Here is a 281,757-nt window from a genome sequence, read left to right as displayed (position 1 = left end):
CCAACACACGGGTGAATGGCGCCTCAAAAGGAGGAATGGGAACTAGAGGTGCAACCTTTTCGGTCTGATTACACTTCCCCACAATTTGACAGGTGTGACAAGACTTACAATACCAGGAAACATCCCTGAAGATACCTGGCCAGTAGAAGTGTTTCAAAATGCGTGCCACAGTCTTCCTCACTCCAAGGTGTCCTGCCAAACTGGAATCATGAGCCACTCTATTGATATCCTGCCTACAAACACGAGGGATGACAACTTGATGTACAACCTCCCATTCACAGTCGGCTGATGCTGTTGGGGGTCTCCACTTTCTCATAAGTACTCCTGACTTTATATAATAACAAGTAGAAGCACCAGCTGACTCTTCCTCACTGCAAGCAGAGTTAGCTAGACCTTTCAACTCAGGGTCAGCAACCTGCAACTCAACCAACTCTTGACGAGAAAAATTATCAACACCACGGGGTACTGCCTCATCTGGTGAGTGGTCCAAATTAGCAAGAAAAGTGTCAGCTAGGATAACATCATCATCATCATTATCCTCTAAGTCACCAGTAACTTTAGACTTAGCCCTAGTGACAGCACATGCAGAGAACACATCAGGGACATCACAATCCTGGGTCGCAGTCACTGGTTCACTAGATAACTGAGGAGCTGGACACACTTGACTTCCACCAATATCATTTCCAAGTAAGAAAGTTACACCTGACATTGGGAGTGTCTCAACCAACCCAACCATAACGGAACCATTAACAAAACCAGACTCTAAATTCACTCTGCACAGAGGGACAGAGAAGTAATTATTCCCTACACCTTGTAAGATTACAGTTTCATCAGAGGAATTAACATTAGAGCCTAGAACACTGGTCAGCATAAGGGATTGGCAAGCACCTGTATCACGATATATTTTAACTGATTTCCTGTCATTACTGTCCAGAGGACTGACAAAACCATCAGACAGGAAATTAGCACATGAACTCTTGAGAGTGTCACCCACGTTACTACTCAAAAGAGGAGCTCCGTCATGAGAATTTAATTTACCCCTCAAAGTAGGTTCAGTTAACTCAGTTAAAGAATTCTGGGAACTCTCAAGGGTGGACACTAGACCAATTGACTGAATATTTAAAGACTCCTTTTTGTTCACATCACGCTGTCTCCTGAAACATATTTCCGTAGTATGACCAAGCTTACTACAATAAGTACATTTACTTTTCTGAAATCTAGAGGTGAAGCTGGTATTTACTTCCTGAAAAACATCATTTTTATTCTCTTTCCTGTTACCTGTACTCTGAGTAGAGGCAACGTACTTACTCTCAGCTTTCCTTTTTTCTTTAGAATATCTCTTGTGAGTGAGAACATATTCATCAGCTAAAACTGCAGCATCAGACAAATTATCTATTCTTTTCTCATCAAGATATAGGCTTACATCTTTATTAATACACCTTTTTAAGTCCTCCAGCAAAATCATCTGCTTAAATTTATCAAAATCAGAATTTACATTCTTAGAATTTAACCACTGCTCTAACAGATCTTCTTTGATTTTTGCATACTCAACATGGGATTGCTTATCTTGCTTATAAGTTGTCCTAAATTTTACTCTATAGGCTTCAGGAACAAGCTCATAGGCCTTAAGAATCAAGCTCTTAACTACATCATAATTATCAGATTGATCCTGAGGCAAAGATGCATAAGTTACTTGAGCTTTACCGGTGAGAACAGTTTGAAGGAGTACTGGCCAATACTTTTTGGGCCAATTAAAACCTGTAGCTACCCTCTCAAACAGCTGAAAATACTTTGTTAAATCAGATTCATTAAAAGGAGGGACAAGTTTAACATTTTTAGCCACATCAAACTCATCAGAGCTAGATGATCCAGTTCCACCTTGTTTCATGCGATACTCATGGTCTGCCTGAATCCTAGCTAGTTCAATTTGTGCCTGAGCCTGTGCCTGTGCCTCCTGAATACGAGCCTGAGACTCAGCCTCCTTAGCACGAGCCCGAAACTCAGCCTCCTTAGCACGGGCCTGAAACTCAGCCTCCTTAGCACGAGCCTCCTGCAGGGCTAGCTGTAACTTAGCTATTTCAATCTGCGTTTGCTCATCTGGAGGAGTTACATTAAACAAGCTTTCATTAATCATGTCAACAATTTGATCTTTAGAATGATCAGAGCGAACAGCAATTCCCAATTGTTGAGCAACAAGCTTAAGTTCATTCTTTGTTCTGTTTTCTACATCACACACTGTTTGCACATTTGACAAAAAATCTTTGGCTTCATCAAGCGTAGTAATAGTAGACATCATGAATAAATCACAGTCACAAAATATCAAGCAATATCCTTATGATAATATCCTGAATATCCTGATAAGAGGTCGCCAAATTTATGTTACGGAACAGAGAGAGATAATGAACACTTCAAGTGAGAACACTAAAAATCACTACTGTCCCGCAAAGTTCCAGGTTCAAAACAAAAGAGTTAGGTAAAATTACAAGTTAAAGTTTAATGCTCAAACTAACAACTAAACATTCAGGACTCATAAGCATAATGTAATGGCAAAAAACAGGTTAAATATATGGTTAACTGAAATAGCCTCTATTAACACGAAATTAGCAAGAGTAAATTTATCTAAGTCAGCCCTGATAAAATGAGAAAACCGGATAATGCTCAGTTAATGCAAGATATATTATTACAGATACAAAATATTATTAACAATGGCTGACATCAAAAACTCCACACAAACCACAAAAACCTTACCAGGCCCACGAACCAACACCTCATGCCATACAGTACAAGAACAAAATGTAATCATTCATACTCAAATTACACAGCAGCTAGATGGTTGGAGACTTCCTGAGCACTCACAAAAATAATAACAACTGTACAGGGGAGGACAGAGATGTGAACAAAATGAGGAGTAGATCTAAGTGGCAATTAATGCAGAGACTGAGCTCATTATATAGGGGCCGGCAGAGCTTGATACAACTTGTAAGAAGGACGCGCAAATGAAGCCATAGGGGACAAAGAGTTGACAATCCTGCTCTGAACAACAGAAAAAACGACTTACTCTACTATACGGGAGGAGAAGGGGGGAGTGAGGTAGAACACAGAAGCTTGGTCACTATGGAAGCCACGAGGCGAATCGTGATCAAACACGCAGCATACTGTACGTTAGAATCATACAAAGGATGATGAAATCATAGGCTATGTAACAATATATATATATATATATATATATATATATATATATATATATATATATATATATAGTAATGCGAGTATAAGTGGCTGGGGAATGGCTGGGAGAAGGAGGGAGGTGAGAAGACTGGGAGAAGGAGGGAGGTGAGAAGACTGGGAGAAGGAGGGAGGTGAGAAGACAGGAAGAAATCAGTAGGATAGAAGTTGTGGAAGCAATGAAGAGAGTTAAATCGGGGAAAGCCCCAGGAATTGATGGAGTGTGTGGTGAAATGCTGAAGCATGGGGGAGAGATAGTAGTAGAATGGATGTGGAAGATGTGCAGATTGGCCTGGGAGGAAGGTAGAGTCCCGGAGGATTGGAAGTCAGGTATAATTATTCCCTTGTACAAAGGAAAAGGGGAAAAAGAAGTGTGTGGTAATCATAGGGGCATTTGTCTTCTTAGTATAATAGGAAAAGTGTATGGTAGGATACTTATAGGCAGAGTTAGAGAAAGAACAGAGAAATTAGTTGGAGAAGAACAAGAAGGCTTTAGGAAGGGAAGAGGTTGTGTAGATCAGATATTCATTCTTAGATCTTTAGTGGAAAAGTTTCTAGAGAAGGGAAAGAAGTTGTATGCGACTTTTATGGATTTGGAGAAAGCATATGACAGGGTGGATAGACAAGGATTGTGGAAAGTGTTAAGAATATATGGAGTAGATGGGAAGTTGTTGAATGCTGTGAAGAGTATGTACGATGGTGGGAAGGCTGCGGTGCGTGTGGATGGTGAACTAAGTGAATTTTTCTCTTTGAAAGTTGGTTTGAAACAGGGATGTGTCATGTCTCCATGGTTGTTCAATCTGTACATGGATGGGGTAATAAAAGAGGTACAAGGTAGGGTAGTGGATGTTGGAGTGGCCCTGGTGAGAGAGGATAGTGTTTGGAAACTCCCTGTACTGTTGTTTGCAGATGATACTGTGTTGTTGAGTGAAGACGAAGGGGAGCTGCAAGGCTTGGTGGATGAGTTTGAGAGAGTGTGTAAGAAACGGAATCTAAAGGTGAATGTAGGGAAGAGTAAAGTGATGGTCTTTGAGAGAGGTGAAGTTAGTGAATGTACAGCGAGGTTGGATGGTGAGGAATTGGAAAATGTGAGTACGTTTAAGTACTTGGGTAGTGTGATGAGTAAGGATGGAGGTTTGGAGCGTGAAGTGCATGAAAGGGTACAGCAGGGAAGAAAGGTTGCTGGTTCTTTGAAAGCAGTGATAAGAAACAGGGAAGTGAGCATGGAAGTGAAAAAGTTACTACATGACAGTATTGTGATACCAACTCTAACGTACGGAAGTGAAGCTTGGACATTGTTGGAAGGACACAAGTCAAGAGTGAGAGCAGTGGAAATGAGTTATTTAAGAGGAGCCTGTGGAGTCATGTGGAGAGACAGGCTGACGAATGAGGATATAAAGGAGCGTTGTGGTGTGGATGTGGATGTGATAGGAAGCGTTACGAGGAACACACTGAGGTGGTTTCGCTATGTGGAGAGGATGGAGGGTGAAAGACTGACGAAGAGAGTGTATGTGAGTGAGGTGGAGGGGGGAAGAGGGAGGGGGAGGCCGAGGATGAGATGGAGGGATGGGGTGGAGAGGTATATGAGAGAGTGGGGTGTGAGATGGGAGCAGGGCAGTGAAATGGCGGGGGACAGGGCGACTTGGAGGCGATTTGTTTGTGGCCACCCCAAACGGGATTGAGGCGTCTGGCAATATATATATATATATATATATATATATGTATATATATATATATATATATATATATATATATATATATATATATATATATATATATATATATAATCCAGACCTCCTTTCTTGTCTCTAAGGTGGGGTGATATATATATATATATATATATATATATATATATATATATATATATATATATATATATATATATATATATATATATATATAATGCTTTCCTAATTAATAGCTATCACCTTAATCCCTTCATTACGATAACACATTTTTCTTTATATTCTCGTTACTCCAAACGATGTTATTTTCTCTACCCTTTCACTTCGGCGATGCATATTTCAGAGTATTCTTGCTACCTTCAAATGACTGTATTTATTTGAATTATTCTTTTCAAACTGGTTGGGCTAGGTGTAGCTTTCATCAGCCTCTTCACAAGAATAAAACAGTACCAGGCGTCACCAGACACAAAGGGTTAAGGGTAAGGCTCGTTATTCTACGTAGCTCAGCTCCGTTGCACCTCTTCCGTTGCAGTTTATTTTGCATATTAAACCTTAACATTCCCCTGTACGTTACATTTCTCGTTTTAATAGCCTCAGTGTCTGCATCAACATACGCAGTACAATACGATAAATTAATGAGGCCGGTGATTTGAATGGTCAGTGAATAGGGGTGTCGCTCATTCAGCTGGGCAAACATTATTATTTTCTTTATTTTTTTATTTTTTTATTTTTTTTTGTTTCTGGCTCTCTTGACCCTACCTCATCCCACCTTCGAGACGAAGAAGTTCTGGATGATGATGATGATGATGATGATGATGAGGATTGACGATTGATGATGATGATGATGATATACAGTATTATGATGTGATATGTAGGATGAACTGCCAAGGAAGAGGTGCTGTGAAGCCATCCATGGAACTCATAATACAAATCTAAGCCTCTCGTGGTAAATAAACTGATGGTGTTTGCTTCTCACCCCTTCACTCTCAAACCTGCTCCCTAGGCTGAATAACTCATCTGGTGGAAGCAACAAGTCAAACAAATAATACGCCCTCGAGGTGAAAAAATTAAACAGAGACGATTTCCTATAGATTAATATGACGCTTTCAATTAAACAGTGACGGTTTCACACAGATTAAACAGTGACGCTTTCATATACGTTAAATAGTGACGATTTCAAATGGATCCAACAGTGACGGTTTTACATTGATTAAAGTGGCCGTTTCATATAGATCAAACAGTGATGATTTCATGTAGATCAAAATAATAAAGATTTCATATAGATCAAACAGTGACTATTTCATATATATCAAACACTGGCGATTCCACACAGATTAAACAGTGACAGTGTCATACTATTGGTCCTGTTTTACTTAGAGTCTCTGTGTTCAGCCCTCACAGCCCTAACATACTTCACTCCGACGATAAATTATGTCAGGACTCCATATTATAATAATACAACTCATAGACAGACAGATAGACGGATAGAAGCACCAAGCCAGGGTGTGAGATAGGTAGTGTATGAGCGAGAATCAAGTAAAAGGAAATTAGCTTGCAACTCTTAAAGTGAAGGAATGCTGGTCCTGCACCGGTAGCTGTACATACACACAGACATGCAGTGTTCTAGATGTTTCCACACGTGACACGACCCCTGCTAAACGAGAATGTAGCAATCAGAAGTCAGAAAGGGGCAAGCCATAGAACCGGCAGGTAGTGAAGAGATCAAATAAGAAGAGGGGTCCGACTACTGTAGACTTCGTTAATAAATTAAGTCCCTGTGTAGTACACACGCTGCTCAACTTGGACTTTCTTTGAAGATAATAAATCAAGATCAACTCCCTGTATTCATCTTTAACTCCTCCTGCTCTTTGATTACCAAAATAACTTTAACCAAAACTCAAGACTTAAATATTACATAACTCTAGTCTTGGTGGCTACGAAGTTCCAACAATTATACATTTTTACACTATACTCTCTTCACCTTAACTTGGCTCAGATTTTCGTCCTTTTGCAGCTTATTTCACATAACTCAACGGTAGAAAAAGACAGTACTAAGGCTCTATATCCTTGGTACAGCACTTATTCGTGACTATAGTAGCCGCAGCGAGAAATGAACGCTGTGGTGGGGCAGCCGGTCATCCGGGGATTCCCCCACTGTAGCCATATCTACATGTCACCGACCATCGGCCACCGCTGCAGCCCCGCTCCATGATCCTTACCCTGTGTCTCTGGCTTTCTCTTTCTCTCTCGGTTTCTATATAAACTGGTGTATTTCCGAAACTAATTATGAAATTATTATGACTTTTGTTCCACACCACCTTTGAGGTAAAAATCAAGGAGAGTTTTCTGCATAAAGGTTTCCCCCCCCTCCTAAATGTGGCATATGAGCGGGGGAGTGCGGCCTTGCCGATACCTCCGCCTGACCTATAATTATACACTCGCCAGAACTGACCTGCCCTCAGACAAGGGGGGGGAAACCTTTATACAGAAAACTCTCCTTGATTTTTACCTCAGTGGTGGTGTGGAACAAAAGTCATAATAATTTCATAATTAGTTTCGGAAATACAGCAGTTTATATAGAAACTGAGAGAGAAAGAGAAAGCCAGAGACACAGGGTAAGGATCATGGAGCGGGGCTGCAGCGGTGGCCGATGGTCGGTGACATCCTACCTCTATGGTCGGTGACATGTAGATATGGCTACAGTGGGGGAATCCCCGGATGACCGGCTGCCCCACCACAGCGTTCATTTCTCGCTGCGGCTACTATAGCATCATATTCTAGTGCTGATCTATTGTTGCAGTTCAATGTTTAAAGAGTAAAAATATATATATATATATATATATATATATATATATATATATATATATATATATATATATATATATATATAATTCCCAATGACTTTATTATTCAGCTTTCAGGAAATTTTTCGAAATGGAGTTTGATATCAATCCCCTTGGCTACTAGCCAAGAGGTCTGTCCTGAGAGAGAGAGAGAGAGAGAGAGAGAGAGAGAGAGAGAGAGAGAGAGAGAGAGAGAGAGAGAGAGCATTCCAAGAAGAGTTAGAAGGTAAGGGAAGGGAAGCAAAGAGGTGATATAAGAAGAATGGGGAAAAGGAAAGGGGAGGGAGGGGAGAAGTGAGGGAAAACGGGAGAAGAGTGGAAAAGGGAGGAGGGAGGAGACGGGGGAAGGAGGAAGGGGGAGAAGGGGTGGAGTGGTAAGGATGGAAAAGAAGAGGGGAGGGAGGGAGGAGAATGGGAAGGATAGGAAGGAGGGAGGCAGGGAGAAGAGGGGGAGGTGGAGGGGGAGGCTGAGAGGGAGAGAAGAGAAGAGGGAGAGAGGGGAAGGTGGAGGGGGAGAGAGGAACTGATGGAAGAGGGAAGTGAAAAAAGAGAGGGAAGGAGAGGACGAGAGGGAAAGAAGTCAAGGGAAGGGCGGAGTTGGCGAAGATGGGAAGCCAAAGGAAAGGAAGAGAGAGAGAGAGAGAAAAAAAAAGAGGAAAGGTGGGAGGGGGAGAGAAGTTCGGGGGAAGAAAGGGAAGGAGGAAAGAGAGAAGAAGGGAGAGAAAGGTTAGGGGGGATGAGATAAGAGAGAGTGAAAGAGGAAAGGAAGCCAAGAGAAAGTTCTAACAAGACTGGCGAAAGTGGCCAAGGATTCCGCTCAACCCCTCCCACGGTCGGTCGGTCGGTTCAGTTGGGTTGGTCAGTCTCTCTCTCTCTCTCTCTCTCTCTCTCTCAGGGGAGGATGTTTGTATAACCGAGCAGTTCCACTGCCATGTTGCACCACTTGAAGGCGCCCCTCTCTATACCTGTCAGAGGGTTAAGGGATTATTGGAGGAATGCTAAACGTTCACAACAACTAAAATCAACCGCAAGTCACAGCAGAAGGAAGAATAATATGCTAAGGAAAACTATCCCGCACTCCATACCTCCCCTCCCCTCCTCCTCCCCAGGTCCAACTTTGCCTCTGTCAATTTCTAAAAACTGCCCGGGACTACTGTCGCACACTTGGATGAGCCCCGGCATTTTGTGGTACAGTTGGGCAGTCGAGTGCGAAAAATATATATATATATATTGGGGTATATAGCGACATCTGGCAGTTCCCTGTAGTAAGCCCAAGTATCTTGATGAATGAAACACTAACAGCCTAGAACCTGTGTCAGGTGGAACGTGATTGGCTGAACTTTTGAGTGGTGGTGAAGTTAATATTCTCATCATATTACGCGTAAATGAAGGTTAATAACTAATAAGTGGTAGGAAACAATTTACAGAGAATACTACTAAAATGCCCGCCGTGCCCGCCGCCGGACCTCCCACCACACCACCCCCCACACCACCACCGGGCCGCCACCGCACCACCACCACAGGAGGACACAACGGTGGGATTAGTGACCCCAGTCAAGAGGGTCACCAGTGCATCACGGCCCTGGGTCCCTATTCCCCGCAAGTGCCCCAACCCCAGGTGATCAGGGGAAGTGAACTACTGTGCGGGTGGAGCAGTGATCGACAGAATAGGGGTGGGACTGAAATTAAATCAGTCCCAGGTAACACCGTATTGACGGCTTTGTTACACCCTCTAGGGCAGGAGGCCCAAGGGCAGGAGGCCCAAGGCTACAGCCTAAACAAAAGTAAAAAGAGACAGACAAACCTAGGCTACGGCCTAACAGAGTGTGCAAAGGGGAAGGCGACCCCAGGCTCCAGCCTTAACACACCAGGGAGAGAGAGTTGCCCTAGTGCATCCCTCTCCTGTTGTTCTTCGGCTACGGCCAGCATACGGACCAGGGTAAGGAGCCCCTGCTGCTGTACGTGTAGCACTACCCTATTACGGAAGCGACGTCCCGGGGTCGGTACCCAGCCGCAACGGACGGGCGAACCAGTTCGCCCGTTAGTTGTCTTCCGTATGGGCAGACACTCGGCTCTGGCCGGGGCATGTACCAGGGTAGAGAATTCCCTGCAGGTAGGATCAGTCCGTATTGGAGAGAGTGCGGCCTCTGTGCCCCTCCCTCCGGCTTGTCTCCTACTACGGGAGGAACACCACGCTAGCGGTACCTTGCTACGGCGAAAAGGTGACACCGATCACCCTATAGGTGTACCCCGTACGCTGGGGAAGTTCACGGCTACAGCCAAGGTGTGCAATAGGGGAAGGAGATCCCTGGCTCAGGCCTCCAGACACACTCGAGAGACCACGGGCAGCGTGAGTCCTCCTCTAGCCTCTTTCCCTTCGGGGAGCCCTTCATCGCCATCCGGGAATATAGCCCCAGATGAGACATTAGAGTGGTGGCAAAGCCCGATATCGAACCTACCGCCCACACCCGGGAGTTCCTTGTTCTTGCCGGAGCCCCGTAGGAGATGCTGCCGCAGTCCAGTCCTGACGGCGCCTCTCCCTCTTGGTACCCTCAGTCCCAGGACGCCCAGGCCCGACTCCACAACCCACGACGAAGGCGATCCAGGCTCCCTCACTCCCCGGAGTCGGAGGAAACAGGCCCGACTGCTCCGGTTGTTCGGCCCCAGTCCTGAGGGCCACCTATCAGGTCGAGGCCCCCAGACCACAGGGCCTCCCTGCACCCCACCGGCGCAGCCCTAACACGAGGGCCGCCTCTCAGGTCGAGGCCCCCAGACGGAAGAGCCTCCCTGTATCCTAAGTGCAACAGTGATAGTGACTATACCCAGGAAACAAGGGGAAACAGTGACAGTGACAGTAACCAGGAGAACAGTGACAGTGCCTACGCAGGAGAATATAGTAAACAGTGGCCCACTAGAATCTAGTGCTATCAGGGCAAAAAGTGCATTTTGTGAATTGTTTTAGTCCCTCCCCACATTAAGGAACCAGGGAGTTTTCTGTGAGTCTAGAGGTAGGAGCGCGGGCGAGTCGAAAGATAAGTGTACGTGTCTCCGTGACCAGGTGACAGTGTCGAGTGTCGCTATCCGCACCCTACCTCTTTTATAGTAATATCCCTGAACCGGACTCTCAATCTCGGTATTCTTACAGTGAACAACCCCATTTATATATTAACTCCAAGTGATATAAGAATCCCATTAAAGAACCTAAAGTGAACAACCCCATTTATATATTACCTCCAAGTAACATAAGAACCCTATTAAAGAATACTCGCAATCTCCCTGTGTAATAATGATAGTGCATATGATCATTCTGTGAATCTATCTATCTATCTATCTATAGCCCGACGCCTTAATCCCGCAAAGGGTGGCCGCAGACAAAACGCCTCCAAGTCACTCTGTCACCCACCATTCGACTCCCCTCCCCCAACTCACCCCCCCCTCCCTCATATACCTCTCAACTCCATCCCTCCACCTCATCCTTGGTCTACCCCTCCCTCTGTGAAGCCAAGTGTTAATTCTGTATCTCTGTGTCTCTGTATCCTAAATATCATTCTATGTGTACTGTTATGAGTAGGACCTAGGTAATAGATGTGATACGGTATACTGTCTGGTTTTTATGTCCTATTCCTTTGTTAGTGCTTTACTTCCGCTCTAGAAAGAGGACCCCGCTTCAGTAGCTAGTGTTTTTACGACGAGAAGTCGCCTTAAAAACACAGCATTACACTGGTGGCAAGCGGTGGTTCTGGATCCGAGTAAAAGCACGGAGGAACGAAGAAAGGAAACTTGCACAATGGCAGCCAAACCACACATCCAATTGCCAAGGTTCAACCCGGACCAGTGCGACATAGAGGTATATTTAGACATGGTCAAACCCCTCCTAGACATAGGTTTCGACTCAGACAGAGAAAAGACTGCAGTCACACTACCTAACCTGGGGAAAATAATCGCCACTGTCACTCCCAAAATCGTCCCGAGACTAAAATGGGATCAATTCAAACAAATTGTGAAACAGGCAGCGACACCATCTCTGGGCACAGTTGTAGCCTTGTCGGAACTAGACGCCCTCACTTACGACGGAATCCTCGATGACACCTTCATCCAGGCTAGGCGGCTCGTCACCGCTGCGTACCCGGGCACAGACGCAAAAACCCGGGAACAACTCATATTCCACAAACTCCTCAGGATCCTTCCCGATTTCATTAAAAACCACTTCATAATACATGAACCGACGGGAGACCTGGATAAACAAATCAACTTAATAAGGCGCCTTCTAACCGTCCACTCCTCCCCCAAATGCATCGGCATCATCAACCAATTCCCCACGGATCTCATCCCTGTAAATCCTTGGGAATTTACTCCTTGCTGCCCTGAGTGCCCAATCCACAACATTCGTGAGCAGCTAAAAGCTGCCCGGGGCAGCAAAACAAACCAAGAGCGCCCACAAGCCTTCCCACCATACGCCGATTGCCCCAAGCCTCAAAGAAGAAAAGTGAAACGAGGAAGTCACAGAAGGCGCCCTCCCCACTGCCCCCGCATCTCATCGTAATGACGGGGGCCACCTCACATCTCCCCCAGTCGATGACAGGGGAAAACGTCATCTTTCCATTTCCTCTCCTCCCACTATCTCTTCTATTTTGCCCTCCCCTATTCCTACCACTATTCCTAACCCTCCCACCTCACACACCACTTTCTCCACTACTACCACCTCCCCCCTTTCCTCGCTCACCTCCCCCACCCCACCCTCAACCTCACCATACCCACAAACCCCTTTCCCCACGTCACCCTTGCCTGACCAACCACCACCTTTCTCCGATTCTGATCCTTCACCAACCACCCCACCTCCTCCAACCCACCACTCTCAATCACCACCCGCTATGCCCACCACAAAACAACCAGAAACAAAAATTGAGAGGGTGCTATGGCGCCACCATGACTGCCCACCCATCAGAATCCGAGGGACCCACCACCTTCTCCGACTCCTACGCTGGACCGACCATCCATCCTCCCTCCGGCTCACTCTCAACCCCCATCAGGAGCCTAACACCTTCACCACCCACTGGGTCAGCCTCACCCAACACCTCACCCCGTCCCACCAGACATCAACCTCCACCACCTACCACCTCCAGTCACGGGGTCGTGACTTCTACAACGCAGAGGGTGGTAAAATGCCAGCCGTGCCCGCCGCCGGACCTCCCATCTCACCACCCCCCACACCACCACCGGGCCGCCACCACACCACCACCCCAGGAGGACACAACGGTGGGATTAGTGACCCCAGTCAAGAGGGTCACCAGTGCATCACGGCCCTGGGTCCCTATTCCCCGCAAGTGCCCCAACCCCAGGTGATCAGGGGAAGTGAACTACTGTGCGGGTGGAGCAGTGATCGACAGAATAGGGGTGGGACTGAAATTAAATCAGTCCCAGGTAACACCGTATTGACGGCTTTGTTACACCCTCTAGGGCAGGAGGCCCAAGGGCAGGAGGCCCAAGGCTACGGCCTAAACAAAAGTAAAAAGAGACAGACAAACCTAGGCTACGGCCTAACAGAGTGTGCAAAGGGGAAGGCGACCCCAGGCTCCGGCCTTAACACACCAGGGAGAGAGAGTTGCCCTAGTGCATCCCTCTCCTGTTGTTCTTCGGCTACGACCAGAATATGGACCAGGGTAAGGAGCCCCTGCTGCCGTACTTGTAGCACTACCCTATTACGGAAACGACGTCCCGGGGTCGGTACCCAGCCGCAACGGACGGGCGAACCAGTTTGCCCGTTAGTTGTCTTCCGTACGGGCAGACACTCGGCTCCGGCCGGGGCACGTACCAGGGTAGAGAATTCCCTGCAGGTAGGATCAGTCCGTATTGGAGAGAGTGCGGCCTCTGTGCCCCTCCCTCCGGCTTGTCTCCTTCTACGGGAGGAACACCACGCCGGCGGTACCTTGCCATGGCGAAAGGGCGACACCGATCACCCTATAGGTGTACCCCGTATGCCGGGCAAGTTCACGGCTACAGCCAAGGTGTGCAATAGGGGAAGGAGATCCCCGGCTCAGGCCTCCAGACACACTCGAGAGACCACAGGCAACGTGAGTCCTCCTCTAGCCTCTTTCCCTTCGGGGAGCCCTTCGTCGCCATCCGGGAATATAGCCCCGGATGAGACATTAGAGTGGTGGCAAGGCCCGATATCGAACCTACCGCCCACACCCGGGAGTTCCTTGTTCTTGCCGGAGCCCCGTAGGAGACGCTGCCGCAGTCTAGTCCTGACGGCGCCTCTCCCTCTTGGTACCCGCAGTCCCAGGACGCCCAGGCCCGACTCCACAACCCACGACGAAGGCGATCCAGGCTCCCTCACTCCCCGGAGTCGGAGGAAACAGGCCCGACTGCTCCGGTTGTTCGGCCCCAGTCCTGAGGGCCACCTATCAGGTCGAGGCCCCCAGACCACAGGGCCTCCCTGCACCCCACTGGCGCGGCCCTAACACGAGGGCCGCCTCTCAGGTCGAGGCCCCCAGACGGAAGAGCCTCCCTGTATCCTAAGTGCAACAGTGATAGTGACTATACCCAGGAAACAAGGGGAAACAGTGACAGTGACAGTAACCAGGAGAACAGTGACAGTGCCTATGCAGGAGAATATAGTAAACAGTGGCCCACTAGAATCTAGTGCTATCAGGGCAAAAAGTGCATTTTGTGAATTGTTTTAGTCCCTCCCCACATTAAGGAACCAGGGAGTTTTCTGTGAGTCTAGAGGTAGGAGCGCGGGCGAGTCGAAATTTAAGTGTACGTGTCTCCGTGACCAGGTGACAGTGTCGAGTGTCGCTATCCGCACCCTACCTCTTTTATAGTAATATCCCTGAACCAGACTCTCTATCTCGGTATTCTTACAGTGAACAACCCCATTTATATATTACCTCCAAGTGATATAAGAATCCCATTAAAGAACCTAAAGTGAACAACCCCATTTATATATTACCTCCAAGTAACATAAGAACCCTATTAAAGAATACTCGCAATCTCCCTGTGTAATAATGATAGTGCATATGATCATTCTGTGAAGCCAAGTGTTAATTCTGTATCTCTGTGTCTCTGTATCCTAAATATCATTCTATGTGTACTGTTATGAGTAGGACCTAGGTAATAGATGTGATACGGTATACTGCCTGGTTTTTATGTCCTGTTCCTTTGTTAGTGCTTTACTTCCGGTCTAGAAAGAGGACCCCGCTTCAGTAGCTAGTGTTTTTACGACGAGAAGTCGCCTTAAAAACACAGCATTACAACTACAGTATTTAATGAACGAACTTGGAGTATAATAATGAGCTGCTGGAACGAAGCCTAGTGATTCAGACTAATAGGTGTTGGCCTCTAACGAAGAGAGCAGGCAATGCTTTCTTTAACGAATCTAATACTGATATTATATTTCATCAATTTCTAGGGTTAATACGCTCTATGACATATGACGTCTGTTAAAATGCGTAGGCACTAAATTAATACCAAATTTATTGTTTCCTTATTACCTTTTATATTTCTTCTCCGTATAATATATTGAAATAAGAAAAAGAAGACTGCACTAGGCCACAAAGACCTTGTAGCGCATGGGAGAAGGAGACAGAGATGAGGGACAGCAAGCACGAGGGAAAAAGAAGGAACAGTTGAAGAGGTAACATGGACTGATTATGGACCGAAGGGGCGCCCAAACCCTTTAACTATCGCCCACATTTCAGAAGGCAATATCCTTCTACGAGGCTCATCTTAGTATAAGTGCACTGCATTGGAAACGCAAAAATATAGTCAAATAATCAGTAACATTCATATGTTATGAACTGGTTGCCTTAAAATTCATCCCAGCAGCTTCACTTAATTACTTCCACATCCATGAGGTGCAGACAACATCGTTTTGTAACATCAAATAAGGACTAGATGACCAAATACCCAGTTTTAATTTGCAACGTTTAATTTTTGGTAGGTGGGTGCGCCCATCATCCACCCACTTAGTGTAGTGGTATTCTGTTTTTAGGGTAGCTGTACACTGAGTGGCAAGCAAAATGATTTCCTGTAAACCAGGAAATCATTTACAACGCTGGGAGGTAACCTTATAACCAACCGACACGCGTTCCCTACGTGACAGCAAGTGGGTTGGCGGAGGCTTAGTGCCGCTCCCCGGAAAACAACTAACTAAAAATACGAACAAGAAGCCTCGGACCAGGACTGACCAAAAGATGACGACTAAGGACCGAACAAAGGACTTGATACGGATGGCGACGTGGAATGTAAGGGGTGCAAATGATAAGGAGAAAGAGAGAGATTGTCCAGGTGTTTGAGGGTGCAAAAGTGGAGGTATGTGGATTAACTGAAACTAAATGGTGAGGAGAGAGTGTGAGAGAATGGGAGTATGGATGGGGTATATGTGCGGGAGTAGGTGAGAATGAGAGGGCAAAAGAAGGAGTGTGTATTGTTGTGAGTAACACATGGAAGAAGAACATAAGAGAGTATGGATTAGTTGGCTCAAGAATTGTGTGTGTAAGAGTGAAAGTTGGACTACAAATGTGGACGATTGTGTGCGTGTATGTGCCAATGCAAGATCGTGCAAGCAGAGTGAGAGAAGAGTTCTGGACAAATGTAGAAGTGTGCATGGAAAACTTTGAAAGTAGAGAGAGTGTTTTTGATCGGTGTTATGAATGGTAAAGTAGGAAATGTGAAGGTGGATGGAGTGGTTGGTGAGTGGGGTGAGCCTGCTGAGATAGATGAGAATGGCAATGTGTTAATGGACATTTATGCCGGGAGGGGGTTGGTGACAGCCAATACACTCTTCAGGCACAAAATGATCCACAGGTATAGATGGCGAGTGATGAGTAGGGTGGATGGTGAAATGAATGGACGGAAGACGGTGACTGATTATGAGTGTGTGGATGAAAGGATGCGTGGGTGTGTAATAGATGCAAGAGCATGTAGAGGTTGGGGGAGTGGACTTTCTCACCACCGCTTGGTGGTGGCCAGAATCATGGTCCTAGTAAAATGGAGACATAGCAGAAGGGAAGGACGGAAGGAAGGAGTAGATACAAGGAAAGTGGAAAGGTTACAAGAGGATGAGAAAAAGGCAGAATATAAGAGAGAAGTGGAGGAACGACTGGGTAAATATGGACTGGAACAGATGGGGGACATCGAAGGTGTTTCAAGATATTCACAGAAGGAATATGTGCAGCATGTGAGGTGGTGTGGGGTGAATAGAAGACGAAAGCATGTGCAAGGAACAGCATGGTGGAATGAAGAGGTGAGACAGGCTGTGGTACAAAAGGAGAAAGCATATAATGAATGGATGAGAAATAGGGACGTGGAAGAAGTTGAGAGACGGACGAGAGAGTTATATGTAGAAAGGAAGAGATGAAAAGATTAATAAGAGAGTAAGAAGAGTGTGGATAGGGAATTTGGAAGGAATTTGTGTATAAAGTGGAAAGACTGTAAGAAAATGTTCTGGAAAGAGGTAAAGAGAGTTAGACAGGGTGGCAGTGAAGTTAGTTGGGGAGTGAAAGATAAAAATGGTAGATTACTAGTGGAGAAGGGTGAAAAAGTGAGCACATGGAGAGAACACTTTAAGGAACTATTGAACATAGAGAATGGAAGTAATGCGGGTATAAGTGGCTGGGAGAAGGAGGGATGTGAGAAAAGAGGAAGAAATTAGTAGGATAGAAGTTGTGGAAGCAATGAAGAAAGTCAAAATGGGGAAAGCCCCAGGAACTGCTGGAGTGTGTAGTGAAATGCTGAAGCATGGGGGAAAGATAGTAATGGAATGGATGTGGAAGATGTGCGGATTGGCCTGGGAGGAAGGCAGAGTCCCAGAGGATTGGAAGTCAGGTATAATTATTCCCTTGTACAAAGGGTAAGAGGAAAAAGAAGTGTGTGGTAATCATAGGGGCATTTGTTTTCTTAGTGTAATAGGAAAAGCATATGGTAGGATACTTACTGACCGACTTAGGGAAATAACAGAGGAATTAGTTGCAGAAGAACAGGGAGGTTTTAGGAAGGGAAGAGGTTGTGTAGTTCAGATATTCATTCTTAGATCTTTAGTGGAAAAGTTTCTAGGGAAGGGAAAGAAGTTGTATGCGGCCTTCATAGATTTGGAGAAAGCATATGACAGGGCGGATAGACAAGGACTGTGGAAAGTATAAAGAATATGTGGAGTAGATGGGAAGTTGCTGAATGCTGTGAAGAGTATGTATGAGAGTGCTAAGGCTGCAATGCGTGTGGATAGTGAACTGAGTGAATTTTCTATTTGAAGGTGGACTGAAACAGGGATGTGTCATGTCCCCATAGTTGTTCAATCTGTACATGGATGGGGTTATAAAACGGATCCAAGGTAGGGCAGTGGATACTGGGGCGGCCCTAATGAGAGAGGGCAGTGTTTGGAAACTCCCTGTATTGTTGTTTGCAAATGATATTGTGTTGTTAAGTGAAGACGAAGGGGAGCTGCAAGGCTTGGTGGATGAGTCGGGGAGAGTATGTAAGAAATGGAATCTAAAGGTGAATGTAGGGAAGAGTAAAGGTATTGTCTTCGAGTCTTCGAGAGAGGTGAAGTAAGTGAATGTACTGTGAGGTTGGATGGGGAGGAAATGGAAAATGTGAGTGCATTTAAGTACTTGGGTAGTGTGATGAGTAAGAATGGAAGTTTAAAAGGTGAAGTGCGTGAAAGGGTGCAACAGGGAAGAAAGGTTGCTAGTTCCTTGAAAGAACGGATAAGAAACAGGGAAGTAAGCATGGAAGTGAAAAAAACTACTACATGACAGTATTGTGATACCAACTTTAACGTATGGAAGTGAAGCTTGGACCTGGTTTTAGGGACACAAGTCAAGAGTAAGAGCTGTGGAAATGTGTTATTTGAGAGGAGCATGTGGAGTCACATGGAGAGACAGACAAATGAGGAAGTGAAGGATCGTTGTGGTGTAGATGCGGATGCGATAGGAAGCGTTATGAAAAACGCATTGAGGTTGTTTGACCATGTGGAGAGGATGGAGAGTGAGAGACTAACAAGGAGAGTGTATGTGAGTGAGGTGGAGGGGGGGAGAGGGACGGGGAAGCCAAGGATGATATGAAGGGATGGAGTGGAGAGGTATATGAGAAATGGGGGTGTGAGCTGGGAGCAGGGCAGTGAAATGGCGGGGGACAGGGTGACATGGAGGTGACTTGTTTGTGGCCACCCCTTACGGGATTAAGGCATCTTGCAATAGATAGATAGAATTTGCAACACCTGACAAACGCCGATCCCTCCTCCACATTGTTTGGTGGAGAGGGTAGGAATGAGACAGCAATGAAGACAGTGAAATGAAGAGGTTGCGAAACGAGTAACTAGCGTCAATTAACACTGGCAGCTGTGGGATTGTCTTCTCATTTGAATACGTAATTATAATGCTTAATGCTAGTCATTCCCCGAACTGAGGTTGTTAATCCCCGTCCACACTATCGGGCAGTGACTAGTTGACTGTGCCCTCATCAGGCACAGTTTGTCGGGCATGACTGTGATGTCCACACTGCTGAGTAGGCTAGCTGGTCAAGCAGTAAAGTCGGCCAGTTGTCAGTATAGGTTGTCTGTAGCGCGTGAGTGCGTATCACCATGCACAACACAGTTCAGAATAAAAAGCAATAGCTAGGTCTATCTATCTATCTATCTATTGCCAGACGCATCAATCCCGTTTGGGGTGGCCACAAACAAATCGCCTGCAAGTCGCCCTGTCCCCCGCCATTTCACTGCCCTGCTCCCAACTCACACCCCCCTCTCTCATATACCTCTCCACCCCATCCCTCCATCTCATCCTCGGCCTCCCCCTCCCTCTTCCCCCCTCCACCTCACTCACATACACTCTCTTCGTTAGTCTTTCACCCTCCACATTAATTGCTGCAATTGTAAAATATTAAATAAAGGAGGGTATGCACAAAAACATTCTGATTAAAGAGCCAACTTTTTGAAAATGGCAGGGTCGTCGGCCTATGCCCGGCGCCAAACCACCAGGAAGTGTCTGGTGATTTCGCTCAAGGGCACTGGCAGTTCGCATGTTTGCTCGTCAAAGTTGTAACAGAGTTTTTGATGACGGGCTTATCACCCGTGCCCACCGGGCACTGCCCGATAGTGTGGACGGGGATATAATATCATATGCTTGCTCTCATTTGTTGCGTAGTTTATTTGTGTATAACTTACAGGCATTCACCATCAATTGTCAGGATGTTTACCATGTGCGATATACAGTAGCTACGATATGAGCACAGCGCTGATTCCAACACATATCTCAACAGTTTTACCTCTTTTTATCTTTTCCATGAAGATTCGTAACAATAATTTAATAGGACATGTTTCTTAATGTGGTGAGAATGAATACAGGGACGGCATGGTAATTATGAGGGTTTGTTCTTGCCTAACATATATTTGCCACTGATGATAATTTTTCAACTCTGATATATCTCATCATAGGCACACCACAAAACCACAATAATTTACAGTAAGTTTATTTCCTCTGACAAAATATTCATTCCTCGTAGCATTATAAAATAATGTTCTCTCCAAAATAACATGTGTGATCTCCGTACACAAAAAAATAAATAATACTCCTGTTTATTTAGCTCTTCATATGTCCCTCCTTTTCTTCTTTTTCCCTCGTGCTTGCTGTCCCTCATCTCTGTCTCCTTCTCCCATGCGCTACAAGGTCTTTGTGGCCTAGCGCAGTCTTCTTTTTCTTATTTCAATATATTATACGGGGAAGAAATATAAAAGTTAATAAGGAAACAATAAATTTGGTATTAATTTAGTGCCTACGCATTTTAACAGACGTCATGTGTCACAGAGCGTATTAACCCTAGAAATTGATGAAATTTAATATCAGTATTAGATTCGTTAAAGAAAGCATTGCCTGCTCTCTTCGTTAGAGGCCAACACCTATTAGTCTGAATCACTAGGCTTCGTTCCAGCAGCTCATTATTATACTCCAAGTTCGTTCATTAAATACTGTAGTTGTAATGCTGTGTTTTTAAGGCGACTTCTCGTCGTAAAAACACTAGCTACTGAAGCGGGGTCCTCTTTCTAGACCGGAAGTAAAGCACTAACAAAGGAACAGGACATAAAAACCAGGCAGTATACCGTATCACATCTATTACCTAGGTCCTACTCATAACAGTACACATAGAATGATATTTAGGATACAGAGACACAGAGATACAGAATTAACACTTGGCTTCACAGAATGATCATATGCACTATCATTATTACACAGGGAGATTGCGAGTATTCTTTAATAGGGTTCTTATGTTACTTGGAGGTAATATATAAATGGGGTTGTTCACTTTAGGTTCTTTAATGGGATTCTTATATCACTTGGAGGTAATATATAAATGGGATTGTTCACTGTAAGAATACCGAGATAGAGAGTCTGGTTCAGGGATATTACTATAAAAGAGGTAGGGTGCGGATAGCGACACTCGACACTGTCACCTGGTCACGGAGACACGTACACTTATCTTTCGACTCGCCCGCGCTCCTACCTCTAGACTCACAGAAAACTCCCTGGTTCCTTAATGTGGGGAGGGACTAAAACAATTCACAAAATGCACTTTTTTTGCCCTGATAGCACTAGATTCTAGTGGGCCACTGTTTACTATATTCTCCTGCGTAGGCACTGTCACTGTTCTCCTGGTTACTGTCACTGTCACTGCATTGCCTGCTCTCTTCTTTAGAGGCCAACACCTATTAGTCTGAATCACTAGGCTTCGTTCCAGCAGCTTCAGAGATCATGAATAAACGAAACTACCAACTGACGTGCTGCTCTTCTGTACTGTGATGCCAGCTACGTTTTCCAGATTGCTAACGCTCATTATTATACTCCAAGTTCGTTCATTAAATACTGTAGTATTCTCTGTAAATTGTTTCCTACCACTTATTAGTTATTAACCTTCATTTACGCGTAATATGATGAGAATATTAACTTCACCACCACTCAAAAGTTCAGCCAATCACGTTCCACCTGACACAGGTTCTAGGCTGTTCATCAAGATACTTGGGCTTACTACAGGGAACTGCCAGATGTCGCTATATACCCCAATATATATTTTTTTTCGCACGACTGCGCAACTGTATAGCTTGGCTGATAATGTGCTTTGCTAATTCTTTCACTATGATTACTTTTTTTTTAAATATATGTATTTCGTTCAGATCTGGTTTAACCTATCGCCCCTTTGATACTAGGCCTATACCGTCTTTTTATAATCTAACTTAACCTGATCTTGCCACTTACCTGATATCGAGGGCGTTATTACCCGCATCCTTCACTACAACGAGCTTTGTATTTGCGTCTCTGCACGTATATTTCTACAGTAACCATTTTCACTTTTAATGTCCCTCCCCATCCTCCACCACAATTCCAGTTCATCCCACCAATTTCTTTTTCCCCCTCGCTTAATTCTTTGCTCTTGATTTCGTTCTTCATTAAACATAAGCCACTTATCCTACAACACCCTTCTTGCAGGGCATACATCCCTGCACTAGCCCTACCGGCTACCAAATTTCCATCCTCCTAGAAATTTCTTGCTCATCACATCCATATCGTTTCTTCCCCCTTCCTCTGCTGGTTTCATAGAGCGACGCAGGTCACGCGGTAGGTAAACGATCGTACTTTTATTTTTGCTATCTCCAGGCGACTTTACAAGACATAGAAGAAAATTTTAAAACTTACAGCCTTCATTACCTTCTTTTCCAGACTATTTATTCTTACTTTTCCCCGGGTGACGTATCCAGTTTACGAGAAATTTCTGTAGCGGAGGACTTGGACACAATCTTTATTAATCCCTTCAGTACCAGGGGACTTTCCTAAGCTGCATAAAATTGTCTGGTAGCATCAATTTTATGCTTGCTATCTCCAGACGGTTTTATTCACCTTAGAGATTTTTTTAAAATGAAGTCTTCATTAATGCTTTCACTACTATGGCAAATTCGTAATCCGAGTCATATGTCTGATGGTTGCAAGAATGAAATACAAAATTAATAGAAGACTCTAAACTGGAGGGATTAGATACAGCACTCAGTAACACTACACCAGTACGATCAAGTCAAAACTGAGTAAAATCCCTGGTAGTAACAAGAACAGATTAAAAAAAAAAAAGTTTTGGTCCTGGAGAAGTTCGTACCGCCTTCATTAACCCCGTCACCATTCAAATACTCTGCTGTGAGGAATAAATTATTCGACAGTGACAAAAATACAGTATTAAAGAATGTCATCGTAGTAAATGTACTAAGGGTTACTCCTTCAGCACTTCAACGTAGCTATACTGTGCACGAAAGCAGCTGTTACATCGTAGCGTTAGCAATATCACTGGCATTCAAATACATCACCAAAGGATATGACGTTTTTAGCATATTCTCGTTTAAACATTTATATGTTGTGTACCGGCAGTGGCGAACCTGAGGGTGGCGGGGGGGCCAGAAAGCCTTAAAAATTTATAAGCTTTTTTATTAGTATTTAAAAATATATATATATTTATCATCCCGACAATCCCGGCTGAGATATTAGATAAATTTTGAGAATGAGGGGGCTTTGCGGGACCCCCCTCCAGGAGGGAAGCCCCGCAAAGAACCTAGCCCCCCGGGCCCCCAGATCTCTAGGTAAGCCCCTGTTTAAATGGAATACTTCAGGGGTCCTGTTCATATTTTCGTCGCCTACATAGACTCGCTACCACTTTTTCCCTGCTGTTTTATGTCTGCATATGGCCCGTTAAATATTTACCTGTGTTATTTATACCAAGTCTGTCGGTGGTATAATGATATAAACGGCATAGAAGAGAATACTGAGGTGAAATAGTTTAAATATATTGTTACAGAAGAGGTGCTGGAATCCTAATCTGATGAGAATTCCAGCCCTGGTGTCGTTGAGGTCAAGGTTGCTGATGCTTCACAGTTATGCATGTCTGCTGTCAGTCTACTGATGAAAGGAGCATTTTGGTTTTATATTCATTGCCCTATTAGCCTACTGTGATAAACACATATTAGTTAGATGACTCAACCTTGTACTACTGGAATATCCTGGTACCTTTCCATTTTAATATTGAGTGGAATTTGCTTATTAATATTTGTGGTATCCCTGATGCACATAATGCTTTTCTCTATACTGGATAGTTTTCTGATGCATGCAGGGAGATGGAGTGAACCATGTACTGTGAACTATGTAGTGCATTAGCCTTGGTGCCCATACGCAGTTTTTAGATGCCCTGTGGTTGAGTGAATTACAGCACTCCAGCAGAATGTAACTCATATGTGGTGGGTGGGTGGAATTTATTGTTCACATAATGCTGCTAAGCTGCGAGCAGCTGGTCACTTTAGCCTTGAATGTCGGGACTGAGTGGCCTAGTCCCGGAATCCTATGTTCTTGCTGGGATAAGTGATTGTATGATACAATATAATGTAGATAACACTATAAAAATTCAGATAAAAGCAAGATGGTAGTGTTATAGAAGTAGAGAGTTCTACACAGTTACGCAAGAAACAGGTCGTGGCAAACATCATCCACTCACTTGAGATAGTGCTGCCTACTTCTTCCCTTACCATGTCTGATATCTCCTTGTTTCTCCCATCTTTCCTAATACAATTTCTTCAGTTGGCTGTGCACTGCGTGACAAGACAAATGACTTCCTGTAACCCATGAAATTATTTACAATGCTGGGTGATAACCATATAACCAATAACAGATTGCTGTGTAGCCTATGAAACCCCTGTTAACTGGGTGGAGAGACGCAAGTACAGTCCACCTGGAAGCCAAACCCTCTCACTCTTTGCTACAACGCGCTGTGGAAAAACTGGTTCTGTGCATGGTATGGCCCTGCAGAGCGGTTGTTTACTTGTGACTGATGGATCTGTTCAGCCAGACAGACTGGGGTTACTCAGTAACAACAATGAATTATACAAATTATCTTTGGCTTTCACATGCTACTGAGCATGAAAAAAATCTACTAGTAGGAGGATGAGAGCAAGTTGAAGTCTGGAAAAAATACCGTATGTATGAAGGCGGCGGAATACAGTATGTGTTTAGTCTGAAGTGTTTTTCCTGGCCATCCCCACCTGGATTAAGGCATCTGGTTAAAGGATAAAGTAAAGATAAAGGTGAGTGCAGATGCTGAGGTGCTTAGCCGGGGCGGCTTAGCTCTCTCTCTCTCTCTCTCTCTCTCTCTCTCTCTCTCTCTCACACACACACACACACACACACACACACACACACACACGACTTAGTATTCAAATACAAGTATATACTGCTCAAAATATGGGAATGACCCATTTCTGTCTGGCGAAAACAGACTTTGGAATACTGAAGGAAGGAAAGAATAATGAAGAACTAGCATCAAGCCATAATATGACTGTATGGCAATAAGGCAGAAGAGAACGGGGAAAATTATTAGATTGAATGTATGATGTGAAGATCAGGAAGAAAACTGATAACAGTGAAAACAGAAACAGCGAGAGAGTCGTCTAGGAAATCAATAAGCTGTGGAAGCCGATGTAGCGAGAGGAAAGCAATGGTAAAGTTGAGAGACGGTGCTGGAGTGCACACGAGCTCATCATGGACAAGGTGACGGACAGTCATTGAGCAGTAACAATATGAAGAGAGAAGCTGAGGGTCATGGCTCATTAAATGACCATGAGTAAGGCGGGTATGGCCCAAGTGAAGAAGGGCAAGGATAGGCTCCCATCGGCGACTGGAGTGGGTTGATGTGTGCCAGGGAAGAATTGTGGGTTTTACATTATGAAGTTTGTTGTGAACCTGCAGGTTCCACGACTGCCAACGTTCACGAAACTGGATGAGTGAAATGAAAAGATAGCACCAGGTAACAAAGACCATATGGCACTAAGTCGCATCACAGAGTGAAAATATTTAAAAGGAGGAAAATAAGGGAAAACGGAGGATAAAATTAAATATCATACAAAATCCCTAAATGAGTTAAAAAGGACATTAAACGGGTAATAGAAAAATACCGATTCACTTAAAATATCGCTTAAATCTGGAGGTCGGCAAAGTGAGGATAAAAACGGGAATAGTCGAAGGCGAATTCCTGTATGTCGAGGACAGGCAATGTCGAAGACGAATTTCTGTATGTCGAGGACAGGCAATGAGAATGTGGTGTACTGACTGGGCAACACTGCACAGAAAGGCAGCGAATCTCCAGACATCAAATACCCATGAGTAAGACGAGAATGACGAATCCGTAAGCGAGCCAAGGCAGTCTCTCAACGGCGGTTACGATGACAAGGATGGGACCATGGAGAAACAGAAGATTTAACAGTCCAGAATTTATTACTAGTCAACAAGGACCAGCAAAACAGCCACCGCTGTCGGAAGAATGCTCGGAGGATAAGAAAAAACTCAGAAACTGGAACAGATCGAGAGGGCACACAAGGAGACTGGAGGGCTTCTCGAGCCAAGGCATCCACAGTTTCATTATCAGGAACGCAGACATGACCTGGCATCCAGCAGAAAGACACTGATTTTTTCTTGACAGACAGGTGAAATAGCCACTCTTGCATCTCTAAGATGAGAGGATGGAAGCGCGAAGTTGACTGCAACAAAAGGATTGCACTAAGGGAGTCAGAGAATAGAACGAAGGACGATGAAGGATAGCTGTAATTTACAGGATGCAAGAAGTAAGGCATGAAGTTCAGTCATCATAACTGAAGCTACTGAAGGAAGGCTATACTGATATGAATGATCGGGAAACTGAACTGCAAACCCAGTACAGTGTGCCATTTTTGATCCATCTGTATAGACATGGACTGCAGAAGCATGTTCGACAAGATGTGCGTGAAAGGAAGATCTAAGAACTAGTGATTAGGTAGACGACTTTGAGGAAGACAATATGGAAGGACAAACAGAGGAACGTGGCAGCAGCCTAGGTGGAAACCGTCCAGGGCGAAATAAGAGAACATTTTCTATGGAAACTGGGAAGGACAAGAGGAAGGACTGAACACGGAGTGTGAAAGGGGGTCGACGACGTGGATGGGTTAAATAATAATCTGAAACAGGGGAATCTATTCTAAGTACCAAAGAGGATGGAAAATGATGTTGTCTCAAGAAATAGCGAAGAGAAAGTAACGCACGACGTCTATAAAGTGAAGGAAAACCAGACTCCGCATAAAGACTCTCTACTGGGAAGGAGCGGAAAGCACCAAGTGCTAAACAAAGACCAAAATGGTGTACCGAGTCAAGTTTTTGTAAAGTACAAAAGGAAGTGGAAGAGTAAACTTGGCACCCATAGTCTAATTTTGATAAAATAAGGGCTCGATGAAGGTTAAGTAGGTATGTACGGTCAGCACCCCAAGACACATGGGGTAAAATTTGTAGGAGACGAAGACATTGTAAAGTCGACACCTTCAAAGACGAAATATGAGCATCCCATGTCAATTTAGAATCAAAGATCAGACCCAAGAATTTAGTATATGCCCGATAGTGGAGAGGATGATGATAAAGATAGAGAGGTGGGTGAAGCTATTGACGACCTCGAGTAAAGGTCATCGCACACGACTTAGAAGTGGAGAACCAAAAACCATGAGCAGTAACCCAAGAGCAAGCATTCGTAACAGTAGACTGAAGAAGACTCTGTAACACTATGGAATTAGAGCCTGCAGCAAAGATAACGAAGTCGTAAACATATAAAAAAGAATGTACACCTACTGGGAGAGAAACGACAATATCATTAATTGCCATAAGGAAAAGCATTGTGCTAAGAACCCCGCCCTGAGGAACTCCTTCGTACTGTGGGAAGGAATCAGACAAACTATTGTAGACGCGAACAGAAAATGACCTATTTGTCAAAAAATCTGAATAAAAACTCCCATACTGCCAACAATACCAAGTAATTGGACTGTACGGAGAATATGATACTTCCACACCGTATCATATGCAATGTGCCAACTTGGGGGAAATTCACCTTTGGTCCAAACACGATTGTAAAGTGCTAATAAAAACTGAAGCCCCGCCGATGAGAGGTGTTTAAGCATACTGTAATGAACACCATCTAAACCCTCACATGTATCTCTGCAAGAACGAATGGCATCACGTAATTCCGCCGACGTAAAAGGAGCATTATAATGTTCCTCGTTGGAGAGATGGAAGTGGAGCAGAGATGCTCTGCTGTCGAACGAAGTTTGTGAAAGTCACTTGTCAGATGAGAGCCTTTACTAACCTCACTAGAATGTTCGCCTAACGCAATGGCGACTAAGTAGGGATCTGCTATGGAAGTACCATGCAGATGGAGGACCGAAGCTGGAGATGGTAGCTGTTTACCTGCTATCTTATGGATACAGGCCCAAACCGGCGAGACGGGCGTGTTAGAAGTAACTCGAGAGACATACGACTTCCATTTGGATTTCTTAGCCTCTTGATCGTTTGGCGAAAGGCAGCGCTGGCAAGTTAGAAAAGTATAAGGTGATAAACTTGATCAGCAGTATGGGATTTGCGGCGATAGCTCTTCCAAGTAGTCCAGTTGATGCGGAGGGCTCCTGAGCATTCCGGCATCCACCAAGGAACACACGTAGAGAAAAGGGACGAGTGATCTTTGGAATTGCCCGATGAGCAGCATTTAGGACCACGTCTAGGATTTTAGTGAGCATATCGTGTAAACAAGTAGAAGGAACAGAAAGAGGAGTCGTGTAGGAAGTAAAAGCTGTCCAATTCGCTCGAGCAGAACACCAACGAAGAGGGCGTGGAGTAGGAGAATATGACTTGAGTCGTAGATATATTGGAAAATGATCGCTAAACAGACAAGCTTGAAGGACAGACCAGGTGATGTCAAGAGCAAGAGACGGAGAACACAAAGGTCAATGCAGGAAAAGGTATACGTACGTGCATTGAAGTGGGAGGGGGCACCGGTATTGAGGACTAAAAGCTCATGATGGTAAGTAAGAGATTCCATCAGTCAACCACGAGGACTGATAACAGAATCACTCCCCACGGGATTTCGACTATTAAAATGGCCGAGTAAAAGATATGGAGGAGGGAGACGGGAGAGCAGGATATCCAATGCCGAAAAATCAAGTGCCACTGAGGGGGAGAAATAGAGGGAGACAATTCTTAACCAGCGCCCAAGAAATATGCAGGCAATGACACAGGGGAGCTTGTAGGAATTTGTAACGGTTCAAATGGAACCGTATGATGGAGCAAAATGCAAACATCAGAAATGGAATGAGGAGAGCAAAAAAAGGTCTAACTGGGGTAGGAGGTGGGGACTCCTGAAGGCGAGTTTCCTGTAAGTAAAGCACCGCAGGTTGGTAAACAGAAAGCAAATAACGTAAGTCGTTACGTTTTGAGGTAAAACTGCTTAAATTCCGCTTTAAAATAGACATTGTATCATAAAACCAATGATCAAAACAATGATAAAACTGGAGATGCCAAAAAACTATGTTTGTTGAAGAAGAGGTTACCTTTGAGTAAGGATATTAGGTATCAAAGAACCATTGGAGAACTGAGTGGTGAAAGGGCATGACCCGGGCAATGACGAACGGCGGTGAGACGAGGAGGGGGAGTGAACATCGGCAGAATCGGTAATTATAGAAGTTGAAATGGGGGCGGGTAGCAACAGTGGTTGGAGCAAACGATGGTGGAGAAGTGTTCTGAAGAAACCATGAACTTTCTGGATAGTTTCAGAACTGTCATCCAAAGATGCACGACGAGGTGGGTGGAAGTCAGAAGATCTGGAGGAGAGAGGAGGTGCACAGTGCTTTTGAGGAACAGGACGTGACCCATGATGGGCTTTGCATTTTTTGACCGATCGAAGGGGAAAGGCGGGGTGGGAGGGACGTGGTCAAGAACGGAAAGGATGTGACACAGGCACGGAAGCAGATGACATAGGTAGGGTAGAGGAAAGTGAGGTAGGAGTAGAGGGACCAAGAAGTGAAAAGGAATTTGATAACAGAGTAGAGGTGGATGAAGAAGGGTAAGAGGTGGTTGGGAGGCAAACAGACAAAGGTTGAGCTGTAGAAAGAGAACAAGAAGGCGTAAAGAAAATGAGGGAGAGGACGAAGAAGTGACAAAGACATCTGAGGTTGCAACAGAAGAATAGAGATGATAGGCGGTGGCAGTAGCATCTGTATAGCCCTGACAACGTGCTTCCCGGCGAGCTTCAGCCCCACGGAATCCAGTGGACAGTTAGATTCGGAGAACCTCACATTCAAATTTGTACGATGGGCAATGACCATCAGTAGAAGTATGCTCACCTCTACAGTTAGTACAGCAGTGATGATCTGGGGGACATTCACTATCCATATGGTCTGGAGATGAGCAAAGGCAGCACGTAGGAGTGGATCTGCAAAATTTCATAGGGTGCCCAAATTTCCAGCAAGCATGACATTGACGAGGTATTGGGGTAGATTGTTTAACGTTTAGCTGGAGACCACCAAGGATAACAGAGGTAGGTAAAATATGACTATTGAAACGGATTTCTGCAACATTTATAGAACAGCAGAGGCGATGTGTAGGAGGAAGGGAGTAACATTGTACCATAACGACTTTACGACCCTAGATTTCTAAAATCTCCTGGATAAGAGAACACTCTGGCTACTGACAGTCACCAAGACCGACGTAAGTGGGAACCAAGATTGTCCCTACACAGGAATTGAGGGGAACATTTTTTTTATACAGTAATCAGGGTACAAGCAGGACTAAGTAAACTGGTCATCGCAGTCGCCTGTTCTTCGGATTGAACTGTTACAATATGAGAGCCATCTGGACGAGACATAAATTGGACATCTTTGCTTACCTGCTTCAGCAGGCAACAATGAAAAAGCAGGTCATCATCTGCTAGAGAGGCAGTTGAGTGAATGTCAAAAAACTTGGTCCAGGTCTGGGGGCCGAACAAAGCTTGGAATCTATCGTGTTCTGTTTGCCTAGGAAACGGAAGCAGCGATGGACGAGGACGAGGACGAGAGATATGAGCAGGTCCCCTGCACAGCGAAGGGTCATCGGCCAATGATAGAGAGTTTCTAGTGTAATGATAAAGGAGGAGCTAGTGGAGGAGGACTGGACAGAGATTGGAGAAGAGGATGAAGGTGAGGAGGAGGAGAAAAGAGGCGGAAAAGTGGAGGAAGTTGGTGGGACGTCCCAAAGAGAAGCTGGGGTCGTTACCTGGGTCAGGTCGGCAGCAGAACCAGGGGAGGAGGAACTAAAACCTTAATCGATATTGGCATATGAAACAGGAAAACCTCATCTTGACGGTTGAAAGAGAAGGACATTATGGGAGAAACCGCAAGTCTAGAGGCCCAGCCAACGACCCCAGTGGGGGCCAAACTCCTAACCCTACCCTGGAAGGGATGGCGACGCCGCGCCAGAGAACAAAGGTCCCCTGCACAGCGAAGGGTCATCGGCCAATGATAGAGAGTCCCGACGCCGAGCCACGGCACCCCTGGAACCAACAGCCACAGTCCAGTGGCGTTCCCGCCTCCACAGAGGGTCCCCCTGCAGAGGTCTGAACACTGGGGTGGCGCCGAACCACCAAGACCCTCACCACTGGCCGAGACAATAGCTCAAGGGCACACCCAGTCCTTCCTGTTACAACTTATATGTGGTCAATGATGAGAATTTTGACGAATGTGGAAAAGTCCACGCCATTTAAAGCCAAATGATAGCACAGAGAGAGATACAGGAGAAAAGGAAAGACGAAGCGATAGGAAAAGAAAAGAGCCTTGCAAAATTAGTTGAGGCAACTACTGGGACCCAAGGAGGGGGGAGAGGGGAGAGCAGAATGGACTGGAAGGCCATCCTGCAACCAGGCCTCCACGCCTGTGGAGGGGATGAAGGTACCCTGCTAGAACTCCCCCACATATCAAGCCCCAGTCATACCCCCGAAGCTCCTCCACGACGACAACGAGCAAAGGAACGGGGTAGAACGTTCACAGAAGAGACGGTCAGAAGTGGAATACTGAGAATATATCATGAACACCGTACATCATACGGGAAGTTTTTGGAAAACCGTCGGCACAATAGGCAACATCACTACTGGAAAACCATCGACAAAATACACCACCAAGATCATTATCATCATCATAACCCAGTTGCCCATTTTTATAGTTATGTCGCAAGGCAAGAGGTGTTACAAATCTCTATCAAGAAGAATACAACCCAAATTAGAATTCGAAAAACGTACGCCGGTGCTATGGTCGTGACGTCAAACAAAACAGTTATAGTAAAGCAGTCGCACCGAAATACTGAAAGACGCACTTACTAGCTAAAATACATCAGTACTAATTTCTGGAAACAAAATCTGCCGATAAAAGTCTATTAATCTGTGTGAACCTTTACAGTGAACAATTTAAAGGGTTTTAAGCAATGATTTCCATCACCTCCTTCCCTTCACACCTCTTCTTCCTCCTCCCCTCCTTTTCTCCAACTCTCTCCCTCTCTCTCTCTCTCTCTCTCTCTCCTTTCTTCCTTTTCCTCCTTGTTTTTCCACCTCTTGTTATCCTTCTTCCCCTCACCTCTTCCTTCTCCCCGAAAAGCACGCTTCCTCCATCCCCTCCTCCCTCCTTCCCCCCCCTTACCTTCTCCCTTTCTTCCATCCCTCCTTTCTCCTCCCTCCCCTCCAGCCCCTCTCTCCTCCCTCCCCTCCACCCCCTCAAGACTCAATGCCTTGAGGTCACTTGCCCATACAACATTTGGACACAACAAAGAAACCACCACCACAGTATACAAACAATATATACGTTCAGTGATGAATTATGCAAGCCCTGCTTGTGCTTCTAACTTCACTAAAACACACTTCAACACCCTACAGACCACACAGAACAAGGCCCTAAAAATAAGCACAGGCTGCACAGCTACTACACCCACAGACCACCTACACCAAAAAACCAAAATCCTCAAAGTCAAGTGTCATCTTGACATGAGAGGCACCCAGATTCTCGCCGCAGCCTCCACAAACCCACGCCATCCACTACACCACATGGCAGCACATCCACACACACACACACACACACACACACCAAGGAACATCAAAACAACCCCCAGCACACGACATCATACACAAATACTCTCATCTCTTCCCCCTCGCCCACCTCAGACCAACATCCAGAAGGATATCCATACTCCAATCACTCGCTGCTCCATTCAGTCACTCAAAGACAACACACAGCTGCATGCACGGCCTCCTGATATCCACCCTTCTGAATCCTGTCTCCCTCGTGAGGACAGGGTCCACCTGGCCAGGCTAAGATGTGGGCATCATCCAGCCCTCTTGAGTTATCAGAAGAGGCTGGATGACTCCGTCGCTGATGCTGTCCAGGATGTAACACAGCACTCCATACTATTAAGCACATTATGGAAGACTCCATTGCACACAATCACCTGCACCAGCAACACGACTTACACTCCTTCAGAGCTCTGTGGGAAAGCCCGGTCTCGGTTGTTCGGCCAGACTGCCTAGGGAACAACTACTACTAGTATTACCGGGTACCTCTTCAGTGTTGTAACTCCCTTATTGTTTTATTGCTTGCATTCTCCAAGTTATTTTATCCAGCTTTGGCAGAATCTCTGTTAGGAAAGGAGTTAATTAAGGCTGGATCTAACCCTTTCTTATTTTATTCTTGCTGCCTCCAAATTAGTTTACTTAGAAGAATCGTTAGTTCTTAAATGGTTTAAGAAGACCATATTTAACCTTTGTGAGTTGGAAGGTAAAGTGAGTGTGTATGATAGCATCACTATAATAACCTATAATTGTCATCATCATCATCATCATCATCCGGACCTCCTTTCCTACCCTAGGGCAGGGTGAGGAGCAGCAATGTCCAGACAGCCCAAATTTGCCCAGTCCAATGGGCCACGCTTCCATTCACTCATCATTCAAGACCCCAGAATCCTGGCTCCATCGGATACTCCAAAAACATTCACCACGTTCTGTAGCTTCACATAAACGTATCTGATAGAGTCAATCTGGAAATCCCTGATCATGCACTGCTCCTCACAATATTCATCCAACCAGCTCGATCTCTTGTCAGTTTCCTAGCCTCACCTACTTCCAAACCTCTCTTCCTCACACACTCATCCACCGCATCTCTGCACCTTCTCCTTGGCCTACCTCGCCCCCTCCCTCCTTCATATTTGCTCAGATATACCTTTTTCACCGCTCTATTGTTATCCATTCTCACCACATGACCATACCATCTCAGTACACTCTCTTCGATTCTGGTGTCCACAGACTTCCTCAGATGTCTCACGAATCACAATATTTTGTACCCTATCCACTCTGTGTACTCCATATACATTCGTTAACAGTCCCATCTCCACTGCTCTCACTCTTGACTTTTCATTTCCGTGCCACACCATAGTCATTCATATGTTAAAGTTGGCACTAACACTCCTTCATGTAAGCCTCGTGCAGCTGCAACACTCAAGCCTCTATCTCTTAGCAAGGAAGGCCTTCTTTGCAACAGCTACTTTCCTTCCTTGTGTCACTCTATTTTCCGCTTCCTTTGCACATTTTCCTCTCTTTTCGATCACTGTACCCAGGTATTTGAACTCTTTCACCAATTCCAGTCTCTGTAAGTGTCATCACCTCATTCAGAATGCCTGGCCTCTCGTTGTCAGTCTGTAAGAGCCATATATCACTGTCACTGTTGGGGAATGTCACTGATCGGGCAAGGGGGAAGGGGGGCGACCTGGGGGACTCACAGTCGTTTGCCTGCGGTAGGCGGAGTCCCTTCAGGAGTCCCTTTGTCTCGCGGCCATGGGGCTACTCTCAGGGGCGTCGTCTCTCGTCGAGGGTTTGGGCTGGACGTGGTAAACGGCCCCTCACTCTCGGGGCTGGGGACTGGGGTCTGGGCCTTGGGGCTTGGGCCAAACAGATCCTGGAAGCACTCCCTCAGGCGCCTGATGGAGGAAGGGCGCCACCTTCGTCGGGGAAGGGTGAGGTCTCGCCCCGGGGTCCTGGGGGTGCCCTCAGAGGCCCGTTGACTGCAGTCTCCTTCTCGTGGCGTCTCCGTCAGGTTGGGGCTGCGGCATCACTCCTGGCCAGTGTCAATCAGGTGGAGGTCCTTGTCGGGGGCCAACTGGATGGAGAAGAGCCCCGGAGATAATGCTGGGCCTCTCCACCAGTCCTTGGGGCGGAAGTCCTCCTCCTGGAGGTTGCCTCAGTCTGGGAGAACAGAGGGAAGGCCTGCGCTCCTGCCAGTAGGCAGGGCTGACTGCAGGTCACCCTCGCGTCGCAGAGTCACAGGGGGCAAGGGACTTTGGTGTCCCTCCCCGGCACGGCTATGGGCTGTCACTGGGTTCCCTTAGGCAACAGACGGAGGGGAGCTATGGGCTGTCCGTTCACTATTGGTGCGGCTTTGGGCTGTCACCGGGGCCCGACTCCCTGATGGGAATGCAGATGAAGCGCAGCTATGGGCAATCGCTTGCCTGTTGGCGCAGCAGTGGGCCATTGCCGAAGTCCCGTGTGAAGGGTGACGTGCAGACAAGGAGCAGCTATGGGCCGTCTCCTGCCTACAGGCGCAGCTATGGGCCATCACCTGTGTCATGCCCTCCAAGGCAACCGCAGAATGAGAGGGGGCGTACCTGTCTCTCCCCGGCACGGCTATCGGCCATTGCTGGTTCTGCAGGAGGCATAGGCAGCACCTGACAGAACGGCTATGGGCTGTCTCCTTATTGGTGGCCTAGCTATAGGCCGTGGCCTTTTTTTGTGAGGCTTTTGGCCATCACTGGGGCCCAGCTATAGGCCATGGCCCTATGATCTGAGCGGCTATGGGCCGTCTCTTGGTTTGCGTGGCTTTGGGCCATCGCTGGGGTGCTGTATGGAGCTGTAGGGTCAGCTCCACCCCGATCCTGCCGAGGGCTAGCTCACCCAAGAGGTAGTGCACTAGGACTGGGGTAATCTCGTCGAGCGCATTCTGGGGAATAGGGGCGCGCAGCCAGGTTGAACTTATGTCCATATTGACTGGACATGCTGCACACTCTGTCTACCCCTCTGTAGTCTCCTCCTGGGGGTGTGGTGGCTACCTGGGTTGCCACAGTCGGTATTTCACTACCGTCGTCGGGGGAAAAGTCACATCCCCGAGGCTGGAGGTAGTAGGTCTTGGTGGTGCTGATGACATGGGCTGGCGTCAGGTGTTGCAGGAGGGTGTTCCATTTCTTTGTGGGCGGATTCTCGTCGAGGTGAGGGCTGTAGGTGAAGAAATGGATGGAGGGCTCGGGGTCTGTGTGGAGGAGCTGGAGGAGGTGATGAGGTCCATGGTCGCGGTGCTTGCTGCTAAGGGTTGGTGCCCAGGTGGCGCATCGTATTCTCATGGTGGGAGGTGTGTGTTCCTACAAGGGATCGAGTTGAATGCTGGACACTGAGGAGGCAGCAGTGGTTTTATCCCGGGGTAAAGCGCCGTTGTATTCCCTCAGGATAGGGGTGGGTGAGATTTGGGCTTGATGTAGTATGAGTGTGATAGTGGTTGTGTTGGAAGTGTGAATGGAGGGGGAGGTTTGCTCTGTGGGTGGAGGTGAGGTGGGTGGGGTGGGGGAGGGGGTGGTGGTGGTGTATCTTGCGGGAGGGCGTGAAGGGCGGCCAGAGAGAGTGATTGTGGTTTTCAGGGTGGGCGTGGGCGGTGAGGTGGGCGTGCAACCTTGTGGCGCTCTGGGCACGGGTGGTGTGGGGTCGGAGTGGGAGGGCTGTCATGGAGGTGTTCATGGTGGGTGCCTGAGGGTGGGGTACATGGGCATGGATGGGGTGGTGGCCAGAGCAAGAGAGGGCAGCGTACGGGTGTGTGAGGGCGTCTTGGTTCCGGGAGGTGGCGGCTGGGTGGCGGGTGATGCGGCGTTGGGTGTGGGAGGTGAGGGTGTGGTGGTGGCTGGGGGGTGAGTGATGGGTTGGTAATTTGCAGCGTCAGTGAGGTGGTAGGTGAAGTGATATGCAGCATGTCAGGTGGGGGAGTTGAGGGGGAGGGAGAGGGGGAGGAAGGGAGGGAGGATGAGGGCGAGATGTAGCAATTGTAGGAATAAGGAGGAGGGTCGGGGCAACGGCTGGGGGTGGGGCGGGGCCGGGGGAATGTGGAGCAGGGGCAGGGGAGGTGGTGGGCTGGAAGGGGAGCACGTGGCGGTTCCTGTACGTGCGGGGGATGTTGTTGTAATCCACGGTGACTTGGTAGAGGTTAGGGACGTGGGTGATGGTGTATGGGCCCATGAAACGGGGGGAGAGTTTATGTGGAATGGGGAGTTTTGCTACCATCACAGAATCGCCCGGCTTGTAGGGGTTGTTGGTGGCATAGGGTTGGAGGTTGAGGCCATTTTGCAGGTGGTGGAGTCACCTCTTGAGGTGGTGGAGAGGATCAGACGTAGGGGGCGTGGAGGGCGGCCGTAGGTGTTGACGTAGGAGTAGGAGGAGGGGCGCCTCCCCGAACACATGTTCGTGGGGTGATATACCGTCCTCTCAAGGGCAGAAGTTCATTCCCCAAAGAACAATTTTAAAGTGTGCTGGCCAATCCTCGTTTTTGGTTTCCTCAATCCGGTTGTGGACTTGGTTCATGAGGGTTCGGTGGCTGCTTTTGCAGACAGCGTTTCCCTGTGGCCAGTAGGGGGAGGAGTGGGAGATATTATACCCGAATAACCTTGCTAGTTCTTGCCATATACGGCCGGTGAATTCAGGGGCGTTTTCAGAGTGCAGGGCTTGGGGAATTCCAAAGTAGGGGAAGACATGACAGACCAGGTCTTCGGCTACAGCGACAGCATGGTGTTCTTTGGCAGAACAAGCGATGGTAAATTTGGAATATGTATCTATGAAGGTAATGATGTACCAGTACCCTGACTTGGGTGGTAAGAGCCCTACAACGTCTACAAAGGGCAACTGCCAGGGTTTGTGGGCGGTGATGTGGTCCGAAGGGCCGGCAGTGCGGGTGGTATCCTTGCCTAGTGCATGGGCTCTGCAGGACTGGGTGATCTTCTTGGCAAGGCTGGAGGGGCTGGGGGTCCAGTATGTGTCATTGAACACCTGGGGGAGTTTTTTCATACCCAGGTGGATCCCATTATCAGAGTGGAGGTGTCTCATGGTGTCCAGGGCAGTGTCGGCGGCGAGAATGATGTGTCCCAATGGGGTGAACAGATGGTCGCCCTGATGGTGGAGTTTGTTGAATAGGTGGGGAGGGATCCAGGAGGGTCAGTCTTTGTTGTGCCACCATTGGAGGAGGTCCATTTCTTGTTGTATTGCGTAGATGGAGAACCGGCAGAGGCCGTCGGTGTTGGTGTGGCGTTTGCTGGGGTGATAAGATATTTCGTAATTAAATTCTTCCAGGGTCTCTTGCCATGTGATCAGCTGGGCATTGTGGGTGTCTTATTGCCGGAGCCATTACAGTGACTGGTGGTCCGTGATGATCGTCACGTGCGTCCCCGATAGGTAAGCCCAGAAGTGTTCAAGGGCCCAGATGATGCCAAGGCACTTCCGCATGGTTGGGGCATAGTTCCGCTTGGCCAGGTTAAGGGTGTGGCTGGCACAGGCGATGATGTGTTCTCGTCCCTACTGGACTTGGGCGAGGACGGCACCAGTCGCTACAAGGGAAATGTCTGTATACAATCAGAAGGGTAGGGAGTAGTTAGGGAAGGCAATGATTGGGGCAGTGATGAGTTTGCTTTTAGCTCTTGAAATGTGGCCCATCTCTTTTTGGTCCAGGTAAAGAGTTCTCCCTTCCGGGTCAGGTCGTGGAGGGGCTTGGTGATGTTAGTGAACCCCTTTACAAATCGTCGGTAGTAGGAGGTAAGGCTCAGAAACGCCCAGACCTCATGGACGTCTCATGGTAGGGTAATATCTGCGATGGCATGCAGCTTTCTGGGTCGGGGGCTATTCCATCTCCGGAGATGACGTGCCCCAGGAAAGAGACAGTTCTAGCGGCCAGGACGCACTTGGAGGGCCGGAGCTTGAGGCCGGCTTGGCAAATCCACTGGAAGAGTTTCCATAGGTGCTGGGGGTGATCGGACCATGTTTTACCGACAACATTGACGTCACCCAGGTATGCCAGACAGATTTCCCAGGTGAGGCTGCTAAGGACAGACTCCATCAGCCGAAAGAAGGTGGCGAGGGCATTGCAATGGCCGAATGGCAAGATGCTGAACTCATAATGTTTCCCATTACTGGCAGAGAAGGCAGTCTTTCCTCTGTCCTCTGGGTGCACTGGGACCTGCCAATACCCCGACTGGAATTCTGGGGTAGAGAACCAAGAGGTATCACATAGGGAGTCAAGGGAGTCATCGATCCTGGGGAGACGGTTGGCATCCTTAATAGTTACGTCATTGAGGTAGCAGTAATCCACGCAGAAACGCATGGTGCCATCCTTTTTCTTGACGAGGATGACGGGGGAGGACCAAGGGCTGATGGAAGGCAAAACAACGCCGCCATCGAGCATTTCCTGGACCTGCTGGTCTTCCTCTGCTCGTTGTTTTGGGTTCTTCCGCCGGGATGGTTGGCGGATCGGTGGTCCTTTAGTGAGAATTTCATGCGCCAGGTAGTGGTGTGACCGATATCTGAGGGGCCTGAACAAAGAGGTCCTGAAAGTCCAAGAGGAGATGGCGAAGGGTGTCCGATTAGTGAGGGGAGAGGTGGTCGGGGATTGAAGGCAAGGGGGCAGGGGAGGAAGGGGAGATGGATCGGGCATGGCTCTGCTTCTTGCATTTCTCCCACCATGAGCCCCTATGGTAGCGAGAGGGGGGACATGGTGATGTTTGCAATTCGGACTGCCGTGACGTGTGGGTGGGGAAGGTGGGGGGCAGGAGACAGGCCGAGAGTGTTCTGGGCATCAGGTCTGGGGAGAATAGGACAGATGTTCCTGTAGGCCTGCTCAGCAGCAGCCATGCTTTATGTTGGGGGAGAATCGTTATGGTGGAGGTGGTGGTGGCAGGGAAGGTCGGGGAAGGTGGGGGGCTGGGTGAGATGGGAGGCGGGGAAAGGGGCAGGGGTGGGGGGAAGGAGAAGGCCAGGGGAGGGGGGTGGGGGATGGGGTGTGCAAGTGCACACTGCCTTAGGGGGGTCGGGGAGGGGAGGGGGGGTTGGGGGTTTTCGGAACTGGAACTGCCACTTGTGGCAGTTGATGGTAGCTTGTAGGTTCTGCAGCAGGTCCAGTCCCAGATAACCATCATAATTACGACAGGTGGAATCAAACACTATGAACTTGTGTTGTGTGGATGCTTGCTGGTGGGTGTCGGTGCATAGGGCCTGGGTTTCCCCACGGATGGGGGGCCATCCCCTGCATCTATGAGATGAGTTGACACAGGGAAAAGCGGGCCAAAAGCCGACTTATGAAGGGAGTAGAAGTGGCTGTGCAGGCAAGACCTGCCACTCCCGTATTGACCAGAAGCCCCGCTTTTGCCCTGTTCAGCCTCATCTTGTCATAGATTCGGGGGTGGTATCTGAGATAGGTGGACCCCACCACCGTGGAGACGTGCGGGGGCAGTCCTAAAAATCCAGCTGTTGTTGGATTTCCTCTTCCTCTGGCTCCATTTCCGCGGGATTGGCGTCTCCAGTGGGTGAAAGTTCGTCCTCCGGGCCCTCACTTTCAAGGGAAGACACTTTGCATCGGCCTGGTTAGCTTGCACCTGGCAGCTTTGAGCTGTTCACGGATGTCATGGAGTGGACATCGGTGGCTGCATGCGGAGAACTCCCGGGGGTTGATTGAAATGAGGTTCTGGTTCTCCTTGTGGCTGGGGCACTTTTCGTGGGGCAAGTCCTGGGTAGGCTGGGTGTCGGCATAGGGCTTATGTGGGGTAGAGGAGGTCGTGGCTTGTTGTGTGGTGTAGGCTTATTCATGGGGAATTTGCTAACAACATTGATTTGCTGGGGGGCGGAGCGGGAGGTTAATAGTCGCCAAATCAGCTGGATGTCCCTGTCGAGGTCCCCCGTTGGGTTGTATATGGTGAAGTGCTCCTTGACCATACTGGGAAGGACTCTGAGGAGGGTATTAAATGTATGTTGTTCCTGGGTTTCATCATCTGTCTACGTGTAAGTGGCAGTGATGGGTCGCCTGGCCTGGATCAGAGTATCGTCCAGGTTGCCGTCGTATGTTAAACTGTCCAGTTGGGATAGTGCCACTCACTTCCTAGCGAGAGTGTGATGGCTTGTATGACCAGTTTGGTGAAGTTCGCCCATGTTAACTCGGGGATAACTTTTGGTGCAATGTTGGCCGTGGCTTTGCCCAGTAGTGGTAGTGTGACAGCTATTTTCTGCCTGTCATCTTCGAACCCAATATCCAGCAATGGCTTAACTATTGATAGATATGTGTGGATGTCATACTGTTCTGGGTCGAATTTAGGCAATTGTACGTGTGGTTTCGTTGCCATTTTGCCGATTTCCCTGTTTGCTCCTCTCTGTGTATGCCCGGGTCAAGAACCACCGCTGTCCACCAGTGTTATGCTAGGTGTTTAAGGGTCGGCTTCCCATGCCCAGAACGCCTAGAGTGTAGCTGGGTTCCCTTTCTATACCGGAGCTGAGACACAGTATGAGAAGAACAGGGCATAAAAACACAGGGCAACAAGCTTACACGTGTATTGTCAAATTCTTTACTGGGGAACAGGAAGACGGGTACACAATATGGTGATCAAAATTAATACATAGGCTGGTAGGTGGGTTCGGAGTATCGCACAGGATACTGGTTAGACAGGAGTCTTAATTCAGGTATGGGGGCAATATACAACTTTTACAGTCTCTGCACAAGAGGCTCGTTTCCACTAGGATGGCGAAACACAGGTTTTACTAGTTCAGGAGAATTTGCTCTGGCACTGACTCTGGTTTTAGTTTCACGACAGTCACTGTTTTCTTTTCTTGATTTACACAGGCTGGCAGAACAGACACAGAGTTATAAGTGATAGTGAGTGTTTGCCTCTCGCCTTATACAGAGTAGATATGCACTGTTTCAGGTGTTTTTCCTTACTTAACTGAATCACACTTCTCACTTTTACTGCACAGTCCTGGCCTCTCATTGTCAGTCTGTAAGAGCCATATATCACTGTCACTGTTAGGGAACGTCACTGATCGGGCAAGGGGGAAGGGGGGCGGCCTGGGGGACTCACAGTCGTCTGCCTGGGGTAGGCAGAGTCTCTTCGTCTTGCAGCTACGGGACCACTCTCAGGGGCATCGTCTCTCGTTGAGGGTTCGGGCTGGGCGTGGTAAAGGGCCCTTCACTCTCGGGGCTGGGGACTGGGGTCTGGCCCTTGGGGCTTGGGCCAAACAGATCCTGGAAGTGCTCCCTCAGGGGCCTGGTGGAGGAAGGGCGCCGCCTACGTCAGGGAGGGGTGAGGTCTTGCCCCGGGGTCCTGGGGGCGCCCTCAGAGGCCCGTTGACTGTCTCCTTCTTGTGGCGTCGCTGTCAGGTTGGGGCTGCGACATCGCTCGCAGCCGGAGTCCGTCAGGTGGAGGTCCTCCTTGGGGGCCTACTGGGTGGAGAAGAGCCCCGGCGATAACACTGGGCCTCTCCACCAGTCCTCGGGGCAGAAGTCCTTCTTCTGGAGGTTGCCTAAGTCTGGGAGAACAGAGGGGAGGCCTGCGCTCCTGCTGGTAGGCAGGGCTGACTGCAGGTCACCCTTACGTCGCAGAGTCACAGGGGGCAAGGGGCTTTGGTGTCCCTCCCCGGTGCGGCTATGGGCCGTCGCTGGGTTCCCTTGGGCAACAGACAGAGGGCGGCTATGGGCCATCCCTTCGCTGTCAGTGCAGCTTTGGGCCGTCACCAGGGCCCGACTCCCTGACGGGAATGGAAATGAAGCGCGGCTAAGGGGCATTGCTTGCCTGTTGGCGCAGCAGTGGGCTGTTGCCGAAGTCCCGTATGGAGGGCGACATGCAGACGAGGAGCAGCTATGGGCCGTCTCCTGCCTACGGGTGTGGCTATGGGCCATCACCTGTGTCGTGCCCTCCGAGGCAACTGCAGGAGAGGGGGCGTACTTGTCTCTCCCTGGCGCGGCTATGGGCGTCGCTGGTTCTGCAGGGGGCATTGGCAGCACCTGACAGAGAGGCTATGGGCCATCTCCTTATTGGTGGCCCAGCTATAGGCCATGGTCCTTTGGTTGGAGTGGCTATGGGCCATCTCCTTATTAGCAGAGTGGCTATGGGCCGTCTCTTGGTTTGCACGGCTTTGGGCTGTTGCTGGGGTGCTTCCTGGAGCTGTAGTGTTATGCTGGGTGTTTTTAGTCCGACCTCTCATCCTAAAAACGCCCGCGACTGAGTGGGGTCCTCTTTCCGGACTGGAAGTAAAGCACCCACAAAGGAACAGGACATAAAAACCAGGCAGTACTCCTTAACACATCTATTGTCTTTATTCATACACCTTTACAATATGGAACAGAGAGACACTGGATATGCTTTGGATAGGGACACAGAGTTAGCCTTCAATATAAATGTACACAGCTACACTCAGGATGTAGTATTCTTCACTTACATATGAATAATAAATAATGAATACACAATACCCGTATTCTGTTTATAGGCAGAATTGATATTTTATTTATTAAGTCTGATACACTAGGGGTGGAAAGGGCCAAGGGTCAGGGGAGTGAATATTACTATAAGTGTTCAGGGTGCGAGCCGTGACACTCGGGAAAGTCACTTAGTCGCAGCAACACTTGTTCTAGATCTTTGGTTTTCTCGCTCACCACAGGTCTTGACCCGCTATTTCTATATGATACTCTGTCTGGATTCATTAGTATTTTCTGCTCTGCCGGGGTATCATTGCTCAGTATGTCACTTATAACTTAGTCACTTATATTATTCTGGCCCTCACTCTGTTACTATCACTATACACTCCCGTCTCAGTGGTTCACGGCACAAGAGGCGTTGAGTTCACTACATACCCTTGTTTCCTGGGTCTAAGTTGATGTGGCGCCCGGGCGTGGGAGGAGGCCTTATTGCGGAGCCCTCCTGTAGGGGGCAACACACTGCCCGTAGGGGCGTCACCTCCCTGGCCTTCATTGTCGGGGATGTACAGGGAGGCCCTCCCGTCTGGGGGCCTCGACCTGGGAGGAGGCCCTCGTACTGGAGCCTCATCGGTGGGGTGCAGGGAGGCCCTCCGGTCTGGGGGCCTCGACCTGGGAAGTGGCCCTCGGGACTAGGGCCGAACAGCTGCAGGAGGCGGGCCTGTCGCCTCTGACTCCGGGGAGAGGGGGAGCCCGAGTTGCCTGGGTCTGGAGCCTGCTGGTCAGGCCTGGGGGTCCGGGGGCTGCGGCCGTCTGCAGGTTGGGGTGCCGTCAGGGGTGGACTGCGGTGCTTTCTCCGTCAGACATCCATCAGGGGCAGGGACCTCCCAGGGATAGGTGGTAGAGCCGGGATCAGGCCACGCCACCACTCCAGCAGCACCTCCGGGGAACCACTCCTGGAGGGAGACAACAAAGGGCGTCCCATGCAACCGAGAGGTAAAGGGTCGGTCATGCAAGGGACCTCCTGCTTCGGGAGGACCGTCGGAGTCACAAATGAAGGGCGTACAGTGGCCGCGCCTTCCCCCACATGTACAGTGGCCGTGTTGCCGATTCCGTGACTCCTAGGGCCCACAGCTGAAGGGTGTACAGTGGCCGCCTCTTCCCCCGAACGTACAGTGGCCGTGCTGGCAGTGCTGCTCCTGAAGGAGGAAAAAGCAGATGAGGGGTGCACAGTGGCCGTGCCCTCCCTGGTACGTACAACGGCCGTAGCCGTGGGCCTGCCTGCCCTACGTACAACAGCTGTTGCCGTGGGCCTGCCTGCACTTTGGGAAGTAACTGAAGGGTGCACAGTGGCCGCTCCTTACCCGTCATGTACAGTGGCCGTGAGTCCGGTGTTACTCCAGTAGAAGGAGGAGTTAGTGGATGTGGGGCGCACAATAGCCGCTCCCTCCCCGTCACGTACAGTGGCCATGAGCGCGGCTTCACTACTCCTGGCTTTGCCAGTCAGAGCGCATTCAATAACTAATGCTCCGAGGCCATCCCCAGAGGTGGCTGTGACCGAATTGCGTACAGTGGTCGCCTCTTCCCCCTCAAGTACAGTGGCCATGATGGCGGGGTCACAGGGGGGAGACAACTGAAGGGCGTACAGTGGCTGCCTCTTCCCCAGCACATACAGTGGCCGTACCGTGGTGTTGCTTGGGACTGACTCTGGATCAGTCCCACCCCGAACCTGGTGAAGGCTGACCCGCTCGCAGGGTTGTTGGTTCTTCCTGCGTACCTTGTGAATGGTAAGTTGCGGGGAAGAGGGACTCATGACAGGGGTGCCCCAGTGACCTTCTTGTTCTGGGTCAATAGCCCCACCGTGGTGTCCTCCTGGGGTATTGGTGTGGTGGTGGCTTGATGGTGGGGTGGGGGGTGGCAGTGTGGTCGGTTCGGCGGCGGCTGGTATTTTACCACCCTCTGTGGTCAAGAAGTCACGGCCCCGTGACTGGAGGTGGTATGTTGTGGTGGTGGATGTCTGGTGGGCCGGGTTGAGGTGTTGTAGGAGGTTGGTCCAGTGGTGGGTGGTGGGATTTGGCTCTTGATGGTTGTTGTGGGTGAGCCGTAAGATCAAAGGGTGGTTGGTCCGGCGTAGGAGCCGGAGAAGCTGGTGTGTTGCCCTGATCCTGACATTGGGGCGGTCGTGAGGTTGCCACTGGACTCTCTCGATCTTCATCTCCGGTGGTGTTGCTTGCTGTAGGGGCAGGGACTGGATGCTGGCGAGTGAGGAAAGCTTGGGGCTTTTATGGGGGATGGGTTGGTGGGAGGAGCGTTGTCCTTTGGGGAATTGGGAATTGGGGAGTTTCAACCTTGCCTGGTGGAGAGGGAGGGTGATGGGGGAGGTGTTTGGGGTGTGGGTGGTATGTGGTGGGGAATGGTGAGCTGTGTGGGTGGTGGGTGGTGGTGTTGGGGTGTATCTAGCTGGTGGGCATGAGAGGCGTCCTGATCTGGTGGTGGTGGTGGTGAGGGTGGGCGTCGGTGGTGAGGATGGATGAGCATGTGGTCGTGAGGGAGTGCTGCTGTTGTTGGGGGCGATCATGGGTGGGGGTGTGGTGCGTTGTGTGTAGTTAGAATGGTCGTGGGGTAAGGGGGGGGGGAGGAGTGGTTGGATGGGTGGTGCATGCTTGCGATGGAGTGGATGCACGTGGTGGGTTGGAGGGTGATGTGGTGGGTGGGGTGGTGTGTGGGGGGTGAGGGGTGGGTTGTGATTGTGTGGTGGTGTTGAGTGGGGGGTGGGTTAGCTGGTGGGCCGGGGGCTGGGTAGTGGGGGGCGAGGACGGTGATGAAGCATGGGGTGGAGGAAATGGTGGTGCGGAGGTAGGGTGGTCATGGGGAGGTGTGGGGGGTTGGGGGTCAGGGTCGGAGAGAAGGGGCGGTGTGCTGAGGGTCGGTGTGGGGGGGGCCGACGTGATCGTGGGTGAGTTGGAGGGGGGAGGTGAGAAGGAGTAAGAATAGGAGTCTGGGGGTTAATTCTCGGAAGACGCCGAGGTCGTAGGTGCGCGGCGGGAGGTGCGGGGCGCGCGGGTGTGTGTGTGGTCACTGTTAAAGGGGTGTAATGGGCACACGCATCTGTTGCGGTATGTGTGTGGGTGTCCCTGGTGATCAATGGTGACTTGGTAAGGGTTAGGGACTTTGATGATTGTGAAGGGACCATCAAATCGGGGGGAGGTCTTGGGGGGGGGTAGGTAGACGCGCCACGACGACGGAATCTCCTGGTTTGTAGGGATTGGAGTGGTTAATGTCTGGTTGCAGGTCTTGTTGTGCTTGGAGGTTGTGGAGACGCCGTTTGAGGTGGTGTAGGGGGTCGGTGGTGGAGGGAAGGGTGGGAGGTTGGAGGTGGTGGCGGAGGGGTAGAAGGAGTGGTGCTTCCCCGAAAACTCGCTCGTGGGGGGTTATGCCGTCGTCTCTTGGGCATGTGTTGAGGCCCCACTGTACAATTTTGATGTGAGTGGGCCAATCGTCATTTCCCATCTGCATGATTCTAGTTCTGACTTGGTTTAGGAGGGATCGATGGCTTCTCTCGCATATGCTGTTTCCTTGTGACCAGTATGGGGATGAATGGGAGATGTGGTAGCCGAATATTTTTGCGAGTTCTTCCCATATTTTGCCAGTAAATTCCGGGGCATTATCCGAGTGCAGGGCTTGGGGAATTACAAAGTAGAGAAATACGTGGCGGGTCAGGGCGTCAGCGACTGATACGGTGTTGTTGTATTTGGCCGGGCAAGCGATGATGAATTTAGAGTAAACATCCATGAATGTGATGATGTATTTGTATCCTGATTTAGGTGTGAGGGGGCCGACGACGTCGAGAGAGAGCAACTGCAACGATTTTTGTGCAGTCAGTTTGCCTGATGGGCCGGGTGTGCGGGTGATGTCTTTACCTAAGGCACAGGCACGGCATGATTGGATAATATTTTTAGCAATGGTGGATGGGTTTGCTGTCCAATAAATGTCATTGAAAACTTGCAGAAGTTTTTTCGTCCTAAGGTGGATGCCATTGTTGGCGAGAAGGTGTAACATGGCATCATGTGCTGTGGTAGGGTCGAGGACAATGTGGCCGTCTAAATTGAACAGGTGATCGCCGTGTTGGTGGAGTTTGGCGAACGTGCGCCGCGGGATCCAGGTGGGGCGTTGTTTATCCCTCCACATTTGAATGAGGTCTGGTTTTGGGCAGATGGCGTTTATGGGCAGGCGGGAAAGGGCGTCGGCGTTGGTTTGTAACTTCCCTGGTCGATATGATATTTCAAAGTCAAATTCTTCTAGTGCTTCCCGCCACTGGATGAGTTGGGCGTTGGTGGTGTTGGACTGGCGTAGCCACTGGAGTGATTGGTGGTCCGTGATGATGACTACGTGGGTGCCTGAGATATATGAACGGAAATATTCTAGAGCCCAGATGATTCCGAGGCACTCGCGTTTGGTGGCCACATAATTCTGTTCAGCTTGATTTAGGGTGCAGCTGGCACAGGCGATGATATGTTCGTGGCCGTGTTGCACTTGAGCGAGAACAGCCCCTACGGCTATGAGGGAGACGTCGGTGTACAGACGAAATGGAAGGTTGTAGTCTGGGAAAGCTACGATGGGGGCTGAGATAAGCTTTGATTTGAGGTTGTTAAATGCGGCTTTCCTTGGTTCTGTCCACACGAATGGTTCGCCCTTTTTTGTGAGGTCATGGAGTGGTTTGGCGATGTCAGTGAAGCCTTTAACTAAACGTCTGTAGTAGGAGGTTAAGCCTAGGAAGGCCCTGGTTTCGTGGACGTCTTTAGGTAGAGGGTTGTTGGCTATTGCACGTAGTTTATCGGGGTCAGGTGAGATGCCCTCGGTTCCGATCACGTGTCCTAGGAAGGAGACCTACCATTCAGCTAGGACGCATTTAAACGGTCTGAGTATAAGCCCAGCCTGGCGTATGCGTAGGAAAACTTGTTTGAGGCGGTGGAGGTGGTCAGCCCAGGTGCAACTGAAGACTATGACGTCGTCTAGGTAGGCCAGGCAAATTTCTCAGGTCAGACCACTCAGGACGGATTCCATGAGGCGGGAGAATGTAGCTGGTGCGTTGCGGAGTCCAAAGGGGAGGACGTTAAACTCATAGTGTTTTCTGTTTGAGGTTGAGAAGGCCGTCTTTTGTTTGTCGTCTGGGTGAATGGGGACCTGCCAGTATCCTGATTGCAGGTCTAGGGTAGAGAACCATGTTGAGCTGTGCAGGGAGTCGAGGGAGTTGTCGATTCTGGGCAGAGGTGTGGCGTCCTTGATGGTGACATCATTGACTCTGCGGTAGTCAATGCAGAACCGCATGGTTCCGTCTTTTTTTCTCACGAGCACAACGGGGGAGGACCACAGGCTGGTGGAGTTGGAAATGACACCAACATCGATCATGTCCTGGACCTGCCGGTCTTCTTCTGTGCGTTGCTTAGGGTTTTTGCGACGTGATGGTTGGCAAATGGATGGTCCGGTTGTGTGTATCTCGTGGCTGAGATAGGTGGTGTGGCCGAGGTCTGCTGGGCCGGATGAAAAAAGGTCTTGAAAGTCCAGGAGTAATTGTTGGAGGCTGAGTTTGGGAGGGGGATAGGTGTGGAGGTAGGATAGGTAGAATGGGGTGGTTAGAGGGTGGTGCTTGACAAGGCTTGTCTTCTTCCTTGTCGCCTACGATAAGTCTTCATGGTAGGGTCAGTGGTGTTGCAGCGAGGTTCGCAATACGGATTGCTCGGGCCTGGAGGGGAAGGAAGGTGGGGGATACTAAACATGATGAGAGGAGTCCGGCTGGTAAGGAGGGGGAGAAGAGGACGGAGGTACCAGAGGGTCTGTTTAGTTCTATCCAAGCTTTCTGGTGGGATGGGATGGTGACAATGGAGGCGATAGTGGCGGGGAAAGATGGAGAGGGGGCTGGTATAGGTGGGGAGGAATATGATGGTGGAGAGTAAGGAAGTGAGGTGTTGGGTGAAGTTGGAGTGGGGTGGCATGTGCAGATGGGTTGGGGAGGATGAGTGTCGGGGGGGGTGTATGGGTGTTGTTGGTGTTGTTTTTGTTTTGTCTTGTCGGTTGGTGGGGGCTGGACTGAAGTGGAGGCGGCGTTGGTGACAGTCGATAGTGGTGTGAAGTTTTTGTATGAGGTCCAGCCTTAGGTATCCGTCATACTGACGTCATGTGGAGTCGAATATGATGAAGGGGTGATTGGTGGATGCTTGTTGGTGAGTGTCGGTCCGCAGGGCCCGGGTTTCCCCACGAATGGGCAGGGGGCCATCCCCCGCGTCTATGAGGTTGGCTGAGGTGGGGAGAAGGGGGCTGAAAGCGGAACTGTGGCGGGAGTAGAAGTGTGAGTACAGGCATGACCTGGCAGCTCCCATATCCACCAGTAGTCTAGCCTTGACCCCATTCAGGCGTATTTTGTCATAGACTGGGAGTCTGAACTTATGCGAAGTGGTCCCTGCCACTGTGGGGAGGTGCAGGGGCGGACCTAAAAATCCATCTGCTGAGAATTGTCTCCTTTGTCATGTTCCTCGTCGGCTGGTCCTGGGTAGACTAGGGATGGAGCGTTGTCTTGTGGAGTGTCATCCTCCAGGGAGGATACCTTTCTGCACCCATGTGTGATGGTCCTGCGTCTGCTTGCCTTGAGCTGCTCCCTGATGTCAGGCAGGGGGCAGGTGCGACTACAGGCCATAAATTCCCATGGGTTAATTGAGATGAGGTTGCCCTGGTCCCTGGGGTTGGGGCGTTTTTTCTGTGGGTGGGCCCTGGGAACGGTAGTTGACGGCTCCATGGTGGGCTGGTGGGGCAGCGGCCTTGTTTTTGGTGGCGGGGTCTTGGTGGTAGGGAATTTGCTCACCGCGTGGATAGGTTGTGGCATGGGATGGGCGACGAGGAGGCGTTGAACGAGTTGTAGGTCACGATCCATGTTCCCAGAGGGGTCATAGATAGTGAAGTGCTCCCTGACTGTGCTCGGGAGAACTCTCAGCAGGGCGTTAAAAGTGTGTTGATCCCCAGTGTTTGTGGTTGCCTCGGGATAAACGGCGCTGACGAGGCGACGTGCCTGGACGAAAGTGTCGTCTAGGTTACCGTCATAGGTGAGGGCGTCGAGTTGTGAGAGGGCGACAACTCTGCCCAGAGAAGGCATGACAGCCTGTTTCACGATGTGTGAAAATTGGTCCCATGTTAATTCTGGGACAATTTTTGTTGCGACAGTGGCGATTATTTTGCCCAGGTTGGGTAGTGTGACATTTATTTTTTCTCTATCGGTGTCGAGCCCGATGTCTAGGAGGGGTTTAACTATATCCAAGTATACATCAATGTCATATTGCTCCGGGTTGAACCTTGGCAATTGGATGTGAGGTTTGGCTGCCATTGTGCAAGTTTCCCTTATTGTTCCTCAATGCTTTAATCGGATCCAGAACCACCGCTGGCCACCAGTGTTATGCTGGGTGTTTTTAGTCTGACCTCTCGTCCTAAAAACGCCCGCGACTGAGCGGGGTCCTCTTTCTGGACCAGAAGTAAAGCACCCACAAAGGAACAGGACATAAAAACCAGGAAGTACACCTTAACACATCTATTGTCTTTATTCATACACCTTTACAATATGGAACAGAGAGACACTGGATATGCTTTGGATAGGGACACAGAGTTAGCCTTCAATATAAATGTACACAGCTACACTCACGATGTAGTATTCTTCACATACATATGAATAATAAATAATGAATACACGATACCCGTATTCTGTTTATAGGCAGAATTGATATTTTATATATTAAGTCTGATGCACTAGGGGTGGAAAGGGGCAAGGGTCAGGGGAGTGAATATTACTATAAGTGTTCTGGTGCGAGCTGCGACACTCGGGAAAGTCACTTAGTCGCGGCAACACTTGTTCTAGGTCTTTGGTTTTCTCGCTCACCACAGGTCTTGACCCACTATTTCTATATGTTACTCTGTCTGTATTCATTAGTATTTTCTGCTCTGCTGGGATACCATTGCTCAGTATGTCACTTATAACTTAGTCACTTATATTATTCTGGCCCTCACTCTGTTACTGTCACTATACACTCCCGTCTCAGAGGTTCATGGCACAAGAGGCGTTGAGATCACTACATACCCTTGTTTCCTGGGTCTAAGTTGATGTGGCGCCCGGGCGTGGGAGGAGGCCTTATTGGGGAGCCCTCCTGTAGGGGACAATGCACTGCCCGTAGGGGCGTCACCACCCGGGCCTTCGTCGTCGGGGATGTACAGGGAGGCCCTCCCATCTGGGGGCCTCGACCTGGAAGAAGGCCCTCGTACTGGAGCCTCGTCGGTGGGGTGCAGGGAGGCCCTCTGGTCTGGGGGCCTCGACCTGGGAGGTGGCCCTCAGCACTAGGACCGAACAGCTGCAAGAGACGGGCCTGTTGCCTCTGACTCCGGGGAAAGGGGAAGCCCGAGTTGCCTGGGTCTGGAGCCTGCTGGTCAGGCCTGGGGGTCCGGGGGCTGCGGCCGTCTCCAGGGTGGGGTGCCGTCTGGGGTGGACTGCGGCGCCTTCTCCATCGGACATCCGTCAGGGGCAGGGACCTCCCAAGGGTAGGTGGTAGAGCCAGGATCGGGCCACGCCACCACTCCAGCAGCACCTCCAGGGAACCACTCCTGGAGGGAGACAACAATGCGCGTCCCACACAACCGAGAGGTAAAGGGTTAGTTGTGCAAGGGACCTCCTGCTTCGGGAGGACTGTCAGAGTCACAAATGAAGGATGTACAGTGGCCGCGCCTTCCCCCATATGTACAGTGGCCATGGTGGCGATCCCGTGACTCCTAGGACCCGCAGCTGAAGGGCGTACAGTGGCCGCCTCTTCCCTCACATGTACAGTTGCCATGCTGGTGGTGCTGCTCCCGAAGGAGGAAAAAGCAGGTGAGGGGTGCACAGTGGCCGCCCCCTCCCTGGTACGTACAACGGTCATAGCCATGGGCCTGCCTGCCCTACGTACAACGGCCGTAGCCGTGGGCCTGCCTGCCCTTTGGGAAGTAACTGAAGGGCGCATAGTGGCCGCTCCTTCCCCGTCACATACAGTGGCTGTGAGCGCGGTGTTACTCCCGTAGGAGGAGTTAGTGGATGAGGGGCGCACAATAGCCGCTCACTCCCCGTCATGTACAGTAGCCATAAACACGGCTCCACTACTCCTGGCTTTGCCAGTCGGAGTGTGTTCAATAACTAACGCTCCGAGGCCGTCCCCAGAGGTGGCTGTGACCGAAGGGCGTACAGTGGCCGCCTCTTCCCCCTCATGTATAGTACAGTGGCCGTGATGGTGGAGTCACAGGGGGGAGACAACTGAAGGGCGTACAGTGGCTGCCTCTTCCCCAGCACGTACAGTGGTCGTACCACGGTGTTGCTTGGGACTGACTCTGGATCAGTCCCACCCCGAACCTGGTGAAGGCTGACCCGCTCGGAGGGTCGTTGGTTCTTCCTGCGTACCTTGTGAATGGTAAGTTGCGGGGAAGAGGGACTTATGACAGGGGTGCCCCGGTGACCTTGGGTCAATAGCCCCACCGTGGTGTCCTCCTGGGGTGGTGGTGTGGTGGTGGCTTGATGGTGGGATGGGGGGTGGCAGTGTGGTCGGTCCGGCGGCGGCGGGTATTTTATGTGGGGTCAGCTCCATCCCGATCCTGGCGAGGGCTAGCTCGCCCTAGAGGTAGTGCACTCGGTCTGGGGTGGTCTCGTTGAGCGCATTCCGGGGAATAGAGGCGCGTGACCTGGGTGAACTTATGTCCGTACTGACTGGGCATGCCGCGCACTCTGTCTACCCCTCCGTGGTCTCCTGGAGGTGTGGTGGTGACCTGGGTTGCCACGGTCGGTTTTTCAGTATTCTGTCTTAGTCATATTCGCACTGTGTCCGTTTGTTCCTGAATTTGAGATAATACACGTGTAAGGTTGTTGCCCAAGAGTTTTTATGCCCTGCTCCTCTCGTATTGCATTCTAGTTCCGGTCTCGAAAGAGAACTCCGGCTCAACGGCTAGTGTTTCTAGGACGAGAAGTCGACCTAAAAACACCTAGCAATACAGTCAGCATGTTATTCCTTCTCTATCTTGACCACTGAAGATAGTGGCAGTGTCCATCGAAAATGGTAAGTACAGCATATTCTCCAAGTGTAGGTTTTATTCACCATCTTTGATTATCACGCCAGAATGATTTATACAGCCAAGAAGACACTGTAGAAGCCCCTTCCCTGATGTTTGTGTTGAACCACCGAGGTGGTTGTCATGGTAACGACGTCATACTTCGGCTCTCCGTTAAATTTGCTGGACCGAAAGTTTCAGTTCTGTGGCCTCTGACGTAATGTTACGAAAGGCTTGATTTTCAAACTTTGTTCTCTAAGGGTAATATTTAGGTTCGCTAGGAATACATTATTACTTTTAGCAACAACCTACCAAACTAATGTGATGTATAGGATTTGATGGCGGGGGGGGGAGGGGAGAAAATAATTTACATCTTTGAAGTCTGTTTCTAGCTTGTATTGAATTATTGACATATGAAATTTTAGCATGTCATTGTTCAAGGAATAAAAAGTATGTTAAGACCAATATGTGATCCTGTAAATTCCGTCGTGTTACTGTTCGGCCATTGTGTTGTCAGCTGTCACTGCATCGACGAATCTGGTGGTCTGTAGAAGAGTTCGGATCTAGTAGTTTATATATTCTATAAAACCAGTCAGCATGTCAACCACACCACAGCAGCAGGAATTGCCATGGTGGCAGAAGTATCTGGCAAGAGGACTCGGATGCGGAGGAGGCATCAGTAAGTATAGTATTGGAAAGGGAGTTATGTTACTTTTCGTTGTACGCTGGTATCACAACCTTATGGATCTTTTAAGGAATAGAATGTAGAGATAATTAAGAAGATTGGTTGATTGATATATTTATTGTTGTAAAGGTTTACAGAGTACTTATACAGCAAAGAAGGTGTTTTATGGCAACTGTCCATCGAACAAGTACCGTACGGTATTGTAGTTGTAAGGCATGATGTTAAAGTGAGATACCCACCAAACCATCTACCTGTAGTTTTATGCTCGACCAGTTTTGGCTTATAGGCAGTCCTTACTTATTATTAGTGATAAATGTATTATTGATTGATGACTGTATGTTTTACTTATAGCAACAGATGGACCTTACCAATTCAACTATTATTACTCCACTTTGGTTTCTGTATTTTTTTTTTTGTTCGCTTTCATGGTGGTAAACACTTGTTTTCTGGTGAATTTTTTGCCCCTTGTTCTTATCATCATGTTCCTGATGCCTTACAGATGTTTATAATGGTGGGTGCACTTGTTAAAACTTAGGTTACGTTAGGTTTGGGTAAATTGTTAGGTTAAAACCTACAGTTAGGAAGAGGTACTAAAAGGCGACTTGGATGTATGTTGGAAGTGTCTGCTATTACACTCAAGAAGCATTACAGCAGAAGGAACCTTCCTAAAAAACAACAGGAAAAGAAATTTAATGTGAAACATTAATTTACCACCCCAAAAATAACCAGAAAAATATGAAAGACCATCAGGAGGAACTGGTTTAGTAAGGTGTTTTTGCTGTGCAAAGTAAAGCATATCTTTAACATATTATTATTCATTTTTATTATCTATTATTATTGTTACTTTGAAAGTGCACTCTCACACTTCGCTGAATTCTTTGGTCAGTTTATTGTTCCAAAAGTGTGCATTTTGGCTGTCCCTAACAGTAATTGGAACTTTCTTAGGGAGGGTTTGGGGCTCCCCAACAGATGGACCTGAATTGACTATCATAAGAGGATTGTTGTCTAATGCATATTTTTTATTGACGATTCAAAGTCAGGTACCTGGTGTAATGTTGCCGAGATAGGGACCAGTATACATCCCGTAAAGAAAATAGCTCATTTATACATTTTGAAGAGACTATGATTTACTGTACATGGATACAAGGCAGCTTATTGGAATTTAGGTGTTGGTGTTGGCTTAAGGGCTGTCGCTGGCTGAAGGCCAGGAGGAGCCCTCCCGGAAGCTCGCAAAGAGAACTCTTTGGCTAGAGACAGTGTGGTAGTCCATCTCCTGAGGAAGACACTCATTGATGAAGGACTTGATATTGTAGCATATGGCTCAGGCCTGCCCTATCTAGGATGAAGAAGTCTGTGACTCCTACGGCAACTAGATGATCTCTGAAGATGGTGCAGATGTAATAGAAACAAGGGTACTGGTAGTGCAGTATGAAAAGGTTATGGACTCTTAGTTTCTACACCACTGGCAGTAAGGGTCCGGGACAAGTCTGAGGCAGTGGAGATGAGAAGCCAGGCCAATGTGTCCGATGCACAATCTGGTGAGTGCTACATCCATGATACAGGAAAGTGCTTGGGTCCAAGGATGATTAGAAGAATCTTTGCAGTATGATCTAGTGCTGTTACTGATACAATTCACCAAACTGATATATCACCGATATTTGCATTTTTTTCTGATTCCGAACCAATACTGATATTTACTGTCAGTATCAGGATATCGGATATGGACAGAAGAAACACTTAAATAACTTCTACTGAAGATTTAGTTCATTGTTTTGCCAGGTTTTGTGTGAATGTTGTTACCTTGACACAGTTTTGAAGCTTAATAAAGTCGTACTGAAAACATTGAAGGTTCAGAGTAATAAATGGGTGAGTAGGAAAGGAGGAAAAAAAGAATGAAAGAAAAGAACTGCAGGTTGAAAGCAGCATGTTGAGAGTGTGGTATACAGTGCACTGTTGGTGTGTAAGTGTGGTAACCATGTGGGTTTATGTACATAAGTAGTGTACTGCCCAGGTTTCACTACCATACAGCATTACACTTCTAACACATGCTGCAACAGCTTCCTGAACTTCCAACCACTTCTTACCCTAGCCACAGAGCTAGCTCCAGCCCCACCTCCAGCACATAACATGTCTCCCAGATAACAAAACTGTTCCACACAGTCAAGAGACTCACCAGCAAGTTCAATCCTTTCACATTAGACAATCTCCACCTACTCCCCCCGACACAGTGCACACATAAAATCAGCATTATCTCAGTCTACCTTTAATACCACTACATCTCTTATGCACACATCACAAACACTGCACAAGATGGAATTACTTCCCGTGCCCTTGTGACAAATCGCACATGATCACTCTCCCTCTTCTTTGACAGTACTGCCACCAACACTAGATATCATCATTTATGTTTTATCAGCATTCGCTCCTAAGCCTTTGTTCCCCATACCATCTCTCCACTTCCTAAATCTTTCCTCTGCCTCCCCTCATTCTCTGCAATCAACACCAAATCATCAGCATACAACATCTCCCATGGGAGTCCATTTCTGACGTCGCGTGAGAGGGCTTCAGATACCATGATAAACAAGTGGCTCAAGACTGACCCCTGATGTACACCAGGATTCACAGAAAGCTCATCACTCAAATCTCCATTCACTCTTACCTGGGTGTGAGTACCCACATACATGGCCATAACCACCCTAACCAGCTACTTCTCGAGCCCTGGTTTTCTCATTGCCAACTTCACCACCTCTCTAGGGACTCTGTCAAATTCTTTCTCCAAATCAACAAAAACAAAAAACATTTCACTTTCCTTTCCTACATATTTTTCCTGAAGCTGTCAAACAATGAATGTGGTGTCATTGATCCCCCTGCCTGGCATAAACTCAAACTGCATCTCATCAATATTCACTGTTTCTCTAATCATACCTTCTAGAACTCTCTCCATTAACTTCATTATCTGATCTTAAAGCTTTATACCCATATAATTTCCTCTTTCCAAGGCATCATCCTTCTGCTTGTACACATTTACAGTTACACTATTCAGCCAGTTATCAGGGACAACACACTCATATGTAATCATATTTATCAGTTCAGTGACTAACCTCATACTATATCTCCTGAGGCAAACATTTCAGCAGTCAACCCAGACACACCTGCTGCCTTCCCCTCCTGCATCCTACCTATTGCCTTACTCACAGTAGCAGCATCAATCAAAGGACAAGGGCCAAACACTGGATCTGCTGGCTCCAGGCCTTCCCTGTCCCAGTCAGACTCCTCATTCAACAACCGGCTATAATGCTCTCTCCGTGCGTCTTTAATATGCCCACTGTTCACCACTACCTTTCCTTCATCATTCTTCACACACTGCGGGCCTATAATATCCTGATTCTTCCTCTTCACCCGATTTGCCTTTCCACACGATTTAGGTTATCAAGTAAAAGTCTCTGTGACTCGGACTTCCCTGTATACCTCTCTTTTAGCCCTACGCTTGGCAGCCAAGTATTCCTCCTTGTTACCACCCTTCATACATTCTTGGAAAAGCCTTCTTTTCTTCTTAACTGCAGCTTCTGCACCCTCATCCCACCGCCAAGTTACTTTATGTCTTGGTGGGCCTTTTGTCCAGCCACATGCTGCATCATTAACTCTCAGAAGATTGTTTTGAGGGCTCTGTACCGTTCATTAATGCCTCTGTCAGCGGTTCCTCATCTTGCGGAAGTATATGCCGGATGCCATTGGTTAAAGTTTTAGGGAATGAGGAGCGTGTATAGCAACGCAGATTATTGGTATGTGACGTGGTGCAAGGAGTGGGTGATGAAAAAGAAGACTTATGCACCTAGGAGGAAAATATGGAAGTTGAAAAACCAAGCAGTAAGGGATGCCTTCCATAGCGAGATGAATAGAGTGCTGGCTGAACAGGGAGATGTGGACAGAATGAACAGTACAGAGCCCTCAGGACCAACTTCTTTAGAGTTATTGATTCGGTATGTGGATGGACAAAAGGCCCACCAAGACATAAAGTGACTTGGTTGTGGGATTAGGGTGCAGAAGCTGCAGTTTAGGAGAAAATAAAGCTTTTCCGGGAATGGAAGAAGGGTGGCAACAGAAAGGAATACTTGGCTGCCAAGCATTGGGCTATAAAAGAGGTTTATTGGGTGAAGTCTGAGTCATGGAGACTTTTTACCTGATAACCTAAATCATGTGGAAGGAAAGAATATGATTTTTAAGGTGGCCTATCAAATGAAGAGGGAGAATAGGGATAGCATAGGTGACCAGTGTGTGAAGAAGGAAGGAAGGGTTGTGGTGAACAGCGGGGATATTAAAGACACATGAAGGGAACATTACAGTTTATTGTTGAATGAAGAGTTTGACTGGGACAGGGAAGGTTTGGAGCCTGCAGATCCAGTGCTTGGCCCATGGCCTTTGATAGAAGCTTCTACTGTGAGCGGAGCAGTAGGCAGGATGTAGGTGGGAATGACATGAGGTTTGTCTGGGTTGACTGCTGAGATGTTGAAAACCTCAGGAGATATAGGAGTGAGGTTAGACATTGACCTGATACATACAATTATATATGAGTGTGTTGTCCCAGATGATTGGCTGAAGAGTGTAGTTGTAAATGTGTACAAGGGGAAGGGTGATGCCCTGGAAAGAGGCAATTATAGAGGCATAAAGCTTTAGACCAGATAATGAAGGTAATGGAGAGAGTTCTAGCAGGTATGAGTAGAGAAAGAGTGAATATTGATGAGATGCAGTTTGAGTTTATGCCAGGCAAAGGGACCACTGATGCCATATTCTTTGTTCGACAGCTTCAAGAAAAATATATAGGAAGAAAAGAGAACTGTAATTTGTTTTTGTTGATTTGGAGAATGCCTTTGACCTAGTCTCTAGAGAGTTAGTGAAGTAGGCAATGAAAAAGCTTGGAATCGAGGAGTGGCTGGTTAGAGTTGTTATGGCCATGCATGTGAGTGCTCACAGTCAGGTATGGGTGAATGGAGATTTGAGTGATGAGGTTTCCGTGAATGTTGGTGTGCATCAGGGGTCAGTCTTGAGTCACTTGTTGTTTATCATGGTATAGTACTTGAAGCCGTATCACGTAATTTCAGATATGGACTCCTGTAGAGATGTTGTATGCTGATGATTTGGTGTTGATTGCAGAGAATGAAAGGGAAGACGAGGAAAGATTTAGGAAATGAAGAGATGGTGTGGGGCACAAAGGCTCAGGAGTAAATGCAGACAAAACAAGAGTGATATCTAGGGCTGGGAATGGTACTGTGGAAGAAGATGGAGAGTGGCCATGTGCGATTTGTCACAAGGGCGTTGGAAGTAAATCCATCTTGTGCAGTGTTTGTGATAAGTGTGTGCATAAGAGATGTAGTGATATTAGAGGTAGACTGCGAGATAATGCTGATTTCATGTGTGTGGTGTATTGGGGAGAGCATGTGGATACATTATTGCCAGGTGTGAAAGGATTGAACTTGCTTGTGAGTGTCTTCAGTGTTTGGAAGAGTTTTGTTATTTGGGAGACATGTTATGTGCTGGAGGTGGGGCAGGAGCTAGCTCTGTGACTACAGTGATTAGTGGTTGGAAGAAGTTCAGGATACTGCTGCCTCTCCTGACACTGGGAAGGCTCTCCCTCCGTGCTAAGGGATCTCTGTATGCGGCATGTGTTAGGAGTGTAATGCTGTATAGTAGTGAGACCTGGGCAGTAAAGGAAGAGGTTATTTGCAGGCTCAGACGTACAGAAATGGCAATGATTAGGTGGATGTGCAGTGCATCCTTGAGTGCAAGGCTTGGAGGGGCTAGGTTTATGACGGAAGAGTTGTGAGGTAGGATGGGAGTGGAGTGTATTGGTGTGGTGATGAAGAGAGGTAGATTGAGATGGTTAGGGCATGTGTAAAGGATGGAGGATGATAATTGGGTGCAGAAAGTGAGAAGTGTTAATGTTGGGAGTAGGGGAGTGAGAGGTAGACCAAAAAAGACCTGGGATGAGGTCATTGAATGTGACCTCAGGGTTAAGGAACTAAATAAAGAAGCTGCCAGAGATTGAGCAGCATGGAGTGCTGCCATTAGGTGACCAAGGCCAACGCATGCAAGCATGTTGGAGCCTTCAAAAATGAAAGTGAAACACACACACACACACACACACACACACACACACACACACACACACAACAGAAGGATGGATGGACAGTATCTATTTAGATTTCAAGAAAGCATTTGACACAGTACCACACTAAAGACTTTTATGGAAACTGTACCATCAAGGAGGAATTTGAGGCAATCTGTATTGTTGGATGCAAGATTTTCTCATGAAAAGAGAAATAAGAACAGTACTAAGGGGAAATTACTCATCATGGAAAGAAGTGACTAGTGGAGTACCACAGGGCTCAGTGCTGGGACCAATCATGTTTTTAGTGTATATAAATTATATAGACAGTAACACTGGAAATGAAAGCTATCTAAATATGCTTGCAAATGATGCAAAAATACAAAGGAGAATTACTAACACAGACTTTTGTAAAGAGCTACAAGAAGAATTAAATAAACTTTGTGAATGGAGTAATACATCGCAAATGGAATTCAATGTGGACTAGTGTCATGTAATCAAGTTTGGTAAAAGTGGAAAAAGACCTGGTTGCGATTATACATTAGGAAATAGAACCATACACACATCATAAAGAGAGAAGGACCTAGGTGTGGATATCAATAACACACTATCTCCGGCTGACCACATCAGTGAGAAGGTACGGAACATGTATACACTGCTTGCCAATATGAGAATAGCGTTCACATACATAAATGAAGACATGCTAAGAAGGATAATAACATCATTCATCAGACCAACCCTGGAGTATGCATCAGTAGTCTGGAGTCCTCATCTCAAAAAACACATAGACAAGATTGAAAAAGTTCAAAGGGCCACTACAAGATGGGTACCAAGCTTAAGGGATCTAAGCTACGAAGAAAGACTAAATAAACTGAATCTACCAACACTACAGGAGAGAAGGAAAAGAGGTGACATGAATATGCCATATAAATGCATATCAGGGAAGGAGAAAATAGACATAAATGATTACTTAACGTATGGGGAAGCATCAGCATGAGGACACTGCAAAAAACTGCATAAAAAGAGAGGTGATAAAGATGTAAGGAAATTTAGTTTCCCAATAGAGCAATTGATCAGTGGAATGCACTACTGAATGAAATAATGTGTGCCAAAACAATTCACAAATTTAAGGATGTGTACGATAAATATAGTTTAAGATACGGGACAGTACGAGCTTGACTCATTCCTGTAAAGATATAATTAGGTAAGAACACACACACACAAAGGAAGAATATAAAAGAACAAGAAATGAATACACAAGAATACTTAGAGAAGAAGAAAGGAATTTTGAAAAAGGTATAATAGACAAATGCAAGGATGAACCCAAACTGTTTTATAGATTTGTTAATGGCAAACTGAAACAAAAGGAAGGAATCACCAAACTGAAAGTAGAAGGAGAGGTCTATAAGGATGCGGCAATGCAAGCAGAAATAATGAACAAACGTTTCCAGTCAGTTTTCACTAAAGAAAAGGAGCTTGTGGAAGGGGAGGGAGTGATTATAAATGTTCCGGTGATAAAAGATATAAAAGTGGAGGTACAAGAAGTGTGTAAATTACTGGAAACTCAAGATGTAAGGAAAGCCCCAGGACCTGATGGAATTTCTAATTGGGTACTGAAGGAATGCAGAGAACAAGTGGCGGATAAAATTCACAATTTAATCGTGTGCTCTCTGGAAGAGGGGAAAGTCCCTCAAGAATGGAAGAGGGCAAATGTGGTACCAATTTATAAGGGAGGAAACAGGGAAGAACCCCTGAATTATAGACCAGTGTCTCTAACCAGCATGGTCGCAAAATTGTGTGAGAGAATCCTGAAAGACAGATGGATAAAATATCTGGAAGAGATGAATATTTTGGCTGAATGTCAGTTTGGATTCAGAAGTGGAAGGTCATGTGTTTCTAACTTGTTGAGCTTTTACTCAAGAGCGATTGACGTGGTACAGGAGGGAGATGGTTGGGTGGATTGTGTGTACTTAGACTTAGAGAAGGCCTTTGACATGGTACCTCATAAGAGACTAATGTGGAAACTAGAATATATAGGAGGACTGAAGGGGAAACTTCTGGAATGGATGAGAGACTTTTTGAGAGACAGACAAATGAGGACAGTAATAAAGGATAGGATGTCTGGATGGAGGGAAGTAACAAGTGGAGTCCCACAGGGTTCGGTGTTGGCGCCAGTAATGTTCCTGATTTATGTAAATGATATGGTAGATGGAGTGAACAGTTATGCAAGTCTGTTTGTTGATGATGTAAAGATCTTGAGGAAGGTAGAGGTTGAGGAGGATTGTAAAATGCTGCTTGAGGATCTGGATAGATTACACGATTGGAGCTGGATGTGGGAAATGAAATTTAATGCAAAGAAATGTAAAATATTGGAAATAGGTAAAAGTACCAAGAGGCCATCATTTGATGGGTAACGAACCAGTCACAAAAGCGAGAGAAGAGAAAGATTTGGGAGTGCTGGTCCAGGACAGTTTGTCACCTGAAAAACACATTAACAAGGCAGTTAGAGAGACGTATAAACTGACTAATATAAGAGTAGCTTTTCATTATACGGATGAGGAGATGATGAAAAAATTGATAGTGGCCATGATTCGCCCCAGGTTAGAATATGCAGCAGTCGTGTGGTCCCCACACAAAAAGAAAGATATAAACAAGATTGAGAGAATACAAAGAACAGCAGCCAAAATGGTCCCCAGTCTGGCAGACCTGTCGTACAGAGAGAGGCTGGAAAAGCTGGATTTGCCTTCCTTAGAGGAAAGGGGAAAGAGGGGAGACATGATTGCTGTGTTCAGGACCATGGTGGGAGTAGATAAAATTGACAAAGAAGATCTGTTTGTATGGGATAAGAGAGTAACAAGAGGACACGGAATGAAATGGAAAAAGTCAAGCTGCTTGAAGGATATCAAGAAATATAGCTTTCCTTACAGAAGTATAGACTTATGGAATAGCCTGGACAAAGAGATCGTCCAGTCTAAAAACTTAAACGAGTTTAAAGCTAAATTTGACTTATTGAGAAACAGCGACGGAAACCCACGAGCATAGTACATTCCGTGTATATCACAATTAGGTATATTAGGTAAATACTTAAATGTTTGGAATGACTTAGACAAAGAGGTGGTGCATGAGAAAAACATTCATGTGTGTAAAGATAGACTTGATAAATGTGGATATGGAGACAGGACAACATGAGCATTGCTCAATTCCTGTATACTACAAATAGGTAAATACACACACACACACACACACACACACACACACACACACACACACACACACACACACACACACACACACACACGTGATACTTGCCCGGGCAACGGAAGCCACTCCCAGGTTCACCTCACACCCCCCTAGCCCCATCACAATGTGGTTTTAGGCTACTACACTCCACAAACACTCTTTTTACCTACCTTACACAGAGAGTTTTTGATGACTTGAATTCAGCTAGGTCACCACACAGAACACTCCTAGTCACAGTAGACACTAGCAAAGCTTTTGATGCCATCCCCTGCCACAACCTCATAAACAAAATATTCAACACAAACATGCACAATAACACAAAAAGATGGGTGGCAAACTATTTAGCAGTCAGATGTGCACATGTAACATTTGGCGGTCAGTCTTTGAACATCAGAAACTTCACAAATAGCGTCCCCCAAGGATCTGTTTTTCAATGCCAGGGCAATGGCCTGGCATGTCAACAACCCTGACACAGACAAAGGGCTGGTACTACAATGCCAAATAGATCATCTTTTCATACTGAATAATCTCCATCAACATACCTATATCCCACACCAAGTCCTCTTCCTCCCATCATCCCCAGATGTTACCTTTTGCTCCCCAAACCTCGCCCCCACAACATCCTGGAGAGTGGTCAAAACCCTTCGATCAGATCACCTCCCAATCGTCATCACTACCAAAACCAGAATCACACCAGCTGGCCACAGACACACACACACTAATTATAAGAGAGCCAACTGGGAGGCCCTCACAGCTGAAACAAAACAACACTTTGAAACATTAAACAGTACATCCATCACAAACATCAACACCGTTGTGCACACTTTCAATACAATTATACGAAATGCAGACAAAAGACACATCCCTAGATGTAACAGAAAGAGACACAACCCCAACTTCGCACCAGAAATTCAAGGCCTCGTCAGTCAACGGGACACATTACGACACTCCCCAACACCCCATACACAAGACACCGTACAAAAAATACAAGAACTTAACACTCAAGTAAACAATAAAATATCAGAACAGCAAACACTAAACAGGAATAATTATCTCCAAACACTTGACCACAATTCAAACACCAGCAAACTCTACAAAACACTAAACAGCATCCTACTCTCCAACAGCAACACTACACAATCACATGCCGCCATCACAGCAACAGACACCATACCTTCAAACAGACAACAAGCAAACACTCCCATAAATCACTTTTCACATGTCTGCCATGTAAACCCCCATCACAACGACTGAATTATCATCTGACGTAAGAGGCAGTTCGCCACAGATCCAGACTTCGCACATTTCACATACAACCAAACGAAGCAGATCATTAGCAACCTTAAGCACTCATCTGCCTGTGGACCAGACAACATAAGCAACATTCACCTTAAACACCTTGGACCACAAGGCATACAAGCACTCACCAACATATCAAACTACAGCTACTCACACAACATAATCCCCAACATCTGGAAGCATGGCATTATCATCACTATCCTCAAACCCAACAAAGACCCCATGTTGCCCTCCTCACACCACCCCATCACTCTCCCCTACACCCCCTCCAAAGTCACTGAACGACTGGTACTACAACTATGGTCCTTTCACCGCAAGAAGTCCGTTCAGGGTGGGGCCCACCTGTGAATCACCTATAGCGATACTGCCAAATCAGCTGTAGTACATGCCTCTCTCTCTCTCTTATTTCCCATCTATGTGCTATTTGAAATTGTTTTTTATATTCTGTATATAATAAAGGAAGCTGTATAGTACACTGAGTATCACTTTTTAGAATTATAACAACGATTTGAATGAATTCTACGACACGTGGCAGCGCTATTTTCCCATGTTGCCATGCCGAGGTCGGCGAGTGACCCAGGGTCAGAGAGAGGATTATAGGCCTACAGGGGAAACCTCTTAAAAATAAAATGCGCCTAGACTTTTACCTCATAGGTGGTGTGGAAAAAAGTTGAAAATAGATAATAGATATATACAATATATATATATATATATATATATATATAGAGAGAGAGAGAGAGAGAGAGAGAGAGAGAGGGGGGGGGGAAGAGAAACAGGTGAGATGGGGGTAGGTAGGGAGACAGAGTGATAATCCGATAATTGGTGGTCAAATTGGCAACGTCGCACTCGGGGGAATTCCAACTTCTGCCACACCCTGAACGGACTTCTTGCTATGAAAGGACCATAGTTACACCTCACATCCCCCTATCCCCATCACAACATGGTTTTAGGCCACCACACTCCACAAACACTCTTCTTACAGACTTTTAGGCCACTACACTCCACAAACACTCCTCTTACAGACCTTACACAGAGTTTTTGATGACATGAATTCACCTAGGTCACCACACAGAACACTCCTAGTCACACTAGACATGAGCAAAGCATTTGATGCCATCCTCCACCACAACCTCACAAACAAAATATTCAACACAAATATGCACAGTAACACAAAAAGGTGGCTGGCAAACTACGTAGCAAACAGATGTGCACATATAACATTTGGCAGTCAGTCTTTTAACATCAGAAACTTTACAAATGGCATCCCCTAAGGATCTGTTTTGTCCCCTACACTCTTTAACCCATACGTGCACGATATACCCACACCGCACACACAACAGATACACATAGCTTCCTATGCAGACAACATAACACTCACATGTACACACCAAAATGCAAACACAGTTGCATACATCCTCCAGCCTTACCTCAACACACTACATGAATGGTTTACCACAAACAGGCTCAAAATAGCCCCAGCCAAATCTACAGTGACCCTTCTCACAAACTGGACAGCAGAACACTGTCACATTCCACACCTCACCATAAACAACACTCCCCAATCACACCCACCCACCCACCCAAAATCCGTGGTGTTACATACTATACATCAGTGTCATGTAAACAACACATCACAAACATTAAAAATAAATTAGCACCAAGACTCAGTGCCTTGAGGTCATTGCTCATACAACATTTGGACACAACAAAGAAACCACCACCACAGTATACAAGCAATATATACGTTCAGTGATGAATTATGCAAGCCCTACTTGGGCTTCTAACCTCACTAAATCACTACAACACCCTACAGACCATACAGAACAAGGCCCAAAAAATAATCACAGGCTGCACAGCTACTACACACACAGACCACCTACATCAAGAAACCAAAGTCCTCAAAGTCAAGGATCATCTAGACATGAGAGGCACCCAAATTCTTTCTGCAGCCTCCACAAACCCACAACATCCACTACACTACAGTACATGGCAGCACATCCACACACACCAGGGAACATCAAAACAACACACGATATCATACACAAATAGTGTCATCTCTCCCCTTGCCTGCCTTAGACCACCTTCCAGAAGCATATCCATACTCAAATCACTCGCCACTCTATTCAGTCACTTAAAAACAACATACAGCTGCATGCACGGCCTCCTGATATCCACCCTTCTGAATCTTATCTCCCTTGTGAGGACAGGTCCACCTGGCCAGGCTGAGGTGTGTGCATCATCCAGCCCTCTTAAGTTACCAGAAGAGGCTGGATGACTCCGTTACTGATGCCTGTCCAAGATGTAACACAGCACCCCTTACTGTTAAGCACATTATGGAAGACTGCATTGCACACAATCACCTGTGCCAACAGCACAACATACACTCCTTGAGAGCTCTGTGGAAAAGCCCGGTCTCAGCCGTGGCCTTCCTTAGCCCCTTAAACGCAGATCGTCGCGTTTGTGACGCTCGGCGAAAAGGACATAATGGCGGGTCGTCGCGTTTGCGATTCTAGTAAATTTTGAATAACCGCGGGCAAGCAGGCTCCAGCTGGTATTGTCTATCAGTACCACCACCCTCTAGCTACAACTAGCATACTTTACCTTTGTACTACTGACCTCAGTTGTTGCCAAGTATCGCGTTTTCCCCCCATCCCCCCCCCACCACGGCCCGGCCAGCCTGACTGTGATACATGGCAGCGCTCTGAGCGCTCAGAACTGTAAATCTGTGCTCTCGTCTCACAAGCAGTTTATTCTACTAGGAAATGCTTGTTTCCCCAGTTGTAACACTAGCTTTTTTTCTCACGGTTTGCCCCTGTTTAGCGTCAGTTTACTGCAGGCTTTCAAAGTGACATTATGGCGAGTTCTAGCTCTTCCCAGTCAGTGCAAGCGGCCGACAGGAACAAGAATAAAGTGGCGGGCGTAAGGCAGAATAAAAAGCGCGCCGTGGTGATCTTTTGGGAAGTAATATGATTGAAAATAATGTAGTATACATGTTTTTAGCTGTGAAAATGGAAATGTTTGTTGAGTGACGGGAAGACCGCCGCCACAGTTCATGTCGGCCGTACGCTCCGTTGATTTTAGCCTTATTTTCAGTGCTTATTGTACAAATACGGAATCCTAACTACCTTTACGTTGTAGTATAAAGTTTACTGTGACAGAATGAGGCTGTGGTAGAGGGGAAACCGGGTTGCTGGAGGTGTGAAAGTGAAGATTTGGTTACCCAACTTTGCAAGTCTCCACAAGTCCTTGGGTAGTCCACGAAGGCTCAACACCTGTCTCTGGAGAAAGCTGAATGTAAGTACTATCTGCCATACCAAATATAATGTTCTAGGGTTAATCTCTGATTTTTGGCGAATATTTTCCTACAGGTACTCAGACCGCGATACAACCCCGCCACTCGGGGGTGAACGACTGTACACGGCCGCGTTTAAGGGGTTAGGGACTCGGGGCTGTTTAGCCAGACTGCCTAGGGAACAACTACTATAGTCTGTTTGACTGACCTGTGCAATTGAAATGCATGGGCCAAGTAGGGTGTGTTTGAATTGCGGCTGCTGATTGGCCACCGATGATTTAAGTCTACACTTGTCCTTATTGTAACACATATATATTTAAATTTTTAAACTGCCTTCAGTACAAGCTGCAAAATTAAATATGGAATAATTTCTGAAGCTGAAGAGGTCCAAATTAGCTTTAAAAGTATACTGTTATCAAAGAAAATTAAAGTTGATTATAAAGTTTCACAAAACGATGAGTGACATTTGAAATAATTTATCCACCCACGGTGTACATCCACGTCCGCTTGTTGCACTACATCCACGCATGGTGTACACTCACGTCCGCATGTTGCGCTATATTATTTATCCATGGTGCACATCTTCGTCCGCATGTTGCACAACAGTACATGCCTGCATTTACATCAATGACATCATCGGCAGCCAATCAGCAGCTGCGTATCAAACACACCCTACTTCCCGCATACATCTCAGCTGCACAGATCAATAAAATAGACTATACTACAACTACACACACACACACACACACACACACACAAAATGACGTGGATGTACACCGTGGGTGGATAACTTATTTCAAACACCACAGGTCGCCGACGGAGACAGAGCTCTTTGTGGATCATGGGGAATTAATTGCCGAACCAGCAGCAAAAAGGAACCCTGCCTATTGTGATTATGTAAATGAATACGTGAATGGTGGTGCCATATGATAGCGGTGAAAAAAGCGCAGATTGTGATCCAACAAGAGTACAAAATACAGTGAAAGTGTATAGTTTTCATAGGGTGCATTATGGCGGAGGGAGGCAAAGTGGAAAGTTTCCATAGGTTGCATCATGGCCGAAGGAGGCAGCCCTTTGTTTACACCTAATAGCGGCGAGTTTCAGGGCTTTACCGATGAGGATAAGGGCGAAGGAATTGTTAAACTGAATCAAACAAGAGTTACAGGAGTGGAGAAAATGGCAGAGAAGAATGTCCAGGAATTAAAGAAGGTAAGGTCAATAATTAGAGAGTTACAGGATCGGACCTTAGTACAGGTAAGCCCTTAATTCACGCGAGGGTTACGTTCCCAGACCCTTCGCGTATGTGGTAAATTTGCGTATGTGTTCTGCCCATGTGTGCACGTAATTACGCATGTGTATTAAGTGTATTACATCTGAATAATACTGTTTATGCACTACATACACCTAATGAACTAGCATAAAGTAAGAAAAACAACAATAATGTAAGAAATTTACCACTGAAAGCTGAGAAGCACAGGTACAGGTGGAGACAGTATCAGTCTGGTGCCTCCCGTATGCTACAATTTCTACCTTCTTTATTGTACAAACAGTTGACTCATTCACTCCAAACATACGGTTCCAAGACAATTTATAGGCGTAGGTGGAGACACTTTAGCACAGTCTGAATCACTGGCTCTCACTGCCTCCCGTATGCTATGTTCTGCCTTCTTTATTGTACGAAGAGTTGTCTCATTCACCCCAAACATACGATTCCAAGACAATTCACCGTCAAAACATGGACGATTCCCCATCAGGACAATTTGCATCCTGGACGATTCCCCGCCATTCTATAAACATACGTATTATTGATTAATTAATACTTTAATAACTAATTTTCAGGGGGATTTTATAACTCATGTAAGTAAAAAACTAGTGTACTCTACTTGCTAAATAAACTGGTATGTAAATAAATGACGGGGAATCGTCCTGACGGCGAATTGTCACCGACATTCCTTCACTAAGTTTGCCTAACACTTTAACTTTCTATGTCAGTGACATCACCTAACGAGTCCATTTTGGTGTGTTACCACATGCATCACTAGCAATACGCTTAGGCCCCATGTTGGCAAACAAGGCAAGCAATCACTGGAAGGCAGAAAAATAAGCCATAAATGACGACTTGCGAGTCAAGCACGGTTCGACCGTCGGATTCAAACTGACTGTGTGCGTGGTAGGCCGACCTTCCACACACACACACACACACACACACACACACACACACACACACACACACACATTTATGCACACGGGTAGCAGGTAGGCATGGTGGGAGGAGTTAATAACTAATTTTCAGGGGAATTTTAAAACTCATATAAGTAAAAAACTTACTGAAAGCTGACAAACACAGGCGTTGGTGGGTGGTAGAGTGGGTGGTGGAGCAGGGATTTACTGAGTGGTGGGAGGAGGAGTCAACGGGTCATCAACCTTATTTTCCTCAACATCATCTTCGTCACTTTGGATGACTGGGGTTGTAGACTGATTGGGGGATGTACGTGATGAACGCTGGCTGAAGAACATTGTTATTTTAGGTTGAGATACAGCTCGCTTCATGTCACCGAAGATTTGCCGGTAACAAGCAAAAGCATTTTCAGCCTGTTCTTTACACTTAAGGGATCTTATCATGTTGGGGTCTATGTTGTAAAAATGTTCTGTTACTGCCTTCAGCATCCTTAAACCCTCAGCCAAGTTATCTAGCGTCAACTGAGATGCAGGCGAGCCATCATCAACCTTCTCATCCTCCTCATCCTTCTCAGTAGACTGAGTCAGCTCCACCAGATCCTCGTTTGTTAACTCTACTCTGTGACTCTCCAGCAGTTCCTCCACTTCCTTTTCATCCATATCGTCAAATCCTTCCCCACCAATCTGTCGTGCCAGTGATACGATGTGGGAGGCAGTGGATTTTTTTGAGACAGACTCAAACCCCTTAAATTCGTGAACACATTCTGGCCACAATTTTTTCCAACATGCATTCACTGTGTGTGGTTTTATTTCGTCCAAGGCCCCCTTGATTGTCTGAAGGCAGTCGGCGATGCTGTAGTCCTTCCACATCTGCATGATGGACTTATTCTCATCCTCCATCCCAGCCGCAATGCGCTGCATGCACTTTTTGGTGTAATGTGCCTTAAAGCGCGATTAACACCTTGATCCAAGGGGTTGAATTAATGAAGATGTGTTAGGGGGGAGGTAGAGGATCTTAACACCCTCAGTTTCAAGTTCGTGGGCTGGTGGATGTCCAGGGGCATTATCCAAGATGAGGAAGACCTTGAAGTCAAGCTTTTTATTACACAGATAATTACGCACTTCAGGTAAGAAGTTGGAGTGGTACCAGTCCTTCAGGAGAGGCTGGGTAGCCCATGCCTTAGCGTTTGCCATCCAGAAGGCAGGTAGCTGCTTCTTGTCTTTTCCTTTAAGGGCACGAGGATTCTGAGCCCTGTAAATTAAGCCCGGCTTAATCATAAAACCAGCTGCATTGCAACAGAACATCAGCGTAAACCGATCTTTGGCTACCTTGAATCCTGGGGCATGGTCTCCTGACGGCTGAGGAAGGTCCTGGCAGGCATCTTTTTCCAGAAGAGAGCAGTTTCATCCATGTTGAAGACCTGCTCTGGCAGGTAGCCTCCCTCATTAATTATATCACTTAGTTCAGCCGGGAAGTCACATGCTGCCTCATGATCAGCTGATCTACTCTCTCCACAGATGCGGAGGTTAAGAAGGGAAAATCTCTTCTTAAAATTTTCAAACCACCCTTTGCTTGCACTGAAAACTGGGGTGTCAGGAGCTGATGAAGCGCCTTCACCTCCGTCAGCTTCACACACAGTCTGGTACAGAGAAAGTGCTTTCTCTTTAATTATGTTGGAGTCAAGGGGTATACCACGCTTGTGAGAGTTGTCCATCCACAAAAATGGGCATTTTCCATCTTTATAATGTGCTTCTCTCTCTTATAATGAGACACTTTAGCACAGGCTGGTGCACTAGCCCTCACTGCCTCACATATGCTACTTTCTGCCTTCTTTATTGTACGAACAGTTGACTCATTCACCCCAAACATACGACCAACAGCACTCGCTGATATTCCTTCTCTAAGTTTGTCCAACACTTTAACTTTCTCTGTCAGTGACATCACTTTACGAGCCCGCTTTGGTGTGTTACCACGTGCATCACTAGCACCACGCTTAGCCCCCATGTTGGCAAACAAGGCAAGCAATCACTGGGAGGCAGAAAAATAAGCCACAAAAAACGATTCACGAGTCATGCACGGTTGGAGGGTCAGATTCAAACTGTGTGGCGCGTGGGAGACCAACCTCCCACACGCACACACACACACACACACACACACACACACACACACACACACACACACACACACACACACACACACACACACACACGTACACGCACGGGCGGCGGGTTGGCATTTTTATATTTTATTTATTTCTCTCATATATTAAAATTATTTATTTGAATACTATAATTTAATATTTTAATTATTGTACCAAAAAATTCGTGGATAATCGAAATCGCGTGAAAAAATTCCGCATGAATTAAGGGATAACCTGTACAGGATAAAGAGATTAAGATACTTCAGAACAAGTTGGATAACATCTGTACATGCATTGCTGGACAAGAAAGGCAAGTTATGGAATTAAAACCGAGTAAGAATCTGCCTTAAATGAAATAAAACAGCTCAAGAGGGAAAATAAGAGGTTGGAAGAAGAAAGGAACAGGATGAAAATAACTAGAAGAGCATGAATCAAAGTCAAGGATGCATGATGAACATATTAAGGAAATCAAGGAGCAGCACAAGGGGTGGAAGAAAATCCAGGAGGAAGGAAATATAAATCTGAAGGAGATCATAGAACATCAAAGCAGTGAAAAGGTGGAAAAGGAAGTTGTTAGGGTACTAAGTAGAGAATCTTTAGTCAGGGATGTAGCAGACAAGAAAAAATGAGTGATAATTTCGGAACTAAAAGAAAAACGGATGACAATAAGGTCAGAAAGGGAAAGAGAAGAACTGAATAAGGCAGAGATTGTATCAGTAGTTATGGAAAGTAACAATGAAGCTCAAGAAGAGATTGAAGAGGTGTCTAGGCTAGAAAAGTACGAGGAAAGAGGGGCGAGGCCACTTAAAGTAAAGTTTAAGTCTCAGGCAGTGGTAAATGAAATTATCAGAAAAGGAGGAGCTCAAGAATGTTTGGATAAGGAGAGACGCAAATGAGGAAGAAAGAGCTGAGATAAAGGGGCTATTAAAGGAAGCAAAGGCAAAAAACGAACAGAGAACGGAGGAAGAGAAGACAGTGTTCTATTGGAGAGTTATGGATCAGAAATTGTGGAAGTGGTACCGATGGAGAGAGGGAGAGAAGAGGGAACAAAGAACAGTGAAAAAAGTTGGAAAGTGGCGTATACTAATGTTGATGGTTTAATATCGGCAAGGTTAGAAATCAACGATTACTTGAGAGTACATGAACCGGATATTATGTGCTTTATAGAGACCTAGTTAAGAGAGGATATTGACATCCATATGGAAGATGGCAAATACAAACTGTGAAGAAGAGACAGAAAAGAAAAAATGGGAGGAGTGATGATAGCAGTGAAGAATAACATCAGTGTGAAAAATGTGGAACTGGGAGAGGGTAAGGCTGAAGCAATAAATATGAAACTAGAAACCGGAGAGAATGGCAAGAGAGACATCGCAGTGGTATACATTCCCCCTAAGACAAGGGCGTGGAATGACAATGAATATCAGGAGATGTTATTAGACATGGGTAGCTATCTCAAGAAAGTGATTGAGAAAAGCAATAACATAATCATGATGGGGGATTTTAACTGTAAAGAAGTGAACTGGGAGAAATGGGATTCGGGAAGCAGTGGAGATTCCTGGGGCACTACAGGGTTAAACATTGCAATGAATAATGTTATGACCCAATGGGTCAAAGAAGAGACTAGATTCAGAGGAGATTACACTCTAGCAAGATTAGATTTACTAGTAACTAAAGAATCTGATGAACTTGAAAATTTATGATATCAGTGTCCTATAGGAAAAAGTGATCATGTGGTCATTGAGTTCCAGATGATAAAAGGGAATGTGATGCCAAGAGATGAGCTTATAGGCAGGGAAGATATAACCCCGGGAAAACAAACTTTACAGGATTGAGGCAATTTTTCGAAAATGAGGATTGGAGAAAATACAGAGAAATGAGAGATGCAGAGGCAGTGGGATATCTTTCTAGACCTCTATAATGCTGAAGTGCAGAAACACGTTCCAAGAATAAGTGGGAAAGAAAACAGGGAGAAGGATTGGTTTAACAGAAGGTGCATGACAGCAAAAAAAAAGAGAGGGACATGGCATGGAACAAATGGAGAAAGTGAGGTAATAATAAATCAAAGGAAGAATATAAAAGAACCAGAAATTGTATACAAGAATACACAGAGAGGAAGAAAGGAACTTTGAAAAAGGTATAATTGACAAAATTAAGGAAGAACCCAAATCGTTTAATAGATTTGTTAATGGCAAATTGAAACAAAAGGAAGGAATTACCCAACTGAAAGTAGAAGGAGAGATCTACAAAGATGCATCAATGCAAGCTGAAATAATGAACAAATGTTTCCAATTGGTTTTCACTAAAGAAAGGGATTTTGTGGAGGGGGAAGGTGTGACTAGAAATGTAGTGATCAAAGACATAAAAGTGGAAGTGTATAAATTACTGGAAACTCAAGATGTATGGAAACTCCCAGGACCAAATGGAATCTCTACCTGGGTACTGAAAGAATGCAGAGAACAACTGGCAGATAAGATTCACGATTTAATTGTGTGTTCTCTGGAAGAAGGGAAAGTGCCTTGGGAATGGAAGATGGCCAATGTGGGTACCAAGTTATAAGGGAGGAAACAAGGAAGAACCCCTGAATTATAGACCAGTGTCCCTGACCAGCGTAGTTGCAAAATTGTGCGAGAGAATTCTGAAAGACAGATCGATAAAATATCTGGAGGAGATGAACATGTTGGCTGAGAGCCAGTTTGGATTCAGAAGTGGATGGTCATGTGTTTTCAACTTGTTGAACTTTTAATCTAGAGCAGGGGTGGGCAACCTCCGGCCCGAGGGCCAGATCCGGCCCGCAGAGTCCGAACTCATGGCCCGTCACCCTGCTTGATATTTATATAACAATCCGGCCCGCAACAGCCTAGCCAACTAAATGAGTAAGTAGGTGCCTCGCGACGTGATTGCGGCGAGTAGCGCGGGGCAAGTTTGTATGACTGAGATCTTTACCACAGAAGCACCACGGAAAATCGCCAGGGAGAAAATGGTGAAGCTTCAGTGTAATGATGAACTGAAGGCAAAGTACCGTACCACTTCTCCACTGTCCTTCTTCCGTGACCTCGTCCTCCCTTCTGACAAATTTCCAAATTGCATTGAGCATGTAAAACTCATCGTTGCTATGTTTGGCAGCACTTACTGTTGTGAGCAACTCTTTTCAAAAATGAAATATACAAAGTCTCGCATTCGCTCCCAGCTAAGTGACCCCCACCTCAATGACATTCTGCTCTTGTCTACATCATCAATCGATCCAGACTTTGAATCACTTCTCCATGGCAAACAGCACCAACCATCCCACTAATTTGCATGTCTCTTGATAAAACTGTTTTCTGCAGTCACTGATTTGCATGTTTTTCAATAAATTTCTAGTAATCTAGTCACTGGTTTGCATGCTTTTTTACAAAATTTTTGTATATTGTCACAAACTGTTTTCTGCAGTCACTGATTTGCATGTATTTCAATAAATTTCTTGTCATCTAGTCACTGGTTTGCCTGCTTTTCTATATATATATATTTTTTTGTATATTGTCACAAACTGTTTTCGGCAGTCAATGATTTGCATGTTTTTCAATAAATTTCTTGTAATCTAGTCACTGGTTTGCATGCTTTTCTGTAAAATTTTGTACACTCACTTTTGGGTTCTCTTTGGCACTCCAGCCCGCAGGCTACTGCTAGAAGCTTTCTCTGGCCCTTGCACTGAAAAGGTTGCCGACCACTGCTCTAGAGCGATTGACGTGCTGCAGGAGAGAGACAGCTGGGTGGATTGTGTGTATCTAGATTTAGAGAAAGCCTTTGATAAGGTACCCCACAAGCGACTAATGTGGAAATTGGAACGCGTAGGAGGACTGAAGGGAAACGTCCTGGAGTGGATGAGAGACTCTTGAGAGACAGACAAATGAGGACAGTAATAAAGGACAAGATGTCTGAATGGAGGGAGGTAACAAATGGAGTCTCACAGGGCTTGGTGTCAGCGCCAGTAATGTTTCTTTTGTACGTAAATGATACGGTAGATGGAATGAACAGTTATGCAAGTCTGTTTGGTGATGATGCGAAGATCTTGAGGAGAGTAGAAGTTGAGGAAGACTGTAAAATGCTGCAGGAAGACCTGAATAGGATCCAAAATTGGAGCCAGATTTGGGAAATGAAATGTAACGCAAAAAAATGTAAAATATTGGAAATGGGTAAGAATGCCAAGAGGCCATCACTGAATTACATGATGGGTAATGGACCAATCAAAAAAGTGAGAGAAGAGAAAGATTTGGGAGTGCTGGACCAGGATAGTTTGTCACCAGAAAAACACATTAACAAGATAGTTAGAGAGATGTACAATCTCTTGACTGAATACGAGTGGCATTCCATTACATGGATGAGGAAATGATGAAAAAATTGATAGTGGCCATGATCTGCCCCAGGTTGGAATGTGTGGCAGTAGTGTGGTCCCTGCACAAGAAGAAAGATATAAATAAGGTCGAGAGAATACAAAGAATAGCAACCAAGATGGTCCCCAGCCTGGCAGATCTGTTTTACGGAGAGAGGCTGGAAAAGCAGGACCTGCCTTCCCTAGAAGAAAGAAGAGAGAGGGGCGATATGATTGCAGTGTTCAGGGCCATGATGGGACTAGATAAAATTGATAAAAATGATCTGTTTGGATGGGATGGGAGAGTAACAAGAGGACATGGAATGAAACTGAAAATCCAAGTTGTTTGAAGGATGTCAAGAAATATAGCTTTCCAAATAGATGCATAGACCTGTGGAACAGCCTGGACAAAGAGGTTGTCTGGTCTAAGCACTTAAATGAGTTCAAAACAAAATTTGACAACGAGAAAAAGAGACGGGACCCAACGAGCGTAGCTCATATCCTATATATCACAACTAGGTAAATACACACACACACACACACACACCAGTATATAGTAGTATGAGTTGTATACAGTATATTCTTGTATTTCAGTATTAGTTTTACATCAGTTTCTGTTTTTCAGTTGCTATGGGTCTTGGAGTGCTGACGTGTATCACTGTGTATCCAACGTGCATCGTAGCGGGTATTTGGCAGATGTAAGTATAACATAGATACCCTGTGGTCCAAAGCTACCAGTTGAAATTCATTGACCATCTGTATCCATCTTTTATAATCATAGAAATATTATTCTGCACCCATGTCGTGTATTACGGGATGTTTCACACACAAGAATTGAGGATTACCAGCACATCAAAATTGAACACATTCATTTCTACAAATAATTTCAAAGCTCATTAGTGGTAGGTGGTGGCGACCATCATCCACTCACTTGATGTAGTGCTGCCTACTTCTTCCTTAGCCTTTATCATTCTTTTTCTGTGCCTGCCCTCCTCTCTTCCTATTTCTCCCATCTTTCCTGTCACTACTTAATGCTTTTCTTTCCGTTACAGGTGGCTTTACATTGAGTGACAAGCCATATGGTTACCTGCAAGCCAAGAAACCATTTACAACACTGGGTGGTAACCATATAACCAAACCATACGTGCTTCCTACGTGTCAACTGGGTTGGTGGAGGGTTAGTGCCCCTCCCAAATGGCCACCTCGTACGGGATTATGGCGTCTGGCAATAGATAGATAGATAGATCACACATTGATGCAGATAATTTTTTGGTTGAGGGCACAGTATGCCTACAGTATGTCTCTCTCTCTCTTTTTTTTTTTTTTCTCCAAGGTGCTTGTTAAGGTACAAGAATATCTCCACATAGAAGGAATATTACTAATGCTGATTTTATGTATGCAATACGTTGTGATGTTTTGGAGCACTTCCTCTTATTTAATGAGAACTGCCTGCACTGGATTATGGTAGCTTCATTCCCTACTCCTTGAAAAAGGTGATAAAGGATTGACTTCTAAAGAATTCTAACCGTTATGGTCAGGAGCATGGGTTGAAACACACCTCTTCCCTTATCCTACTGTCATGTCCTTGCCCTCCTCCCTTATTTATTTATTTATTTTTTTTATGTATACGAGGTCTGTTCAGAGTCTGACCTTAGGCTCAAAAAATATAAATACAATAATCCCTCATTTATCCGGATTTGCAGTATTCGGACCTGTTCATTATCCCGATACTGAACCTTGGCTCTATTAAACCATTATCTGAATTTACTTGTCATTATCCGGATGTAAAAGTCCCCAAGAACTTTGGTTAGACAGCTGACATGTTCAGACATTTGGTATCGTGGCCGCTGGGCCCTAGCCATGAGCGTGAAATAGGCCGTAACCCACCACCTGATCTAAAATGTCCATCAACCCCTTTATTGAATAGTCAAAGTTGCGTGCTGGTCTGATCACTCCCAGCGAACCTCCAGCACCCGAGTAATACCGACCATAACCCGTAAGCGGTGTCAAAATGTTGGTAAGCATCCCCACCGAATGTCCAAAGTCGCACGGCCACTGGGATAAGTATTTTCCAACTGCCACTGTGCATCGAACACAGAGCACTAGCCACGAGTACATGTTCGGTGACAGCAGCTGTCTGCCTCTATCGAATATCCAAAGTTGCCCGGTTACCGGAAGTTGTGTGTCCGAATGGCCACCACACGTCTAACACAGACCAAAAGCCATGAGTAAACGTATGGTAAAAGCACCTGTCCGCCCTTACACCAAATGACGGGAGTCCCCCAGACACTGGGATTAGTGCAAAACCCCCCACCACACGCACCTGTCCACTTCCCTACCGAATGGTTAGAGTCATCTGGCAGCCCACATTAGTTATACACTGCCTAATGATGTACTGGTCATCCACTGTTGCCATCACATGATGACCCTTGCCTGGGCAAACAGATGTGAATCTTGTATGCAGATGTCAGGTTGCCACATTTTGCTTCCTCTGTGCCCAGAGGCAAGTGTAGGGTGTGATATGGCAATGCTGTACAGCTTGCCAGCCTACAAGCCTGCACCTAAGTTCCCGCCATTGGCTCCCCTGTGAGTGGTAACACTTGCAAGTATGGCTGTGAATGCGCTTGCGTTTGTGGCAGTCCTCTACTTTCTTCAGGTTGTGACCCCCTTCTGATGCATTCTCGTGTGTGTGAGTTGCCCCCACCACCACCTGAGAAGCGAAAAAGGAAAGTTTTGACTCTGGAGAACAAGCGTGAGACATTGAGCAAGGTTGATGCCGGCTGGGCCACAGAACTCATACTTCAGGAATATGATCTAGCCCATTCAACTTTGTTTTATATCAAGAAGTTACGGGACAAGCTTATGCAGTACAGACAGGACTTCGGCGAAAGCACAAGTAGGGGCGACAGGAAGGTCGTTGCCCAGGCTCGGCCCGCTGTTATTGACCAGTCGACATTGTTGTTGTTTCACCAGCAATGTGCTGCCGGTGTGCTTGTGCGTGGGACTAAGGTAAAGGCTGGACATGAAAAGTTTGCATGCCTGCGCAGTGTGCATGACTTAAGGGCTTCCAAAGGATGGCTTGGTCACTTCAAACTTTGCCATGGGCTTACAGGTTGTAAGGCACATGGTGAGCCTTGGATGTGGCAGCAAAGGATGTGGACCCGTTTTGCCAGAAAGTGCAGTGCCTGATCAAGTATGAGGGCCTTGTCCTTGGTCAAGTCTATAATGCTAACGAAACTGGTCTGTTCTGTCATTCACTGCCCACCAGCATCTTTGCAGAGGAAAAGAAGACTGTACCTGGTTGGAAGTTATCCAAACAACATATCTTTGTTTTGTGCTGTGCTAATGCTAATAGGATGTACCACCACACCCCCATTATTGTGGGGCATGCAGAACAACCATGTTGTCTCCCTGGGTTGATGGATCATCTGCCTGTTGTGTGGTACCATTCCGTGAAGGCCTGGTTGACTGCCCAGATCTTCAGAGACTGGTTTCACAGACACTTCATCAGGGAGGTTATCTGTTATCAAACGAAAGTCCTTGGTATTGCTCGCAACAAGGTGAAGGCACTCCTGCTCCTGGACAGTGTCCCCCCCCCCTCCCCCCCGAACCCACATCCATCCGAGAAGGATTTGGTTGCTGATGACTGGTGCATTAGGTGCATGACTCTGCCACCTAATACGACTGCTCTGATTCAGCCAATATAGCACGGTGTGATAGTGGCTGCCAAGATACTGAACTAGCGGAGGTTTCTCAAAGAGGTAATGGTAGTGCTAGAGGATGGGGCTGAGGACACATGTGGGGAGCAGATCTTGCAGAATCTTCGGTGTTGCGACTTAAAGTTTGCAGTGTTCAACTGAACGAACGCTTGGAAGAAAGTCTTAGTGAAAACCCTCAAAAGCGGTTGGTCTCGTTTCCTCCAGGGAAATGAAGCTGAGCGCAACTTCGAGGGGTTTGATGTGGACGATTTCCACCACATTCTTCGAATAGCAGGAGAGCAGGTGGATGTTGATGACGTGAGGGATTGGCTGGATGACAACGGCGGCGATCCTGGTTATCAGATGATGTGCAATGAGGAGAGCACTGCTGCTGCCTCTGTGGGCACGAGAGAGGACAGTGACACCAATGAAGATGAGGATGAAGACCCTGACTCACAGTCCCAAGCAAATCCATGACTCCCTCATATAATTGACAAACATGCCTGTCTGGAGATGCTGGAGTACGCTGAGCACCCGCACTGTGACAAGGAGTTGGTGCTGCTCAGCCGGCGATAGAGCTGCGGACAGTCAGGGATGCTGTCATCCTCTGGCACAGTCATCGGTCCTGTCATCAGACCTGGATCGACTCCTTCTTCAAGCCTGCCATCTGCATGAGTGCCAGCCCATTCTCACCACCACCACCACCACCACCACCACCACCACCACCACCACCACCACCTTCATCTTCACCATCGGACCCATCCGAGCATATCATCTACAGCCGTTGAGTCTTCATTGGATGTAAGTTTGCTGCTGTCTTCAGAGTCTCCTGAGGCGGGTAGGCCACCATCACTGCATGTACGTTACCACTCATCTCTCAGCTCCAGCAGGCAGAGGGGGAGGAGAAGGAGTTCTTTGACCATTGCTAAATGCAAAGGTTAGCCACTAGACCACATGGGACAGCTGTACACCTGCTGGAGGTGTGCGGGCTACAATGCCTGTCTGCAGTGCACTGGGTGGTAAGTACCCTAATCGACTTTTTTGGCAGGGAACTTTAGTTTTTTTTCATGGTTTTCTTGGTTTTTAAATTTATTTAGGATATTCCCATATATGTTTTGATGTCAGAATATGACAAATTGACCTGAAAGCACTGCCAAAATTAGGAGGAGTGCTGTACATACAGTAGTGTATAAGAAGGGTGTTATGGGGTTTTTATTATTATTGATTTTTTTTTTATGGTTACATACATAAATACATCATGTAATCCTGCATTGTCCCGTGAGGAGTGTAGGAGCCTGGGGCTAGACAAGTTGGTCCTGACATTTAAGATGAGAATGACCAGCTTCACTCATCCCTGTGTAGCATTATGTGAGCATTAAACCCCGACGACCTCTTGGATATAAACCAACACAGGCTCAGTCCAGTTGGAGTGCCTTAATTACCCACTACACCGCCAGGCACCACAGTTTGGTTATATGGTTACCACCCAGTGTAATAAATGGTTTCCTGGGGTACAGGAACCCATTTGGCTTGTTACTCAGCGTAGAGTCACCCGTAGACAGATGAAAGAGGAAAGAATGAAGGAAAGAATGACATAAGAGGAAGGAAGGAAAGAAGAACGAAAGAAAGGAAAGGGCAGCCACCCGAGAGCAGCTCTATATTGAGTGAGTGGATGGTGAGTGCCCCTGACTACCACCAATTACTTTTGATATTCCTGTGTGTGTTTTGATATCTCAATACTCTATGGCAGAATGACCGAAAAACACTTCCTCAGTTAGAAGGGGTACTGTACATAACAGTAGTGTACAGTATAGGTAGTGTGTTTTTTTATTTTCAGTGTTTTTTTTGGCATGGTTTTCCTGGTGTTAAAAATTATTTTGTTATTCCTGTGTGTGTTTTGATGTCTGAATATGGTAGAATGACCGGAAAGCTACCAAACTTAGGAGGGGTGTTGTATATACAGAAGTTTATAGATAGGATGTTTTTTGGTTTTTAATATTTTTTTGCAGGGTTTTCTAGGTTTTAAAAATAACATTCAGTATTCCTCTGTGTGTTTTAATGTCTAAATATGGCAGAATTACATGAAAAGAGTGCCAAAATAAGGAGGGATACTTTACATACAGTAGTCTATAGGTAGGGTGTTTTTTGGTTTTATTTTTATTTTATTTTTTTTTTTGTATGGTTTTCTTGTTAAATTTTTTTTTATTCCTATGTGTGTTTTTGTCTAAAAATGCCTGAATGACTGGGAAACACTGCCAAAGTAAACAGGGGTACTGTACAAATAGGTTAGGTGTAGGTTGGTGGTTGGGTATAGGCAGGGTCTGGGTATAGTAGTGGGGGGATCTTGTTCATTGTCTGGAGGGTGAAGTGCATGAATGGGTGCAGCAGGGAAGAAAGGTTGCTGGCTCCTTGAAAGCAGTGATAAGAAACAGGGAAGTGAGCATGGAAGTGAAAAAGCTACTACACGACAGTATTGTTATACCAACTCTAATGTGTGGAATTGAAGCTTGGACGTTGTTGGAGGGACAGAAGTCAAGAGTGAGAGCAGTGGAAATGAGTTATTTGAGAGGAGCATGTGGAGTCACATGGAGAGACAGGCTGACAAATGGTGTGGTGTGAATGTGATAGGAAGCGTTAGGAGAAACACATTAAGGTGGTTTGGCCATGTGGAGAGGATGGAGGTTGTGAGACTGATGAGGAGAGTGTATGTGAGTGAGGTGGAGGAAGGGAGAGGGAGGGGGAGGCTGAGGATGAGATGGAGGGATGGAGTGGAGAGGTATATGAAGGAGCAGGATGTGAGCTGGGAGCAGGGCAGTGAAATGGTGGGGGACAGAGCAACATGGAGGCAATTTGTTTGTGGCCACCACTTATGGGATTAAGGCATCTTGCAATAAGTAGATAGAGATAGATCTGGACATTGCTACTACCTGGACTTGCATTTGGCTCTGTTATGTCAGATAATGTATGTAGGCATGTTATGACAATATGTAATAGTTATAGATGTTAATATGAGTAACACAAACATTAAGCCGTGTTCGGTTTGTAAGGTAAGTCGAACACATATTCTGGCTCAAGAATGTCGTCGTATCATGAACTCTAAGCCAGACAATACAGGTATTTCATGAGCACGCAGTACAGTAGAGTCTTCATACAACACGAGATAGGTTATGCAGAACCTCGTGCAAAATCAGTTTTGCGCTAAAACGTGACATACCTGTACATTTGCATGTAAAATAGGAGGCTTGGTTCTAGGAGCCTCATATTTTTTGTTAAAAATATATTTAAAGATAGGTTATTACAATATGTCTGCCTTAAGACACCCAAGACAGTGTGTTTACATACGATCTCACCGACTAGACTCATCAGTGCATGCTGCATTCTGACCTAACCTAACTGATTAGTTTTGCCCCCTAATACTCACCATAAAGATTTTAATCATCAAGGAATGTCAGTAAGTCTCATGATTGGTAATCAATCAAGCAAAAACTTTTGACCTAAGCAACACGTGAATAATTGCCGCCCAGCGTCACACATATATCGCCAGGAGTCACTTTTGGCACTCATTTAAAACAAAAAAAATAGTGTGAAACTGTTTTTGAAAGTCATTAGTCATCAACAAAAAAGGAAAAAAGAAAGCTATAAAGAAGTTGTCAGCATGGAGTGATTGCGGATTTCTTACTTCTCAGATACACACGAATGCAGTAATTGTGAATAATAAACAAGTCAGCCAAGCAGTAAAATTCACAAGAACTGTCTATCTATCTATTGCCAGACGCCTCAATCCCGTTTGGGGTGGCCACAAACAAATCGCCTCCAAGTCGCCCTGTTCCCCCACCATTTCACTGCCCTGCTCCCAACTCACACCCCCCTCTCTCATATACCTCTCCACCCCATCCCTCCATCTCATCCTCGGCCTCCCCCTCCCTCTTCCCCCCTCCACCTCACTCACATACACTCTCTTCGTCAGTCTTTCACCCTCCATCCTCTCCACATGGCCAAACCACCTCAGTGTGTTCCTCATAACACTTCCTATCACATCCACATCCACACCACAACGCTCCTTTATATCCTCATTCGTCAGCCTGTCTCTCCACGTGACTCCACAGGCTCCTCTTAAATAACTCATTTCCACTGCTCTCACTCTTGACTTGTGTCCTTCCAACAATGTCCAAGCTTCACTTCCGTACGTTAGAGTTGGTATCACAATACTGTCATGTAGTAACTTTTTCACTTCCATGCTCACTTCCCTGTTTCTTATCACTGCTTTCAAAGAACCAGCAACCTTTCTTCCCTGCTGTACCCTTTCAAGCACTTCACCCTCCAAACCTCCATCCTTACTCATCACACTACCCAAGTACTTAAACGTACTCACATTTTCCAATTCCTCACCATCCAACCTCGCTGTACATTCACTAACTTCACCTCTCTCAAAGATCATCACTTTACTCTTCTCTACATTCACCTTTAGATTCCGTTTCTTACACACTCTCTCAAACTCATCCACCAAGCCTTGCAGCTCCCCTTTGTCTTCACTCAACAACACAGTATCATCTGCAAACAACAGTACAGGGAGTTTCCAAACACTATCCTCTCTCACCAGGGCCACTCCAACATCCACTACCTTACCTGAACTCACATAATTACTATTTAAGTCAACACGTACTGTCTTCACATATCATATGATCCGAATTTTCTTGACCAAAGACAGTCGGTTCATAACAAAGATCGGGCATAAAGCCTTTTTTTTTTTTCTCCCACGCTTGTTGCTCTGAAGGCGAAAATGTGAATTTACTGCTCCTTCACGATTAATTTTTTTTTTTCCAACGAAGAAAACTATCCACATTATAAACACACCTGACTCATTTTATGTCTGATCATTTACATTTAATCTCCCACACCACACGCCACTTCGTCCAACAGTTTTGCATTTTCTATCTGTCTGTCTATCTATCTATAGCCCGATGACCTAATCCCACAGAGGGTGGCCACAGACAAAACACCTCCAAGTCGCTCTGTCACCCACCATTTGACTACCCTCCCCCCGACTCACCCCCCCCTCCCTCATATACCTCTCAACTCCATTCCTCCACCTCATCCTCAATCTACCCCTCTCTCTCCCTCCTTCCACCTCACCTACATACAGTACACCCTCTTAGACAGTCTTTCTCCATTCTCTCCACATGTCCAAACCACCTCAGCGAATTTCTCCTAATCTTCTCAACCACATCCACATCCACCCCACAACGTTCCTTCCCTTCTTCATTCGTCAGCCTGTCCCTCCATGTCACTCCACATGCTCCTTTCAAGTAACTCATTTGCACTGCTCTCACTCTTGATTTGTTCCCCTCTTGCAAGGTTCGCGCCTCGCTTCCATACGTCAGGGTAGGGATCACAATGCTATCATGCAGTGACATCTTAACTCCCATACTCGCCTCCCTATTTCTCATCACTGCTTTCAGTGAACCAACAACCTTCCTTCCCTGCTGTATCCTTCCATGCACTTCATTCCCCAAAGTTCCATCCTTACTCATCACACTACCCAAGTACTTGAATGCACTCACATTCTCCATATCCTCACCATCCAACCTCACCGTACATTCTGTAACTTCATTCCTCTCAAACACCATAACTTTACTTTTGTTTACATTAACTTTCAGCTTCCTCCTCCTACACATTGTCCCAGATTCATTCACCAAACCTTGCAACTCCCATTCATCTTCACCCAACAATACTGTATCATTAGGAAACAGCAACACTGGAATCTTCCAAATCTCACCCTCATTCAGTAGAGCCACCCCCACATCCACTGCCCTACCTTGCACCTACTTTACAACCCCATCCATGTATATATTAAACAACCATGGAGACATCACACAATCCTGTTGCAGACCCACATTGAGATCAAAGAACTCACTCAGCTCACCATCCACTTGCACCGTAGCCTTAGCTCCTTCGTACATACTCTTCACAGCACTCAACAATTTCCCCTCCACTCCATATATTCTTAATACCTTCCACATACCTTTCCTATCTATTCTGTCATAAGCTTTCTCCAAGTCCATGAAGGCAGCATACACTCTCTTTCCCTTCTCTAGATACTTCTCCACCAAACATCTTAGAACAAATATCTGATCTACACACCCTTTTCCCTTCCTAAATCCCCCTTGTTCTTCTCCAACTAGGTCCACTGTCATATGCCTAACCCTATCAATGAGTATTCTACCATATATTTTTCCAGTCACATTAAGAAGGCAAATACCCCTATGGTTACCACATAGTTCTCTCTCCCCTTTTCCTTTGTATAAAGGAACAATTATACCTAATTTCCAGTTCTGGAACCCTTTCCTCTTCCCAAGCCAATCTACACAACTTCCATATCCACTCCACAACAATCTCACCCCCATACCTCAGCATTTCACCACACACTCCATCAATTCCTGGGGCCTTTCCCAACTTGATCTTCTTCATTGCTTCCACTACTTCCGCCCTACTGATCTCTTCCTCCCTCCTCTCATCTGTTCTTCTCCCAGCCATTCCTCAACAACTTATACTCGCACTGGTGTCAGTCTCTACATTCAACAAATCCTCAAAGTTCTCCTTCCATCTCCTCAATTTCTCTCTCTTCTCCACCAACAATCTATTATTCCCATCTTTCACTCCCCTACTATTTCCCCTTTCACACTGCCTTACTTTCTTTACCTTCTTCCAAAACAATTTCTTACTCACCCTCCATTTCACACTCAGATTCCACCCAAACTCTTCATCCACTTTCTTGTTGCTCTCCTTTATCAGTCTCTTCACCTCCTTTCTCCTGCTCACATATACCTCTCTCTTCTCTCTCTCATCTTCTCCCCTACCTCTACTCGCCAACCATTCACCATATGCCTTCTTCTTTTGTTCCACAGCTCGTTTCACCTCATCATTCCACCATGCTGTCCCTTGCACGTCCTTGCATCTCCTCCTCACTCCACAAACCACCTCACACGCTGCGCCTATCTCTTCCGTAAATATCTTACATACGTCTTCCACCCCTTCCATCTGCTCTAGCTCATACCTTCCCAATCTTTCTTCCACTATCCTCTTATACTCTGCCATTTTCTCTCTATCTTGCAGATTCTCCACTCTTCTCACAGGAGCTGTTTCCTCCTGTCTTCCCCTTTGTCTCCTCACCCATTTTCTTTGCAGCTTTACCTTGGCCATCACTAAGTGATGGTCCGAGACTCCATTCCCCTACCCTCTCCACACTCTTGCATCCAACACTTATCTTCTCATTCGCTTATCCACACATATGTAGTCTATCATTGCCTTTCGTTCAACAGGTTCACCATCCATCCTCCTCATTGCTCTCCATGTATACCGGTGGATCATCTTATGTCGAAAGTAGGTGTTGGCTATTGCCAACCCCTTACCAGCAAAGATGTCCACCAAAGCACTACCCTTCCCATCTACTTCAGCTGGCACACCTCACTGACCAACCACTCCATCCACTTGTACATTCCCAACTTTGCTATTCATGTCTCCAATCAAAAGCACTCTCTCGCTCCTCTCAAATTTGTCCATACATGCTTCTACTCTCGCCCAAAACTCATCTTTCACTCTTGCCACTTGGTCCTCTGTCGGAGCATACACACATGCAATTGCCCATGCTTGTATACCTACTTTCATCCTCACCCATACAATCCTTGCATCCACTGTTCCATACTCTCTTATATTTTCCTTCCACTTCTTGCTTATCATCAGACATACTCCCTCTCTTGTCCTCTCATTTTCATTTAGAATAAATGCTCTTCTTGTGTTCATAGTGCTTTCAGGGTGCTGAGGCATATTAAAGTTAGTTTGGATCCTTGTGCTCAAAGTTCTGAGAGGAAATGAGGAACAAGGAAATAAGCAAATTAACTTCTCATCACAGTGACCATCCACACAACACTGAGGCAGGCTGTGGCAGGTGGTATGGGACATAGGACACGTGTGTCAGGTCGGGTCGAGGAAGCCAGTCAGCGACCGACAAAAGCATAACACACGAGTTGTGTCTGGAAATCCAGTACCTAAATGCACCCACTTCCCACAGCTTCTCTCATGCAACGAGTGGTATTACTGTGCTATTAACTCATCCTGTCCAGGTGACATGTTTACACTTCCTCCCGGGGCTGTGTGGGGTGTGCGTTTCAATGATTTAGTGTTTTGCGGCATTATTTGAATATTCCGCGGGTTATTTCCGCCACATGCAGCCACTGGCAACCCTCCTGCATGCATCTGAGTCAAGCTCAGTCACCTGCATACCTCCGTAATTGATAGATCAATGCAAAAAGTTTTCCTTGTGTCCGGATCCTTGGCTGAATGCCAGCAGCTGCCGACAGTAACTCTAATGAAGTTCAAAGGCCAGAAAAGAAAAGGTCTTAGTGGTAGCCCGATAGGGAAAGAACTCGAGGTGACTTTATCGCCAATTGCGAGTGGAGAAAGTGACTTCCTCTCAGGAAAGTGATCGCCATAATGAGTGTCAATATAGAGAGGGAGGTGTGAATCAGGAGCAGGGCAGTGAAATGGCGGGAGACATGATGATGTGAAGGAAATTTGTTTGTGGCCACCCCGTATAAGGGATTAAGGCGTCTGGCCTTAGATAGATGGATATTTATGTGTTGTGTGAGGAGGGTGGAGGACGTGACTCCTTCACTGTGCGCCCATCATTTTCCCCCATATGTTCATCTGATATTTCCGATGATGGGAATGGTTCAGAGGGTATTGACGATCCTGGAGAGGGGATCATTGGCAAGGATAAGGAGATGGAAGAGGAGGTAGGACGTGCAGAAAAGGGAGGAGGTGGAGGAGGGAGGGAGAAAGGAGGAGGAAACGAGTTGCGTCTATCCTTGCACCACCCTTCTCTATTTCCGGGAATAATGGATGCAGAAAGCTTGTTTCATGATGAAATCAGTGCCTTATTTTTTATTGAAAGTTTCTGTATGTGTATGTTTGTTATGATGAAAAAGTACAAATAAAAAAAAAAAATCAGTGGAAAATTTGGTGGAGAAAGGGAGGAAGGAGGAAGGGTGGTACCACGCACCACCCCTCTTTCTGTTTACATGAATAATGGAAGCAGAAAGTATATCATGATGAAATGAGTGCCTTATTTTTTATTGAAAAGTTTTGTGTGTGTATTTTTATGAGGAAAAAAATTTGTTATAGTAAACATACAGTATTTTCAATTATGGACCACCTGTATAATTACCTGGTATTTTGTTCACAATACTTTTTTTAGGTTTTATGTAGTAGTAGTTGTAGTAGTAGTAGTAGTAGTGGTATTGTTTGTTGTGGTAGTGGTGGCAGTAGTATTAGTAGTAGTAGTGGTAGTCACAGTAGAAGTTGTAGTAGTGGTAGTTGTAGTATTAATAGTAGTTGTAGTAGTGGTAGTTGTATTAGTAGTAGTTGTAATAATAGTATTATCTGTGGTAGTTGTAATACCAGACTTCTAGTTGCACAGCAGTGCCAGAATCGAGTGAATGCAAGCGAAACATACATCTTCGTGTGTGTGAGTGTGTGAGAGAGAGAGAGAGAGAGAGAGAGAGAGAGTGTCTGTCTGTCTGTAAGGCCTTTGGGTGTTATATGTATAAGTTAGTGTTAGTTTTGTACACACCAGTATGTTGTTTTTTGTGTAATTAGAAAAAATTTCCTCTCCTTCATCCTTCTTTCCTTCCATCCTCTTTTGTCTTTTTTTCCTTCATTCTTGCCTCCTCCTTCTGCCTGTGGGTGACTCTACACTGAGTTACAAGCCAAATGGTTTCCTGTCTACCTGGAAACCATTTACTACGCTGGGTGGTAACCATATAACCAGATTATGGCGCCTGGTGGTTTAATGAGTAATTATGGTGCTCCTGTCAGATTGAGCAGGTGAAGGTTTATATCCAAGGGACGGTTGGGGTTTATCGCTCATGTAATGCCGCTTAGGGATGAGTGAGGGTGGTCACTCTCATCTTAAATGTCAGGACCAACTTGCCTAGTCCCAGGCTCCTATGGTCCTCATGGGGCAACATAGGATTGGACAATGGATGGATGGATGGATAGAAAAAATGATTTCACTGCTGTGGGTATATTTATGTGAACAATGTAAGCAGAAATTTTGTTTCATGATCGTCATTGCCTTATTTTATACTGAAAATATTTGTTTAAATATTTTTCTTATGATGAGAAAGAACAAATCACAGGAAAGAAAAAGTTCTTGTGGTATGTATTTCCAATTATGGGCAATACATAAATAACTACAGGTACTTTGTTCACTTTTTTTTTTTTTTTTTTTTTTTTTTTTTTAGTAGTACAGTACTTGTAGTGGTAGTAGTAGTGGTGTAGTCATGGCGCACAACTCTGAGGTTGTCATTATCGTACCCTGGCAACCTACCATTTAAAAGTGCGTCTGATTTCGTATCATATTATACATGAATCATATTATTATGCACAAATATATTATACAAAAATATTATATGTGGACATAATATACACGAATCACATGCGTCTCATATTATACACGAAATCTATCTATCTGTTGCCAGACGCCACAATCCCGTAAAGGGTGGCCATTTGACTTTGAGTTATTTGTTTTTTGGGGAGGGGCACTAACCCTTCACCAACCCACTTGTTGACACATGGGGAACACTTATGGTTTGGTTATATGGTTACCACCCAGGATTATGAATGGTGTCTTGACTTACAGGAAATCATTTGGCTTGTCACCCTGTGTAAAGGCACCTGTAAAGGAAAGAAAAGCAATAAGAATTGACAGTAGGAAGAGAGGAGGGCAGGCACAAAAAAAGAATGGTAAAGGCTAAGGAAGAAGTAGGCAGCACTACATCAAGTGAGTGGATAATGGTCACCACCACCTACCACCCACAAATCAGATGCACTTTTAAATGGTAGGTTGCCAGGGCACGATAACAACAACCTCAGAGTTGCGCGCCGCGACCATAGTATGTGTTTTAGGTGTGGTGGTAATAGTAGTAGTTGTAGTTGTGGTAGTTGTAGTTGTGGTAGTTGTAAAAGTGGTAGTTGTAGTAATGGTAGTTGTAGTATTAATAGTTGTAGTAATGGTAGTTGTAGTATTAGTAGTAGTTGTAGTAGTGGTAGTTGTAGTAGTGGTAGTTGTAGTAGTGGTAGTTGTAGTTGTAGTGGTAGTATTAATAGTATTATTTCTAGTAGTTGTATTACCCAGGCTTCAACAGCCAGAATTGAGCGACAATGCAAACCAAACATACATCTCCTCTGTGTGTGTGTGTGTGTGTGTGTGTGTGTGTGTGTGTGTGTGTGTGAGAGAGAGAGAGAGAGAGAGTGTGTCTGCAAGACGGGGTGGTAACCTTCAAAGTCGTTGCTATGGTTACCTGCCTACTAGCACCAAGTATGACCAATTATGGAAAATTATTCCTGTAAATAGTGTTTGTAGTGGATTTTGGTCTTCAGGAAGGGTCATCGAAGTGTTGTCATTGTGGTGGGCTAGTGTAAGCCTTTGTTGTCACCAAACCTCCGTCAGGCATACGTACACCAGCAAAAAAACAAAAAAAATTGCCCTCATTCCCCACTCACTCACTCTTCTTACACACACTTCACGGATCATCTGACGCAATCAACATGAAGTCGAATGATTGATGAGTAATATGATACCTTGTTTGTTATAATTGGTTAGGTATTAAGTGAGATATGAAGGTTTAGAAATAGACGATTTTGCTGATTTTTATCAGGAATGCCCGGCTGGAGGTAGCGCTGGTGACATCTGCCAGATGGGAGAAATGAAATGCTTGTATTATTGTAAGATCATTGTTTCTTTTTGTCTTAAATCGTGACTCTACTGTATAACCAACTTGAGCCAGTTATCTGATGTCATGGAAAACTACCTTTGGAAAGGTTGCTACCAGACGGATGCCAATGCACTGGTCAGTATATGAGGCGTCTAGAGCCAAAGGGGCATCCCCACCAATATACTGGTTTTGAGTTAGGTAGGGGAGACAACAGGCTTAACCCTCTTCTCAGTGACAGCACTGGTTGCCATACAAGATTCGGCCTTCTGGACATTGGTAGAGGGGCTCAAAGTCACGCGGTTTTGTCCATGCTGCCGGGCGAACAAATCAGAGCAGGCAGGCATCTAAGCCACACAGCCCAAACCAATTAGCATTCTCACTCTCTGCCACTCCCCCAGAGCAGCCAATCAGCAAGCGTGTGGCCTGCCCGGTGTGCTGGTGAGACTTCCCTCCCGTATTAACTGAGGTGTCTAATTATTACGTATTGGATTTTTACCCCATTTATCGTAGATAATTGGTGACAAGATGAGCTGTTGTTATTGGGGTTGAAGGGGGGGTGACAAGATGAGTTCATCACATAGTTACAGTGAGGAGGTGGTGCCTATAACCTCTCGTAAGTGTCAGAAGTGTGTGGAGAAGTGGAAAAAGGTAGAAAGGAAGAGGAAAAGAGAGTGGTGAGGGGAGACAGCGGGAGGGGGCGTGGCACCGAGGAGGCAGAGTTGGATGTCGTTCTCCTAGATGACGACCCCACCATTTAACCCCCCACTACCCCTTCTCAATTTACTTAAGCACTACACTACTTTTTTTTTTTTTGTGTTATTATTTCAATCTATTATGGTAGAGGAAAAATAATCACTGCATTGATTTCAGATTTAGTTGTCAAAAACGTGAAATTACAGTAATAATCATTCGTTTATTAATATTCAGTGAACTGGAATCTTCAGTTAATAAATTTTTGTACATTAATACATTCGTTGATGTTTTTTCTGCCATGTTTTTAAATCCCTACAATATGTTATTATGCCCATTTATAAATTGGGGGTTTGGTTTACTGCCTATTTTGTGGTTACGGTTATTACTGTTTTGTTTTTTTGGCTGTACATGTAGAACATAGGCGCTGATGATCATTTAGATGTATAAAAGGTCTGTTTATTTCCTTCTGGTTATGACGTTGCCATAAACACAACTTTAAAGCGTCATAACTCAAAAGTACATTTTGGCGCCGATGCCCCTTTGGTTCTAGAAGCCTCATATAATCCCAGGGAAAGGAGCTGTAGGACAGAGATCCTGAGAGTATGATAAAGGGCACAAGGCCGGAGATAGGGTAGTTAGGTGGTTCACTGTCGTGCATTGCTATGTTACGCTGTCAAGCACACCTCCATACAATTTTGTACAATGGAACTCCATAACCCAAGAAGTGACTATAACTCACCTCACTCACAATAAAAGGATACACAGAGAGGGAAAGTGTGATAGAGAGAGAGCCACCAATTCACTCTACTCGATGACTTACCGTTTTACTAGCAGCGGCCCACACATTCCACTGGTGATGGAGGTGCAGCCATTAATTTACTATACACTTACAGTATCTCTCTCCGCCTAATCAAACCCCTCTGTTACATATACAGTACTGTATCAGCAAATTGAGGGACTACTGTAGCTAACCTGTTGAGCTAGGACACTAATCCCCCTCAAAGTAGACCTCTTCTGATGACGCATGTAGCCCAGCATTCTTTGCATTGCCTGAAACAATTTTCAGAGTTAGTTTTCGATATCCCCTGCAGGTGTGTCGTTGCATTCATCATGATCTCTTCTCTCGGATGAATGATGCTCAAGACAAGTTGGGGTGTGGAAATTGTGATCCAGACTTTCTGAAGACTGTTATCAGTGGAGATGAGGGTATACAGATACGACCCAGAAACCAAAGCACAGTCGTCCCAGTGGAAGCATGCAGGGTCACCTCGGCAGAAAAAAGCACAACATGTCCACAGCAAGGTGAAATGCACATGCATGTTGATAGATTTTTTTCGACTACCATAATGTTGTGCATCATGAATATGGATCAGAAGGTCAGCCTGTCAACAAACATTACTACTGTTACCCATCTGTCCCGTTTGTGATGCAGTTCAACGGAAGAGACTTGACCTTTGGAAAGCGACAAGTTGGAAGCTGGACCATGACAATGCCCCTGCCCATTCATCTCAACTGATACAGGAATTTTTGGACAAGCACAACGTCCTGCAGGTAGGGAGGCTTCCTGCTCACCAGACATGGCACTGTGTGACTTGGTTATTCCCCGAGTTCAAAACTCCACTGAATGGTTCCTGAATTGAGATGAGAGAAGAGATCATGATGAATCCGACGAAGCCCTTGAAGGAGATAACAACCACCGACTTTGAAATACGGTATGTTTCAGGCAGTGGAAAGAACATTGGGCAATGTTTTTCAAGTCAGAAGGGGCCTATTTTGAGGGGGATTAGTATCCTAGCACAACAAATTAGCTATTTATTTTTTTAGAGCCAAAGATCAGATACTTTCTGAACAGACCTCGTGTACCTCTGCCCCACTATTCGACGAGGATTCATTTAATTAGATGTGGTTGAATAACGAATTGGTCAAATAAAGAACAGATATTTCCCATGAGATTGTTAAGAAATAGGGGGGTTAGGTTCCTGACCACCTTCTTAATTAAAAAAATATTCAAGAAATATGGAAAAAAATCAGTTAATATGAACGTAAGCGACACAGGGATTTGAGCTGTTTTCTTGTAGACCTACATTGTCAAGGAAAATTATTTTAATTGATAGTAAAGAAAGCCACCAGAGTGCCTTCGATAGTGTGTTTATTGCCTATCCTGCCGACTGGACATGACTTCACCACACCAAACAAACTCAAATGTATTCAGTTTAAAACCTTAAATAGCAGTGGAAGCCAAACTGGAAGCGCTGAAACCTAACTGGGGGACTTTGTCCCCAGGACTCCTCAGCGGTTATAACCTACCTAACCTAGTGCAAATGAAGATGTGTATTCCATAAAACTGGCTAAACAATATCGTGCATTAGAAGTGTTTGTTAATCATTGGTGCAGTCGTCACCAGGGTTGCAATTTGGTATTTTTCATTACCAAATGTGGACCAATTTGGTAATGGAAAATTCAGTTGGTAATGAATCACCATTATTCATTAACAAATGGACTTTTCACATGTATGAAGATACAGAGGATGGAGATGGTGGATTGTCTGCTCTTTGATTAATCTGCTAGCCTACATAGCATGAAAATAATCAACCTGCAGCTAATTATAAGGAGAGTGATTATTTCCATTTGTATATATATATATAGTGAAGAATAAACCCTTGCTTTAAGAATTTGGCAATGAAAAGTTAAATTTGGTAATGAACATTGCGGAGTTTGGTAATGTGGCTGAGTTCGGATCTGGCAACCCTGATCATCACCCAACCATACGATGGTGAAATACTCACTCAGGTTGGTGAGCACATGGCTACGCTTGATAAGGGTAATAGTAGGGGTCTTGGGTTGAGCCATGGTGGTGCTGTAGTATTCCATGAAACCAAAAAGAAATGCAGATAGATGAAGAGTCAACTGATCAGCAGAGCAGAGCGCAGGAGGACCAGCCCGCTCACCGGTTTGTCTGGTGGCACACTATTTGAATTGTCGAAACGGTGGGGATAACCATGCTGGACAGTGAAAAAGCATATAGATTTATAAATGTGAAAATAACAAATTGTCAGATAACGATCAGTCAATAAACTAGGGCTTGGTGTATTTACTAATTGTAGGTATAGACTTCACAACCTATTCCCTAAGGCCCAGCAGTCATTGTATGTGTCACAGCCACTGTTTCATGCCACCACTTTGGTATTCATCTGCAGTACAGGCATACCCTGATATCCAGCACATCGATAACCAACAACTCGTTACACTGAAAAAGAAATTGGGGAACATTCCCACAATCTGAGCGGCCGTCGTTTCGCTAGTCCGAACACTCCACTGCTCTTTAGGTATGAAAGGCGCGCATCTGAACGTGGATATGGTGGTTGGTGTGACTCTCCCTATCCTCCCTCCATCTCCTCGCCTCTTATTCTGTCCCCAACCCCCTCTCCTAACCTCACCAAATGCCCATAGTCGCCTGGTTGGCCTTGAGCCGTGTGCTGGTAATAGACCCTAACTCACCAGCTGAACAAAAATGGCCATGTTACCTCCCTACTTTATGGTCAAAGTCGCTTGGCCAAGAAGAAGAGGAAGGGAGGGAGGGAAGAGAAGGTGTGAGAAACAAAGGGAGTGAAGGAAGAGAGAAGGTGGGAAGAAAAGGAACATGAGGAAGGAAGAGAGGGAGAATGTGAGGGGGAGAGAAGAAAACAAAGTGGGATAGAGAGGCTAGGGAGGAAGGGAGTGAAAGAGAATATGAATAAAGGGAGGGAGGGAGGGAGGGAGGGAAGATGAAGAGTGAGAAGCGGAGGGAGTGAAAAAAGACAAAGGGAAGGAAGAAAAGGAAAATGGGGGGGAGGAGAGATGGAGAAAGTGAGGGGGAAGAGAAGAAAACAGAGAGCAATAGAGAGAATATGGAGGAAGGGAAGGAAAAAAAAAGAGTATGAGAAGAAGAGGTAGAAAGGGAGGGAGAGAAGGAGGGAGGTAGGTGTGAGAAGCAAAGGGAGTGAAAGAAAAGAGAGGGAAGGAAAGAGGAAGAAAGTGAAGGGAGAGAAGAAAATAGTGGGAAAATTGGGAGGGAAGGAGGTACAAAAAAAAGTGAGGTCCAGCACTAGGGGCTGAGCACGTCCTCTGCGAGAGGAGGCCCTGAGTGTGTCTCTGCTGGTTGATTGCTGGGGAGATGCTCTGCTGGTTGAGGGCTGGGGAGATTGTCTGTGGGTTGCTGGTGTGGTTGGGGCCTGTTTGAAGAAGACAGTGATTGTAGTCTGCCTGTCCGCCCTCTTTTTTCCTCCAGCATCGTCCTGTACACCTTCATCCCCTCCTCCAGCCGATCAGCTGCGTCCCTGCTTTATCTTGGGAGAGGGTCATATGTGCACATAAGCGCAATGACCTCATCCATCTTGGTCACCATCACCCTCAGAATTTTCATATTGAGGGCACGCGGTTCAGGGACTACCTCCTCCTCCTCCAGTGCCTCCTGGTGCACCTGCTGAATCTCTATATTGAGAAGCTCCTCATAGCTGAGGTCCTCCCTTTGGCTTTCCAGGACCTCTTCCACATCCTCCTCATCGACCTCCCCGAAGCCCGCCTTGTTTGACAGTTGAACAATTTTCTGCCGCATAAGTTGCACTGGCAGAGCTTGCATGCCCTCGGTGAAGCTGGTGAATGAATGAATGCATTCTGGCCACTGCTTCTGCCACACACCATTCATGGTGGGTTGGCTAAGTTCTGACCATGCTGTAGTGATTTTCTCTATGGCTTGGCTTATATTATAGCCCTTCCAGAATGTTTGCAGTGTCTTCTTGTCGTCGCTGTCACAGTCCCTCACCAACTGCTGCATAGTGTTGTGTAGTTAATCCTTAAACATCGCAATCACCCCTTGGTCCATGGGTTGCAACAAAGACGTGGTGTTGGGGGGCTGGAACACCACTTCTGTGTTGCTTACCCAGTTCTTGATGGCAGGAGGGTGGGTAGGCGCGTTGTCTACCACCACGAGAAATCTGTTGACGAAGTTCTCCCTGGAGGCATACCTCTTGAGGACACAAGGGAGGTAGGAGTGAAAATAGGAAGAACAGATGTCAGAAGTCAGCCAGGCCTTCTTGTTTGACTTCCAAATCACCCCTAAATTCTCCTTCACATACCCCACCAAAGCCCTGGGGTTCATGGAGTGGTAGACCAGCAGCAGCTTCAACTTGAGGCCAGTTTTGCCCCCAGCAGCAGTGTAAGCCGGTCCTTCGTGGCCTTGAACCCTGGTGTGGACCTTTCCTCTGTTGTGAGGAATGTCTTTGAGGACATTCTCTTCCAAAAGAACCCAGTCTTGTCAAAATTCAACACTTGCTTCGCACTATAGCCACCCTCCGTAATGATGCGCTTCAGCTCGTCAGGAAATGCTGCCTCTGCCACCATATCCAGACTCGCTGCCTCACCGTGCACCTTTATGTGGTGCAGGTTTGCCCACCTCTTGAAGCAGTTAAACCACCCATGGCTAGCCTTGAATGTTTACCTATCATCAAGATTCCACCTCACCTTTATTTCCTCCCCAAGTGTGAGAGTCTTGGTGCAAATGATAGCCTGACTCATGGGCACCTTCCTCCTGTTCCTTTCCTTCTTCCATGTACGGAGCATCTGCTCCAGCTCCTCCATTGCAGGCTCTCTGTGGCGGGTGATACAGGAGGCGGATAAGGTTGCAGCCTTCCTAGTGGCAGCCTTAACCCTACACCACCACCCTTGGTAAAGATCTTGATTTGCGGTACGCAGTGCGCCTGCACCGGCAAATGCGTAGGCATATGGCTCCCTCCTTGCAGCAGTGTTAAGTGCTAGTTGTCTCCTACCCGTTTGAGTTGCGTTCGTCTGGTTCCATTCATTATTGTCTGTTTCTAGTGCGAAAGTGCAACATATTAACCAACGGTGGTGTTCCTGTTAGGTAGTTACCGTACTATTGTTACACAATGTTTTTGTTATTTTTTTCCCAGGAATATACTACATTTTCCAGGTGTGAAAGAGACAATAAGTGATCAATATTGGGGTCCCGTAAGAAGCGGTTTAGATTAGACGACACAAGAGAGGGAGAGGAATACTGTTTTTTCTTAGCTTTTTACACATTTTACAAATATTTTTTTCTATTTTTCAAATTTCAAATTTTAAAATAAAGAAAAGATTGTAGTTTTTATTAAAAATAATAAAATTAAGATCTGTTCAGTGCATATATTTTTATTTGATATTCTAAAGTGTGTACAAGATCATTACCATTGGTGGTGGTAAGGTACTATTTTCCAGGGTGGTGATCTAGGGTTAATGATCTCTCTCGTCTTGATAATGGTGGAGACAGTTGATTGGGCCAGGTGGAGAGCCGAGGTGATGGCACACGCACCTCCGACTTTGTTGTGGGTTCCAGAGGCAGTTGTACAAGCATGCATCGCGGAAACATCACCAGCACCAACACTAGCAGGCTGCTTACCGGTTTCCACTAGCACCACCAGGAGCCCCATCACGTGCAGCGTTCTTACCAGACATGATCACACTTATATAGGCCAAAATTCACACAGAATTGCACTTCATACATGATTATTACCATTGCTCTACTCACAGCACTGCTCGTGTTCAGTTACGATGGACCACAATAGCGGCTTGTGTAACATTGGTGATGCAACACGATGCCGGGTGGGCGAACGTAAGACAGTTTTACACTCAGTGTTGACCAGTGCAAGAAGAACAATATGGGTGAGCATGGGGTGAGCAATGGCTGAGGGGCTGTGCAAGCGTTTCTGTGCATCCTGGGAGGCGGGTGGTTTCAGCTGGCCACGGGAACGTGCGTTTCAAAATTTTGGCCCATCGCCCGTGGACCAGACCTTAAGGGTCTTGGCCATTGTCAAGTGGGGTATGGTTGTACAGTATTTCTACCCCCATCGCTAAGCCGGGGTATCACATCTAGGGGTATTGTATATCGGGTTATACCTGTATACAGTATACATACATTTTTATGCAGTGGCTAACTGAACTTTCATGTAGAATTTTCTTGAATATTTGATTCATTACCTTAGTACAGTAATCACTCTAATATCCGGACGCCCAATATCCGAAGATCCCCACTATCCGGACGTAAGAATGTTTCATACTGTACTTTTTTCCATACTATACCTACCTCATTTCACTCTTTAATGTCCTTTATTGGTGTGAATAGGGTGTTAGGAGCTATGCATGTGCAGTAGGAAGGTGTTTTTCTGAGTTAGGCCAGGTTAGGGTCCATAACTACCAGTCCAGGAGCCAGTCACCAGAATGTTTATTATTGTATGAACCTACTTCTAAACCCTCATTTTATGTTTCTTTTGCATTTATTTCAGTCATTTATGTGCCTTATTGGTGTGATTTGAGTCTTAAATAGGTGCTATGCATGTCCAGAGGGAGTTGTCTAGGTGTTTCTCTGAGTTAGGGTCCAGAAGTTCAAGTCCATAAGCTGGGGCCCAATATCCGGACAGAACCAATATCCGGACCTACCTATGGCTCTATTACGTCGGATATTGGAGTGATTACTGTATTTTTTTTTCTTTTTTAACTGTGTTATTGCTAGACAAAGTTTTCCATCACTGCTTTCTTGATCAAGCAGAAAATTCCTTTGTCATCATCTTCCTAGCCCTTATTCCCACCAAAAGATTCAGCGTTCCATATTCAGGTCGCTATTACCCTATTCATTAGTACAGTCAGGGTCATATGTTTCCTTAATAATCAGTGACAGTAACTTTCAGATCCATTTCACCCCCTCCCCCCCCCTTTTTTTTTTTCTTTAGCCTGAGGCTAGATTACTGTATTCCAGAACGTTAAGGGTTGGGAGACTGACAGCAATTTGCATGAGAGAAAACCTCTAATCACATCTAGGACCTGGACTGTAGTCTGTAAGTCAGAGCCTCTTCTGGCCTGAGAGCTCTTTCACCATACCACCAAATAATCTGCATCATTTATCTCATACTTTTGGCATGTCTGTAACCTTCCTCCTGGAAAGACCATCAGCAAGTACTGCATGTTCAGAATTATGTACAGTATCTGGTCTTAGGAACATCAACCACCAGTAAGTAGTAAGAAGTAGAGGTGATGGAAAATTAAGCAAAATTATGTCACAGATGGTACATTATAACATTACTGTACTAATCTACCTTCTTCCACCCACTGCAGGCTTGCGGGATTCATCGTGGTCTCTGCTGAGGCACCATGTTGCTGCATGTTCATCGACTTTGTGCAGCGCTACTCTAATTGGGTGGAAATGCGACCACACTGGCAAAAAGCTGCCCTGTATGTTATGTAAGTCAGGCAAGCAGTGAGTCTCATGTTTAGGTGCAGGCTCATGCCAGTTTGTTATGCTAAAAAAAAAAAAGGGGGGGGGGGAAGGAGTATGAGAGTGATATCTGTATTTGGCTATGTTATTTTAATTGTTGTTTTGTTTAAAGAAACCTTGTAACTGAACCATTGCCTTTCCCATATTGGTTGACCTACAGTTTCCGTATACGCAAACTATAGCACTGGTACCTTGACCCTGCTTCACTCCCCATTATTGTCCTTTTCCATCCTATATACCCCATCTCCCATACATGCATTATATCTTCCCTTACCACTCCACGTCAGTTTTTTGAGAGACTTGTTCCCACTGCCATCACAATCCTTAATACAATGTTCAAATTCTCAGGGTGTGCTCAGCATGCACTGCTTTATCTCCCACCAGTATCTCCATCCATCCTGCTCACATATTGTCATTCATCCTCCCTTTTTATACCGCACTCCCATCGTTAATGTTACCAGTCATACAGTGCTTGATGTCGCTCACTCATAGCAAGGTGAGGTGATATAGTTCTTGTCAGTGTGTGTGTGTGTGTGTGTGTGTGTGTGTGTGTGTGTGTGTGTGTGTGTGTGTATTTGTTGCCAAAATAGTTACTAACTAAATATTTACTGTACAATATATCTTCTTTAACTTATCCTTGCAAGTTGAAATCAGAGCTTTCCTCCTGTGGTAGCTGTGCAAAATTGTGATTTTGCCAGTTTTCAGTGCTCATTTACTACGAAGGTATTCATGCAATAGTTGGTACCATTAGAAAGCATAATATGCCACCTAGTTGACACCTCTCAGTTGCCAGGGCCACCATGCACATTGATTATACCTTACTAAGCTGTATTTACATACAGTAGGATCTCACCAATAACGTTTTCGGCAATAACGGTAAGTTAGAATAGATACCCAGTTTCTATAATAACGTTTGGCTTCACTTGAATAACGGTTATTCCGTGAATGCCAAGTTGTTCTACTGCAAATATGTCCATAAAAAGATGAGGAATGAAACAGACAAACAAGAAAAGATGAAGGAAATCGCCGAAAATATCAGCAACAGCGAGGAGGTGATCCACCCCTTGCCACCTTCCCTGACTCGCCCACCTCCACTTCCCTACCTGACTCACAATCTGCCTCCCCCTCCACCTCCACAGCCCCATGTGACTCACCTGCTCCACCTGGCATACCTGCAGCCCCCAACATAATGACTGTTGCTGCATTCTGGAAGAAATATAACATTCAACAGGCCATAAATTTCTTCGTCAATGCCTGGAATAATACAACATTGGCAACCATTAAACATGCCTGGTCGGCACTCCTGCCACAACTCAAGTCTGCTGAGACAGAGAGAGAGCAGCCATCAGAATTAATGACTAATGATTGGACTTGGAAATCAGATTTCAAGAAAATACCAGAAACAGTATCACAATCGAGTGAATGCCCACCATCAGTCACTCATCACTCACTTTCTTTCACAAAGCTAGCCAGCCGAGGAAGAACAACAGAGAAGGGTTGAGTAGATGATGACACTGGGGACTTTCCTGAAGATTTTGAATTTATGGGGTTTGATGAAGTGTTGATGGAAGTGGGTGACCCTGGTGTGAGAAGCAGGAGTGGGGACAAGGCCAGCGAGGGGTCAAGGGGTACCATGCAGTTGCGTCCATGCGCAAGCCTCAAAACAATCATCATACCAAACACCTCATAACTCCACTAAGGTGAGTTTTATATTACTCATGATGATTTAATAACTATTCTCATAATTTCTGCTTTAAAAAAGTAGTGATAGGAGGGCTCCAGGTGGGAAAAGTGGATAAAAGTCCTGGAGTGGCAGCACCAATAAACCCTTTATACATGTATTTGAATGTCACGCAAATAACGTTTTTGCAAATAACGGCGTTTTTCTGGCACCAATTAGACGTTATTGGTGAGATCCTACTGTATTTTGCAACTCATTTTCTAGTCTTGTATGTATTTACACTGATATTCTTGTGGAGATGACTGAGCTGTGTTATGTTTTCATATATTTTCTAGCCTTGTATGTGTTTACACTGATATTCTTATGAAGATGGCTTTGAACTGTTCAGTGAAACCTCATTTAACCTACTCTTGATCACTGGCTTACGGATTAACCAAAGATCCTTGCCCTCCAAAATAAGTAAATAAATAAGTGGGCAAAAAAAAAAAAAAAAAAAAAAAAGAAAGAAAAGAAATGAAGATCAATTGATGTATTTTTGCAGTAAATCTTGTCCGAAACATAGCCACATCACCTGCATTGAAGGTGAATAGGTGGTGTGGGGAGGCAGTGTGGACAGGCAAATTTAGGCCTGATACACGCTGCATGGACAATCACGCTTCACTCCTGGTCTGATCAAATATTGTTACACGTGTCTCTTTGGGGCTGTACACTTTATCAGCCACATGCTGCTCAGAGTCAGCTCCCACTTTGATTGCAATTAAAGCCAATGATATCTTGACCGAATGTGGGTAGTCACTTCGGCGATATGATCGGCTGATGAATGAACAGGAATGGCCGCAACAACAATGCAGCTAGTGAGTTTCTGGTATCTTAGTGAGTGCGACCGACCATACAGTGTGTATCAGGCCTCAGTCTTCATTGAGATACAGCAAGCTCGCCCCTAACGCGAGGGTTTCGTTCCAACCGTGGCGCGTTCGGCGCGAAACCGTGTAAGTTTTAACTACAGGTAACTCGCATGGAACACGAGGGTTTCGTTCCTACCGTGCCGTGTTAGGTGCGAAATCGCGTATATTTAAACTACTCCGTATTTTGCTCCCTAGACCCCCCAAATGTGTTATTTTGCTGTTATCTGCCATTGGTAATGAATATGAATCACTTTAAGTGGTTAGAAGGTTTATTTAATGTTATAACTCACAAATACAGTACTCCTAGCAAAACTTCCACACACAAATACTGTACGTAAACACAAGGAAACATTCCGACGCCGATCATAGGTAATAAATCAGGTTAACTGGTACCAGTGCTTTAACTTACAAGTACATACCAGAACAGTACATATTTAACTTAGAAATGCAGTGCTGTGATATCGAATGATTTCAGTACATAATCTGTTAGGAATGGCTGGAAAAAAAAAATGTTATGAATACATTTTCACCTTTTTGATATATGTTTATGGTAGTTTCGAGTTATTTTTTACGTTATCGTTGTGCCCATGCTTGGAAAAGGGAGCGAAAGAGTTGAATTTTCAGTCCTAAATGAGAAAACTGCACGTCCTCCAAGGCTAGACTCTGCCACGGGAGAATAAAGTGGAGGGTCAGTCCGATTAGCAATAAGGAAGTTGTGTCACAACTTCCAGCTCCCACACCACGAGAATGGCTAAAAATAGAATCATAATGCAGTTTCAGAACGAACAATAAGTCTAATTATTACGAATACAGATGCAGAGCAGAAATAAATACGTTTACAGACAGGGAAAACGTATTTTTTCCGTCATAACATGTTCATCTTTCTCAATCATTTTACGTTCATCTTTATCATTTTACCTTGTTATTTTCGCAATATATATTGCTGTCTCGTAAACAGGGTGGTTGTTTGTGTTTTGCAAGGGAGGAAAAAGGTTGTATTTTCTGTCTGGGTCGAGATAATGGGTGTAACTATGTGTGGTTAGGCATGGCCACGAGGGAAAAAATCGTACATCCACTCATCACGATAGCCGGTGGTGAACTGACAGTGACAGATGATACTTGAGACGGTGAAGTCAAGGTCATGTCCCAGATTTTCGTTCACTTCCCGAAAGTTTTCACAGTTTTCTACAAGTTGCAAACCATTACAGCAAACCTGAGCAAATAGGTAAAGATACCAAGACAAAAATGTATTTTTCTCTTATTATAAGTCTTTAACGAACAAACAAAAAAAGCAATATTCCGACGCCGATCATGGGTAATCATATAAATCAGGTTAACTCCTTTATTTAATGCTTTAATTGCTTACAAGTACATACCAGAACAGTAAATATTTAACTTACAAATACAGTACTGTAGAAAAGCAGTACAGTAAGAGTTTAACGAACAAACAAAAACGGCAATATTCCGACGCCGATCATGGGTAATCATATAATTCTGGTTATCTGGTTACAAGGCTTTATTTAATGATTTAACTTTATTTAAGTGCTTACAAGTACAGTACATACGAGAACAGTAAATATTTAACTTACAAATACTGAACAGCACTGTGGAAAAAACGAACAAATAAAAAAGGCAATATTCTGACGCCTATCAGGTAAACTGGTTATAAGACTTTATTTCTTGCTTTAACGTTATTTAATAGTACTTTAAGTTGCACATAAACTTACCAGAACAGTACGGTACTGTAAATATTTAACTTACAAATACTGTGCTACTGTACTCGGGAATGTCTCACTCACTGAATAATTTCCCGCCTAGATCGTCACGTAATCAAAACAAACCGCGCGCTGCGGTGACGTTCGAGGATTTGATCTTTCAAAGGCCTCTCCTGCGTTAATTTGTAGTTTTCATAATGGTTTTTAAATCTTACGTTGTCTTATATGTATCCCAGCCCTTACCGTGTATAATTGCGAGCGCGTTCCGTGAGATCGTGTTCCGTGCGAGTTACCTGTACTCCTTATTTGGCTCCCTAGACTGCCTAAATATGGTGTTTTGCTGTTATCTGCCATTGGTAATCAATATGAATCACTTTAAGTGGTTAGAAGGTTTATTTAAAGTTATAACTTACAAATACAGTACTGCACAGCAAAACTTCAACACACAAATGCATAAACACAAGGCAACATTCAGATGCTGATTGGTTTCGGGACAATTTGTTGTCAAGTCAATTCGCCATCACAACAATAACAAGACAATTCGCCGTCATTAATGAAGACAGCTGTGGGTGATGTGAAAGTATTATTCAAAGGTAAAATCAGTATATTTATAGAATGATGGGGAATCGTTCAGGGTGCGAATTGTCCTGACGGTGAATTGTCTGACGGCGAATTGACTTGACGGAGAATTGTCTTGGAACCTGCCGATCATGGGTAATCATACAAATCAGGTTCACTGGTTACAGGGCTTTATTTAATGCTTTAACTTTATTTAAGTGCTTTAACTTACATACCAGAACAGTAAATATTTAATTTACAAATACAGTACCGTGAAAAATCAGTGCAACAGATGTTTCATGAACAAATAAAAAAGGCAGTAATCCCTCCAATATCCGATGTAATAGAGCCAAAGGCATGTCCGGATAGTGATTCTGTCCGGATATTGGGCCCCAGCCTCCTGGACTTGTACTTATGGACCCTAACTCAGAAAAACACCTATACAACTCCCTCTGGACATGCATTGCATCTATTTAAGACCCAAATCACACCAATAAGAGACATAAAAGACTGAAATAAATGCAAAAGAACCATAAAATGAGGTTTTAGAGGTGAGTTTATACAATATTAAACATTCTGGGTACTTAAAAGTCCCTGGCTCCTGGACTGGTTTGAACCGCCAGTTTGCAGTCCACTGTTAATCCTCTGTACTCTAAATTCTAATTTCTTAACACTGCACAACACTGTAAATTCCCGTGTGTTCTAGTGGCGAGGTATTGCAGTTTATTCACTGTTTATTCACAAAAAACAAGCACCTGTGGCTTGCACTGCTATAAGCATCTGCTCTCGATCGGAGTTTGGCTGTGACTGTTGTTGATGGCGGGGTAACAGAGTTGCCAGATCGCAACGGCCACATTACCAAACTCCTCAATTTTCATTACCATTTTTAATTTTCATTACCAAATTCGTAAAGCTAGCATTTATTCTTCACTAATAATATATACACAAGTGGAAATATATGTAATCACTCTTCTTTTAATTAACAGCATGTTGATTATTATCACGCTATATAGGCTACCAAATTAATCAGAGAGGACAAACAATCCACCATCTCCATCCTGTGTATCCTCATACATGTGAAAAATCCATTTGGTAATGCGTTATTCTGATTCATTACCAAACAAATTTTTCATTACCAAATTGGCCCAGACTTGGTAATGAAAAATACCAAATGGTAACCCTGACAGGGGACGGGGGAGGGGGGAGGAAGGAAGGGGTGAATGGACCATGGTGTAACAGCTGTTCGGCGCCACACGGCAATTTCAAATTACGGGTGGGAAAAAAGTCAGATTTTTTTCAAATTTTTTGCTGTTTTTGGCCCATTTTGGGAATATTGGATCCCAGGATGATTATGTCCGGTTAGTGGGGATGTTCGGATATTGGGCGTTCAGATATTAAAGGGATTACTGTATTCCGACACCTATCAGGTAAACTGGTTATAAGACTTTATTTCTTGCTTTAATGTTATTTAATAGTACTTTAACTTGTACATAAACTTACCAGAACAGTAATGTAAACATTTAACTTACAAATACAGGTAACTCGCACGGAACACGATCTCACGGAACGCGCTCGCAATTATACACGGTAAGGGCTGGGATACATATAAGACAACGTAAGATTATAAAACCATTATGAAAACTACAAATTAACGCAGGAGAGGCCTTTGAAAGATCAAATCCTCGAACGTCACCGCAGCGCGCGGTTTGTTTTGATTACGTGACGATCTAGGCGGGAAATTATTCAGTGAGTGAGACATTCCCGAGTACAGTAGCACAGTATTTGTAAGTTAAATATTTACAGTACTGTACTGTTCTGGTAAGTTTATGTGCAACTTAAAGTACTATTAAATAACGTTAAAGCAAGAAATAAAGTCTTATAACCAGTTTACCTGATAGGCGTCAGAATATTGCCTTTTTTATTTGTTTGTTTTTTCCACAGTGCTGTTCAGTATTTGTAAGTTAAATATTTACTGTTCTCGTATGTACTGTACTTGTAAGCACTTAAATAAAGTTAAATCATTAAATAAAGCCTTGTAACCAGATAACCCGAATTATATGATTACCCATGATCGGCGTCGGAATATTGCCTTTTTTGTTTGTTCGTTAAACTCTTACTGTACTGCTTTTCTACAGTACTGTATTTGTAAGTTAAATATTTACTGTTCTGGTATGTACTTGTAAGCAATTAAAGCATTAAATAAAGCCTTGTAACCAGTTAACCTGATTTATATGATTACCCATAATCGGCGTCGGAATATTGCCTTTTTTTTTTTTTTTTTTTTTTTTTTGTTCGTTAAAGACTTATAATAAGAGAAAAATACATTTTTGTCTTGGTATCTTTACCTATTTGCTCAGGTTTGCTGTAATGGTTTGCAACTTGTAGAAAACTGTGAAAACTTTCGGGAAGTGAACGAAAATCTGGGACATGACCTTGACTTCACCGTCTCATGTATCATCTGTCAGTTTACCACCGGCTATCGTGATGAGTGGATGTACGATTTTTTCCCTCGTGGCCATGCCTAACCACACATAGTTACACCCATTATCTCGACCCAGACAGAAAATACAACCTTTTTCCTCCCTTGCAAAACACAAACAACCACCCTGTTTACGAGACAGCAATATATATTGCGAAAATAACAAGGTAAAATGATAAAGATGAACGTAAAATGATGGAGAAAGATGAACATGTTATGACGGAAGAAATACGTTTTCCCTGTCTGTAAACGTATTTATTTCTGCTTTGTATCTGTATTCGTAATAATTAGACTTATTGTTAGTTCTGAAACTGCATTATGATTCTATTTTTAGCCATTCTCGTGGTGTGGGAGCTGGAAGTTGTGACACAACTTCCTTATTGCTAATCGGACTGACCCTCCACTTTATTCTCCCGTGGCAGAGTCTAGCCTTGGAGGACGTGCAGTTTTCTCATTTAGGACTGAAAATTCAACTCTTTCGCTCCCTTTTCCAAGCATGGGCACAACGATAACGTAAAAAATAACTCGAAACTACCATAAACATATATCAAAAAGGTGAAAATGTATTCATAACATTTTTTTTTTCCAGCCATTCCTAACAGATTATGTACTGAAATCATTCGATATCACAGTACTGCATTTCTAAGTTAAATATGTACTGTTCTGGTATGTACTTGTAAGTTAAAGCACTGGTACCAGTTAACCTGATTTATATGAATACCTATGATCGGCGTCGGAATGTTTCCTTGTGTTTACGTACAGTATTTGTGTGTTGAAGTTTTGCTCAGGAGTACTGTATTTGTGAGTTATAACATTAAATAAACCTTCTAACCACTTAAAGTGCTTTCTAGTGACAGATAACAGCAAAACAACACATTTGGGGGGTCTAGGGAGCAAAATACGGAGTAGTTTAAATATACGCGATTTCGCACCTAACACGGCACGGTAGGAACGAAACCCTCGTGTTCCGTGCGAGTTACCTGTACAGTACTGTGGAAAAGCAGGACACGATCACTTGATCAAACTGTGCGTGATGCTGCGCTGATGTTCAAGGATTTGGCCTTTGAAAGGCCGCCTCTCGCATAAATTTATAGTTTTTGTAATGGTTGTTTAATCTTACGTTGTCTTATACGTATCCCAGCACTAACCGCGTATAATTGTGAGCGCGTTCGGCGAGAACGTGTTCGGGGCGAGCTTACTGTACTGCAGAGTAAGCATCTCCTTCTGACTGCGTATTTGTGCTTCCACATGTTTGCTAAAGTGCCAGTGCCGCTAACTAGAGACAAAAGGAAGCGAGTTGTGCCAAGTATTAATGATAAGCTGAAATAACAGTAAACTCTCAGTCATCTGCTGTCATAATACCCAGTGTTGTTGGCTTGGCTCTGTTAAAGCAACATCCAGTGAAATTATGCAACATCCGGTGCCGAAATGGGAGGCAACCGGCAGTTCAGTGCAATTTGTGATGGTGAGGCGTATCAGCCAACTCGTACGTGGTAGCCAACTGGTGCCTGGGAAAACCCCGCAACACACCAGCCATTGAAAATGCCCACAGTGCGCCAGCCAATCAGAATTTGTTGAAGGAGCAGCCCACCTGCCCCACTGAGTCTTCTGTCGCACTCATTCTCTCCCCATGAATCTCGTTCAACGAAGACGTATATATGTGCTCTTGTCTTATGACGATACAGTGACAGAACCCTAGTACTGTGACTTCTCTGGCCTCCCATGCCTTGCTTGTTGTTGTTGCAAAGCTTGTAGCCTCTCAGTGCTTCATGTCCTAGTGCTGTATTGTGATTCTGAAATTACTGTACACGTAGTTACTGCCACAGTGCCACAGGGGATTAAGTGCACTGTATTGTGCTTCATAATGTTACAGTTGCACCCTCCATTGATGCCAACACTAGATGAGTACACTATGTACTATATCAATGCTGTATTGTATTTTATGTAAGTTGGTTTGTGGAGTGAGGAGGAGATCCAGGTGTGTGCAAGGGACAGCATGGTGGAATGATGAGGTGAAACGAGCTGTGGAACAAAAGAAGAAGGCATATAGTGAATGGCTAGGGAGCAGAAGTAGGGGAGAAGTTGAGAGAGAGAAGAGAGAGGTATATGTGAGCAGGAGAAGGGAGATGAAGAGTTTGGTTAAGGAGAGTAGGAAGAAAGTGGATGAAGAATTTGGGAGGAATCTGAGTGTGAAATGGAGGGAGAGTAAGAAATTGTTTTGGAAGGAGGTAAAGAAAGTAAGGCAGTGTGAAAGGGGAAATAGTAGGGGAGTGAAAGATAGGAATAATAGATTGTTGGTGGAGAAGAAGGAGAGATTGAGGAGATGGAAGGAGCACTTTGAGGATTTGGTGAATGTAGAGAGTGAGAGCAGTGCAAGTACAAGTGGTTGGGGAATGGCTGGGAGAAGGAGAGATGAGAGGAGGGAGGAAGAGATCAGTTGGGCGGAAATAGTGGAAGCAATGAAGAAGATCAAGATGGGAAAGGCCCCAGGAATTGATGGAGTGTGTGGTGAAATGCTGAGGTATGGGGGTGAGATTGTAGTGGAGTGGATATGGAAGTTATGTAGATTGGCATGGGAAGAGGGAAGGGTTCCAGAGGACTGGAAATCAAGTATAATTGTTCCTTTATACAAAGGAAAAGGAGAGAGAGAAGTATGTGGTAACCATAGGGGTATTTGCCTTCTTAGTGTGACTGGTAAAATATATGGTAGAATACTCATTGATAGAGTTAGGCATATAACAGAGGAGCTAGTTGGAGATGAACAAGGGGGATTTAGGAAGGGAAAAGGGTGTGTAGATCAGATATTTGTTCTAAGATGTTTAGTGGAGAAGTATCTAGGGAAGGGAAAAAAAGTGTATGCTGCCTTCATGGACTTGGAGAAAGCATATAACAGAATAGATAAAGGTTTGTGGAAGGTATTGAAAATATATGGAGTGGAGGGGAAATTGTTGAGTGCTGTGAAGAATATGTATGAAGGAGCTAGGGCTACGGTGCGAGTGGATGGTGAGCTGAGTGAGTTCTTTGATCTCAGTGTGGGACTGAAACAGGGTTGTGTGATGTCTCCATGGCTGTTTAATATATACATGGATGGCGTTGTAAAGAAGGTGCAAGGTAGGACAGTAGATATGGGGCTGGCCATAATGAATGAGGGTGAGATTTGGAAGATTTTGGTGTTGTTGTTTGCTGATGATACAGTACAGTATTCCCGCATATTTCGCGGTAGTTACGTTCTTGTAACCCCCGCGAAAAGTCAATTTCGCGAACACTTTATTAACAATTGAATCTTACACTTGTGTCCACCACGCTGCCCATCACACAGTCCATGTCCATACTGATTGCGATACAATTCGCCGTCAGACAATTCCCCGTCAAAACATGACAATTCCCCTTCAGAACAATTCGCACCCTGGACAATTCCCCGCCATTCTATAAATATACTAATCAATACTTTTATCAATATACTTATTATTAATTGATCAATACTTTAATAACTATATTTCAGGGGGATCCAGCAAAGTCTATGTTCAGTAGCGTAGGTTCTGGATATTATTTATTAGTTGCACCTTTAGTCAATAATTAACTTGTTTCTTCTTCGCTGTAGTCGCCTTTGAATTATATTCTAGCGTCACCCATAGCTATCTTCATTAATGAAGGCGAATTGTTTTGTGTTTGTTGTGACTGCGAATTGTCCTGAAACCTCCATACTCATCCTGAAATACCTTCTTACAAGATTGAAAGCACATACTCCATTATGAAGGAAAAACGTAAACACCGTACTGTAATACACAATTATCTACACATTTATTCACAAAACAGGACAAAATAAAAAGATGCATTAACTGGTGATAGCAAACACTCGCACGGTCGTTTCTTAGCTTGTCCAGTAACACAATTTTCTCTGCTAAGGTCATAACTTTTCTTGATCGTTTTGTCACTTCGGAGTTCTTACTAATTGTATTATTAGCCTTTGGTGAGGCTGGCTTACGTCCTGGGGTCATGTGGAAAGCAAGTGGGCAGCAAGAGGCTCATATCATAGTGCGGTTACAAGCACACCAGATACATAAGGCAGTCAGGCGTGGACTGAGCAGTGCGGGGCAGAGAGCAGTGTTGCCATATCCAAACAACGAAATTATGCTAGGGCAATGAAAAAATTATGCTAGATTGAGCAAATTTGTTCCAAGTAAAAAATGAATTATGCTAACCTGAAGCTAAATGATAAAATTCTATACATATTCGTGCAACATATTAATTATGTATTGTTTACTATGAAAATATTAAAATGAACCTACATATAGTAAGAGAATAAATATCGTTTTTCTGCCCATACTGCTTTTTCCCACGAAACTTATATTTTTCTGATGGATTTTGATGTGATTCATTCGATTTTGAGCATCATTTCTGTCAGAAATAACCAGATTTTGAGATATGACCCCCCCCCCATCCCCCTGCAATAATGGGGGATCTTTGGGGAATCGGGGGTTATAGGGAGGGGGGAAAACACAGAAAATGGTCATTTCTGACTGAAATGAAGCTGAAAATCAAATGAATCATACCAAAATCCATCAGAAAAACCTAGGTTTCATGGGTAAAGTACAAAGCTCAAACTTATCCTAACCTAACCTAACTGAACCACACCGAACCTAACCTAACCTAATCCAACCTAACCTAACCTAACCTAACCTAAGCTAACCTAATCCAACCCAACCAAGCCCAAACTGAAAGTAACCAACTATTCAAACATCATCTTACCTTATTCGTCTCTCTCTTTCTGATTTGTAGCTTTTATAAAATTATTCCAAAAATATCCCATTCCATTCTAAATTATGCTAGAATGATTCTAAAACTTCTAATATGCTAAAAAATATTCCAGACTCGAAAATTTGATCAAAATTATGCTAAAAGAATAAAATTATGCTAGATATGGTAACACTGGCAGAGGGGCCGCGGGAAAGGGACAGAGGGTGGCGTGAGTTTACCACGCTACAATTGGAAGCTGCGGGAATGTCAAATTTTTTGTTTTCTGTATATTCAAGGATATTTTAGTTGAACTTATTAATGCTAAGAAAATCTGCGAAAGGGCAAAACCGTAGACAAAAAATCCGCAAAAAATGCGGGATTACTGTATTGTTGAGTGAAGATGAAAGGGAGTAGCAAGGTTTGGTGAATGAATTTGGGACAGTGTGTGTAGGAAGAGGAATCTGAAAGTTAATGTAAACAAGAGTAAAGTTATAGTGTTTGAGAGAAATGAAGTCACAGAATGCACGGTGAGGTCAGATGACGAGGATATGGAGAATATGAGTGCATTCAAGTACTTGGGTAGTGTGATGAGTAAGGATGGAACGTTGGGGGATGAAGTGCGTGAAAGTGTACAGCAGGGAAGGAAGGTTGTTGGTTCTTTGAAAACATTGATGAGAAATAGGGAGGTGAGTATGGAAGTTAAGAAGTCACTGCATGATAGTATTGTGATCCCTACCCTGTCATATGGAAGCGAGGCATGGATCTTGCAAGAGGGGAACAAACAAGTCAAGAGTGAGAGCAGTGGAAATGAGCTACTTGAGAGGAGCATGTGGAGTGACATGGAGGGACAGGTTGACGAATGAAGAAGTGAAAGAACGTTGTTGGGTGGATGTGAATGTGGTTGAGAAGATTAGGAGAAATGCACTGAGGTGGTTTGGACATGTGGAGAGAATGGAGAATGAAAGACTGACTAAGAGGGTGTATGTAGGTGAGGTGGAGGGAGGGAGAGGGAGGGGAAGACTGAGGATGAGGTGGAGGGATGGAGTTGAGAGGTATATGAGGGAGGGGGGAGTGAGTTGGGGGAAGGGTAGTCAAATGGTGGGTGACAGCGACTTGGAGGTGTTTTGTTCGCGACCACCCTTTGCGGGATTAGGGTGTCGGGCTATAGATAGATAGATAGATAGATTTTATGTTTAATATTCAACTTTTACTCATGGGAAAGTTTTTAGGATAGAGGGCTGAGAAAAGCAAGACAAATCTGTTGAAAGAAAAACGCATGCTCTTCATTGGCGTAAAATATGCTGTACCTGTATGGTTTTCTACCTAACAAACCGACTCTTACTATCAACGTGCTTGTAAGATCTTACGATATCTTGGGAAATCCATTCTCTTAAATATTGTTCTTAAAATCCTGGAAAAATGGTGTATAGAAATAAATTTTGAGCATTTATTGCAGAACTGATGAATTTGTAAGTGGTGTTGTACAGTAGAATTATCACAACCCTCTTGCTCATAGTTCTTGTATGTGGCTGGGGCCCACCGATTTATTCCTCACCTGACCACCACCACACCACCCCTCAATTGCCACTCAGCTGTTTTGCAGATAATGCAGTAAACACATATGAATTGAATGACCGTAATTTTATCCAACAGAGTACACCCATACCCTGATATCCGGCAGTATCTTGTACCAGTGGGAGTGTTGGCCAGCGAGTATGTCGGATACTGAAGCAGTTTCCTCCATAGGATACTGAAGGAAAGCCAGATATGCATTCCAGACCCAAACTCAAACTCTCATATGCATTACTCAATCAATAGAGACTGACAGAAACACCATAGGTAATGTTATTTTCCTCTTAAACATTACTGTGCTAAAATGTGGCACATCGAACACCACATGCAGGAGGGTAGGGTGGTGGGATGTGCTGTTTTCACTGCTTCAGGGCAGCTTAAACAGCCAGGCAGGCTGCTGGCAGTGTACCAACTTGGGATGGGGGAGGGTGGGAGGATGGGGAGGGAGACAAGCAGGGATGGGGGAGGGAGACGAGTGTGGGTGGGGGAGAGGGAGGGGATAGGGAAGGAGACAAGAAAGCCAAACAGCCCTACTACCCCCCTCCCCCTCAGTCTCACTCACTCTCATTCACCACTCTCACTCACTCTCGCTCACCACTCTCGCTCACCACTCTCACTCACTCTCTCGCTCACCACTCTCACTCACTCACTCACTCACTAACTCACTCTCACTCATTCTCACTCACTCTCTCTCGCTCACCACTCTCACTCACCACTCTCACTCACTCACTCTCGCTCACCACTCTCACTCACTCACTCTCACTCGCTCACCACTCTCTCTCACCACTCACTCACTCACTCTCACTCACCACTCTCACTCACTCACTCTCGCTCACCACTCTCACTCACTCACTCACTAACTCACTCTCACTCTCTCACTCACTCACTCACTCTCACGCACTCACCTAGTCACTCACCACCATCACTAACTTACCTCTCTCTCTCTCTCTCTCTCTCTCACACACACACACACACACACACACACACACACACACACACACACACACACACACACACACACACACACACACACACACACAGAAAATATCTGGAGGAGATGAACATTTTGGCTGAAAGTCAGTTTGGATTCAGAAGTGGAAGGTTGTGTGTTTCCAACTTGTTGAGCTTTACTCAAAAGCAATTGACATGCTATAGGAGAGAGACGGTTGGATTCAGAAATGGAAGGTCATGTGTTTCCAACTTGATGAGCTTTTACTCAAAAGCGATTGACGTGCTGTAGGAGAGAGACGGTTGGGTGGATTGTGTGTACAGTAATCCCTGTAATATCCGAACGCCCAATATCCAAACATCCCCACTAACCAGACATAATCGTCCTGGGATCCAATATTCCCAAATTGGGCCAAAAACCGCAAAAAATTCGAAAAAAATCTGACTTTTTTTCCCACCCGTAATTTGAAATTGCCAAGTGGCGCCGAACAGCTGTTACACTATGGTCCCTTCACCCCTTCCCCCCTCCCCCCTCCCCTGTCAGGGTTGCCATTTGGTACTTTTCATTACCAAGTGTTGGCAAATTTGGTAATGAAAAATTCGTTTGGTAATGAATCAGAATAATGCATTACCAAATGTATTTTTCACATGTATGATGATACACAGGATGGAGATGGTGGATTGTCTGCTCTCTCTGAATAATCTGCTAGTCAACATAGCGTGAAGATGATCAACATTCTGTTATTATAAGGAGAGTGATTGAGGCTAAAAGGGAGGAGATTGGGAGAATGTTTGTGAGAAGAAAGTTGGATGTGTTAGCTTTGAGTCTCGATGACACCTCTTTCCATTCAATCACACACTGCTGTACTTCCGGACTCACTAACAAGGTGGGATGAGGGGACTAGGGACCCCCTCCTCTGTTTTTTAGTTCCTAAAAAGAGACAGGCCAGAGAAAGGGATGGGGGATGGAGTTATCCCCGGTGGAGGGAAAGTTTAGAATAGGTAAGAGATGGGTGAGAGCTAGAAGGGTTAGGCGTGGCAGGGAGGTTTTGAAAGTGAGTGAGTTGGATAAAAGAGAGAAAAAGATAGAGTATCATGAGAAATTGAAAGATGAGTGGAACACAGTGAAAGATCGGGAAAATGGCAGTGTGGAGGAGGAATGGCAGTTGTTTAAGAGTGCTGTGGTGGGGCATGCAGAAGAGGTGTGTGGTGTGAGACGTGTGGGTGGTGGTGTAAGAAAAGGAAGTGAATGGTGGTGTGAGGAAGTAAGCATGGCTGTGGCTGAGAAGAGACGTGCATATGAAGTGTGGCTGCAGAGGAAGGATGAGATGTCATATGAAAGGTATAAGGAAAAGAGGAATAGGGCGAGAAGGGCTGTGCGTGATGCTAAAGTGGCAGCAGATGAGAGGTGGGGTAGGCGGCTGACAGAGAATTTTCAACAGAATAAGAAAATGTTTTGGAAGGAGGTGAAAAGGGTGCGAAAGGGAGAGTCTGGAAAGGAAGAACGACTAAAAGCAGAGGATGGAAGGATGCTAATTGAGATGGATGCAGTAAGGAAGAGATGGGCAGAGTATTTTGAAAGATTGTTAAATGTAGAGGAGGAGAGGGTGGCTGAGATTGTGGCGGATGGAAGGGTGCAAGGAATAAATGTGTCGGGAGAATTGAATGATTCTTTGACCACGAAGGTGGAAGTGGAGAAGGCAGTAAAGGAGATGAAAACAGGTAGAGCTGCAGGTATGGATGGGTGTGCTGTGGAATGCCTGAAGGGTGGTGGAATGACTATTGTTGACTGGTTAGTAAGATTGTTGAATGTGTGCTTTGTGAAAGGTATGGTGCCAATTGACTGTGCAAGTGCTTGTGTGGTCCCATTGTATAAAGGCAAGGGTGATAAGTATGAATGTACTAGCTTTAGGGGAATAAGTCTGTTGAGTGTTGTAGGTAAGGTGTATGGTAGGGTGTTAATTATGAGAGTTAGAGAGGGTACAGAGGGAGTGATTGGGGAGGAGCAGTGTGGCTTTAGGAGAGGGAGGGGATGCGTGGATCAGGTGTTTGCTGTGAGACAAGTATGTGAAAAGTATTTAGCGAAAGGCAAGGATGTGTTTTGGGCATTTATGGATTTAGAGAAAGCATATGATAGAATTGATAGGGAGGCTTTGTGGACTGTTTTAAGATTGTATGGACTTGATGGTAGGTTACTAAAAGGGGTGAAAAGTTTTTATGTAAATAGTAGAGCATGTGTAAGAGTGGGAAATGCTGTGAGTGATTGGTTTCCCGTGAGAGTGGGGTTGCAACAGGGATGTGTGATGTCACCTTGGTTGTTTAATATTTACATGGATGGTGTTGTAAGGGAGGTGAATGCAAGAGTTTTAGGTGGAGGTCTGAGTCTGGTGAATATTGATGGTGGAGAGTGGAATCTGAAGCAGCTGCTGTTTGCAGATGATACTGCACTGGTGGCTGATTCAGAGGAGAGATTGAGACAGTTGGTAGAGGAGTTTGGAAGGGTGTGTGAAAGGAGGAAATTGAAAGTAAATGAGAATAAGAGTAAAGTGATGAAGTGTACGAGGTTGGTAGATGGAAGGGGGATGAATATAGTTTTGAATGGCGAGTTGCTTGAGGAGGTAGAGTGTTTTAAATATCTAGGGTCACATGTTGCTGTGGATGGAAGAATAGATGCAGAAGTGAAGTTTAGTATAAATGAAGTAGGAAAGGTGTTGGGAGGAATGAAAAAAGTATTTAGATGTCGTTCGCTTTGAATGGATGTAAAGAGAAGGCTGTATGAGGGTGTTGTGGTACCGACTGCGTTATATGGGGCTGAAACATGGAATATTGGTGTAACAGAGAGGAAAAGTTTGAACGTAATGGAGATGAGGTGTCTGAGGAGTATGTGTGGAGTGATGCGTATGGATCGAGTGCGAAATGATGAAGTGCGAAGGAGAACTGGAGTTGTTCGGGAGATGGCTGGTAGAGTTGAGCAGAGGGTGTTGCGATGGTTTGGGCATATGGAGAGAATGGATAATGAGCGATTGGTGAAAAAGATAACCAGATCTGATGTGAGAGGTGTAAGGCTGAGAGGAAGACCACGAATAGGCTGGATGGACAGTGTGAAGAGAGTGCTGGATGCGAGAGGGATGTCTGTTGAGCAAGGAAGAGTGGCTGTGCGTGACAGAAATAAGTGGAGAGAAATAGTGAATGAATAAGTGATGACGCAGCCCTGAGGGGATATTCTCCCGCATTTGGTCTGATCAGTTAGTCAGGTCAGGTGCGGGTAAGGGGATGGGTCTGTTATGATGTGGCAGGGGTAAACCAGTTCTGTTGTCGGGCCCTGCTGCTGATGTCACTGTTTGCATTGTGCAGTTGACCCTTGTGCGGTGTGGTGCGGTGAGGATCTGTCTGTTCTCCCCTTTGGGGCTAAGATGCGAATGAATGTGTTTAAATGGATGAGTAAATGGTGAGTGTGTCGTCCTGACTCGGCTACCTCCCTTTCCTTGGGGAAGCACCCTAGGTATATAAAAAAAATATATATATATATATATATAATTAGTGAAGAATAAATGCTTCCTTTAAGAATTTGGTAATGAAAATTGAGGAGTTTGGTAATGTGGCCGAGTTCAGATCTGGCAACCCTGTTCCCAGTTACTGCCTAACTTTCGTTCAGGGAAGACATCCATCATAGTTGATGCCACACGTGCTCGTTTTTTTGTGAATAAACAGTGAATAAACCGCAGTACCTCGCCACTAGACCACATGGGAATTTACAGTGTTGTGCAGTGTTATGAAATTAGAATTTAGAGTGCAAAGGATTAACTGTGGAGTGAGTGTGGAGTGCAAAGTGGCAGTTGAAATGGTGGTTGAAACTGGTGTGGTTCAGTTAAGAAGAATGTGCAGTGTTAAACAATTATAACTCACAGTGCAAAGAATTAAGTGTAGCACAACACTGGATTCCTGTATGTGGTTCAAGAACATTTTCACAACTACCAGAGCCTTAGAGAGTTAGAGGAGGTGGTCACAGATGTTTCTGTAAGTACAGTACAGTACCCTGTATGCTGCTAGGCCTAAGTATTTTCCATACTCACTTCTGATTCCTCATTCTCTGGTTCCTTTTCATTTATTTCATGCTTTATGTCCATTATTGGTGTGAATAGGGTCTTAAATAGGTTTCAATAAGTACTATGCATGTCTGGTAGGGAGTTATTTAGGTGGCTTTCAAAGTTAGGCTGGGTTAGGGTCCATAAGTACCAGTCCAGTAGTCAGAGGCCCACTTTCCAGACGGAACCACTTTCCGGACATGCCTTTGGCTCTGTTACATTGAATAGTGGTGGGATTACTGTATTTAGTTTTACTAGCATTAACTGAGACAAGGTTGTTTTGACCCCATTCACTGATCATAGATAGATCTTGATTTATGGAGATGGCTGTACTGAGTTGAGAGGTAAAGATATTAGACTTTGTAAATGGGTGTCTGAGTGTGAATGAACTATGTAGTGTTGAGTCATCTGCATATGAGTGGATGGGATTGTGGGTGACAGATAAGAGATCATTAATACGAACCAGGAATAGGGTTGGCGCCAGAACTGACCCCTGTGGCACGCCGGCGTTAATTGAATGAAAATTGGAATGTACATCATCTACATTTACTCTTATTTTCCTATCACTAAGATATGAAGAAATCAAAGGAACAAAAGACTAGTCCATAGCAAGGGAGTTTGGACAGCAGGGAACAGTGCCATACTCTGTCGAAAGCTTTAGAAATATCAAGAGCTACTGCATGAGTTTCTCCATGTAGATCAGTTGATTGATGGATGGTATGAGTTAGGAGATTGAGTATGTCAATGGTGGATCTTTCATGGCAAAACCTATATTGTCTATCACTAATTAAGTTGTTAGATTCAAGATGTTTAACAATGTGCTTATTACTTAAGTTTCAAATACCTTACCAAGAGAAGATGTGACAGCTATTGGTCTGTAATCAGAGGGGTCAGAGGAACTTCCATTCTTCGGAATTGGGTGGATATTGGCTTCTTTCCATGAATTTGGGAATAAAGAAGTACGTATGCATAGTCTGAATAATTTAGCTAGAACAGAGGCAAGTTCAGGGGAACACTTTTTCAAAACAACTGGCAGAATTCCATCTGGGCTTGGAGCTTTGTTGGTAGGTAAATTGTCTAGGATGGATTTTACGTATCTTGTCTGTATTTTAAGTGGGGAAATTTCGGGAGAGTCAAGTTCTAGTACTGGGACATCTGGCTGGTATCGTCTGTGGTAGCGTTTCTGGCAAATGTACTGGCAAAAATATCCGCTTTCTCACACGGGTCATTTGTAATGTTGCCATCTGAAGATTTTAGTGGGGGAATGGAAGATGACTTGTTAAAGTTATTATTAAAAGAATTAAGAGTTGACCAGAATATTCTATTGTCATTAGGGTTATTAAGTAGTTTTGATGTTTGCTTTTGAGGAAGGTTTGATTTAGCTAGATTTATTACGGCTTTAGCATGATTTCTAGCAATTTTAAATTGAGAGAGTGATTCAGGTGTTTTTGATTATAAGTAAGAGTTATATGCTAATGACGTTTGGGCTGTTGCTCTGGAACAGTTGCCATCAAACCATTTTGGAGAGTTCGACATTTTAGTGAACTGTTGACTTGGTATGAATAAATCCATACCAGCTAGTATTAAGTTGCAAATGTGGGACTGGGTTGAATTGGGATCACTAGAGAAGAAAGACTGCCATGGAATGTCAGCAAGATAATTTCTAAATCCGTCCCAGTCTACCCTATTAAAGTGCCATCAGGTCACCCTGACAGGTTCAGGATGGGGAGGTGTGGGGGGGTTAACTAATGAGCCTTTGATGAGATTGTGGTCCGAGGATCCAAGCAGTGACACTACCTCTGTCCTGTGTTGATCTGGATTATTAGTCAAGAATTAATCCAAGAGATGGGCATTATGGTCAGGATTATCAGGTATTCTGGTTGGTTGCTTTACAGCTGGGTGAGATTAAACTATTCTGCAAGCAGCTCCAATCTAGACCAGCGTCGTCAGTCCTGGCAGAATGCAATAACCATTCAACATTATGTATGTTAAAATCACCCAAAATGGTAATTTCAGTGTGAAGGGCAAGGTTAAGGTTACTCAACTGTGTGGATATGGAATCAAATACACTGGGTTCCGAAGAAGCATTGGGGGACCAATAAACTACACAAATATATTTGGTTTATTTTGACAATTTAGTTTATACAATGAGTAATCAAAACTGGATGAAGTGAAGTTTAAAATAGTGTCAACTGCATATTGGGATTTGATATAACAACAGGTGCTGCCCTTGTTACGGAAGTTTGTAAGGAGATGGTAACCGGGAAAACAAAATAGAGATATATCAGTAGAGGGTGAGATTTGTGGTTCTGTGAGGAAAAGGGCCAAAGGGGATATGGACTGAAGGAAAAAATGAACTGAGTTTAAATTTGTGGTAAGGCCGCGGATGTTGGTGAAGAATAATGCCGCATTTTCACTTCTTTGCTGATGAGCATTAGCAGAAATAGCAACAGTTGCTGCCTGCACAGTCACTTGATGGCGACCAGGAGGACTCTGAGCCGCCAGCCATACCCTGCCGGTGGTGGCAATCCGAGGTACCACCTCATTTGATAGTAACATTGCAGCGGCCATTACTAAAAAGAGTGAAAAGAAGGTGTGATATTTTATGCGCATGTAGTGTGGTGTAGACAGTTGAAGGTAGAAGTACTAAGAGAGCATGCTGGCCTACTCTTTGTTTAAGTGAATGCACTGATAATGTTCGGCAAAGGGGGATGGTCAGGATCAAGTCCTGAGGGCTGGTGAAACGGGAGCTCTAGCTCTCCCTATCACCAGCTTGCCATCCACCTTGGGAGTACTACCCTGTTAGACTGGTGCTACAGTCTATCCTCATAACCTTTTTTACTCTAAATTCTAATTTCTTAACACTGCACAACACTGTAAATTCCCGTGTGGTCTAGTGGCGAGGTATTGCAGTTTATTCACTGTTTGTTAAAAAAAACGAGCATGTGCAGCATCCATTGCAATAAGCATCTACTCATGATCGCAGTTAGGCAGTAACTGGTGGTGAGGAGGAAGCAGGGTTGCCAGATCGGAACTCGGCCACATTACCAAACTCCTCAGTTTTCATTACCAAATTTAACTTATCATTACCAAATTCGTAAAGCAAGCATTTATTCTTCACTAATTATATATGCAAGTGGAATATTATTCACTCTTCTTATAATTAACAGCATGTTGATTATTTTCACGTTATATAGGCTGGCAGATTAATTAGAGAAAGCAAACAATCCACCATCTCCATCCTCTGTATTCTCATACATGTGAAAAATCTGTTCGGTAATGCATTATTGTTCTGATTCATTACCAAACAAATTTTTCCTTACCAAACTGGCCCACATTTGGTAGTGAAAAATACCAAATGGCAACCCTGAGGGGATGTAAGGAAGGGGTGAAGGGGCCGTGTGTGAACACAGCTGGCCTGTTTGGCGCCGCGTGGCAGTTTCAAATTACGGGTGGGAAAAAATTTGGATTCTTTTGGGATTTCTTTTTTGGACATTTTTGGGTTCCAAAGGTCCAGGCCCACACTGTCCAGGAAGTGGGGAGTCTGTATAATGGGTGTCTGGATAGTATATATAGGGATTACTGTACATAATTGAGGAGGTGAAAAAAATTGATAGTGGCCATGATCCACCCCAGGTTGGAGTATGCGACAGTAGTGTGGTCCCCACACAAAAAGAAAGATATAAACCAGATCAAAAGAATACAAAGAACAGCAATGTAGATGGTCCCTGGCATGGCAGAGCTGTCATACAGAGAGACTGGAAAGGCTGGATCTGCCTCCCTTAGAAGAAAGGAGAGAGAGGGGCGACATGATTACAGTGTTCTAAGCCATGATGGGAGTAGTTAAAATTGACGGAAGTGCCTGTTATCGATGCTCCGGACAACGGGTTATGGGTGTAAAGCTAACCTCCATTTCTGTCAGCTAGATTTTATCTTCCATTGCAAGTGGATTTTTAGATGATATATAAATTCATCTCAGAACACATTTGCTCTGGCAGAGAAGATAAAATTTAGCTGATAGAAATGAATGTTTGCTTTGTTGGGTAAAATTACTGTGCTTGCAGTTCATATATATTTACAGTAGTGTATTATCTGCAAAACAGCTCAGTGGCAAGTGAGGGGTGGAGTGACAGCAGTCAGGTGAGTTATAAATTTGCATACTGCAGGCATATACACAGCTATGAGCAAGGGAGTTGTACTGATTCTACTGTACTTCATTCCTAATGATCAATTCAGCAATAAATGCTTAAGATTTGTTTATTTAGTTCATTTTTCCATGCAGTTTTTTCATATTTCCTGTATTATCTGCCAAACAACTGATTGGCGAGTGAGGGGTGGGGTGACAGCGGTCAAGTGAGGAGTAAATTGGTGGTCCACAACTGTATATATAACTGTAAGCAAGGGTGTCGCAATAATTCAGCTGTACAACACATCTTTCCAAATCATCATTTCGCCAATAAATGCTCAAGATTTATACCATTAGTTTATTTTTCCGTGTTTTATGAATAAAGTAAATACTGTAATGTTCAACAAAATGAACTTACCATGTACATTTTTCACTACTGCAAGACTCTGCAATCATGTCTGTTTTGTCAGTGGGGTGTGTTTAAGAAAAGGTTATGTTTCAGATGAAGATGTTTGTGGTCGTTGGTATGAATGGTATTGTATATACCGCAGTGATGAAACCAGTGTATAAGAGTATATATCACCTGTCTGGGAAAATTAGGTAATCTTGAAGGTAAATACCCCAAGCTTCCCCGTTAACTGGGATTGTACTGCACAGTATTACTGTACTGTATCAATACTGTATTATATTTTCTGCTTAGTCTTCATCATGTACTTATGGGAAAGTTTTTTGGATAGAGGGTTGAGACGCATAGTAACATGATATCCTGCTCAACAGCAGTTGTTGAGCTGATTGGGGGGAGGGGCACAATGCAGTGCACTCAAACCTCGATTTAAGGGACCTCCATTTAAGGGATTTCGGATTTAAGGGACTCCATATTTTACCTTACAAACGGACAGGACCATTCAAAAAGTCCACTGCTTGAAACATTAATATCTTTCTTTATACAGTACCAGTAAAATAATATTCATAATCATGTAAATAAGTAAGATAAGTGAAACAGTCATTGCATTCCATAATAAGATTGTCTATATATTTTGTAAAACAATGGACATTTTCAAGTAAGGGACAAGTTGATTCCCCGTTTAGTCCGTTAAATCGAGGTTTGAGTGTATATGGCATTTCACTATTCGACTTTGGGCTTGACTGAATTACAACAGATAATTGAGAGTTTACTGTATTAAAACAATTGAAGGAAGGAAGATCAGTAGCAAACCTGAATATAAACACTTACTTGATGTACCGGTAATGCTGCTCTTGGGTCTCTGCCCTTTCCTCTCTTCTGGCCTTCTTTCCTTTCTCCCTCTTCTGTCTTCCTTTCCTTTTTTCTTTCCTCTTCCTTCTGTTTACGGGTGACTCTGCACTGAGTGACAAGCCAAATGATTTCCTGTGCACCAGGAATCCATTTACTATGCTGGGTGGTAACAATATAATCAAATTATGGTGTCTGGTGGTTTAGTGGGTAATTATGGTGCTCCAGTCAGATTAAGCTAGTGCAGGTTTATATCCAAGGGGTGGTTGGGGTTTATTGTACATGTAATGCCACTCTGAGATGAATGAGGCTGTTCACTCTCATCTTAGATGTCAGGACCAACTTGCTTAGTGCGGGGCTCCTATGCTCCTCATGTTGCAACATTGGATTACACATTGAATGAATTAATGAATGAATACAACAGCTAAAAATCTGAGGCATAATCAGGATAAGATAAAGGCTTTTCCTCTTAAGTTTGATATGAGTGAAAAGGGAAAGCATGCCACCTCAATCAGAAAAATCAAAATTTGCTTAAAGATAGTGAATTGGAAGGGTAAACATACACTTTACTTTAAGCAGTAGAAGTATCTTACCAAATCAGTTCTGCTTCTTCCTGATTGTTTTATTATTCTTATTATATCTTGTGCTTCTTGTTAAAAATATTTCCCCGCTGTTTCTATGTATATTCTGTTGCATCAGCTCGTTTGATTTGTCAACAAAATGGCAGAAGCGACTGTTTTGACCTACCAGTTTAACTAAACCTTACCTAACCTAACTTAACTGGACCTAATAATTTAACCTAACCTAACCTAATCAAATCTAACCTCCAGTTGGGAAATGGGAAATGAAATCCACCTTTAAGTATGAGTAAATTTCTTACATTACACCAGAAACAAACAATTGTAGGCACAACTTAAGGAACGAGATAGTAATAACAAGGGAGGGAAGGAGTCAGCAGGAAAAGATCATTTACCACCCAAAAATTGTTTGAAAAATACAGAAAACAACCTGGTGGTATATGAATTCAGTTGATAAGGTCTTTCTGCTGCCTAAAATATAGTACAGTAAAGTGCACATTCATGTGAGTGCATTCAAGTACTTGGTTAGTGTGATGAGTAGGAATGGAAGTTTTGGGGATGAAGTGCTTGAAAGGGTACAGCAGGGAAGGAAGGTTTTTAGTTCATTGAAAGCGTTGATGAGAAATAGGGAGATGAGTGTGGAAGTTAAGAAGTCACTTCATGATAGTGCTGTGATCCCTACCTTGACGCATGGAAGTGAGGCGTGGACCTTGCTAGAGGGGAACAAGTCAAGAGTGAGAGCAGTGGAAATGAGTTACCTGAGAGGAGCATATGGAGTGACATGGAGGGACAGGTTGACGAATGAAGAAGTGAAGGAACGTTGTGGGGTGTATGTGGATGTGATTGAGAAAAATAGAAATACAGTACACTGAGGTGGTTTGGACATGTGGAGAGAATGGAGAGTGAAAGACGGACTAAGAGGGTGTATGTAGGTGAAATGGAGGCAGAGAGGGAGGGAGAGGGGGAGACCGAGGATGAGGTGAAGTGATGGAGATGAGAGGTATAATGAAGGAGGGGGGAATGAGTTGGGGGGAGGGCAGTCAAATGGTGGGTGACAGAGCGACTTGGAGGCATTTTGTCTGCGACCACCCTTTGTGGGATTAGGGTGTCGGGCTATCGATATATAGATACTGTAGATATATAGTACATTTATCATTAGAAGAATCAATTCACAGGTGATTTTCACAACAGTGATCAATGGGTGCTCCCATTCTTGCTTGTGACATTTATCGTGTGGCTGAACGACTTGCCCAACATCTCAGTGTGGCGGATTTCAAGGCTAGTTCTGTTTGGCTTTGGTGGTGTCACCAACACCACGGCATCAATATACGCCCATGTGTGATGAGAGTCTCAGTGAAGATGTTGAGACTTTTAGAGACTTTTTGTGAGAAATCGAATGAACAAATTTAGTCTGCCAAACTTGGAAATTTTCTGGTTTACAATGCCGACAGAACTGGGTTATTTTGTTATTACAGTATTATCCCCGAAGGGCTAAGGCATTGGCCCTGGGTATAGGACTTTGGACGTTCCAGTCCAAAGTCCTCTACCCCTTCGGGGATACCTGGCATAAAACCAAATTATTTATTTTTTAGTATTATATTCTTTGACTTTTCCTATGATTATTCATGGTTTCTGTGCTGGTTCATATTTATTTACTAAAGTGGTTAATGTTTTAACCCCTATCCACTGGGTAACGTCTAAACACGTCACAATCGGGGTGCTATGTGGCCACTGGGTACTGGTAGCAGCTGTACTGTACTGTGTACACGTGTGTCTTCCAGCCACCATTTGAACCGGCTGCCATTTCACCTTGGCACCAAAGGGTAAGGAGGGAGTCCTTCTGTAGCACACAAGCGAGAGTCAGTCTGTCCTGTGCTTTTGCCAGGTGTACAGCGATGTCTTCAGGTTCCAGTTTGATTCCGATCGCTCTTCCTGTAGCCAATGGGGTGCTGTCAAAGCTTGTATATATCTGATAGAGGGCACTGCAGACTCTAGTTTAACACATTCCTGTGCTGTTTATAAAGCCTATTTTTCACTGTTAAATTCTACACTGTTGTGTGAAACTGTGAATCACAGTAATGTCACATACTATAATATAAATACGGCTACCGCAAATTGACTTCGGGCCTCCTCCCACAAGGTTTTAAAAAACACAGAAATCATAGTACAGTGGGGCACCAATTTTCGCGCCTAATTGGGTCCAAAAATAATGCGCGAAAGTGGAATTAGCGAAAGTTGGGGCATTGTCTTTATGGCAAAAAGGCTAATTGGTTCCCGGTTATCCTAAAGTAACATCAGATTTTCATTTTCACTTGCAATACAGTACATCAAATCACTATTGTACATTGCATTGTGAGATACAAACAATAAAAACTGTACAGTACACATTATATGAGGAGAAACATACCACAGAGACCAGGTTGAGGTGCTGTTTCTTCACTCCAACACGATACTCTCTTTTAGCCTTGGCCTTTCCTCCCGACTTTGAATGTCCTGGCCACTTTTTATCACCACCACTGCCTCCCGGCCCTCCCCCCACACCACCAGGCTCTCCCCCCACACCACCAGGCCCTTTCCCCACGCTACCAGGTATAGTAGAGGCCATTGAACCGTGAGAATCCAACACAATGGAGCTAGCACGCTCGTACACAATGGCGGGAATGGGTGGACAGAGTGTTGACATGACGTCATTCAAGATGGCGGTGGGTTGCGGGCGGGCGGTGCAGGAAATTCAAAGTTCAAAATATTGTCCCAAACCCAAAATTTGTGCGCGAAAATCGATTTTTTTCAAGCGAAAGTGGAAGTTAGGGAATATTTGGTGCATGCCACGAAAGTGGATTCTGCGAATCCTGCTGTAGCGAAAGTTGGTGCACTACTGTATATCACAATGTTTGTTCACGAAATGCCGTTCATTAATATGAAATCATGTTTCCCATGTTTTTCATGACCATTTGGGTGCATTTTGGTGGGGAATCACTTAGATCTCAAAACTAATCTAAGGATATTTCTTTGCACCAAACATTTGTCAGTTCAGTCTTGAGGTTGTCCAGATTGGGTGTCTTCTTTGCCATGATTTTCTTCATCTTTGCCCAGCAGTTTTCTGTTGCATTTAGATCTGGACTGTTGCCAAGCCAGTTATCTTGAAGCCATTTTGTCACCTTTCTTGATTTGTGACATGGAGCTGAATCGTACATGAAAAAGTCTCACTTGTGAATAACAAAAAAGTTTAACAATTGATCTTTCAGAACTTGAATGTACCGGCCACCATACATCATCAGGTTCTTAGGAAGAAAGTAGAGGCCTCCCCTTCCCATTTCACCTGGGAAGCACCCCCATACCATTACTGATTGTGAGTGCTTAACAGTCAGCACCATGTGAGCAGGGTCATATCGACTACAGGAGGCAGGATGACGAACTTTGGCAGAATGCACCTGGAACACTTGAAATGTGCTTTCATCAGAAAACATAACTTTTCTCCACTCATCTGATGTCCAGTGTGCATACATCTTGGCAAACTGAATGCGCTGCTTCTTCATGCAGTCAGTGAGAAGCGGTTTCTTGGCTGTGATGTGGTTTGGCAAACCCAACCCCTCCTGCAAGCGGTGTTGGATAGTTCGAATTGAGACGTCTTGTAACAGCTGGAGATGCATTCTCTTCAATTCTGCTGCTGTCAGTTGAGGATTCTTGATTACTTCCCTCTTCAGAAGTGTATCTGTACCTCTGGAAGTCATCCTCTTCTTTCCACCGCCATGCTTGTTCTCTGGTACGACAACAGGTGGCAGGCTGTGTGCTGCAGCAAGAATCTTCATGACGGTCGACTTTGCGCGTCCAGTACATTCACAAATCGTGTTGATAGAGACATTATCCTGCCTCCATGCAATGATACGGACCCTCTCATCCCTTGAGCAGTACTTTCCAGGCATGAAAACTCAACTCTAGGAAAATAACAGGGCAACAGTAATGCATACAAAAAAAGAGGGAGGTGCTCCCACTCTTGCTTCTGGGCAAGCACTGACGTGCCGAGTGTTTCACCACCTCCCACCAACACCAGAGGAGTTGCCAGTTACTTCTTGCCCCCAAAATTCACTTCGTAGAGGTGGAAACACAAAGCAAAGACAGACAACTCTCCCATAGCAATACTTCTTGCCCCCAAAATTCACTTTGTAGAGGTGGAAACACAAAGCAAAGACAGACAACTCTCCCATAGCAATTCTGTGTGTAGGTCCTAAGTCAATTTGCAGTGGGTGTAATACAAATAGAAAACATTATAACGTAGCATGAATTGTTTTCTTTATCATATACAGAAAAGAAATGTTGATGACAATCCCACCATTTCATTGGTCCTGTAATATCACATTTTAACTACTTAGTGGAAGTGAGATTCTTAATACAGTATACAGTTGGCTAAGACCATAAATTAAGCCAAGTGAGTATCTTGACTTATTCAGTCACTATGTTGGCTTAAATTTAATGTTGAGTAAATACTGGTATTCAACATTCTGCCTACCCAAGTCAAGCATGCGCATCACAGGACAGTCCCCTGTTTTGTTCTAAAGTTCCTCCTCATTCCACAATCACTTACCTTGAACTCCTCTATATCCAGCTATGTATGTCATGGCTATGGAACTTGACTCCACGTACCTGTAACGAAGACAGATGTCTTGGCTTGCTTTACTTTCAACGTCCGTCCTCATCCAGGTTTTGGGACATTCCCCTAGACCAGTTGAAATGTGGTGATGAATGCCAGTATTTACTCAGCTTTGGGGGAGGCGGTGGCTCAATCGGTAGAGAGGTGGCTTGTAGTCCTAATGGACCCGGGTTCAAATCCCGCTGGGGCAGGGAACAGTTTAAGGATTTGAATATCATAAAAATCAGACTTTACTGATCTACCAGATGACCCGCCGACATGTCGTAAAAATACTCCTGCTAATACCAATACACCAGTCCTGTATGAGACAGCCCTAGCATGTATTCAATATGGACGGTGGGTGTTAGCACCGAAGTGGTGACATGTAGAGGTGTGCGGTATGTAGGAGGACTACTGGGCCTTAAAGCAGGCTGTGAAGCCTATGCCCAGAGTCAGACACAAAAAATATATATATATATATATATATATATATATATACTTAAATCAGCATAGAGATTGAATAAGTCGGCTTAACCCCTAAAAGTTGGTCAGTGTTCCCGAACGCTTCCAAGGATAAGGGCAGTTGACATTCTGGAATGCATTCCTATTCTGTAGGCCTATTTAACAGTAATCCCTCTAATATCTGAATGCCCAATATCCGAACATCCCCGCTAACCAGACATAATCATCCCGGGATCCAATATTCCCAAAATGGTCTGAAAACCGCAAAAAAAATAGAAAAAAAAAAAAAAAGAACTTTTCCCGCCCATAATTTGAACTTCGCGCGTGGGGCGCGGGACAGCTTTGTTGTGGCGCGTTATTCCTCCAACATCCGCTAGAGCGCCCCTGCATCCTCCCCACTTTCCGCCTGTCTCTCGTCGCAAGTGCACGCTCGTCGTCATGGCTGCCCACGTGCTCACTTTTGTGGTGGTGCCTTACTTGCTGCAGGCACTCCTGCTGCTCTCGTGCCTCTCCTTTGTGTGTGTGATGATGGCCCCGCCGCCTGAGAAGAGGAAGAGAGTGGTGTTGACTCTGGAGAAGAAACGGGAGATATTGGAGAAAGTAGATGCGGGGTGGTCTTCTTCCCGCATCCTCCTCGAGTTCAACCTGGCCCGATCTACTTTGTTTGATATTAAGAGATCCCGAGACAAACTCATGCAGTACACGGCTGACTTCTCGTCGAGAAGCAAACGCAACGTGGAGAGGAAGGTGATGTTTACTCCCAAGTTTGCTGAAGTTGACCGCTCCACGTTGATTTGGTATCGACAGCAACGTGCTGCTGGTGTGATGATACATGGTACGGAGCTGAAGGCTGCTGCTGAGAAGTTCGCCAGGCTTCACGACGCCCTAGACTTCAAGGCATCCGAGGGTTGGCTCTTTGCGTTCAAGTTACGGCATGGCCTTACCAACCGTAAAGCTCATGGCGAAGCTTTGGACGGTAACGAGGATGGAGTTGACGAGTTTCGGCACAAGGTGAAGGGCTTGATCGACAGGGAGGGCCTCACTCTCGGTCAAGTTTACAATGCTGACGAAACTGGTTTATTCTATCGCTCTTTGCCAACGAACACTCTAGCCGAGGAGACGGAGAAGCGTGTACATGGCCGCAATTTCTCCAAGCAATGGATATCTGCTTTGTGTTGTGCCAATGCTAATGGCATGCACTGGCTTAAGCCCGTTATTGTTGGCCGTGCAAAGCAGCCTCGGTGTCTTCGTGGGGTGATGGATGTCCTTCCTGTCGTCTGGTACCATTCTTTGAAGGCATGGTTTACAGACCAGATCTTCAAAGACTGGTTCCACCACCACTTCGTCAAGGAGGTCATACATTACCAGACGGAGACACTGGGAATCCCACGTGACCAGGTAAAGGCCCTCCTTCTCCTCGACAATACACCTGCCTACCCGTGCAACAAGGACTTGGTGGCTGAGAATGGCCGGATTAGGTGCACGTTTCTGCCACCTAATACGACTGCTCTCATCCAACCAATGGACCAAGGAGTGGTCGTGGCAACAAAGCGCCTATACCGATGGAAGTTCCTGGACGAGGTGATGGTTGTTCTCGAGGACGAGGATGAGCGCAGGGAGGGACGGGACATGCGAGGCCAGCGGACTTTGGAAAACCTTCGCCGCTACAACATCAAGTCTGCAATCTACAACTGGGCCAGTGCATGGAAGGAAATCCCTGTCAAGACTCTAGAAAATGGTTGGTCTCGTCTGCTTCTCGGAACGGATGTGGAGTACGATTTCCTAGGTTTTGACGTGGATGACTTCCATGCACGTCTACTTACGCATGGTGACGATGTTGATGTGGACGATGTGCGTGAGTGGTTGGATGACGACGAGGGCGATCCTGGGTATCAGACCTTGTCTGATATTGAGATCGCATCTTCATTTGCAGGTGTCAGTACCCAGCTTGAAGATTCCGACGAGGACGGCGACGATGATGCGGACTCCTCTCAGCATGACACAACTCCAGCTATCCCCAAACTGAGCGCACTCCGGGAACACCTAGAGTTCGTTCTCGACTACCTGGAACACCCGGACTGCGACAGGGAGATGGGGCCCTTGGGACTTGTGGAGGAAGTGCGTGCTTTCAGGCAGCGCATCATCAATCGTCAGAATCGTCGTTCCTTGCGTCAATCAACGATTGACAGTTTTTTCAGGCCTGTGACCCCTGCCGTGCCCAGCCCTGGCTCCACTCCGTTGCCTTCCCAAGACAGGCCCTCATTCTCCAAACGACAGCCCAGCACATCAGCCATGGTGGAGTCGCCGCTCGACGTGAGTTTGCATCTATCTTCAGAGTCGTCTGCAGTGGGTTCGCCATCACTACGACCCAGCGACATACCCCTAGGTCACCTGCCAGCGATACTCTCGTACTGTGACAGTGAATAGACGCCAAGAACTTCTCCACTAGACCACACGGGAATTTACAGTGTTCTGCAGTGAAAAAAACAGTGCATTGTGTTAAGGATTTACAGTTGTGAGTGAAAAGACAATTTTTGAACTAAATTTAATGTAAATAGATATGTGTTTTTGCTTTTGAAAATGGTTATAAGAGTGGAAAAAGTTAAAGTGCAGAGTGCAACACTTATTAAGTTACAGTGGAACATAAGTTAGATAAGAGTACGCACTGTGAAGAGAATGGACTTCTGAGTGCTAATGACTAAGTTCAGTGCAAGACTTCATGAACAGTGTACTGCAAGTGCTTCAGGAAATCCTTACTGTCAGAGTCTGAGAGGAGGCGGTTATTCATCGAGATGGCCATGGACTTGCTGTAAGTAGGCAGAATGTTTCATACTGTACTCTACTGTATTTTCCATACTATACTTACCTCAGACACCTCATTTCACTCTTTTATATCCCTTATTGGTGTGAATATACTGTGTCTTAGGTGCTATGCATGTGCAGTAGGAAGGTGTTTTTCTGAGTTAGGCTAGGTTAGGGTCCATAACTACCAGTCCAGGAGCCAGGGACTTGTACGTACCCAGAATGTTGAATATTGTATGAACCTACCTCAAAAACCTCATTTTATGCTTCTTTTGCATTTATTTCAGTCTTTTATGTCCCTTATTGGTGTGATTTGAGTCTTAAATAGGTGCTATGCATGTCCAGAGGGAGTTGTATAGGTGTTTTTCTGAGTTAGGGTCCATAAGTACAAGTCCATAAGCTGGGAACCCAATATCCGGACAGGACCACTATCCGGACCTGCCTATGGCTCTGTTACATTGGATATTGGAGGGATTACTGTATGTGAAATAAATGGGAGATATGGCAACATTTCCTGTTAGAACTTGAATATATTTCACAATACCACCTTGAGTCACTTCCAGTTGATGCAGGTGGCCATAAACAACAGAGGAGATGTGTTGTGTGCAAGAATTCAGTGAGACGCCCAGGTAAACAAAGAAATGCGACTATGTGGTGCTCTGAGTGTGGTGTGGATCTGTGTATCAATTGCTTTATGGAATACCACACACTAAAGACAAATTAGTGTGAACAGTTGTAATATACAGTTGTACATAATACAGTATTTACATCTATCTATCTATTGCCAGATGCCATAATCCCATAAGGGGTGGCCATTTGACTTTGAGTTATTTGTTTTTTGGGGAGGGGCACTAACCCTCCACCAACCCACTTGTTGACACGTAGGGAGCACGTATGGTTTGGTTATATGGTTACCACCCGGTGTTGTAAATGGTTTACTTAAGATTATGACTGTAGAGACGTAAGATAAGAAAAAATTCACGCTATATATAATATATTGTGTAGTGTTCAAAGTGCACCGCGAAGACACAGAACAGTGTACATCATGTAAATATGTTTTAGGGAGCTTTTACAAATAAGAACAGAAAACAAAAGTCTCTGCCCACCTGCTCACTGTCCTTGATGTCCCACCACCCCTCTCACTCACCTCTCACCACTACCGAGCCCTCTTGCAATTTAAAGTGAGTACTGTATTATCAAATTCTTGTTTTTTCAGCTATTCTGGTCCATTTATGCATGTTTTTGGCTGATTTCATAGCACACGGATATAAAATTGGAAAGTAGCCTGCTGTTTAAGGGTTAATTTACAGTTTGAACCAACTATATATTAAGAACCTCACTTCTGCTGTGTAGTAAAAATGGTATATAACAGGGCCAGTGAATTGGTGGGGTTGCCATCAATTAATATTTCATTTCCCTGTATGATAAATAAAACAATTCACGCTACATTATAATTACGTTTTCTATTTGTATTATTGATGTTGTGGTATGTGACATTACTGTGATTCAGTTTCACCCAACAGTGTTTATATTTAACAAAGAGAAGTAGGCTTTTTAACCCCTACTCGCCAGGGGTTTTCCGATGTCGCACGCTCCTCCCTTTGCAGGATATCCGTGATGGAAAAAAATATCCTTGCTTCAGACCCTAATATCTGCCACACTAACAGCCAGAGAAAAAATTACTGATACATAAGGTTCACCGACTCTTCCTCTTTCAAATGAAAGTATCCCCACATCTCTAGGTGGTCCTGTTGATGAGTAAGGATGAGTTAAAGTTCAAAGGGTGGCGGGAAGACGCTTGTGGTTGTACACGTCAACTGGCGTTGCTCTGTGCCCAAAATCGTGATGGCTATACACGTCAACCAGCCCATAGGGGTTAAACAGCACAAGAATGTGTTAAACTAGAGTCCTCAGTGCCCTGTATTGGGTTGGAGCTTTTCAGAAGCACCCCATTGCATCATCCACCCTGCCAAACCCCTTTCCAAGGATACTAGAAAAGGGCTCAGTGATAGTGCCATAAGACATGCCTTGGATGCAGCAGTGTCTGGTTTATCTAGTAATGGAGAAGCTTTCACGTTGAAAGCAAAGCCATGGTTGGCACCGTGGGCCGATGCAGGAACGCGTTTGCACTCAAGCCGAAAATTAGTTCTCTTTTTCATGTCATTACTCATCAGCGTAGTGACCTATGGACCTGGGAATACTTTCATTTGCAAGAAGAAGAGTTGTTGAGTAATATGGTCTTGAATTTGTTTCCCTAAGTGCTATACTTTCTGAGACATCAAGGTGTGAAAACAAGCAGTTTCCAGGAAATTGCCCATAGTGAAGTGACCACTGCTTTAAGAATAATTGGCAATTGGGGGTTAAAGCAAATGCTATCAAAATATGAATGGAAAATGAACAAAAATGAATAGAAGGACTTAAATGAGGTAGGTTGGGGATAGGTCATTTAAAAATGTGTTTTTTATTTTTGTAGATTTTGTTTACTATTAACCAACCATTTAGTTTCTCCCTCAGCCCCTTCCCCCCATATGTGGGCAGTTAATTGAGGTTTTACTATATTAGGTTTTCCTACATAATATATGTGATCCTTCTCCAACATAAGCTTCTCGAACACAAAACTCCTGTATGTATGGTGGCAAATTTGCGGCTATTCTATACACTGCAATGCAGTATTTTACGTATCTGCAGTTTCAGTCACCTGAGCATGGGAAAAAATCACCCAGTCAGTCACGCAGTGGAGTGTGACACCAGTTTTACCCAGATTACTGCCAGTTTCCTTTGTTTGTGAATTTTTTTCGGTGTCCATTTTCTTTCATAATTAGTGAATTAACATTTCCAAACATCTTTTTCTTCTTTTTGTCCTCCGAGATTCTGTTTTGTATTTCTTCTTCACTTATATTAGTGATTACTAGAGATTTGTTGATATCTGCTTATTCTTTGACCAGTTTTGGGTTGTTTTTAATGATTTCTTTCACTTCCTTTCTAATGCTTTTTTCTTCAACATGTGTTTCTAAGTCTTTCCTTACCTTCACGATTTCAGCCTATGTAGTTTGTACTTCATCTTTGCAATGTCTCATAATTTCATTCACCTGGGTTATCATATCTTCATTATCACTGCTTTGGTCTGTCACACTGCATGCTTGCATAATTGTCTGCATCATTTCTGAACTCCTCCATGATACTGTCATGGTTGACAACTGTAACTGCCCTTTCACCATAATACTTCCATGGTAGACAACTATACTTACAATTTTACCTTAACCCGTTAACTGCTCTATACAGCCTGGGCTGTTCCGAGCGCAACTGCTCAATACAGCCCTGGCTGCGCAGGTGAATTTCGAATATACTGTAGTGCCATGGTGACCAAGGCCGACCCATGCAAGCATGTTTGAACCTTCAAAAACTGAAAAAGAAAAAGAAAACGAAAACCATACATTCCAATAGGGAATCAGACACTTCGATGTTCATCCACGGCTTTACCAAGGTAAATATTGAGCTAATATTTCGTTACTACAGTAGGCTCATTGAAAGTCTGGACCCTCTAATTCACACCATATATAATGGTAGAGTCCAGGAAATATTGTAGGAAAATTCCTCTAGTTGGTGGATTTTTTTCTGGTGGTTTCTAGCAACTTTACAGGCTTACCACCACATGCTATGAGTTTGTGAGCTCCGTGCTTGCCTGGCTTTGGATGGGAGAGCATGTCAGATTTTCTTGTCCTGCCTGGCCCATGTTAATTTCACAGCTCTCTCCTCTGCCTTAGTGAATCATTGGAGATGGGTCCCAAGCCACTAACTAATGTAGAAAAAGCCTGAATTTTAACTATGAGAGAGGAAAATGTGAAAATTAAGGATATTTATATTCGAACTGGGCGAGGAAAATCTACCGTTATGTCACTCCTTGCTGCTGCCTGCCACCTGCCAAAAAACACAATTCTCCAACATAAAGACAGGCTAGGACCTAAAAGGAAGACATCACCAACTACAGACAGGTTACTGAAGCAAGCTGTGCTAAAAGACCCACATTTGACTGCTAGACAACTGAAAGATATACACCCTGAATTGCTGAAAGATGTGTCTGAAAGAACCATACAGCATCGACTTCAGAAAGACCTCAAGATCCCCAGCCGTACTGCTGCACTGAAGCCTCTCCTGACAGAAAAGATGAGGCAGAAGCGACTTGAATTTGCAAGACAACATGAGCACTGGACCGTCCAAGACTGGAATAAAGTAATGTTCTCAGATGAAAGTACAGTTCAGGTGCTTAGCTCACATCGAATCAAGGTACGCAGGCCAGAGGGGACCAACAGGTATGACAGGCACTACTGTACACCATCAAGACCGTACAGCACAGTCCCTCAGTGATCGTTTGGGCTTGTTTCAGTGCCAAAGTGGGCAGAGGTGGTATACTGTATATTTCTTACCGAAAAACTGCACAATGAATGCTGGTTGATACAGTGAGGTTCTGAAGAGGCATCTATTTGATCACATGGCTGTCCATGGGACCTCTGTCTTCATGCATGACTCAGCCCCCTGTCACACAACTCAAAAAGTGAAGAAGTTGCTCCAGAGTAAAAATAGTCACATTCTCGCATGGCCAGCCAACAGTCCCGACTTAAATCCTATTGAAAATGCATGGAAGGAGATCAAGGACAAGGTGAAGGCTGCCAATGTGTCGTCAGTGCCCGAACTCCAGGAGGTTATCAAGCATGTGTGGTGTCTGGAGATGAATATCAATTACTTCACTAATCTAGTAGAGAGTATGCCAAGGAGAATGCAAGAGGTGATCAAGGCCAAAGGGGAAATGACAGAGTACTAAGATAAGCAATGAAGTACATTTTCTGTTCATAAATAAATGTTTTCTGTGATGATTTGTTGTTGTTTGCGTAGTGCCCTGACTAGGTCCAGACTTCCATTGTGCCGACTGTATATACTTTGGCATGTGTTCTCTCAGTTCCTAAGACTAAATTTGGCTTTTGGTAAATTTCATTTTTACCTCTATATCTGCGCACTATGGACACCTCCAAAAAACCGCCATGCACAGTTAACGGGTTAATACTCTCATGGTTGACTCTTCTTTATAAGTGAAACTACCTCAACTGACAGCTCATCTATTGCTGAGTCTTTTTTTTGTTTAACCCGTACCCGCCCTACATCGTACGTCGTACGACAGTACTGTACATGGTAGCTGCCGTGGACCTGCCATCGTACACCATACGATTCGCAATTGCAAGGCACATTGCGTGCACATTTTAAAAATTTCGCAGGCGATTCATGGCAGGCAGACGCGTGAGACTTTCCTCTGGCTGCCACCAGATGGAAACAACAGTATCAGCTAGTCAAGTGTGCCAGAAATTGGCGATTTATGGGTGGTACCGTTATGAACCTACGTTATTTTCACCCATTTTTTTTTTTATATATATATGCCACAATATTGTTGCTGTATATGTACTTTTGTAGTCAGTAAATGTAAATATATGTATTTAGGTTGGTTTTGATTAGTTACCCTCCTCCTTCCCACTGTAGAAAACGGAGCAGCCGCACCAGCCCAGCCACGGAACACCTGGCTGAGGTGAGGGGAGACCCACCTTAGGAGCACATAGGGGTGACGGGAGGAACTTTCTTGGTGATATTAGTTTCTCACCAAAGGAGAATGAGCAAAAAAAAAAAAGAAAAAAAAAAAAAAATTAACTGGGTTTTCAGGGGATGAGGGTGCCTGAAAAAAATGGGAGGGTACGGGTTAATACCTTTACTGATTTTTCATTTTCTTCCTTCTGCATGTGTAGTTCCTTCTTAATTTCATGTATTTTGATTTGAAAAGTTTTCCCCAGTTTATTCACTTTTTTCACTAATTTATTACTGTTATACGTTTCCATTTCAGCCAGTTCTGTGTAGAAATCATCATCCTGTTTTCTGTCTTTATCCCTTCTTTTAAATCCTTCCATAGTCACAACTAAAGATAGTACTGATCTTGCAGAAAGATAATTCTTACTTAGAAAGATAACTTTTACTTACAAATTTGCATCTCCCTGTTACCTGCCCGGTGATACTTAGAAAGATAACTTTTACTTACAAATTTGCATCTCCCTGTTACCTGCCCGGTGATAATGACGACACCCAGCTGCTGTTTATGTTGTATCAGTAGATTCCTTTGAATCCACTGACTTGGATGTATTCTGTTCTTTGGACAGCACTTATTTTAGCTTATATTTTCTCTGCTGTATTAGAACATTACTTAATTTACCCTAGTACAGAGCTTGACAACGTACATCCTACTGACTTATACAGAGATACCATTAGGTGTGGCCAACAGTGGCCAGTAGTATCGAAGCGACTCGATGTGTGTCTTCCTTCTCTTGCCGCTGTCTTGTGTGTGTGTGTGTGTGTGTGTGTGGAGAGAGAGAGAGAGAGAGAGAGAGAGAGAGCCAAGATTAATTGGACAGGATTTTGATGAAATGTTTTATCCTGTAGTATAGATCCAAATTAAGTTCTTTAAAGAAGGAAGTGATGAAAGTTCATTTTTAAGTAGAATATTTGATATGAAAGCAGTGTGACATAGGTTTTAAATATAAATATTTGGCTGTTGTTGAATTATACAGCCTTGTTTATTTATTTTTTTATATTTTTTCATGTGGTTGACACATTCCCAAAGAAATAACCCAAGTGCCAGTGTTCCACCCTCTTGCCTACTCATTCATGCCTTTCCTTCTTCTTGACTCTGCCCCCCCTCTCTAAGAAACATTTGTGGCCAAAAATCATACTAAGTCAAGTCCAAGAACTTAAGTCCCAGAGTGAACATGTCAAAGTACTGTAGTTTAGTGTTTGTGTACTCCAGGCTTTAGCTGAATTTGCTCCATAAAAATAATACTTGGGAATGAATATATTAAGCTGGGAATTAAAATACTGTATAGTGATAAAGACTTGAATTAAATGAAAGAAAAGGAGCCGCATGATAATCTCCCGCCAGAATATGCTGTTGACCAAGTCAAAGATTTTGGCCATATCTTGATGCCCCGAAGGTTTCTTGGTGATAGCTCGAGCCATGTATGAGATATAATGGTGCTAATGGCGGGTGATAAAAACTGGTTGACCTTTGGCAGCCATTTTGCCAACCTTGACATTGACCTCAAATGCCCATTATTGAACTCGGCCAAGATTTTGGCTGTATCTTGAGACGCTGAAGGTTTTATGTTGATAGATCAAGCTGTTCATGAGTTATTAGGGTGCTAAAGGCTGGCAATAAAAACTAGTTGACCTTTGGCAGCCATCTTCCTAAACATGACATTGACCCCGAGTGCCCATTTTCAAACTCGTCCAAGATTTTGGCCGTATCTTGATTCCTGGAAGGTTTCATGTTGATAGCTTAAGCCGTTCATGAGGTATAATGGGAACACACACACACACACACACACACACACACACACACACACACACACACACACACACACACACACATGGACAAAAACATTATCACTCCGCCTTGTTAAGACAAGCGATAAATATACTGGTAGATACTTATAAAGGTACAGTACATGTGTTTCTTATATAGAAGTACTCTTTCACAGCTATGCACATAGAGTAGCAATGTGTTTCATACTTTCACTAGTCTGTTGAAGAAATGCTTAGCCTCATGCTTGTGGAAGCATTTGCCAGCAATTATCTGACCATTGCCTCTTGTATAATTTGAGTTTATTCTGAAATATATTTCAGCCACCATATTGTCATGTCTGTTGAAGAGTTTATGTACTTGAATGAAATCCTCTTGCAGCCTGTGCTTTGTTAAGGTAAACAGATTCCAGATTCAGCTCTTCTAAATGTTCCTTGTATGATTTGCTTCTCAGGCTTGGTATTATTTTTTTCACCTTCTCGTGGTCTGTTACATACAACCCCTGTGTATCCATGGTAATGACAAAGTTGTAGTTGTCAGATTCTTCACTACAGGTCTAAATGGCATTGGCTGCATGTTTTCATTTCAAATTCACCACTCAGGCACTGTATTTCTTGGAGAGATTGGTTACTGGCTTTTTCACTATTATCTATAGTTAAGGTGGGAAGAAAGGTGTAAATATGGCTTTAATATGCGTCCTATGGAATGCAGCTTATTTTATTAATTTCTTTTTTAATCCACAGCATTGCACTACCAGCAATCATTATGTGCCCTGGGATGTCAACAATATTTGGGTCAGGTCTTCTGTTTCTGTGCGGGCTCGCATACGGCATGATGGCACTTGGGCGCAAGTAAGTACCTCACCCTTTGTCCTCTCATATCTGTACCTCTTCTATCCATCTGTTTTGCCTTGTATATTTTGTATACTACTCCATCCAACCCCTCCTTGACCACCTTGTTACTGTGAATAACTTTTTAATTTTTTCTTCTTCCAGTTTCAGAATATTTATGATTCTGGCTCGGTAAAGTTTATAAAATAGGAATACAGAAATTTTTGAAAAATCATATTAACCCATTCATTGCATCAGTGTTTGTTTACGTGTACATCCTGGGTGTGGCAGTTTTCAAATATTTAGAAAGAAAATATTCGAAAAAAAATAATATTGTCAAAAGATAGAGGAAAAAAATCACAAGTTCAATGGTATGTAACACAATATAAGGGGGGGGGGGGAATCTGAAACAGGTCCATGAAGCAATAAATATTCCCTGTGCGGTGGTGCCAGGCGAATGATGTGTTATGGTTGCACTGTGTCGTCAGTATCAATCATGTGATCAGATAAGGTGTAAATCAGTATCTGAACCATCACTGTCATCATCTAACAACGTATCACTATCATCACTACACTCATCCAGAGATTTCATCCAATATTTGCTTGGGCCACTGCTAGCGGCAGCCTCCTGGAGAAGATTTCATACCAGTACCTTTGGCATTTTGTAGGCAACTGAGCTGAGCTCTCCTCCTCATAAAAATGCATAATTTATGTATGGCAATATTCTATAGGGTGCCATAAGTTGCTAGCTTACTTATTTCACACCATTTCTGACGGCGAATTTTTTGAAAGCAGGAAATCATATATGATACAGCTGCAGTCAGAGCCATTTGCACTCAAATATCATATATGATACAGCTGCTGTCGATGGGTTAAAAAAGTACAGCGGAATCTCCTAAACTGCAGTCTTATGAGACTAGGCACAGGCCGTGATTTGAGAATTTCGCGAATTAGAAGCAACTAATCTTATGGGGAAAATTGCTTTTGAGTTTGAGAGGAATGAAGTCACAGAGTGTGCAGTGAGGTTGGATGGTGAGGATATGGAGAATGTGAGTGCATTCAAGTACTTGGGTAGTGTGATGAGTAAGGATGGAACTTTGGGGGATGAAGTGCATGAAAGGGTACAGCAGGGAAGGAAGGTTGTTGGTTCTCTGAAAACACTGATGAGAAATAGGGAGGTGAGTATGGAAGTTAAGAAGTCACTGCATGTTAGTATTTTGATCCCTACCCTGTATGGAAGCAAGGCATGGATCTTGCAAGAGGGGAACAAGTCAAGAGTGAGAGCAGTGGAAATGAGCTACTTGAGAGGAGCATGTGGAGTGACATGGAGGGACAGGTTGACGAATGAAGAAGTGAAAGAACGTTGTTGGTTGGATGTGAATGTGGTTGAGAAGATTAGGAGAAATGCACTGAGGTGGTTTGGACATGTGGAGAGAATGGAGAATGAAAGACTGACTAAGAGGGTGTATGTAGGTGAGGTGGAGGGAGGGAGAGGGAGAGGTAGACCGAGGATGAGGTGGAGGGATGGAGTTGAGAGGTATATGAGGGAGGGGGGGGTGAGTTGAGGGGAGGGTAGTCAAATGGTGGGTGACAGAGCGACTTGGAGGCGTTTTGTCTGCGGCCACCCTTTGCGGGATTAGGGCGTTGGGCTATAGATAGATAGATAGATAGTTTGTCATCTTAGAAAAGCTGCCCCTCTTACCCCCAAACCTACATTAGACTGGTCAAAACTTACATCACACTTGTCACCAGCGAACACTAACAACCTGGAAAAGAAATTAGTGATGCATATTTAATGGAAATTTACAATATTGTAAGATTCTTACCTGACTCAGACTGGCGACATTGCTTGAATGGATGGGGGAGGGGGGAGGAGTTTGGGACTTTCCGGCTGTATTTATTTTTGACTGTGATCCTTTTAGGTTGAAGACGTTTAGGCCGTACCTAACCTAACCTAACCAAACCTATATTTTGGCCGTAAGGCAGTTCGGTCATTTGCCACTTGAGGCTGCTGTGGCCGAAATTGGTGGGGCGTGGTGGGAGGGATTCCTCGACTTTAGGTGGACTACAGCCTCTCAGCACAAAGCGAGTATGCTGATGTCTCATGCTGTCACCTCTGTGCTGCTTCCACCTCATCAGCCTCCCTCAGGATAATAAGCTATGAAAATTTGTATCAGAGTGGAACTTGCATACAGTGTAATGTCAGATCAGCAAGCTTGAGATTAAGTAGCTACACAACAAATTAGAGTGTTTCTGAAATATGGATAATAAATTGAACAAGGGGCATTCATTCATATTAGTATTATTTATTTACTGGTACTGCTGAATGTAAGTGAGGGCACTCATCATCCACTCACTGATATTACGCTTTTTCAGTTGCTGTACTTTACGTTAAGTAACAAGCCAGATGGTTTCTTTTACCCCAAGAAACCATTTGTTGTGATGGTTGGCAACCAAATGAGCACATGGTGGTCTAGTGGATTATGGTCCTGTAACTGGATGTGGTCAGTAATAGTAGGAGTAGTATTATTAGTAGTTCCCTAGGCAGTCTGGTCGAACAGCCTCAAGTCCCTAAGATAGGCCATGGCCGAGACCGGGCTTTCCCACAGAACTCAAAAGGAGAGTATGTTGTGTTGTTGGCACAGGCGATTGTGTGCAGTACAGTCTTCCTTAGTGTGCTTAGTATGGGGTGCTGTGTTGCATCCTGGACAGGCATCAGCTACGGTGTCATCCAACCTCTTCTGATAACTCAAGAGAGTTGGATGATGCCCACATCTTAGCCTGACCAGGTGGACCGTGTCCTCACAAGGGAGGCAGAAGGGTGGATATCAGGAGGCCATGCATGCAGCTGTGTGTTGTCTTTGAGTGACCGAATGGAGCGGCGAGTGATTTGGGCATGGATATGCTTCTGGAAGCTGTTTTGAGGCAGGCGAGGGGGGAGAGATGACAATATTTGTGTATGATGTCGTGTGCTGGGTGTTGTTTTGATGTTCCTTGGTGTGTGTGGATGTATTGCCCAGTAGTGTGGTTGTATGGTGTGGGTTTGTTAAGGCTGTGGCAAGAATTTGTGTGCATCTCATGTCTAGATGATCCTTGACTTTGAGGACTTTGGGTTCTTGGTGTAGGCTAGGTGGTCTGTGGGTGTAGTAGTTGTGCCACCTGTGATTATTTTTAGGGCCTTGTTCTGTATGGTCTGTAGGGTGTTGTAGTGTGTTCCAGTGAGGTTAGAAGCCCAAGCAGGACTTGTATTGTTTATCACTGAATGTATATATTGTTTGTATACTGTGGTGGTGGTTTCTTTGTTGTGTCTTAATGTTATATGGGCAAGTGACCTTAGGGCATTGAGTCTTGGTGTTAATTTATTGTTAATGTTTGTGATGTGTTGTTGAAATGACATTGATGTACTCGTATGTTACACCAAGGATTTTGTGTGGGTGTGGGTATGGGTGTGGGCATGGGTGGGTGGTAGGGAAGTGTTGTGTTGTTTGTGGTGAGGTGTGGATGTGACCATGTTCTCTTTTCCAGTTTGTGAGAAGGGTCACTGTAGAATTGGCTTGGGCCATTTTGAGTCTATTTATGTTGAATCATTTGTATTATGTGTTGAGCTAAGGTTGGAGGATGTGTGTGGCTGTGTTTGCATTTTGGTGTGTACATGTTAGTGTTATGTCATCTGCATAGGATGCTATGTGTCTTTGTGGTGTGTGAGGTGTGGGTATGTCGTGCATGTATAGGTTGAAGAGTGTGGGGGACAAAACAGATCCTTGAGGGATGCCGTTTGTGAAGTTTCTGATGTTCGATGACTGACCGGCGAATGCAAGGGTTGACATCATAGGATGGGGAATGTGAATATGATGCTAAGAGTGTGGAAGGGGAAAGGATACTCTAATTTGGGGAGCATAATTGTGTGGGACACACATTTTAGGAAAAGAGAAAGTAGGTTGATTACATACGAATCTGAGGTACATAGTAGCCAGATTGACTATTCCTGTTCAGGAGGATTGATAGGATGTTGGTCAGGGATGTAAAAGTTGTAGGGTGTGAAGAGTGTGTTCATCAGCACAAATTGCTGATATTTGACGTGGTGCTTAACCCATGGATTGTGCAATTACCTTTTATGCTTAACCCATGGATTTGGATTGTGCAGTTACCTTTTTTTTTTTATCCCACCCTGTGGTGTGCAAAAAATGAAGAAAAAAACTTTTTTTTTTTTTTTTTTTTTTTTTATAAACTTGAAGTTAAACATCCGAGGCATCATCTGGTGAAAGAAAAATAATCTCTCTCTCTCTCTCTCTCTCTGTCTTTGCATAGGGCCATGCGTAAGTTTACGTAGGGGAGTAGTAAAAAAAAAAAAAAAAAAAAAAAAAAAATGTTTTTGTTTATTATAAACCTGAAGATAAACATCCAGGGCATCATCTGGTGAAAAGAAAAAAAATCTCTCTCTTTGTATTTGTGTAGCACCATGTGTAAGTTTGCATTGGGGTCAAGTAGTTAACAGTGATGCAGGGCCAGCACGGCCTGAGCTGTGGCTCGTGACTTGACGCTATCCAGCCTGAGCTGTGGCTTGCAGTCCACGGGTTAAGGAGCGGGTGGGGAAGAAGAGGACCTATGTACAGTACCTAGGACAAAAATATGGAAGTTGAAGAACCATGCAGTGATGGTTGCCATCTATAGTGAGATGAGTAGAGTTGTGGCTAAACAGGGAACAGTTGGCAGAAGTGTAATGAACAGTACAGAGCTCTCAGGAACAATCTCCTGAGAGTTGCTGATTCAGTGTGTGGCTGAACCTGGGGCCCTCCAAGATGTAAAGTTACAAGGTGGTGGGATGAGAGTGTAGTAGTTGGTTTACGATTGAAGAGTTGAGAGGAAGGATGGGACTAGAGTTGTGTTTGTGCTGTGATGAGGAGAGACAGATTGTGATAGTTTGAGCATGTTGAGAAGATGGAGGATGACAGTTGGGTGCAAAAAATGCAAAGTGTGAACGTTGTGGGTAGGGATGAGAGAGATAGTGCTAAAAGGCCTGGGATGAGGTCATAGAGTGTAACCTCAGGGTTAAGGGACAGAGTAAGGAGGCTGTCAGAGATTGAGCAGCATGGAAAGCTGCCATTAGGTGACCAAGGCAACTCATGCGACCATGTTTAAACCTTTATAAACAATACGAATGATATGATCTTAGGAGCAGTTGGAGTTCATTACATACATAGTGTCGCTTAGATACGTGACTGGACACTCTCAGCTTAAATTCTTAAAGGAAGTATCCAACCTTATGGGGTCCTAAAGGATTGGTGTTTTTCATGCTGTGAGTAATATAATGTAGGTCAGAGTTGTTGCTGTAGTTGTTGTTATTGTAGTTGTTGATGATATTATTGTAGTTGTTGTTGTTGCTGTCTGTTGCCGAGCAGACTTATTTGACCACAAAATATACAGCCACCTTCATGTGGCAGACAGCATTTTACCAGGGTGAGGATGAGCTGTGTGTAGGATTTTGCTGCTATTACTGTTGTTGTTGCTCAACCCATCTTTCTGCTTGAGCAGGCTTAGTGACCACAGGTATGCAACTGCCCCTATGGGATTGTCCCACAGGTTCCCTACATTGATGATGTGTATGCTACTTGATGTGGCGTGTGCTGTACTGTGCTCTATTGTGTGTGCCTAATATACAAGCTGGGCATGTGTCATGTGTGGTTCCACCCAACCCAAATATAAGCAGGTAGTTGTTGAGGGCTGGGTGATGTCCTGCCATAACCCTAACTAGGTGAACTCATAGGAGTAAAAAGGAAAGCAAACAGCAGCATACCTGTTGGTCATTTTGTGGCTGTTTGTTATAGGAAAGGTCATAAGTAACAAAATTCTTTTATCGTCTAAGGACAAGGATAGAAAAATGGGAAGACTCGCTCCCACCCACCAAACCCACCAGCTGAAACAGGCAGGAAATAGTGAGAAGGACCACCATGCAGTATAGAAAAGCTGTTATTGGAATTTCAATAGAAAGAGGGAAAGCCATATTCTACACTATCAACTTGAAAAGGACAGTAACTTTAAGTCAATGCAGTGCATCAAAGTTGTTCTGCAGTTGTATTTTCCAAGGTCTGAAAGGAAAAAAAAAAATGTTATATTTACTACGAAATATACTCTTCAGGTGTGAACATACATAGCTGGGGAAGACAGATACATATCCAAGCAGTTTCTAAAGGTTAGGACTGTATCACACTTTACTACACTGGAGGGCAATTTATATGATATATTTACAACTCTGTTGTAAAAGAAATGCTTAGCTTCATGTGGGTGGAATTGTTGGCCAATAACTTTATGCACATTACATTATGGTTCAACCAATCCGTTATGAAGTATTTATCGAATGCCATATTACCATGTCCTTTGAATATTTTGAATACTATAATTGAATCTTTTCATAACCTGTGTTTAGTTAAGGTAAAGAGATTTAAGGCTTTAGTACGCTCCATATTGGTTGTTTCTCAATCTAGATACAGTATCTTTTTTGTCACTCTTTGCTGTATACACACACACACACACACACACACACACACACACACACACACACACACACACACACACACACACACACACACACACACACACACACACACACACACACACACACACACACACACTCTTTTAATAAGGTGATCAGAATTAGACAGTACTCTAAGTGTGGAGGTACTAGAGAATTACACAAGGTAAGGATGATATTTTCTTATTTATTTTCAAATGCCTTACCAATAAAACCGATGAGTTGGTTGACTTACGTAACGGTCTCTCAACTTTGTTTGTTCTGGTGTAAGATCATTTTGTTACTGTAATTCCCAAGTCTTTTTCATGATTAACATTATATAGTTAAATATTCTTCATAGTGCAACTGGCTTTCTCATGTCTATTTCCAGTGTTTAGTGCTTAGCATTAACTAATATTGTAATACATGTGCCATGTTTTGGCCTATTTAAACCGTCATTTGAAGTCATATTGAATTTCCTGCCCCAGTAAAAATATGTCTGCTCTTTTTCCAGCTTTAGAATCATCAGCAAATGTGGATATTTTACAAAATAAGCCATTGTCTGTAAGCAGAATAGGACCCAATACTGAGCTGTGTGGCACTCCATTTGTAACAAAATTTCTAATCTGAATCTTTACTATTTATTATGACTGTGTCCTGTCAGCCAGTTACAATTAAGTTTCATTATATGATTGTTTGTTATGTGATAGGTGGATAAAATAATGAACTAAAGGATATACCCAGTTTCAAGATAACAACATCGAAATTCACATGTACGATAATTGTGGTGGCCACTTACAATAATCCCGTGCATATACGGTGCTTCCTGTGCAAGCAGAGAGTCAGATGTTTGTCCCAAGATGGTTGCCCAGTATTTACGTTTGCTGTGATCATCTCCTTTTCATGTGTGCAAGGCCAGTGCTATCACCAAATATGTGGAAAAATGTGAATAATGTTAAGAATATAATTATGGAGTAAAATGGTAAGTTGTTGAATGTGTTGAAGAGTATATATGAGGGTAATAAGGCTACAGTGCATGTGGATAGTGAACTGAGTGAAGTTTTCTGTCTGAATATTAGATTGAAACAGGGATGTGTCATGTCTCCATGGTTGTTCAGTCTGTATATGGATGGGGTTATAAAATAGGTACATGGTAGGGCAGTGGCTGTTGGAGCAGCACTAATGAGATAGTGCAGCATTTGGAAACTTCCTGTACTGTTGTTTGCAGATGATACTGTATTGTTAAGTGAAGACGAAGGGGAACTACAAACCTTAGTGACTGAGGTTGGGAGAGTGTGAAAGAAATGGAATCTGAAGGTGAACGTAGGTAAGAGCAAAATTACGGTCTTCGAGAGAAATGAAGTCACTTAATTTACAGTGATTATTGAATGATGGGAAATGGAAAATGTGAGTGCATTTAAGTATGAGGGTAGTGTGATGAGTAAAGATGGAAGTTTGGAGGTTGAAGTGCTTGAAGGGGTGCAACAAGGAAGAAAGGTTGCTGGTTCTTTGAAAGCAGTGATAGGAATAGGGAAGTGAGCTTGGAAGTAAAAAAGTTGCTGCATGATAGTAATGTGATACCAATTCTGACAGATGGAAGTTAAACTCAGACCTTGTTGGAAGGATACGAGTCAAGAGTGAGAGCAGTGGAAATGAGTTATTTGAGAGGAGCATGTGAAGTTATATAGAGAGACAGATGGACAAATGAGAAAGTAAAGGAGTGTTGTGGTGTGGATGTGGATGTGATAGAAAGTGGTAGGAGAAATGCGCTGAGCTTGTTTGGCCATGTGGAGAGGATGGAGCTGTGGGAAGACGCTTGTGGTAATACACGTCAACTGGCGTTGCTCTGCGCCCAAAATCATTACGGCTATACACGCCAATCGGCACGTAGGAGTAATTTTAGTTGACTTAATATGCAGTGACATTGTGGTTGATGGCAGCCAGACACCATCTGGATCCAGGGAGGTGACTGAGATAGCGACACAAGCCATGTAATTTTTTTTTTTTTTTATAATAAATATAAGTATAACTATCTTAAACCCTGGCTACTTTCCCCACTATCAGTAGCATTCTGAAGTAAGATTCAAAGGGACAGAGTGTAGTACTGTAATTGTTCTATGATGCACATTTACTTTACATAGAAGAGCTTCATTGTAACAATGATGCAGTCCTGTATATTTACCACATTTGCTGAGGCTTGTGTGCATAAAACCAAAGTACTTGAGATGATAATTAAGCAGGGTGGCTTATTTTAGAAGTGTTTACATGTGCTACATTAAGCTTCGGATTGGCCATGCAAATAATTTCTTTGTATGGCAGATGTTAAATTTCAGGTGAGGCATAAATATCAGACTTTACTGATCTACCAGAAGACCCGCCGACATGTCGTAGAAATACCCCCGCTAATACCAGTACACCAGTCCTGTATAAGACAACCCTAGCATGTATTCAGTATGGACAGTCGGTGTTAGCACCGAAGTGGTGACATGTAGAGGTGTATGGTATGGAGGAGGACTACTGGGCCTTGAAAGAAGGCTGTGAAGCCTATGCCCAGAGTCGGTCGCATAAAAAAAAAAAAAAAAAAAAAAAAAAATGTGGATGCTGTAATGAGCAAATTTAACCTATTTCTTGAAAGCCCATAAGAAACCTTTTGGTATTACAATACCGTAGTACTGTAGTTAGGATATGCAACATATTTACTGCATTCGTATAGCACTTAGATCTCTTCTCCACATAGGTACCATAGCAGTGCACTACATATTATGTGGTATAATGAAAGTATGATATGTATCATATATGGTGCTATGTTTTAGTCATTTATACATGTCTTAAGATTATACGTTTCCCATTGTGTCTTACACACACTGCCTGGGTGTCACAGATATCTTTCATTTTCCAAGTCCTCATCAGCCCTCGGTACTAGTTGCTGTCCATCCCCCTTTGCTGAACCTTTTCAGTGTTTCAGTAACACAGAGAGTAGGCCAGCATGCTCTCCAATACAAGTTTCTCTGTCGTCACCAATCTACATGCACAGTACACACTACACTTCCTTTTCAAAATTAGAAAAAGGAAAATGGCGCACTTAAACCATGCCTCTGAGTCCCTGGGGAGGGGGGACCATAAATGTCGCCACCATCTGCCTTTCTGCCGGTGACGACTCTGTGAGTTGCCTGGAAACACTATCTGACTCACTTCATTTCTGCAACATTTGCAGCTTTTCCTCTAACTTTCTCTTTGTTGAACATCACCTCCCCTCCTCTGAACCTTACCTTCTCTTCCTTACTGAGACTCAGCTGTCTGAGGCAACTGACAGCAAACCCTTTTCTGTATCCTCCTACTTTCTCTATACTCATTTCAAAGCCAAGGTGGCTGTTGTGTGTATGTATGCAACAACTTGTCTTGCTCTCGTGTTCCTGAACTTGGTTCTTCTGAATTCTTTACTCTCTGGCTTCGGCTTTCCTGTCATTCTCTGACTAAATATATCTGCGCTGTTTATTTATCCCTTAATTCTGCTATCAAAAATTCTTCGACTATCTTACTTCTATCTGTGCCTTCATCTGCAGCTTCCTTTCTGGTCGTTCTGTATCCGCTGTTGTAGATGGCCATCATTCTTCTCTTAGATCTGTCAACATTGGTGTTCCCCACGGCTCTGTCCTATCACCGGCTCTCTTCCTTTTATTCATCAATGAACTTCTAAGCTGTACATCTAACCCTATCCACTCATACACCGATGATTCCACCCTTCACCTTTCCATTCGGTTCCGCAACGTCCATCTCAGAGTTACTTCAATAAAAAAGGGATGAGGCTATGGCACACCTAATGTCTGACTTGGCCCGTATCTCCGACTGGGGTAAAAATAATCTTGTTGTTTTTAATGCTTCAAAGACTCAGTATTTACACCTATCAACCTGACAAAATCTTCCACAGGAGTACCCACTAATGTTTGATAATATCCAGCTCAATCCTGCATCATCCTTGAACATGTTTGGGGTTTCATTCACTCTGGATTTATCTTGGAAAAATCATGTTACGTCTTTTGTAAAATCTGCTTCCAAGAGATTAGGTGTTCTAAGCCGACTCCGTACCCTCTTCACCCCTGCACAGTTGTTGACTTTATACATGGGTTTTATTTGCCCATGTGTAGAGTACAACTCTCATGTGTGGGGATTCTCCCCACATACAGCTCTTCTCAGTAGGGTGGAGTCAAAGGCTTTTTGTCTCATTAACTCTCCTCCTCTTACTGGCTCCCTTCAACCTCTGTCTCTTTGCTGCACTGTTACATCTTTATCTCTGTTCTGTTGCTACTTCATTGGTCACTGCTCCCCTGAACTGTCTGCTTGCATCCCTCCACCTCTACGATGGGTGCGTAGCACCTGTCTAGCAATAAACTCTCACCCCTTTTCTGTCCAGCTCTGTAATGCAAGAGTTAACCACTATTCGCAGTCCTTCATTTATGCAACAGGTCAACTCTGGAACTGTCTCCTGTGTCTCATTATTCTACTTCCTATGATCTTCAGTCTTTCAAATGCTCTGTGTCAAGGCATCTCGAAATGAGCGGATCTTGAATTTGGTTCTTTTTTGTTTTGTTTTTTTGTTTTTTTCTTGGAAGGAACTGTTTTGCGGGCTCGTGGCCTTTGGTTCCTTTTCCTCGCATGAAAAAAAAGTATAAGATGATACATCTAAGCAGTTGTTTTCCAAACTCTGGTCACTCATGACAAACATGTAATGAAGGAAAATAAGGTAATTTTTCTGTGTCTGTGACATGTTTCAGTGCTGAAACTCATATTTAATCCACAAACTTTATCTCCATTAAGATTTTTTTTTCCGCATGAACCTGTACAAATTCACAAGAGCACTACTAACAACTTCCTTATTGAGTTTAGTGTATATGTTTATATTACTGTATCAGTTTCAGTGGTTTTGGCAGTATAGTGCAGCAGATTGATTCAGCAGTCATTTCTTACATTTTAACAATATTGGTCTTGTTCGAACAAAGAAAAGGTAGCTGGTGTAGTGTTATGCTGGGTGCATTAACAGTCGGTATGAAGTAAATTGGTTGCATTTTCATTCTTTGGTGTTGGGCAAAAACTTCAATTATATAGGTAATGGAGTCAGGTTGTCACAGTAATATAGTTAGCGTATAATTTATTGAAATACTTTATTATACCAGAAATAAGATTTAATATTGACAGCATTTTGATTTTTTGTTATTAAACACTAGCTTCAGTTACATAGATGTTGGAGTCAAGGTGTTAATTTAGTTGATGGATACTGTATTCTATTACAGACAATATTTTGGGGATATTAATGGCCCTGATGGCTTTGCCAGAGTAGTTGTTACAGGAGTTAGGAGAGTGGTGGTAAAGGTGATTGTAGAATATCTGAAGAAGAGCTAAGGTAGTGTAACTCCAGGGGGAGCCGGGAAGACATGATGGCAGCAGCCCAACACACCAATGGGCCAGCCAACAACTCTCAGAGTGCAGTTTTGGTGGATGATCCAGAGGCTTGGCGCCCCACCTGAGCCCCACATCACTCCATCTCGCCCCATGTGGGTTTCTGAGTCTGTTGTAGGCATGAGGTTGATCTAAGGTGGCACCATGCACATCATAAGCAACTTGCCATCTATCTCGACACACCTACACCCTTACATTTTATTCTCTGCAAGCCATTTCCACCAGTGAGCTACATTTGTTAGTGGTAGTCAGGAATAAAAATCCTGTTGGCACTCCTGTTTCTGTCTCCATGGACAGTGACAGTCAGCCTCTTGAATCCACATCATCTGACAGTGATGACTTTCCATGGCCATAGATCATTGTCATCAGTGAGTTTTGTTTTGATTTCACCAAACAGTCTATGGAGAGAAATATAGAAAGTGTGACAGGACATATGTAGGCAGTAGTATAAATAGTATAAATAACAGCTTAAGCTACCTGAATTGTACTTGATGTAGAGTAAATACTTAAATAGCTGATTTAAATTCTTGCTATTGTCAGATGATTTATTTTGCATAGAAAAGACTTTTTTTAACTGGAGGGGTTGCATACAGCCTTCATTAACCCCTGATCTTCTGATGGGTTCTCCTCAGATATATATTGTCTGGAGATTGCATGAATAAATAAAAAGTTAATAGATTGAATGAGTTAAAAGATAAATTTTTGCCCATGCTAGTGACTTTTATATAGTGTGCTGTTTTGTAGTGCAGTTTTAAATATATCTTTTTCTTCACATGCTTCAGTGTGGAACACAAATAAATTTAATATCACTGTCACATGGGCATGGACAGTACTGATTTAATGGTAGATTTTAGGATTTTAATTCCTGTGGAAGATTTTACTTTTGAATTACAGTAGGACAAAAAAAAAAAGAAAAAAAAAATCTTGTTTCCATTGCCCTTTTTTTCCAATGCATAGGTTTTAGTTGCAGTTGTACTGTACATCTTGGAACATACTGCTTTACTCAAGAGAGGATGTTGCCATATAGATGCATAATGCAACATGCATGTTAAACTCCTAAACATCTAGTATTGTGCTTTCTTGTACTGTTCATCTGCAAAGTTTCAAAGCAGAACCAACTCTTTAAAGTAAACTTTAATGATATGAGCTTTTGAATCTCTCTCTCTCTCTCGCTCTCTCTCTCTCTCTCTTTGTACCATTATGCTTCAGTGATTGGTTTTAGTACTTTTTTTTTCTGGTTAGTGTAGTTACTACTTTGTCATGGAAGATTGTTACATTTCCCAATCTCATCTTTCCAGAGTATAACAGTATTGTATTGGGCTTTAGCTGGCACATGTACACTTATACTGTAAGATTTGCCACAGTATGTTGATCATGCAGTAGATGATACTCTTGCATGAGTTTATCACCTTGCATCCATTGCACTTCTCTTGATGCATAGTTTAGTTGGGCTCACTTTTTGTAAATTAACAGCTGCTTGCTGCTGTAATATTTTGAGCAACTTAGCTGTGGTCTTTATACCTATATTTTTACTAATTAGTTGTGATTTTTATATTTGCAGGATCGTAGCTTATTATTTGTATCCCAGATACTTTTCTCTTTTTCAGAATATTATATGCAGGTTGTTTGTTGGTTTGTTCTTCTTAGATGGGTTTCAGCACTGAGTTTGATTATAAATTTAAAAATTGTTTAGAAGTCACATATCCGTATCAGCATATGGATAAAATGACGTTACTGCTGTTAAAATTTAATTACAGATCATACTGATTCTGTTGTGTGTGGAAGATTGGTGCTGTTGTTCATTATTGTGTTTAAGAATTTCTTTTGATTTCTGTTTAAGAAAGCAGGTATACAGTGGCCTTTAAGACACCTGAGGATATAGCAGGGGCCATAAACCCACATGATCTCCATGTATGGAAAAAAAAAAAGTCATAGACAAGAAGCCTGCAGAAAAATTGCCTTTTTCAGTAATATCCCTGCCCTGCCCCACCACCCACCACCATCATCCCAGCCCTTCCCACTCCCACCACCCTCCCACCCAGCCCCTTTTCTACTCTCATTTTTGTGACATACACCATTCCACAGTTATTGCCAGCCATTATACAGTGTTCATCTTCATAGGTTGTACTGTCTTCATCATGTCCTACTGCTCACCACTATCTTGGTTCATCCCATCCACCTTATTGGGCAGTGGTGGTGGCAGTCAACCACTCACTGATTATAGAGCTGCCTATTTCTTTCTGAGGCAACTGTACACTGAGTGAGAAGCTTAATGGTTTCCTGTAATCCAGGAAACAATATACAATGCTACAAGCAAGTAACGGGGTAATGTGGAGCCTACTATAGTACACCTGTTTGCTGGGCAGAGAAAAGCAAATGCATCATCCATCCAGGAACCAAACCTCCACACTTTGCTACACCTCGCTCTGATGAGATGATGCTAACTGCAAGGGCATTTACCTGCCTGTGGTTGATGAGTCTCTGTCTGTCTGTCTCTGTCTGTCTGTCTCTGTCTCTCTGTCTGTCTGTCTGTCTCTCTCTGTCTCTCTCTCTGTCTGTCTGTCTCTCTCTCTCTGTCTGTCTGTCTGTCTGTCTGTCTGTCTGTCTGTCTCTCTCTCTGTCTCTCTCTCATGTGTATGTGGATGCTTACAGATATTGTATTTACCTAGTTGTAGCAGACACGAATTGTGGTAAGCTAGTATTGTTGTGTCATTGTTCGCTTTTATATAGTCTAATTTCAAACACATGGATGTTTTTTGCTCACACCTCCTCCTCCTCCTTTAGGCTATTCCATGTGTCTGTGTTTCTGTCAGGGAAGCTAAATATTTACTGGGCTTCAAGGCGCATGCTTCTTCTCAGTTTGAGTCCATGTCCTGATGTTCTTTCAACAACCATGACAAACAGGTCCTCTCTATCCTCTCGTTCCAATTATCTCACACCTTTGAGTTTAGTAATCAAATCTCCACCCGCCCTCCTCTCTCATAGGTTTGGTAACTATAGCTTCTTCAATCTATCCTTATAGGAATACTCATCCAAGCAGGGTATCATCCTCATAGGCATACTTTGAAACTTTTTTTGTTTGTCATTGTTTTCAGATGTGGTGACCATATTACTACTGCATATCCTTTTCTTGGTCTTATTGTAGACATTAATGTTCTCATCTTCGTGTCCATGTAATCAAAATTCACTCTCATGTTTGTCAGCAGTCTGTATGTCCCTCCAGTAATTCTGTTTGTATGCTTTCTGGTGATATATCATCCTGTATGGTCATTCCCAAATCTTTCGCTGCTATTGCTGGTCTGATTATCTGTGTCCATTTTATATATCCAGCTAGGTCTTTTATCACTCTCTTAGAAATGGCACTTTTTTACATTGAAGGCCATTTTCCAAATCTGACCAGCTATATAGTTTGTCCAAAACCATTTGTAATTCCTTACAGTTTTCAGTATCTTTAATATGTTCTTAAAATAATTTTATCATCATCTGCAGGCATACTCATGTAAATATTCAACTCATTTGGCATGTCATCTGCCTATATCAGAAATATAATTGGAGCCAACATAGAACCCTGGGGTACCCCACTAGCCACATTTCTCCGTTAGGAAGCCATGTCTTGTATAACCATTCTCATTTGCCTTCGTACCAAATAACTCTCCAGCCACTTTAGTAACTCTCCGTTGATCCCTTCATTGGCTTTTAATTTTTACAACGATCTCTTTTGTACCATCTATCAAATGCCTTCCTGAGGTCCAGATTGATGCAAACCACCCAGCCTTGTATAATATCTATCACTCTACTGGAGTGGTAATACAGGAACTTCCCTTCTTGAAGCCAGATTGCATTAACATTATCGCTTCGTATTTCTTTAAAAATTTAATCCGTCCCTTTCTTTTTGTGACTTCTCACAGCATTAGTGAGGGATACTGGTCTATAATTAAGTGCACCCATTCTGTCCTGTACCTTAAAAATAGGAGTGTTCACAAACTCCCAAAAGTTGCCAATCTTCACCTAATAGCTTGATATGAAAAATAAAAATGCAGTCAACTAAACTACTGTTTTGTAAGTGTTTCCTTTGTAACATTGTTTATAAGTGCAATTTTATTAATATATCTACTCAGTAAAATGAGGAAAAGAAGCTTCATTATGATAAAATTGAAGGGAAGACTTACATTCCAAGCCATGTCTTTTATTATAGTTTTAATCAAATATCACTTTCAGACATATATGCCTATATATAATACCAACATGAAGTCATTTGGCTGCAGAATATTTATAGGAATCAAATGAAGATTGTGTGCACACGCCCACACCAAGCTTTGCTGCTGTCTTCTTGGAAACATCAGAATTTGGGATTTCGGTCAGCGTCTTAATCTTTGCATAATATTGGCTTCATAAATTACACCTTTTTTATAACGTATAATCATTACATTCTCTTCAGCATTAGCCAGATGAAACATTAATCTTTTTGATAACTAAAGCGTTTCAAATTAAACCTGCAGCAAGTTTCGTTTCGTTTCGTTTTTGAAGGCTCCAACATGCTTGCATACGTCAGCCTTGGTCACCTAATGGCGGCTCTCCATGCTGCACGATCCATTGCAGCCTCCCTGTTCATTCCCTTAACCCTGAGGTCACACTTAATGACCTCGTCCCATGTCTTTCTCGGTCTACCCCTCGTAACCCCACCCTGAATATTAACACTTCTCACCTTCCTCACCCAATTATCATCCCCCATCCTCTCCACATGTCCAAACCATCTCAATCTACCTCTCCTCATCACAACACCAATACACTCCAGTCCCATCCTACCTCTCAACTCTTCCATCGTGAACCCAGCCCCCCCAGTCCTTGGACGCAGGGACACACTACACATCCACCTAATCATTGTCATTTCTGTACATCTGAGCTGGCGAACATCCTCCTCCTTCACTGCCCAGGTCTCACTACCATACAGCATTACACTCCTAACACATGCTGCATACAAAGACCCCTTAGCACGTAGGGAGAGTCCTCTCAATGTCAGGAGAGGCAAGAGCTCCCTGAACTTCTTCCAACCACTTCTCACTCTAGCCACAGAGCTAGCTCCAGCCCCACCTCCAGCACACAACATGTCTTCCAAATAACAAAACTCTTCCACACACTCAAGAGATTCACCAGCAAGTTCAATTCTTTCATGTCTGACAATCTCCACCTGCTCTCCCCGACACGCCATACACATAAAATCAGCATTATCTCGCAGTCTACCTCTGATACCACTACATCTCTTATGCTCCCATTTATCACAAACACCACACAAGATGGAATTACTTCCCACGCCCTTGTGGCAGATTGCACATGGCCACTCTCCCTCGTCTTTGACAGTATCACCACCAACCCTAGATATCATCACTTTTGTTTTATCTGCATTTACCCTTAAGCCTTTGTGCCCCATACCATCTCTCCACCTCCTAAACCTTTCCTCCGCCTCCCTTTCGTTCTCTGCAATCAACACCAAATCATCAGCATACAACAACTCCCATGGGAGTCCGTTTCTAAAGTCACATGAAAGGGCTTCAAGTACCATGATAAACAACACGGGACCCAAAACTGACCCCTGATGCACACCAACATTCATGGAAAACCATCACTCAAATCTCCATTCACTCTTACCTTGGTGTGAGCACCCACATACATAGCCATAGCCACCCTAACCAGCCACTCCTCCAAGCCAAGCTTTCTCATTGCCCACTTCACTACCTCTCTAGGGACTGTCAAAGGCCTTTCCAAATCAACAAAAACAAAATAAGGATCCCTTCTCCTACCAATAAATTTTTCCTGAAGCTGTCGAACAATGAATATGGCATCAGTGGTCCCCCTACCTGGCATAAACCCAAACTGCATCTCATCAATATTCACTCTTTCTCTAATCATCCTTCTAAAACTCTCTCCATTACCTTCATTATCTGATCTAAAAGCTTTATACCTCTATAATTTCCTCTTTCCAGGGCATCACCCTTCCCTTTATACACATTTACAATTACACTCTTCAGCCACTCATCTGGGACAACACACTCATAAATAATCCTATTTATCAGGTCAGTGACTAACCTCACCCCTATATCTCCTGAGGCCTTCAACATTTTGGCAGTCAACTCAGACACAACTGCTGCCTTCCCTACCTTCATCCTGCCTATTGCCTCACTCACAGTAGCAGCATCAATCAAAGGCCAATGGCCAGACACTGGATCTGCTGGCTCCAAACCTTCTCTGTCCCAGTCAAACTCCTCATTCAACAACCAGTTATAATGCTCTCTCCATGCATCTTTAATATCCTCACTGTTCACCACTACCCTTCCTTCATCATTCTTCACACACTGCTCACCTATAATATCCCAATTATCCCTCTTCACCTGACCTGCCACTCTAAATATCATATTTTTCCTTTCCCCATGATTTAGGTTATCAAGTAAAAGTCTCTGTGACTCAGACTTTGCCCTGTATACCTCTCTTCTAGCCCTACGCTTGGCAGCCAAATATTCCTCTTTGCTACCACCCTTCTTCCATTCCCGGAAAAGCCTTGTTTTCTCCTTAACTGCATCTTCTGCACCCTCATCCCACCACCAAGTTACTTTATGTCTTGGTGGTCCTCTTGCCCAGCTGCATGTTACATCAGTAACTCTCAAGAGACTGTTCTTGAGGGCTTTGTACTGTTCATTAACGCCTCTGTCTACAGCTCCCTGTTCAGCCACCACTCTCCTCAACTCGCTATAGAAGGCATCGCTTACTACAGTACTTGGTTTTTCAGCTTCCATATTTTCCTCCTAGGTACATAAATCCTCTTTTTCATCACTCGTTCTTTAAGCACCATATCACAAATCAATAGTTTGTGCTGCTGCACACACTCCTCACTTCCTATAACTTTAACATCCCTCACTAACCTCCTATTGGCCCTCCTAACCAGAAAATAATCTATCTGACTGCTATTTCCCCCAGACTCATAAGTAATTAACCTACTGTCTCTTTTCCTTAAATATGTGTTGCACACAATCATGTCCGTTGCCTCCTCAAACTCGAGTATCCTTTCCCCTTCTGCATTCCTTATACCATACGCACATCCCCCATGCACTCCATCATAACCTTGTGCTGCTTCACCTACATGACCATTTAAGTCCCCTCCCAAAACCACTATCTCATCATCCCGCATACCACCCACTACATGTATTAAATCATCCCAAAATCTATCTCTGCTTCATCCAATCTCGCCTGTGGAGCATATGCCGATATAATCGCAGCTATCCTTCTATCGTACAGAATTTTCACCACCAATATCCTATCGCTTACTGTCATAACATTCATAACATATTCCACCCATTTCTCCGCAATCATCACACCAACACCTCCATATCTGTCTGTCCCCCCTTTTCTAAACAACTTATAGCAACAGTCCTTCCCAACAATCTTTCTGGCTGATCCACCCCTGTACTGGACTTCCTGCAAACACACCACATCCACCCACCTCCTACTGAATGCCTCAGCGACTTCCCCCGCTCTTCCCCTCAAACTTCCCACATTCCATGAACCCACCCTCATCCCCCTGGGTGATTTACTGTCCTCAGGCTCGCTTTGAAACTTTTTCTTGGGTTTAGTCATATTCAGTATTTATAAAGGGGGATAGACATACCACAGGCCCCACTCACTGCACAGTCCTAGGTCCAGGCAATGGATCTGGGACCCCTAGCCCGCCAGCTTACCAGTGGCTGTGGTAGTGGCCTCAGGGCACCCTGCCAGGACAGCTGCAGGGACACCCTCCAAGCACGCCTTGGCACTACAACTATCCCGCCATTATACACCCACTGATAGGGCAGCCTCCTGGGGCGGTACTCCCAGGTTCGGGCCCCTCTCTATTGGGCGGAAGCGGCAGCCTGGGAACCGCAATGCCCTGTACCCTCTAGCACAGGCCTGAGCCCCATCTCGCCCTGGACCCACAATCTTTGCCGGCGGAAGCCCCGTCATGCCTCCCCCCAGAATTCCGCCACTAGGTAGCGGGGGCAAAGTTTTCTGGCCGCATGCCCTTGCTGGCACCAACCCCTGTAACGTAGTGGGATACGTTGTGTGAAATGTAAAGTGCATGTGGTGTAGTGCATAGGATAGTTAGAGGAAATGTTTGGGCGAGTATGCTGGTCTGCTCTCCATGTTACTGTCACACTGAAAAGGTCAGCACAGGGGGATGGTTAGATAGCTTGTGAAACAGGAGCTCCAGCTCTCTCTATCACCAGCATCCCCAAGACTTCTAATAATATGTAATGAATGCTAATAGACCACTTGTGGTTTTATGCATTCTGTTTACTGTTCTGCAGTATTTTACTTGTAAATCATGTATAGAAAACAGGTATAATAACCAGTGATTACAGTATTGAAGAATTTATATACTATTCATCAGTAAATATGATAGGAGGGATTTTGAAAATATATGGCTGTGCAAGCCGGGATTAGTTGACCGAGTTCCTAATTAAATTACCCGACGATCACTGGCAACTCCTGAGTTAGTGAACGTGTCCATTGGCACTGTGCTTTTTTTCCAGTCGATAAGTAATTGACCATTTTTCAGAGAACGCTAAATTATGTGGTATGGACCAACTGATCTCTACATTCTGTCAGGATCCATCCAGCCATGCCATGTGGTCCCATTGCTTTCCTCCTATCCAAGTCCCTCATCAACTGAAGTGTCTCATTCCTCTGAACTGTTATCGTGGCCGTTTTCAACATCCTTCTTCCTCTTCCGATTCTGAAAATTGTACTGTAATCTGTCATTCATCAGTTTCACTTTTTTTTTCCTAATGTTATATCTTCTTCTCTTAGTCTTCATACATTATATGATCCTTGCTTTCATTTTACCGTTAACAAACCTGTAAAATAATATGGGTTCATTTTTACAGGAGGCGATTTGTTTGTGGCCACCCCGTACGGGATTGAGGCGTCTGGTAATAGATAGATAGATAGATAGATAGATATTTACATTTGCTTACAGTATCCTTTTCATATTATCCTTGTTCCTCTTTCCATATGTTTACACATTCATAGTTTTCATCCCTATATTAGGTGGTAGCTGATGGTGACCATCATCCACTCTCCTGATGTAGTGTCACCTATGTCTTCCCTCCTCATTCCAACTCTAACTCTGTCTCTTCCTTCATCTCTTCATACTTTTCTCTTTCCTTCTTGTCACTTTGATTTCTCTCCTTTCCACTTCAGGTGACACTACATTGACTGACAAGCTGAATAGTTTCCTGTAACCCAGGAAACCATTTACAACTTTGGTTGGTAACCATATAGCCAGATTGCCGGGTGAAGTGGAGCCTGTTATGATGCTTCTGTTAACTGGGTGGAGAGATGCATGTATAGTATCCATCCAGGAACTAAACATCCACACAATTCCCTGTGCTGTCAGCTGTAAAGGATCATCAGTTCACTGCACGGCTTGACCCTGTAGGGGCACAGTAGCTTGCCTGCAATTGATGGGTCAGCTCGACCAGACTGAACAGGGTTGATCAACATCAACAACAACCTCTATGTATTAATTCTGGGCCCTTTCACTGTACTCACTTTGCACCTTATTGCACACACTTCCTTGCCTCATGTGCCTTCCTAGATCTGTTTGAACCACTCATTCTGTTTCTCCATGCCTGCAGAGAACTTTGGGACATATTGACTCACCCCTTCCTGATGTGCTATCCTTAAATGCCTTTATCAGCATTTCATATTTCTCCTGCTTAATTTCCATCATCTTCATTTCTCTCCAGTCAGTTCCTTGGAGTTCTCATTGTAAGGAAACAAAATCTGTTTTTTCCGTAATTATATCAATCCCGTTTATATCTTTCTTCATTTTCTCCCTTGCCCCCAAGTATCTCCACCTCAGTAACCAACTGATCACTCTTGCACAGAGGGCTTTGGAATCTTCGAATCACACCATTAGGGTCTTTGTGAAAACTAAATCTAAACTGTACAACTCCTCTGACTCTCATATTTTCTCTAATTACCTGTGTTAATGTATATTCCAAACCTATAATATTATTTCCTCCTGATTGCTTGTTGCTCCTTGCATCCATTCCCTCCTAGTCAACTTTGTTGCAGTTAAAGTCACCCATTAATATGCAACTAATCCTTCTGCTTACTCTGTTAATCTTTTCTCTCCGTTGGGCTCCTCCGATCACAACCTTATTACCTTAACCTGTCCTATCACTCTGGTACGGCCTGTGGACCCTCCAGGGAAACGTCGTCTGTGGCATTTTGGAGCCGTGGACTGGGAGGCCCTCAGGCAGTACTTTTTTTATTTTCCCTGGAATGATTATTGCTTCCATGGCCGGGAGCCATCTGAGTGTGCCTTGTGCATTACGGAGGTTATTCTCTCGGGCATGGAAGCATACATTCCTTTCTCATATCCTTTGACTGATGCAAGGAAGCCTTGGTTTAATCACTCTTGTTCTAATGCTGTCCACAACAAGGAGAGGGCCTACAAAAGGTACCGGAGCCAACCCACCCCTGAATCACATCATCTTTACGTTTCTGCCCGGAATCGTGCTAAGTCTGTTCTTCGCTCTACTAAAAATAATTTCATCCGTACTAAATGCTCTCAACTCTCCAACTCGAATTCTTCCCGCTTCTTCTGGCACCTTGCCAAAAACTAACAACTTTACCTCATCATCCTTCCCTCCTCTTTTCTACTCTGATGGTTTTGTAGCTATTTCTTCTATTGATAAAGCAGATCTCTTCATTCAGACTTTCTCCTCCAATTCCACCTTAGACGATTCTGGTGCTGTTCCTCCATCACTTCCCCCCTCTGACTTCCTCATGGCTAACATTAAAATTTCTTCAGTTGATGTATTTTCTGCCATCACTGGCCTCAGTACTAACAAGGCATATGGGCCTGATGGAGTCCCTCCTGTTGTTCTCAAGAACTGTGCTTCTGTGCTTACACCCTGCTTAGGCAAACTCTTTCGCCTTTGTCTGTCAACTTGTACCTTTCCTTCTTGCTTGAAGTTTGTTCTCATTCAGCCAGTCCCAAAGAAGGGTGACCACTCCTAACCCTCCAACTATCGTCCAGTTGCTTTAACGTCCTGTATTTCAAAAGTTTTCGAGTCAGTTCTCAAAAGAAAAATTTTAAGGCATCTTTCCTATCACAACCTTCTTTCCGATCGTCAGTATGGGTTCCGTCAGGGACGCTCCACTGGCGATCTTCTCACCTACCTTTCAGACTCCTGGTCATCCTTCTTTCGGGACTTTGGCGAAAGCTTTGCCATTGCACTTGACATCTCAAAGGCTTTCGATCGAGTCTGGCATAAAAATTTAATTTCCAAATTGCCCTCCTACGGTTTCTATCCTTCTATCTGTGCCTTCATCGCTAGCTTCCTTTCTGGTCGTTCTATAGCCGCTGTTGTAAACGGCCATCGTTCTTCTCCTAGATTTATCAACAGTGGTATTCCTCAGGGCTCTGTCCTATCACCAACTCTCTTCCTTTTATTCATCAATGATCTTCTAAGCTGTACATCTAACCCTATCCACTCATACGCTGATGACTCCACCCTTCACCTTTCCATTCGGTTCCCGAAACGCCCATCTCAACAGTTACTTCAACAAACAAGGGATGAGGCTATGACACACCTAATGTCTGACTTGGCTCGTATCTCTGACTGGGGTAAAAATAATATGGTTGTTTTTAATGCATCTAAGACTCAGTTCTTACACCTATCAACCCGACAAAATCTTCCACAGGTATACCCACTAATGTTTAATAATATTCAGCTTAATCCTGCATCATCTTTGAACATGCTTGGGGCTTCATTTACTCGGGTCTTATCTTGGAAAGATCATATTACATCTCTTGTAAAATCTGCTTCCAAGAAATTGGGTGTGCTAAGCCTACTCCGCTCTTTCTTTACCCCTGGACAAATGTTGACTTTATACAGGGGTTTTATCCGCCCCTGTGTGGAGTACAACTCTCATGTGTGGGGAGGCTCCCCACATACAGCTCTTCTCAATAGGGTGGAGTCAAAGGCTTTTCGTCTCATTAACTCTCCTCCTCTTACTGACTCCCTTCAACCTCTGTCTCTTCGCCGCACTTTATCTCTTTTCTATCGCTACTTTAATGGTCACTGCTTCTCTGAACTGTCTGCTTGCAGTCCTCCACCTCTACGACGGGCGCGTAGCACCCGTCTGGCAGCAAACTCTCATCCCTTTTCTGTCCAACTCTCTAATGCAAGAGTTAACCGTTACTCCCAGTCTTTCATTTATGCAACAGGTCAGCTCTGGAACTGTCTCCCTATGTCTGTATTTCCTGCAGCCTATGATCTCCAGTCTTTCAAATGCAGTGTGTCCAGGCATCTCAAAATGATCGGATCTTGAATTTGGCTCTCTATTGTATTTTGTTTATCTCTTGGAGGGAACTGTTACTGCGGGCTCATGGCCTTTGGTTCCTTCTTCCTCGCATTAAAAAAAAAAAAAAAAAAAAAAAATTTTTTCGTCTCAACTGTTTTCTTCAACAGTTCCAGGGATTCCTTCTTCAGCTGTTCATATTCTTCTTACATCCATGCCTTTAGCTATGGTGGCATATACTTTACAGCTGTATCAGTTTTTTTTTTCACCTCAGTTGTCTTCTCTCTGCAGTCTGAATTTTTTTTATATGGATTTGGAAGACTTATTCTACTCACTTTTAATGCAGTAGTAGTCATGATTATTACAGCTCCCCCAATTTTCTCTCTTCTGTCTTTTCTCCACACATTTCATTCCTGCCAGTCAAATACAGATCTCATAGTATGTCTGTTCACTATGTGATAAATCAGTGTAACAGTGGACAAAAAGTTAGACCCATTCTTAGAACAATGATGGCAGACTGATCACATATTCACTAGAACAATGCCTCCCAGCTTACTGTTTGTGCCAATATGGCCGCCCAGTGTTAACATTCACTCTAATTGTCTGCCTTTTGTCCTGTTTTGTGCATGAAAGGCTCTTGAAATGGAACTGCAGGTAAGGGGAAAAGAAGGCTTTTCTGGGAATGGAAAAGGGTTGGTAACAAAGAGGAATACTTGGCTGCCATGCTTAGGGCTAGAAGAGAGGTATACAGGACAAAATCTGAGTCTCAGTGACTTACTGGATAACCTAAATAGCATTGACAGGAAGAATATGATATTTAAGGCAGCGAATCAGATGAAGAGAGAAAACAGGGATATCATAGCTGAGCATTGTTTGAAGAATGATTAGGGAAACGTAGTGGTGGACAGTGAGGATATTAAAGATGCCTGGAAGGAGCATTATAACCGGTTACTGAATGAGGAGTTTGCCTGGACCAGGAAAGGTTTAGAGTCAACACATTAGGTGTTTGGCCCTTGACCTTTGATTGATGCTGCTATCCTGAGCAGGGCAATAGGCAGGATGCAGTACGGGAAGGCAGCAAGTGTGGTTGGGTTGACTGCTGAAATGCTGAAGGCCTCAGGGGATGTAGGAGTAGGTTTAATTACTGATCTGATAAATACTATTATACATGAGTGTGTTGTCTCAGATGACTGGCAGAAGAGTGTGATTGTAAATGTGTAGAAAAGGTAGGGTGATGCCCTGGAAAGAGGGAATTATAGAGGCATAAAACTTTTGAACCAGATAATGAAGGTTTGGAGAGAGTTGTAGAAGATATGATAACAGAATGAGTGATTATTGATGAGATGCAGATTGGGTTTATGCTAGGCAGAGGGACCACTGATACCATATTCATTGTCTGACAGCTTCAGGAAAAATGTGTAGGAAAGAAAAGGAAGCTGTACTTTGTTTTTGTTGATTTGGAAAAGGCCTTTGACAGAAGCTGTGGGTAGGTGGTGAAGTGGGCGATGAGAAAGCATGGGATTGAAGAGTGACTGGTTAGAGTGGTTATGGCTTTGTATGTGGTTGCCCACACCCATGTCATAGTGAATGGAGATTTGAGTGATGAGTTTTCTGTGAATGTTGGTGCACATGAGGGATCAGTCATGAGCCCCTTATTGTTTACCATGGTGCTTCAGTCACTCTCATATTACTTCAAAACTGAACTCCCATGAGAGATGTTGTATGCTGATGACTTGATGTTGATTGCAGAAAACGAAGGAGAGATTGAGGAAAGATTTAGGAAGTGGGGAGATGGTATGGGGCACAAGGGCTAGAGAGTAAATGTAAATAAAACAAAAGTGATGGTATCCACGGCTGGTGGTGGTACTGTCAAAGTGGAGGGAGAGTGGTCATGTGTGGTTTGCCACAAGGACATGGGAAGCAGTTCCATCTTGCACAGTATTTGTGATAAGTGGGTGCATAAGAGATGTAGTGGTATTAGAGGTAGACTGTGAGATAATGTTGACTTTGTGTGTGCAGTGTGTCGGGTAGAGAGGGAGAGTGGTCATATATGGTTTGCCACAAGGGCATGGGAAGCAGTTTCATTTTGCACAGTATTTGTGATAAGTGGGTGCATAAGAGGTGTAGTAGTGTCAGAGGTAGACTGTGAGATAATGTTGACTTTGTGTGTGCAGTGTGTCGGGTAGAGGATGTGGAGATTGCCAGGCGTGAAAGGATTGATCTTGCTGGTGAGTCTTTTTGAGTGTGTGGAAGAGTTATGTTGTTTAGGAGACATATTATGTGCTGGAGATGGGGCTGGAGCTAGCTCTGTGGTTAAAGTGAGGAGTGGTTGGAAGAAGTTCAGGAAGCTGTTGCCTCTTCTAACATTAAGAGGGATCCCTTCATGCTAAGGGGTCCTTGTCTGTGGCATGTGTTAGGAGTGTAATGCTGTATGGTAGTGAGACCTAGGCAGTAGAGACAAGAATATTCTTAGACTCAAACGTACAGAAGTGACAGTGATTAGGTGGATATGTAGTATGTCCTTGAATGCAAGGCCCGTGCGGGGTGGGGGGAACTAGGTTTGCGGTGGAAGAGTTGAATGGAAGGATGGGACTGGAGTGTGTTGGTGTTGTGGTGAGGAGGGGTAGATTGATATGGTTTGTGCACGTGGAGAGGATGGGGGTTGACAATTGGGTGCTGAAAGTGAGATGTGTGAATGTTGGGGTAGGCAGTGAGAGGCAGACCAAAAAGGACCTGGGATGAGGTCATAGAGTGTGATCCAAGGGACAAGGGACTGAATAGGGAGGTTGCCAAAGATCAAGCGGCATGGAGAGCTGCCATTATGTGACCAAGACTGATGCATGCAAGCATTTCGGAACCTTTATAAATGAAGCAAAATGAACCCCATTGCTATCGCGATATTACAGTTCAAGTGCGTAACAAATTGTGCTATGTAAGTTTTTTTTTTTTTTTTTTATGCAAGGAAGAAGGAACCAAAGGCCAGAAGCCCACAAACCATTCCTTCCAAGAAAAAAAGCAAAAACAATACAAAAGAGAGCCAAATTCAAGATTCGTTCATTTCGAGATGCCCAGAAATACATAGGAAGCAGGAAATACGGACAGCGGGAGACAGTTCCAGAGTTGGCCTGTTGCGTAAATAAAGGACTGTGAGTAGCGGTTAACTCTTGCATTAGAGAGTTGGACAGAAAAGAGATGAGAGTTTGTTGCTAGATGGGTGCTACGTGCCCGTCGTAGAGGTGGAGGAATGCAAGCAGACAGTTCAGAGGAGCAGTGACCATTGAAATAGCGATAGAAAAGAGATAAAGATGCAACAGTGCGGTGAAGAGACAGAGGTTGAAGGGAGCCAGTACGAAGAGAGAGTTAATGAGACGAAAAGCCTTTGACGCCATCCTATTGAGAAGAGCTTTTTGTGGGGAACCTTCCCACACATGAGGGTTGTACTCTACACGGGCGAATAAAACCCGTGTATAAAGTCAACTCTGCTGGGATGAAGAAGGTATGGAGTCAGCTTAGCACACCTAATCTCTTGGCAGCAGATTTTACAAGAGTTGTAATATGATCTTTCCAGGATAAGTCCCAAGAGACTGAAACCCCAAGTATGTTTAAGGATGATCCAGGATTGAGCTGAATATTATTAAACATTAGTGTGTACTCCTGTGGAAGATTTTGTCGGGTTGATAGTGTAAGAACTGAGTCTCTGATGCAAAAGAGTTTACCTAGGCAGGGTGTAAGCACAGAGGCACAGTTCTTGAGGACAACAGGAGGGACTCCATCAGGTCCATATGCCTTGTTAGTATTGAGGCCAGTAATGGCAGAAAGTACATCACCTGAAGAAATTTTAATGTCTGTCAACTTGCACTTTTCCTTCTTGCTGAAAGTTTGTTCCCATTCAGCCAGTCCTAAAGAAGGGTGAAGATTCCCAACCCTCAAACTATCGTCCAATTGCTTTAACATCCTGTGTCTCAAAAGTTTTCGAGTCTATTCTTAATAGAAAAATTATAAAGCATCTTTCCTGTCACAACATTCTTTCTGATCGTCAGTATGGGTTCCGTCAGGGACGCTCCACTGGCGATCTTTTCACCTACTGTTCAGACTCCTGGTCATCCTCCTTTCAGGACTTTGGCAAAAGCTTTGCCATTGCACTTGACATCTCAAAGGCTTTCGATCGAGTCTGGTATAAATCTTTTAACTTCCAAATTACCCTCTTACAGTTTCTATCCTTCTATCTGTGCCTTCATCTGCAGCTTTCTGGTCTTTCTGTAGCCCCTGTTGTAGATGGCCATCGTTCTTCTCCTAGGTCTGTCAACAGCAGCGTTCCTCAGGGCTCTGTCCTATCACCAACTCTCTTCCTTTTACTTTCAATGATCTTCTAAGCTGTACATCTAACCTTATCCACTCGTGCGCTGATGATTCCACCCTTCACCTTTCTATTTTGTTCCTGCATCATCCATCTCAGCAGTTACTCCAACAAACAAGGGATGAGGCTATGGCACACCTAATGTCTGACTTGGCTCATTTCTCTGACTGGGGTAAAAATAACCTTGTTGTTTTTAATGCATTGTAGAATCAGTTCTTACACCTATCAACCTGACAGAATCTGCCACAGGAGTACCCTCTAATATTTGATAATATCCAGCTCAATCCTGCATGATCCTTGAACGTGCTTGGGGTTTCATTCACTCGGGATTTATCTTGGAAAGATAATATTACATCTCTTGTAAAATCTGCTTCCAAGAGATTAGGTGTGCTAAGCCGACTCCGTACCTTCTTTACCCCTGCACAGTTGTTGACTTTATACATGGGTTTTATTCGCCCCTGTGTGGAGTACAACTCTCATGTGTGGGGAGGCTCCCAACATACAGCACTTCTCAACAGGGTGGAGTCAAAGGCTTTTTTGTCTCATTAACTCTCCATCTCTTACTGGCTCCCTACAATCTCTGTCTCTTCGCTGCGCTGTTGGTCACTGCCCCTCTGAACTATGTGCTTGCATCCCTCCACCTCTACAACGTGCGAGTAGTACCCGTCTAGCAACAAACTCTCATCCCTTTTCTGTCCAACTCTCTAATGCAAGAGTTAATCATTATTCCCAGTCCTTCATTTATGCAACAGGTCAACTCAAACTGTCTCCCTCTATGTGTATTTCCTACTTATGACCTCCAATCTTCAAACGCAGTGTTTCCGGGCATCTCAAAATGAACGGATCTTGAATTTTGTTCTCTTTTTTATTGTTTTTGCCTTTTTTCTTGGAAGGAACTGTTATTGCAGGCTCCTAGCCTTTGGTTCCTTCTTCCTTGCACTTAGGCAGGGTGTAAGCACAGAAGCACAGTCCCTGAGGACAACAGGAGGGACTCCATCAGGCCCATATGTCTTGCTAGTATTGAGGCCAGTGATGGCAAAAATTACATCAACTAAAAAAATTTTACTGTCTGCCATGAGGAAGTCTGAGGTGGGGAAGTGATAGAGGAACAGCACCGGAATTGTCTAAGGTGGAATTGGAGGAGAAAGTCTGAATGAAGAGATCTGCTTTATCAATAGAAGAAATAGCTACAGATCCATCAGAGTAGAAAAGGGTAGGGAAGGATGATGAGGTAAAGTTGTCAGAAAGGTTTTTAGCAAAGTGCCAGAAGGAGCAGGAAGAATTCGAGTTGGAGAGTTGAGAGCATTTAGTACAAATGAAATTGTTTTTAACAGAGCCAAGGACAGACTTAGCATGATTCTGGGCAGAAACATAAAAAAGATGTGATTCAGGGGTGGGTTGGCTCTGGTACCTTTAATAGGCCTTCTCCATGTTGTGGACAGCATTAGAACAAGCATGATTAAACCAAGGCTTTCTTGCATTAGTCAGAGGATATGAGAAGGGATTGTATGCTTCCATGCCCGAGCGAATAACCTCCATTATGCGCAAGACACTCTCAGATGGCCCCCGGCCATGGAAGCAATAATCATTCCATGGAAAATCAAAGAAGTATGCCCTGAGGGCCTCCCAATCAGCAGTTCCAAAGTGCCATAACCGAAGTTTGTTTTGGAGGGTCCACAGGCCGTACTGGAGCAATAAGACAGCAAGTTTTTTTTTTTTTTTTTTTTTTTTTTTTTTTTTTTTTTTTTAATAGTTACCCGGTCATAGTCACCTCCCTAACCCCATTGAACCCATGTTGTACAGTAGGCCCTCCACACTTGTGGGGGTTAGGAGACAAACTCTCACAAAAGTGGAATATCCGCAAATGTTGGGCCCCCCTCCCCAAATGCCTCTACAGCCACAAATCACCCCTTGTGAGCAAATGTGCACATACTGTACCTAGTAAACCATATCTGGGACTTGAAAGTAGCATATAATATCACAAATAGTAACAGACCATCTGTATAAAAATGTTTAATAAATGTTTAATAACAAATAAGTTTTGATTGGGTATGGCTGTACAGTAGTAAGCAGTGCACTTCTTACCTTTGAACATGTGAGAGCACAATTATTGGGAACAGTACTGAGATCAAGGGAGGAATGGTGTGGCAATGTATAGGCAGCGAAAAACCGCGACAGTGGCAGGACACAGACTGAGAGGGAGACAGAGGAGTGCAGGAGAGTGGTGGTTTGGTGCTGGCATCTTTTGGCATGAAATGACCCGTGAGTGTCCACATGGCGACACTTTGCCGCCGCGAACGAAATCTCGGCTCCACAGAGGAACAATCCGTGAATGTTCAAAGCCTGCGAAAGTTAAATCCACAAATGTGGAGGGCCAGGTGTATTGACCTTGGTATGCAGTAAATCATGATGTGATGGGTTTTCACTTGACAGAATCTCATTGTATAGCAAGTCATGACTGTACTTTCATTTAGTATCACAGGGTAATTTTTTCTTTGTGAGACAATTTTTTGTCTTCTCACCTTCATATAATTAACCAGTTCCCCTTTCTTCAATAGTAGCCCATCAACTTTGCTGTGCATAATCCTAGGGTTATGTAGCCCAGTCTTGGTTACACGCTTCCGTTACTTCTGTAACTATTTCCATTCCTTTTTTTTTTTTTTTTTTTTTTTTTTTTTTTTCCATAAACCACTTCAGATCCATTACTTAAAAAAAAAATGTCTCTGGATCTTTTTTTTTTTTTCAATTTCCCCTAGCATCATCATTTAATGACTTTAGTAAATTTCTTTTTTCTGACTCAAAGCTTTTGATATGATTATATTTTCATATTCCGGCCAGTCATTTACCGTATTTCGTGGCATGTAAGACGCAGCATTGTGAAAGACGCACCCTAATTCTGGCAGGGCAGTTCTGTGAAAAAAAAGTTTGCCCCAACCAAGACTGCAGTAAGGTTTCTTGATAAGAGCCATTACCACACAGATACACACTCACCTTTCAGAATCTATTCATTACTGATCATCAGCCTTTGTTTTTTTTTTGTTTTTTTATATACAAAGAATGGTACAGGAAAAGAAAACAATGCCCCTTCTTGACAAAACGTGACTGATATGAGCCACTATCACTTAGATACAACACTCACCTTTCAGAATCTATTCAGTACTGCTCATCATCCTTTAGTTTCTTCTTTTATGTACAAAGAATGATACAGGAAAAGAGAAAACAAAACCCCATCTTAACAAAACGTGACTTCAAACCACGAGGCCATCTCAACTTTGTTGATAAATATGTATCAGTAAACTGATATAAACACTGTTTTTAATATTTTATGAATTTAAAACCACAAATGAAGTCAATAAACTCTATTCTTTCATTCACTGACGAAAACATAAAATACAATGAATGTTCATCATATCAGTTCATTTATCCTAAAAGAACCCCGTCATATTCCACACCTGTTATGGAATTCCCTCACATTTGCCTTGACTCAAGCACAATATCAGACTACTACCATCATTAATCATGCACTCTAACTAACCTGTAATTACCTCCACAAATAATATAAAAAGGTAGCACTTGTAAATACACAAATTACAATGTTTTACAACCAAAGTTTAATATAGCAAGGCTGCTTGGGAACAGGATAGACAGCTGTTTTTACTCTCGTCTCTCAGTATCACTTCTTCACTGTCAGCTATGTTTGCCTTGCAGCATCAGCAGTTAAAAATGCATGCTTCACTGATCATAATTTACTATAAACATTCATTTCAAAACACACTGACTATGGTGAAAACATCCATTGTTACACCTTAGTAACACTGCTGCCTCCCAGTCGCTAGACAGCAGTCTCTACCCCTTTCTCTCAGTATCACTTCCTCACTGTCAGCAATGTTTCCCTTGCAGCATCAACAGTTAAAAATACGTTCTTCACTGATCAAAATTTACTAAAAACAGACATTCATCTCAAAACATGTCGAGAATGGTGAAACTGTCTCTTAGCAACACTGCTACATCCCAAGTGCTAGACAACTGTCTTAACCCTCTTCTCCCAGTATCACTCCCTTACTGTCAGCTGTTTTCCTTGGAGCATCAACAATTAAAAATGCATATTTCTCTTACCAGAATTTGCTAAAAACAGACATCCATCTCAAAACATTCGAGTACTGTGAAAACATCCATTTTTGGTCTTAACACTGCTGCCTCCTAGTCGCTATGGTGCACACACACACACACACACACACACACACACACACACACACACGCACACGCACACGCACACATGTACACACCACATGCAACATTCGCTCGCCTCTGAAACATTTACATCAGTCCGTTTTGGAGTACCCAGTGGCTTTATTATATGCCAAAAACATCAAAATGTATTTGGTTGTTCAATATAAATATCATCACTTAAGGACATGAAACATCTCAAACAATTTATTCATCCAAACATCGTCAGTGCAAGACTAAAGGTGTATAGCACCACTGATCCTAAATTTTCCATGGTTGCATTTGTCATGATCACCTAAAACCTATATTCACTTCATATTACTGACATGGTGAAAATTTCACTCATCTTCAAATCCTGAGAATTCATCACTACTTCCCCCAAGTCCTGAAGCATCACTGGAAGTCATCACCACGGTCATCATCACTGTTTCACTGTCACTCTCATACAGTAAATGGTCCTCAGTACCATCCATTGAATTGATTATACCACACTTCATACGACTTTAACTTGGCAATCGTTTTAACTGAGCACAGGCGATATTCAGACTTGGGGCATTTGATACAGCCCACATTAACCTCCTCAGTACATGTTTCCTGAACTGAATAAAATCATATGGCGAGCATGAATAAACTACCCTATAAAATACATTGCTGGGCTGAAGGGATTATAATAAGCGGATTATCAGTTCCCTAGCCTGACTCTTCCCACTTCTACTTCCTCAACTACACCCACACCAAACTCTCGCCTACACCTTAGGATTCTGGTCGTTTTGGCCGTAACGTCCGAAATGGCAAACGATTTTACAACCTAACCTAACCTAACCTAACAAATTTGGACGTTACAGCCTAAATGATCCCCATTGCCGATCATGAGAGCTTTGCTTAGGCAGCAGAGATGCAGAGAGTGAACGTTGTCAATCATTCTGATCACTTCGTCTGCTAAGAATACAGCAGAAATGGCGGACGCTGATATGAATGCCCGTCAGGCACTGCTATTGCAGATATTGCATCAGTTATGCTACTCAGTGAATTTTATCCTATTTTCATAACAAAATCCTGTAATTGGGTGTGCCCTGAGTTCCATAGACATTGCTAAAGTACTTCACTTGGCTGAAAAAGTGAAGCTGTAACTTCAGGCAGTACTGTTTAACGTTACAACTGTTTTTCCTGTTTTTCGCTATTGGTATAATAAGACTTCACTTCTATGATACTCTTGTCAGGCATGAAACAAAATGTTACTAAGAGAAGCCAACCATATGAGGGTGATTGAATTTCCACATGCGACAAAAATCAATTCTGATGACTTGTCAGGTTCGCTTGCCAGCATCTCTCCAGTATGACTGCTTTGCTAGTTAGTAAGTGGATGGCAAGCAAAGTGGTTATGATTGCCTTTCAGAAGGTTAGCAGACAGTTCACCAGTGAGCACGTTAGCTTGCTAGAGTAGGGTGTACGCTAGACACTAAACTGCTAAGTTGCTAAACCGCTAAACCCCTTGACGGTATTGGCCAGTTGAGCTGAAAACAAACCGTGAATGCTTTGTGTTCTTGAACTTGCGTGTTTTAATATCTGCTGCATATATACACTCACAAAATGTCACAAAAGTAACTGACCTAATTAGGGTTACTGAATTTCCATACGTGACAAAAGTCTGTTTTGATGACTTGGCAGTTTCACTAGCCAGCATCTCTCCAGCATGATTGCTTTGCTAGTTAGTGAATGGATGGCAAGCAAAGTGGTCATGATTGCCTTTCAGAAGGTTGGCAGACAGTTCACCAGTGAGCACGTTAGCTTGCTAGAGTAGGGTGTACGCTAGACACTAAACTGCTAAGTTGCTAAACCGCTAAACCCCTTGACGGTATTGGCCAGTTGAGCTGAAAACAAACCGTGAATGCTTTGTGTTCTTGAACTTGCGTGTTTTAATATCCGCTGCATATATACACTCACAAAATGTCACAAAAGTAACTGACCTAATTAGGGTTACTGAATTTCCATACGTGACGAAAGTCTGTTTTGATGACTTGGCAGTTTCACTAGCCAGCATCTCTCCAGTATGATTGCTTTGCTAGTTAGTGAATGGATGGCAAGCAAAGTGGTCATGATTGCCTTTCAGAAGGTTAGCAGACAGTTCACCAGTGATCATGTACGTTAGCTTGCTGGAATAGTGCGGATGCTAAACTGTTAAATTGCTAAACCGCTAAATATCTTCACGATGTTAGCCAGTTGAGCTGTAAACAAACCCGCGAAAGTTTTATGTGTTTCTGATCTCGCATGTTTCTTAAATCTGCTGCATATACACACTAGTGTATATTATTTTTAAAAATAAAATCAAGTCTGCATACTGTAGAAAACACCTGTGGTTGCTAAGCAGTGAGATGATCATCTTTATAAGAGTTTCTTCTCAATGGAGCCAAACTAACCTGCCTTAGTCTAACGTGCAGGATGCATGGGGATATTTTAAGGTAACTTTGAGACAAAAAAGTGCGTCTTACATGCCGCGAAATATGGTAAATAGAAATAAGCCATGTTAAGGGATCTCACCTTAATCCTATGATGAAATTGCTTAAGTGAATGGAGTGGGGTGGTGTTGGGAAGAACTTAGAACCTCTCAGCACTTGTTCTTTTCAAACTCGTTCACCGGCTTTGAAATCTTCTCTCCCCTCTCAACACGACAAATGAGCTCCAAACGTTGACTGTACAACAACTGTGGCAGCTTCTTGATGCCATACTGCTTAGAGCGCTTCATCGGGGGGTCGGGAGGGGCCATGACGGGTAGGAGGCAGGGGGAAGTTGCACAAAAAAGGCAGGTAACTCTTGTACTCCACGGTGACGCTCTGTAGTGTGCGGACTGGCGGGACAAGAACAACAAGAACATGGTGGGATTAGTATGCACATATGCCACCAGAGACACTCGGTGATTGGTTGTCGGGCTGTGATTTTCAGTTTGAATGCCGCAGTTTACGGTTCTCCTCAGAAAAGGCCCACTTGGGTGCCTAGGTCCGCGATTTTCGTGACTTAATAGTGATTTAAGGTTGCCGGCAGTCTGACGGCCACCTTGCCGTGATTTATGAACATGCGATTTACGAGGATTGAGTGTACAGTAATCACTCCAATATCCGACGTAATAGAGCCATAGGTAGGTCCGGATATTGGTTCTGTCCGGATATTGGGCCCCAGCTTATGGACTTGTACTGATGGACCCTAACTCAGAGAAACACCTATGCAACTCCCTCTGGACATGCATAGCACCTATTTAACACCCAAGTCACACCAATAAGGCACATAAATGACTGAAATAAATGCAAAAGAAACATAAAATGAGGGTTTAGAAGTAGGTTCATACAATAATAAACATTCTGGTGACTGGCTCCTGGACTGGTACTTATGGACCCTAACCTAGCCTAACTCAGAAAAACACCTTCCTACTGCACATGCATAGCTCCTAACACCCTATTCACACCAATAAAGGACATTAAAGAGTGAAATGAGGTAAGTATAGTATGGAAAAAAAGTACAGTATGAAACATTCTTATGTCCGGATAGTGGGGATGTTCGGATATTGGGCGTCCGGATATTAGAGTGATTACTGTATTTATATATACTGTATATGAGGCGTCTAGAGCCAAAGGGGCATCGGCGCCAAAATGTACTTTTGAGTTATGACGCTTTAAAGTTGTGTTTATGGCAACGTCATAACCAGAAGGCAATAAACATACCTTTTATACATCAAAATGATCATCAGCGCCTATGCTGTACATGTAAAGCCAAAAAAACAAAACAATAATAACCGTAACCACAAAATAGGCAGTAAACCAAACCCCCAGTTTATAAGTGGGCATAATAACATATTGTAGGGATTTAAAAACAGCAGAAAAAACATCAACGAATGTATTAATGTACAAAACTTTATTAACTGTAGATTCCAGTTCACTTAATATTAATAAACGAATAATTATTACTGTAATTTCACGTTTTTGACAACTAAAACTGAAATCAGTGCAGTTATTATTTTTCCTCTACCATAATAGATTGAAATAATGACACTAAAAAATAAAGTAGTGTAGTGCTTAATTAATTGAGAAGTGGTAGTGGAGGGTTAAATGGTGGGGTCGTCATCTAGGAGATCGACATCCAACTCTGCCTCCTCGGTGCCACGCCCCCTCCCGCTGTCTCCCCTCACCACTCTCTTTTCCTCTTCCTTTCTACCTTTTTCCACTTCTCCACACACTTCTGACACTTACGAGAGGTTATAGGCACCACCTCCTCACTGTAACTATGTGATGAACTCATCTTGTCACCCCCCCTTCAACCCCAATAACAACAGCTCATCTTGTCACCAATAATCCACGATAAATGGGGTAAAAATCCAATATGTAATAATTATACACCTCAGTGAACACGGGAGGGAAGCCTCACCGCCACACCGGGGAGGCCACATGCTTGCTGATTGGCTGCTCTGGGGGAGTGGCAGAGAGTGAGAATGCTGATAGGTTTGGGCTGTGTGGCTTAGATGCCTGCCTGCTCTGATTTGTTCGCCCGGCAGCATGGACAAACCCACGTGACTTTGAGCCCCTCTACCACTGTCCAGAAGGCCGAATCTTGTATGGCAACCAGTGCTGTCACTGAGAAAAGGGATAAGCCTGTTGTCTCCCCTACCAAACTCAAAACCAGTATATTGGTGGGGATGCCCCTGTGGCTCTAGACGCCTCATATATATATATATATATATATATATATATATACAGTGGGCTCGCACAGTGCGTGTCACCGCAGTGCGCGATTCGCCTTGTGCACGAGTGACCAAAAATCATAACCAAAAACCCTTTAATGCGCGAGTCTACCGCACAGAACGCGAGGCAGAGACAAGGAGTGGCTCAAAAATGCCATTTTCTACTAGTGTGCGACCACCCCTCACAGAGTGCATCACGTGTCGTCATGTTGATGCGCAGAAATTCCCGGGCATTCTACTGTTGAGGATGAAGAGGATGCAATGTCAGAAGTGTCATCATTGGACTTTGAAGGGTTTATGGCCGAAGTGAGTGACTTGGATGCTCCTGGGGAAGGTGATCAAGAGGAGTCTGTGGAGGGAAGTGTTAATGTGGTGGGAGTTGCGGTGGGGAGTGCGGCGCTGTAAGTGTTGCCGCGCCTTGGAACCTCTGTTATTTAAGGTCATCAGGCCTGTTGTCTGGTGACTACCCATATTTTTGTTATTGTAGCTATAGCTTTAGTACAATGTCTGAAACATATGACCTTTATTATGTCTCTAAGGGCCAAAAAATGTCCAGGTATGAGGGGGTACTGCCCATATGTAATTATTCCCGTAAGATTATGTATTCCTAGTACGCGAATTCCCAGTGCGCGAGCTCATGGACTGCCCAATCTCTTGCGCATTATGCGAGCCCACTGTATGTATAAATATGTATGTACGTATGTATGTATCTATCTATCTGTCTATCTATCTATCTATCTATATATATATATGTATAGATACTGTGTATGTATGTATATATATATATATATATATATTCGTTCACCTAAACGTTTCACCCTGTACATTCCTTGTGGTGGCGACAATCATCCACTTACTTGATGTAGGGCTGCCTACTTCTTCCTTAGCCTTTATCATTCTTTTTCTGTGCCTTCCCTCCTCTCTTCCTATTTCTCTCATCTTTCCTGTCACTTCTTGTTGCATTTCTTTCCTTTACAGATGGCTTTACTTTGAGTGACAAGCCAAATAGTTTCCTATAGGCCAAGAAACCATTTTCAATGCTGAGTGGTAACCATATAACCAAATCATACGTGCTCCCTATGTGTCAGCAAGTGGGTTGGTGGAGGGTTAGTGCCCCTCCCCGTGAAACAGATAACTCAAAGTCAAACGGCCACCCCTTACGGGATTATGGCATCTGGCAGTAGATTCCTTGTCGCTCTCTGAACAATGTCTTTTGTCCGGTCCTTGGTCATCACTTGTTTGTCTGTCCTGGTTCGGGGTTTCTCATTTGTACTTTTAGGTACTTGTTTTCCTGGGAGGGGCATTAACCCTCCACCACCCCACTTGTTGACATATAGTAAACACGTGTTTGTTGGTTATAAAGTTCCTACCCAGCTTTTTAAATGATTTCTTGGTTTACAGGAAATCATTTGGGTTGCTGCTGAATGTAGAGCTACCCCAAAATAGAGTACTAATTCACTGAATGTAGCAGCATTTTTTTTCTAATTAGCATCTTTCCTTCCTCTGAAATGTTTCCTAAATTATATCAACAGTAGTGTGTGTTTCCTGACAAACTTTCGAGTAAAGCTCATTTGTCAAAGGTGCACGTTTATCGTTTTCACCTTAACCAGTGGATTGTGAGCCGCAACTCAGGCTGGGAAGCATCACGTTGTGAGCCCCAGCTCGGGCTGTGCTAACTTTCCAGTGGCCATGCATCACCGCTAGGTACTCCTCCCCTACGCAGTGTTACGCATGGTGCTATGCAGAGACGGAGATTTTTTTTTTTTTTTTTTTTTTTTTTTTTGCCAGATGATGCCCTGCATATTCATCTTGAAGTTTATAATAAACAAAGACTTAAAAATTTTAATTTTTTCACTACACCCCAACACAAACTTAGGCATGGCGCTACACAAAGACAGAGAGAGAGAGAGAGAGAGAGAATTTTTTTTTTTTTTTTTTTCACCAGATGATGCCCTGGATGTTTTATCATCAAGTTTATAACAAACAATAACCATTAAAAAATGTCTTAATTTTTTGCACACCATGAGGTGGAATAAAGAAAGGTCATTGTGCAATCCAGGGGTTAACGCACAACTTAAAAAATACCTCCGCTCACAAATAGCTGGCTAACTGGTGACTCTTGACACGTACCAGGAAAAAATATGAGAAATACTGAGAACCTTCCAGTACATCCTGTCGAGGAAATTCTGCTTCTCAAGAATATTTGTGTACTATATTCACAGAAGAAATCTATGCAATGTGAGTTGGTGTGTGGGGTGAAGAGAAGATGAAAGGGGGTGCAAGGAACAGCATGGTGGAATGAAGAGGTGAGATAGGCTGTGGCTCAAAAGAAGAAAGCATATAGTGAGTGGACAAGAAACGGGCATGGAAGAAGTTGAGCGACGGAAGAGAGTTATATGTAGAGAGGAAGAGAGAGGTGAAAAGATTAGTAGGAGAATAAGAAGAGAGTGGATGAGGAATTTGGATGGAATTTGAGTGTAAAGTGGAGAGAATGGAAGAAAATGTTCTGAAAGGAGGTAAAGAGAGTTTGACAGGGTGGCAAAGAATTTATTTGGGGAGTGAAAGATCTATCTATCTACCTATCTACTGTATAGCCCGACGCCCTAATCCCGCAAAGGGTGGCTGCAGACAAAACGCCTCCAAGTCGCTCTGTCACCCACCATTTGACTACCCTCCCCCCAACTCACCCCCCCCTCCCTCATATACCTCTCAACTCCATCCCTCCACCTCATCCTCGGTCTACCTCTCCCTCTCCCTCCCTCCACCTCACCTACATACACCCTCTTAGTCAGTCTTTCATTCTCCATTCTCTCCACATGTCCAAACCACCTCAGTGTATTTCTCCTAATCTTCTCAACCACATCCACATCCACCCCACAACGTTCCTTCACTTCTTCATTTGTCAACCTGTCCCTCCACGTCACTCCACGTGCTCCTCTCAAGTAACTCATTTCCACTGCTCTCACTCTTGACTTGTTCCCCTCTTGCAAGGTCCACGCCTCACTTCCATACGTCACAGTAGGGATCACAATACTATCTTGCAGTGACTTCTTAACTTCCATACTCACCTCCCTATTTCTCATTACTGCTTTCAGTGTACCAACAACCTTCCTTCCCTGCTGTACTCTTTCATGCATTTCATCCCCCAAAGTTCCATCCTTACTCATGACACTGCCCAAGTACTTGAATGCACTCACATTCTCCATATCCTCACCATCCAAGATAAAAATGGTAAATTATTAGTGGAGAAGGGAGAAAAGGTGAGCAGATGAAGAGAACACTTTAAGGAAGTGTTGAACATAGAGAATGAAAGTAATGCGAGTATAAGTGTCTGGGGAATGGCTGGGAGATGGAGGGATGTGAGGAGAAAGGAAAATCAGTAGGATAGAAGTTGTGGAAGCAATGAAGAAGGTCAAAATGGGGAAAGCCCCAGAAATTGATGGAGTGTATGGTGAAATGCTGAAGCATGAGGGATAGATAGTTGTAGAATGGATGTGGAAAATGTGCAGATTGGCCTGGGGGGAAGGTAGAGTCCCGGAGGATTGGAAGTCAGGTACAGTATAATTATTCCCTTGTACAAAGGAAAAGAGGAAAAAGAAGTGTGTGGTAATCATAGGGGCATTTGTCTTCTTAGTGTAATAGGAAAGTATACGGTAGGATACTTATTGACAGAAGTAGGGAAATGAACAGAGGAATTAGTTGGAGAAGAACAAGGAGGTTTTAGGAAGGGAAGAGGTTGTGTAGATCAGATACTCACTCTTAGATCTTTAGTGGAAAAGTTTCTAGAGAAGGGAAAGAAGTTGTATGCAGCATTCATGGATTTGGAGAAAACATATGACAGGGTGGATAGACAAAGATTGTGGAAAGTATTAAGGATATATGAAGTAGATGGGATGTTGTTGAATGCTGTGAAGAGTATGTATGAGGGTGCTAAGGCTGCAGTACATGTGGATAGTGAACTGAGTGAATTTTTCCACTTGAGGGTTGGATTGAATCAGGGATGTGTCATGTCTCCATGGTTGTTCAGTCTGTATATGGATGGGGTTATAAAAGAGATACATGGAAGGGCAGTGGATGTTGGAGTGGCCCTAATGAGAGAGGGCAGTGTTTGAAAACTCCCTGTACTGTTGTGTAGATGATACTGTGTTGTTAAGTGAAGACAAAGGGGAGCTGCAAGGCTTGGTGGATGAGTTCGGGAGAGTGTGTAAGAAACGAAATCTAAAGTGAGTGTAGGCAAGAGTAAAGTTATGGTCTTTGGAGAAGTGAAGTCAGTGAATGTGCTGTGAGGTTGGGTGAGGAGGAAATGGAAAATGTGAGTGCATTTAAGTACATGGGTAGTGTGATGAGTAAGGATTGAAGTTTAGAGAATGAAGTCCCTGAAAGGGTACAACAAGGAAGAAACGTTGCTGATTCCTCGAAAGCAGTGATAAGAAACAGGAAAGTGAGCATGGCAGTGAAAAAGTTACTACGTGATAATATTGTGATACCAACTCTAATGTATGGGAGTGAAGCTTGGACCATGTTGGAGGGACTGAAGTCAAGAGTGAAAGCAGTGAAAGTGAGTTATTTGAGAAGAGCCTGTGAAGTCACAAGGAAAGACAGACAGATAAATGAGGATTTGAAGGAGTGTTGTGGTGTGGATATAGATGTGATAGGAAGCATTAGGAGAAACATATTGAGGTGGTTTGGCCATGTGGAGAGGATGGAGAGTGAGAGACTGATGAGGAGAGTGTATGTGAGTGAGGTGGATAGGGGGAGAGGGAGGGGGAGGCCAAGGATGAGATGGAGGGATGGAGTGGAGAGGTATATGAGAGGGGAGTGTGAGCTGGGAGCAGGGCAGTGAAATGGCAGGGGATAGGACAACATGGAGGCGATTTGTTTGTGGCCACCCTTTACGGGATTAAGGCGTCTGGCAATAAATAGATAGAAAACTATCTACTGGTGGACTTATTACGGTGCAAAATGCTTTGTCAAATTGAAAGGGTTAAAAAGTATTTTGTTAGGGTCTTTGACTTTGGTATTCTTTGTTAGCCTAATTTGTCTTCCAGACACTTGTAATCTACCTAAGTTGGTAGTTAAGCAGGTGTACTAGTGTTCAAGTACAGTTGTCCAGTGTTCCACAGGTTATGGTCTTCAGCTATCTGAAGTGGCACTTCATTTGAGGATGTCAAGATATGGTAATCATTATTCAAAAGAGAAAAAAATAGAAAACATTAGAAGCCTGTGTTATACATTGCTTTTGTTATATCTAATCTTCCTTATGTCTTACAGGTTTGTGTCTTTACTTTATGTAGTATGTTTATATAAAATGCTGAATTGATGAAGACTCACAACCAATCTGTCAGGAAAGTTGCTTAGACATACAGAAAAATAGTTCATCTCTTTGGCACAACAAGGTAACCTTCCTGCCCAATTTATGCTTGACTTTATTCAGTAAATATATTGCATGCCTGAAATACCTGAGACTGCTAACTCTTTCAGTCTGATGATGTACTTTTTAATTTTATTTTTGGTACCACTATTCAATTTATTCAGCTTAAAGGAGGTTTGTTGTAGTGAATGAGGATATTTAATCCTTCCAGTTCCAAAAAATCCTCCAAAACAGTAAAATCAACTGGTGGTAACATGAAAAACCTATAGCATATTGTCCGCTGAAGGGATGAAGAGAGATGATTGAGTGCTGATGCTAAAGTATTTGCCCAGGGTGACAGACAGGACTGTAGAGTAATACCATGCTGTGCTTGTGTGGCATTTTTTCCTCAGCCATTCTGGAAGAGAGTGCTTATTATGCTGTGCTTTATTTTGTATAACAGTACTTTGCAGTACAGTACAATCCCTGCTATCCGGTATCCAGACAAACGGAATATTCAGAAAAACGTGAAAATTCAAGGGCTGGTAAAAACTTCAGTAAGTTATAACTGTGCACCATTTTGATTGGACCGCCAAACCGCCATTTTATCGTGTCACGCGAGGCTGGGTGAAGCAGGACTAAGCGATGTGAAGGCATTTCTGGCTAATGTAAATCCCTAGTAAATCCACTTAACCAGCCCTCCTCTTCCCTCTTTCCCCTACTTGAATTCAGTCAGCCTCCAAACCCTCCACAATTTCCACAAATCACCAGTCTGCTTTTTACCACCAGACAGTAAACAAGCTCTCTTGCTGTTGTGTTGGTCTGATGGATGGTAATTTCAACACTCCAAAATGCCTAAAGAGCAAACTTAAACGTAAGCGTGTCGTGTTTACCTTGAAGCAGAAGCAGGACATATGCAATAGACTTGAAAAAGGCAAACATTATAAAACACTGATGACCGAATATAATGTAGGAAATCCAACGATTTATGATATCAAGGCCCAAGCATCCAAGCTCAATGAAGTTTTCATGAAAAGCGAGACAAGTAAGTCCATTGAAAAAAGGCATACTCTTCATCGTTCGAGTGGTTTTGCTTAGAAAGATCTAGGGGAGCACCTATGTCTGGTCCTCTTATACAAGAAAAAGCAAGAGAGTTTCACAGTAAAATGAATACAGAAGTGGAATGTGATTTCAGTGTTGGATGGTTAAATTGTTTCAAAGACAGGCATGGAATTTGTAAACCAGACATCTCGGGAGAGAGCAAATCAGCAAACGCCGGTGTTTTTCTTCCTAATGGACCAACTAACTTGCACCACATAAATTCATCTTAGAACACATGTGTGCTGGCAGAGATGAAAAAAAAAAAAAAATGTTAATAGGAATGAAGGTTTACTTTGTTGGAAGAAAAAAAAAATATATGCTTGCACTTCATATGTACATCATGTACAGTATTTTATTTTGTGCAAAGCAGCTGATTGGCAGCGGGTGAAGGGTGGAATGGTGGAGGTCAGTCGCGGCCGGGACCATAAACAAAGCTTGTGTGGGGGCACAGGTGTGATAATTCTACAGTGCAGTCTTAACATCAGTTCACCAATAAATGTTCAAGATTTTATTTCTTTATTTTTCCACATTTATGAGTACAGTACATACAACGAATACTTCGGTAGTTAACAGAATGGTGCAAAACGGTGGCGGAATGGTGGCGGTCAGTCGGGGCCGGGACCGTAAACAAAGCTGATGTGGGGGCACAGGTGTCATGATAATTTACCAATAAATATTCAGGATTTTATTTCTTTAGTTTTCCACATTTATGAGTACAGTACATGCAAGAAATTATTCGGTAGTTAACAGAATGGACTTGTGCATTTTACAGTACTGCAAGGCATTGCATGCACGTGCATTATGACCATGATGTGTGTTTATGAGGCAATATTTCAGGTGGAATCTCTTAATGTGCCCCCTGATGTGAGTGGTGAGTACCTAAATTGTATTTACTGCTGTGATAATTATCGCCTTTGTATAGATTTGAATATCAGAACTACGGGAAAAATCTGTAATTGGGAAGGTAAATTCCCCAAGCTGCCCGGTTAACTGGGATTGTACTGTATTTTGTACTGTTGTTGAAATTAATAACTTGTTTTGAATTTTATAAGCTCAAGTATATTAATGTTATATATTAATGTTTTTCTTCTTATTTAAGGAGTCATTAATGCTAAAGATATTGATGAAAGTAGAATATACCTTGTTTCAGAGTTCAGATCTGAAAGTGCTTAATGTTTAATAATCGATGTACAGTATTATAGGACATTGTCTTACCTCTGTTACCAACATGCACTCAGATTACCAGTGCCAACTCGTTCTAAATGTAATGTATTAATGTTTTTCTTATTATTTCAGGAGTCATTAATGTTAAAGATATTGATGAAAGTAGATTATACCTTGTTTCAGAGTTCAGCTCCAAAAGTGCTTAATGTTTAATAATCAATATACAGTATTGCAGGACATTGTCTTACCTCTGTTACCAACATGCACTCAGATTACTAGTGCCAGCTCATTCTACAATCCCCCACAGAATATATACACCAACTCTATTTATTAACCCGTGGAGAGCATAGAGGAAATGTTTGGGAGACTATGCTGGTCTACTCTCCATGTTACATGCAAGCATGTTGGAGCCTTTAAAAAACGAAAACGAAAACGGAGAGCGACCATGCTTCTGTAGGTACCGGGCGTCAAGCGACAATTTGACTGAAATTTCGAGTCTTACAGAATTGAATGAAACACATCATTGTCTTGGACATGTTCGTGCGGATCCGGCAATGTGTATATATTACCACATAAAGTCACGTGGTGGTGAGATAAAATGGCCAGAAGATGAACAGCTGGTGGCGCGAGCAACCCACCCACCACCTGTGGGTGATTGAGTTAGGTCATTGTCCGGGAAAAACAGCCTATATTTACCATGGCCTTGGCAAGGATCACGTGATTACTGTATCGTCAACTCTCTCTCTCTCTCTCTCTCTCTCAAACTACGATAAACTACCTTTACCTTACGCACCGCTGACAAAGCATACGTTATTATACTGTACAATTTAGGCCTACCCGTAACTCTCTCTCTCTCTCTCTCTCTTTCCTATAGAGGAGGGAGGGAATGGAGAATAAGAGAGAGAGAAGAGGGACCGTTTATGCCTTATCTCCTCACTCAAGGGACACTCCTTTGCCATTCCCGTATTGGTTCCCTCTCTCTCTCTCTCTCTCTCTCTCTCTCCGGTAGAGGAGGGAGGGAATGGAGAATAAGAGAGAGAAGAGGGACCATTTATGCTTTCTTCTCACTCAAGGGACACTCCGTTTCCATTCCCATATTCTCTCTCTCTCTCTCTCTCTCTCTCTCTCTCTCTTTCGTGTGAGTGTGTGTGTGTGTGTGTGTGTGTGTGTGTGTGTGTGTGTGTGTGTGTGTGTAGATCCCCTAGCGCCTGGTGCGGGGTTGGTGGTGTCACAGAAGGAAAACTTGTGCGCTCTCCATGGTGTCTGTGCGCGTGCGCATATTCTTAGCATATATGGGGCAGTGCATGGGTGGTATCGAGAATTGCCACCTGCCCCTATTTCCCATACAAATTTCAGCCACCTACTCCTCATGGCGCGGTTTTGGTATGCCTTTGAAAATCGCGCTCATTTGAGGCCTATCGCTTTCGACTTTGATAAGTCCCAAATGAGACCTATCGCTCTCAACGGGTTAAAGCCTAGCACTGACTGCAGGAAGTAAAAATATTTGTAGAATGAAGAACTCCTTGCTAACACTATCATTTCATCCTACAACACAATCACACAATGTTTGCATAGCACAGTTATTTACACAGAAGTTGACTAGTTACCTTTGTCTTGCATGCTTGTTTCACCCTTGTATTCTTCTTACCAGTACTGTACAGTACTGTAATCCCAATGTTTCCCTCACTACTGGTACTCCCTTTTTAAAATTGTTTCATTCCTAACTGCTGTGCTATGATGAGCCTTTCAGAAGGCTTTTCTGGTAGCCTGTGGTTTGTCATCCAGAATCTCATCTAATTTAAAAAAAATCGCATGTCCCTATAGCTCATAGCATGTGTTTTATTTAATGTGTGGCCAGACAAGAGGGTGATGGAAACTTTGTCATGTGTTACGGTTGATTTTGGCTGTTTCTTGCTCACCTGGACGCTAGTTGACCAAAACGTGCTTCAGTAGCCAAAAACAAGGTTTTTCCAGTATATCACTGCATGTGAATAGGGACATGTATAGTGTTCCAGTTTCAGCAAGTAGAAAGATGGTTTAATTGTGTTTGGATTTTTATTAATGTATATAAAACATATGAAATTTCTTGAAATGAAAATGTTCACTTTTCCCAACAGAGACATTCTGTCTGATAGGCATGCAGCAGCGAAAAGGTTAAATTACTCATCAATTACCACAGATTTTCACTTGAAGATGCTCCTGATCTAGTGTTAAGCTTGAGAGAGAGAGAGTGAGTGAGAAGGAATGTGTGTGTGTTTTCTTACCTAATTGTGTCTTTACAGGAATGAATCAAGCTCGTACTGTCCCGTGTTTTGAACTATGTTATCATACATATCTTTAACTTTATGAATTATTTTGGCACACACTATTTCATTTGGTAGTGCATTCCACTGATCAACTGCTTTGTTTGGGAAACTGAATTTCCTTAAATCTTTATCACCTCTCTTTTTATACAGTTTTCTGCAGTGTCCTCTTAATGTTGCATCCTCATAGGTTATATGCTCATTTACATATATTTTCTCTTTTCCTGTGATGCATTTTTATAACATAATCACGTCTCCTTTTTTCCTTCTCTCCTGTAATGTTGGCAAATTTAATTTTTCCAGTCTTTCTTCATAGCTTAGGTCCCTAATTTTTCCAGTCTTTCTTCATAGCTTAGGTCCCTAATTTTTCCAGTCTTTCTTCATAGCTTAGGTCCCTAATTTTTCCAGTCTTTCTTCATAGCTTAGGTCCCTAATTTTTCCAGTCTTTCTTCATAGCTTAGGTCCCTTAAACTTGGTGCCCATCTTGTAGCATCCTTGTGTTTTTTGAGATGCAGGCTCTGGACTGCTGCTGCATACTCCAGAGTCGGTCCGATGAATGATGTTGTTATCTTTCTCAGCATGTCTTCATTTATATATGTGAATGCTACTCTCATATTAGCAGGCTGTGTGTACGTGTTCGTTACTTTTTCGTTTATGTGGTCAGCCGGTGATAGTCTGTTATTGATAATCATTCCTTTTCCCTTTCTGATGTTGAACTTCCTAACTTATAGTCCCTCTCTGGTCTTTTTTCATCATCATCATCGTCCAGTCCTACGTTGCCTCATGAGGAGCATGGGAGCCCGGGGCTAGACAAGTTGGTCCTGACATTTAAGATGAGAGTGGCCAGCCTCACTTATCCCTGAGTGGGATTACATGAGCAATAACTCAACCACCCCTTGGATATAAACCTTCACCAGCTCAGTCCGATTTGAGTGCCACAGTTACCCACTAAACCATTCAATAAACTGCCATAATTTAGCTGTATGGATCGTTGTGGTGTGGATGTGGGTGTGATAAGAAGTGTTAGGAGAAGCACAATGAGGTGGTTTGGCCATGTGGAGAGGATGGAGAGTGAGAGACTAACGAGGAGAGTGTATGTGAGTTAGGTGGAGAGGGGGAGAGGGAGGGGGAAGCCAAGGATGAGTTGGAAGGATGGAGTGGAGAGGTATATGAGAGAGGGGGGTGTGAGCTGGGAGCAAGGCAGTGAAATGGCAAGGGGCAGGGCAACATGGAGACGATGTATATGGCCACCCCTTACGGGATTAACCCCTACACGCTGGGGTTTTTCCGATGCTGCACGCTCCTCCTGACGGGGAATATCCGTGATGGAAAAAAATACCCTTACTTCAAACCCTAATATCTGCCAAACTATAAGAACTAGAGAAAAAATTTAAGGTACAGAAGAATCATCAACTCTTCCTCTTTCAAATGAAAGTATCTCCAAGTTTCCAGGTGTTCCCGTCGATGAGTAAGGATAAGTTAAAGTTCAAAGGGCGGCGGGAAGACACTTGCGGCTATACACGTCAACCGGCGTTGCTCCGCGCCCAAAATCGTGACGGTTATACTGTACATGTCAACTGGCGGTTAGGGGTTAAGGCGTCTGGCAATACATAGATAGATAGGTAGATAGGTTACCACTTAGCGTAGTAAATGGTTTCCTGGTATATAGGAAACCATTGAGCTTGTCACTCTGTGTAGAGTCACCCATAAGCAGAAGGAACAGGAAAAAATGAAGGAAAGACAGACAAAAGAAGGAGTGTAAAGTCACTTGTAGGCAGAGAGATGAGGAAAGAATGAAGTAAAGAAAGACAGAAGAAGAAAGAAGTAAGGAGAGGAACTTCACCAAATTTTATTACATGACATTGAATTCCATTTGCCATCTATTGCTCCATTCATGAAGCATATTTAATTCTTCTTGTTGCTCTATGCAAGAATCTGTGTTTGTAACTTCCCTTTGCATTTTTGCATCATCAGCAAACATATTTAAGTAGCTTCCATTTCTAATGTTGCTGTTTGTGTCATTTATATACACTAAAAACATAATTGTTGCCAGCACTGAGCCCTGTGGAACTCCACTTGTCACTTCTCCCCATGATAAGTAATTTCCCCTTAGCACTGGTCTCATTTCCCTATTACTGAGAAAATCTTGCATCCAATTGTACAGATTACCTTGAATACCTCCTTGATTGTACAGTTTCTATAAAGGTCTTTTGTTTGGTACTCTGTCAAATGCCATCTTGAAATCCAAATATATGCTGTCTACCCACTCATCTCTTTTCTGTACTATTTCTGCAAATGTATCATAGTAACTTAATAGGTTAGTAACACATGATTTTCCACTTCTAAAACCAAGTTGTCTTTCTGCATATTGTATTTTTCCAGGTGATTTACCCAAATTCTTTGTATCAGTTTTTCTAACAGCTTGCTTATGACGCTGGTCAGTGATACCGGTTTGTAGTTGAGTGGATTTTGTCTATTTCCTTCCTTGAAATGGGGCACAATGTTTGCTTTCTTCCAGATATCAGGTAGTTTTCCTTGTCTTCAAGATTCTCTGAATATTAAATGTAATGGACTGCTTAGCTCTTTTGTATATTCCTGTAATACCCAAAATGAAATATTGTCAGGGCCATTGGCTTTTCTCTGGTCAAATTTCCTCATCTCTTCCTGGACCTCTTGTTTCGTTATACGTATATTTGTTAATATGTATTGGCATGCATGTTCATTTTCATCTCTTGCAGATCTATTTTCTTTAGTAAAAACTGACTGGAAATTTTTGTTTAGTACAGTACCCTCACGTCCGGCACGCTTTAGTCCAGCATGGTTCGAGTCCAGCACGGTGAGCAATTAATTAGTATTATTTAATACGATTTAATTACTGCAACACGAGTGTGTTAGCATAACGCGCAGAGCTCCGAGAAGTGGGCCAAATCCGCAGAGTTCACTCTAGCACGATCACCCCCGGTCCAACACGGCCATACTGGACATTCCCATGATGATGATAGCCAGTGAAAAACTTCTGATCAAGTAGCCTTCCCTGCCTGCTATCGTGACGTGATCGTGATGCCGCCTAATTAAAAACGCTTCTGGTGTCACGTGATGTTTTGTTTACATTTCTTCCGCCACAGAGCCACTCAGTCGCATAATTGCATTGGAAGGTGCTTTTTTCTTGCTGCATTTTCTGCCCTTGTTACTGCATTTTACCCTGCTCACAATGCCTAGGAAGCCTTCTGAGAACCCCAAGAAGCGTCGGCATCTCCCTCAGGCCACCAAGCTAGAAAGCATCGAGAGGAAGAAGAAAGGGGAGAGGAAACTTGACATTGCCAAGGCCTACGACATGAATGAAGCCAACGTGATCATAATAAAAAACTTAAGACAAGATCCTGGCAGCCGAAGGCTATCACACGGCACTTCATACCAGGTTTGCCGAGGATACAATGGTAAATTGGAACGGTAACGTGGTAAAATTGCCGACGATACCACGGGCATTTGGAATTCATCTGGATGGATTCCTGCCGAGGATACGATGGGGAAAACAGTGTGACCAAAACCCAGGCGACTCGACAGAGAATGTATCGTACTACAGCATTGAACATTTAGCCTGACACTGAATACATATTAATATTTTAGAATAAATATCAATCGTTTTGAAACCCTTCTCATCGGCGTGCGTACCAGTTTATAAACAAAGTTGCTTCTCCTTATTCTCTACCGAGTCAGCGACAGCGATCACTTTCCACAGTCACGAGACGGGGCTCTGGCAACAGTGTGAGAAGCATGCACTTTGCTGAGGATTACAGGGCTAGGACAGGCAGAAACAGGACCTTCCGTGGCTGTGGACAAAGATAGTGATTCTGAGTGTGATTTCGAAGGATTTATGAGGGAGGTTAAGGAGGAGCAACAGCCATTACCCGCTAGTGACGCTAGCAGCCATCCTCCGGGGACCCAGTAGGACTAACTACAGCTTTGGATACCACCTTCCATTCCCAGCAAGCCCACCAACACTATGCTAAAAGGTTAGTTATCATTCATAGCACAGTACCATTTATTATAATTTTCCGAGGGTTGCTGACATAATTCATTTTTCCCCATAAGCTCTATTGTTAGTCCAACACGTTTTTGGTCCAACGCGTGACCCATGCATGACAATATTACTGTGCTGGACGCGAGGGTACTGTACTTCACAAATATCATCTTCATTGATACAGATTTTCCCCTCATCCATGATGGATTGTATTTTATCTTTAACTTTTGCTTTGTTTCGTATGTAGCTGTAAAACAACTTCAGGTGGTCAGTACTCTTATTTATAATGTCATCCTCAAACTGCCTTTGAGCTTCTCTCCTTATACTTGTATAATCATTTCTTGCCTGCTTGCAGTTGTTATATGCCGTCTCACTTTTATGTCATCTGTATCTGATCCACAGCAAATCTCTTTTCTCCTGTGTTTTTACAATCAGTATTAAACCAGTTCTTTATCCATATCTGTGTCTTTGTGCAGTGGGACATAATTATGGACTCCTGTTTTGTAAAATTCACATAATTTTTTATATATAACATTTATATCTTGTCTTCTTAGCTCCTTTTCCCAATCTTTATCCTTGAAATACTTCTTTAGGTCATGATAGTTGCCCTTTTTGTAGTTTAACCTCTTTCTGTAATTTCCATTATCTCTAACTATATCATAGTCTCTCCTGAAATTGTAATCTTGTACTGCATGGTCGCTTTTGCCGAAAGGGGGATTACAGATTTTATTGTCAGTTTCATCTTCTTGCTTAGTAAATATGGGATCTAATAATGAGGGGTCTTCTGGTCCTCTTTTTCTGGTGTTCTTTACATGTTGTGCTAGAACAAATTCCTGTATAAGATCCAAGAACTTTTGATCCCAACAAGTTTCATGGCTTTTTACATCTAGAGTATTCCAGTTATATTTGTGTTAAAATCTGTTAGTATAACTCTTTCAGATTTTTCTTCCATTCTTTATATTAGGGTTCTTAACCTCTAGGGTACACAGTTCTCCAGCCTCGACTACCCCCCAGGATGCAAAAACAGACCTATTTTTCGACTTTCTCAAAGGTTAAAAGTTTTATGCCCGATTTATAGAACTTGAATTTACACACCTGAAAACGCAAACCTCACCCTCCTAGACCTAATAGTTACCGAGCTATGGCCCGTCAAAGTTGATAATAGTTACCCACCACTTGCACCTGTTCTCTTCACAAAAATATGTACAAAAATCACCAAAATCAAATTTTTTTGGTGTGTAGATGTTATAAACCATTGTAATGTGCTTAGAAAAAAATAAATTTGTGACAAACCCTCCCAGTAAATATGATAAATAGTAAAAATTATCCTCCCTCCCCTCCCCTCCCCTCCCCTTCCCTTCCCTTCCCTTCCCTTCCCTTCCCTTCCCTTCCCCACAGAGCTGTCAAATCTAGCTAGGGAAAATAGTCATGAATCCCCCCAATAAAAATATGATAAATAGTAAAAATTATCCTCCCATCCTCTCCCCTCCCCATACCTCCAATCCCTCATTCCCCTTCCCTCCCCTCTTCTCTCCTCCCCTTCCCTCTCCTCCCCTCACCTAACCTCCCCTCCCCCCTTTCCCCTCCCCCTCCCCTCCCCTCTGAGCTGTCAAATCTAACTAGGGAAAATAAAATGTATTTTTGGAGTGGGTGTCAAATAAAGACAGCTAAAATAATTGTGATGTGCATATCTGTATGCAAAGACACGAATAAATTACAGGTAATGATTCAAAAATACGCGCCATAAAGTGTAAAAAATAAACAAAATACTCGAGGCCAGGGAGGTAAAGATACTGCGTGTTAGGGGGTGGGAGTGGGGTTGGGGGGTAGGGATGGTGGTGGGAGGTGGTAAGTTCAGGAGGAGGCATATGGGGATGGAGGGATGGGAGGAGACCACCACCAGACACAAAGGAAGGGCCCCAGTGGAGTACAGGGACATGGAGGGAGGGTACGAGGAAATACCCTCCCCCCCAGATGACGGGGGGGTGGGGCATGGGGGAATCCACATCAGAGGGGAGGGATGCATGAAGAGGGTGTGGGAGGGGTGGTGGTGGTGGTGGTAAGAATGGTGGGAGGTAGGGTAGTAACAAGGTAGTGAGGTAGAGGGACGTGGCGAGAGGGAGGTGGGGAGTGCACCCCCCACCACCTGGTTACGGGCCTGGGTCCCTCCTCTGGTGTGTCCAAGTTCTGATTGGTTAGAAGCCATCTTCGTCACAGTTGGAGTGGAGCCAGCTGCTGCCAGTTTTTTGTGCATTTTGCACGATCGGCTTTGCTTGTCCTTTTAAGAATTTGCACAAAAAGCTTGATCGACGAGCTTAGTACTTTAGGGGTTAAACTCTGAGTTGTCCTTTCTGCCAGGTCTTCATATTCACTTTTATCCCATGTGTTTGTCTTAGGTGGGTAGATTTGCCACAGTTAATATCCCTTTTGATGTACTAATCTCTGCTGCAACTAATTCTGCTTGTGAGGGTATGTCTATTCTGTCTTTTACTTGGAGTCTTTTCTCTGTTAGTATCATAACTTTGTGGTAGGTGGGGTGCTGACCATCCACTCACTCGATGTAGTGCTGTTCTCGGGTATCTTTCCTTTCCTCTCCTCCATCCTTCTTTCTTTCCATCCTCTTCTGTTTTTATTTCCTTCATTCTGTCCCCGTCCTCCTGCCTATGTGTGACTTTAGACTCCCTCTTCTGTCTTTCTTTCCTTCATTCCCTCCTCATCCTTCTGCCAGTGGGTAACTCTACACTGAGTGACAACCCAAATGGTTTCCTGTACACCAGGAAACCATTTACAGTACTACGCTGCGTGGTAACCATATAACCAAATTTTGGCGCCTGGTGGTTTAGTGGGTAATTACGGTGCTCCAATCAGATTGAGCCGGTGAAAGTTTATATCCAAGGGGTGGTTGGGGTTTATTGCTCATGTAATGCCACTCAGGGATGAGTGAGGCTGGACACTCTCATCTTAAATGTCAGGACCAACTTGCCTAGCCCCAGGCTCCTATGCTCCTCATGGGGCAACGTAGGATTGGATGATGGATGGATGGATAGTATCATAACTTCTCCTCCCTTTTTAAAATTTTTGTCTCTTCATCAAATTTTGTACTTATGCAAATTTAAAGAGTTGTTTGGTATCTTTGGGGTTAATTTTGTTTCTGTTAGACAAATATTATCGGGATCATTTTCTGTGATATAGTGTTTTATCTTTAATAATTTGGATACCATTCCATCTACATTTGAGTACATCAACTTTGCCGTATTGTTCACATATTTGATATTGGTTGTGTCCATTATCTTACTACTTTGTAAAGAAATTTACTTCTCTCTTCATCTGATCTTGCATCCTTCTTTCATTTTGCCTGCTCCCTCTATTTCTTTAGTAATCCCCATTCCTCTGGAGTTAGGCACCTTTTTATCCACACATCTTTCTACTCCTCTCATTCCTTAAGTTTGTTAACATTTTTTAATGCCTCTTGTACAGTGTTCACACTTTGAAAAGTTACATTCAGTGGCCTTGACTTGTTTCTCTCATATTTCCCTAATCTCTTAAATACTTTTACATATTTCCCACAGATTTGCTCTGATAATACTTTCAAAATGTTTGTTATATTTACCATCTTGTTATTTCTGGTGATTCTATTCTTTATTTCTTCTTCATCTTTACCAGTGATGACTATAGATTTCTTAATTCTAGCTGTTTCCTTTAGCAGCCTTGGGTTCTTCCTTATGATGTCTTTCACCTCTCGTCATGTCTTGCTTCAGCCATGTTTTTTTGATCTTGACTTGTTTTGACTACTTCTGCTCATGTGTTCTATACTTTCTGTGTGTAATTTCTCATTATTTCATTTGCCTGAGTTGTGTGTGTGTGTGTGTGTGTGTTCTTACCTAATTGTATCTTTACAGGAATGAGTCAGGCTCGTACTGTCCCGTGTCTTAAACAATATTTATCGTACATATCCTTAAATTTGTGAATATTTTTGGCACACACTATTTCATTCGGTAGTGCATTCCATTGATCAATTGCTCTGTTTGGGAAACTGAATTTCCTTACGTCTTTATCACCTCTCTTCTTATGCAGTTTTTTGCAGTGTCCTCTTGCTGATGCTTCTCCATATGTTAAGTAATAATTTATGTCTATTTTCTCCTTCTCTGATATGCACTTATATAGCATTATCATGTCACCTCTTTTCCTTCTCTCCTGTAGTGTTGGTAGATTCAGTTTATTTAGTCTTTCTTCGTAGCTTAGGTCCCTTAAGCTTGGTATCCATCTTGTAGTGGCCCTTTGAACTTTTTCAATCTTGTCTATGTGTTTTTTGAGATGAGGACTCCAGACTACTGATGCATATTCCAGGGTTGGTCTAATGAATGATGTTATTATCCTTCTTAGCATGCCTTCATTTATGTATGTGAATGCTCTTCTCATATTTGCAAGCAGTGTATACATGTTCCATACTTTCTCGCTGATGTGGTCAGCCGGAGTTAGTCTGTTATTGATAATCACACCTAGGTCCTTCTCTCTTTCTGATGTGTATAGGGTTTTATTTCCTAACTTATAATCCCAGTCAGGTCTTTTTCCACTTTTACCAAACTTGATTACATGACACTTGTCCACATTGAATTCCATTTGCCATGTATTACTCCATTCATGAAGTTTATTTAATTCTTCTTGTAGCTCTTTACAAGAGTCTGTGTTGGTAATTCATCTTTGTATTTTTGCATCATCTGCAAACATATTGAGATAGCTCTCATTTCCAGTGTTACTGTTTATATCATTTATATACACTAAAAACATGATTTTTGCCAGCACTGAACCCTGTGGTACTCCACTAGTCACTTCTTTCCATGATGAGTAGTTTCCTCTTAGTACTGTTCTCATTTCTCGTTTTATGAGAAAGTCTTGCATCCAACAAAACAGTTTGCCTCGAATTCCTCCTTGATGGTACAGTTTCCATAAAAGTCTTTGGTGTGGTACTGTGTCAAATGCTTTCTTGAAATCTAAATAGATACTGTCCACCCATCCTTCTCTTTCCTGTATTGTGTTTGTTACTCTGTCATAGTAGCTCAACAGATTAGTAACACATGGTTTTCCTTTTCTGAAACCAAACTGTCTTTCTGTTATCATACTGTGTTCTTCTAGATGATTTACCCAAGCTTTTCTTATAAGCTTTTCTAATACCTTGCTTACAACACTGGTCAGTGATACTGGTCGGTAGTTGAGTGGATTTTGTCTATTTCCTTTCTTGAGTAAGGGGACAATAATTACTTTCTTCCAAATATCAGGTAGTTTACCTTGACTCAAGGATTTCTTGAAAATTAAAAATAATGGTTTACTTAACTCCTTTGCACATTCTCGTAATACCCAACATGAAATTTCATCAGGACCACTTGCTTTTCCTCTGTCTAATTTACTTTACTCCTCCTGTATTGGTTTTCTGCTATTTGTATATCTGGTAGTATGTGTGGACATGCATGTTCCACGTAGTCTCTCAAAATTTTTTTCTTCTGTAAAAACTAATTGGAAATTCTTATTTAGTGCTTCACAAATATCTTTCTCTTGTGTATAAGTGATTCCCTCGTCCGTAATGGATTGTATTATATCTTTTACTTTGGTTTTGCTTCTGGTATAGCTGTAAAACAGCTTTGGTTGATCACTACTTTTATTTATTACATCCTTCTCAAACTGTTTTTGGGCTTCCCTCCTTATTCTTGTATAATTGTGTCTTGCCTGTTTGTAATTATTATATGCCCTTTCACTATTGTGTCTCCTGTATCTATTCCACAACAAATCTTTTCTTTCTCTTGATTTTTTACATTCTGTATTGAACCATTTCTGTATTTTCATATCTGCTTCTTTGTGCTGTGGGATGTACTTCTGGATTCCTATTTCATAAAATTCACAGAATTTTTTATATACAGCATTTAAATCTTGTCCTCTAAGCTCATTTTCCCAATCAACTTCTAAGAAATACTTCCTTAGGTCTTGATAATTTCCCTTTTTATAGTTTAGGTCTTGATAATTTCCCTTTTTATAGTTTAGGCTCTTTTTGTAACTTTCATTGCTGTTAACTATGTCATATGCTATCCTGAAGTTGTAATTTAGTACTGCATGATCACTTTTGCCGAGTGGAGGGTGATATATTAAACTGTCAATATCATTTTCTTGCCAAGTAAATATTAGATCTAGCATTGAAGGTACATCGAGTCCTCTTTTTCTGGTGGTTTCCCTCACATGTTGCGTTAGGAAAAACTCTTGCATGAGATCTAGGAGCTTTTGGTCCCAACAGCTTTCTTGGCTAATTGTATCTTGAGTATTCCAATTTATATTTGTATTAAAATCTCCAGTTGGTATAATTCTTTCCGATTTCTCTTCCATTTTATGTAGTAATGATCTTAAACTCTGAATTGTACTCTCTGCCAGGTCCTCATATTCGTCTCTTTCCCATGTGTTTGATCTGGGTGGCATGTACAAATTGGCTACAATTACTTTCCCTTCAGATGTGTTGATGTCTACTGCAATCAGTTCTACTTGTGATGGTATATGTAGTTTTATTTCATTGACATTTAGATTTTTCTTAGTTAATATTATAATTCCTCCTCCTTTTTTTAAATTTCTGTCTCTTCTCCATATATTGTATTCCTCTAAGTTTAGTATGTCATTGGATATCCTTGGTGTTAATTTTGTTTCAGTTAGGCTTATTATTTTTGGTTCATTTTCTCTGACATAATCATTCATCTCTAGTAATTTAGATACCATTCCATCCACATTTGAGTACATCAACTTTATCATCTTGTTTATATACTTGTCATGACGTGGTTCTACTACCTTCCTACTTTTTATTCCCTCCTGTTTGTGTACCACTTTCATACCTGCAATCCTATTACTTTGTAAAAAAATGTGTTCTCCTCCTCTTCTGATCTTCCCTCATTTTTTGTTTTTGCTCCCTCCTTCTTCTCTTTCAGTAATTCCAGTTCCTCTTGTGTTAGGCATCTTTTTATCCATACATTTTTGAACTCCTCTTTTTCCATAAGATTCTTTGCATTTTTTAGTATCTCCTCCACAGTGTTTACACTCTGGAAAGTCACCTTTTTAGGTCTTGTCTTGCTTTTCTCGTATTTCCCTAAGCTTTTGGGTTCCTCTATGTCTTTACTACAGATTTCCTCTTGTACTTCTTTCAGTAAGTTCATTACATCTGCCATCTTCTTTTTGTCTCTTGTGATCTTGTTTTTTTACTTCTTCCTCTTCTATACCAGTGATTACTATAGATTTGTTTATAACTACTGAATCTCTGACTAACTTTGGATTGTTTTGGATTATTCTTTTCACTTCCTTTTTAATGCTTTTTTCCTCCACCCTTGTTTCTAAGTCTTTCTTTACTTTCACCATTTCAGCATACGTGGTTTCCACATCATTTTTGTAGCTTTGCACAGCTTCATTCACCTGTGTTATCTTCTCCTCAATATCACTGCTCTGGTCTATCAGACTGCTTACTTGCCTAATTGTCTCTGTGTCATTTTTGAACTCTTCCATAATACTCTCGTGATTGACTACTGTACTTGCCATTTCACTCATTTTCTTCCTAAGTGTGCTCAGTTCCACTGTTAGTTCACTGATGGTTGTGTATTTTTTGTTGGCCTCCCTTCCTAGTTTTTCAATTTCTTTCTTTTGCAAGTGCATCTGCTTCTTTATTTCATCAATTTCATTTTTGAAAGCCATTTCCAGTTTGTGTACACATTCAACCAGTCTATTGTGAGTCTCCACTTCAACCAGTTCTTGGTAGAAATCATCATCTTGCTTTCTACCTTTATCCCTTTTCTTTTCCAAATTTGTGTTACTAAAGTATGTGTCCATTTTGCAATACTAAAAGCACAGAGTACATGTACTTACATTCCCTGTGCAGCTGTAGTCTAAACAAACCTCAGCTGACTGAGCGCATTCTTTCACCTCTCGGTTCTCTTTTCTGTTTGAACAAGTCTTGTTTAAACTTTTTTTTTTTTCTTTTAATTATGAAAAATCATTTAGTCTAACCTGGTACGGAGCTTGAGTCATATAAAGATACTAATTTAGGTAATGCCACTGGCCGTGCTGGCTTGGTATGGAGCGCCGACATCGCACATCTGCTCTCCCTGACTCCGTGTGTGTGTGTGTGTGTGTGTGTGTGTGTGTGTGTGTGTGTGTGTGTGTGTGTGTGTGTGTGTGTGTTCTTACCTAATTGTTCTTACCTAATTGTATCTTTACGGGAATGAGTCAAGCTCGTACTGTCCCACGTATGAAACCATTTTTATCATACATATCCTTAAATTTATGAATAGTTTTGGCACACACACTTTCATTCGTTAGTGCATTCCACTGATCAGTTGCCTTATTTGAGAAACTGAATTTCCTGACATCTTTATCGTCTCTTTTTTATGTAGTTTTTGCTGTGTCCTCATGCTGATGCCTCCCCATAAGTTATATATTCATTTATGTCTATTTTCTCTTTCCCAGAGATGCATTTACATAGCATTATCATGTTTCCTCTTGTCGTTCTCTCCTGTAGTGTTGGTAGATTCAGTTTTTGTAGCTAAGGTCCCTTAATCTTGGTACCCATCTTGTAGCCGCCCTGTGTACTTTTTCAGTCTTATCTACACCTATGTGCTTTTTTAGATGAGGATTCCAGACTACTGGTGTATACTACAGGGTTGGTCTGATGGGTGATGTTATTATCTTTCTCAGCGTGTCTTCATTTATATAATTATATGAATGCTATTCTCATATTTGCAAGCAGTGTATACATGTTACGTACCATCTTACTGATGTGGTCAGCTGGCGATTGTCTGTTGTTGATAATTGCTCCTAGGTCCTTCTTCCTTTCTGATTTGTGTAGGGTTGATCTTCCTAATGTTTAATCCTAATCTGGTCTTTTCTTACTTTTACCAAACTTAATTACATGAGAGTTGTCCACATTAAATTCCATTTGCCATTTCTTTCTCCAGTCATGAAGCTTATTTAATTCTTCTTGTAGCTCTTTACAAGAATGTTTGTTAGTAATTTTCCTTTGTATTTTTGCATCATCCACAAACATAGATAGCTTCCATTTCCAGTGTTACTGTCCGTGTCATTTATATATACTAAAAAATAATTGGTGCCAGCACTGAGTCTTGTGGAACTCCACTTGTCACATCCCTCTATGATGAGTTATTTCCCCTTAGTACTGTTTTCATTTCCCTTTTTGGATGCATGCAACAGTATAGATTGCCTTGGATACCTCCTTGATGGTACAGTTTCAATAAAAGTCTTTGGTGCAGTATAAAGTCCAATTCTGTCTTCAAATCTAAGTAAGTACTGTCCACCCATCCTTCTCTTTTCTGTAATGTTTCTGTAACTCTGCCATAATAGCTTCATTTACATTTCTAAAACTGAACTGCCTTTCTGTTATCATATGTATTCTTCTAGATGGTTTACTCAAACTTTTCTTATCAGCTTTTCTGGTATCTTACAATACTGGTCAGTGATACTGGTCAGTAGTTGAGTGGATTTTGTCTATTCCCTTTCATGAGTAGGGGAACAATGTTTGCTTTCTTCCAAATATCATGTAGTTTACCTTGACCTAAGGATTCCTTGAATATTAAATATAAAGGTCTGCTTAACTCTTCTGCACATTCATGTAGCACCCAACCTGAAATTTTGCCAGGACTATATGCTTTTCCTTTGTCTGATTTACTTAACTCTTCCTGTAATTCTTTGTCAGATATTTGTAGATCTGGCAGTATATGTGGGCATGCATGCTTCATATCATCTTTTTAAAAATTATTTTCTTTTATAAGAACTGTTTGGAAGTTTTTATTTAGTGCTTCACAAATATCTTTCTCTTGTGTATAGATCCCCTCATCCGTAATGGACTATATTTTATCTTTAACTTTGGTTTTGCTTTGGATGTAGCTGTAAAATTGCTTAGGCTGATCACTGCCTTCATTTATAATGTCTTCCTCAAACTGTCTTTGAGCCTCTTGCCATGTTTTTGTATAATCACTTCTTGCCTGTTTATAGTTGTTATATGCCCTCTCACTATTGTGTCTTCTGTATCTATTCCACAGCAAGTATCTTTTTTCTTCTGATTTTTTACATTATGTTTTAAACCATTGCTTTATTTTCATTTCTGTTTCTTTATGCGGAGTGATGTAATTTTGGACTCCTATTTCATAAAAATCACAGAATCTTTTATATATAATATTTAAATCTTGTCCTCTAAGCTCCTTTTCCCAGTCTATTTCAAAGAAGTACTTCTTCAGGTCATGATAGTTGCCCAGTGTGCAGTTTCAGCTGATTTTGTAACTCTCCTTACTGTTGACCATGTCATACGAGGTGCTACCCAAAAGTTCCAGTAAATTGAATATTGTTGGAAAATAAGTTTCCTTGCCTCCTAGTTCTCACTGTCGCCTTCGAAGTAGTCCCCTTGGGCTTGTATACAATGGTCCCAGTGTTTTTCCCACGAGTCTGTGCATCCCTGGAAGGCTTCAGGCGTGATGATCTTGAGCACTTCCTGCAATTCTGTCTGGATCTCCTCAGTCGAGTGAAATTGACACCATTTCAGTCATAATTTCAGCTTGGGAAACAGGAGAAAGTTGCAGGGGGCAGGGGCAGGCAAATAGGGTGGATGGGGAATGACTACCCTGTTAGTGGAAGCCAGGAACTGCTGGATGACAATTAATGTGTGGCCCGGGACATCGTCATGATGCAGGACCCAGTCCTTGTTCTTCTACTGTTCTGGATGTTTGCGGCAGATGTTCTCCTTCAAACGCTGCAAAACTTCACAGTAAAACTTTCCGCTAACAGATTGACCGGGTGGAATGAATTCCTTGCGAACAGTATCGAAGAAAACGATCAACGTCGATTTGATATTGCTGCACCATTGGTCCGCCATTGCAAAACCGCCAAACCACCTACACACCACGTTACAGTAGTAAGCGTAGCTCAACAACACATCCACTCACAGACACGGCCGGGGCCACACTGACGCAGAAGGGGTGCTGCTGACTCTTCCTAGTGACAAAAGGCAAAACTGGAAATGGTTGGCTCTGTCTGTTCAGATTACTGGAACTTTTGGTTAGTACCTCATATGCAACCCTGAAGCTTCAATTTAATAGTGCATGGTCACTTTTGCAGAATAGAGGGTGATACATAATATTGTCAGTATCATTTTCTTGCCCAGTAAATATAAGATCTAGTACTGATTGATCAAGTCCATTTTTTCTGGGGTTTTCCTTTACATACTATGTTAAGAAAAACTCCTGCACAGGATCCATGAGCTCTTGATCCCAACAGCTTTCATGGCTTCTTACATCTAGGGTATTCTAATTTATATTTGTATTGAAATCTCCAGTTAATATAATTCTTTCAGATTTCTCATCCATTCTATGTAGTAATGTTCTTAAACTCTGAATTTCATTTCCTGCTAGGTCTTCATATTTGCCTCTTTCCCAAGTGTTTGTTTTGGGTGGCATTTATAAATTTAACATAATTAATTTCTTGTCAGATGTGTTAATCTCCATTGCAGTCAGTCCTCTTTGTGAGGGTATATCTGTTTTTAATTCTTTGACTTGCAGATTTTTCTTTGTTAAGGTTATAATTCCTCCTCCTCCTCTTAAATTTCTGTCTCTTCTCCATGTATTGTATTCATCTAAGTTTAGGATATCGTTTGATAGCTTTGGGGTTAATTTTGTTCTGTTAGGCAAATAATACGTGATTCCTCTTTTTAGTATAGTCTTCCTTTTCTGATAATTTAGACGCGATTCCATCTACATATGAGTACATCGACTTAATCATCTTGTTTACATACTTGCCAAAACTTGAGTCTGCTACCTTCCATTCTTTTATTCCCTGTTGGTTATGTACCTTTCTCGTATGTGCAATCCAATTACTGTACTGTACTTTGTAAAAAAAAATGTACTCTTCTCTTCCTCTGATCTTTCCTCGTTGTTTATTTTTGCCTCCTTCCTCTTCTCCTTTAGGATTCTCAATTCCTCTTGAGTTAGGCATCTTTTTATCCATACTTTTTAAAATTCCTCTTTTCCCATGAGTTTGTTTGCATTTTTTAGTACAGTAGGTACCCACAGTACGTGAGTATATGGTCGGCAGAGGACGCAGCGTACTAGGAGTTTGCCTAGTCTGAATCCATAAACTTATGGGAAAAATTACATATGGGCAGCACCCCCCTTCATGGGCAATTCTTGACTCCTTTCAGGCCTAAGTATTGTACTGTCCAGGGAATCTATCTAAGATATATTACCTAAGATAAAGTAAGCCAACAAGATTATGGCTTTACTAAGTCAACAAGGATATGGCTTAACTAAACCAACAAGAATATGGTTGCTCACCTTAACCCAAGAGGACAACAGGCGAAATGTCTCCTGCACCACTCTGTTTCGGGACAATTTGGCATCAAGTCAGTTCGCCGTCACAACAATAATAATTCGCCGTCATTAATGAAGACAGCTATGGTTGATGCTAGAATAATTCAGAGGCGATTACAGCGAGGAAGAAACAATTTAATTAAATTACCACCAGTGATGGAGAGTGGAGACTTGTGTATGAGCCATTTCCTGGGGAGGATCAAGAGGATGATGCAGTGTCTGAGGTGTCAGAAATAGACTTTGAAGGGTTTTTGAACGAAGTGAGTGCATTAGCTAGTGAAAGTAGTGCTGGTGACAAGAGTGGTGAGGAAGATGGTGTATCGAGTGGTGCAGGAGAGAATTCGCCGTCAAGTCAATTCTCCGTCAGACAATTCCCCATCAAAACATGGATGATTTCCCGTCAGGACAATTCGCACCCTGGACAATTCCCTGTCATTCTATAAATACAGTATACTTATTATTAATTAAACAGTACTTTAATAACCATCAAAGCCTATGCTGTTGAACATTGACTTTTATGGATCCCCCTGAAATATAGTTATTTAAAGTATTGATTAATTAATAATAAGTATACTGATGGGGGAATTGTCCATGTTTTGACAGGGAATTATCTGACAGTGAACTGACTTGACGGCAAATTACCTCGGAACCCTAGTGTGCAACTCCTGCACCACTCGACACACCACCTTCCTCACCACAATAGTCACCAGCACTTTCGACACTTTCACTAGCTAATGCACTTACTCATTCATAAACCCTTCAAAGTCTATTTCTGACACCTCAGACATTGCATCATCCTCTTGATCCTCCCCAGGAAATGGCTCATAGACAAGTGTCCACTCTGCGTCACTGGTGGTTGGCACTTCTTGGGGTGGCAATGTCGCGTGCAGTGTGCATGGGGTAACCCCGGATTTGGGCCACTCCTCACTGCCCATCTCACTTACAATGCATTCAGTTCGCATACTAATAAAAAATACACTAAAATTCGAACAAAATAGGTCCTCGCGTACAATGAGGATAGCATACAGGTCTCCCTCGTTTTACGATTGGTATGCATTCCTAGAAAGACAATCGTACACCAACATATTGTAAAGCGAAATTAAGGTTTAATGGGATAAATAGGGATGCGTTCCTGGACTCGTGTATAAGGAACCCAAGACCCATACAAGTGATCTAATATGCAGTAATAATGATGATGTTTTATGTATTGTAGAGTCGTGCTTGTCTCCCCAGCTTTCTTAATGTTGACAGCATGCTTTATAACAGTCGATACAGTTGACTGTGCAAGACTCATAGAACGAGCGATGGAGTTTGCCCCCTCACCTGCTTCGTGCTGCTTCACAATATTAAGCTTAGACTCCACGGTTAAGGGCGTTCTTGCTTTCTTTGGCTTCATATCACCAGCACCATATGTTGCAGGGTGTTTACAAGACATCATGGTGGTGGCACTAGGGGTGCTCAATATGAAGAACAGGAGAAATAGTAATATCATGGGTACTGATGCACACAGATGCACAGAGGTTGTATGCTGAACAAGCACGCGGGTGAGACTGGCAAAAGCACGGGAAACTGTGTGGGTGGGGCGGGTATGCCACGCATCTCTCAGCTGATCTGCCTGTGAGTGCAGGATTTCCACATGCCCAGTCGTAAATGCGAGGGAGCTCAATCGTAAAATGAACACTTGGTACTAAAGAAGAAGGATCGTAAATGCGAAATATCGTAAAACGATACAATGTAAAACAAGGGAGACCTGTACTCTGAACTGGCGTACTTTGGGTACCTACTGTATTTCCTCCACAGTGTTCACACTCTGGATGGTTACTTTCAGGGGCCTTATTTCTGTCATATTTCCCTAGTCTTTCGTGTTCCTCTGTCTTTATCACAGATTTCCTCTGATACTTCCATCAACATGCTTAATATATTTGTCATCCCCTTTTTATCTCTGGAAATCTTGTTTTTTATTTCTTCATCGATACCAGCGATTACTATAGATTTGTTGATATCTGCTGAAGCTTTGACCAATTTTGGGTTGTTTTTTATTATTTCTTTCACTTCCTTTCAAATGCTTTTTTCTTTGATCCTTGTTTCTAAGTCTTTCCTTACTTTCAAATTTCAGCATACATATTTTCCCATCATCTTTGTAACTTTGCATCAGTTCATTCACCTGGGTTATCTTCTCTTCAGTATCACTGCTTTGGTCTGTCAGACTGCTTGCTTGCCTAATTGTCTCTTGTCTCATTTCTTAACTCCTCCATAAAACTCACATGGTTGACAGCTGCACTTGCCATTTCACTAATCTTCCTTCTAAGTGAACCCACCTCATCTGACAGCTCATATTGTTGTGTCTTTTTTGTTTAATTCTTTTACTAATTTTTCATTTTCTTCCTTCTGCATGTGCAATTGCTTCTTACTTTCATCCATTTCACTCTGAAAAGCTTTCTTCAGTTTGTTCACCCTTTCTGCTAGTTTGTTATGTTTCCATTTCAACCAGTTCCTGGTAGAAATCACCATCCTGTTTTCTGCCTTTATCCCCTTTCTTAACTCCTTCCATATTCACTTTACTAAAGATGGTGCTCATCTTGTGGTATGACTTAGAAAAATTGTACATACAAGTAAGCATCTCCTTGTTACCTGCCTGGTGATAGATGACACTCAGTTGATGATGCATTGATCAGCGCATTCCTGCACTAACTGGATGAATTCTTTTATTTGGACAACACTTCTGCTTGTACTTACTCTACTATATTAGAACACCGTTTAGAATAACCTAGTACAGAGGTTGACTCATATAAAGATACTATTTAGGTGTGACCAGTTGTGGCCAAGGGTGGCTTGTGCAGAACGAAGAGACAGACTTGTTAACTCTGACTTTGCCTGAGTGTGTGCACACGTGCGCGCGTTCACATGCATGTTTGTGCATGTGTGTGCTTGCATGCATTCATGCATCCTTTTATTTCCTAGTTTTATTATACAGGATTTGAGCCAAGCTCATGTTCTTCTATCTCCATATCTTAAATTATCCAGTCTGCAGTATTTTTAAACATATGGATGATCTTTGCTTGCACCACCTCCTCCTCCAAAGTGTTCCAACTGTCTATGCAGTACTTCAGTTTGGGAAACTAAATTTTCTCATGTCATTTAAGCATCTGCTCCTCATTTTATATTCATGTCCTCTTGTCCTTCCATTGTCATTCACAAACAGATCTTCTCTATCCACCATTTCCAGTTTTCTGTTTACTTTATAGCCAGATGCCGTAATCCCATAAGAGGTGGCCATCTGTCTTTGAGTCAGTGGTTTTACGGAGAGGGAAATTAACCCTCTGCCAACCCACTTATTGACGTGGGGAACGTGTGGGTTGGTTACATGGTTACTGCCCAGTATTGCAAATGGTTTTACAGGAAACCATTAGGCTTGTCACTCCGTGTAAAGCCACTTCAATAGGAAAGAAGAGTACACTCGACCCTCGATTTGGCGGACCCCTGTTTCCCGGATTTCGGATTTCCCAGACACGGGCTGAGGCCAGACAATATTATCAGATGCTGGACAAATGCCCGTACAAGTCCGGGATCCTCACAAAAGTCCAGCCCTCATTCTCTCATGTAAAACTATAATCAGTGTGCTACATAACACAGTATAAATTTAGCAAGGTTTTGGCTTAATAAAGGCCATATGTAACATATACAGGAAGGTATTTTCATACATGAAATGCATCTTGGCTACCAACCTGCTTCACCTCACCAGTTCCTAACTTGTGGCAATATCCCATTTGCCACTTACCTTTCTCAAATGCCACTATAAATTGTTTTTTGCCCAACAGTAAATTTCAGGAAGGCTTGGACACAATAAAATTCATAAGTAGTAAAAAATATATATTTTCTTATGGACAGAGTCAATGAGATCCATTCCTACTCACTTAGCTCACCCGACTCGGTGCGACTAAATACCGAATCGGCACTTTTCACTAGAATATATATTTTTTTTTTTCGCCACAGTGGCTCATACACACCTGATTATCTTCAGTCTGCTAAAAAAAATTGTACTTAATATAACTTGATAAAAAAATTAGGTTTCAGAGCTAAAGTATGCCAGTGTTAGCAGATATTTCCCTTCCAGATCGTCAGCGCGCCTTGACAGACTTCCATTTTGCATGTATATTTATTTTGAGTAGAAAAAAAATGTACAGTACAGTGCTCGTCAGAAGTATCGAGCGCCTATGTCAGGGCGCAGAATACTTTTGGCGAAAAAAGAATCACCCTTTTTTGGTACTAAAAATTGAGCCAGATGTTTGGGCCGCTAACATGATGTCACGGCAGCTTGAGGCCTTACTGCGCGCTGGTTGGCTGCCGCCTCAGTTGCCTACGGGCTGCGTGAGAGAGAGGAACTCCGCCGCTCCTCCCTCTCCTTGCGCCATTTTTTATCTAGTGTCCCGCAGTGTTTTGGCTTTCGCCACTTTGTTATGGCCCCTATCCGTGAACTTTCGAGTGAAATCATATCATAGATCATTGCTCTAAAGGAGGCAGGCTACCCCACGAAGGAAATTAGTGATTTGGTTGGTGTGGCTCGATCGACAGTGCGGATGTGGTGTGCCCGTTTTTGAGTGGAAAATAGTGGTGACGTTCCTACAAAGAAACCGCGGTCTGGTAGGCCCAGGAAAACTTCCCCGAGGTCTCTTAATGTATTAAAACGTGCAGTAGAGTCTAATCCCTGTGTGAGTGCAAGGAAAATTAAGGAGAGCAACCCGGAAGTGTTTGGTGAGGTTTCAGTGCGCACGGTGTCTCGAAGAGTCCATGAACTTGGTTACAGAAGTCACAGGCCTGTGAGAAAGCCTCTTCTTACATGTTACCAGTGACTTCGTAGGCTTGCCTTTGCAGGCTTGCCTTTGCTAACAAGTACCTTAACTGGGGTGAGGACCAATGGTTGTCAGTGTTGTGGTCTGATGAGGCAACGTTTAGTGTTACCTGTAATTGAGGAGCGCGCGTGTACCAGTGCAAAGGTAGCTACCCGCTTGACCCCCGTTACGTGGAGAGCACAGTTAAACACCCTTATTCACTTATGGTATGGGGTTGTTTCTTTGGGAAGGGTTTGGGGAAGCTTGTTGTGCTTCCCAAGAACTACAGAGTCAATCAGGATGTTTACCTGGAGCTTCTTTGTGATCATTTACCTGAGTCCTTCGAGCTCACAGGTGCACGAGTGTTTCAGCAGGACGGTGCACCTGCTCATAAAGCCAAATCGGTCACCAACTGGCTTCATGACTGCGAGGTCTCCTTCATGAAAGACTGGCCAGGCAATAGCCCAGACCTCAACTCAATAGAAAATCTTTGGTACCTCGTAAGGAAGAATCTCCAAGGGAAGCATGTGAGCTCTCTGCCTAAGCTGGAAGCAGCCATTCATGACTCATGGGCAAAAATACCACCCCAGCACCTGAGGAACCTCGCCCTTTCGCTTCCACGACGTCTCAGGTCCGTGAAGAAGCTTAAAGGATACCCTACCAAGCATTAAATAATGCATTATTTACATGTTTTTTCAATGTTGAAAGGTTTGTTTCATAGGAGGGACGCAGGGCGCTCAGTACTTCTGACGAGCACTGTATCTGCGTTGTAAATCGATATTTATACAAAACAAAAGTCCGTCAAGGCAAGTTGTTAGGCTAGAGGCAAAACACTTATGCTAACTAAAAAATTTTCACTCTGAATCCTGATTTTCTATTTATAATTAAATTAAGCACAAACTTTTGACTGAATTTCAAATAATTAGGTGTGCAAACCTATATGGTGGTAAAGATTAAAATATTTTCCAGTTAAAATTGCTGATTCTGTCCAAGATCGAGATCACATTCGATGATTGTTTGTACCTCGATCAGCAGATTAGTGGTTGGCCAATGTTAGCAGATATTTCCCCATCAGATCATCAGAACGCCTTGACAGACTTCTATTTTGCATAAATATTTATTTTGAGTACAAAAAAAATGTATCTGCATTGTAAATTGATATTTATTACAAAACAAAAGCTCGTCAAAGCGAGTTGTTAGGTTAGAGGCAAAACACTTATGCTAACTTTAAGAAATTTTTGCTCTGAATCTTGATTTTCTATTAATAATTAAATTAAGCACAAATATTTGACTGAATTTCAAATAATTAGGTGTGCAAACCTATATGGTGATAAAGATTAAAATATTTTCCAATTAAAATTGCCAATTCGGTCCAAGATTGCGTATTTGTATCTTGATCAGTGATTAGTGGTTGACTGACCTTGTAATGTTCCATTCCTTGGTCATTTTCCTCTCTTTCCTGAGCTTTCTGATCTTCTATCATACCCTCCACATTCTCATCAACAACTGTCTAAACAACCATTCTTAGGGTTGTAGCTAACAAAATACAGCTATTGTGTCAGTTATTATTATTGTTATTGCATCAGTGTTATTAGTTTATGTACTGTGTATGTTAGTTATGTTGGTACAGGTAGCCAACATTCCAGAATGCTCTAGAATGTCGGAATAATTGCCGGACAATATTGAAGAATTCGGACAAAGTATGGTAATAGTCCGGGGAATTGTATGTGGGGCCGGACTTTTGCTATTCCCGGATTGGTCTCCCCCCCCTTTTAGTTCAGCAAATTGAGGGTCGAGTGTACTGTATTAAAAATTGACAGGAAAGACCTTTCAGTTTTCGAACATCTTTAACCCCCGCCATGCCAATTCTTATCAGCTCGGTTACCTTCCCTGAGTCATTGTTTTCAGACTTACTTATTTATTTATTTTTTAATATTGTCATTCAGTGACTCTTCAGTGAGTGACAAGCCAAATGGTGTCCTGTACACCAGGAAACCATTTACTATGCTGGGCGGTAACCATATAACCAAATTTTGGCACCTGGTGGTTTAGCGGGCAATTAAGGCTCTCCAATTGGATTGAGCCTGTGCTGGTTTATATCCAAGGGGTGATTGGGGTTTATTGCTCACGTAATGCCACTCAAGGATGAGTGAGGCTGATCATTCTCATCTTAAATGTCAGGACCAACTTGCTTAGCCCCGGGCTTCTATGCTCCTCATGGGATAGCACTGGATTAGATGATGGATGAATGGATGGATAACTTTGTCCATGATGAGACTGAAATTTGAATATGCAGTATTTATATGGTCACCACAGCTGAAGAAGCATGTAAGAAAACTGGAAAAGGTACAGAAGATGGAGACAGGGTGCTACCAAGTTTGAGAGAATTTTCTCTCAACATTTTCTCATCCAGATAGCTGAAAACCACTCTTATACTGGCCATCAATATATATGCTTATCCAGTGGTCTCATATGCTTCTCTGGTGATAGATTATGCTGTATGGTCACTCCGCGATCTTTATCATCCCTTGCTTTGCTGATCCTCTGTTTTCCCATTTTACACTCATAACTAGGTCTCTTTCCACTTACTTCCATTTCTAGGACATGGCATTTTGTGCATTAAACTTCATTTTCCAAGTTTGGCTTCATCTGTACAACGTATCCAAATAATTTTGCATCTCCCCGCAATTGCCACCATTGCAGATTTTCTTCATAATTTTTACCTCATGTGCAGACTTTTTCATACAATTATAACCATTTACAACGCTGAGTGTTTACCATATAACCAACCCATACATGCTCCCTACATGTCAACAAGTGGGTTGGTGGAGGGTTAGTGCCCCTCCCTGTAAAATAAGTAACTCAAAGTCAAGTGGCCACCCCTTACGGGATTATGGCGTCTGGCAATAGATAGATAGATAGATAGATAACTGATAAAGCCTTCTTACATATGTCTAAAGCATAATAGGAGCCAAAACAGAAACTTCTGGCTCTCCACTAGCCACACTCCTCCATTGAGAATACTTGTCTCTTATAACCATTTCTCATTCACTCCTCCAGTAGCTTTTGAATTCCGTAGCAGTCTTTTGTGTGGCACCATGTCAAATTCCTTTCTTGCCAGGTAAACACAATCTACCCAGTTTTCTCTTTCTTCTGTGATATCTACCATTCGTCAGTAAAAACTCAGCAGAATTGTGATTCATTATGAACCTTCCCTGAATCCAGATTGTTTTGCTTTTATTACTTCATTTTGTCAAGGAACTTAATCCACTTTTTTTTTTTTTTTTTTTTTTTTTTTTTTTTTCCAGTGCAGGTGTGGGTTACTGGTGTATAATTAAGTGGGTCTTCTCTATCACCTGCTTAATAAATTTGCCCTGTATTTGCTCTTTTTCAGTGTATTGACAACTCTTTTGTGTTCAGTGAACATTTTGTTATATCATAAGTTGGCTGCACCATTTGTCTGCACATTCTTTTAGTATCCTGCTGGCAATGCCATATGGCCTCTTGGACTTTCTCACAGCTAATTCTCCCATCACTTGTAATATTTTATTTCTTTCATTTACTATCTCAGCCAACTGCTGAGCCCTGTCTTCTTCACGTGATCTCATAAATTCACATTTATTTATAAATACTGATGTAGCCTATTGTTCATTATCTTACACTCATCTTTATTCTTATCATTTATCACTTTCTCATCATTCAGTCTCACTATGGTAAACCTTACTTTTATTTTTGTAATTTTCAAATTGTAGAACAGTTTGGGTATTTATTAATTTTAGCCACTATATCCTTCTTATATATAATTTCTTCTCGTTGTCCCTTTAAATGGAATTTCTTGCCTCCTTGTATTCATTTCACACTCTCTTAATGTTCCTTCATAACCTATACCATGCTCTATCTGTTTTTTCCTGTCCCTTCATACATCTTTAATTAAACCATTCATTTTTCCTTTCCATTTGGATAGGAAATTTGAGACATGTCTACTGATACCCTCTTCATATATATTCATCATAATTCCATATTTCTCCTGAATGTTTCCATCATTTCATTTTGCTCCGATTTGCATTATCAAAATAATGTCTTAGGGTGTCTAAGTCTGCTTTTCCCTAGTTTCATTTATCATGTTCATGTGTTTCTTCACTCAGTCTCATCTCTGCCATCAACACCTGCATTTCAGTGACAAAATGGCCCCTTTTACACAAGCTATACTGGTATCTTTAATTAAACACACATCTTTAAGATCTTTTTGTGTGTACATGTGAACGTATGCTGATGTGTGTTGTCCTTTCATCATATCTTAAATTATCCAGTCTGCTTTTTAACACAGAGATTTTCTTAACTTGCACCACCACCTTTTCCAGACTGTTCCAATTGTCTATACAGTAGACCCTTGCCAAAACTGACTAATTGAGGGACAGCCAAGTCCATTAAAGGCGACAGTCAATTATATTTGAGAGTCCCCCCTAATGTGGGATTTCTGATACATATACAGTATGAAAATAAATGAGTAAAATAGCACTGGTTTACAAAAAATTTGAGGCAAGCATGAAATTAGGTGTTCTAACCTAATTTTGGGGGGCTGATTTCAGATTCGAAATCCGTTTTCACCCATCACCTCAAGTTTTTGAGATATGTACTGTATACATGTACGTACATGTATAAATATAGGCCTAGACCCAAAATATTCGCCAAAAATCCATTTACCGTCCTATTTTCTTGGAACTTATTTTAAAACGTGCACCACAACAAGGTCAAGCATGTGCATTGTGTGGCTGGGAACACCAGTAGCTTACTGGGGGTCTAGGAGCGCTTTCATGCCTGGGAAACACAGTGTCCAAGAAAATCCTGTGGTGGACATGAACAATGTGCTTCTTCCCCCTTTTTTTTATCAAGCTTGGTCTTATAAAGAATTTTGTGAAGGCCATGGACAAGGATGGCACTGCCTTCCAGTACCTGTGCACTCTGTTTCCAGCTCTCATTTCTGCTAAGCTCAAGGAGGGCATCTTCATCGGACTTCAGATCTGGGAGGTGCTGAGGGATGAGGTATTCGGGGAGAAGCTCACCTTGAAGGAACCGAGAGCATGGGAAGCATTTAAGTCAGTCTGCCATGGCTTCCTTGGTAACACACGGGCACCAGATTACCAAGAGCGTGTCGAGAAGTTGTTGCAGGCTTATCAGGATATGGGGTGCCAAATGTCTCTCAAGATTCACTTTCTCCATTCCCACTTCAACTTCTTCTCCCAGAACCTAGGAGCAGTACATGACGAACATGGGGAAAAGTTCCACCAAGATATTACTGAGATGGAGAGCAATTACCAAGGCAAGTGGAACCCCAGCATGATGGGGGACTTCTGCTGGATGCTCCTGCACGACATCCTGGAGGTAAAGTATACCAGATCGTCCAAAAAAACCCGCTTCTGACTGTCTGTAGTACTAAAATGTATATTTATGCTTATATCCAAGTAATAGTAATATTTAGTTCTGTCAGTGTTCTGTGTCTGTTTTGATTCGTTCTGTAATATACCATTTTAATATATGAAATAAACTCATTATATTATAAATATATGTATTACAATAAAAAAAAAAAAAAAAACGGGATATGTGAAAGCAAAAAGACTAGAGGTGATAGAGCAAAACTGTTTAGAAATTTGAATTAAGCATATCAAAATTAGTCAAAAACACCTGTTCACGTGCTTGCCTCAGTTTTTTTTTTTTTTTTTTTTTTTTTTTTGTAAACCAGTGTAGCTTATTCTAGTTCTAAAAATGTAAACTACACCCACCGCAAATTGACTTAGGACCTACACACAGAATTGCTATGGGAGAGTTGTCTGTCTTTGCATTGTGTTTCCACCTCCAGCAAATGAATTTTTTGAGCAAGAAGTAACTGGCAACTCGTCTGGTTGGTGGGAGGTGGTGAAACACTCAGCACGTCAGTGCTTGCCCAGAGGCTAGAGTGGGAGTATATGTTCCCATTGCTTCGAGCTTGCACCTCCCTCTTTTTTTTTTGTATGCATTACTGTTTGCCCTGTTATTTTCCTAGAGTCGAATTGTCGTGCCTGGAAAGTACTGCTCAAACGATGAGAGGGTCCGTATCATTGCATGGAGGCAGGGTAATGTCCCTATCAACACATATTGTGAACATATTGAATGCGCAAGGTCGACCGTCATGAAGATTCTTGCTGCAGCGCGCAGCCTGCCACCTGATGTCGTACCAGAGCACAAACATGGCGGTGGAAAGAAGAGGACGACTTCCAGAGGTACAGATATGCTTCTGAAGAGGGAAGTAATCAAGAATCCTCGACTAACAGCAGCAGAATGGAAGAGGTTGGATCCCCAGCTGTTACAAGAAGCCTGTTTGAATTATCCAACACCGCTTGCAGGAGGAGTTGGGTTTGCCAAGCCACACCGCAGCCAAGAAACCGCTTCTCACTGACCGCATGAAGAAGCAGCGCATTCAGTCTGCCAAGAAGTATGCACAATGGACATCAGATGAGTGGAGAAAAGTTATGTTTTCCGATGAAAGCACATTTCAAATGTTCCAGGTGCATTCTGCCAAGGTTCGTCGTCCTGCCTCCTGTAGTCAATATGACCCTGCTTACACAGTGCCGACTGTTAAGCACCCACAATCAGTAATGGTATGGGGGTGTTTCTCAGGTGAAATGGGAAGGGGAGGCCTCTACTTTCTTCTTAAGAACTTGATGATGAGTGTTGGTCAGTCCATGCAAGTTCTGAAAGATCATTTGTTAAGCTTTTTTGCCATTCATGGGTGAGACTTTTTCATGCCTGATCAGCTTCATGTCACAAGCCAAGAAAGGTGACAAAATGGCTTCAGGATAATCGGATTGAGGTCCTTGACTAGCCTAAATCCGATAGAAAACTGCTGGGTAAAGATGAAATCATGGCAGAGAAGAAGACACCCAGTCTAGACAACCTCAAGACTGAGCTGACAAATGTTTGGTGCGAAGAAGTGTCCGTAGATTACTGTTGAGATCTAAGTGATTCCATGCCAAAATGCATCCAACTGGTCCTGAAAAACAAGGGAAACATGATTTCATATTAATGAATGGCATTTCATGAACAGACATTGTGATGTACTATGATTTCTGTGTTTTTTAATACTCTGTGGGGGGAGCTTCTAAGTCAATTTGCAGTTGCTGTATTTATTTCACTCAGTATTTCCTTGATTTGATTTATCTCCTGTAATCTAAACTGTACAACTTTCTGCTCTCTTTATACATCTCTAAACACAGCTACACATCTGTTTCCCTCCACAAAGTCACATTAAGTGTCTTTCTCCTGCAAGATTTTGAGGACATCCCTTTCTGTTGACTATTTTTCTCTTTCTTGTTCTAAAATTTCTTAAATTCAGCTGTTACCGTCTTACCATCAGTGTTTGCCCGCTGGAGCCTTCTGTAAAACAGTGTTTACTCACTTAGCGCTTGATATTCTGACTTTTCAATTTCTATATTTACATTTTCGTTAGTAGTCAAACTTCTGTATCACTCCATGGTTAATTATTTCCGCCAAATTTCCAAACTTTTCTCTTTTCACTGCTTCTACCATTTCTTTTAACTTGTCAGTTTTCATGAGCATGGCCTTCATCATGGCCAGTTGCACTTAACTTATAGCCAGAACCTGTGAATTCTGTATTCTTCACCTATCCATTGCACAACATTTGTTTTCATTCACACTGCATCATGGAAAATATTAACTTACTTAACCTCTTATAATTTAAAAGAACATCCCTGTACGCTAAGATATGTGGACCATGCCCCTTTTCCCCCAAAGAAAAAGAGAAGAACAATAAGGAGAGATGGTATCTCGTAACTACTTCCGGTAATTTTTGGTGATTCTGGCAGAGGCTCCCAGCCATGTCAATTTGCTCACAGTGTGTGTCTTTGTGTGTGCATGTGTGTGTGCTCTGTGCTGACATGTGTGCTTGCATGTTTGCATGCATGAATGTACATGAGTGCACTTGTGCATGGGTGTCATATGATCCTCTTATAGTTCAGTCACAGGATTTTTTTTTTTTTTTTTTTTTTTTTTAAGCACATACCATAGTGCATTATAAACTCTTAAGGTTTTGGTCAAGACAGAACACAGGTGTATTTTAATTTCACACTAGCCTAATTGTATACACAACCATCCCACTTTGCCAGATACATTGACCGCTTCCAGACTGCTCAGCAGCAGTCTACACAGCAGCCGTCAGCACAACCATAATGACTACAGCAACAGATAACAGTCATACTCTGCAGTCCACTCAGACAGCACTCTTCTGCATATGAAAACAACTACAGCCACTATAGCGACCTCTGGAACAGCAACACAACTTGTCCAAAGCATGCACAGTAGTCCAGCAAGTTTGCAGCTTTTCACAGCACTGACTATTACAGCATCACTTCAGCATGACATGGGCACTGACAACACAGCATCATTTCACCAGGACTCAAAACAGCAGTGTCACAGTCAAAGCATGATTAATTGCAGCAACAGTAAATTGTTAACACTCATCCTATACAGAACACCACATACCATCAAAGCTTAGCAGTACAGTAGATCTTCAGTCTATAATAGCAGTTCAACCAGATTGTGGCTGTTTATAGTAGAACAATAAGTGGAAGATTTTTCATTTCAGTCAGTTTTCTCTGTATTTCCCTGTTACGAAATGCAATTTACTAACCTATTTAATCAGTATAACAGCTGGTTGCTGGAGAGGGGTGCCTTCATGCAGTGGCACTGACATAGCTGGGCAGCTCAGTTGTTTGGTTATGCAAATGCACCTCTATTCCCTCCCCATCCCCTGAAAATGGGATGGTGGACTCTGTGAGGGGGGGGCAGCTTCAGTCTGCAGTATACTGGGTTCACATTCAGATGAACCTTGGGTTGTTACTACTACTATTACTACTACTACTACTACTACTACGACTACTACTAATAGTAGTATTCGTAGTCGTAGTCGTAGTAGTAGTGGTTTTGTTTCCCCCAGTATCAAGCCACTCAGTTTAATTGGCTTAGTTTTGATATTATCACAGTTTCCTTTATTGTTTAATATTTATCAGACTTATTCTGAGTTTTGTTTATTGTTTCTGTACAGTATTCATGATGTGCATGGCAGAGCATTGTCATTATTTTGGAAAACTTTTAAAGTTATAATAGAGATCTACTGCACTGCACTATCACAGGCCTTCTACCACATCAACATAAAAAAGAAACCGGATGCAAATAACATTATTTTTGACATCACCTAAGCACATTACAGTAAAATAGCAAATGTGCACTTCACAGTGCACCAACAGAATTTTACACTTGAGCAGGGATCCCCATATCTGCAGGTTTGTCACATGAGACTTTCAATTTCAGGACACATTTTGCAGTTGGACTGTAATTTTTATTTGAAGAAGAAACAACCAATGACCTGTAAGAATTTGCCCTTTCTAGAGAAAATTAAACAAAAGACAGCCAAAATCAAGATCCATTCAATCTGAGATGCTTAGATACACAGTGTTGAAAAGACTCATAGTTATAGGCAAAGGGAAATGCAGACTAAAGAAGACAATTCTGTAGTAAACCAGCTGCTTACATGAAGGATGAGAGTGCCAGATAACTCTTGCATTTGATGGTCGGACAAAAAAGGGGTGATAATTCCTTGCTAGATGGGTGATGTTTGCCAATTGTAAAGGGTAAAAGACACAAGCAGACAGTTTAGAAGATCAGTGACTTTGAAATATTGATAGCAAAGGGAGAGATGATACACTGCAGTGAAGCGAGGGTGAATTTTAAAGGAGTTAGTCAGAGAAGAGGAATTGGGACAGAAAGTCTTAGCTTACAGGTGGTAATGTACCCTTATACTGAGCCAGCAACTGTGCAGGATTACAGAAAGTATGGAGTCATTTCAGCACACCCAGTCTCTGGGTAGCAGATTTTGCAACGGAAACAAGGAAATTTTTCTATTACAGTCTCGTCTTAATGTGCGATAGGGTTACGTCAAGTGAAAACCCATCTCATAGTGATTTGTATAGTGAGATCAAGTAACAAGGTCAGATAGTAACAGGTTCAGTGGGGATAGGGAGCAGGACCTATGACCACAAAGCTTTAAAAAATAAAAACCAAAACTTACCTTTTTGCCCTCAGCACCCTCATTAGCAGCTCACTTTCCAGTAGGGGTAACTTTTTTGTCAGACACGATTTCCAGGTCACAAGTTTCAGTATTTCACATACAAAAATTTACCACTTCACTCAATATTGCATATTGCACTTGTACTGTTATTTGGCAATATCACTGGCATTTCAGTGGTCTGTCGCACACAAAGTGAAATGAATGGCAGATGATCACAGTGAATGTAAACACTGGATGGTCATCTTGGCTCAGTCACCTGACTGGGAGGCAATGTGTATGCAGGGAGACATGATTTTCAAGTCACAAGTTTCAGTATTTCACACACTAAAAGTCATTGCATCATGTAATATTGGACAATGCACTATTCTGCACTTGCACTGTTATTTGGCGATAGCAATGGTGTTTCAGTGGCATTCACACAAAAAATGGAATGAAAGGCAGATTATCACAGCAGATGTAAACACTGGGCAGCCATCTTGACCCAAACAGCAAACTGGGAGGCATTACTTTAGCATATTTCGATGTTGTTATTCTGAAAACGTGTAACGTTTTGTTCATCGTTTTAGTGATTTATCATATGGTGAACTGAGATATAGTGATACCTGACTGTATATACTGTAGGAGAAAGAAGCACCATGGTTATTGGGAGATGTTGAAGGACATAAGTGCTTGTTTTGAAAATCAAGGGATATTCTTGAGTTTTGTTTGTTTGTTTGTTTTTCTGCTCCATAGATGGAGGTATTAATTTTTGACTAATTAAAAATAAGTTTTTTTCTCCCTAGTCAGAAATATTGGAGAATTCAGAAAACTAGGTGTAACATAGCTTCATTAGGTGATTGACCACTGTGATGGACACTGAAAGGCGAGTCGAAAAGTGAAAGGTGGAATAATCATAGGATGAATGGGTAGTGTTAGAGAATTGCTATTCATATTGTTTATAAAGGTTCTAACATGCTTGCTTGTGTTGGTCTTGGTCATCTAGTGGTGGCTTTCCGCACTGCTTAATCTCTGGCAATCTCCCTATTCAATCCCATATCCCTGAAATCACATTATTTACCATATGCCTAAACACAAATGGAGAGACCCTACATTGATCTCGCTCTGTGCGCTCAGGAATTTGGCTGTCTGTTGTATTGTTTTGTTTGGTTTTTGGAAGGAACAGTTTGCGGGCTCCTGGCCTCTGGTTCCGTCTTCCTTGCATTAAAAAAAAAAAAAAAAAAAAAAAAAAGGTTATTTGTCAGTCTGTCTCTCCATGTAACTTCACATGCTCCTCTCAAATAACTCATCTCCAATGCTTTCACTCTTATGTTCTTCCAACAAGGTCCAAGCTTCGCTTCCAAACGTTAGACTTGGTATGACAATACTGTACTGTTATGCAGTGACTTTTTTACCTCCATGCTCACATCTCAATTACTTATTGTGGCTTTCAGAGTACCAGCAACCTTTCTTCCCAGTTGTACCCTTTCAAGCACTTCATCCTCCAAACTTCTATCCTTACTCATCACGCTACACAAGTACAAGTGGTCCCCATTTTACAAACGGTCGACTTATGAATTTTCAGCTTTACGATCTTGTACTTGCAGTATAGTATTCAATAATTCACATGAGATATTCAACATTCTGCCTGGAACCACTGTCTGACTCTCTTTTTCATTTCTGCAACATTCGCATCCTTTCCTCTTAACTTTTGCTCTGTTGAGCACCACCTCTCCTTTAAACCTAACCTTCTTTTTCTGACTGAGACTCAGCTGTCTGAGTCAACTAACTGCAGACCCTTTTCTGTATCCTGCTCTTTCCTCTATACTCATTTCCAAGCCAAAGGTGGCTGTTGTGTGTATATACGAAACTACTTATCTTGCTCTTGTGTTCCTGAACTCGGTTCTTCTGAATTCTCTACATTCTGGCTTCTGCTTTCCTGTCATACTCTGACTAAATATATCTGCACTGTTTACTTATCTCCTGATTCTACTGACTATCACAAATTCTTTGACTATCTTCTACGATGGAACACATTCTATCCATTTCTCCTTTCTCTGAAATCTCCATTCTAGGAGATTTCAGTGTTCACCACCACCTTTGGCTCTCCTCTCCTTTCACTGATCCACCGGGTGAACAAACCTACACCTTTTCTATCCTTAAATACCTAGAGCTGCTTGTACAGCACCCTACCCGTATCCCTGACTGCCTTGGAGAGAGCTTCAACATACTTGACCTCTTCCTTACAACCAATCCTTCTGCTTACACTTAATCTTTTCTCTCCGTTGGGCTCCTCCGATCACAACCTTATCACCTTAACCTGCCCTATCGCTCCGGTATGGCCTGTGGACCCTCCAAAGAAATGTCGTTTGTGGCACTTTGGAGCTGCGGACTGGGAGGCCCTCAGGCAGTACTTCTTTGATTTTCCCTGGAATGATTATTGCTTCCATGGCCAGGAGCCATCTGGGTGTGCCTTCCGCATTACGAAGGTTATTCTCTTAGGCATGGAAGTATACATTCCTTTCTCATATCCTTTGACTAATGCAAGAAAGCCTTGGTTTAATCATGCTTGTTTTTAGATGCTGTCCGCAACAAGGAGAGGGCCTATAAAAGGTACCGGAGCCAACCCACCCCTGAATCGCGTCTTTTATTCGTTTCTGCCCAGAATCGTGCTAAGTCTGTTCTTTGCCTTGCCAAAAATAATATCATCTGTACATAATGCTCCCAACTCCCCAACTCGAATTCTTCCCGCTCCTTCTGGCACCTTGCCAAAACCCTTTCTAACAACTTTACCTCATCATCCTTCCCTCCCCTTTTCTACTCTGATGGATCTGTAGCTATTTCCTCTACTGATAAAGCAGATCTCTTCGTTCAGACTTTCTCCTCCAATTCCACCTTAGACAATTCCGGTGCTGTTCCTCCATCACTTCCCCCCTCTGACTTCCTCATGGCTGACATTAAAATGTCTTCAGCTGATGTATTTTCTGCCATCACAGGCCTCAATACTAATATGGCATATGGGCCTGATGGAGTCCCTCCTGTTGTTCTCAAGAACTGTGCTTCTGTGCTTATACCCTGCCTAGGCAAACTCTTTCGCCTTTGTCTATCAACTTGTACCTTTCCTTCTTGCTGGAAGTTTGCTCTCATTCAGCCAGTCCCAAGGAAGGGTGACCATTCTCAACCCTCTAACTATCGTCCAATTGCTTTAACATCCTGTTTCTCAAAAGTTTTAGAATCAATTCTTAATAAAAAATTTTTAAAGCATCTTTCCTATCACAACCTTCTTTCTGATCGTCAGTATGGGTTCTGTCAGGGACACTCCACTGGTGATCTTCTCACTTTCCTTTCAGACTCGTGGTAATCCTCCTTTCAAGACTTTGGCACAAGCTTTGCCATTGCACTTGACATCTGAAAGGCTTTTGATTGAGCCTGGCATAAATCTTTAATTTCCAAACTGCCCTCTTACAGTTTCTAACCTTCTATCTGTGCCTTCATCTCTAGCTTCCTTTCTGGTCATTCTATAGCTGCTGTTGTAGACGGCCATCGTTCTTCTCCTAGATCTATCAAGAGCGGTGTTCCTCAGGGCGCTGTCCTATCACCAACTCTCTTCCTTTTATTCATCAATGACCTTCTAAGCTGTACATCTAACCCTATCCACTCATACGCTGATGACTCCATCCTTCATCTTTCCATTCATTTCCCGCAACATCCATCTCAGCAGTTACTTCAACAAACGAGGGATGAGGCTATGGCACACCTAATGTCTGACTTGGCTCGTATCTGACTGGGGTAAAAATAATTTTGTTGTTTTTAATGCATCAAAGACTCATTTTTACACTTGTCAGCCCAACAAAATCTTCCACAGGTATGCCCACTCGTTTAATTTTTATTTCATTTTTTTAAAGGCTCCAACATCCTTGCATGCATTGGCCTTGTTCACCTAGTGGTAGCTCTCCATGCTGCACGATCCATTGCAGCCTCCCTGTTCAGTCCCTTAATCCTAAGGTCACACTTAATGACCTCGTCCCATGTCTTTCTCGGTCTACCCCTCATAACCCCACCCCCAATATTAACACTTCTTGCCTTCCTCACCCAGTTATCATCCCCCATCCTCTCCACATGTCCAAACCATCTCAATCTACCTCTCCTCATCACAACACTAGTACACTCCAGTCCCATCCTACCTCTCAACTCTTCCATCACAAACCCAGCCCCCCCCAGACCTTAGACGCAGGGACGCACTACACATGCACCTAATCACTGTCATTTCTGTACGTCTGAGCCGACGAATATCCTCCTCCTTCACTGCCCAGGTCTCACTACCATACAGCATGTTGCATACAAAGACCCCTTAGCACGTAGGGAGAGTCCTCTCAGTGTCAGGAGAGGCAAGAGCTCCCTGAACTTCTTCCAACCACATCTCACCCTTGCCACAGAGCTAGCTCCAGCCCCACCTCCAGCACACAACATGTCTCCCAAATAACAAAACTCTTCCACACACTCAAGAGATTCACCAGCAAGTTCAATCCTTTCACATCTGACAATCTCCACCTGCTTTCCCCGACATGCTGTACCCATTTATCACAAAACACCGCTCAAGATGGAATTACTTCCAACACCCTTGTGGCAAACTGCACATGGACACTCCCTCGTCTTTGACAGTACCGCCACCAACCCTAAATAGCATCACTTTTGTTTTATCTGCATTTTGTTTTATCTGCATTTAAATGGTTAATAATTAACTAATGGTTAATAATATTCAGCTTAATCCTGCATCATCCATGAACATGCCTGGGGTTTCATTTACTTGGGACTTATCTTGGAAAGATCATATTACATCTCTTGTAAAATCTGCTTCCTAGAGATTAGGTGTACTAAGCCAACTCTGTTCCTTCTTTACCCCTGCACAATTGTTGACTCTATACAGGGGTTTTATCCGCCCCTGTGTGGAGTACAACTCTCGTGTGGGGAGGCTGTCCACATACAGCTCGTCTCAATAGGGTGGAGTCAAAGGCTTTTCGTCTCATTAACTCTCCTTCTCTTACAGACTCCCTTCAACCTCTGTCTCTTCGTCGCTCTGTTGCATCTTTATCTCTTTTCTGTCGCTACTTCAATGGTCACTGCTCCTCTAAACTGTCTGCATGCATTCCTCCACCTCTACGATGGGCGCGTACCACCCGTCTAGCGGCAAACTCTTGTCCCTTTTCTGTTCAACCCTCTAATGCAAGAGTTAACCGTTACTCCCAGTCCTTCATTTATGCAGCAGGTTAACTCTGGAACTGTCACCCTCTGTCTGTGTTTCCTGCTTCCTGTGATCTCCGGTCTTTCAAACGCAGTGAGTCCAGGCATCTCGAAATAATTGGATCTTGAATTTGGCTCTCTCATGTATTTTGTTTTTCTCTTGGAAGGAACAGTAATTGCAGGCTCATGGCCTTTGGTTCCTTGTTCTTCGCATTAAAAAAAAAAAAAAAAACTTTATTCTATCTATCTATCTATCTATAGCCCGACGCCCTAATCCTGCAGAGAGTGGCCACAGACAAATCGCCTCCAAGTTGCTCTGTCACCCACCATTAGACTACCCTCCACCCAACTCACCCCCCCCCCCTCCCTCATATACCTCTCAACTCCATCCCTCCACCTTATCCTCTGTCTACCCCTCCCTCTCCCTCCCTCCACCTCACCTACATACACCATCTTAGTCAGTCTTTCATTCTCCATTCTCTCCGCATGTCCAAACCACCTCAGTGTATTTTTCCTAATCTTCTCAACCACATCCACATCCACCCCAGAACGTTTCTTCACTTCTTCATTCGTCAACCTGTCCCTCCATGTCACTCTACATGCTCCTCTCAAGTAGCTCATTTCCACTGCTCTCACTCTTGACTTGTTCCTCTCATGCAAGGTCCACGCCTCACTTCCATACGTCAGGTTAGGGATCACAGTACTGTCATGCAGTGACTTCTTAACTTCCATACTCACCTCCCTATTTCTCATCACTGCTTTCAGTGAACCAACAACCTTCCTTCCCTGCTGTACCCTTTCATGCACTTCATCCTCCAAAGTTCCATCCTTACTCATCACACTACCCAAGTACTTGAATGCACTCACATTCTCCATATCCTCACCATCCAACCTCACCTTACATTCTGTAACTTCATTCCTCTCAAACACCATAACTTTACTTTTGTTTACATTAACTTTCAGCTTCCTCCTCCTACACACTGTCCCAAATTCATTCACCAAATCTTGCAGCTCCCATTCATCTTCACTCAACAATACTGTATCATCAGCAAACAGCAACACTGGAATCTTCCAAATCTCACCCTCATTCAGTAGAGCCACCCCCACATCCACTGCCCTACCTTGCACCTCCTTTACAACCCCATCCATGTATATATTAAACAGCCATGGAGACATCACACAATCCTGTTGCAGACCCACATTGAGATCAAAGAACTCATTCAGCTCACCATCCACTCGCACCGTAGCCTTAGCTCCTTCGTACATACTCTTCACAGCGCTCAACAATTTCCCCTCCACTCCATATATTCTTAATACTTTCCACATACCTTGCCTATCTATTCTGTCATAACCAAGTCCATGAAGGCAGCAAACACTTTCTTTCCCTTCTCTAGATATTTCTTCACTAAACATCTTAGAACAAATATCTGATCTACACACCCTTTTCCCTTCCTAAATCCCTCTTGTTCTTCTCCAACTAGCTCCTCTGTCATATGCCTAACCGTATCAATGAGTATTCTACCATATATTTTATCAGTCACACTAAGAAGGCAAATACCCCTATGGTTACCACATACCTCTCTCTCCCCTTTTCCTTTGTATAAAGGATCAATTATACATGATTTCCAGTCCTCTGGAACCCTTCCCTCTTCCCAAGCCAATCTACACAACTTCCATATCCACTTCACAACAATCTCACCCCCATACCTCAGCATTTCACCACACACTTCATCAATTCCTGGGGCCTTTCCCAACTTGATCTTCTTCATTTCTTCCACTACTTCTGCCCTACTGATCTCTTCCTCCCTCCTCTCATCTCTTCTTCTCCCAGTCATTCCCCAACCACTTATACTCGCACTGCTGCCACTCTCTACATTCAACAACTCCTCAAAGTGTTCCTTCCATCTCCTGATTTTCTCTCTCTTCTCCACCAACAATCTATTATTCGTATCTTTCACTCCCCTACTATTTCCTCTTTCACACTGCCTTACTTCCAAAACAATTTCTTACGCTCCCTCCATTTCACACTCAGATTTCTCCCAAACTCTTCATCCACTTTCTTCTTACTCTTCTTCACCAGTCTCTTCACCTCCCTTCTCCTGCTCACATATACCTCTCTTCTCTCTCTCATCTTCTCCCCTACCTCTACTCACTAACCATTCACTATATGCCTTCTTCTTTTGTTCCACAGCTCGTTTCACCTCATCATTTCACCATGCTGTCCCTTGCACTCCCTTGCATCTCCTCCTCACTCCACAAACCACCTCACACGCTGCGCCTATCTCTTCCGTGAATATCTTTCATACGTCTTCCACCCCTTCCATCTGCTCTAGCTCATACCTTCCCAATCTTTCTTTCACTATGCTCTTATACTCTGCCACTTTCTCACTATCTTGCAAAATCTCCACTCTTCTCAGAGGAGCTGTTTCCTCCTGTCTTTCCCTCTGTCTCTTCAACCATTTCCTTTACACCTTTATCTTGGCCATCACTAGGTGATTGTCCGAGACTCCATTCCCCCACCCTCTCCACACTCTTGCATCCAACACTTGTCTTCTCATTCGCTCATCCACACACACACGTAGTCTATCGTTGTCCTTCATTCAACAAGTTCACCATCCATCCTCCTCTTTACTCTCCATGTATACCGGTGGATCATCTTATGTCGAAAGTAGGTGTTGGCTATTGCCAACCCCCTACCAGCACAGATGTCCACCAAAGCACTACCATTCCCATCTACTTCTGCTGGCATACCCCACTGACCAACCACTCCATCCACTCGTACATTCCCAACTTTGCCATTCATGTCTCTAATCAAAAGCACTCTATCGCACCTCTCAAATTTGTCCATACATGCTTCTACTCTCGCCCAAAACTCATCTTTCACTTTTGCCACTCGGTCCTCTGTCGGAGCATACACACATACAATCGCCCACGCTTGTATACCTACTTTCATCCATACCCATATAATCCTTGCACCCACTGTTCCATACTCTCTTATATTCTCCTTCCACTTCTTGCTTATCATCAGACATACTCCCTCTCTTGCCCTCTCATTCTCATTAACTCCCGCACATATACCTAAACCATATTCCCATTCTCCCACCCTTTCACCGTTCCATTTAGTTTCAGTCAATCCACATATATCCACTCTTGCATCCTCAAGCACCTGAACAATCTCTGTCTTTTTCACTTCATCATTCACTTCTCTCACATTCCATGTTCCCACCCTAAGAATGTCCTTTGTCTGTTCCTTAGTCGTCAATGGATGGTCCGTCCTGGTCCGAGGCGCTTTATTCGCTTGTTTAGTTAGTTCTTGTTACAGGGTGGGGCACTAACCCACCACCAACCCATTTAGTCGCCTCGTACGACAAGCAGGGGTACTGGGGGAGTATTCTTGAAACCCCCCTACTCCCAGGGGTAGGGGGGTTTCTAAAACTTTATTAATTAATAAAACAATTAATTTATTAATTATTTCTAAAAACTTTATTAATTGTTTATTAAAAAGTAGCCTTTATGTTGATGTGTCCAACTGTAGGCTATTGTAAGTGTTCTAAGAATGTTTAAAGGGCTTGGTAAGCTTGGCTAGGCCATGATGTTTTTGGTTAAGTGTATTAAATAGATTTTCAACTTGGGAAAAATTTGACACACAATCAGTTTCTCAGAACGTAACCCAGTCATAAGTAAGTGACCACCTGTACTTAAATGCACTCACATTTTCCATTTCCTCATCATCCAACCTTACTTTACATTCAGTGACTTCATTTTTATGAAAGGCCATAACTTTAATCCTCCTTACATTCACCTTTAGATTCCATTTCTAACACACTTAACCAAACTCATTTACCAAGCCTTGCAGTTCCACTTTGTCTTTGCTTAATACAGTAGTACAGTATCATCTGCAAACAATAGTATAGGAAGTTTCCAAACACTTCCCTCTCTCATTAGGGCTGCTCCAACATCCCCTACCCTACCTTGTATCTCTTTTATAACTCCATCCATATACAGATTGAATAACCATGGAAACATGACACATCCTGCTTCAGTCCAACATTCAGATAGAAAAATTCACTGAGTTCACCATCCACATACACTGCAGCCTTAGCACCCTCATACCTACTGTACTCTTCACAGCATTCAGCTTCGTATTTACTCCATGTACAGTAATCCCTCATTAATCCGGACATAATAGAGCCAAAGGTTTGTCCGGGCAGTGGCAACATCCAGATAATGAACACTATTCCCCTACCATACCCAGACCCTACCTAAACCCACCTCCAACCTATACCTAACCTATTTGTATGGCACCTGTGGTTAATTTGGCAGTGTTTTCCGGTCCATCAGGCATATTTAGACATCAAAACACACACACACATAGAAATATCCAAAGTAATGCAAAACACCAAGAAAACCATGCAGAAAAGCCACTGAAAACAAAAAAAGACCCTACCTAAACACTACTTTATGTACAGTACCCCTCCTTGTTTTGGCAATGTTTTCCGGTCGTTGTACTAAAGTTTGACATCAAAACATACATCATATTATCCAAAATAATTTTCAACACCAAGAAAACCATGCAAAAAAAAACACTGAAAACCAAAAAAACACCCTAAGTATACACCACTGTATGTACAGTACCCCTCCTAATTTTGGCACTTTTTTCAGGTCAGTTTGCCATATTTAGACAACAAAATCACACACAAGAATATCCAAAGTATTGCTAAACTCCAAGAAAACAATGAAAAAGAAACATTGAAAACCAAAAAACACCCGACCTATATACGACTGTATGTACAATACCCCTTTAATTTTGGCACTTTTCAGGTCAGTCTGCTGTATTTAGACATCAAAACACACATACGAATATCCAAAGTAATGCTAAACACGAAGAAAACCATAAAAAAAAAGAAAAAAAAAATTGAAAACCCTATTCACGACTGTATGTACAGTACCCCTCCGAAGTTTGGCACTGTTTTCAGGTCAATCTGCCATATTCAGACATCAAAACACACATAGGAATACGCTAAGCACCAAGAAAAACATGAAAAAAAAAACACACACTGAAAATGAAAGAACACACCACCTGTACACTACTGTATGTGCAGTTCCCCTCCTAATTTTGGCAGTTTTTCGATCATTCTGCCATATTGAAACATCAAAGCACACATAGGATTATCCATAACATAATGAAAACAATGCATAAACAAGAAAAATCCACACACAAAAAATGACTGTTTGAAAATCTGTTGTCTGTGACGAGTGATTGCTCCCGGTGCTCAAACAAAGTTCCACGGCCAAATATGCCACCGGATGTTGGTTATATTGGTATAAATAGTATATCGTCATCTTTGCTGGTGTTTATACTATAAGATGAGCTAATAGAAACATTCCCACTCGTGGTTCAAGCCCAGCGGCCACAATACCAAATGTCTGAACATGTCAGCTGGCCGGCCGAAGTTCTCGGGCGCTTTTATGTCTGACGTGTGAATATTAGTAAGTAAATTAGGATAATGGTTTAGTAGAGCCAAGGCCCAGTGTCTGGATACTGAACACATTCGGATAACGAACGTTCGGATAACTGAGGGATCACTGTAGTCTGTAAACCACAACCAGAGCTAAAATGTCCGTCTGCTTCTGTAGTGAATGGTCAAAGTCATGTGCTCGTCCTGTCACTCCCAGTGAATCTCCAGCACTCAAGTAAGACAACTGTAACCCGCAAACGGTGTCAAAACGTCCATGCTCATTGTCCACCAAATGTCCAATAACGCGCGGCCGCGGGGGCTAAGTCTTTCCCAACCGCCACCTCCATCGATCACAGACCACAAGCCACAAGTACATGTTCAGCGACAGTGGCCATCTGCCTCTCTATCAAAGGTCGAAAGTCCCCAAGACATGATGCGTTGTGTTTCCTCCTGGCCACTCGGCATCTAGCAGGCCGCAAGCCACGAGTAAATGTACAGCAAGAGCGCCCGTCTGCCTGTTGACAGAATGGGGAGAATCCTGCCCACAGCCTTGCCTCTCCCCCCCCCATTCCTCTTTCATACCCTCCCAGCTCCTTCCTCACTCCCATACTCTTTACCGTGCACCGTGGTGATAGCATTGACTTGTGAGTTTTCAAAGTTTTTGGCGATTTATTCGACTACCATTGGTCATATTGAAATTCCGTGGTGACCACGAGAAAGTTCATGAAATTCTGCATCCAGACATATGCCTAACTCTTGGAAGATGCTGGCAAAATTTTGCATTAGGATGGTGGAAATTTATATGAAGGTAAGTTTTACTCCCGAACACTTTATTCCTGCTTGAATTTCGTACTCTTACTTGTCAGTTTTTTGTTTTTATTAGCTTGTCTTATAGTATAAACACCAACGAAGATGTTGGTATACAATTTATTCTAATACATTATAACTAATTTACGGTGGCATATTTGACTGTGGATTTTTTTTTTAATTTGAATCTCGGCAGCAGTCACTCGTCACAGACAACAGATTTTCAAACCATCGTCAGTTTTTTTGTGGATTTTTGTTGATTATCATTGTTTTCATGATGTTTAGCAATAATACAGATAATCATGTGTGTTTTGATGTCTAAGTATGGCAGATTGACCTGAAAACCGTGCCAAAATTAGGAGGGGTACAGTACATACAGTCATGTATAGGTTGGGTATTTTTTGGTTTTCAGTGTTTTTTCTTCATAGTTTTCTTGATGTTTTGCATTACTTTAGGTATTCGTATGTGTTTTGATGTCTAAATATGGCAGATTGACCTAAGAACAGAGCCAAAATTAAGAGGGGCACTGTACGTACAGTGGTGTATAGGTAGGGTGTTTTTTGATTTCCAGTGGTTTTCTTTCATGGTTTTCTTGGTGTTTAGTATTACTGTACTTTGGATATTCCTATGTGTGTTTAAATGTCTAAATATCGTAGATTGACCTGAAAACATTGCCAAAATTAGGAGGGGTACTGTACATACAGTGATGTATAGGTAGGTTATTTTTTGGTTATTTCTTTTTTCCATGGTTTTCTTGGTGTTTAGCATTACTTTGGATATTCCTATGTGTGTTTTGATGTCTAAATGTGGCAGAGTGACCTGAAAACTGTGCCAAATTTAGGAGGGATACTTGTATAGGTAGGGTGTTTTTGGTTTTTAGTTTTTTTTTTGTGTGTGTGTGTGTTTAACATTACTTTGGATACTCCTGTGTGTGTTTGGATGCCTAAATGTGCCTGAATGACCAGAAAACACTGCCAAATTAAGCACAGGTACTGTACAAATAGGTTAGGTATAAGTTGGAGGTGGGTAGGTACGGTCTGCATGTGGTAGGGGAATAGTGTTCATTATCTGGATCTTGCCACTATCCGAACATACCTTTAACTCTATTATGTCCAGATAATTAAGAGCTTCCCGCTCACGGTTAGAGCCCAGCGGCCACGATGCCGAATGATTTAACGTGTCGGCTGGCCGGCCAAAGTTCTTAGTACATTTACGTCCAGATAAAAGCAAGTAAATTTGGATAATGATTCAGTAGAGCCAAGATCCAGCATCTGGATAATGAACACGTCCGGATAAATGAGGTACAGCTGTATTGTTAATGTTTTCCACATTCCTTGTCTATCCTTTATGTCATTTACTTTCTCCAAATCCTTGAAGGTTGCATACATCTTCTTTCCCTTCACTTGAGACTTTCCCACTAAAGATGTAAGGATGAATGTTTGATCTACCTAACCTCTTCCCTTCCTAACATCTCCCTGTTCTCCAACTAATTTTTCTGTTATTTTCCAATATGTGCCAATAAGTATCGTACCATATACCAGTACTTTTCTTTTCCTATTACACTAAGAAGACAAATGCCCCTTTGATTACCACACACTTCTTTTCCCCTTTTCTTGTGTACTGGAGAATACAGTAATTATACCTAAATTCCAATCCTCCAGGACTCTACCTTCCTCCCAGGCCAATCTGCACACCTTCCATATCCATTCTCCTACTATCTCTCCCCCATGCTTCATCATATGACCACACACCAAGTCAGTTCCTTGAGCTTTCCCCATTTTGACTGTCTTCATTGCTTCCACTACTTCCATCCTACTGATCTCTTCCCCCCTTCTCACCTCCCTCCTTCTCCCAGCCATTCTCCAGCCACTTATATAATAATCCTTCAGTTAGCCAATGGAATATAGCCAAATGTTTTGTTACGTCAGATCCATCGGAAAGTGGATCCGGATTATGGTCTTCTCCCCTGACCCCCCTTCATACATGTCCTAACTTTGAAAGTCATTGTAAAAGACTCCTACAGTGCATCATACAGTGCTTGTTTCTGTTGTTTATACTACTATCTCTGGTCAGGCAGATCTATAAACCACAGCCAAGCAGTTATCATTGTTAAGCATGGAAAATAATATTCATTTAAGATGTTGGAAGTCGACTATCCCGCATCAATCTTACCCCGGACCTAGTGCATCTTCTCAAGAGTCAGCACTACCCTCTTCCATTTCCCTGGTGGAGGGGCCATCATCACATACCCTAGGAAGAGGCATGCAAGGAATAGCAAGGCCTGAAGCAGGTTTAAACAACCAGCAAAGCCACCACCTGCGCCGCCATAACAACTCTTTGAGAAGAGGTGTTCATTACATGATTGCCGGACGGGAACTGAGAATGACCAAGGGGGTCTCTAGCAGATGATGGGTGAACTACCAAGCCAGACAGTGCAGCATTACTGGGTTATTCCCTCCCGGGCAAGTGAAAATGTTCACGTGGCCATAATTTCCACCCGGATGCAAGCATTTTGTCCAGATAAAATGGAAAACTGTACATATGGTGGTTTAATTCAGCCAGATCACAACATCAGGGAAATGGATCTTTCGGATGATGGACATCTGGATAATTGAATGATTATTGTACTCGCATTACTTTCATTCTCTATGTTTAATAATTCCTTAAAGTGTTCTCTCCATCTGCTCACTTTTTTTCCTTTCTCCACTAATAATCCACCATTTTTATCTTTCACTCCCTTACTAACTTCTTTATCACCCTGTCTGACTCTCTTTACCTCCTTCCAGAACATTTTCTTACATTCCTTCCATTTTACACTCAAATTCCTTCCAAATTCCTCATCCACTTTCTTCTTACTCTCTCTTACTAGTCTTTTCACCTCTCTCATCCTCTCTACAGATAACTTTCTTTTCCATCTCTCAACTTCCTCCCTGTCTCTGCTTCCCATCCTCTCACTATGTGCTTTCTTCTTTTGTGCCACAGTTTGTCTCGCCTCATCATTCCACCATGCTGTTCCTTGCACCCACTTTTGTCCCCTTTTCACCCCACACACCACCTCACATGCTGCACAGATTTCTTCTGGGAATATCTTGCACACACCTTCAACCTCTCTCATCTGCTCCAAATCATATTTACCCAATCTCTACTTCACTTCTCTTTTATATTCTGACTTTTTTCCATCTTCTTGAAACCTTTCTACCCTCCTTGTATTGATTACTTCCTCCTGTCCTTGCCTCCTTCTGTTCATTCATTGCATTTGTACCTTGACTTTCATCACCACCAGGTGGTCAGAAAGTCCACTCCCCCAACCTCTGTATGCTCTTGCATCCATTGCACATCTTATTTTGTCATCTTCACACACATAATCAGTCATTGCCCTCCAGTTGTTCAGTTCACGACCCACGCGTCTTATCACTTACCACGTATACCTGTGGATCATTTTGTGTCCAAAGAGAGTACATACTATTGGCTATCACCGGCCCCCTCCCGGCAGAATTGTCCACTAGAGCACTGCCGTTCTCAACTGGTTTTGCAAGCACACCCCACTCACCAACTACTATATCAGCTTTTGCATACCCTAATTTTCCATTCATATTTCCAATCAAAAACTCTCTCTCGTTCCTTTCAAACTTTTCCATGCACGTTTCCGCATTGGCCCAGATCTCTTATTTCACGCTACTTTAACGATCTTGCATTGGCACATAGGTACACAATTGCTCACATTTGTAGTCCTACTTTCAATCATACCTACACAAACCATACTCACTTATATTCTCTTTCCATCTCTTGCATACAACAATTCTGTACATACCCCTTCATTTGCCCTCTTCTTCTCACCTACTCCCATGCATAGATCCCATCCATATTCCCACTCTCTCACACTGTCACCTCTCCATTTAGTGTCAGTTATTCCACATAAGGTCACTTTTGTACCCACAAGCACCTGGACAATCTTGCTCTCTTTTAATTCATCATTCACACCCCTTACATTCCATGTTGCAATCCGTATCATGTCCTTAGTTCGATCCTTAGTCATCACCTGTTGGTCAGTCCTGGTCTGAGGCTTCTTGTTTGTGTTTTTAGTTAGTTGTTTTCCGGGGAGGGGCACTAACCCTCCGCCAACTCACTTATCACTTAGGTAACACATGTTGGTTGATTATAAGGCCACCATAAAATAAAGCAGGTTAGTATAAATAAGGCTGGGTTAAGTTATGAAAATTTAGGTTATGTTGCAGTAAATGGGCACTGGTAAGGGTAACTTCACTCAAAAATGGCATTCTGAGATGGCATGTCTCTGTTTTTGCATACAGGATAGGATAAGTTTGGTTAAATTAGCATAAAATTGGTTAGGTTAGCCTAAAATAGGTTAGGTAAGGTTAGGATAAATGAGGTTTGGTTGTTATGAAAATCTGGATTTGGTTTGTATAAGCAGGCACTGATAAGGGTTATTTCGCCCAAAAGTGGCATTCTAAGATGGAGTCTGTCTTGGTGCACAGGTTAGAGTAAGTTTGGTTAGGTTTGCATGAAATTGGTTAAGTTAGTTGAAAATAGGTAAAGTGAAGGTAGGATAATTAAAGTTGGGTTAGGTTATGAAAATCTTGGTTATGCTTGGATGAATAGGCACTGATAAGGGTAATTTTGCAAAAAAATTGCATTCTAAAATGGAGTCCATCTTTCTTCACGCACATTAAGATAGTGTCCGTCTGTATACAAACACAGCATTTTGAAATGCATTTTACCACTTTTAAAAGAAATACAAGCTTTGAAACTTGAAAACACAATTGGAAGATACTTGAAGAATTCCATGAAGAGCTAAGGTAAGGGAAAAAAAGAGAAAACTGCAAAATAAGATGGTCCTATGCCTCCTTAATGATTACCAAGAATTATTAATAGGATGCCATATTCACTGTTCGACAGTTTCAGGAACAGTATTTAGGAAAAAAAAGGGAACTGTACTTCTTTTTGCTGATTCGGAGAAGGCCTTTGACAGAGTCCCTAGAGTGGTGGTGAATTGAGCAATGAATAGCTTGGGATCGAGGAGTGGCTGGTTAGGGTGGTTATGGCCATGTATGTGGGTGCTTGCACCCAGGCAAGAGTGAATGGAGATTTGAGTGATGAGTTTTCCATGACCATTGGTGTGCATCAGGGGTCAGTTTTGAGTCCCTTCTTGTTTATCAAGGTACTTGAAGCCCTCTCACGTGACTTCAGAAATGAACTTTCATTGGAGATGTTGTATGCTGATGATTTGGTGTTGATTGCAAACAATGAAAGGGAGGCGGAGCTACGGAGGAAAGATTTAGTAAGTGGAGAGACGGTATTGGGCACAAATTAAGACTGAATGCAGATAAAACAAAAGTGATCTCAAGGGTTGGTGGCACTACTGTCAAAGAAGAAGGAGAGTGTCCATGTGCAATTTGCCACAAGAGCATGGGAAGTAATCTTGTGCACTGTTTGTGATAAGTGGGTGCATAAGAGATGTAGTGGGATTAGAGGTAGACTGCGAGATAAAGCTGATTTTGTGTGTGCAGTGTGCAGGGAGAGCAGGTGGAGATTGTCAGGTGTGGAAGGATTGAACTTGCTGGTGAGTCTCTTGGGTGTGTGGAAGAGTTTTGTTATTTGGGAGACATGTTATGTGCTGGAGGTGGGGCTGGAGCTAGCTCTGTGGCTAGGGTAAGGAGTGGTTGGAAGAAGTTCAGGGAACTGTTGCCTCTCCTGACATTGAGAGGGCTCTCCCTGTGTGCTAAGGGATCTTGGTATGCAGCATGTGTTAGGAGTGTAATGCTGTATGGTAGTGAGACCTGGGCAGTCAAGGAAGAGGATATTCTCAGGCTCAAATATACTGAAATGACAATGATTAGGTGGATGTGCAGTGGGTCCCGGAGTGCAAGACTTGGGGGGGACTAGGTTTACGATGAGAGAGTTGAGAGGTAGGATGGGACTGGAGTGTTTTGATGTTGCGATGAGGAGAAGTAGATTGAGGTGGTTTGGGTGTGTGGAAAGGATGGGGGATGGTAACTGGGTGCAGAAAGTGAGAAGCGTTAATATTAGGGGTGGGGTTGTGAGGGGTAGACTAAAAATCTCCTGGGATGAGGTCATTAAGTGTGACTTCAGGGTTAAGGGACTGAACAGGGAGGCTGCCAGAGATCAAGCAGCAGGGAGAACCACCATTAGGTGACCAAGGCCGATGCGTGCAAGCAGGATGGAGTCCCTTAAAAATGAACGAGTGAACGAATGCAGTTGGTTTATACAAGTGTTCCCTGGTTTAATGATGCAGTTGGTTAAGTAAAAACCCATTGTTAGGCTGGGTATTGTATCTCGGGGGTAGATTTAACATGTAAGGTATAGGGATGTGTTTTTGAGCCTTGGGTTTCCCCCCAGCCAAGTCCTAAACCCATGAAGTGAGTCCCAAAATCAAGTTTAAAGACAGTATAAATGGTTTAACAGCTGACCAAAGCCTAACACTTGTTAATAACTCACTAAACCAACAAATATAATCTGAAAATCATCAGATATAAGTCTGGAAAAATCAAACATAGTAAATTGTACCCCAAACTGACAGTGTTCACCCCACCTATGTCTAAAAGATTAATCTAAGTCTAAAAACAGTATAAATCAACCTAAACACACAATTTTAGTCTAAAAATATCATCAGAATTGATAAAAAAGAATCAAACGAGGGTTTGGCCATTGTTTGACGGGGTATGGTGGTATTTCTACTCCGATCGGTAAGCTGGGGTATCGCATCTGAGGGTATCGTATATCGAGGTATACATGTACAGTGGACACGTCTACTGCACGAGCTCAGAGTACGCGAATCTCATTGTGCGCAAGTGACCAAAAATCATAACCAAAAACCTTGAATGCGCAAGTTTACCTCACAGAACGCGAGGTAGAGGCAAGGAGTGGCACAAAAATGCCATTTTCCATTAGTATGCGCCCCCACCCTCACACAATGCGCCAATAGTGACCTAGAGGCTCGTGAGGAAGGTGCTCAAAAGGAGTCTACAGTAAGATCTCGCCAAGAATATTTTTGGCAATAACAGTAAGTTAGAACAGATACCCAGTTTCTATAATAATGACAGTTATTTCGCGAATACCAAGTTGTTATACTGCCAATACATCCATAACAAGATGAGGAATGAAACAAACAAGCAAGAAGAGATGAAGGAAATTGCCGAAGATGTGAGCAGTAGCAAGGAGGAGAGGGAGGATCCTCCCCTCATCACTTCCCCTGACTTGCCCGCTGCCGTCCTCTCCTCCTCCACTGTCCCACCTGACTCACCAGCTGCTTCCCCCTCCACCTCCACAGCCCCACCTGACTCACCTGCCTCACCTGACATACCTGCAACCCCCACCATAATGACTGTTGCTGCATTCTGGAAGAAATGTAACATTCGACAGGCCATAAATTTCTTTGTCAAAGCCTGGAATAATACAACATTGGCAACCATTAAACAAGCGTGGTGCGGCCGGGGTGGTGGCGGGGGCACTCTAAGTGTGTTGCCGTGCCTCGGAACCCCTGTTATTTAAGTCCATCAGGCCTGTTGTCTACTGTACTGTTGTTAAGGTGACTGCCCATATTTTTGTTATTGTAGCTATACAGTAAAACCTCTACAACTCGGCATAATACACGTGCAAGCCTTGCCGAGTTAGCCTATTTGCTGAGTTGTAGGGATGAACTTTAAGTTCCCCCCCAGCACACACACACAAAAAAAAGGAAAAAATGGAAAAAAAATAAAAGTTTTTACAATAAACAGTAGAAGCTGCCTTACCATGATTCCATGGAGTTGTAGGGTGCATTCCAGGCATGGAGGAGGACTTTTAGTAGTTTTTGGAGGTGTTGGGGGGCACACCTTTACTGTACTGTACTTGACACTGTACATTATGTAAAACACAAGTAGCACTATAAAGGCCATACTGTAATGTATTTATGATTTGTACTATACTGGGGAACTAAACACTAAACACTTAAACATTACTGTACAACTCGGTATCTTACCGAGTTGGAGGGATTTTTGCTGACTCTCTTCCTCTCACGTGTTCATTTTTGGGAATTTTTTAATTTTGATTTTTTAAATGAATATTTTGGAGCCATCCCAAGTTGTAGAGGTTTCTGACTTGAAGGATGCCGAATTGTAGAGGTTTTACTGTATCTGTAGTACAATGTCTGAAAAATTTGACCTTTATTATGTCTCTACAGTAAGGGCCAAAAAAAGTCCGGGTATGAGGGGGTATCGCCCATATGTAATTTTTCCCATAAGATGATGTATTCTCAGTGCGCGAATTCACACTGCACGAAGTCATGGACCGCCCAGTCTCTCGTGCACTGTGCGAGCCCACTGTATTTAATAACAATTTTAGAAAGAAGAGTTAAAACATAGTTTGCAGTAGTCGAGATTAAAACACTAGGATGATCTGATGCTATAACAGCACTTCATAGTTTGGCCTATGTGCTAAGAACAGTAACTTTCTCGTTACATATATTATATTAACTTGTGTACTGTATATTACTTACAGCATTGACTGAACATCTGATATTCAGTGAAATTCATGGATAATGTATAAAAGTCGTTGAAACATGTCAGTTTGAGCATCTTGCCTAGTGTTAACCATCTGTAAAAAAAATGACCACATGTCACCAGATGTCACCACTAGCTCAGAGTAGGGCCCGAGCTTGCCCTTGACCGATAACTCAGTAAAGTACAGCCTGTGGGTTATAACAACAAACAGTTCAGTTGCATTGTATACTTGCATTGTGTTTTTAGCATGTTAAAATATATTTTACCATCCATCCATCCATCCATCATCCAGTCCTACATTGCCCCATGAGGAACGTAGGAGCCCAGGGCTAAGCAGTTGGTCCTGACATTTAAGATGAGAGTGACCAGCCTCACTCATCCCTGAGTGGCATTACCTGAGCAGTCAACCCCAACCATCCCTTGGCTATAAACCTTCACTGGCTCAATCCGATTGGAGCGCAATAATTACCCACTAAACCACTAGGGGCCAAAATTTGGTTAAATGGTTACCACCCAGCATAGTGAGTGGTTTCATGGTGTACAGGAAACCATTTGGCTTGTCACTCAATGTCGAGTCACCCACAGGCAGAAGGACGAGGAAAGAATGAAGGAAAGAAAGATAGAAGAGGAAGTGTAAAGTCACCCATAGGCAGAAGGACAAGGAAAGAATGAAGGAAAGAAAGACAGAAAAGGATGGAAGGAAAGAAGGATGGAGGAGAGGAAAGGACAAACACCCGAGAGCAGCACTACCACAAAAAATATTTTTTATTTTTTACATAAATTATTTACATTATTCTATTTTCTGCAGGTACAGGGTTACTTTGTGACAAATAGTTAAGTATAGGGTTTGCAAAAGTCATAGAGATTTTGGAACAACCTCTCCAAATTCAGGGAGATCTTTCCCTACTTTAACTCATATCTTACAATTTAAAATAGGTCCTGTAGGAAAGGCCCTACAATAGCTTGAAGCATACAGCTGTATGACCTCGTCCCAGGTCTTTTTTGGTCTTGGAACCTTACCCCTAGTGTTTGCACTTCTCACTTTTGCACCCATTTGTCATTCTCCATCCTCTCCACATGCCAAAACTGTCACAATCTGCCTCTCCTCATCACAACACCAATACACTCTTCTCAACTACAGTTATAAACCTAGCCTCTCTAGTCCTCGCATTCAAGGATGCACCACACATCCTTGTGATCATTGTCGTTTCTGTATGTGTGAGCCTAAAAATATCTGTCACAGGGTTTTTGAACTTTTCAAATATTAAGGAATATTTTAAATGTTAACTTGTCAATATTAACAAAGAATTGACTTGTAAAGTCAAGCAATGATTACACACTGGGGTGGTTTGGCCATGTGGAGAGGATGGAGGGTGAAAGACTGACGAAGAGAGTGTATGTGAGTGAGGTGGAGGGGGGAAGAGGGAGGGAGAGGCTGAGGATGAGATGGAGGGATGGGGTGGAGAGGTATATGAGGGAGGGGGGTGTGAGTTGGGAGCAGGGCAGTGAAATGGCGGGGGACAGGGCGACTTGGAGGCGATTTGTTTGTAGCCACCCCAAACGGGATTGAGGCATCTGGCAATAGATAGATAGATAGATAGATTACTTTATGCCGGCTTACTTCACCGATTCTCTAAGGACGAGAATTTGTTTACTTTCTCAGCAGTACACAGCAGAGACTAATTACTCACAAATGCTGTTTGTTAGTACTGCTACCCTCACGAGAAAGTGACTCCACCCCTGACAATCAATAACTAATGTAATGAATGATAAACAGGTTCTTGCTGGTGCATTAACTCCAGGCTGGCACAACGAATTTAAGCTTAGTACAAGAGGACTGGCCTAAGTACCAGTTATGAATAATGCAAAGCATTATGCAAACTAGGAGCGATAAGTGAAATAAGTTTAATGTGGAAAAATAAAACACGAGTTTACATTATATTAAGCTCAAGAAAAAGAACTGTAAATTTATTAAATACAGTGAAATAAATATTACGTTACACGAGTCTCAAATGAATTCAAAATAACAAAGAGAACACACTCACTCGCTCACGCATAAGCTAGACTCTTAAGCCTAGGAAAAACAAAAAAAATACTGGTCAGTTAAGGGGGCTGAGCGGAATGAACTGGGCGTCGTTACTTAGGAAGGACGCTGCCACACATGCTGAACCTCAACGCTAAATCACTGTCAGGAACTCGCTGGACAACAGCGGCGCTGCTCCACACTGGGCTCAATCGAACCTGCACTCACGGCTTCTTAATCCTGACTGAATTCAAATTGTGAGAGAGAGGCGTGGGTGGGCCGCACTTGCTAACAGCTAACAGAAAGAAAGTGAGCGAAACACGCCCATAATAAATCACTCAGCGAAAGCGCCATTGTTTGCGCAGAAGGACGATCACTTATTAAACAGTGAAAAATATTCTGAAAACCATCCCAATCGAGTAAATGCGTGGGCGGTTGAACTGAGTGATACTTATTGGGATTCCACTAGAATTCGCGGTTTCCCACCAAAGTTCAATGTCACAAGTTTGTTTAGATACAGAATTGCGCAAATTCATTACATTACGCCCGATCAAAATCAAATTTTTTCTACAAAAAATTTTACGATATATACATACATATAAATCCTAACTCAGTCACACAAGATTAACACTGTGGTGTGTGTGCTATCCTGCTACAGGAGAAAATCACAGTCGCCCATGAGCGTAAAAAGCTCGTATTTACGTTAATAGAAGCATGCTTGAGGAAATAACTCCGTGACGATGGTGAAAAGTCTTGTACTCAGGTCAAACTGAGCGAAAAGTTGGCTACATTTACATTAACAACTAATTGTTATGTAGCGTGATGTATGTAATACATGGTGTAGGTGTGACAGTTGTGGTGTAACTGTGCCTGCATGTAAAATCATGTAATACAAGTTAATAGTAAAGAGACGACGAGGCAGAAGAGAAGAGGCAGCAGCATGCGTCAGGGACGATCAGCTGAACTGCACGACAATGCTGCAGCCGCCAGCTGCACCTGCAAAAGCAATCAAGATGGAGCATCAAAAGTGTCATTTCTCTGTCTGTGCCTAGCAATCAGTACTTATGTTACAAAAAATACATTATTTACATTATTAACCAGGAAACATTGTCAACTGAGCGAAAAGACTGGGCGCTGTGCAGGACATAAACGCTGCAATTCGCTAAGCCAAAGGACCGACCCAGTTTACTGATTGAACCTTATACCTAATTAGCGAAAAGACTGGGCGTTTGTGCAGGACATCAAACACTGCAATTCGCTAAATTAACCAGGGTATGTGGTCATGAGCAAAAAGACTGGGCGTCTGTGCAGGACATCAAATGCGATTCGCTGATGGAACCCAGTTTACTGGTTAAACCCTATACCTAATAAGCGAAAAGACTGGGTGTTTGTGCAGGACATCAAACGCACGCTAAATTAACCAGGGAACGTGGTCATGAGTGAAAAGACTGGGCGTCTGTGCAGGACATCAAACGCTGAGATTCACCAGTGGAACCCAGTTTACTGGTTAACCCCTACACCGGGGGCATGTTTACCGATGTTTTGCGTGTGCCGCGGGGTTATTCGGGCTCCGACAGACTCTCAAAAAATATTTGCCAAAAATCAGTTATTAGTCCTAGAATATTAAAATTACATATGCTTATGGCACATACCTTCAGCTTGCTCCTGGAATGTTTGTTGAGCCTTCGTCAGTTACCGTAGGACTTGTGGAGACCTCTGAAGTTGGGTAACGAACTCTCCACTTTACACTTCCCGACAACCCGTAATATGATTACCACAGCCAGATATTAACACTATAAACACTACTCTATGATTTTCAAGTAGTTTGGGATCCATACTCCAAAAAAAAAATCACTGTGAAAGCAATGAAAATTATGAGCACGTCTGACTGCCGCACTTGCGCTAGTTCGCTCTTGGTACTCTGTCATTTATTATTCATAAAAACCCTCACACTTTATGTTTCTGTTACTATATAACATATATATCTACAGTCTTTATCCATAAGTTTCCTTCAGTAGTATTAGTATATTGTCACTGTAGGGATTCAATTTCTTTCAGTAAAATACGTAGCATTCACTTTCTCGTCCTGTATACTAGCATTGAGAGTGAATGTCACTTTCATCTTCACGCTCATAACTCATAGTATTCAGACGTGCTATAGTGAAACTTTCACTTTCATTACTCCTAGGGTATATACTCGTATTCTTATAATACTACTCATTTACATTTCTATTTACGTTCTCTATTTTATTTACGTTATTTACATTTCTATTTTATTTACACTGTGTTATGCACTGTCACTTGAAGTAACTTATAGAACTATTTTCCATTGTTCACGTATATTTACATTCATTACTTTCACTTGCTGTTTACACATTATTTACACATTATTTACAATTCCACTTGCACTGTTTTACTCAATAGAAAGATCGTAGTCACTCTTTTATCAATTGTCAGCCCTTTACCTCTTTCCACACGAGGTTTAGTAGGGGGTAAAGGTCACAGGGCCCTTTGCATGGGAGTGAAAAAGGCCCTGAAGTCACCAAGAGGATGAGCCGTACCTCCTCTTCGGAAGATGAGAGAGAACTGATAAAGGAGGGCCGGCCCGGGTAGAGGCCTACTAGGGGATATTCAGTACCACCAACGTAGCTCTTAAAACAGCTATGTATTTCACTGAAATGATTGGCAGGAAATCTAGACAATACATTATAAATTAGGTAGTTCCAGGTGAATGTAAATATCACTTATGCTTCTCCCTTCCCTCCTTATATGTATATTTATTACGAAAATAGATTATATGGCATATTTCAAGGGGAAAAAAACAGCGAAAATTAGCGAACGAGTGCAAGAGAGGTGTTGTCAGGTGATAATTAGCCAATTCCTGGTGTATGGCACTCTCACTTACCTTATTTCTTTCTTGTATATATTATTTGGTATAAGAATAGGGCATAGGGCTTATTTCAATGGATGAAATCAGTGAAAAATTCCAGGGAAGATTTACTTAGCGTAGCACGGCCGGGCAGGCGAGAGGATAGGGTAATGGAGGGGGGGTAGAGAGGGGAGTCAAGAACAGGGAGAAATGGCTAAATTGTCAACAATGGATGGGAGTACAGATGAGATTAGGAGTGCTGACTAGTGTTGGACATTGGCAGTACTGATAGATGATACAAGCCCCCACTTGGAAGCCCGGGTGAATTCAAAATAACACAGAATCACAAAAACGACGCCCCGCGGTATGATCCCTTGCTCCCAAGCGTCACGAAAGTGATGCCCCGTGGTTAAGGGGTTAAACCCTAAATCTATTTAGCGAAAAGACTGGGCATCTGTGCAGGACATCAAACGCTGCAGTTCACTAAATTAACCAGGGAACGTGGTCAAGAGCGAAAAGACTGGGCGTCTGTGCAGGACATCAAACACTGCAATTCGCTAGGGACCCAGTTTACTGGTTAAACCTACTCTACACTTACGATTAATGACAGGAAGTTGAGAATCCCTACGCAATCTCGGGCAGGTCACATTTTAACACCCACAGTGGGTGTGAACACTCATGTGGATAATGTACATTCTCCAGGAATCCTCTGAGAGGCCCACAGCTCGAGACTTTCCACAAGGTATTTCATACACAGCCTTGGACTGTCTCTGCGAGGTTCTCGAACTTCACCCCTTAACTTATGGTACATATGTATGTACAGGCCCTGGATATACTGTGTCCTGTGGGGTCAACTGGTGAGATGTCAGGTCTGCACCCACTTCACCACTGCCTTGTCTCTCAACTGACTCAGAGATTATGGGTGTGGTTTCAAACGGCACAGGAAGGACATGTCCCTGATTAATGGTATGTGGACACGCATTGCAGGAACGCACAAAACTATTTATGTCTTGTCCCATCCCTGGCCAGAAAAAGTCAGCACAGATACGGCCCTGGGTCTTCCTTTTGCCCATGTGACCTCCTGAAGCTGAACAATGACCCCTTTCTAACACTGCTTAGCGGTACTTAGCGGGAACGACAAACTGCAGTCGAACCTCGCCCTGGGGTGTTCGCGTCTCACGGTACAGCCGCCCTTGTTTATGAAGGAACTTGGCTTGACCTCCCCGTGAATACTTTATCACTCTACCCTTTTGTTTCTTTCGCACGGCAGCAAGTGTCGGGTCAGAATGTTGTTCTTGAACAACAACTTGGCTACACATCAGATCTTGCGGCGATTCAGTGGTCACTGGGGTGACACAGTTTGGAGCCTCAGCCATGGCTCGTATTACTGTAGCCGAAGTCTGAGTAACGTTATCTTCGGTGCAACTATCCTTGGCACCGGGAATATTGCCTATGATAAGGTCAATAAGGGTTCTGGCATGACAACTGCAACTGTTGTACCAGTGTAAAATGGAGATGCCACCTGGATATGTGCCTCAGGGAACAATCTCACTGATCCATCAATAAGGTTAGCTTGGATCTGTCGACCTGTGTACTCCTCAGGCAGAACTAAACTCTGCCTGACAGAGCAACCTGAGGACCCATTGTCTCAGGACCTTCACAGGAATGTCTCCCACAAACCCTGGCTGAACAAGAAAGGCAGTGTCACCTGTGGGAGGGCCTGTGGAGGAAGCAGCCAACCACTGATGAGGCTGCTGAATAAATGATGCGGCAAACATGGTGCCCTGAGAACTGGATGCTTGAGAGGTCGTACTCACTGCCTGGGGAGATGGAGCGTTGACCTCCTGTGGGAGAGTGTTCACTGTCGCTGGGGTACTAGAGAACTGTGGGGGTGTACCCGTACTGCTAGGGACAACACCACCGTGCTGCTGCTGAGGAATGAAGGCTGCGTTCGCCTCCTGCTTCCAATACACTGTGGCTGGTGCTGAAGAGGATAGTCCCGATGGTCAGTTGCGTGGCTGATACTGCTGCTGGTTAGGGTATTTGTTGTACTGCTTCCACTCAGGTTTCTGAGTGTTTTGCCCCTGGTCCTTCCTCTGCAGTTTGTTTGGACCTTGGCCTTGTTGCTGGGGTTCGGTCTGAGACGGTTTCCCAGATTTATCAGCTTTCCTGTTCCAGTTATGTTGCTTGCGAGGTTGATACCCGTATGCAGTGAAGAATGCATCAGCCTTCTCCACCATTTGGCTGACGTCCCTTACCTGGCAGATCTTAAGCTGAGCCATAAGTTCAGCAGGCCACGACTTTTCTAGCTGCGTGCGCAGCATAAGGTCAATTATCCCCTCACGCGTGGAAGGAGTTTCATCTTTCTCCATCCACTCATCTAAGTAAGCAGTAAGCCGGTCAAGAAACTGAACGGCAGTCCTTTTTCTTGTAAATGAGCCCTCATGAACTGACGCTTGGCGTCATCAACTGTGAGACCGTACACTCCTGTAAATGCGCCCTCATGAACTGACTCTTGGCATTGTCATCTGTGAGATCGTACGCTTTGACAAGTGCGGCCTTCATCATCTCATACGTGAGATTGTTTCCACAAATTCTGTGGAGAATATCGAGAGCAGGGCCCTCAAACAAGCTAAGGAACTGGAGCCGCTTAGCTGCATCACCCAGCTGGTACAGTTGAGCCATGTCTTCAAAACGAGCTATGTATGGCTCGATTCACTCGCCTTCCTTTTATGGAGGAAGCTTGATGTGTGGGGTCGCCATAATATGTGCAGGGAGAGCACTTGTGGAGCTGGGCCAGCTGCACCAGATGTGTCTGAAGCCAAGGAATCTCGCTTGAGCTTCAACATTTCCACATGTTTTTCACGTGCCTCACGCTCGGCACATTTGTGTTCTCGTTGTTCTCGCTCGTATTCACGTTCTCTCTCACGTTGTTCTAACTCGTGTTGACGTTCTCTCTCGCGTTGTTCTACCTCGTGTTGACGTTCTCTCGCGTTCCTCGCGCCGTTCTCGCTCGTGTTCACGTTCTTTCTCTTGTTGTTCTAACTCGAGTTCGCATTGTTTTTGCTCATATTCGTGTTGTTCTCGCTCGTGTTCGCGTTGGATCCTACGCTCTTCACGAGCATCATTCTCATGTTGCTGCTCGTAACTAAACCGAGAGAGGACATATTCCTTAATTTTTTCGGGGTCAGTAAGCCCCATATCTTTAGCTTCCTGTAAATAGACGTTGGTAGACATGATGCTAACTCAGTCTGAATGAACTAAAGACTAAGTACTGACTGCTATTTTGCAGAGAAAGATGCCAGTAATCAAGAATAAAGAATATAGGCACAGGTTAGTGGTGACCAGTTTTATATAGTTAAACTGGTAAAGAAAGAAAATTAAGCAAACAACCGACTGTGAAAACTATTACTTAAATTAATAAAAATGAATTAATAATCACCAGTAAGATAGTGCCTATAGACTTTAATGATAAATACATAAGTATGAGCGAGTGAGTATTATCTCGTGAATAACTTTAGAACTAGGAGTTAATATCCTGGAATGAGGTCGCCAGATGTCACTGGGTTTTTGAACTTTTAAAATATTAAGGAATACTTTAAATGTTAACTTATCAATATTAACAAAGAATTGACTTGTAAAATCTGTCTATCTATCTATCTATTGCCAGACGCCTCAATCCCGTTTGGGGTGGCCACAAACAAATCCCTTCCACGTCGCCCTGTCCTCCGCCATTTCACTGCCCCTCTCCCAACTCACACCCCCCTCTCTCATATACCTCTCCACCCCATCCCTCCATCTCATCCTTGGCCTCCCCCTCCCTCTTCCCCCCTCCACCTCACTCACATACACTCTCTTCGTCAGTCTCTCACCCTCCATCCTCTCCACATGGCCAAACCACCTCAGTGTGTTCCTCATAACGCTTCCTATCACATCCACATCCACATCCACTCCACAACGCTCCTTTATATCCTCATTCGTCAGCCTGTCTCTCCATGTGACTCCACAGGCTTCTCTTAAATAACTCATTTCCACGCATTCACTCTTGACTTGTGTCCTTCCAACAACGTCCAAGCTTCACTTCCATACGTTAGAGTTGGTATCACAATACTGTCATGTAGTAACTTTTTCACTTCCATGCTCAAGCAATGATTACTTTATTCTGGCTTACTTCGCCAATTCTCTAAGGACGTGAATTTGTTTACTTTCTCAGCAGTACACAGCAGAGACTAATTACTGTACTCACAAATGCTGTTTGTTAGTACTGCTAGCCTCACGAGAAAGTGACTCCACCCCTGACAGTCAATAACTAATGTTATGAATGATAAACAGGTTCTTGCTCCAGGCTGGCACAACGGATTTAAGCTTAGTACAAGAGGACTGGCCTAAGTACCAGTTATGAATAATGCAAAGTGTTATGCAAACTAGGAGCGATAAGTGAAATAAGTTTAATGTGGAAAAATGAAACACGAGTTGACATTATATTAAGCTCAAGAAAAAGAACTGTAAATTTATTAAATACAATGAAATAAATATTACGTTACATGAGTTTCAAATGAATTCAAAATAACAAAGAGAACACACTCACTCGCTCACTCAAAAGCTAAACTCTTAAGCCTAGGAAAAACGAAAGAAAAAATACTGGTCAGTTAAGGGAGCTGAGTGGAATGAACTGGGCATCGTTACTCAGGAAGGACGCTGCCACACACGCTGAACCTCTACACCAGATCACTGTCTAAGTGGAGATTCAGGAACTCGCTGGACAACAGCGGCGCTGCTCCACACTGGGCTCAATCGAACCTGCACTCACGGCGTCTTAATCCTGACTGAATTCAAATTGTGAGAGGCGAAGGCGGGCCGCACTTGCTAACGGCTAACGGAAAGAAAGTGAGCGAAACACGCCCATAATAAATCACTCAGCGAAAGCGCCATTGTCGTGCACAAAGACGATCACTTATGAAACAGTGAAAAATGTTCTGAAAACCATCCCCATCGAGTAAATGCGTGGGCGGTTGAACTGAGTGATACTTATTGGGATTCCACTAGAATTCGCAGTTTCCCACCAAAGTTCAATGTCACAAGTTTGTTTATATACAGAATCGCGCGAATTCGTGACAGTACCCTCTTCCCTTACTGCCCAGGTCTCATTACCATATATCATCACACTCTTAACACATGCTGCATACAAAGATCCCTAGCACAGGGGAATCCTCTCGATGTGAAGAAAGGTAGCAGCTCCCTAAATTTCCTCCAAGCACTCCTTACCCTATCCACAGAGCTAGTTCCAGTCTACCTGCAGCACACAACATGTCTCCCAAATAACAAAACGCTTCCACACACTCAAGAGATTCACCAGCAAGATCAGTCCTTTCATGCCTGACAGTCTCTGCATGCTCTCTCCAACACAGGAACGGACCTTAGAACAGGAGAAAGAGATTAAGGTAATGCAGAGCAAATTGGAAAGTGTTCGCACACGCAGTGCTGAACAAGAAAGATAAGTTCTATCTGTCTATCTATTGCCATATGCCTTAATCCCGTAAGGGGTGGCCACGGACAAATTGCCACCATCTCGCCTTGTCCCCTGCCATTTCGTTGCCCTGCTCCTAGCTCACACCCTGTCTCTCATATATCTCTCCATCCCTCCATCTCACCCTTGGCCTCTCCCTCCCTCTCCCCTCCTCCACCTCACTCACATACACTCACCTCGTCAGTCTCTCACTCTCCATCCTCTCCACATGGCCAAACCACCTCAGTATGTTTCTCCTAACGCTTCCTATCACATCCACATCCACACCACAATGCTCCTTCACCTCCTCATTTGTCAGTCTGTCTCTCCATGTGACTCCAAATGCTCCTCTCAAATAACTCATTTCCACTGCACTCATTCTTGACTTCTGTCTCTCCAACAAGGTCCAAGCTTCACTTCCATACATTAGAGTTGGTATCACAATACTATCATGTTGTAACTTTTTCACATTCATGCTCACTTTTCTGTTTCTTATCACTGCTTTTGAGGAACCAGCAACCTTTCTTCCTTGTTGTTGCCTTTCAAGCACTTCACCCCCCAAACTTTCATCCCTACTCATCACACCACCCAGGTACTTAAACATACTCACATTTTCCATGTCCTCCTCATCCAACCTCACTGTACATTCACTGACTTCACTTCTCTCGAAGACCATAACTTTGCTCTTCTCTGCATTCACCTTTAGATTCCGTTTCTTACACACTCTCCGAGACTCATCCACCAAGCCTTGCAGCTCCCCTTTGTCTTCACATAACAACACAGTATCATCTGCAAACAACAGTACAGGGAGTTTCCAAACACCACCTTCTCGCATTAGGGCCACTCCAGCATCCACTACCCTACCTTGTATCTCCTTTATAACCCCATACGTATACAGATTGAACAACCATGGAAACATGACACATCCCTGTTTCAATCCAGTCTTCAAGTAGAAAAATTCACTCAGTTCACTATCCACATGCACTGCAGCCTTAGCACCCTCACACATAGTCTTCACGGCATTCAACAACTTCCCGTCTACTCCATAGATTCTTAGTATTTTCCATGTGGAGAGGATGGAGGGTGAAAGACTGATGAAGAGAGTGTATGTGAGTGAGGTGGAGGGAGGAAGAGGGAGGGGGAGGCCAAGTATGAGATGGAGGGATGGGGTGGAGAGGTATAAGAGAGAGGGGGGTGTTAGTTGGAACCGGGGCAGTGAAATGGCGGGGGACAGGGAGACGTGGAGGCGATTTGTTTGTGTCCACCTCGAGCGGGATTGAGGCGTCTGGCAATAGATAGATAGATAGATTGACTTTCCACAATCCATGTCAATCCACCCTGTCATATGCTTTCTCCAAATCCTTGAATGCTGCATACAACTTTTTTCCCTTCTCTAGAAACTTTTTCACAACAGATATAAGAGTGATTATCTGATGTACACAACCTCTTCCCTTCTTAAAACCTCCCTGTTCTTCTCCAACTAATTCCTCTGTTATTTCCCTAACTCTGTCAATAAGTATCCTGTCATATACTTTTCCTGTTACACTAAAAAGACTAATACCCCTGTGATTACCACACACTTCTTTTTCCACTTTTCCTTTATACAAGGGAATATCCAATCTTCCGGGAGTCTACCTTCCTCCTAGGCCAATCTGCACATCTTCCTTGTCCATTCTACTACGATCTCTCCCCCATGCTTCAGCATTTCACCACACACTCCATCAATTCCAGGGGCTTTCCCCATTTTGACCTTCTTCATTGCATCCACAACTTCCATCCTACTGATTTCTTCCGCTCTTCTCACATCCCTCCTACTCCCGTCCGTTCCCCAGCCACTTCTACACGTATTACTTTCATTCCCTGTGTTCAACAATTCCTTAAAGTGTTCTCTCCATCTGCTCACTTTTTCTCCCATCTCCACTAGCAATCTACCATTTTTATCTTTCCTTCCCCAACTAACTTCGTTGCCACCCTGTCTAGCTCTCATTACCCCTTTCCAGAAAATTTTCTTACATTCCCTCCACTTTACACTCAAATTCCTTTCAAATTCCTTATCCATTTTCTTCTTACTCTCTCTTACTAGTCTTTTCACTTCTCTCTCCATCTCCACACATAAGTCTCTCTTCCGTCTCTCAACTTCTTCCACGGTCCTGTTTCTCATCCACTCACTAGTCTCTCAACTTCTTCCATGGTCCTATTTCTCATCCACTCACTATGTGCTTTCTTCTTTTGTGCCACAGCCTGTCTCACTTCTTCATTCCACCATGCCATTCCTTGCACCCCCTGTTGTCTTCTCTTCACCCCAGACACCACCTCAGATGCTGCACAGATTTTTTGTGAATATCTTGCACACACCTTCCACGTCCCCCATCTGCTCCAATCCATATTTACCCAATCGCTCCTCCACTTCTCTCTAATATTCTGCCTTTTTCTCATCCTTTTGTAGCATTTCCACCCACCTTGCAAATACTACTTCCTCCTGTCCTTCCCTTATTCTATTTCTCCATTTCACTTGGACCTTGATTCTCACCACCACCAAGTGGTGGTCAGAAAGTCCACTCCCCCAACCTCTGTATGCTTTTTCATCCATTACACACCTTCGCATCCTTTCATCCACATACACATTGCCTTCCATTCATTCCGTTCACCACCCACCCTTCTCATCACTTGCCACATATACGTATGGATCATTTTGTGCCAGAAGAGGTTATTGACTATTACCAACCCCCCTCCTGGCACAAATGTCCACTAAAACACTGTCATTCTCATCTGTCTCAGCAGGCACATCCCACTCACCAACTGTTCCATCCACCTTCACATTCCATACATTACCATTCATATCTCCAATCAAAAACACTCTTTCAATCCTTCCATGCATGCTTCCACGTTTGAATGAATCGGATACGTTTATGTGAAGCTACAGAACGTGGTGAATGTTATTGGTGTATCCGATAGAGCCAGGATTCCAGGGGCTTGAATGGTGAGTGAATGGAAGTGTGGCCCATTGGATTGGGCAAATTTGGGCTGTCTGGACATTGCTACTCTTCACCCTGCCATTGGATGGGAAAGGAGGTCCGGATGATGATGATGATGATGATGCTTCCACATTTGTCCAGAACTTTTCTCTCACTCTGCTTGCACGATCTTGTGTTGGTGCATACACGCTTACACACAGTTGAGGCACCAGAGAGACAACACATACACTGCATCGCTCCACGCTTGGCCAACCTTGGCCACAACTGGCCATACCTAAATACAGTAGTATCTTTATATGAGTCGAGCTTTGTACTAGATTAAACTAAATGGTGTTCTAATACACTCGAAGAAGTTTAAAAGTGTTGTTTAAATAACAGAATACAGCAAATTAGTGCAGGAATGTGCTGAACAAGCTCATCAGCTGTTTAGTCTGCTGCGTACACCAAGGAATGCTTGCTTGTAAGTAGAGTTGTCTTTCTCATAGTACCACAAGATGACCACCATCTTTAGTAAAGTGAATTTGGTAGGAGTTAAGAAAAGGGATAAAAGTAGAAAAGAGGATGATGATTTCTACCAGGAACTGGTTGAAATGGAGACGTACAAGTTAGCAGAGCTGGTACACAGATTAGAGAAGCCAGAGTGAAATGGATGAAAGAAAGAAGCAATTGCACATGCAGAAGGAGGAAAATGAAAAACTAGTAAAGGAAGTAAACAAGAAAGACACAACAATAGATGAGCTGTCTTTTGAGGTGCATTCACTTAGAAGGAAGATTATTGAAATGGCAAGCATAGTTGTCAACCATGAGAGTTTTATGGAAGAGTTCATAAATGATACAGAGAGAATTAGACAAGCAAGCAGTCTGATAAACCAGAGCAGTGATCTTGAGGAGGAGAAAACCCAGGTGAATGAAGCGATGCAAACCTACAAAAATGATGTGGAAACTACGTATTCCAAAATGGTGAAAGTAAAGGAAGACTTAAAAACAGAGTCAAAGAAAAGAGCATTAAAAACAAAATGAAAAAAAATAATCCAAAACAATCCAAAATTGGTCAAAGGTTCAGCAGATATCAACAAATCTATAGTAATCACTGGTATAGATGAGGAAGAAATAAAAAACAAGATTTCGAGAGACAAAAAGGAGATGACAAATATAATGAGCATATTGAAGGAAGTATCAAAGGAAATATGTAATGAAGACACAGAGGAACATAAAAGGCTAGGGAAATATGTGAGAAATAAGTCAAGTCCTCTGAAAGTAACCTTCCAGAGTGTAAACACTGTGGAGGAGATACTAAAAAATGCAAACAAACTTATGGAAAAAGGAATTCAAAAATGCATGGATAAAAGATGCCTAACTCAAGAGGAACTGGGATTACTAAAAGAGAAGAGGGATGAAGTAAAAACAAAGAATGAGGGAAGATCAGAAGAAGAGACAGGGCGACGTAGAGGCGATTTGTTTGTTGCCACCCCATATGGGATAAAGGCATCTGGCAACAGATAGATAGATAGAATTGCAGATACGAAAGTGGTACATAACCAGAAGGGAATGAAAAAGAGAAGTTAGTAGACTGAAGTCATGACAAGTATGTAAACAAGATGATTGATGTACTCAAATGTAGATGGAATGGTATCTAAATTATCATAGGTGAATGATTATATCAAAGAAAGGGAACCACATATTAGTTGCCAAACTGAAACAGAATTAACTCCAAAGATATCATACGATACCCTAAACCTAGAGGAATGCAACATATGGAGAAGAGATAGGAACTTAAGAAAGAGGAGAAGGAATTATATTATTAACAAAGAAAAATCTACAAGTCAAAGAAATAGAACTAGATATACCGTATTTCGCGGCATGTAAGACGCAGCATTGTGAAAGACGCACCCTAATTCTGGCAGGGCAGTTCTGTGAAAAAAAAGTTTGCCCCAACCAAGACTGCAGTAAGGTTTCTTGATAAGAGCCATTACCACACAGATACACACTCACCTTTCAGAATCTATTCATTACTGATCATCAGCCTTTGGTTTCTTTTTTTATATACAAAGAATGGTACAGGAAAAGAAAACAATGCCCCTTCTTGACAAAACGTGACTGATATGAGCCACTATCACTTAGATACAGCACTCACCTTTCAGAATCTATTCAGTACTGCTCATCATCCTTTAGTTTCTTCTTTTATGTACAAAGAATTATACAGGAAAAGAGAAAACAAAACCCCGTCTTAACAAAACGTGACTTCAAACCACGAGGCCATGTCAACTTTGTTGATAAATATGTATCAGTAAACTGATATAAACACTGTTTTTAATATTTTATGAATTTAAAACCACAAATGAAGTCAATAAACCCTATTCTTTCATTCACTGACGAAAACATAAAATACAATGAATGTTCACATAAGTTCATTTATCCTAAAAGAACCCCGTCATATTCCACACCTGTTACGGAATTTCCTCACATTGCCTTGACTCAAGCACAATATCAGATGACCACCATCATTAATCATGCACTCTAACTAACCTGTAATTACCTCCACAAATAATATAAAAAGGTAGCACTTGTAAATACACAAATTACAATGTTTTACAGCCGAAGTTCAATATAGCAAGGCTGCTTGGGAACAGGATAGACAGCTGTTTTTACTCTCTTCTCTCAGTATCACTCCTTCACTGACAGCTATGTTTGCCTTGCAGCATCAACAATTAAAAATGTATGCTTCACTGATCATAATTTACTATAAACATTCATTTCAAAACATACTGTGGTGAAAACATCCATTGTTACACCTTAGTAACACTGCTGCCTCCCAGTCGCTAGACAGCAGTCTCTACCCCTTCCTCTCAGTATCACTTCCTCACTGTCAGCGATGTTTCCCTTGCAGCATCAACATTTAAAAATACGTTCTTCACTGATCACAATTTACTAAAAACAGACATTCATCTCAAAACATGTCGAGAATGGTGAAACTATCTCTTAGCAACACTGCTGCATCCCAAGCGCTAGACAACTGGCTCAACCCTCTTCTCCCAGTATCACTCCCTTACTGTCAGCTGTTTTCCTTGCAGCATCAACAATTAAAAATGTATATTTCTCTTACCAGAATTTGCTAAAAACAGACATCCATCTCAAAACATTCAAGTACTGTGAAAACATCCATTTTTGGTCTTAACACTGCTGCCTCCTAGTCGCTATGGTACACACACACACACGCACACATGTACACACCACATGCAACATTCGCTCACCTCTGAAACATTTACATCAGTCCGTTTTGGAGTACCCAGTGGCTTTATTATATGCCAAAAACATCAAAATGTATTTGGTTGTTCAATATAAATATCAGCTAAGGACATGAAACATCTCAAACAATTTATTCATCCAAACATCGTCAGTGCAAGACTAAAGGTGTACAGCACCATTGATCCTAAATTTTCCATGGTTGCATCTGTCATGATCACCTAAAACCTATATTCACTTCATATTACTGACATGGTGAAAATTTCACTCGTCTTCAAATCCTGACAATTCATCACTACTTCCCCCGAGTCCTGAAGCATCACTGGAAGTCATCACCACGGTCATCATCACTGTTTCACTGTCACTTTCATACAGTAAATGGTCCTCAGTACCATCCATTGAATTGCTTATACCACACTTCATACGATTTTAACTTGGCAATCGTTTTAACTGAGCACAGGCGATATTCAGACTTGGGGCATTTGATACAGCCCACATTAACCTCCTCAGTACATGTTTCCTGAACTGAATAAAATCATATGGCGAGCATGAATAAACCATCCTATAAAATACATTGCTGGGCTGAAGGGATTATAATAAGCGAATTATCAGTTCCCTAGCCTGACTCTTCCCACTTCTACTTCCTTAACTACACCCACACCAAACTCTCACCTACACCTTAGGATTCTGGTCGTTTCGGCCGTAACGTCCAAAATGGCAAACGATTTTACAACCTAACCTAACCTAACCTAACCTAACAAATTTGGACGTTACGGCCTAAATGATCCCCATTGCCGATCATGAGAGCTTTGCTTAGGCAGCAGAGATGCAGAGAGTGAACGTTGTCAATCATTCTGATCGCTTCATCTGCTAAGAATACAGCACAAATGGCGAACGCTGATATGAATGCCCGTCAGGCACTGCTATTTCAGATATTGCATCAGTTATGCTACTCAGTGCATTTTATCCTATTTTCATAACAAAATCCTGTAATTGGGTGTGCCCTGAGTTGCATAGACATTGCTAAAGTACTTCACTTGGCTGAAAAAGTGAAGCTGTAACTTCGTTAGCTTGCTAGAATAGGGTGTACGCTAGACACTAAACTGCTGAGTTGCTAAACCGCTAAACCCCTTGACGGTATTGGCCAGTTGAGCTGAAAACAAACCGTGAATGCTTTGTGTTTTTGAACTTGCGTGTTTTAATATCTGCTGCATATATACACTCACAAAATGTCACAAAAGTAACTGACCTAATTAGGGTTACTGTATTTCCATACGTGACGAAAGTCTGTTTTGATGACTTGGCAGTTTCACTAGCCAGCATCTCTCCAGTATGATTGCTTTGCTCGTTAGTGAATGGATGGCAAGCAAAGTGGTCATGATTGCCTTTCAGAAGTTTAGCAGACAGTTCACCAGTGATCATGTACGTTAGCTTGCTGGAATAGTGCGGATGCTAAACTGTTAAATTGCTAAACCGCTAAATATCTTCACGATGTTAGCCAGTTGAGCTGTAAACAAACCCGCGAAAGTTTTATGTGTTTCTGATCTCGGGTGTTTCTTAAATCTGCTGCATATACACACTAGTGTATATTATTTTTAAAAATAAAATCAAGCCTGCATACTGTAGAAAACACCTGTGGTTGCTAAGCATTGAGATGATCATCTTTATAAGAGTTTCTTCTCAGTGAAGCCTAACTAACCTGCCTTAGTCTAACGTGCAGGACGCATGGGGATATTTTAAGGTAACTTTGAGACAAAAAAGTGCGTCTTATATGCCGCGAAATACGGTACCCTCACAAATAGAATGGATTGCAGTAGAGATTCATACATCTCAAGGGAAAGTAATTGTGGCAGATTTATACATGCCACCCAGATCAAACACTTGGGAAAGAGACGAATATGAAGACCTGGCAGAGAGTACAATTTAGAGTTTAAGAGCATTACTACATGGAATGGAGGAAAAATCTGAAAGAATTATATTAACTGGAGATTTCAATACAGTTATAAATTGGAGTACCCTAGATATAAAAAGCCAGGAAAGCTGTTGGGACCAAAAGCTCCTGGACCTTGTGCAGGAGTTTTTCCTAACACAACATGTAAAGGAAACCACCAGAAAAAGAGGACTTGATGTACCATCAGTGTTAGATCTTATATTTACTAGGCAAGCAAATTATATTGACAATATGATGTATCACCCTCCATCTGGCAAAAGCGACCATGCAGTAGTAACCTGTGAATTGCACAATTACCTTTCTTTATCCCACCCCATGGTGTGCAAAAAATGACTTTTTTTTTTTTTTTTTTTATTATAAACTTGAAGATAAACATCCAGGGATCATGTGGTGAAAAAAAAACAATCTCTCTCTCTCTCTCTCTCTCTCTCTCTCTCTCTCTCTCTCTGCATAGGGCCATGCGTAAATTTACATAGGGGAGTGGTGAAAAAATTGTTAAAAAAACATTTTTTTTTCTTTATCCAACTTGATGATAAAAATCCAGGGCATCATCTGGTGAAAAGAAAAAAATCTCTCTCTTTCTGTCTTTGTGTAGCACCATGTGTAAGTTTGAGTAGGGGTGGAGCAGTTAGCGGTGATGCATGGCGAGCTCAGCCTGAGCTGTGGCTCACAACACCACATTGCCCAGCCTTAGTTGTGGCTTGCAATCCATGGGTTAAATTGCAACTTCAGGATTGCATATGACATAGTTAACAGTAATGAAAGTTACAAAAAAGAGCCAAAAACTACGAAAAGGGCAACTACCATGACCTAAAGAAGTACTTCTTAGAAGTAGCTTGGGAAAAAGAGCATAGAGGACAAGATTTAAATGTTATATATTGAAAATTATGAGAACTTTATGAAATAGGAGTCCGAAATTACATCCTCCCATCACAAAGAACCAGAAATGAAAATAAAGAAATGTTTAATAAAGAATGTAAAAAAATCAGATGAGAAAAGGAGAAAAGAGACTTGTTGTGGAATAGATACAGAAGACACAATAGTGAAAGGGCATATAATAATTATAAACAGGCAAGAAACGATTATGCAAGAATAAGGAGAGAAGTCCCAAGACAGTTTGAGGAAGACATTATAAATAAAAGTAGAGATCAACTGAAGCTGTTTTACAGCATCCGAAGCAAAAGTAAAGTAAAAGATAAAATACAGTTCATTACGGACGAGGGGATCATCAGTACACAAGAGAAAGGTATTTGTGAAGCACTAAATAAAAATTTCCAATCAGTTTTTACAGAAGAAAATAATTTTGAGAAGGATGATATGGAACATTAGGAAAAGAAATACAGGAGGAGTTAAGTAAATTAGACAGTGGAAAAGCAAATGGTCTTGATGAAATTTCATGTTCGGTGCTACATGAATGAGCAAAGGAGTTAAGTAGACCAATATCTTTAATATTCAAGAATGGGAATAGACAAAATCCACTCGACTACTGACCAGTATCACTAACCATGTTGTAAGATACTGGAAAAGCTGATAAGAAATGTTTGTGTAAACCATCTAGAAGAACACATATGATAACAGAAAGACAGTTTGGTTTCAGAAAAGGAAAATCATGTGTTTCTTATCTATTAAACTATTATGACAGAGTTGCAGAAACATTACAGGAAAGAGAAGGATGGGTGAACAGTATCTGTCTGGATTTCAAGTTTTTGACAGAGTACCGCACCAAAGACTTATATGGAAACTGTACCATTAAGGAGGAATCTGAGGCAGACTGTATTGTTGGATGCAAGATTTTCTCAGAAAAAGGGAAATGAGAACACTGTTATGAGAAAATTACTCATCATGGAGGGAAGTGACTAGTGGAGTTCTACAGGGCTTACCAGTTATGTTTTTAGTGTGTGTAAATGACATAGTAAGATTGGAAAAGAAAGCTTTCTAAATATGTTTGCTGATGATGCAAAAATACAAAGGAGAATTACTAACACAGATTCTTGTAGAGAGCTACAAGAAGAATTAAATAAACTTCATGGATGGAGTAATAAATGGCAAATGGAATTCAGTGTGGGCAAGTGTCATGTAATTAAGTTTGGTAAAAGTGGAAAAAGACCAGATTGGGATTATAAGTTAGGAAGTAAAACCCTACACATTTCAGAAAGAGAGAAGGACCTAGGTGTGATTATCTATAACAGACTATCTCCGGCTGACCATATCAGTGAGAAGGTACAGAATATGTATACACTGCTTGCAAATATGAGAATAGCATTCACATACATAAATGAGGACATGCTGAGATAGATAATAACATCATCCATCAGACCAACCCTGGAGTATGCATCAGTAGTCTGGAATCCTCATCTCAGGAAACACATAGATAAGATTGAAAAAGTTCAGAGGGCCGCTGCAATATGGGTACCAAGCTTACGGGATGTAAGCTACGACGAAAGACTTGAAAAACTTAATCTGCCAACACTACATGGGAGAAGGAAAAGAGGAGACATGATTATTCTCTATAAATGCATATCAGAGAAGGAGAAAATAGACAAAAATGAGTATATAACCTTTGGGGAAACATCAGCAAGAGGACACTGCAAGAAACTGCATAGAAAGAGAGGTGATAAAGACGTAAGGAAATTTAGTTTCCCAAATAGGGCAATTGATCAATGGAATGCACTGCCAAATGAAATAGTGTATGCCAAAACAATTCATAAATTTAAGGATATGTATGATATAAATGGTTTAAGACATGGGACAATACATGCTTGACTCATTGCTGTAAAGATACAATTAGGTAAGAACATTGTAATCCAACTTTCAGTCTTTCCCACATAATCCATGAGCCAACTGATCCCATACTTTCTTGTATTTTCCTTCCATCTGTTTCTTACAACAATACACACTCCCTTTTTTGCCCTTTCTTGCATATAAACCCCATCCATACTTCCATTCTCTCACACTCTTACCTCTCCATTTAGTTTCAGTTAATCCACATACATCCACTTTTGCACCCTCAAGCATCTGGACCATCTCTCTCTCTCTCTCTTTCGCATCATCATTCGCACCACTTACATTGCATGGTGCAATCCGTATCATGTCCTTTGTTTGGTCTTTAGTCGTCACCTTTTGGTCAGTCCTGGTCTGAGGCTTCTTGTTTGTGTTTTTAGTTAGTTGTTTTCTGGGGAGGGGCACTAAGCCTCCGCCAACCCACTTGTTGTCACGTAGGGAACACATGTTGGTTAGTTTAAGGTTACCTCCCAGCGTTGTAAATGCCTTCCTGGTTCACAGGAAATCATTTGGCTTGCCACTCAATGTAGAGCTACCCTAAAAACAGAGGAACACTGTACTAAGTGTGTGGATGATGGGTGCCCCCACCTACCACATCCAGCCCAAAATATCATCACTTTTGTTTTATTATCTACATGTACTTTGAGACCCATGTGCCCCATTCCACCTCTCCACTTCCTAAATCTTTCCTCCACCCCCTTTTCATTCTCTTCAGTCAACACCAGGTCATCAGCATACAACATCTCTCATGCGAGTCCGTTTCTGAAGTTGCGAGAGAGCATCAAGCACATGACATCATTAAAGAGCTTGCGACTGACCCCTGATGCTCATCAACTCATCAGTCAAATCTCTTTCACTGTTGATCGTTGTAGAAAAAGAATATTGGCAATCGAAGAGCATCATTACAGTGACCAGAAAAGAAGCTTGAATGGAAGGCATAGATGGAAGGATAGAATTATATGTGGATAGTCTTAATATCAGAGAGTTGTGTCAGACTCAGATGAAAGCCTTTAAATATCGAGTGCAGTGACAAAGGTTTCATCTGATTCTCATAGAAGAAAATGGCCAAGAATTTGAAGGAAGTTTAAGGTCTCCATTTGCAATCAGAAAAGATGAAATGTACTTAAACCAAAGTTTTTTGACATTAGTCAGAAAGTTAAAAAAAGGGAAGATATGCTCCAGTGCCGGACGGAATAACCTCAGAAATGAATAGAACTCAGTTAGTATAATCAATCCAGAGTAAATAAGACGAAGTACAGTACTGTCTGAGGGCATCCAAATCAGCAGCGCCGTAGTAGCACATGGGTGTGTCCATAATTCTGACTTGAGCAATAGGACTGATTGCTGAAATAAAACAGCAGTTAGAGGAACCGCCGAAAGAAAGAGGTTTGATATCCTAAGCAGAAAGTTTAGCTGCAAGGAAGGGATCAGTGCTTTGTATTGGGTATGTTTGTTGTCTCTCCAAGATAGTCAGGGTTACAGATGAGATGCTTTAGTTTAAGGTGCTCTAGATCATCAAGGATAGAAAAAGATAAAGACTTGTTCATCATATAGAATGGTGAGATGAGAGGAGAACTGAAAGTAGTGGGCAGTGTGGTATAATTCTGGTACTGTAAACCACCACGTAAAAAAAAAAAAAAATCAATTTTATTCTTTAAAAACAGACAGACATGGAGATTCACATGGAGAGACGGACTAACAAATGAGGAAGATAAGGAGCGTTGTGGTGTGGATGTGGATGTGATAGGGAGCATTAGGAGAAACACGTTGAGGTGGTTTCACCCTGTGGAGAGAATGTAGAGTGAGAGACTGATGAGGAGAGAATATTTGAGTGAGGTGGAGGGGGGGAGAGGGAGAGGGAGGCCAAGGATGAGGTGGAGGGATGGAATGGACAGGTATATGAGAGAGGGGGGTGTGAGGTGGGAGCAGTGCAGTGAAATGGCAGGGGACAGGGCGACATGGAGGTGATTTGTTTGTGGCCACCCCTTACGGGATTAAGGCGTCTGGCAATAGATAGATATATAGATTCTTTAAAATGACAATATCACATAATCTACAGTAGAATCCATTCATCAAGAGAATCAAATAACTGCTTTAGGCAGACTGAGATAATTCATCATTATAAAACTTTATCCATGGTAAGAGTATGTTTGAGGCTACAATGAGAACATTGAATGTCTGACATTCAATGGGTGTCGTGAAAAATTTGGTTCGGTTTGATATGTATATATTCTCTCTTGTTCTCTTGTATTTATGAAGGGGAAGTTGTGAAAAGTAACTGGAAATAATATTGTCATGGATGATAAAGTATGTAAATAACTGGAAAGATCTGCTCATACTGCTGAATTAAAGGTTTTCCCAAAACTTTATCAGCTGTATGCTCCATTCTTGAGAGAGCACTGTACTGCCAGTGCATATGTTCAGAAACCTTGTAAACATTGGACAGTTTTGCTGTTTACCATCATCCTTGTTTGAATATTTATGAAGTTATGAATATGGAAAACAGTGTCATAGGTAAAAATATTCAACATGACTGGATGTTTACATAGCTAAAAGAATTGTTCCCAGCACCAAAGGTGTATGGAAGCCTCTTCTGTACTTATTCATAAGCCATGAAAGTGTTCAGTTTATTGTTGTTTATCTTTCTCTTTGGTTATTCTTTTTCAAAGAATATTGTTAGTTCCATTAAAACTGATGTCAGAGTGGTAAACATTGGTCAAGGGGGAACGCTCTAGAAACCTGCTTCCCATACCCTGTTTTTTTTCTCTCTCTCTTAAATGATTAACTCCTGTATCTGTGGTTTTGGACTACATACCCAGTCTCATGCATTGTATCTTTGTTGATATGGGGATCCTAGTATATTTAGCTACTCTTAATATTCTTGCTGTAATACCCCAGTGGCACAGAATCATCTCTACACATAGAACTATAAATTATTGTTAGTCAGAGCAAGCAGCAGCAGCATCAACACATGTCATGAATCATTACTGCATCCTGTAAAGGAATCATTAAGATGAACTGCAGTGTTGCACCATAAAATGCTTTATATGTTATGTTACATAACACCAGGACTGTAAAGATTACCAGCAATCACATGCTTGTCATGCTATAATGATGCCTCACATTAGTAACTCTGTTTTAAATATATAATAATATTGACACTCTACCAGCATGTCTACACTATCCTTTTATCTCATAGAAGTCTAGGTAGACTTCATCTTTACCACAGCAGACCACAAAAAGCTGCTTCTCCCCATATTCTGACCTCTAACCCCACCTGCCACAACCACAGGGGGTCGCGTGAGGACATGATAGCGGCAGCCCAGCAGTCAACCCGACCTGGTAGCATGAAGGACAACTTGGTGGATGGAGCTGTCATGTCTCCTGCCTGAGCCACCACATCATTAGTTTCTGCTTACTGAATCCCCACACCACAAGTTTCCCCATGTTACCAGTCCTCTGTTGCCTACTTGTGTTTTAGTTTTCAGTGTTATTATAGCCTGTCCTTAAAGTGTTGTTTTACATTTGTATGTACCATTTTATCTAAAATTCCACTACCCCTCTCCTGTATGCACCTCATTTTATGCAGGCCATGATTTTGTCTGTCATTCATACAATCCCAGCAGTTCCTTTGTATGGAAGTGCTCAGAACAGTTCTTGTGCTACTTTCCCTTACAACCCAAACCATATCATCTTCATGGACGTATATTTAAAACTTAAATTGTGAGAGGAGACTAAGTTCCTAGTTTTGACAGTATTAATAGAATTCATATGCTTATTAGAACTGATTAGCATTCATTCCAAATTAAAAGGTACAGTTAGCATCAGTATGGAAGGTAAGATGCTTTCTGTATGTGTCACATGCAGTTGAAACTACTTTCAGAAACAAGGGGCTTGCTTCCCTCATTGCAGTTTAAGTTTAAAGTATATGGTCATCAGTTTCTAATTGCCTTCTGTTCCTGACCACTCCCTGTCTTAAAGTAGTAAAACCCCACACAACATCAGAGTATCTGTGTTTGATTATTTTGTAAACTTAGAGTGATGTTAGTTGCATTGGATAAGTTGCCTCATCTTTATATCTTAATCCATTCCAATATCAAGTGTTTTCCAATCCCAGTAATGTAGTATTGATGCCAGGTTAATATTTAGTTTTGAAGATTTACCTATTTATATTTCTCTTTTAATGAAAATGATTCATTGATGATTCTCATTTTTCAGAGAACTGTTTTAGCAATATTATTGAAAAAATATTCAGTGCTTTTACGTAATGATGGATTAACATCTTGTTTTGAAGATTTTGTTCCTCATTTGTGGTCCTCTTCTTATAGATGTGTTTTTGTGATTGTTTTGTATGAGAACAATATTAGACTGTAAATATAATATACATTACTTTTACATAATGCTGGATTAATATTTTGTTTTTGAGATTTTTTTTTATTATGGCACTACCTTGTTCTTAATTTTCGTTTTTTAATAGTACTGCAGTATAATATTAGGTATACTTTAAAAAAGAAAAACAAAATGCTTTCTTTTCACTTTGTATCGAAGTCTGCAGTTCACTGGTTGCAGCAGCAGATTGCTCTGTTTTACAGTAATTTGTGCTGAAAATTTGGACTTTGTTATATAGAGGTACATGTTTGTTTCATACATTATTGTGTATAAATAATCTCTGGATAGAATTGTTGTTATTATTTGTTTTTTATGCAGATAATTACAAGGATTTCTTATTTATAGTGCATTGGCATTACCTGTCTTCTGACCCAAGGAAACATATGGAGCCCTTCAGTTCATTGATGTATCACTGGGTAGACATTTTAATCAGGCCACCACCAAACTGTTTTATTCAGTTCAGAACTGAATTTTCAAACTGTAGGAGTTAATTATAGCAGTAGCCCCATCACTGTTAGAAGTCCTCCTTAATTTGAATAAAATTGTCTGGAAAAAGTAAGACTGTAACAAGTTATTCAGTATGTCACTAGATTGAAGACATTAAAGTTAGGATCACATTTCTTATTAAAATTTGTTGGTGATATATTGTCTGATTGAAAAAAAAAATCCCCAAAGGATGTAATTAAATTGATACTTTGGCAGAAAGTGAACTGAGAGTTTTAGCAAGCAAATTTGTTGTGCTGAAAATTTTTTTTTAATTTTTCTCTGTTATCTCAAGCAAAATTAATATACAACAAATGCCTAAGTTCATTAAGTTGATGCTAGTAACTGTGTGCAGTAATTGTGGTAATGAAGAAAGGAATTTGAGAAAATTATTAAGAAATTAGACACAAATGATACAGGTAAAGTGGCATATTTGAGGGGTTGCACGTAGAAAGGGCCCAACACGCCACCCTCGGCCAAACCTGTTTTATTGCATATAACACTGTTTTCACCCTTCCTATATGCACTGGGCTTGGATGGAAGACCCTTGCTCCACTCGACGTATGGCTCATAGTCCATACAAAACAACGTGTGAATCGACCATAGAGGCTGGGCTGTGGTTGTCCCAGGCAGCCTGCATATAGACAGGGTCCAATATCCCGTTAACTCAGTGAGCGGCACGGAGGGTAGGGGGTGGGAGGGTGGTGACGTCATGCTCGGCAGGACTCGTACACCAATCAGCAGGTTGCTCGTGAACGCACCCCCTTTCACCCAATCATTGCCCGGGATGGAGCCCAGGAACATGCCAGTCCATTGCTACACTGGTGTCTGTTTACATGTGCATCAGGATCTTCACACTTTTGTGCTTATTTCCCAGGTTTACTGTGGTTTATTCTCAGAAAAGATAATGAAAAGTAGGGCAACAATTTTTGTTGAATACACTCAGACAGAGGGAGAATGCGAGAGCATGAAGGACACTAACAACAGGACTGTAATGTTATTCATAGTAATGCTTAATATTATTATTATATAAGACTAGTATTGGCTTTATTATTATTGTGTTTGTTATGTTGAATACAGAGTGACTGTGAAAACATTAATGATGAATGGACTGACAGGGACAGACAGAGGGAGAATGGGAGAAAATGAGGGATAATAAAACCACCACTGTATTACTACTATGATTATTAATATTATTATTATTATTATTAATATGTTTTAAAACCATATTATTATGCATATGAACATGTACCACCATTTATGAACCAATAATGTGCCAGAAAATGACTCAAAGTTCAGTAATAGCAGATGGGAACAATTTGTACTTTATTAATTTTTAAATATTTAGTCTTTTATTACGCAACGGTAACATAAATTTCTGAACTAAAAAAGTACTAAAGCACTTCTGTTTTCAAAAAGTATGCATTTCAAGCTTGGGAAAAAAAAAAAAAAAATCATTTTCACGTTGCCAAACTTTGACTGCATTTTCTGGCGATTTTTAAAAGTGGCGTGTTGGACCCTTTCTATGTACAATGCCCCATTTAATGCAATGAAGGATTACCTACTGGATCATTATCATGTACAGTCAATACTGTATGGGCAAAATAATTGGTTGTCCTTTTGGTGGGGCCACTCCATACACAGTGTACAGTACTTTCAGTCAGTAGATAGATAGATTGATATATATATGCATTTTATGAGACATGACTCACCGGTATCCAGGGAGATTTAAGATGTTAAACAGAGATCATAATATCTTTACGATGATTTTTTTTTTTTTTTTTTTTAATGAAATTTCAATGTCTTTATTGCTGTCTTTGTCATTTTATGGAAAAACTCTTTTAGCCTTTTCATGACATTATTTGCTGTACCATTAATCTGTGTGCAGAAACACGTTTGCAATAAATACTGTAAAGTAGACCATCAACTATAAAATAAAAGAATGAGACAGCACTGATCATGAAAGCTGGTTTTTTAGCATCTGTTTCCATGTTAAATAATTCTTCAGTCAGTTATCAAGTAGGGACATTTTCATTGTTACAGTAATATCATTTTGTTCATTGTAGACAGTATTAGTGAATTATTTTACCAATTGCTATATACCAGTAATATATACCTGTACTGTCTGTGTATACTGGTTATCATTTGATTCATGTTCTTCAAGCAGTTGAAACTTCTTTTATGTACCAGGTACTTTTTACTGCATCCTGAGCTCTTCATGAAGCATTGTTATCAGTAAATTTGAACATTTTTCATATGATCATGCTTGGCTGTGTGTGTGTGTGTGTGTGTGTGTGTGTGTTTGTTTCTTTGTTTGTTTTCTGTACCTAATTGTATCTTTACAGGAATGAGTCAAGCTCTTACTGTCCCATGTATTGAACCATTTTTATCATACATATCCTTAAATTTATGAATAGTTTTGGCACACACACACAGTTTCATTTGGTAGTGCATTCCACTGATCAATTGCCCTGTTTGGGAAACTGAATTTCCTTACGTCTTTATCGCCTCCCCTTTTATGTAGTTTTTTGGAATCTCCTCATGCTGATGCTTCCCCATAGCTTATACTGTATATTCAATCATGTCTGTTTTCCCTTTCCCTGAGATGCATTTATATAGCATAATCATGTCTCCGCTTTTCCTTCTATCCTGTAGTATTGGTAAATTCAGTTTTTCTAGTCTTTCTTCGTAGCTTAGATCCCATAAGCTTGGTACCCGTCCTGTAGTGGCCTTTTGTACTTTTTCAGTCTTATCTACGTTTAAGTACTTGGGTAGTGTGATGAGTAAGGATGGAGGTTTGGAGGGTGAAGTGCTTGAAAAGGTACAGGAGGGAAGAAAGGTTGCTGGTTCTTTGAAAGCAGTGATAAGAAACAGGGAAGTGAGCATGGAAGTGAAAAAGTTACTACATGACAGTATTGTGATACCAACTCTAACGTATGGCAGTGAAGCTTGGACATTGTTAGAAGGACACAAGAAGAGTGAGAGCAGTGGAAATGAGTTATTTAAGAGGAGCCTGTGGAGTCACATGGAGAGACAGGCCGACGAATGAGGATATAAAGGAGCGTTGTGGTGTGGATGTGGATGTGATAGGAACCGTTACGAGGAACACACTGAGGTGGTTTGGCCATGTGGAGAGAATGGAGGGTGAAAGACTGACGAAGAGAGTGTATGTGAGTGAGGTGGAGGGGGGAAGAGGGAGGGGGAGGCTGAGGATGAGATGGAGGGATGGGGTGGAGAGGTATATAAGAGAAGGGGGTGTGAGTTGGGAGCAGGGCAGTGAAATGGTGGGGGACAGGGCGACTTGGAGGCGATTTGTTTGTGGCCACCCCAAACAGGATTGAGGCGTCTGGCAATAGATAGATAGATCTACACCTACGTGTTTTTTTAGATGAGGATTCCAGACTACTGATGCTTATTCCAGTGTTGATCTGATGAATGATGATATTGTCTTTCTCAGCATGTCTTCATTTATATATGTGAATGTTATTCTCAAATTAGCAAGCAATGTATACATGTTACATCTTACTTATGTGGTCAGCTGTAGATAGCCTGTTATTGATAGTCACCCTTAGGTCCTTCTCCCCATCTGATATGTGTAGGGTTGATCTTCCTAACTTAAAATCCCAATCTGGTCTTTTCTCACTTTTACCAAACTTAATTACATGACACTTGTCCACATTAAATTCCATTTGCCATTTATTGCTCTTCATGAAGTGTATTTAATCTTTCTTGCAGATCTTTGCAAGAATTTGTTAGTAATTTTCCTTTGTATTTTTGCATAATCAGCAAACATATTTAGAAGGCTTCTATTTCCAGTGTTACTGTCTACATCATATATGTATTCTAAAAACATAATTAGTGATCGCACTGAGTCCTATGGAACTCTGCTAGTCACTTCCCTCCATGGTGAGTAATTTCCTCTTAATACTGTTCTCATTTCCCATTTTCTAAGAAAATCCTGCATCCAACGGTACAGATTTCCTTGGATACCTCCTTGATGGTACAGTTTCCATAAAAGTCTTTGATGGAGTATCAAGTCAAATGCTTTCTTTAAATCTAACTAGATATTGTCCACCCATCCTTCTCTTTTCTGTAATGTTTCTGTAACTCTCATAGTAGCTTAGTAATTAGTAACACATGGTTTTCCCATTCTAAAACTGAACTGCCATTCTGCTATCATACTGTGTTCTTCTAGATGGTTTACCCAAACTTTTCTTATCAGCTTTTCTATTATCTTACAACACTGGTTAGTGATACTGGTTGGTAGTTGAGTGGATTCTGTCTATTTCCTTTCTTGAGTAAGGGAACGATGTTTGCTTTCTTCCAAATATCACGTAGAGTACCTTGACCTAAGGATTCTTTGAATATTAAATAGAATTGTCTACTTAACTATTCTGCACATTCCTTTAGCACCGAACCTGAAATTTTGTCAGGACCATATGCTTTTCCTTTGCCTAAATTACTTAACTCTTCCTGTACTTCTTTTTCTGATATTCGTTTATCTGGTAATACGTGTGGGCATGCATGTTCCATATCGTCTCTTTCAAAATTATTTTCTTTTGTAAAAACTGATTGGAAGTTTTGATCTAGTGCTTCACAAATATCTTTCTCTTGTGTATAGATTATCCCCTCATCCATAATGGACTGTATTTTATCTTTAACTTTGGTTTTGCTTTGGATGTAATGGTAAAATAGCTTCGGTTGATCACTGCTTTTATTTATAACAAACTGTCTTTGGATGTCTCTCCTTATTCTTGTATAATTTTTTCTTGCCTGTTTATAGTTGTTATATGCCCTCTCACTATTGTGTCTTCTGTATCTATTCCACAACAAGTCTCTTTTTTTCCTTTGATTTTTTTACATTCTGTATTATACTATTTTTTTTATTTTCATTTCTGATTCTTTGTGCTGAGGGATGTAATTTTGGATTCCTATTTCATAATGAACACAGAATCTTCTATATATAATATTTAAATTTTGTCCTTTAAGCTCCTTTTCCCAATCTGTTTCTAAGAAGTACTTCGTCAGGTCATGATAGTTGTTTTTTTTTGTAGTTTAGTCTCATTTTGTAACTCTCGTTATTGGTAACGTCATATGCAATCCTGAAGATACAATTTAATGCTACGTGGTCACTTTTGCCAAATGGAGGATGATACATTATATTGTCAGTTTCATTTTCTTGTCTAGTAAATATAAGATCTAACACTGATGGATCATCAAGTCATCTTTTCTGGTGTTTTCTTTTACATGCTGTGTTAGGAAAAACTCCTGCACAAGATCTAGGAGCTTTTGATCCCAACAGCTTTCATGACATTTTACATCTAAAATATTCCAATTTATATATGTATTGAAATCTCCATATAATTCTTTCAGATTTCTCTTCCATTCTATATAGTAATGTTCTTAAACTTTGAACTGTACTTTCTGCCAGGTCTTCATATTCACCTCTTTCTCAAGTGTTTGTGTTGGGTGGCATCTATAAATTTGCCTCAGTTAATTTCCCTTCAGATGTATTAATCTCCAGTGCAATCAGTTGTACTTGTGAGGGTATATCTAGTTTTATTTCTTTGACTTGTAGATTTTTCTTTGTTAATATTATAATTTCTCCCCCCCTTCTTAAATTTCTGTCTCTTCTCCATGTATTGTATCCCTTTAAGTTTAGGATATTGTTTGATATATTTGGCATTAATTTTGTTTCGGTTAGGCAAATAATATGTGATTCCTTTCATATGGTGTAGTCTTCTATCTATAATAATTTAGACACCATTCCATCTACATTTGAGTATATCAGCTTAATCATCTTGTTTACATACTTGCCATAACCTGAGTCTACTACCTTCCTCCTTTTTATCCCATGTTGGTTATGTACCTCTTTCGTACCTGGAATCAGTAACTTTGTAAAAAATATGTACTCTTCTCTTCCTCTGACCTTCCCTTGTTCTTTGTTTTTGCCTCCTCTGTCTTCTTTTTTAGTGTACCCAATTCCTCTTAAGAGTTAGGCATCTTTTTATCCATACTTTTTTAAATTCCTCTTTTTTATCATGAGTTTGTTTGCATTTTTTAGTTTTTCCTCCACAGTGTTCACATTCTGGAAGGTTACTTTCATGGGTCTTGACTTGTTTCTCTCATATTTCCCTAGCCTTTTGTGTTCCACTGTGTCTTTAGTACAGATTTCCTCAGATACTTCTTTCAATATGCTCATTATATTTGCTATCTCATTTTTGGCTCAAAATTTTGTTTTTTTTATTCTTCCTCATCTATACCAGTGATTACTATAGATTTGTTGATATCTGCTGAATCTTTGGGTAATTTTAGATTGTTTTGGATTATTTATTTATTTTTTAACCTTTCTAATGCTTTTTTTTTCTACTCTTATTTCTAAGTCTCTCTTTACTTTCACCATTTCAGCATTTGTAGTTTCCACGTCATTTTTGTAGCTTTGCATCACTTCATTCACCTGGGTTATTATCTCTTTGTTTTCACTGCTTTGGTGTGTCAGACTAATTATCTCTGTATCATTTCTGAACTCCCCTATAATACTCTCATGGTTGACAACCGTGCTTGCCATTTCATTAATCTTCCTTCTGAGTGCACCCACCTCAACTGACAGCTCGTCTGTTGTTGTGTCTTGTTTAAATCCTTTATTAATTTTTCATTTCCTCTTTCTGCATGTGCAGTTGCAGCTTAATTTCATCCATTTCAGTCTGAAATGCTTGCTCCAATCTGTACGTCATCTCTACTAGTTTGTTATATATTTCCATTTCAACCAGTTCCTGGTAGAAATCATCATCCTCTTTTCTGCCTTTATCCCTTTTCTTAACTCCTTCCATATTTGCTTTACTAAAGATGGTGGTCATCTTATTGTACTGAGAAAAAAATTCTTCTTACGAGTATACATCACCCTGGTACACACCTGAGGTAGATGAAAGAGCTTGAAGCTTGATCAGCACATTCCTGCACTAATTGGCTGTATTCAGTTATTTGGACAACACTTTTGCTTAAATTTCCTCTACTGTATTAGAACACCATTTAGTTTAACCTGGTACAGAGCTTGACTAATATAAAGATACAGTTTAGGTATGGCTAGTTGTGGCCAAGGGTGGCCAGTGCTGAACGTGTAGATATGCGTGTTGTCTCTGTGACGCCTCAACTGTGTGTGTGTGTGTGTGTGTATGCTTATATACTGTATGTATATATATATATATATATATATATATATACACACCTGTATCTCTCTCTCTCTCTCTCTCTCTCTCTCTCTCTCTCCATATACATATACAGGTATACCCCAGTTTAATGATGCAGTTGGTTAAGTAGAAACCCATCTCTAGGCCGGGTATTGTATATCGAGATCGATTTAACATGTAAGGTATAGGGATGTGTTTTTGAGCCCTGATTTTTCACCCCAACCAAATCCTAAACCCACCCAAATGAGTTCAAAAACAAGTTTCAATCTCACGTACACCCCCAAATAGCTTTAAAACAAGCCTAACTAAGCATAAATGCAGTTAATAACTCACCTAATCTCATAAATAAAATCTAAAAATCGTCAAAAATAAGTCTGGAAAAAATCAAACTTAGTAAACTGTATCCCAAAATGACAATATTCACCTCACCTGTGAGTAAAGCACATTAGTATAAGACTAAAAAGTTTATAAATCAACCTAGACAGAATATTTAAGTCTAAAATATCATCAAAATCGATAAAAAATACAATTTAAACCCATCGTTAACCCGGGGTTTGGACATCGTTGGGCAGGGTATGGTGCTATTTCTACCCTCATCGCTAAGCCAGGGTATGGCATGTATGGGTATCATATATCGAGGTATGCATATATATATATATATATATATATATATAAATGTAGATAGATAGATAGATATACAAACACACACATACACACAGTAAACTCGCATTTTTGCATGTTTACTTTATGTTTCTTTAAAATAACATGAGGTCATAAATAGGGAAGTTCACTTAGGTTGCGCGATTTATTAAAAATAACGAGATCCATGAATTTTAAGCTCCCAGTGTTCCGTGCTAGCTTCACGAGCTGCTGCAAGGTGGTATGCACGGCAGTCTCAGTCCTACCAATTGTTTGTTTTGGTACATGATTTTGCTAGACATATCATGGTTGGTGAACATTCATCTAATGAAAGTAAAGCTCATCTGTCACTCAGAAGATCCCAGGGTCCTGAAGGTAAGATTGGCTTTTAAATTCATGTCCTTGGCCTTAGTATGTTTGAGTTTAATTTGCTTTCGTTAGGGCTCATTTCAGCTCATTTCCTCTCATCACTGGGCTCACTCTTTTTCTTTATTCTTCCAGTAATGTAGGATACTACTGCGTGGCTGTGGAGAGTGTCTTACTGTTGTCTCCCAAGGAAATCAGTCGGTGACTCAGCTTGTTTGCATGTGTGATTACATGCATATTTTTGGGTGTGGATGAATATTCTTTCATACAGTTGTCAGGATGAAAGTATAGGCCTAGTGTACTGTACAAGCAAATTTACAGTATGGAAGCCAAATATATGTACAGTCGACCCCTGCTATTCGCTGGGGTTATGTACCGATTCCCCCCACACACAAATGGGTGATATCCGGGAATAATCCGTATCTTCCACAAAAATCACTGGTTTCACTTTTTTTAATATTCCCATTACCTATAGACCCACTATGAAACCAGTAAAGACATTTTATGTCACATTAATACTTTCTTAAAAGACAATACAAGATGATACATAAGCCTTTCTGTGTACAGGATCATGAATGGCCTTCTCACTTTTCATGATGTAATGCATCATGCTTTCATTCACAACAAAATGTCGTCTGACAGCTGTGAACAACAGCCCTTCACGCACCATGTTCAGCAGTTTCACTTTCTCTTCTAGCGATATCACTTTCATCTGCCACGTAGGTTTCGTAGTAACAGATGCACTGTGAGCAGCATTCTTAGGACCCATTTTTCACAGGGATAAAGAATGGAGTTGATCAACAAAGCCATAATAGCACACAGAACACATGCACATGCACAACCCGTGAGGTAAACCAAGAGAGAATGAGCGCATTGATATAATTATAACTGGGCCCTCTCTCTGAATGAGCAGTAGGATAGGTAGAAAGAAGACACATAGGTATGTAATAAGGATGCTACCCTAGGAGCCAATAACAAGCAAGCTTTCATTGTGAGAAAAGAGCAGGAGATTTGTATTTTGAAGTTCTGAGTGCTGTAGTGTTCTAATGCCCTGTGCTGAACAGTGCTTACCTATACAGAGTAAGTGCACAGTTTAACTGTATAGGACAGTATTTCTCGTGGAGAATATGCAAAAAAATTACTTATGAACCACTAGGAACAGCTGATGCTGTGGGAAAAGCAGGAAATACTGAATTTTTGAAATAATTTCCCAGAAAAATCTGCGAATATGCAAACCCATGAATAGTGGGGGTTGACTGTACATATTTGCAGCCGTTGAAGAACGTATCCCTTTCATTGTCCTTTATTTCTTATGAATTATGATTTAATTATGCAAAAATTACTTTATGCAACCTCTTCAGGAATGCATCTATCATGTAAATTAAGAGATTACTGTGTGTATGTATATATATCTATACACACATACATACAGGTACAGCACCAATTGTCTAGCATCAGGTGGAATTGAAACAGAGAGGTAGATATCAAGGCATTTGCTTGTTTTCCAAGACATAATGGACAAAGCCCACATTAAGAATTTACTGTGAATTTTTAATTTTTAAGTGGCCTTGCATCATCCACTGAGTTAACTTTTATACACATTATTAATATGGTTACAAAAATATGAGTACCTAATGTGTTGACTTTTCCTGAAAAATACATTGTGCACAACATGCTGCACATCTACAGTATTATTTGAATGTTGGATACTATTTTACAGTAATATCTGTTCATTAGCATTCATACTGCCAAATTTTAATTAAGTTGTAAATGAACAAGTAAATCAGTTGCCTATTATATATCCTTAATATCTTAGTTTTTATGTTGTACTGTATTTTGTTTTCTGAGGTTAGGTTAGGTTAGGTTGTTTCAGTTGTTTTGTGATAGCTTATAGTTTTCAAAAAAATGCAAATTATACAGTAGTGTGATCTTTTATACGGTAATCCCCGTCTTTTTTGTGCTTCTCTCCATTGTCTGCTGTTTGCACAGTACTCAACACAACAATGTTGATTGATACGGTGAATTTAGGAATGCCATTTGAAAATCTTCATCACGTTTAGGTTATATAAGATGATTCGGAGGGCAGGAAAAACATGGATTCAGAAAATGTGTCTGCCGGTAACCATATCATAGCATCTGTGGATACTGTATTGTTTGCTTGTTCATTTCATATATTATCGCATATTTGCTTTTTGAGAGTCTGGTGTGAGGTGTATGATCTGCTATCCCTGTTTTATATATATATAAATATATATATATATATATATATATATATATTGATATACAGTATGTATGTATATTTATAGATGGATAGATAGGTAGATATAGAGATACAATAATCCCTCATTTATCCAGACATAATAGAGCCAAAGGCATGTCCAGGTAGTGGCAACATCTGGATAATAAACACTGTTCCCCTACCATACCCAAACCCTACCTATACCCAATGAACAACCTTTACCTAACATATTTGTACAGTACCTGTGTTTAATTTGGCAGTGTTTTCTGGTCATTCTGCCATATTTTGACATCAAAACATATATAGGTTTATCCAAAATAATTTTCAACTCCAGGAAAACCATGAAACAAAAAAAAAAATGAAAACCAAAAAACACCCTACCTATACACTACTGTATGTACAGTACCCCTCCTTATTTTGGCACTTTTCAGGTCAATCTGCCATATTTAGACATCAAAACACACATAGGAATATACAAACTAATGCTAAACACCAAGAAAACCATATTTAAAAAAAAAATGAAAACCAAAATACAGTAAAACCTCAATATAACAGACTTCAATAGACCGGAATTCATTTTTATCGAACTTGATGAGCTACCGAATTAAATTCCTATATATTGGAAAGAGACAGATATAGCCAGAAGCAGTCTGGCCTGCATGACCGCTTCAGCTATGTTCACCACAATAAGGTAAATAAAAGACATGATCATCAGTGTACAGCACAGTATTATTATATATATTATACCATTTGATTAATGTAATGAAGTTATAACAGTGCAGTACTGCAGTGGTAGTCAAAACAGTTTAAAAACCGTTCGTGCAATCTGGACTAATGTCTGATATACTGGAAAAAGTCTGGATTAGCAAGGGGAAGTCTGGATATCGCTTTTATCGGAATTTCGCATTTTTCGGAATGGTTTGGGCCCCAATTAGTTTGTTATAGAGAGGTCTTACTATACACCCAACCTATACACTACTGTATGTACGGTATGTACCCATCCTAATTTAGACACTGTTTTCTGGTCATTCTGCCATATTGAGACATCAAAACACACATAGGATTATCCATATTAATGCTAAATATCAAGAAAACAAAGCATAACCAACAAAGATCCACAAAAAACTTGACGACGGTTTGAAAATCTGTTATATGTGATGAGCGATTTCTCCCGAGGCTCAAAAAAATTTCATGGCTGAATATGCCACCGGAAATTGGTTATATTGGTATAAATCATATATATACCTTCATCTTTGCTGGTGTTTATACTATAAGATAAGCTAATAAAAACACATAAAACTGATAAGTAAAAGTACAGAAATGCAGTGAGAATAAAGTGTTCAGGAGTAAAACTCACCTTCATAAAACTTCCCACCATCCTAGTGCAAAATTTTGCTAGCACCATCCAAGAGTTAAGCATATGTCTAGACACAGAATTTCATGAGCTTTCTTGTGAATTTTGTGTAATTTTGATATGGCCAATAGTAGTTGAATAAATCGCAAAAAACTTTGAAAACTCACGGGTTGGTGTTATCATCAAGGAGAACGGTAGGGAGTGAGGGGGGAGCCAGGAAGGTATGGAGGAGGGACGGGAGGGGAGGAGAAGCGAGGCTGTGGGCAGGATTCTCCCCCATCTATCAACAGGTGGACGGGCGCTTTTATTGTACATTTACTCGTGGCTTGCGGTCCATTATACACCGAGTGGCCATGTGGAAAAACAACTCATGGTGATGGGGGGGACTTTCAACGTTTGGTAGAGAGGTGGACGGCTGCTGTCACCGAACATTTACTTGTGGCTTATGGTCTGTGTTTGATGGTGGTGATGGCGGTTGGGAAAGACAGTCTGGTGGCCGTACGACAATGGACATTCGGTGGGGATGCTTATGGACGTTTTAACACTGCTTGCGGGTTACAGTCGTATTACTCGAGTGCTGGAGGTTTGTTGGGAGTGATCGGACGATCATGCGGCTTTGACCATTCAGTACAGGGGCGGACGGACATTTTAGCTCTGGTTGTGGGATGCGGACTACTTCCCGCTCACAGTTCAAGCCCAGTGGTCACGATACCATATGTTTGAATATGTTGGCTGGCTGGCCAAAGTTCATGGGGACTTTTATGTCTGGATAATAACAAGTAAATCCAGATAATGGTTTAATAGAGCCAAGGTCCAGCGTCCAAATAATGAACACATCGGAGTACTGCACATCCGGATAAATGAGGGACTACTGTACAGTCTATACATATACAGTATATTTACAGTATATATAGGGTGGGGCAGAAACTCCTGTTGGTTTTTTAATATATTATTAAACCAGTGTGTTAGTCAAACAGTGAAATTATAGACCCAGAAAGGTTCAGAAATGTATATAATTTAAACTGATGTGTTAGTTCTAAATCAGAATGCAGGATTCGGCATAGGCTTCGAAAACTAATCCCAAGTGCCAGGGAATGGTGTCGGACTGATCTTGCTGGGCTTCTGTGAATGGTATCTTGGACACCGATCACGTTCTCATGTGTATGTGCTGATCAGTGGCTGCCATGAGGATTTGAGTCTCACACAGAACCATCTTCTAGTCATTTCCGTACTCAAAGTAACACAGTGTTCCTAGATGGTGAGATTCGCTTGTTAAAATGTCTCTGAAATGCCTGCTGTGTAGCTGTTACTGAGTTTGTTTTGATGAACGTTTCTGCTGCAACATCAAGCACCTATACAGACCAACGATCCATGCTTATTAAACTCCAAGTAGTGAACTGTGAGACTGTCAACACTCCACCAGTGAACCAAAATTGTAATGAAGGCAACAACCTTTTAAAAACCGTCAGGTGTTTCGGCCCCACCCTGTGTGTGTGTGTGTGTATATATACCGTATATATATATATATATATATATATATATATATATATATATATATATATATATATACGTATATATACTGTATATATATATATATATATATATATATATATATATATATATATATATATATATATATATATATATATATATATATATATATATATATATATATATATATATATATATACTGTATATATATATATATATATATATATATATATATATATATATATATATATATATATATATATATATATATATATATATATATATATATATATATCTCTATATATCTATATATATATATATATATATATATATATATATATATATATATATATATATACACACACACACACACACACACACACACACACACACACACACACACACACACACACACACTACATCTATTCTCTGCTTTAAGCGTTAGCACTTTTTTGTTGTTTTCTGTGTAATTCCCTTTGGTTGGCAAACAAGTGAGATTTAGAGAGTTTGTGTTTGGGGATAATGTGGAATATTCCTGACAGTGTATATCCTTAGCCATTTTATATTTTCAAAGGAAGAAGACATGTACAACAGTTGTATTTTTATAAGAATTTGTATGTAGCTGCCTGTTTGAGAATTTTTACAGTGTTCAAATGGAAAAGGTAATTACTGTTATTTCTTGATTGCATGTTGACATTTTCTTGTATTTGGATAAAATGACCCTGATATACTGGTACTTTATTTTTGAAAAGATGGCTACAGTGATGATGATAAATATTTTTATTTTTTTTTTTAATTATTTTTTTTTTATTTATTTTTTTTAAAATAAACTAGCACTGGAGTGGGAACTTTGCGTTATTTTTATTCTGCTGCATAAAATTAGGAGATATGTGTATCTTTGTCTTCTGTTAAGTGCACTCATATATTCATACTTCAGGCTATATATTTGTTTCCTCCCATGTGAATCTCTTATTTCTGGCATGAGATAGTGATGCACCAGTTCTGAATGATATATCAGTATGTACAAAATCTGACTACAGTCAAGTGTTGAATGCAGAACAGAAATGTAGAAATTTCCTTATAGAGTAGAAGCTGTGTCAGCCAGCATCCAATAACCAGAATGCGAGAACAAGTGTCAGATTCAGCTTGCAGATAGTATACTTGAGCTCCCAAATATGTGGCAAAAAACAGTTGCTGAAGCACCTCTTGTTAAGTGTGGTTCTGATTGGTGAAGAGTTGGCTTTCAGACCATTAGAAATTATAAAAAGCATACATGTATAATAATCAGTACAGTACTAATGACGTAGTATTTAGTTCCAAAGAACCAAAACTACAGTTTTAAGTATAGTTGACTAACTGGCACACAGCTCTGTTTCTTTGTTAGCTGGTAGTTTTGTAAGAAGACAAATAATTACTCTAATTCAGGTACTGATGGCAGTTTCAGTATGCAAAGCATATATGTTTTCCAGGGAATCTTGTAGAAACTAAATAATAAGCTTGTACTGCATTCAGTTCTTCCATATTTTTCCATGATATATATTTTGTCTTTCATGAAGGAAGGTTCAGGGAAAAAAATGTATGAGTGAATTTGATAATTTTGAGAAAATATTAATCCATCCATCCATCCATCATCCAATCCTACATTGCCCCATGAGGAGCGTAGGAGCCCGGGGCTAGGCAGTTGGTCCTGA

The 281,757-nt window shown here is 42.8% G+C and overlaps 1 protein-coding gene across 1 annotated transcript; it reads left to right on the top strand.

Annotated features, from left to right (window-relative positions):
* Positions 1-53,719: 53,719 nt before the first annotated feature.
* Positions 53,720-265,643, top strand: fwe (calcium channel flower). Its single transcript, XM_080285184.1, has 5 exons — positions 53,720-53,862; positions 77,095-77,167; positions 100,774-100,899; positions 141,591-141,698; positions 265,211-265,643. The coding sequence occupies exons 1-5, from the start codon at positions 53,781-53,783 to the stop codon at positions 265,308-265,310; spliced, it is 489 nt and encodes a 162-aa protein (XP_080141310.1). The 5' UTR covers positions 53,720-53,780; the 3' UTR covers positions 265,311-265,643.
* Positions 265,644-281,757: the final 16,114 nt, after the last annotated feature.

Source organism: Coenobita brevimanus, chromosome 13 (genome assembly GCF_032717465.1).
Source record: "Coenobita brevimanus isolate Jiangsu-jjx chromosome 13, ASM3271746v2, whole genome shotgun sequence".
NCBI classification, from domain to species: Eukaryota; Metazoa; Arthropoda; class Malacostraca; order Decapoda; family Coenobitidae; genus Coenobita; species Coenobita brevimanus.
Note: the sequence above shows the minus strand (reverse complement) of the source record. Positions and strands in the feature narration are given on the sequence as shown.

What these genes read in the sequence shown, in the direction of transcription:
- fwe (XM_080285184.1), top strand. Translation starts at nt 53,781, where the DNA reads ATGTCAACCACACCACAGCAGCAGGAATTGCCATGGTGGCAGAAGTAT. An exon ending in CGGATGCGGAGGAGGCATCA is followed by an intron (nt 53,863 to 77,094) that starts GTAAGTATAGTA and finishes TCTGTTTTTCAG; the next exon opens with TTGCTATGGGTCTTGGAGTG. An exon ending in AAAGCTGCCCTGTATGTTAT is followed by an intron (nt 100,900 to 141,590) that starts GTAAGTCAGGCA and finishes TTTAATCCACAG; the next exon opens with CATTGCACTACCAGCAATCA.